At 38.7% G+C, this 288,358-nt stretch overlaps 2 protein-coding genes across 2 annotated transcripts; one reads left to right on the top strand and one right to left on the bottom strand.

Annotated features, from left to right (window-relative positions):
• The first annotated feature begins 63,064 nt into the window (after positions 1-63,064).
• PLCXD3 (phosphatidylinositol specific phospholipase C X domain containing 3) lies at positions 63,065-230,900 on the top strand. Its single transcript, XM_032851398.1, has 3 exons — positions 63,065-63,725; positions 175,540-176,248; positions 229,884-230,900. The coding sequence occupies exons 1-3, from the start codon at positions 63,623-63,625 to the stop codon at positions 230,035-230,037; spliced, it is 966 nt and encodes a 321-aa protein (XP_032707289.1). The 5' UTR covers positions 63,065-63,622; the 3' UTR covers positions 230,038-230,900.
• Positions 230,901-271,257: 40,357 nt separating this feature from the next.
• Positions 271,258-271,920, bottom strand: LOC116864439 (40S ribosomal protein S4, X isoform-like). Its single transcript, XM_032851997.1, has one exon. The coding sequence runs from the start codon at positions 271,918-271,920 to the stop codon at positions 271,258-271,260; it is 663 nt and encodes a 220-aa protein (XP_032707888.1).
• Positions 271,921-288,358: the final 16,438 nt, after the last annotated feature.

Here is a 288,358-nt window from a genome sequence, read left to right as displayed (position 1 = left end):
GGTTCATCTGTGCTGGCCATAGAGTTGCAGAGAATAGTGTGACTGACGTGGTTGACTGAGTATGTGGATCCTGAGTGATAAAGCAGGGCAAAATAGAGATAAAACATAGAATTTGAATTTAAAGCCATTCATAATTATATATTACATTACCTCCTTATAGGCTGCTGGGCTATAGTGGAATGAGGAATGGGTGAAAGCAGATAGCTATTTCGACAACCTTTTCAATAGTTCTCTGTCTTCAGAGATCTGACATTTCCAGAAAAAAACAAGCCCAGAGTTTGTCAGATGTTGTGCTTTTGGACAAATGAGCTTCTTGTTGAGTTTCAGTCTCCTTTTTGGCAGAAAAATCAAACTATAGCTTATAGATTGAGAGAGCCAGTGAGAAAACTTCACTGCAGATCCCTATGTTTAATGGCCCTGAACATTTGAGGAAATGCATCCATTAAAAAGTAGTAAAGGACAGAAAAGCCTGGTGGGATTGAGAATCACTGAAGGATGATGGATCAAAGAGAAGGAACTGTAGGCATCTAGAAGAGATGGGGTGAAGGGAGTATAACATTAAAGAAAGAAAATGATGGTAGAGATTCACCTTGATGCGGATTCTGTAGTTCTTGCTGATTCTATCTTTTTACTATTTCTTAGATTTGTCCTCATCTCCCCAAACTCATTGCCATGACCCCTGTTTGGATCAGTTATTGTTCTGTGGACTGTTGCAACACTCTCCCAGCTTGGTTTTCTGCTTCATTCCTTGCCACTCCCAACCCTACCCCAACTCATCTTCCACTCTTCTGTCAATGAGGTTTCATCCATTCATTCCATAAATATTTGTGCAACACCTCCAATGAGCTAGGCTCTGAGTGCTAGTCAGACATCAATCAGCTAAGCATATAGGTCCCCTGCCTTCAGGGAGCCAGAATCTTTAATGGACAGCTGCAAACAATGAGTAGGGTTTTGAAGAAAAATCGTGGGAAGGGTGACAGCACCACCAGAGCCATAGTGTAGTTGGGAGGAAGGAAAGGGCAGGGTCTAAAAGATCCTTGAGAGAGTGATGGCTGTAGGTCATGTTAGAGTTTTTGGTTATTAGCTAAAAGCAATGGAAGGGCTGGCCAGCTGTTGATAAGAGATCTGTTTTGTGAAGACCATTCTGGCAGCAGAACTGAGAAAAGTTTAGAGGGTGTTACCTAATTGCATCTCTTCCTTCTCTTCTCTCAAACAATCTCCAAATTTTCAGGTTCAAATCCTGGTTCCTTAGCTCAGTGTTCAAAGGTTTTTGGACAGGGGCACCTGGAGGGCTCAGTTGTTAAGCGTCTGCTTTCAGCTCAGGTTATGATCCCAGGATTCTGGGATTGAGCCCTGCCTGGGGCTTCTTGCTCAGTGGGGAGCTTGCTTCTCCCTTTCCCTCTGCCTGCTGCTCCCTCTACTGTGCTCTCTCTGTCGAATAAATAAATAAAATCTTCAAAAAATAAATAAAATAAAATCTCAAAAAAAAAAAAAAGTCTTTTTTAGACTCGCTCTGCCTCCCTGACTGGTTTCATCAATTGTTGGATCTTTTTTCATGGTTTACACCTCTGGTTTCCAGTCAGAAGTACCTGGGGACATGTTAAAAATTCATATTCTCAGACTCTGTCCTCAGGTATTTTATTTTATTAGTTCTAAGGTTTGACTTGAAAATTAACATTTCAAAACAGTATCACAAGCTGACAGTCTAGATCAGTGCTATCTAAATAGAACTTCCTATGAAAATGGAATTTTCCCCTATTTGTACTGTTCGATATGGTAGCCATTAATCACATGGAACTATTGAGTTCTTAAAATATGGCTAGTGCAACTGAGAAAATAAATTTTAATTATAATTAATTTAAATGAGTTAATTTAAATAGCCACCTGTAGCAAGTGGGTCCCAAATTAGATAGTTCAGGTCTAGACTATAGTCTGAGATACTTCTTGTATGATGGCCATACTCAGTATGTAGTTTCCTGCCTAAGGGTCTGGGCACAAGTTTCCCATTCCAGGAGGATGCTCTTTCCTACATGGTCAGCTTCCACATAGTTTATATGTCTCTCCTCCAAGAGCATCTCCTTGACCTTTTCAGGTCTGGATTATATACCCCTCCTCCAGTAACCCAAACTTATACCTCTTTGTATCCCCAACACCTTGAGGGCTGCCTGAATACAGAACTGTCTGTATGTGCTTGTTGTATAAACAAACAAACAAACAAACAAACAAACAACACTAGGGTGTACTATCACTTAACTGAGTCAGGCATAGGTAGATATTGGTAATTAGAAGTATAACAACTTTACTCTATAGAACTCCACAAAGCTGAACTCTAGAGAATTAAACTGTTCACGATCTTTACTTGCTAATGAGGTCAATGACATGTCTTTAATCTCTTTGTGGATCAGTTAGTTTTGCCACATGTGAGTGGTGGCCTGATTTGGGGAGCCAGACTGCCTGTATGGAAACACTCACTGACTCTGTCACTTACTAGCTGTGTGACCCCAGGGTGGATTCTGTTACTTAACATTTCTTTTATTCATTTTGGTCATCTACAAAATGGGTTAACCATGGTACCTACCTCTCAGTGTTGTTAATACTTTAATATTTATGAAGGGCTTAGAATAATATTTGATACACATTAAGGACTTAAGTATTTGTTAAGTAAATGAAAAGCAAACTTGGCTACTGGCTCCATTAATATCCCTAGTTAGTGATCTTGTATCTCTCTTTTTTTTTTAAGGTTTTATTTATTTATTTGACAGAGAGAGAGATCACAAGTAGTCAGAGAGGCAGGCAGAGAGAGAGGGGGAAACAGGCTCCCTGCTAAGCAGAGAGCCTGATGTGGGGCTTGATCCCAGGACCCTGAGATCATGACCTGAGCCAAAGGCAGAGGCTTTAACCCACTGAGCCAACCAGGCACCCCAGTGATCTTGTATCTTGATCAAAAGGGGAATTAGGAGAAATGTAGGCAGTATATATACATTATTTGTTTATTAGTGGTTTTGTAGATGTTATTAATTATGCCACTTCTCAATTAACATTTTTCATTTAAGTTTTTATTTAAATTCCACTTAGTTAACATATAGTGTAATATTAGTTTCAAGAGTAGAATTTAATGATTCATCACTTACATACAGCACCTGGTGTTCATCCTAAGTGCCCTCCTTAATACCCATCACTCTTCTAGCCCATCCTCCACCCACATCCCTCCATCAACCCTCAGTTTGTTCTCTATAGTTAAGAGTCTGTTTTATGGTTCACCTCTTTCTCTTTTTTTCCCCCTATGTTCATCTCTTTGTTTTCTTAAATTCCACATATGAGTGAAATCATATGGTATTTGTCTTTTTCTGACTGACTTACTTTGCTTAGCCTAATACATTTTTAATAATTGGCAACCACCCCATGCCTTCCAGGACCCAAACAGGGTGAGGGGGTGAGATAGCATCATGAACACTGAGACAGGCTTAGGTAAAGAGCACTGTTCTAAGAGTCATCACATAGACTGCAGAGTGTGTGAAATAGGTGAGAAAGAGTTCTGGGAAGGTAAAAATGAAACAGCCAAATTTTAAATGAAATCTGGTGTGATTTTGATGTAAAGGTAAACTTTCTGAAAAACAAGTCCTTTCAGATCTCTTATCACTTTTTTAATCTAAGCCTGAAGTGGATTTTGGAAATAGAATGTGAGCTTCCACCTCTCCTTTCTCAGAGTTGCTGTTGGGCATTTGATGCTTTCTTGTCTGCTTAAATTATGACTCTGTCCTCCTAGCACTCTTCTTTCTGTTCTGGAGAATTTCCTCCTTGCCATTGCCTACACTCGATGTGGGGAAGAAATCAAGGTGCCCTGCCTGCTTCTAGGGGGTGGACTTAGATTTAACACAGACCAATCAGACACTATTCTCAAGGACTTTGATTTTTTGAGGGAATGGTACATAGACTGGATTTACTGATCCAGCCATTCATCCCGATGGTTAAGAAGTTCTTATAGCTTAAGGCTTTAGGTTTGCCCTTATTCCTGAATTGGTTCTGAAATTCTGGCTTATTCAGAATTTAGCTCCTAAATATACCTCTAACAAATTCTGTGTTCTGTTTACATTAGCCAAAGTTAGTTTCTGGTGTAAAGGATCTAAACTGATACAACTCCATATTTATTTAAGTCACTATCTAATGAAATGAATGTTGAATTTTGTAATTCTTCCTCAAGGCACTGTGTTTTTAAGATTTGTTTTTGACTCTGAAGTAAAAAAGGAAGTTTTCAGCTTGTGGTGTTGGGACTTTTCGAAAGGAAAAGGAATGCTAAATATTTAGGGACATCAAATAAGAAATACACACTAATAATGACATTAAGTCCCCAAATCCATCTCTACAACAGAGGTCTGCAAACATTTTTTTAAAAGGCCAGGTAGTAAATGACTTAGACTTTGAGGGCCATACAGTCTTGGTCAAAACTCTTTAACTCTGCCATTGAAGCACAAAAGCAACTATAGACAATGTGTAAACAAATGAACATGGCTCTGTTCCAATAAAACTTTATTTACAAAGATAGGCAGCAGGATTTGGCTCGTGGGCCATAGTTTGCTGACAGTTGCCTTGGAATTGTGCCTGGTATGTATCAGTCATTTAATGACTATTTATCGGCTGGATGAATGAAAAAGGGTTCAGTTTTTAGGGGCACAGTTCCCATCTGATGGCTTCTATTTTCTCTGGGTATTAGCAGCAAGAGGTCAGTTATTGACAGTAGAACAGAGTTGGGGCTTTGAGATCCTTCGAGAAGTTCCACAATGTCTAACTCCAAAATCTGATTCCTAAACTTGGCTAGGAATAGTTTACTGGAAGGGAAAGGAAAGGCTAAAGTAGTGTTCCTCACAATATGCTGTTTCAAATACTTGAAACAGAACTACCCGAGGTGTTTGTTAATGGATGTGGATCTTGGGATCCTCCCCAGACCTTTTGAATTAGAACCTCTGAATGCACTGCTATTTTTATCAAGTTCCTAAAGTGATTCTTATGCAAATTAAGTTTGAGGACCACTGGCTTAGTTGGTATCAGCAATTTAAACTATATTATGTAATCTTCCCAACAACTTTATCCATAGATATTACCAACCCCATTTTATAAATGGACATACTGGAGCTTAGAGTCACAGAGGATTGTGCAGTCATGTAGACAGTAAATGAGAGTACTAAGTTTCACATCTACACTAAAGCCCACATATCCCCACTATACCTTTCCGCCTCTAGCAACAACAAAACAAAAACATGGATTAAATTCTTTTAGGACATTATCTAATTGGCTCCATCTGTGAAAAAATCTAAAATACTAACTACCAAGGTTCAATTTGAAAATAAAATATCTGAAGATGAAATATTTTAGACCAAGTTTTGAAGACTGCTGTATAAATTAAAGAAAGGCTGTCCTATAAAAATTACATAGTTATTGGGGTGGGCAGTGGATTTGGAATAAGGAGGAGCTTCTCCACAAGGTGTCATATTTGTGTTTTCAGTGATCTTCCACAACAGAGAATGCTGGAGAAATTTTTCTGAGGCTGTTGCTGGAATCAACTTGAAAAAGCTTTTTTCAATGTGTAAAGTGATAAACTAAAATTTGCTCATATTGTAAATGAGATCCAGATTGGCTCTTTCTACAGTCATGTTGCATTTTATTGGAACATAACATATTTAGTCCCACTATGTAGGCCATGCCATGATTTCACAGAATTGTGAGAATTTAGACTGTTTTTCAGTTCAAGTGAAGTTCACTTAACTGCCAATTGTTTCTAGCTATGTACGATCACCACATTGAACTAGATTATTGTTCTCACTCCTTGATGCAGAGCGTCCATTGACCAGCAAGCCAGCTGGAAGCACAGAAGCATAGCTGTGATTCTTCCTCCATCCAGGCAGATGCTCTGAGATAGGGCTTGGTGAGATCCTTGAGCTGTGTCCAGAAGGTACAAGAAAACACCTTGTGTGTCTCTTGGAAATGAGGTCTATTTGGGTCCTACTGCTCTTCCACTGATTGCTAACTTATGTGTATATCTAGTTGTGCAAGTTTGTTGCCTGGCTAATTTTATTAAAAGATTCAAAGGCTTCTATTTTTGTTCAATACCTGGAAATACAAGGCAACTATGAGAATTTGAGTATGAAGGTTCCTCTGAAGTACCAGAGGAGAACCATCCTATATTAACTCTATGAGAAAATGTTCCTGTTCTGAACTTATTAAAAGTCAATTCAAATCAAAAGCATGGAACTTATTGTCAAAATATGGTAAAATTTAAAAATAATTCTGCCTCTATGCAAATTTTGGTTTATGGAATACCCTTTTGAAGGACACCTTCTGTATGATGTGACTCCACTTTTCTGAAATATTTGGTATATGCTGAATTTCACTTTAACTAAATTTTCCTTATGTGTTGTTGGGTTAAAGCACAATCAGTACTTCATAAACTGTATGCAAATTTTTCACCACAAATTTGAAAAATCATAAGCTGGCTTTTATTCAATGCCTTCCCCTCTCTCCATAAAACTGCTGTCAGCAGCTGTGTGCCCATTTAACAGATGAAAAATCACATCTATTACAAAAAAGTCATCCATTATAATATGCTCCCCAATTATTATCCAAGTAGTATATTGTGCATTATCTATGCCAAGGCTCAGTTTCTTTTAGCATGGAAAATTGAGAAAGGACTAGGTAGCCAGAATTATAGTGTTTACAAAGGACAACTTTATGAGCCAGAAAGAAACTGCCCTAAATTCCTGCCAATGGCAGGAGAGAATGCCTTCCTCCTAAGCCCAGCCATAAGGTTCCATCTGCCAGGTGATATTGCAGTACAAAGGAACAGATGATTCCATAGACTGCCCTGATTTTCTTACCCTGCGGAGACTCTAATGTATAGGATATTAACAGGAGGAAAGGCTGAGAGCTCCAGTATTGAATGAAATCTGCCTGACCAAAGATAGTGTAGGGTCAGTACCCTGCTGATAAACATCCTCTGAAAGAAGTAAAAAATTTCACAGTATCTCTCTTAAAGGTACATCCAAGAGAGCTGCCAGAATTATAGCAAGAAGAAAACTCTTCGCTGAAAACAAGTCTTCAGACTCCTGTTGAACTCTTGTCCTTAAGAATACAGGTTCTCTGGGGATTCCTGGGTTGCTCAGTCAGTTAAGTGTCTGCCTTCAGCTCAGGTCATGATCCCAGGGTCATAGGATTGAGTCCGGCGTTGGGCTCATTGCTTGGAGGGGAGCCTGCCTCTCCCTCTGCCTGCTGTTCCTTCTGCTTATGCTCTCTCTCTGACAAATAATTATATAAAATCTAAAAAAAAAAAAAAAATATAGGTTCCCTGTTTTATGAACATCCCATTTAGGATTATTCCGTATATAAGAACAAGTGTTTCATGCTGGGTAGAGACAGTGGAAAGGATAGTTGGTCTTTGTATTCAATTACAAACAAAATCAGCCAGATTATAATGACACCTAGAAACAACAGACCTCCCAGTCAAGTAGAAGAAGGAATATAGACAATTTTTAGCTGTGAGAAGTCAAGCACCACAGCAATGGTGTTTTGTAAGAAGCAGTAAGTGTTCACACAATGTGTACCATGCCATACAGACTGGAATCTGGGCCCAGATTTTAGATTCCAGGAGAATTCTGGGGAGAAAGATAAAAATCTCAGTACCAAGGGAGTGAAGGTAGAGAATAGACACAGGAAATAACAAGATAGTGTTTCCAAGGGCAGGAAGAATGTCTTAGTCATTTGGGAGCCACCTTTTCTAGCTCAGTGCCTTATGCATCAGGAGTTTATTTGAATGTACTGATCACTCTACTCCCTCTTCCTTGAACATTGACTCCATTTGATTTCTGTGGCATTTCCCTTTTCTGTTTTTCTTTAACTCTCTTGGCCATGACTTCTTAAAACCTCCTTTGAAAGGTTTCTTCCTACCACTTACAGGACATCTCTATGTGGATGCCTCACTGGTACCTCAAGTTCAGTGCATCCAAACTACATTGATTCTAGTCTCCAAACCTGAGACTTCTCCTATGTTCCCTGCCTCAGTGAATGGCACCATCATCTGCCCAAAAAGTTGAATCAGTGGCTGGGTGGTGGTCTTTCCTCTTTTATCTCCCTGGATAACATCCAATCATCAAATCCAATTGATGTGTTCTTCTGAATAGCTTTCAAATCTACAACCCCCTTTTTTCTTACATTGACTGCACTACCCTATTCAGACTACCATGACCTTTCACCTATATTATTTCACAATTGGCCACTCTCCTTGCTTTCATCTTTGCCACCCTCCAAAGCTGTCTCCCTATTGCAGCCAGGCCGAGCTTCTAAAAACAAAAATCTAATCTTATCTTTTCTCTGCTTAAATCCTTCAGTTCTCCATTATCCTTGGGTTCCCACATTAAGAATAGAGTCCTGATTTCTTGAAATGATTACAAGAGTCTTTTTGATTTGGCTTTTGATTACTTCTCTAGCCTCCTCTCTCAACTCCTTTTTCTTTTATATACCCTTTGGCCCCTTCCCACTTTATTCTAGAAGTGCATTGACACTGAGCTGTGTATAAAAACTTCAGTGCTTTGGACACTGCTCTCTCTGCCTTGAATACTCTTCCCTTCTTTGGCTAGCTGCTGTCCATTGTAGGTCACCCTTCATGTGTCACCTCTTCTGGAACATGCTCCATACTCCAAACCCCCATCATAAAACTTATTAGTGGTTATAGTGATTGTTTTTTATTTTCTTATATTCTTCTCAGAATGTAATCTAAATAAGGGTAGAAATGATCCACATGCTTTGTTTATCATTATATTCTTAGAACCTAGCACTGTTTCTGGCACATTATTCTCTCCCAGTGAATAGTGAATCAGTGAGGGCTTATTGAAATCATCTGAAGAAATTTATAGAAAAGGAGGTTGAAAGTGGAGCTTGAACATAAAAATGAGGCAAGACCCCAGAGCGGTGGCCATGACAGTGTGTAGCCCTCTTAAGAGCCCTAGAGGAACACCATAGTGGATTAAAAATGGATAAAAATTATTTGACCCTTCTCCCATGGAAAGAAGGAAGTTGATTTCCTCTCCCTTTGAATCTGGGTTGGCCTGGGCCAGTTTGAGGAATATAATGTGATAGGGATGAGGCTATGCCAGTGAGGACCTGGCATTTTAGAAGACAGGCAGCTTTTACGTTATTCTTGTAGAATTCTAAGATGCCATGTGAGATGTCCTGCTACTCCAGGGACCACAAGGAGAAACTCTGAGACTGCACAGAGATGGAGAGGGACCCAGCCAAACCCAGCCTTGCAGTTATTCTTGCTAAGGTTTTAGGCATGTCAGTGAAGCCCTTGGACTCTTCTAGGTCTTAAGGAAACAGACTACCAGGCACAAATGATCCCAGTAGATTCCAAGTGAGCAGAAGAATTTCTCCTCAGAGACTTGCCCAAATTCTTAACCCCCAAGATCAAGAGATTTAGGAAAATGATTTAGGTGTGATTTGTTATACAACAGTAGATAACCAGACCATCCAACACTTCCTTTTCACCGGCTGTTAGAGATGCAAGGTAGGGAAGGGATTTTATCAATCTTGTCATGTTCTCCCTGCGGTAGTTATGCCTTTACGCTTGAATGTGCTGTGGTGAGATGCATACTTGGAGTCATGACTCTCAGCTCAGAGCCCATTTCCCATAGCAAAAATTTCCTTTGTGGTTGAGTTTCAGATTAGACCTTAAACACCTGCAAAGTTCATACATTATGAAGAATTACTCTTTCAGTTCATACAACAAATACTTGGAAACTGACCAACTCAGAAACTGGAAATTGACTGGCTAGAAAGACCCTCATATCTATTAAGAAGTGGCAAAAGATAATAGTCAGGGGGTGTGACTTAAAATCAAGTCTTCAAAGAGAAGTTGACATGTCCTTGCAACTTATTCTATTCCATCCCAGATTCTGGGGGCAATCAAATCTCCAGGTGGAGTGCATATTCAGTTAGTCTTTTGTTTGGGCCTGGTAGGATTCTGGCATACCAACTCCTAATTATTCATGGCTCATTTTCTTGTACCAAGTCATTGTCTTGTAGCTGAGCCCTTTAAACAGGCATTTTTCTGACAAAAATTTCAGTATCCCAAAGACCAAATCTGTGATACCTGCTGCCATGTATCTTTTATTTGTCTCAGACCTCAGCTGATACATGGAGCTCTGGAGAGTGCTCGGCCTACCTCTACTTACAATAACATTCTTCACTTTGGGATGCATTTGGACTTCCCTTCTCTCATCCTTGTGCTCTATTTCCCTCTCCAGTTATTATCACCACCTCCACATCCCCTCAAAAGGTTAAATCTCCTGTTGGTCCCAGTTGACAATGTACCAAAGGCTTGTGCTTAACTTCATTCCCAGATTCCCACCCTTATATTAGTCAGGGTTATTTCAGCTATAAGAGACACACATCCAACTAAGTCTCATTTAATCTAAGTGAGAGAATTTATTTATTTTTTTTTTTTTTTTTATCCAACAGAAGGAATGAGATATCCTCTAGGGCAATTGGATCATGGGAGTGATCATGGGATTATCTCCTGATCTCCAGCATCTGCTTCTCTCATTCCCTTTTGCTATAAATGTGTCAGGAAACAAAGCTACAGAATTCAAAGCTATACCTCTTAGTAGGAATCAGAGAAGGAAGATGAATTTTCATTTTTAGGTGTTGCTTTCATCATTTTTAGTGGATCATTTCATGTGCCTAAATTGGAGGAATCATCATAGGGTAGAGCTGCTTGATCTGAGCGCTGTGCCCACCCCTGTGACCAGGAAGTGGCCCATTACTGCAGAGGTGCTGGGCATAAGCAAGGCTTCAGAAACAATGAGTGTGGGTGAAGGAGACTCCCCAACTTGTATCTGCAACTCTTGCCAGGTTCCCTGTGTCAGCTGGGATTGTGTAAGATTGATCTGAGGAGACATGGGTGCAAGGGACTGTGGAGTAGGGAGGAATAAACATGGGAGAGCAGGAATAGAGCAAGACAGGAGTGTGTCCGTCTCAATATGTGCCTGAGATCAGACCAAAGGGGACAAAGGGGAAGTCAATGTGGATTTTCCCAGAGAGGCCAGATGTTGACCATATGTTCATTTATAGAGATTTGTTAAGAATGAAACATCAGAAATAAGTATTGGAGGACTGAACAAACTTGGATTTAGCTGTTTATTGCTGGCATTAGAACGGTTATTTCCTACAGGTAATTTTGTTTTATTTGAATTGTGTTTATTTACTTATCCTGTAACCCCAAGGATGATAGCTGGACTTCATTCAAGCTGTTAGCTGACTCAAGAAGAAGGACTCTGACCTGAAATAGAGTATGAATAAAGATGAATGTTTTATTTTTTTCTGGAAAAAGTAGCTAAGGAGATGAGAAGTTCTTTGCAGATAACTGGTGAAATGATGAAGGGGGGGCAAAATATTTTTAAAAATTTTTTATAAGAAGGAAATTAAATATTTTGAATAGAAAGCCTAGTTACCTTATTCAATAATATCTTGCTAACTAAGAAAATAAAATGAGCATACTTAAATAAATCAGGAGTTGAGAAGTTTTAAAAATGGTTTTAAAAACGAAAACAAAGATACTGTGTTTCACAATGAGTTAGAAAATGTCTATCTACTTTGTTGGCTAATTTGAATACTACATTACTAAATTAATGATCTAGAATGTCTTTGCCACTTTACTGATTAAAACTTAAGCATCTTTGGGGTGTCTGGGTGGCTCAGTTGGTTGAGCCACAATTTCAGAGTATGATTTCAGGGTTGTGAGATCAACCCCGCACTGCCTCAGGCTCCAACGGTAGTGGGAAGTCTGCTTGAGATTTTCTCTCCCTCTGCCCTGCCCCCTGCTCATGCATGCATGGGCATTCTCTCTTTCAAATAAATAAATCTTAAAAAAACAAACAAACAACAAACTTTAAGCAGCTTTATAAGCTTTCACTGGTAAGATGATTGATTTTAGAATCAACTATATTAAAGTTTGGAGTAGTGCTATGTTTGCACATATTAAGGCAAATACTAAGTATGTATATATTAAGACAAATTTTGCTTTGCTAAAAAATTGTTCTAGAACTGAAGTGTCTTTTGTATTTCCTGTCTTAGTTTTGATGCTAAATCTGATGAACAAGTTTGAGATTTGATACAAGAGAATATTCTTTCTGTGGAAGTATTTTTGTCTTCACAGATGGCAAGAGCACTATGGTTGACTGTTTTTCACAAAACCTAGCTAGTATTTATTGAGTGCTCCTATGACAAATTCACTCTCCAGAGAAATTTGGATATCTTACGTGTAGTTCCAGTGAGTACACTCATCTAGGTTAGACCATATGTCTTGGCTTAGTGTTCAGAAAACATGGACATTATACTCAAGCATCAAGAGTGGTGTAGATTTTACCAATTTTCCAATTTTCACCTGGAAATTGGCTGAAATGGGAAAACTGTTGTAAAGGGAGAAGTGTCTTAAAGAGTAGTGAAGCCATATAGATAGTAGCTGAGCCACATCTAGAATCCAGTTTATTAAAATGCAGATTGGAATAGAGAAAAATAGCTGTAAAGAGCAATTCTCAATACATGAGAAACTCACACATCAGTCATCCTGCAGAAGGCACAGTTTGAAAAGTAATTTAAAATATCCATGAGTGTACTAGGTTGCATGGACATCTCAAAAATGGACTTATGGAAACAGCTGATGAAAGTCAGTTAGAAGGCAGTGTTTGAGCTACATATAGGGAGGCAGCCTCTTTGCAGACCATCAAAGGACAGCTGCCAGGCAATGTATTAACTGCCTTGATGCAAAGCCATCCAATGAGATAGGTGGATAGAAAAACATGGAATAGTGTCTTGAGATGGTTCAGGGGAGCATTTGTCCTCCTTCAGTCTCCCTTCCCCCCCTTTGGTTTGATGATATTAAAGAGTATGGAGTGTTGACTAGGGTCCACTGCAAATTCACATCTAACCAGAATCTCAAAATGTGACCTTACCTAGAAATGTGGTCCGTGCAGATGTAAATAGTTAAGGGTTTTAAGATGAAATCATCCTGGATTTAAGGTGAGCCTTACATCCAATGGCTGGTGTCATCAGAAAAGGAAAGGACACAGACACAGGGAAGATGGTCATGTGAAAACAAGGACAGAGATTGGGAGTTATGATGCCACATACCAAAGAATGCCGGGAGCCCCCAGAAGCTGGAAGGGGCAAGGAAAGATCTTCCCCTAGAGACTTCAGAGCTAGTGTGGCCCTGCTTACACTTCTGATTTCAGATTTCTGGCCTGCAGAACTGGGAGAAAATAGGTTTTTGTGTGTGTGTGTGTGTGTGTTTTTTTTTTTTTAACCACCAAATTTGTAGTAATCTGTTACAGCAGCTCTTGGAAACTAATACAAAGAGGGAGCAACTCTGTAAAGCTGTCAGAGACAATGGTGAATCCTCATGAAGCCATTGCATAGGTGGGCTTTCTCAGTCATTGGAAACACCTCATTTGTTAGTAGAGAGGAACCAAGAGCAGATAACCACTGTATGGGTGGGGTGAATGAAAATCTCATTATGTACAATCACATTTTTAAAAAATTACATATGGGGGTGCCTTGGTGGCTCAGTGGGTTAAGGCCTCTGCCTTCGGCTCAGGTTGTGATCCCGGGGTCCTGGAATCGAGCCCCGCATCAGGCTCTCTGCTCGGCGGGGAGCCTGCTTCCTTCTCTCTCTCTGCCTGCCTCTCTGCCTGCTTGTGATCTCTGTCTGTCAAATTAAAAAAAAAAAAAAATTACATCTGGGACAGTTGGGTGGCTCAGTCAGTTAAGCATCTGCCTTCAGCTCAGGTCAGGATCCAGAGTCCTGGGATCAAGTTCTGCATCAGGCTCCCTGCTCAGCCAAGAGCCTGCTTCTCCCTCTTCCTGCTGCCCACCCTGCTTGTGCTCTCTCTCTGACATATAAATAAATAAAACTTTTTAAAAAGTTACATCTATGTGGGGGAGTTATATATGGGAAAAGAAAGTGTAAATTATGTATCAATTCTCTAGCTGAGATCTGGCACATAGGTAGATTTTAAAAAATAGGTGATATGTCCCATGGTCTAAGGGTTGAGGGAAGGATAAATCTGGGACTGCGAGTCTCACTATACAAAACTGGTACAACAGGAACCTCATATAGCAGCTAAGGTAACTTTGAAAGTAAGGTGAAGGAACCCAATATGAGTGTTGAGAAACATATGTAAAATGTCTAACAAAATGCCTAAAATATGATAAATATGGCAGGTGTTTAATAATGTAAATTCCCATCCCGGTCCCTTTTCCATATTGCTAAGCATTATTCAACCCTTCAGAATTAGGTATTTTATGTATGAAATACTTTTGGAGCTGTGCCCCATCTGATTCAATGTCAGGGCAAGGTCATATCTGCAGAAGCAGATATGAAAGTCTAATCTTTACTTGTCTTTTTCTCTCAATGAGAAAGATACAGATACATATTTCATGGCAATTATTTTAAATTCTTCTATCTGCTTCTATTACCCTTTATTCCCATACTGGAGATCTTTTATTCCTCTAGCCCAAAGAACTTTGTCATCCATGCTACCCAGTCTCTGTCATCTTTGTTCTAAGACCAAATCTTGTCTATGCCATCTGTGGCCCCGTGATATGTTCCTGATACTTGGATGAAGTCAGGCCTCAGGAAGTATAGTGCTTCCTTTTGTGTGATTTTACCAAGAAACTATATATGGGAGAAATTTCATCCTTTTTCTCCTTGAGGAAGCGAGAAAGAAGAAATAAATAATCAGGTGAAACATATCAGGGAAAGACTGCAAACCTCTCCACATCAAATGATTTTATTCAATTATATGCAATCTAATAAAACTACCTATATTTGACTTTCCTGAGTAGCACATTTTTCTTCCCATCTCATGTCACTTAAGTGAATATGGAACCTTCATTTTAAATCTATTAACAAAATTACCTGGCAGTGTGTGTGGTAGGTGCCATGTGCTGTGGATGGGGAAACAAAAGTAAGATGAAAAACTTGCCTAGAAAAGTATTGCCAAGAGAAAAATGATTATTCTCCTCCATTTCCCTCTGCCCTAAAATGTCACTGATTTTTTTTTTATACCAAACAAACTCCTACTGATTCTTTAAGTCCTCTTCCACAGTATACTTCTGCTGTGAACTCTCTTCTGTCCCTCTCAAGGATAATTTATCATTGTGACTGCATGTAAGTTATTACATAGTTATTTCTATGTGGATGCTTTGTAAACTGTTGGTGTATCTGCCCCTGGAAGACTCCTGGTCCCTTAGGAGTGAGGACCTTTATCCTTAGAGTCAAGCACATATGTAGTAAACATTCTCTAATTATTGAATATAGTTAGTTATTTTTATTCTCCGTTTCACTATACTTTTCCATGCACTTTTGACCATTTATAATGAAGACAATTGGGCCTACCTGGTTCATATAAGGGTACTACCTTAACTCATGATTATAGATTTTGTCTTCAGTGGGTTTTGACATGTAACCTTTGATCAAATAGTATGATGGAGAAAGGACCCTTGTGTGGCTATTTAATTCCATGGTTCAAATGAATGACTGTTATTATTTTAGAAAGGATACTGTAGTATCTGCTAGAGTCATAATGAGTGTCATAAATGAGTGGCTTCTCAGGAGACAAGAGGAACTCAGAGATGAGGAGGCTTTGAGACTTTGAATTCAATAAAGTCTAACTAACCTGAAATATGGCTGCTGGAAAAGGTCAATAGCCTCCAATCCCTTTACACTTGGGCCTGCATCTTTTTTTTCTCAAACACTACCCTCATCCTGACTTGGAACAGTCATTTTGGACCAAGAGCTTATTTTTTTTTTTTTTTGGTCCTCCAAAGTTTTTTTGTTTTTGTTCCCTTCCCCACAGAGGCTGACTCTGTACATGGCATAAGCTGACCAAGATTTTTACCTAGAATAGCATGAGGCACTGGAGGGCTGTACTGAAGAGAAGTGATAGGAATTAAGAAACTTCTCTTTATTGAACCTGACAGAATGGAAAAAAGTAAACATTGGGACTAGAAAACCATCCTCAGGATGCATAGGAAACTGGGAAAAAAGTGAGAACTGTGTAGAAGAGCATTCTGCTTCCTGCTTGCTGGCCAAAGTGTCAGTTTTCTATTAATATACACAATGTGAATATGACTTAATCTCTCATTGAGAAAGTAGTAAAATTTTTTCAAGTTGTATTTTCTTCTTTAGTACCTTCTTTCTAAGTTGTCTGCCACTGTATGACTAATGTGGTTGAGGGCTACCCATCACCATGTAGGATTGAGTGGTCCAAAGTACTGGCCTCAGAGGTACACAAACTGACTATCGCCAAAGCAGTTAGTCTACAGATGTGTTCTCTCACCTAAACGATAATAATGGGTTGTTTAAGTTTTGATGTTTTCCAGGTGGAAGAATAAGAGTGCAGCTGCTATATTACCATCATAATAATAATGGCAATTATTGTTTCTGCTAAAGGCAAGAATCTCAGAAAGCTAAAAGAACTTGAAAATTGAAATTTAGTGGAAGTTGAAATTACCAGAAGAAACATTAAGCACATTATCATTTACCTCCCCTTTAGTCCTCCTCTGACAGATATATCAGGTCAAACCTTTTTTCAACAGTAGTTACACAGAAAGTGCATCAGATGACTTCTCTTCCTTTCCCTTGAGCTAAAAATCAGGGTGAAACGGTTTTTGGACATTTTATCCCTTCAAAGAACCAGAACCTCTATTGCCTACTAAGAACATTCAGAATCCACAGCTTTGCAAAAGAGATTAGCTTAAAAGAAAACATTATTATCTGGTTTTACAGAGACTTTCAGCTTTGCTTCACGTCACGTGGTTTTTCTCTCCTAAAGAAAAATAAACAAGCAGAATAGAAAAGCAGGTATTTAGAAGGTCAAATGCATTGCTAAAGGCAGAATATGTGAACTTTCAGTCTAACTTTCCTCTTTCCCTTTCCCCAGAGGATTCCCCAACAATCCTCTGTTAGCCTGTGATACAGCCAGTAGGAGAGCCATTGAAAGGGAGTTCTGGAGCTGATGAGAATCACATATGGGGTGTACAATGGGGCATATTGTGGAGGAAGCTATTCTTGTCTGAGAGGCTAGAAAAAGCCTCCCGCATAAAATAATAAGTAAGAAGAAACCTGAATGATGAGTAGGAGTTAATGTTCTAAGTGGAAGGATCACTATGTGTGACGTTTCCTAGGCAGAGAAACTGAGAGAAAACCAGTTTGGGTAGAATGCATGGAATGAGGGCGAGAAAGGGGAGGGGACAGTTGGGGAGGTAAGCAGAATTTGAATTGTGATGAGATTTGCATTTGAAAAGATCCACCCAACTTCATAATTGATGCAGCCAGTGATCATGGATGGATGCTCAAACATTGCATAGAAGGTCAGTGGAGACAGGATAGTAGCTTGGTGCCGGGGACCACGTGATAATTTTCCAATAGGAAAGGGAAACATGTACAGTTACAATGAAGAGAGCCTAGAGTTGTCAGTCAACACCTTAACCAAGTGCCAAAATTCAGCATCTTAAAGTAAGGAAGTAAGACAACACATTCAGAATGTGGGACATTCTATAGTGCAACTATCTTGAACTTAAAAATTCAATGTCATAAAAAATGGTTGAGGACAATTTTAAACTAAGATGTAAAAGAGATATAATGATGTAATGCAATAAATTAATGCAGATAGAACCCTGACTGAGGGTGGAGGGAGCAGCCACAAAAGACATTTGTGGGATAATTGGGGAATTGGAAATATGAACTGGCTATTATAGAATATCATGGAATTATTGTTAATTTTCTTAGACATGGTTTTGCGATTATACAAGGCATTCTCCACATTCTTAAGATGTGTACACTGAAGTCATAGGGATAAAATGTCACGTTATTTATAACTTTGTTTATTTTTTAAATTTTTATTTATTTCTTTGAGAGAGACCAAGGGAGAGCACGAGCAGTGTGAGGGGCAGAGGGAGAATCAGGCTCCCCATTGAGCAAGAAGCCTGATGTGGTACTTGATCTCCAAACTCTGGGATCATGACCAGAGCTGAAGGCAGATGCTTATTTGACTGAGCCACCCAGGCGCCCACAACTTACCTTCAAAAAGTATAAATAAAATGTGAATATTTTATATTCATAAAATTAATAATGTAAGAAGAGCCAAATAAAGCAAATACAGAACAATGTTAACAATTGTGGAATATAAGCAGAGAGAATATGTTATTCGTTCACTGTAAAACTTCCTTGAAGATTTTTATAATTAAGAGTTGGTAATAGGGAGCATTAAATATTGAGGAATAAAAAGGAATAAAGAAAACAAGAATGAATATGGTAGTCAATGAGGTTATTGCAGTAGTTGAGGTAAGACCTAGAGCATAAACTACGGGAATGGTAGGAAAGATAACTTGGCATGTTAGATCACTAGGTAATAGAATGGACTAAACAGAATGGACTAGAAGTGATTGTTTGGAATAGTGTCTGGCTTCTAATAGGCACTTAATTGTCTCAATAGATTAAAGGATGAATGTATAACATGGGATTCAAGGAGTGGGAGATGTGTATGCTTTACAGAATTTTTTACTTAGCCAACTGGGTGCATAATAAGACCATTAATTAAAATTAAAAAACAAGAGAAGGAACATGTTGTGGGAAGAAAATGATATGAGCATGAAGTTTCTTACAGATCATCAAAATGGAGGCTTCAGGTTGGCATTTATGTATAAAGCTCAGGAGCAAATGATTTCAGAATTATTGGCCAATAAAATAATTGAAACAGAAAAATAGCCCAGGAAGAGTTTATAGAATGAAAACTAGAGGAAAAATGGTCCAGGATAAAGCCCTGAGGCACTTTTTTTTAAAGCCATGAAGCACTTTAACTTTTAATGTATGGGCAGAGATGGGTGGCTAGCCAAAAATGTTGAAGTTGAGGGATCTGAGAAGTTGGAGAAAAACCAAGAGAGAGTAGCAAAATGGAAGTCAATGGAAGAGTCTTTTAAGAGGGAAGTGTTTTTTTTTTTAAAGATTTTATTTATGTATTTGACAGAGAGAGATCACAAGTAGGCAGAGAGGCAGGCAGAGAGAGAGGAAGGGAAGCAGGCTCCCCACTGAGCAGAGAGCCCGACGTGGGACTCGATCCCAGGACCCTGAGATCATGACCTGAGCCGAAGGCAGAGGCTTTAATCCACTGAGCCACCCAGGCACCCTAAGAGGGAAGTATTTAAACAGTATTATATATTATTGAAAGATCAGGCAAGATGCAATGGAAAAGTGAATATAAAGACCTAGAAGACTTCAGTTTTTGGCCTGAGTGAGCAATTTTGGAAGAATGATAAGGGAGGACATTAGCCACATTGGACTGTGAAGTTGAGTGAGGGGAGATGATATGAGTAGAGTGAATTCTTTCCTTTGGGAAACTGGACTGTGATTGAAGAGATGGAGACCAGGAGCAGGAAGAAAGTCTTTTTTAAAGGTGGGAGACATTGAACACATATGAATGCAAATTGGAAAGTAAAGTTGTGAAGCAAAATTGTAGTTCCCTGAGTGGGAGCCTGATAGCACAAAGTCTCTGAGAAGACTGGAGGTGGTGGCATCCAAAGCAGAGATGGGTAAGTTTATAGATTAAAGGATGAATGTATAATCTATTAATCTTACATAAACATGCTGGGCTTCCAATTTTTATTGGTAAAATGAAGGGCATTGACTGAAAGATTTCCAAGGTTCTTTTAGTTCTATCACTTTGTATCTTTGGGTGTCTGGAGGAAGGGGAGAGACTTGGAGTGTGAATCCGATTAGGTATCAGGAATGTACACGGCAACAGGACACCATCAAACTTGAGAGTCAGGAATGGTAGTCCTGGAGGTGACTGTTCTCATGGGGTTGTCACCTATGGGGAGATGAAATGAATGAATGGACACCTGTGAAAATCTCTCTAAATCATGAAGTGGTGGTTGTTGGTATTACTCCCATCTAAGCCAGAACAAGAGGAAACAGAAATCACATTTATTCTGCAGTTTTACCCATGGCTAGTCTCACAACTACCAAAACTTTAAAGTCATTTTGAAGAAATTTTTTCAACTGGCAGCTGAATTTAAAATAGTTTTCTTGGAACACCTGGGAGGCTCAGTCAGTTAAACATCGGGCTCTTGATTTTGGCTCAGGTCATGATCTCAGGGTCGTAAAATCAGGCCCCATGTTGGGCTCCATGTTCAGTGGGGAGTTGTCCTTGAGATTCTTTCTCTCCCTCTCCTGCTACCCCTTCCCCGACTCATGCACACAATCTCTCTCTAAAATAAATAAATGAATCTTGAAAAAAATAATTTTTAGGGTTGTTTTTGTATGCAACTGCAACTCTAGTAAAAGAACTTGACCCTCCCTATTTTTTTTTTTAATTCTGTGATGATTATGCCTGATATAAGATATTGGAGAGGAGGCCGACTTGGAATAGGAAAATACTGAAAAGAGGGACTGGGGACCGCGACGTGAAGAAGAGTCATTACAATGGAAAGACAACAGGCAGTACGGCAGGGAATGAGAAGCACTGATACTGGTTGTCAATCCTGTAGGGGTTCAAGAGTCCATTTTTATTAATGTTAACATGAATCACTATGATAATAATGACCATTTTTTGAGCACTTGCTATGTCACAGGCATGGTGTAGACTATTCATTATTTCATGTAATTCTCAAAACAATCCCATGGGATACTATCATTATTCCTACGGCTTTTGTTGTGCTGGTGGTGGTGAAATATATGTCACATAGACTTAGCATTTTAAACATTTTTAAGTGGTGTTAAGTACATTGACATTGTTGTGCAACCGTCCATCTCCAGAACTTTTTCATGATCCCAAACTAAAACTTTATACCCATTAAACAGTAATTCCCCCTTCCCTCTCTCTCCTATTATTCCTGTTTTGAAGATGAGGCAGCTAAGGCTTAAAGAAAGAAACAAATATTTCCTGAGGGCATAGAACTGATATGTGTCCTTAATTTTAGTCTAGAATTTATGTGTCTTGAAGACTTCAAGTTCAAGTGAATATGGATTTCCAGGCAAAATTGCTAGGGTGTGACTTAAGTTCCTGGATTCATTGAAGTAAGAGGGATTGTGCTAAGAATGCAAGTAAGTCTGAGTTCTGGAATACTAAAGACCCTTTTAGAACAGTTAACATTCTACTCTTAGAATCCTGGCTGAAGAGTTTCCTACTCCATAGTCTCTCTTACTCATGGTCAATGCTTTGAGCCTCTATGGGTCTCTTCTCCTTACTGAGGAATAAGGCCTTTTAAGGACAACCAAGAAGCTTTCTGGAGTTACCTTTCAGGCTAGAATGGCCAGTCGTAAGAATCTAGTAAAGTATATCATTTAATCCCAAACTATGACTTCCCCCAGAAATTAGTAATGTCTTAAATAATAGCCTGACCATCTCTTTTGGGGGGCAGGTTTAGCTGAGAAATTTTTTTTAAAACCTGAAAAACAATACTGCTTTTTTTTTTTTTTTAGATTTTATTTCTTTATTTGACAGACAGAGATCACAAGTAGGCAGAGAGACAGGCAGAGAGAGAAGCAGAGAAAGAGGAAGGGAAGCAGGCTCCCAGCCAAGCTGAGAGCCCAATGCGGGGCTCGATCCCAGGACTCTGGGATTATGACCTGAGCCGAAGGCAGAGGCTCTAACCCACTGAGCCACCCAGGCGCCCCCAATATTGCTTTTCCTTGTGATTTTATTTCCTCCTTTTGCTATTTATGCCTTTCTTTTCCCTGCCACTTCACCTCTTTCTGTAAAGTCAAGCTTACCTACAAACTATACATACATCAGTTGGAGGTGCACTTTAATATGTTGCTTGGATACAGATGTTTGAAACTATAGGAACACAATTTATACCTGATTCTGTTACTAAGGAAACCGGGGCAACTTTGGAATTTTCCTTTGGGAATCATGACCACAAACTGGAAAGAAATCTATTAAGAGTTTTAGAAAATGAAAAATATGTAAGACATGGTTTAATTGTATTTCTACACTGGCAAGTTAATATTTATAAGTTTCTGCAGCCTTTTTCTGCCTGTGGTATAAATATTGTTACATGAATCTTTTTCAGTAAGTTTGATCAGATTATGTGTGGGGGTGGCCAGGGTATTTAAATATAAACACAAATCACACTTGTAAAACATTTCCTAAAACAGACTATAAATAAAAGCATTGGTGCTTTAAGGGACAGCACTTACAGGATTTTAATTCTATAAACATTTCTTTCACAAATCAGAGCATGGGATTTGCAGGAGAAATGCTTTGCTTATGTCAACCCTACTGGAAAATCATCTCCAGGAAAAACGCACAAGAAGTTAATTTGCAGACTCTATTTTGTTTCTCCAGCTACAAGGAAACATTATGCCTGTCTGAGGATTTGCTTCCATCTAAACCCTGACAGGCTTCTTTAATATCATTGAGGCTAGCAGTGCAAGAGGAAAGTTTAGTACAGCAAGAAAAACTCTGCCCGCCCAGGATAGCTGATAGAACCTTTTAACATGTATATGTAATTGTGCGCTCAAAGAGAGCACTTTGTGAAAGCTAGAATGTTCTCTTCCAGACGGTGTCTTCGACAAAGCTCGGTGTTCTTGTTATAGCTCTAGTCATCTTCTAAAAACTGCTGCAACCCAACTGTAGGAAGTACCTTGTCTCTGAACACAGAGCCCAAGCAGTGCTAAAAAGGGAAATGGAACATATGGTAATAAACTCTGTAAAGCTTGGATGCCGGGTTGTAATCAGCACCAGGGCGAGAGAGGCATTGGCAAACACGAACTCTGCCCTTAGGGCCTCATTAACAAGGCCAACTGTGCCACTGAGGAGGAAAACAGTATCACATATTTGAGAGAGATCACAGCCCATCAGGGCAAATCCTAGATTTCCCCTTGGCTGAGGGGACCATTAACTGGAAGGAAAGGAAGCTTCCACAGGAAATTGGAAGAAAACCACTGTCCAGTGTGGTCTCTTTGCTGTAAGTTTCTCTATTTATTTGGAAATAATGATGAGCTTTTGGAAGTTTATTTCTGTCAAATGATGGATGTAGAGTACTGAATGTAAAGGATTAGATTTGCTCTTTGGCTACTCCTAGCTCTGACATAATGGAGGTGGGAAGTCATCCTCTGCCTCAGCTTTCCCATAGGTGGAATGAGGAGGTCTTGGGTCTGGCCTCAGTATTCTCTAGGATCCCCCTGTACCACCCTAAGATCCTCCTGCATGCAAGAGACCTTTTTACCAGGGATGAGAAGACCAATGGGTGATATTATGGGCACTGTTAAGACCCTGTGTCTGTATTTCCTTTTCAACTTTAAAAGGCTTCTTCATGGATACGTAGTTCTGAGGCCCACATATATCTCTGTATACTGTGTACATTGTACCACCTCCTGTTCTCTTCTTTTCTCTTCATCCTTTTCCTCCTCATCTTCTTCTGACTTATTCTTGCTAATGATATATTTTCAAAAGTCTTGGTACTATGTGCTAAAGATACACATTAAAATAAGAAAAGGTTCCAGGCTGGGTAATATCCCTGGTTCTACCAACTGATTTAGTCACAGTGGCCTCTGGTTACTATTCACCATCATATTTACTAATCTATTTGTATGGAGGGTTTTTTACAAAAAATTGTATTTACCTTACAGTTCATGATTGCGTCTTGCCTCTTTGTCAAATCAAATGAACCTTATTTAGTGGCTTTCCTTTAAAAATAATAATCATTATTATTCAGCAGTTATCCCTTATTCTGTGCTTTTAGACTCTTTAAATATAGCATCACAATTAATCATTAAAATCAGTGTTTGGGGGCGCCTGGGTGGCTCAGTGGGTTAGAGCCTCTGCCTTCGGCTCAGGTCATGATCTCGGAGTCCTGGGATCAAGCCCCGCATTGGGCTCTCTGCTCAGCAGGGAGCCTGCTTCCTCCTCTCTCTCTGCCTGCCTCTCTGCCTGCTTGTGATCTCTCTGTCAAATAAATAAATAAAATCTTTAAAAAAAATCAGTGTTTGGTATGAGTATCATTATCTTCATTTTATAGATGAGGAGACAGAGGCTGCCAACTCTAGGTCACAGAGGTAGTGAGTAACAGTCGGGATTCACAGGCAGCTGCCTGACTCCAGGATGTGTGGTCATTTCATTATATCAGGCTAGCTTTCAGAGCATAGTCAGTATTTTTAAGATCTTTGAGGGCTTTATTGTGATTTGCTTGGAGTGAGAGGATGAATGAAGCTCCTTCTGGAGCTATGACTGATGCTGTAAATATGCCAAGTAGTGTAGATATTGGCGGCCATAATGTTTACAGTGAAGTATCAAGTTGAGTATGAGAAAGTGGCTGAGAAGTCAAGAGAGACTTGTATTCTACCTTCATTTCCTTGGGTAACGAAGTGTAAGACTTCAAGCAAGTCATAACCAATTTGCCCTCCTATTCCTCCTCTGTAAAATGACCTGAACTTTTTATAGACTGATTCTATGACTGCTTTAAAGAAGAAATAAAAACCTTCTGTTAATCTGTGGTGTGGAAAAGTTAACTAAGATCTGTATAACATTTTCTATTTCTTAAAGTCACTTAAAGCTTCATTGCATCTTTTAACAACCCAGATGTGTTCTAGAAGATGTGTGTATCCACACTGAATGGCTTTGCTTTGTCTATAACATGGATCTAGAGGTTGAATTAAGAGAAAAGGAAGAGAGGTCATGGTTGAAAATACCTCTAGACAGCCATTTTGGACCTCAAGGTCATGATGCCTTTCTAAGTGTCTTAGGTCATCAATCTAGAGGAAAACGGTGAAAGGATAGGGGGAAATCTGGGCTAAATGCTTAATTTCAACTCTGTCTCACATACTCACACACATACCCTTCTAGCCATTTCCTGTCCCATTTCCTGGTAGAATGAAGCAGATAATCACCAGTACTATTGATGTCTTGGAGAACAGTTGCTTTTGTTGGAGAGCATGTGTTGGTAGATAGATCTTTTTTTTGTTGAGAGATCTGCTCCAGGAAAATCTGGAGAGAACACTCTACACTGTCCTAAACTAGGACAGGTCCCACATGGTACCTGTTGTGGGTGCTTTGTGGCTCCTTCCTTCCCAGAACCCATGGTACTCCTCTTCCTTATAAGGGATAAAGATGAGCCTCTTGTCACCACCTATTGAAGAATGACACATCCTTCCTTCTTCATGAATATTTGGGGTAGTCTGCTTCTGTCTTTGGTCTAGATCAACTCTCTTATCTATGGGATCTTATTCTAATAACAAAGCAAAATCTTTTATGTTAGGTCTGTAAATACGGTCTCTCACCCTTTGGGAATTCTTTCACTAAATAGTTTTAAAAATTGTGAAACTTTATAATAAATATCTACATATTGAATAAATGAATAAACTTTTGCATTATGAGAAAACACTAATTCCTCCAGCTTTCCTCTGGATATTTTTCCAAACAAACCATTTAACTTTTTGTTCAGTTTTCTGCTCACACTACATAGACCAATTTTGCAGTAGTACCTGCTCAGGTAAGATGTGGAGCAGGGGAGGTTTATTTTCACTTGTACATATTTACATGGTCAACTACCCACTAGAAATCACTATACAGTTCAGATGTATCTAAAACAAACATCTGAAACTTAGTATGTTCTTTGAGCTCTTGATTTCCCTCCCGCACCAGCCCTTTTCATATTCCACATATCCAGGTTATTAATGACTGTCTTCTTTTAGTTACTATATCCAAACATCTTGTGTCATCCTTGACTCCACTCTTTCTTTCACACTTTGTGACCAGTCTGTCAGCATATTTTGTTAGCTCTACCTTCAAAAAATATCCAGAAACTAATTACTTCTAACAGTCTCCACTGTCAATGCATCATCATCTCTTACCAGAATTACTTCACCAGTCTTTTAAGCTGGATCCCTGCTTCTACCCTCCTCCTCTGTAGTCTATTCCTGACAGTGGCCAGAAAGGTCCTGTTAAGACATAAGTCAGATCATGTTATCTTCTGATCAAAATCTTCCAGGGAATTCCCATAGCACTTGGAATAAAAGCCAAAGTCTGTATATCACATCTGCCTCCTTTATTACATCTCAGAACTCACCTCCCACCACATCACCTCTTGTTCATTCTGCTCCAGCCATGCTGGCCTCCTTGCTGTACTTTGAACATGTCTGGTATCCTCCCCAGAGACTTTGCTTATGTGCATATGCATCCACAGTCTGGTTCCCTCAACTTCAGGTCTTTATGCAAATATTTCCTTTCACTGAGACTTATTTTGGCTCTTCTATTTAATACTGCATTTGACCCCTAATCTCCATTTACACATATATCATATTGAGTGTTCCTGCTTAATTTTCTCATAGCATGTTTCGGGTTGAATTGTGTTCCCAAACATGTCTATTGAATGTCCTAACCCCTCATACATATGAATGTGACCTTATTTGGAAATAGTATGTTTGTCCATTTAATCAAGTTAAGATGAGGTCATTAGGGTAGACTGTAACTCAATATGACTTGTATCTTTATGAGAAGAGGAAAAAAATCATAGGAAGACGGAGACACACAGGGAGATTGCTAAGTGATGACAGAGACAGAGCTTAGAGCAATGCAGCTGCAAGCCAGGGAAAGACAAGTATTGACGTTCACCACCAGAAGCTAGAGTGAGTCAGGGAAGGATTCTACTGAGAATTCTAGAGGGAGCATGGACCTGCCAACACCTTGATTTCAGATTTTTAGCCTCCAGATTATGAGAGAATGAATTTCTGTTGTTTTAAGCTAGCTAGCTATAGTACATTATCATGGCAGCCCTGGTAAATTAATACAGTATGTATCATACTGTCTGATACACTACATATTTTGCATGTTTGTTGTGTTTATCATCTGTCTCCCCAACACAGTAATGTAAACTTGAGGGAGGACATCCCAGTTCTTGTTTTCTGTTCTATACTGCTCTGGTCTCTTCTGGGTTCCACGCAATTTGACTTCTGCCTAGGATTAATTGGTCATAATGCTTCTGAATGAACATGCAGAGGAATTTTATGGAGATAAGAAATGAACTCAAAGCAAGAAGTGGAAATTCTATCTTATAAGGATAGTGGGAGAGTAATTTGGAATTGGAAAAAAAAAATGGAGACTGTAGAGTATCGTGTTACAATATAGGAAGTCATCCATTTGAACTCCCAGTTAATGCTGACCATGTGCCCAGACCATATAGTGAAAGGGATTAGGTCAGTGCCTGTGCATTAGAGGAAGAAAGTGCTGATGGATTGGTTGGACACAGAAGGACACATACCACAGAGAATTCCTGACAATTATATAGATATCTTGTCAAAAATTTATTTGTTTTTAGTTTTTCCTCAGTGTTGGTTTTAATAGATTTAATTTTTTTCATAGCAATGAAAGTGTCTCAATAACACTTTGCCCCAAAGGAAAATGTATTACCTTGTAACACAATATTATATGTATTATTGAATCCTGAAGATAAACATGTTAGAAGAGCAATGCGTGATATACAAAGCATTCTCTAGAATGCTTTAGAGCATTTCAAATAACACTAAAGAGAAATGTTGTCCATCACCCAGAAGATGCCCTATACCTCATTCCTGGTTTGTAAACACAAATAGAAAATTATAAAGAGGAGGAAAAAGTAAAAACTTGAAAAAGAAAGTGAGGACCTTAGGGTAATATAGTGCAAAGTTTGGGAGAACAGACTATGGAGTTAGAGCTGGGTTTGAGTTCTGGTTGAAGACTCAGTGGCTGTGGATAGTCACTAATAACAGCTTAAAGAGTTGTCATAAGTTAAAGTGGGTTATAAATTAAATACACATGGAAAATACTTAGCTCAGTCCTCAGAAAGGGGTAGCCATTACTGTTATGTCTCCCAATGGAGCTGTTCTCTGTAGGTAAGGTTTATTTTAACCTCTTGTAAAAGAACATCAAAAGGAGAGATTTGGCTGAAAGACTGCTGTCGAGCTCTCAAGATCTCCTTTCAGGCAATGATGTAAATGTGCTTGTTGACAGTAACTATTATTGGGGGAAAGGAATCATGGACAGCCTTCCTGATTAACTACTGTATTGCTTCCCATCATTATCCTTTTCATCTTACTTGATACAAATATGTAATCTAATGATCCTTTCACTTATATGGCTCCTTTGATGATGGGATTTTCTAAGTGCTTTCTTTAATTAGGCAAGTCCACCCATTTTTCTAGAGCTTGTTGAGATACTTGAAGAACTTTGGGGAATAGGAAATTCCCCCTGATTTTCTAGAGGTGACAGAGAGACAGCCTGACTAATTTCAAAGTAAATCATGTAGAGGAGGAGAAAGGTCATTCTAGGACTTAACCTTATAACTGTTTCCTTATTAGTGTTTATTTGTAAGTTCCCTTGAAAATCTTTTACCATGTGCATGAATTGACCAGAGTCTGTCACATGACAATTAGAACTTCCCAGAAAATATGCCTCCCTATTTTAATTATCTTCCTCTTCAAGGTCTGGTATCATGGATTCTGATTTCTCAGCATTACCTTCACCTCTCTAATTTCATCCCATGGCAAATAATTATTCAGCTGAGCATTCAATTTTACCTTTAACTGGGGGACAGCAGCTATTAGATAACTGAATTTAAAACTACTCAGCTAAAGGAAAACACCAGTGTGCAGGTAATCCAGGAACTTCATTGGACCTGAGCTTTGATCCACAATCTGAGCATGGAACTTGGCTGTCAACAAATGAAGCATGCTTTAATTAAGAAGTTTTGTTACATCATTACAGGGAGTAAAGACAGTGTGGTTCTGGAAATCAAAGGCTAAATGCTTAAAAGAAGCTCTCCGGTCATAAGACCCCCATCAGAATCTGACCTCTGCCATTCTGGAAGATGATAAGAAAGAAATGGTGCTATGTTTCTTGGTTTGCTCAGTGGTTAAGAAAATAACCAGGTTTTTTGAAATTGCAGTAAAAGTGCCTTCTTCAGAATTATTTTGGAAAAGGAGTGTCAGATTATTGCTGTACCCTCTCCAGGGAATCCACACCCTAAGATTGCATGGCAAGTTCCTCACTTTGCTTAGGTCTCTCTACTCAAATGCTTCCTCCTTGATCTGTCTTTGTGGGACACATCACAACATTTTCTTTCCTTTATTTTTTTTTAAAGATTTTATTTATTTACTTGACAGACAGAAATCACAAATAGGAAGAGAGGCAGGCAGAGAGAGAGGAAGGCAGGCAGAGAGAGAGGAATCAGTGCTTCTAAATATGGCCTTCTATAGTATTTGTTGGCTGTGTGACATTAAGAAAGTTATATAATCTTCCAGGCCTCAGTTTCTTCATCTTATGGTGAGTTTTATAATAGTATCTACTGCCCAGGGTGGTGGAAATGGTTAAATGAGATGATCCCAAATGGCCTTTCTATTGCTACCCTCATTCTCTTAAAGCTATTTCAACACAGCAGTTGTAGTTACAGGCACACTTTCAAGTCGCAGCGTGTCACATCTTGGCTTAGTACTAGAATGGCTTGCCATTTTGCTCAGAGTGAAAGCCAAAGTGTAGGGATTGATCCCAGGACCCTGAGATCATGACCTGGGCAGTAAGCAGAGGCTGAGCCACCCAGGCGACCCCATCACAACCTTTTCATTGCATTTTATTTTTGTATGGTTATTTATTGTCTTGTCACCTCTACTGGAACATGGATTCTATGATAGCACAGACTTGAGATGGTCACCACTCCATTGCTAGTCAATAATTGTTGAATGGAAATTGAAAGACTTGAAGGAGGTGCTGGAGAACTGGAGTTAGATGCATGGTGTATGGTAATGAAGTGGACACAATGAACTGGTCTGGGGGCTACCAGGCCTAGTCTGAAAAAGTTTTTATGAAAACCTGACTTTTCTTGTAAGAGCCTCATTTCTGTTACTGTGGTAATGAGAAGCAGGAAGAATTATAATCTGCAAATAATCCTAAAACACTCTTCAATTTTAGCCACTAGTTCAACCTCTCTGTCAGACTGACCTATCCCCTATTTTCTGCATCCCTTTTCCTCATCCTAGGCAGAAGAGAAGAGTTGAGCTGGGAGGAACATCAGAGGGTAAGGGAAGGGTAGGTACTGGAAGTGTTGGGGTTGGTAGGGATTTGGTGAGAATGGTAGGTGTTTGAGGCTTTCTGTCTCAGGTGGCTAGTGACAAGAGCCTATTGCATTGGCAACTAGATTACTCTCCCGTTTCTCCATGGCTCCTACCTTCTTCCCTCAATGCTAAGCTTTATTTAAACCCTTTTACTTTGCTTTCCTTCCTTATTAGTATCTTTCTTTCCATCCTGCCTTCATGACTAGGCAGCAGAGACTCAAGCTCCTTCTTGGAGAAGTCAAGATATAACCTTTGGAACTAAAGGACAGGGATACCAAAATAGTATCTGTTCTTTTCATTATTGGCTGAGCTGCCCAGACTCTGTGGAAGAGGTTGGGTATAAATCATTCTTTTTTTCTAGTTTGACTTTTGTCCAGGGTGTTTTAAGGATGGAATAAGTCTTAAATGCATTTTGAAAAATCTACTTATGCTCTTCTCTGTGTGTCTGCTTTGAATAAATTTATTGTCTACTGTTAGCTTTAGTGAAAAGTATCAGATGATGATGGTGATGGTGAGAGCTTCCATTTTTGAACATGAATGTTCTAGGCCATGTACTAAGTGCTATATTTGCATTATTTATTTAATAGTCTCAACAATGAAGGTAGGTATTAGTATTAGCTCCATTTTACCCATAAGGAACTTGCTCAAAGCCAAGAGCTAATAAAAATCAAAGTCTGGGGCACCTGGGTGGCTCAGTTAGTTGTGTCTGCCTTCGGCTCAGGTCATTATCTCAGGGTCCTGGGATAGGACCTCATCAGATTCTCTGCTCAGCGAGGAGTCTGCCTCTTTCTCTTACTCTCCCTCTGTACTCTCTCTCTTTCAAATATATAAATAAAATCTTAAAAAAAAAAGCAATCTGTCGTTCAACATATGCAACATATGCATTTACCAATACACCACAGTATTTGAATGAAGTATAAAAAATACGTTATTTCAGCTGATGCAGAAAAAAAAACATTTGAAAAATTCAATACCCTTTCACATACAGAAACACTCAGCAAACTAGGAATGGAAGAAAACAACTTGAAGATGTTGACAAGGATGTGGAGAAACTGGAACCCTTATAAATCATTGGTGGGGATATAAAAGGATGTAGCTTCTATGAAAAACATATCAGTTCCTCAAAAAATTGTAGAATTAACCTATGATCCAGCAATCACAATTCTGGGTATATATTGAAAATAATAGAAAACAGTGTCCTGAAAAGATGCTTGCATACCCATGTTTATAGTGGCACTATTCACAATAGACAAAAGGTAAGAAGAAGTGCAAATGTCCATCAATAGGTGATAAACAAAATCTGATATATATGTACAGTGTAATATTATTCAGCCTCCAAAAGGATGGAAGATCTGACACACAGCATAACATGGATGAACGCTAAGGACATTATGCTTAGGTAAAATAAGGTACTCACAAAAGGACAGATATTGTAGGAGTTCACATATATGAGGTACCCATATTAGTCAAATGCAAAAAGATGAAGTAAAGTGGTTGACAGGGGCTGGGGGAAGGAATGGGTGTTAGTATTTAATGGGCACATAGTTTCAGTTTAGAAAGATGAAAAGTGTTCCGGAGGTAAGTTGGTCATGATTGTTGCACAACAATGTGAATGCACTTATTGCCCCAGAAATGCGTACTTAAAATGTAGTTTTAAGTTATTTAAATTTTACCAAAATTTTTTAAAAAGTGAAGTTACGACTTACACCTAAACTTGTTTTAAAAATGCCTTAAGAATCCAGTATGTCCAGAGCACTTGGGAGAATTATGAAGGAGGAACTCTGCTGTAGAGCCTATCGAGTGTGAGTGGCAGCCTTCTGTGTTTTCATCCAAGATGCCTGACCAATGTGATACAGAAGCCAATATGGTTAAGACTTCCATTTCACAGTTAGAATGCCTGATTTCAGGTCCTACAGTTCATGCATGAGATTGTGCCCTCTGTTAATCTGGTACCATCCTTCTCATGCCCTGACATGAGTGGTAATTTCAGAAACTTGCTCAGAAAGGCCAAGTTCTTCTGAGACAAGTATTAGTTGTATAGCTTATCTGGACATCATTCAGGTGTGGTCTGTACCACGACTTTATGAATGAGATTTTGAGGCAACAGCTCTTCTCTAACACTTCATGCCCTTACACTTAGAAAATACTTTATTGACCAATTTAGTAGACAATGGGGTGGGTGTAAATTTGGTACAGTCTAACCTTTCAAAGTCTAGACTTAGAAATATGTGTTAATCTCAGGGGTATTATGAAAGCATTTTTTTTTTCAATCTGCTTAACAGAAATTCAATATGTAACACCAGCTTCAATGTCTGATTTTATGACTTCGAGCCACAAACATGGAAAAAGTGTATCCAGGAGAACATTAGGAAAATTACAATATATTCAGTGCTTCTAATTATGGCCTTCTATAGTATTTGTTGGCTGCGTGACATTGAGAAAGTTATATAATCTTCCAGGCTTCAGTTTCTTCATCTTACGGTGAGTTTTATAATAGTATCTACGGCCCAGGGTGGTGGAAATGATTAAATGAGATGATCCCAAATGGCCTTTCTATTGCCTCATTCTCTTAAAGCTGTTTCAACACAGCAGTTGTAGTTACAGGCACACTTTCAAGTCGCAGCATGTCACATCTTGGCTTAAGTACTAGAATGGCTTGCCATTTTGCTCAGAGTGAAAGCCAACGTCTGCAAGTAGCCCGTAGGGCCATATGTAATCCCTTAAAATTTGTGTGGCCTGCAAGGCCATATGTGCTCCTTAAAATTGTGGCCCTTCTAATTTCTCTGCTATCCACTTTTACTATTTCCCCCTTTCTCTCTGTTAGTAATAGTGGCCATCAGCATACCAAGGATATTTCTGCCTGGAGGTCTTTTGGGGACCTATCTTTCACTATGGGACATTCTTTTTTTTTTTTTTTAAGATTTTATTTATTTATTGGACAGACAGAGATCACAAGCAGGCAGAGAGGCAGGCAGAGAGAGGGGGGGAAGCAGGCTCCCCGCGGAGCAGAGATCCTGGTGTGGGGCTCGATCCCAGGACCCTGGGATCATGACCTCAGCCGAAGACAGAGGCTTTAACACACTGAGCCACCCAGGCACCCCTGGGACATTCTTTACCCATATATACATAGAGCTCATTCTTTACCTGCTTTAAAACTTTATTTCAGTGAGGCCTAGACTAACCACTCTAGTCAAAATATAATTAATACTGCTTCCCGAGCATTATCTGTCCCCCTTAGCTTATTATTATCTTTTGTTGGCACTTACTATCTTCTAATATTCTAAACAATAAACTTAGAGATCGTGTATTTGTCTGTAGCCACTACTAGAATTTAAGAGCATGAGGACAGAGATGTTCATCTGTTTTTTTCACTATCATATCTCCAGTGCCTAGAACAGTGCCTGGAACATGGTAGGCATTTAATAGATTTGAATGAATGAGTAATTCCATATAAAGCACTTAGCATAGATACTGGTATATAGTAAGTGCTTAATATACAGTAGCTATTTTAAGGACTGTAGGCTGGTTCAAATTTAAGACTAGAAGTGGTGCTTCATACTTCTGCTGTAATGAACATGAGGAAAGCAAATTTATCAAACACAGATCTAGGAAAAGTCCTGTGATGCCAAGGTCCTGAGCATAATTTGTCCTATTCCCTAATTGTAGAAAGTAGGACATTAGGGAATGTTTTTAAATGTTGTGTAATTTAAAATAAGCAGGAACCTCAATAAAGTATATTACTACCTGGCAATCAAATTCTTGGAAAGAAACTTAGATATTTTTACATTAATCTCTTAAAGAACAACTTTTGGTTAACTGCATGACTTTGGGTAAGTCACTAATGTCACTGAACCTCAGTGTCTTGTCTGTTAGTATCAGGTAACTGGGAATTGATGTCCTGCCAGACTGGGATACAGTCCTGGGTGTGTTCCCTCTAGGACCATAAGTTGTACCATCTAGTATTCTCATGGGGTAAGAAGGTTGAAATTCTTCATTCATACCCACTCACTACACAACTAAGGCTTAAGGAAATAAATGAATATTAAACAACTGGTAAGATGTGCCTACCAAGCCATCCTTTTTTTTTAAGTTCAACTAAGCCTAAGGAATTGACTGTCTGTAAACTTGTTGCTATGGTTTTGTGCCTTGCCTTTTGTAAATTCTTTCTCTCCACTTTTTTCCTCCCTTAGGTCCTTCTCTTAAGGTGTTAACCCCTCCTCTGTGTGGCTGCTCCGCTCTTTGGGGACTTTGATGTCTAATCCCTAGATGAGGAAGTCTGCATCTTTATCTAGCACTAAAGATTTTCCCTACCCACAATAAAATAATAAGAACATTATGAATAATTTTATGCAAAGAATATATGTGACAACTTACATGAAATAGAAAAATTCTTTAAAAGCACAATTTGTCAAAACTGACACAAAAGAGAATATTGGAATAAGTTTATATCTGCCAAAGAAATTGAAATCATAATCCTTCCCATGGGAAAATTCCAGGCCTAAATGGTCTCACTGGTTCAATCCTCCAAAACTTCAGGAGATAATACTGTGTTTACACAGATTCTTTCAGAAAATAAAGAGAACTCTCATGGTTCATTTTGTGAGGTCAGTACAACCTTGAAACTGAAACATGATAATGACATTATAGGAAAAAAATGACATCCCTTTATCTATTATGAACACAGACTCAAAATTCTAGAACACAATATTAGCAGAGTGCAACAGTATAGAAATAACATAATACTCCCTGACCAACTAAAATTTATTTAAGGAATACAGTAATAACTTAATATTTAAAACCCAATTAATCCATGTAATTTTGAAAGTAACTTTAAAACATAGAAAATCATATTATCATCTCAATAGATACAAAAAAGACGTGTGACAAAACTTAACTCCATTCATGACTAACATAAGATGATGGCAAGAAAACTAAGAATAGAAGAGAACTTTCTTAATGTAATAAAAGACATCTACAAAACTCTACAGCTGACACCATATTTAATGGCATAATATTGAACTCTTTTCCCTTAAATTTGGGAATGTCCAATGTTACCATGTCTACTTAACATACTTTTGAAGGTTCCAGTCAGAAGAAAAAAGAATAAAAATTATGTAAATATCAAAAGGAATAAAATTGCCTCTATTTACAAATGACATACTTATATAAGAAATGTAAAAGAAGTTATAAGCTACTAGAATTAAATTATTTAGCAAATCTGCTGGTTGAGAAAATCCTTATAGAAAAAGTACTCTATTTTTACATATCAGGCAAAAATACAACAATAAAATTAGAAAAGTAATACTATTTAAAATGGTACTTAGAAGTTGTGTACCTGTGGATTAAACTTAACAAAAGATTTATAATATGTCTATAATTAAAATTACAAAATGTTGCTAAAAGAAATTAAGGAATACTTACATGGGGAGATATATCAAGTTTGTGGATTGGAAGACTCAATATTTTTAAGATGTTATTTCCCCAAATTGATCTATATATTCAATCTGACCCCAATCAAAATACCTAGCAGGATTGACAAGCTGATTCCAAAATTTATATGGAAATGAAAGGACTTAAAAAAGCTTAGATAATATTGAGAAGAACAAAGTTGGAGGACTTAGACTACCAGATTTCCAGACTCAGTGTAAAGCTCTAGTAATTAAGACAGTGTGCTATTATGCAAGGAGAGACAAATAGACCAAATGGACAGAAATATTATGAGTCCAGAAATAGACTCACACATACAGAGTCTCTTGATTTATCATAAAGGTGCCATTGCAGTTCAATGGGAGAAAGTTGGCTTTGCATTAATCTGTGCTGTAACATTAAATATTCATATGAAAACAATGAACCTGGCCCCCTATATTACAGCATACAGTAAAATTAATTTGAGGTGGAATATAGATCTCTATGTGCAAGATAGAAAAATAAGCTTCAAGAAGAAAACAGAAGATACATCTATGACCTTAGGTTAGACATGAATTTCTTAAACAAGATACATAAAGCATTACCAATAATAAAGCAAAACCCTGATAAACTGGACTTCAATAAAATTATGGCTATCAATTCATCAAAAGATATTAATCATTATAATGATGAAAAGACAGGCCATATACTGGGAGAAAATATTTGTAATTTATATCTGGCAAAGGCTTGATACCCTGAATATATGAAAAGTACATGCAAATTAATATGATGTCAACAAACCATACAAATTTTTCAAAAATTTCAGACATTTCATAAATAGGATATCCAAATAATGAATAAGCATAATAATAATAATAAGCATTCATCAAGCAAATAAAAAACAGAATCCGACATAAATACAGGGAACAAGTTGATGGTTGGTGTGGGGGTAGGGGTGGGAGTTGGGGCAAAATTGGTGAAGGGGAGTGGGAGATATAGGCTTCCAGTTATGGAATAAATAAGTCATGGAAATAAAAAGTTCAATATAGGGAATATAGTCAATGGTGATTTTAATAGTGTTGTATGGTAACAGATGGCAGCTACACTGTGGTGAGCAGAGCATAATGTAGAGACTTATCTAATCACTGTCATATACCTGAAACTAACGTAACATCATGTGTCAACGACGCTCAAAAAAAGCTAAGAAAATGTAAAAACTTTATACCACTAAAATGGCAAAAAGTTAAAGGATTTACAGTATAAAGGCCTATTCTCATACATCGCTGCTGGGAGTGTAACTGGTACACTTACTTTTGGAAAACTGACAATATCTACTAAAACTGCATCATGTAATTCAGGAACTTTACTCTCAGTTATATAAACAATAGAAATGTATACATATATTTACCAAAACCTCCAGCAAGAATGTCAATAGAATTATTATTCATAATAGCTAAAAAGCAGAAACAACAAAATGTCTATCAACAGGAGAATGGGTAAAAAAACCATGATACATTCATACAATGGAATGCCACAGGCAATGAAAAAAATCAACTACTGATCAACAACATGGATGAATATCAAAATAATTATGCCCTAAGAAGCCAAATCAAAAAAAGAGTGCATAGTTTTGATTTTGTTTATGTGAAGTTCAAACAGGTAAACCCAGTGTATTTGTGACAGAAGTCAGAATAGTGTTTATCATAAGGGACTGTAATTATTGGGAGGAGGCATAAAAGTATTTCCTTGGGTGCTGGTAATATTCTCTTGCTTGATTTAGTGGTGGTTACACAGGAATATACATATATGAAGATTTCAGCTTTCTGGTCAAGATTTGTGTACTCTATGTACTTTGCTGGATGTGCATTATACGTAAAAAGCAAAATTTTAAATTAGATTTTAGTAAAGGTAAAAAGCATTAGTTAAAAGAACATAATTAAACAAGAAAGAATATCCAATGCAAAAAAATAGTCCCTTCAACAAATGGTGTTGGGAATACTGGACAGCTACATGCAAAATAATTAAACTGAACTACTTTGTTACACCATATGCAAAAACAAATCGAAAATACATTAAATAACTAAATGTAAGACATGAAACCATAAATATCCTAGAGGAGAACATATGCAGTAACCTCTGGCATTGGCTATAGCAACTTCTTTCTAGGTATGTCTCCTGAGGCAAGGGAAACAAATGCAAAAACAAATCATTGGGGCTTCATCAAAATAAAAAGCTACACAGCAAAGGAAACAATCAATAGAACTAATAGGCAACCCAAGGAATGAGAGGAGAAATTTGTAAATGACATATCTGATAAAGGGTTAGTATCCAAAATATATAAAGAACTTATAAAACTTAACACTCAAAAACCAAATAATCCAATTTAGAAATGGGCAGAAGATATGAATAGACATTTCTCCAAGGAAAACATCCAGGGAAGACACATCTTTTCATCACTCCATCCTAGGGAAATACAAACCAAAACTTCAATGTGATATCACCTCACACCTGTCATAATGGCTAAAATCAACAGCACAAGAAACAACAGGTGTTAGTGAGGATGTGGAGAAAGGGGAAACCTCTTGTACTATTGGTGGGAATGCAAGCTGAGACAGCCACTCTGGAAAACAGTATGGGGGTTCCTCAAAAAATTGAAAATAGAACTACCCTACAATCCAGCAATTGCACTACTGGGTATTTGTACATAGAATACAAAAATACTAATTTGAAGGGGAAACATGCCTCCTGAGGTTTATAACAGCATTATCTACCATAGCCAAATCATTGAAACAGTATCTCTTTACTGATGAACAGATAAGTAAGATATACACATCTATGCAATGGAATATTAGTCATATAGACATATACACAATGGAATATTAGTCATAGAAAAGAATAAAATCTTGCCACAAGTGGATGGAGTCAGGGAGTATAAAGCTAAGTGGAGGAAGTCAGTCAGAGAAAGACAAATAGCACATGATTTCACTCATTTGTGAAATTTAAGAAACAAAACAAAGGGAAAAAAGAGAGAGCAAAGGCAAGCCAAGAAACACTCTTGACTATAGAGAACAAACTGATCATTATCAGAGGGGAGGTAGGTGGGGGGGGGATGGGTGAAATAGGTGATGGGGATTAAGGCATGCACCTGTTGTGATGAGCACTGGGTGATGTACAGAAGTGTTGAATCAGTATATTGTACACTTGACAGTAATATTACACTGTATGTTAACTAACTGGAATTTAAATTAAAACTTAAAAAATTAAGATAAAATAATAAAAGTTAAATCAACATGTGGAAGAACACAAATCCCAAATTCTCACACCTCTGAATGGGCAGACCACTAGGTTACAGTTTCCTGGAGTGAACAGCAGGCAGTGTACACTGAGGTTTGGGCAGGATTTAGGTTCAGTAGAGGTCACTTAACCCCCTGAGCAGTAGACTTTAGAGCTAACAGCCCTTGAGCTCCTGTGGATGACTCAGCTGATACAAACAGGCATGAGTACCTCAAAGAGAGCAGAGAACTGAGCAGCCTCAGGCACCCAGCTAGACTCTGCAGCCTAGTAGCCTCTAGCAACCAGAAGGGGACTTTTGGTACTTAGACTTTCCTTATCTCACCAGCAGATCCTGGAGGGTGCCTCTGGCATAGACTGACACTGGACCTTTGCATTTTGTTCATTTTCCACAAAAAAGCAGTCCCATTCTATGCATACCTTTTTGAGGATAGGTTTTTAGGCATTGTCAATAAGACTACCACTAAGTAATCCATTTTAGGACATTGGAAAACCATTTTTAATCCATTCTGATCGACAAATTTGTTCAAGAACTGCAAGTATTCTAAATTTGGTTTTTGGATTTTGTATCGCATCCTCAAACTTTACTATGGATGCAAGTAACAGCCAAAAAGCTCTGTCTAAATCATTGCTTTCTGTTGCTCTACGCTTACTCAATGTTGACTGCTGTCTTAGGTGCCAAGCTGAACCAAGAGCATCGTAAGCTTCTATCTAGTCTTTGATGTCATAAACTATAATGACTAAAACAATAGCCCTGTTTGACAATGACCATCACAGATTCTTATCCATTTCAAGCTATAAAGGGAGACATGTTAGGATTTATGGTAACATATTGGCCAGTTGAAATCTTATAAATTGCTTTCACAATCAAGTGAACAAATGATTTTCAGGGACAAGTCACTTGCAAAGAACTACACAACATTGTAATTGACAGCTCTTTGTCTAGTATACATTCATCCTTGTTAATATTATCTTACGCGTATATGAGACTTCACAATTTCAGCATGTTTCTATATACATTGTCCCATTTGATTTTCATAAATTTCCATAAAATAAGTACCATATCCCTTGGAAGTCCATTCAAGGTGACCCACTAAGTGGAAATGTTGGGACTGGAACTCATATGACTTAGTCATTACACTCCATTTCTATGGTGGCGGGGCTGGACTTTCAAGTGAAATCTTTTACTTTTGAGCCTTCAAATTAGAGAGTTTGAACTAGCAAGCAGCCCTTCCCCCATCTATCTCATATTGGCACAAAACCTTGCAATTCTTGACATTTATACAGGAGGTGTTCATCACACCATTCCATGAGGTAGGGCATACCAGGATCATGAACCTTATGGAGATCTTATTATATTGCCCCCAAATTAATAGACACTCATGATAAAAGTCACAGGTTTGTAAAAAATCATAAACAAAGCTCCACATTTTGCTCTAGGTTTAGAGAGTACCAGATAAACTTTTACTGAATCATTAGAGAGAGAAAACAAATGCATAATTGCCATCTCAAACACGTAAGTGACATTATTTTTTAAGTAAAGTGTAAAACACAGGATTTTACTCTAAGGAGGAAATAAAGTTTAAAAATTAAGTTAAACATCTGAAGTGATTATTAATAGGTATAATTCATGCACTATCATAAATGCCTATACTCTGTATATATTATTTTTCTCTATTCTTTTATTAAAGTATAACTTACTTCCAGCAAAATTCCTCCTTTTTAGTTGTTTAGTTCCAGAAGTTTTGGCTGACACATAACCACCTCCCAAGTCAAGATACAGAATAGTCTTGTCAATCCTCCAAAGTTTTATGTCATTATGTTTTATGACTTTTTACAATTACCTACAATGTATTGAAGGACCAAGACATCCAGAAACATAGAAGTTAAGATCTGTATGTATAAGCCAAAAATGTGTATATTTAGACATTATTTGTCCTTTATTTATAGATTGGGAAACTGGGACAATAATTTCTCTAAGTGGTGACACTAAGGTTGAAACCATGTCTGTCAGACTCCCCAACTCTTATCATTATTCCAGGGTGTACTCTGTTGAGATAAGGAAAGTTAAGGAATACCCGACTGATGTAGAAAAACCTAAGAAGACCCACTGTCAGGAAAATGGGGCCTGCTGAGGTGGTCTTCAGCTCCCCGGTTATATATTTATTTAAAAAAAATTTTTTTTTATCTTTTATTGACATATAATGTATTATTTGCCCCAGGGGTACAGGTTATTTTTTTTAATAATTTAAAATTTTTTATTAACATATTATGTATTATTAGCCCCAGGGGCACAGGTTATTTATTTATTTTTTTACAATTTTTTATTTTTTTATTAACATATAATGTATTATTAGCCTCACTGGTTATAAAGAAATAGGTTGTTCTTCCTTTTCTTTGATAATGCAAACCCACCTTCATCAATCATTTTCAATTTAGCCTAATGTGAGACTTTTCTCCCTATATGAATTCTGCTCTGTTTTACAATAGAAATTTGCAAGAGAACATAATTTACAGACTGTGCTGTACTTGAACAAATGGTTAATTCCATAATTCTATGATTCTAGATCCAACTTGAACATTAAATGTGCGAGATGCCTAAGTTTATCAATGGGCAAGCTATCCTGGACTGAAATCCCACAGAAGAAGAGATGATTAATCAGACAAGTAAAAATTTGCAGTTTATAGCATCATCCAACTGCGTATAGAGCAAGAATCATTATATTTTAACATGCTGGGAATAGTCATCTTGATTGTTAGTCAATAAAAATTCTCATTTAAAGGATTGCTGCTGTGGGGTCTGCTATTGTTTCCTGAAACTGCAGACACACGCTGAGAATTCACAGAAAAGCATACTGCACAATACTTGATAAAATGTTATAAAGTACTAAAGAGGCACAATCCCTTGTCCATTAAAAATGCAGTAAATTTTTCTGAAAATTAGATTTTATACTGTGTGTTATTTTTTTTTCCTTTTGGAACCATAGATTACTTTAATATTTCCATTAGAGCTTAGATAGAATGATATGATAAATATAATGAAATGAAAGTTTATAGTTGTCCACTGGATATCAGAAGAAAAACATTGGGAGAATTATAATAAAAGTAAAACTCAAAGGAATTCAAACTCATTCCATCTGCAATTAAAGCACACATTTAAGTCATAAGGTTAGGCAGCCTTGGAAGAGGAGCTGTGCTAATTTATAGGTATTTAATTAACTCCACAGGGTAGAGTCCCTGTTGTTACTTTGTGAGTATAATATTTATATTGATAATTATAAAACTAATTTAAAATACTAAAAGAGACCTGACTGAATACAGTAAAGCTCTTTATCTCTCAAATTCCAAATAGTACATCCCAGGTTATGAAAATTGACCCAATATTTAGCAAGATCTTTATTCAAAACTTCAGTGATAGTGGGACAAGAATGAAGGGGGAGTAAAGGAAAATGTAGCAAGATTTCCTTCTTTTTGTTCTTTGGATGGAGGAATATAGAGTGTATTCTGTGTGGACCTAAATGTGAGACCTGAAACCATAAATATCCTAGTAGGGAGCATAGGCAGTAATTTTTCTGACATGATATGATATGATAGCAACATTTTTCTGCATATGTCTCCTAAGGCAAGGGAAACAAAAACAAAAATAAAGTATTGGGACTACATAAAAATAAAAAGCTTCTGCTTAGCAAAGGAAACAATCAGCAAAAGTAACAGCCTAAGGAATGGGAGAAGAGATCTGCAGTTGACATATCTGATAAAGGGTTAGTATCCAAAATATACAAAGAACTTATAAAACTCAACACCCCAAAACCAAATAATCCAATTTAAAAATGGGCAGAAGACATCAATAGACAATTCTCCAAGGAAGGCATCCAGATGGCCAACAGAAACATGAAAAGATGCTCAACATCACTCCATCATAGGGAAATACAAACCAAAACCACAATATGATATCACCTCACACCTGACAGAATGGTTAAAATCAACAGCACAAGAAACAACAGTGTTGTCGAGGATGTGGAAAAAAGGGAACAACAACCTTGCAGTGTTGGTGGTAATGAAAACTGGTGCAGCTATTCTGGAAAACAGTATGAAGTTTCTTCAAAAAATTAAAAATGGAATTACCGTGTGATCCAGTTATTCTACTTTGGATATCCAAAGTATACAAAACCACCAATTTGAAGGGATAAATGTGCTCCTTGTTTATTGCAGCATTATTCACAATAGCCAAATTACGGAAGCAACCCAAGTACCCATTGATAAATAAATGGATAAAGAAGAAATTACACACACACACACACACACACACACACACACAAGAATATTGTTCAGCCATAAAAAAGAATAAAATCTTGCTATTTGCAACAATATGGATGGAACCAGAGAGTATAATGCTAAGTGAAGTAAGTCAGTCAGAGAAAGAGAAAATGCCATATGATTTCACTTATATGTGGAATTTAAGAAACAAAACAAACAAAGAAAAAAAAGATGCTAACCAAAAAACAGACTCTTAACTTTAGAGAACCAACTGATGGTTACCAGAGGGAAGGTTGGTGGGGAATGGGGGAAATAGGTGAAGGGAGTAAAGAATACACTTATCAGGGTGCCTGGGTGGCTCAGTGGGTTAAAGAATACTCTTATCATGAGGGGCTCCTAGTAATGTAAAGAGTTGTTGAATCACTATATTGTACACCTGAAACTAATATAAACTGTATGTTAACTATATTGGAATAAAAACAATAAATAAGTAAATAAAAAGATAGATAGATAGTACCCATTTGCTTTTTACCAACTTGGCTGAAAGTAACATAAAGCCAACAGGATAATGCAATTTCCTTTAAAGGACACCCTTGACAAACCGGTCAATTCCTCAGTTAGTATTTATTCAATATAATTTTTTTTTTTTTTACCTCTCTTGCATTTCCCCCACTCCCTCTAAGGCACTTTCCTCCCCTAAGTCATCTAAGTTTTCTCCTTTGTATTTAGGAACTGACTCTATTCTAGAGCTTGCTGGAAGATCAGCCAACAGGGCTACAGAACTCCATGCTCTCCCAACAGTGGGAGCAACATTGTTGAGAAGCAGAACTCTCCTGGGGAGAAAAAATCCATTAAACTCAAAGTTCTTAGAGGAAGTAGTGGAAATATAAAAAGGGGTAGTAATTGACAATATTTGCTGAGCATGGAACGGACAGTATTTATACAATTATCTCTAAGCTTCATCATGCCTGTCTTTGGAGAGGAGTGTTAAGTGTTATTTTCTAAATTGTCTTGAGTTAGGGGCACCAGGGTGTCTCAGCCAGTTAAGTGTCTGCCTTCGGCACAGGTCATGATGCCAGGGTCCTTGGATCTAACTGGTGTTGGGGGAGGGGGTGGGAGGCTCCCTGTTCAGCGGGGAGGCTTCTTCTCCCTCTCCCTCTCCCTCTGTCCCTCCCCTCCACTCATGTTCTCTCTTGCTGGGTCTGCTCTCTCAAATAGATAATATCTTTAAATAATAAAAAAAATTATCTTTAGTTAAAACTCTGACCGATTCCAGAAATATTAGAGAAATTGTTACTAGAGTAAATATATATGTAATTTTTAAAGATTTTGTTTATTTATTTGACAGAGAGATCACAAGTAGGCAGAGAGGCAGGCAGAGAGAAAGAGAAGCAGGCTCCCTGCGGAGCAGAAAGCCCGATGCGGGGTTCGATCCCAGGACACTGAGATCATGACCTGAGCGGAAGGCAGAGGTTTAACCCACTGAGCCACCCAGGTGCCCCTAGAGTAAATATATTTTTAAAAGAATAAGACTTTATTCATTCTTCACAATGGTATACTTAGAATCTAACACTAGATCTTTAACATTTTTAAATCTCCCTCTCTTCTGCTTCTGTCTTCCCATCACGTTCTCAGATTCTGACCCTTCTGCCCTGGGGCTGCCCTCTTCTAAGGACACTTATAATTCCCCTCGCCTACCCTGATAATCAGGATACTCTCCCCATTTTGAGGTCCCTGATGTATTTACATCTGCAAGGTTCCTTTTGCCATGTCAGATAATGTATACACCGGTTTCAGAGATTAAGATGCGGATAACTTTCAGGGAGTCATTATTCTGTCTACTACACATGACAGTTGCTAAGCTTTTGTTCTGTAGTGACAAATCCCATTTTCTGTATCTCTAATTAGAGAGAATGGGACTCTGCAAACTCTATTTCTGCTTTGGTAGCTAGTTCTCTTTTAGGTTCTGCCAATAGGGGGCATTAAAGACTATGGGAAGGCAGGGAGAGGAAGAGAATTAATTTTGTTCAGCACTATGCTCTTATTGACATAGCTCCAGAAATGGTCCTCCCTGGCAGCGGCAGATGGTGTACATCCCAACTTCTCCCCATATAAGCTCAGAACGACCACACTTCCAGAATCAGCCTCATTACCCTTGGACCTACGTACACTGGACAATGGACCTCTTCAGAAGTTTAAATCTCCACTCATCAAAACCCCTGCTCCAAGCATCTGGCTTCTAAAAACCTCAAATTATTTTCTTTCTTTCTCCAACCATAGATAGAACAACAGCTTTTTGCAATAATTACTGTAGTGTGTTTTTAGATTTTTTGGTTCTCTAGCATCTGTTTAACTGTTTCCTTACATTAAAATGTCTTAGTTGAAGTACCTAGGATAATTTTGATCTGTTTTTAAACTCTCCCAACAAATGGGTACAAAACTAAGGAATGATAATAGCCTTAGAAGAAATGGCTAGAAAGAGTTGTGAGGAAAGAAAAATGATCTCAAACCTGTCTGATGCAGTTGTTTTACAAGAAAGGTTATGGTGTAGAAATAAAAGTCTATCTTCCCAACAAAATCATTTCACAGGATTGTAATATGAAATTTTTTTCTTAATGAGAAGGAACAAAAATCCCAAAGACATTTACTTTTTTTTTTAATAGAAAAATCATTTAGAAGAATACAACACAGGAATATTAGGAAATCTTAATCCAGCTTAAAGTTAAAACTATGCAAGAAATGGATTTAATTTGGCCAGATTTAATTCAATACTTATGAAAAAAAATTTTTTTTTTCTTAGTAGGCTCTATGGCAAGTGTGGAACCCAATACAGGGCTTGAACTCACAACCCTGAGAGCAAGGCAAGGACTGAGATCAAGAGTCCTACACTTACCTGACTGAGCCACCCAGGTGCTCCAATACTTATATAATTTTTGTTACCCGTAGTTTAATAGTCTTTTCAATGAAGATCTTAATAAAATTTCACACACATGTGTATGTGTGCCCGTGTGTATGTGTGAAGGAGATTTATGTTTTACAATCTTATAATCTTTAATTAAACTGCCAAAAGAAAGGATGCATTTGAATTTCTACATGTGTGCTATAGTGCAACTACACTCACAATTTATGACCTCATTACATGTTTGGACATCCTTTTGATTACACTCCTGCCAGAAATAAAAGCACTCAACATAAAATAATAATGTTTCAATCATGGAAATGTGATCTTAATCATGTTTAAATCTGCTTTTTATACTCTGACATTAATTAGCAACGCAGAACCCCTTCTAAACCTCCACACCCAGTCTTTGAAGAGGTTATTCATCAGATAGGAATGATGTTTGTCTAGGAGTGCACTTCTCTTAATGGACTTAATATCATTATTTCTAAAATGTCCAGATCCTCATCCCCTCCCTACCTCTCCCAGCTCCTACTCAAGTTTGATGGCCTACATAGGTCTTTAAGGTCATTGAGTCATTGAGAGGAGGTGATGTGATATAAATCTATCAGAGTCAAAACAATCAACTAATCGTATATTAAAAAGGTGACACGTTAGGGGCCTCGCAGGGAGAAGTTGGGGACATAGAGCAAGTCCCACTGAAGATTACCAGGTATCTGAAGTTGAGTGACATGAACAATGGAGTTTAAAGGGAGAAAATAATTTACAAAAGGAAAAACTGAAGTGGGGTGTGTGTGTGCATGTGTCTAGACTAGAACATGGATAATATTCTTATGTTCTAATCTGAGGCTAGTGCTAGTAGTAAGGAACTCAGGGAATGTAAGGAAGACTCAGATGCGTCGATTCTTTCCCACTGGTTATAAGTTGCTTCCCTGAGTTACTGTCCATCCTTCTGCAGCACCCTCCTCCTCCAAGCACAGAGCTCAAGGTTATCTTAGAGATTTCCCCATATCCTAAGATAGGCTTGTTTATTGAGAAATTAATGAGACTTTAAGATGAGATTAGTTATGTCATTATCTAATAAGCTGAGCTATCATAGAAATGGCTTTAACAGTCTGAATTACTGTGCAAGATTAGAGACTCATAGTGCATGCCAGTTAGAAAAGAAAGAAGAGGTTCTATGGGAAAATATTAATTTTGATTTGAAAATATAGATGTAAGGACGAAAGCAGAGAAAAACAAAACCCAGCTATAAATGAATTTAAAGTTTATAAAACCAGATTATGTTTCAAATCCATGGGCCAAGGTTTAACTGGAAACGTTAGTGTTATACCCAGACTCCTATGCACCCTCCTCCTTAATATCACAGGGTAGTGAGCATAAGAAAAGCACAATTATTAGGAAAACATACCGTAAGGGGTATTAAAAAAAAAAAAAAAACAATGGTGGTAGAGAGAAGGTTTGAGGATACTTAGCACATCAGCAAAGGAAACATGCAATATGGCTTCTGTGAGCTAAATGGCAAATCAATTTGAGTGGCTTGTATATTTAATCATTAGGACCTTTGCATTTCTATGATGACTCGACTGAAAATTTAAGCCTGGAGAGAGGACCTTGGGCACTAATGGGTTCATGCATCCTCACCCCCATGTAAGGTACTAACGGAATCATATACATGCTGTGTTGTTTATCCTAGTGCCTCCAGTGTGTACTAATGACTCAGGAACGATGTCTAATATTATTAGGTGTACCTTCCTTCTTCCCTGATGTTCAGATAATATATGGTAGAGAGTCTGGATCACTGACTGAAATATGGCTGATTATTTTTCTTTTAATTTATTACATCAGATAAAGGTGTATTTTCTGACACTATTTTAAAAATATTTTAAATTATTTTTACAGTGTTTTTTTCTATCCTGGCATATGTCCGTGGGGAATTACACAAAATTTACCACTTGGGTCTATATATCTATATATCATGATATATACTGCCAAAATATCTAAATGAAACAAGAAAAAAAAATCAAGCTTTCCGGATATAGGCAAAACATCTGAATAATTGAATGACTCACCCCATTTTCATCTGGGTCTTTTGTTAGAGGGTAGCTTTAGGCATAACTACACAATAGAAGGTGAAATGAAGAGGAACGAGCTAATTAGTGTTAAATAAACAAGAGTGTAGATGTGCCAAACTTGGTATCTTGATCCAAATTAATCAGCAAAATTTTCTACAGTAATTGTATTAACTGAATAATTTTCCAATTTCAGTTTTTCTTTTTGTTGTAAAGAATGGTCAGGTAAGTTCATATACTTAACCTCGTCATTCTGTTTCAAACTTGACCATGCTTTATATCCAGCTTTTGTTTTTATTCTTCTTCTTGGTTTCTTCTACTTTGATTCCAGGATGGCTCCTGCTTTTCTTCTCTTCTGCCCATTGCTTGCAGTATTAACTATACAGGTGGTCTATAGTTCAATTTTAAAAGGTTAATACCGATCAGTGACAGATACTCAAAATTATCCTTTGTTAGTCTAATATGTAATAATTAGTAATATGACCATTAAGTCATGTTACTAATTAGCTGACCTGCCAATATTTGCTTCACATGAAATCCATTCACATAATTTCTAAATTTTTTATAATATATTTTAATTGCTCCTATAACTATTAAGTTCAACTAATGCCCTACCATCAAAGCACATCATTAAATACATTGCATGTAGAAATGTGCTTACTTCACATAGCCTTATTATTGTTTCCAACGGCTATTTTGTATAGTTTATTTTAATTTTTAACAAGATGAAGGCCCCCCAATCCCCTTTAAAGGTTTGGTAATGAAGCAAAGTCAGTTCAAACCCATTCTTAACAAATGTTGGATTTTCCAAATCCTGTGTCTTTTCAGTATAAGCCAAGAGTCACATCTCAGCTTTTTCAGTGCTTGTGAAAGAAAATAATAGTGGCATGAATAATCACAATAGATGTATTCTTTTTCAATCTCACTAATCAAAGTTAATAATGAGGTATAATGAGTAATATCTTTGTGGAAAATTATACCAGCAATTGTCACATATGAAAAATTCAGGTTTTATAATTACAGAAAGTATATGATAATGCTGGGTTATAATTTTCTTACTATAAATTATTTTAAATAGAAAATAACTTCCCTGTTATTAGCCAGTGCATACTGGGACATTTTCCTGTTGCTTATCCGCCTGCAGGTGGCCACATTACTCAACCGTAACTCTCAGTATTGCCTTTTTGAATTTCCGACTCTCAGTATTGCCTTTTTGAATTTCCGTGCAAAATCCAGATTAGTCTTGCAACTCTTTGGGTCGGCAAACCAGCATGATTCACTTTGAGAAATGTGCCACTTTGCAGTGCCCTGACCACATGAGTTTTCTGCCAATTTCATTAAAATATAGAGGTTGCATGCCTACCAATTTTTCTGTTTCTGGAAGGTAGCTCCATAACTGCCTCATCTCACAGTGATGTGGGAAAGGGACGGGGAGGTCTCCTCTTGTATTATATTTTCTCATTTCCTCTTCTCTTCCAGGTGCTTTACAAATTAGAATCTCTCAGCCAGGGAAGTAAGCATCAGGCATTTGCAGTCTCCTTTTGGACCTTTTTGTCAGTTGCTATGTGATTTATTATGGACTTGGCATTCATCTCTTCTGGGTTTGTAGCTGTCTTTGCTGGGCCAGGAAAGCTGCTCTTTAGCTACCTTGTATTAATGATAGTTTGTTATTATTGGATGTAGTATAAATTTCATAACCATAATCATTTTCTGCAGTGTGTATAAAGGCAAGTTTGCTTTTAAAGAAACTTTGACTCCTAATATAGTCATTCAGCACTTGGTACAAGTATTTAGATCACTATTAGATAGAATGCATTCCTATATTTTAGAAATGTGATTTCTCTATTACTGTGAAAGGGTCTTTATATGTCTCTTCAGAGACATCTGCAAATGTGTTCTTACTATGTTTGTCAAATGCTATTTTCAAGCTATATGTAGTAATTAAGTAAAATTATATTATTACCTATATGAGAAAGTATAAAAATATTGTATCTTAGATACATGTGATACATAATAAAACAACATAGTTGTCATGTGGATGACTTGATGTGTAGTGAACAAGATGAAGCCTAAACTGTAGGTTTTCTTTTTTTTAATTTAGAACTCAACACCCGAAACATAAATAATCTAATGTAAAAGTGAGCAGAAGACATGAATAGACATTTCCCCAAAGAAGACATACAGATGGCCAACAGACCTGTGAAAAGATGCCCAACATTACTCATCATCAGGGAAATGCACATCACACCTACAATGAGATATAACCTCACACCAATCAGAAAATGCAAGAAACAACAGGTGTCGGGTAGGCTGCAGAGGAAGGGAAATCCTCTTACATTGTTGGTGGGAAAGCAAACTGGTACAGCTATTCTGGAAAACAGTATGGAGGCTCCTCAAAAACTTAAAAATAGAGCTGCCCTACAACCCAGCAATTGTACTACTAGTCATTTACAGAAAGAGTATGAAAATACTAATTCAAAGGGATATATGTATCCTGATGTTTATAGCATCATTGTCTATAATAGCCAAATTATGGAAACAGCCCAAAAAGATGTACAGTGGAATATTACTCAGCCAAAAAAATAATGAAATCTTGCCATCAGCAATGACATGGATGGAGCTAGAGTGTATTCTGCTAATCGAAATAAGTCAATCAGAGAAGGACAAATACTATATGATTTCACTCATATGTGGAATTTAAGAAACAAAACAAAAGATCATAGGGAAGAAAAGAGAGAAGCAAACCAAGACAGACTCTAAACTACAAAGAACAAACTGATGGTTACCAGAGAGGAGGTGGGTGGGAAAATGGATTCAACAGGTGATGGGGATTAAGGAGTGCACTTGCTGTGCTGAGTACCAGGTGTTGTAATGGACATGTTGAATTGCTACATTGTACACCTGAAATTAATATTACAGTGTATGTTAACTAACTGGAATTTAAATAAAAACTTCAAAAAGAGAAATATATGAGTTTTCTTTTGCTTTTTACAAAAAAAACCAGACTTATAAAACCACAAAAAATGATTTAAAAAATACACAAACTTCAACCATTTTAAAAAGAAAGGTTTTAGATTATAAAGGACAAATGCAGTGATTACGAAACATAGGTATTCAGAGAAATTATATTTTTAATGGTATATGCCTATAGTAATTCTATAACCAGAGCATGTGATTACTTTGAATTTATGTAAAGTTTTAACTTCACATTTTACATTTTTCCTACAGCCTGTATTTAGGGAAATATGACATACCAAAGTTGAATATGTATTATATGTATTTCTCTACATGCAACTTAAACAAGAGGTTTTAGAGCATCACAATTATATTCTATAGGTTAATGATAAATGCAGTCAGAAAAACTCTGTTCATTCAATCACTGGTGATTTAAAAAATATGAATTGACTGTTTGAATAAAGTAATCAACTTAATATATCAAATGAAATTTTTTATGGTAACATGGCATCAATCAGAAGCTAGTTGTGGCTTAAACCACGCACACACACACACACACACACACACACACAAGTTTGGTGTTTACCACCAGAACAGTATAGTGACAGGTTTATGACAGCTGGTCATGATAAACACATGCCCAGGGCAAATTACGAATTCGTTTGTGTTCAGGACTAGAATTGTGTACAGCTACTCTGAGTGTCTGTAGTTTATGGCTTGGATTAAAGATCCGCCAAGTTTATACATTTACTAAGGCAAATGCAGGATCTGGGCATTTTATTATATCTTTACTTATTTTATGTTTTTGAAAATATAAATAATTCACATAAACATTTTTAATGGAATGAAAAAAATTAAATGCCTTCTGCTTTGCTGTCCTCCATCCTACCCTCACCTTTTTAATCTCTGACAAGAGTGGTATGGCCCAAAACTACAATATTAATTTTAATAAGTCAAGGCACTATAAATGATGTGGAGTTCATCTTTCCAAATAAAGGGAATGTGGCAACATTTCTTTTTTTTAAATTTTAATTCAATTAGCAACATATATTACATCATTAGTTTCAGATGTAGAGTTCAGTAATTCATCAGGTGCCTATGACGCCCAGTGCTCATTACATCACTTAATATCTCTTTAATGCATAGTTACATTGAGCCATTAACTTAAGCATGAAAAAGAGGAGCTTCAATCTTTAAATCATTTGTTATATAATGAAAGCAAAAGGAAAAAAAAGTCATGTAGGGACTAAGAGTTGCATAAAGTTGTAAAGAAAGGTTTAGTACTGAATGAAGACGATTGTCCAGTCATTAGAGTAAACCTTTATTAGGAGAAGTTTTATCCTTAAATGGTGCTACAATGGTAATTGGAAAAAATGTATAAGCGCAAATAGTCATTGTCTCTAATTCCTCTTTGTTTCCTTGTGTTGCGCATTGCTCAGAACTCCCTGTACAGCCAGACACCTGGCCTCCCTCTCACAGTGTGCCCAGGTTTCTGACATCCTCCTTTCCAGCTGATCTGCAGTTCTAGGACTAGGGCTGGACTGAGAGCTCATTGTCTGACTTTTCTTCTTAGAATCCTTCTCTCAGGTGTTGTGTCCCACAACATTACCTGTGCTTGTCAGATAGCTGTAGATCTACAGGATTGACTGGGGGCTGCAAATTGAATGAGTTACACTGCAGTGAGGTTTCTCTTTGCTTATGTGTACCCTAGGAAATATTCAAGGATGGCAAGAAGCTCTAAAAGTTCTCACGAGCATACTTGTGCAAGAACCCTCATGAGCTTGCACATGCAGATATATAATTTGCTTTATTGCATCAGGTTGTTTGTGCCGTAAAGTAAAAATGAAAATTTTATTAATGGGGAGTACATATCTAAGTTGCCAGTAACATTTATTGTTGGCAAAGTTCTACTAGAGTAGGACTCTTAGACTTCTAGATAAATTAGATTGGGCCATGTCCTGCTTAGAAGTGAGAAAGAGAAAAGTAATCCCTGACATCTGGCTGTTGTTCTCCAGGTACTATCAGCTTGGCCTTGGTGTTCCCCTGTTGAATATAAACACGTTTATAGAACATCAATATTAGACAAGGCCACACTGTGACCTTGATGAATAAGAAAAGGAACATGATTCCTCTGTAATCATGTCTGAAAATAGACAAAACATTGGTATTGTCCATGTCACAAAAATGATCCAGTATCCTGCACTTTTTCTTGTTGTGTAATTTTTTTATTGTTATATTAGTCATCATTAGGTTTTGATGTAGTGTTCCATGATTCATTGTTTGAGTATAACACCCAGTGCTCCATGAAATCCATGTCCTCCTTAATACCCAACATCAGGCTCACCCATCCCCACCCCCTTTCTTTCTAAAACCCTCAGTTTGTTTCCCGGAGTCCATAGTCTCTCATGGTTCCTCTCCTACTCCAATTTTCCCCCCTGCATTTTCCCCTTCTCCTAATGTCCTCCATGCTATTCTTTATGTTCCACAGATAACTGAAACCACATGATAATTGACCTTCTCTGACTTATTTCACTCAGCATAATCTCCTCTAGTCCCACCCATGTTGATGCAAAAGTTGGGTATTCATCCTTTGTGTTGGTTAAGTAATATTCCACTGTGTATATGGACCACATTTTTATCCACTCATCTGTTGAAGGGCATCTTGGCACTTTCCACATTTTGGCTATTATAGACATTGCTGCTATGAACGTTGAGGTGCATATGGCCCTTCTTTTCACTACATCTGTATCGTTGGGGTAGATACCCATAATGCAATTGCTGGGTCATAGGGTAGCTCTATCTTTAATTTTTTGAGGAACTTCCACACTGTTTATCCCTGGGATGCAAGGGTGGTTCTACATTTGCAAATCAATCAATGTGATAGAACACATAAATAAGAGAAGAGACAAGAACCACATGCTCCTCTCAATTGATGCAGAAAAAGCATTTGACAAAATACAACATCTTTTCCTGATAAAATTCTTCAGAGTATAGGGATGGAGGGAATATTCCTCAACTTCATAAAATCCATCTATGAAAAACCCACAGTGAATATCATTCTCAATGGAGAAAAGCTAAGAGCCTTCCCATTGAGATCACAAACAAAAGAATGCCCACTCTCTACCACTATTGTTCAACATGGTACTAGAAGTCATAGCAACAGCAATCAGACAACAAAAGGAAATAAAAGGTATTCGTATTGGCAAACAAGAAGTCAAACTCTCTCTCTTCACAGATGACATGATACTGTATGTGGAAAATCCAAAATCTCTGCCCCCAAATCACTAGAACTCATACAGCAATTCAGTGATGTGGCAGGAGACAAAATCAATGTACAGAAATCAGTTGCTTTCTTATACACTAACAATGAAACTGTAGAACAAGAAATTAAAGAATTGATTCCATTTACAATAGCACCAAAACCAATAAGATACCTTGGTATAAACCTAACCAAAGAGGTAAATGACCTATACTCCAGGAACTAAAAAACACTCATGAAGGATATTGAAGAAGACACAAAAAGATGGAAAAGCATTCCATGCTCATGGATCAGAAGTATAAACATTGTTAAAATGTCTATACTGCCTAGAACAATCTGTACTTTCAACACCATCCCAATCAAAATATCCTGCACCCTTGTGACTTCTGCTTCTTGACTTCCTACAGCTCTAGTCTTAGTCTAGTCTATCTTCCTTCTATATAAGACTTACCAAGATCCTCACTGAATTACCCCTACACCACTTCCTAGCAGCATTGAAATCAGAGCAAATAACGCTTCTTAAAATCCACCCCCCAAACTGCATAACAAAAGAGCAAATTTTATAAGCTCAAATGCCCTCTTGAGGAGATATTCCACAGTTTCCATGATGTGTGTTTTCCCTCACAGCAAAAAGTAACAGACCTAATTTGTATAATTTCAGGTGTGTTCCTCATAGTCATTGGCTCGAAGATAAACTACCTAGATGATTATGATGGGAAATTTATAGTTGATCAAACAACTATGGTCCTACTGATGACTAATAGTCATTGGTCATTAGGGTTTTTTTGTTTTGTTAAAATATACATAACATAAAATTTGCCATCTGAACTATTTTTAAGGGCACAGTTCAGTGTCATTAAGTACATTTACGTTGTTGTGTAGCTATCATCACTACCTATCCATCTCCAGAACATTTTCATGATCCTAAACTGAATGTCTGTACCCACTAAACCGTAATTCTCATTCTCCACTTCCCCAGACCCTGCTTGATAACCACAGTTCTTCTTTCTGTCTCTATGTATTTTACTATGTTAGTTAGCTGATAGCAGTAGAATCACATAATAATTGTCTCTTTGTGTCTGGCTTATTTCATTTAGAATAATGTCTTCAAAGTTTATCCATGTTGTAGCATGGATAGATCTTTCTGTAGTATGTAGATCTTTGCTTTTTAAAAGCTGAGTAATATTCCATCATACAATTAAACCACGTTTTGTTTATGCATTCATCCATCAATGGGCATTCCTTTGTCAATTGTCTTTTGGCAATTGTGAATAATACTGCTATGAGCACTGGTATAATTATAGTATAATTTTTTAAGGAAGAATGAGTAAAATAATTTTTGGATTTTTTTGATTCTGCATGTGGACCTGTAGGGGTCTCTCTCCACCTCTAGCCACTCCCAGGCCAAAAAAGATCACACATTTTGCTAGTAATGGCCCCTCAAAAATCTACATCATGCTATTTCTAGGTTTCATCACTAATTTTACCAAGATGGCTCTAGGGATGGGACAAATGAGGGAAACAGTAGAGATGCAGAAAAATTTTGAACCAATTTTTCTCTCAAAATATATTTTCAAAACTCAATTCTAGGTGTTTTGGTACCCAGTGAGGTGCTACAGATAGGCATGCCAAAGGAGGCTTCTTGACATTGAGGTGAAAGATCTAGCCTTGTCATTTCTTTGTTCAGCCCTGAAGCTATCATTTGCCACTTTCTGATGGAAACAAGCTCAGGGACTTGTGGCTCTGTCTTCGTTCTCCAGGACAGAGCACATGAGAGACACTCAAGAAATATTTATGAAATGATGAAATGAATGGGTATTATGAGGCTGTATGCCTTAGGCACTGAGAGGGGCGTTACAGAGTATCCAATAGCCCATCCCTACCACATAATGCTTTAAGAGTAAATGCAGAATTAGAAACACACAAGCTAGCTATAACCAAACTGCAGTGGGCGTGCAGAAAAAGAGATTACTTCTACTATGGACAGGAAGGGGAGTTGCCAAGATGAGTTTGAACGGGAAGAATTTTGCCAGATAAAAGCAGGAGAGTGCGTTCCACAGGGTAGCAAGAAGCAAAACTATAAACGACAGGTTACAGAGTTCCCATTCTGTTCAATAAACTTTAAATTCTGCACTTCGCTTTAGCTTCATAGTGCCTTCTATTTTCCCTCCCTCGGGAGGAAATAATTTCTCTTCACACTTGAGTTCAGGAAACCAAGAAACACACAGTAACTAAGTGGGAAAACATGGATTTGAATCCAGGCCTTCAGATGCCAGAGCCTGTGATTCCAACCCCTAGATTATATTCAGTGGGTGCTAATTAGCTTGTCCTGGGCTGGCGCATAAGATGCGGATGTGGGGGAAGCGAGGTGAGCAGAGACTGAACACTGCAAGGTTATGATGGCCAAAGGAATTGGGGGTATCACTTTTCTTCTGCTTTGAACTTCAGTACAGAAAGCATTTTTATACTTGAAATACAATAAAGTTCTTTGAATGGAACATCGTACAGAATAGTAAAACAGCATTGATGATTGACTGTTACTTTTACAAAGGTTCTTCATTCCCCTTTTTATATGCCTTTACTTCAAGTTTGACTCTGTAAGTGCCTATTTCCAACACTGTGCTTTTTAATGATCTGGCTGAGATCACTAAGCAGAGTTCTTTTAAAAGATCACTTAGCTGAAATGTGTTCTAATGTTTTCTGACCTAGAGGAATCTTTGTTTTTTAGAGCATGATTTGAGAACAATTTAATTATAAAAATAAAATACATATATCTCCAACAATTAAGAAATACTGTAATCTACTGAAAGAAGATACATAGCAAAGAGCCATGTATATTTTTTCCTCTAATATATTTCACTTTTTAAGTTGAAGTATAATTAACACAGAATGTTATGTCAGTTTCAGGTGTACAACATCTTGATTCAACAGTTCTATACATTGTTGAGTGCTCACCATAAGTATAGTCACCACCTGTCACCAAACAACATTATTACAGTATTATTTATATTAGTCCCTAGGCTGTACTTTTCATTTCCTCCTTTATTTATTTGATAACTGGAAGCTTGTTCTTTTTCATTTCCTTCACCTGTTTCACCCATTTCCCCTATATACCTCCCTTCTGGGAACTATCAGTTTGTTCTCTGTATTTAAGAGTCTGCTTTTTTTTTATTATTTGTTTCATTTTGTTTTTTAGATTCCACTTATAAGTTAAATCACATCGTATTTTTATTTCCCTGGCTTATTTTACTTAGCATAATACCTCCCAGTTCCATTCATGTTGTCACAAATGGCAAAATCTCATTCTTTAATGTGGCTAAGTAGTATTCTATTATAATATATATGGTATAATAGATATGTGGTAAATATTACATTATACCAAAAATTCTTTATCCATTTATTTATCAGTGGAAACTTGGGTTGCTTCATTTTACTGGCTATTAAAAATAATGCTACAGTAATCATAGGGGTGTGTATATCTTTTTGAATTAATGTTTTCATTTTCTTTAGATAAATACCCAGCAGTGGAATTACTGGATCATATGGTATTTCTATGTTTAATTTTTTTTTTTTAACAAAACTTCATATTGTTTTCCACAGTGGCTGCACCAATACACATTCCCATGAATAGATGCTTAAGGAAGAGTTCCTTGATCTCTATCTCCTTGTCCATACTTTTTATTTCTTGTCTCTTTGATGACAAGTGTAAGGTGATCTCTCATTGTGGGTTTTTTTTTTTTTTTAAGATTTTATTTATTTATTTGACGGAGATCACAAGTAGGCAGAGAGGCAGGCAGAGAGAGAGAGAGAGGAAGGGAAGCAGGTTTCCTGCCAAGTAGAGAGCCCCATGCAGGGTTTGATCCCAGGGTCCTGGGATCATGACCTGAACCAAAGGCAGAGGCTTTAACCCACTGAGCCACCCAGGCACCGCACATCGTGGTTTTGATTTGCATTTCCCTGATGATGAGTGATGTTGAGCATCTTTTCATGTGTCTGTCGGCCATTTCTACACCTTCTTTGGAAAAATGTCTATTCAGTTCTTCTGCCCAGTTTATGATCAGATTTTTTTATGGTGTGAGTTGTATAAATTCTTTATGTATTTTGGATATATTAACCCCTTACCAGATATATTATCTGCAAATATCTTTTCCCATTTAGTAGGTTGACTTTTTGTTTTGTTGATGCTTTCCATCACTGTGCAAAAGCTTTTTATTTTAGTGTTATTCCAATCAATTTATTTTTGATTTTGTTTCCCTTGCCTGAGGAGACATATCTAGAATAATGTGGCTAAGGCCAATGTCAAAGAAATTACTGCCTGTGTTTTCTCCTAGGATTTTTTTGGTTTCAGGTCTTACATTTAGGTGTTTAATCCATTTTGAGTTTATTTTTGTGTATGAGTGTAAGAAAGTACTCCATTTTCATTCTTTGGCATGTAGCTGTCCAGTTTCCCAAGCACCATTTATTGAAGAGACTGTTTTATCCCCAGTGTATATTCTTGCCTCCTTTCTCATAGATTAATTGACCATATAAGCATGGGTTTAGTTCCAGGAAGAAAGAGCAATGTGTGTTTAAGAGCAGAAGAGGATAGGACATAAGGAAATGTTTCAAATGAGTAGTAATGTGTATCAACTGGGCATAACATGATTTTAATTGAGAGTTAAAGATTACATGAAAAAGTTTTAATAGTAGCATGCCCACTGCAACAAGTCATTTTGCTCTTTCCACTTAACGCTTAACAGTTTTTTAAGGTTAACTACTATTGACACCACAATTGAAAAATCATTAGTATTTTCTCATCTCTGTTGCAGAGATGAAAATGTTATTCCACACCTTGAGTTGTCTGGTTAGAGAAAACAAAGCAAAACAAAAACAAAGGAAATATTTTCATTCCACCTCTTGCTATTTCCAGAAGCTATACCCATGAGAAACAATCACAAAGGAAATAGAGCTGTAGAATAATAGAGTCACAGGGGGCCCTAGAGATCAGTAACAACTTCTAGTTTAGTTTACCAGTGGTTGTGATGGTTAATTTTTTAAATTTATTTAATTAATTAATTTATTTATTTTAAAAGATTTTATTTATTTATTTGACAGACAGAGATCACAAGTAGGCAGAGAGGCAGGCAGAGAGAGAGGGGGAAGCAGGCTCCCTGCTGGGCAGAGAGCCCGATTCGGGGCTCGACCCCAGGACCCTGAGATCATAACCTGAGCCAGAGGCAGTGGCTTAACCCACTGAGCCACCCAGGCGCCCCTAATATTTTTTTTTAAGATTTCATTTATTTATTTGACAGAGAGACAGAGATCACAAGTAGGCAGAGAGTGGGAGCGGGCAGAGAGCCTGATGTGGGGCTCGATCCCAGGACCCTGAGATCATAACCTGAGCCGAAGGCAGTGGCTTAACCCACGGAGCCACCCAGGTGCCCCTTGATGGTTAATTTTATGTGTCAGCTTGGTTAGACTATGATGCCCAGTAGTTTAGTCAAACACTAGTCTAGATGTTGATGTGAAGATCTTTGTGGATGTGATCAGCATATGTAGTTATTTGACTTTGAGTAAAGCAAATTATTTTCTATAATGTTACTGGGCCTCATCCAATCAGTCAAAGGTCTTGAGAACTGGGACAGGTTTCCTAAAGAATTCCTATTCAAGACTGCAATATAGAAGTCCTACCAGATTTCCCAACCCACTGGTTGCCTTTCAAGTTTTCCAGCTCTTACAATCACATGAGCCAATTCCTTAAAATAAATCTGTCACTTCCTCCTCCCTTCCCTTTTTTCCACCTTTCTCCTTCCCTCACTCCCAATATATATTTATAAACATAAATATATATTTACAAACATATATATTTATAAACATAAAGATATGTAATATATATTTATTTATATTTTATATTTACATTTTACTTTTATTATATAAATTTTATATGAATAATAACTTTATTATATAAAGTTATTTATATTTTATATATAAATATAGAATATACTTTATGTATAATAATATATATTATATATAGTTCTCTAGAGAACTATGACTAATACAGTGGGATAACTAAAGCTTAGTGAAATTACATGAATTTCTTAATGTCATTTAATAAGTGATGGCAGAGCTGGTAATAGAAAGATGGGGAAACTGGGTCATAAAATTGCCTAAAATATTGATTATAAGACTAGGAAAGAAATTCAGAACTATGAACTTTTAACCCTGTGTTTTCTGGTGGATTGCAAGCTGAAAAATGTGAAATTTTATGCAAAACCAATATATTAAAAATTCTGAAATTTAAAGCAGATAAAACAGGAGGGGGATTGTTTATTTCACCAAAAGGTACAGTGTACAATTCTTTTTTAAATATATAATTTAAATTCAATTAGCCAACATATAGTACATCATTAATCTCAGATATAGTGTTCAACAATTCATCAGTTGCATATAACACCCAGTGTTCATCATATCACACGCCCTCCTTAGTGCTCATCGCCCAATTAACTCATTCTCCCATACACCTTCCCTCCATCAACACTGTTTGTTTCCTATAGTTAAGAGTTTCTCATGGTTTTTCTCTCTCTGATGACTTCCCATTCAGTTTTTCCTCCCTTCCCCTATGATCCTCTGTGCTGTTTCCTAGATTCCACATGTGAGTGAAGCCATGTGATAACTGTCTTTCCCTGATTGACTTATTTTACTCAACATAATACCCTCCAGTTCCATCCATGTCGATGTAAATGGTAAGTATTCATCCTTTCTGATGGCTAAGTAATATTTCATTGTATATATATATATACCACATCTTCTTTATCCATTCGTCTGTTGATGGACATCTCGGCTTTTTTCACAGTTTGGCTATTGTGGACATGGCTGGTATATACATTGGGGTGCAGTTGCCCCTTCGGATCACTACATTTGTATCTTCGCAGTAAATACCCAGTAGTGCAGCTGGTGGGTCATAGGGTATTTCTATTTAACTTCTTGAGGAACCTCCATACTGTTTTCCAGAGTGGCTGCACCAGCTTTCATTCCCACCAACGGTGTAAGAGGGTTCCCCTTTCTTTGCATCCTCATAAAATTCTTTTTAAAGACAACTTTCCTCAACACTTAAAGTGGCTTCATTAAAAAAAAAAAAAAAAAAAAAAGAAAGAAAGAAAAGTAAGCTTAGAGGCACCTGGGTGGTTTAGTTGGTTAAGCGACTGCCTTCCACTCAGGTCATGATCATGATCCCAGCTTCCTGGGACAAGAGCCTCAAATCAGGTTCCCTGCTCGGCGGGAAGACTGCATCTCCCTCTGCCTGCTGCTCCTCTTGCTTGTATACTCTGTCTCTCTCTTTCTGTCAAATATATAAATAAATAAAATCTTAAAAAATAAAAAAGCTTTGTAACCTTTTAGAGACACATAAGTTCAACATACTTGAACAGGACATGTTTTTAAAGTGTATCTTATTTAAAAATATTCCCAAGATCTAATAATTACTTCATTCTCCTGAAGATGAATGCTCTGTGTGGATAGAAAAGATAATGAAGGAAATAAACATATGTTATCTTAATAAACAGAAATCTTGCATTTTGTATGATGTTTTGCTGATAACAAAGCTTTTCATATACACTCCTTCCTGGAAGCTTCGCCACAAATCTCTGAGTTATTATCTACATTTTATAATGGAGATAACCTGGGCTAACAGAACTAGAAGACTTGCCCAAACTATTTAGACAGAGCAACTGATTCCCAGATCTGAGCTCTCTCCTCGGGGCCTTGCCATAATGCTGACAGAGCACCAGAATTATTCAGACGGGTGGTATTTGTAGGTCTCTTGACCTAGTATCTTATTGGGAACTAAATTTTCACTCTAATCAAAAGGATTTGTGGGCTCCTACTGGGCTCTCGAGAATATTAAGATTTATCTTAGGAAAAAGAATCCTAGGACAGGTCTTTCTTATTCTGAAAGATAACCCTACCTTGTTCTCTTGAAGCTATGAAGCAATGGAAAATTTGATCACTAAGGATGAGGAACAATCTCCTCTCTCCATCTTTCTCACAGTGTACCCCATTTGGAGTAAATACTCTGTGAGCTCTGCATCTTCTTATAATAAGCAAGCATTAGTTGTGGTTTTGGGTGCTGTGTGGTTTACTGAAGTGTAGTGATCACTCCCAGCTTTTCTAGCTCTCTCTCCTACCTTGTTTTCATTTCTCCAACCTGAATGCATTTGCTTTAGGAACAGGATTTACACACCACTGCATCTACATTCTTTGGGTTGCAACGACTTAACATATTTTGAGTGCATTGCTTGTACGTTCCTCAGGGCACCCCTGGACTCATCATATTTGTAAAACTGGATTTCTCTCCAAAGAACCAAGACAGTTCTTTGGAGGCTCAATGAGTGATTTCTCCTGAGAGAGACACATCTCTCCAGTCTGCCAAGGAATGAAAAGTCAGACAATCGCATAAATCATTTTGAATGTTGCCAAATAAATTCCACCAACTGCTACTGACAATAATTACAGTATGTCACTGGGAAATGTGATTTTCTTCTAGCATCGGGCTTTAGCCATGTCCTGAGTGCCATGAAAACGACACAGGCAGCTCTCTCCATAGCAATAACCGATTTCTCACGATCCAGGAAAGGAAGGGGTTGAAGTGCTTCTTTACCTTGAAATGTCTGGAACAGGATACCAAGGAATAAGTAGGAACCACTAGAATGTACTGCTCTTTGCGGAAAGCACACTTGTCAACTACTCCAAAAATTAGGCGAACTGGTGATTAAAGACCACCATTTTGTTATAAGCAGGACTGTGGGCTCTGGCCGAGGAGAGGCACAACCTGTTGTAGCTTACAAAAAGGAAAGCTCTTTGGTAAGAATGGAAAGTCCTGAAAGCCAGTATGAGAGTCTGCTCCTTGGGAGGCGATAGCATCCCAAGTCTACTAGGATTTTAGGTTCAACCCCAAGACTGGCTTTCATACGAATAGGACCGGGAAGTCACATCAAAGGGCCGAGCACAGCCATGGGCAAAGCAGCTGGGTGAACCAAGTTAGAAAGAAGACAAGGAAAGCTGCAGAATGGCGAGAAAAGGCAGAGACGCAGAGGAGGGATAAGACGGGAGGAGGGAGTCGAGGAGGGAGGGGAGAGAGGAGAAAGCCGAGCGCGGACGTCAGGAACAAAAGCTCCAGCGGAGTCTGGCGGAGGCACTAGGGGAGCATGGGGTGTTTTGAATAATTATTAAAATTAGCATGTGTCTGCGCCATCCTGTGGGTGTGGCGCAGAGCGGAGTGTAAACTCCAGCGGGGCCGGAGCAAACATTGGATTAGCGGCAGCAGCCTGCCAGCCTGCCGAGGAGTGCGGGGACCAGCGCGCGGCACGCCGACCGGCACGATGGCCTCGTCTCAGGGGAAGAACGAGCTGAAATTCGCCGACTGGATGGCAACTCTGCCGGAGAGCATCCACAGCATCCCCCTCACCAATTTAGCCATCCCAGGTAGGTGCGCGGAGGCTGCCGACGGGGCGCTCCACCTGCCCCGCCCTGCATCATCTGCCACGAAGTGGGAACTTGCCACGCTGCCCGAGGGAGGGAAACTCGTCCCCAGGGGTGGGTCTCCGGCCAGGCGAGCGCGTGCCTGGGAGCCTCGGCCCTCTGGCGTTTTGCAAACCTCTGGGGTCCGTGGCGCGGCGAGTCAAGGTGACTGCTGTTGCACTGGGCTTGGGAAGCAAGCAGGCTGCACGAGAGGGCTGGGGCAGGGGGAAGCCTCGGCTCTACGATCCGCTTTGCGCCCCCTCCCACGGTTCTCCTCGCAGACTTGTGGGGGTGGGGTGGGCGGGGGTTGATTTCTCGGACTGTGGGGTGACCGAGCGCGGTGAGCGCGAGCCGGTGTCCTGAGGGCTCGGCCCCGGCTCGTGGACCTCCGACTCCATCCCTGTCACGGCAGGGAGAGGATTTGGTAGATTTCTCGGTGAGAACCTACCCGAGTCGTTAATATTCGTCCCCAGTCTCCTTTAAAGAGACAAAGCGCTTCCTTAAGAGCGAGGAAAGTTCAGGGACCTGCGGCGGCGCGATCGCTGCCCTTGACCGCGAGCTGAAGGGAGCGAGGGGAGGAGGGCGCCGCTTCCCGGTCTGCCGGGTGGTGACCGTCTGGATTCTGTTTCAAGTGCGGTTGGCGGCGTGTAGCGCCGGGGTCAGGAAAGCAAACCCTTGCGGACCGTGCGTGCGTTGCTCGGGACAGAAGCCCGGCGGCGGAGGGGTGGGATTCGCAGGCAAACCAAAGGGGAAAGGGGAGCAGGCGAGTGTCCAGACAGCCTAGAAGGAAGGAAATCCGGGCAAAGCGAGGAAGAGACGCGAGGGATCCGATCCAGAAGCTTCAGCATGGCGCGCGGGGCTCAGATCAGAGGACTAGACAGGCTTCCTGGGAGGGAGCGTGCAGGAGCCGCTAGCTCAGGTGTGCAGAAGAGACGGACGTTTCAGGGCGGAGTACTACGGTAACAGCTGGGGACACGGCCAGACTTCGTTACCAATTTGACTTTTCACTTGGGTTGAGGGTGCAGATGCCTGATTTTCCCAGGAGCCGGCCAGAGGGCAGTTTACCCACAGGTAGTCCACCCCTCCGCCTCGAGCTCAGCCCTGTTATCAAGTTCAACCTTCTGGTCTGTCTCCTCTTGATCTACCCCATCCAGCGCCCCCTCTCAGCCACTGGAGGAAGGCATAATAAAGAGGAAAGGGGGAGGAAAAAAAAGAAAAAAGGAAGAGGGGTTCCTTTGAAAAAATCCCAACAGGCTCTAACCAGCAGCTCTGGAATTGATCAGTAACCTAAATCAATGGTCGTTAGTCATGTGGATGTTTGGCTGCTATGACAGGCACAGGCTGCACTCAGCACCAAGCCCTGAAAGAAGGGTTTTTCTTCTTATGCCCTTCCTCAAGAGGTAGCTTCCCAAGAGCCCAGGTGTCTCTGAGGGAAAGAACAACCCAGCTTCTCCACTGTGCGCTTAGCCCTGCTACCTGGGTGAGCCTAGGGACTGCTCTTTTGAAGGAGACAGTAGAAAGTACACAACTTTGCTGGCAAAATTTCGCTCTCACTTCCACAGGCGTTCCTATCCTCTTTGCTTCCTTTATATTTGGTTTTACACAGTTGCTTTCATACAGTCTCACCTGAGCACTTCCGTACACATAGAAAGTAATCAAGGCAAGGACTCTGATGCTGGCCTTCTGATGGGTGACTTGCCAGATACACAGGGAATTAAAAAGCCCAAGTTCACATTGCTAGTTATGAGATATAGTAGGATACTACGTCAGAGTCTACATTACATGTTTGTAATTCTTTACTTTTCAAAACCCTAGTATGGACACCAGATCAGAGAACTCTTCCCCAAACCTCATCAAGGAGCAGTGCTGGTACTATTAACTCCATTTCATAGATAAAAAAACTGCAGCTCGGTGAAGGCCAATAATTTACCCCCAGACCAGTGATCTGACCCCTAACATGGTCCTTAGAGAAAGTATCCTAGGAATTTTTGAGGGAAATGCTTTGGGGTTTGTATCTGGATGGCTTAGTAGCAACAGCTGCTAATCAGGGTGAGGGGACAAGGAACGAGGCATTAACAGGATACAGGGCAATTTTCCTTTTCTCAAGTGAAAACCCGAGGTCAGAGACTGATACTCTGCTTGTCTTCCTGTGGAGGCGTTGGGGGTAAGATTGGGAGGCTTTGCATGGGATCCATTTTGAGTGTAATACTAAGAGGGGTTGTGGCATTGGACTCAGTGGGAATTTTCACTGCTTTCTCAGCCCTTCTTAATATGATTCTCAAAGTGAGCCCCCTGTAAAGCCTCTCATTCTTACCCCCAATACTTCTGAGAAGAAAAAAAAAATGTCTCACCAACTCCATACCTCCTGAATATCCCCCATGATTTTGTAAAGTTGGTTTGGTGGATCCATGTATATAAATCTAGGTGTTAAAATGGGTTTGGTACTTTTCTGCATTACTCAACTCTAAGAATTTTCGAAGGAAAAAAGACATTCAAACTTTGATAGAGAAGACTAATTGGAGACTATTAAACACTAATGGAATAATTGCCTTAAAATCATGCTAATAGCTTCCTGGCTGCTACATGTTTACTTGGCCAGTTGCTACAGCTTGAATTAAGTAATTATCTCCACCATTTAAAACCACTCCTGATGCACCATACAAGCGTTTCTGTGGAAGGCAACGACTGCTCCGTCATCCTCAAAGTTCAGGTTTTTCTTAGGTGAAGCAACTGGGGAGTGAAGAGCCACTTAATTAAGAGGCCACCCACTTGGAGCAGCTGACCCAGATCACCCAGGGCTAGTGCAAAGAACAACGTGCAGGTGTGTGATACTCCCCACCGCGAGTGCCTTTCTGGCTTCTCTAAACGTTTCTCAAGTGTCTGCATCTTCAGTGCTTTCAGAACCAAATCGCTTACCGGCTGTTTGCATTTAAATAGTCTCATGATTTGATATTGACCGGCCTAACTAGTTGCTAGTAATCTGTATTAGTAGTTTTACTTCCAGTTTACCTTTCAAAGGCATGGTGCTGTCGGAATACATTGACAGGTGCTCAGATTCTCATCTCATTCGTCATTTCTTCCAGTCTCTAATGATGCCAAATGGAATTTTCATTCATACATGTTTTTTTAAACAATATCCTGGCATTTGGGGTTATGAGTGATGCTTCCTGTCACTACAGGCAGGTGAGAGAGAATAAAGAGAAATGGAAGCAGGAAGACAAATGGTGAAATTCAGGCGAAAGCGAGTCTGATGAATTTCTGACATCTTTGCAGGAGAGTTCTAACCTTACAATCATGGCGTCTCCAGAACCACAGTAAAGAGATGCATCGTGGGAGTAAGCAAGCTTTTTGCTTGATCTGGGTAGGGTGTTGGTGATCTGGGTCTAGGAGAGGGAGTCATTCTGTCCAAAATCTGAAAGATCGGGGGGGGGGGGTTTAATTCCACGGATGGTTCTGCCATACATTTTCTGATAACGTGATGAAAATCTTCACATAATACAGCAAAGGGACCATGTAATAATGAAAGATTGGCCAAAATATTGTGGTATTGGAACTCAGAGAGAGTGTATGTTTCCTTAGTGTTGGAGTTCACAGAAGACCGAGACCTCCAGCTGACCCTAAATATGGACACCAGCAATCAGTCTCCTCACCCCCTCCCCTTTCCTTGGAACATGCTTTCTACCCACTGTCCCACAGTTGGAGCTCTTTCAAGGATGCTGCCCTAAGAGAGTAATTCCTTATTAAGACCATTTGGTGGCACATGTGACTGAATCCAGGAATGGTCTCTCTATATAAAGTCTTAAGATTCCCATTGCTGAGTGTGAAGATCTACTCTTCCTGTAGCCACCCCAAATAAGCCTCATATATAAGTTCTCTTGCTTATGAAATGTGCAACCTACCAGTCTGGGGTGGCCTGCTTCTTTCTTTAGTCTCTTCGTGATCTCTGTGTACTAGGGTTAGTTTTCAAGCAGACACTTAAATAGGAATTGTTGATTGTGCTTCAGATAAGGAATGCAGAAATGCTTTGGAAATCAATAATTGTACCTGATAATTTTGTCCGTTTCTTCCAGAAAATACCAATGGCAACGAAAAAGAGAAGTTTTACTTAGAGAAACTAGATGTTTATACAGCTCTGATTTCGGTGTTCTTGTGTCTGCTTTTATTAGTTTTTCATTTCTTTCCTCACAACAATCTCTTCTTGTTGCCAGTATTTCTGGAGCCAGCTGTCTTCTCCCTTTACTTTGTAATTTACTGTTTCTATTTTGATTAGGTTGAGACCATCTAAAGGGCAAATCTATGATTGTGTCTCATTGTACAAATTTCTTTTAAAAGGCAGGGTTTGTTTTTGTGTGTGTGTGGTTTTTTTCCCCATCATTTTAGTCAGGATGGTATTATGGAAGTTAATCTTTGAAAGCAATCAAAAAGCAACAAAATTGTTTAGGGTGAATACCTTTTTTGTGTTGCCTTTCCATTTCCCGATTTTGTTTTTGATTTTGCTAAAAAGGAAAAATTAAGTATCCGGAACATCACTTATTCTAGGACTTTTTCTTGATGAGTTGAACTGCATCACCACCTATTAAGATAAAGTGATACTGATGCCATTTTACAGCTTACAAAATGTGTTCTCATTTACACACGTTTTCTACATGTTGTATCAGTAAACCTCCAAGGCCTTGCTACTTAGAGTTGAACAAGGGGAGGTAGAAATGTATCTCAGATTCCACCTCTCAGACCAATTTAATCATAATCAGCCTTTAGCAAGAACCCGAGGTGACTTATGTATACGTTTAAAGTTGGAAAAACACTGCTTTAGGGTAGTTCTAAGGGGATCCTTTATGTAAGTGGCAGAGCCAAATTTAAATATACATCTTTGACTAAGCTCTTTCTTTTGGACCATGCAGTCTATTTATGAGTGTTCAAAATTATAATCAGGCTTAGAGCTAGAATGTAGGTATTTGACTCAAAGCTAATGGCCCAGGTTGGGAACATACTGATAACTCACATTGTAGTTCATCATGCACCTCGAACATAAATGTGACTTAATTGCTACCTAACTGTTCAAATTAGGTCGCTGTGATAAATGTAAAACCTTTCCCCTCATTTCCTTAAAGTACTGCTATCAGCCATCAACAACACTTAAAACTGGCCCATTTGGAGATGCTAGTGGTCGCTAATGGCAATTTAGGAAACATCCCTGTGTTGCTTCTTTATCCATTTGGTCTCATTCTTTGTTGTGTTAAAGGCTCAGCCACTCTTATATTTATGGGTTACTCTTGTATTTATGGGATTATGAGTCATTCAATTTATCTAAGAGCTAAATTTTTCAATATTACTCGAGTAAAAGTGGTATCATGAAGACAAAAATCAGCATCAGAAAGCCATCAAAAACAAAGGAGAAACAGTAAATTGATTTTTTTTTATTAAAAGGGAAATGACCAACCTTGTCTGTATTTGCAAACCATGCCTCGTTTATCTGAAGCATGGTTGACATGGAATAGAAATATAAATGTGGTTATAACAAACTTACTTGAATTTTAGTTAATGAACATAATCAGTGTTTCAGAACACTTGACATTAAAAAAAAAAACCTCAATTTGCTAAAATGAATAACATTATGTTTTTATGTTAGGCTTTACACACTTTACCCTTATGAAAATTTCTCATATCTTTACTTAGAGTTTCTCATATTTAATTCCAACCCCACCCAATCAAAATGGAAAGCATGAATTAGAAAGAAGAGGAATGAGACTGTCGAGTGCCATACATCAGCAGTAATATAGGGAATATTCATGAGGGAAGGCTAAGAAATGAAGACACAAGGACACAGAAGGTAGGTTTTCCTAAACCCTGCCACCCCAAAGCAAAATCAGAATCATGTTAGATTGTTTGTTTTCACCCTTCCCAAGCCCCTGTTTAATGGACTTCCAAATAGTTGTAGAAAACTCCAGACAAATTCTTAAGTATGTATTGTAAGCCAGTTTGGGGGACTACTACATACATGGTATCTGCCAAGCTTTGAAGAGTTGTCACTTTTATTGACGGGACATCTAGAGGAACTGTGCTTCCATAACGTTTATACCTAAAATATCACTGCTCCTGGCAGTCCCACTAGGGCCTTTGCTGTGTCTGCAGAGACCCAACACTGAGGATGTTAGTGTGTGTCACAAGGGCCCTGGATTCCACTGTGGTCAAAGGCTCCCAGGGCTGGGTTCCCCATTGTGGAAGCTGCAGGACCCACCTCTGCTGACCTCGCCTGCCATCACTGCTAGAGTTATGAATGCCAACACTGATAGAACCCTTCAGTCTTTCTACCTAGGATGGATGTCAACAAAAGAGCTTTTTGAATTTATATTGATTCTTTTGTTGTTGTGCCCTTACCCTAGGACTCAAGTATGAGTTTATGAGGGCTGGATGGAGGATAATATGTAGAATAGACTTTGTTCTACACTCTGCATTATTCTCAATTTTAGCCCACTCTCTGTGTGCACGTGTGTGTATGTACACACATATAGTGTGTATTGATTTTAACTACTTTTCCAAGGAACTCGTTTCCTCCCCCCACCCCCCGCCCCCCGCCCAGTAGGTAGACCTCTGGTAGGTGCGACCTAATTAATCCTAACTCAAGACAGGTCCAGGGCAAGAAAGCAGTTGGGGTCCATATTGTTCCTGGTGAGCAGCCTTTTAGAGCATAAATAGAGTCAAATAAACGGACATACCTAAAGTAATTGCTAACACCTTCACTGTTTGAAAGCAGAATGGTAGAGTAAGAGATGTGCTCTGACCTTAAAGAAAATGTTAAATCTCATGCATATATGTGTGTGTGTGTGTGTGTGCGCGCGCGCACACACACACACAGATTTTAACTATTGTTAATCAAAGGGGTCAGCTCTGCTAATCTAGAAGTTACCTATTACTACCAATGCTGCCGCCTCTGACCTAAAAGCATTAGTTTGGGAAACTGGAGAACCTGTCCCTTTAATGGGTACTCAAGGAACTTCTAGACAGAAGCATTTGATACCCTCAAGAAGCTTATATATTTTCTTATTTCTCCTTCTTTGGGTGGATTAGGATCTAAGATTAGAGGACAGAAAGTATCTAAATTATATATTCCAGAAGGCACGAGTGAGAGAGAAATTTACCATGCTTCAGATCGAATTCTGCTGCCAGAAGCTTTCTCTAGAGCCATATGCTTTTATTATGCTCTATTAAGAGAGGAAGATGGGTCAGGAAGAGGGGCAGGAGGAGACAGTTAAACATTCTTGAGAAGCAGCAGGATTAGTCACCTCCGGAGACCAGGTACTGAAGCAGATGGCACACTGATTCGTTAGATATGCTCTTGTTATGTCCCTATATTTCATCACAGACCCTGGAAATGGACAGCTCTGTTACCACTTTATCTTAAATGCCAGCTAATACTATGTTTCACATAGAATTCTTTCCAGTGAGTTAATTCACAGGAAGCAGCCATGTTTATCCTTAGTCAATGTTACAAATGACGATTGTGTTCCTTGACTCACTTGGGGAATTTATTTTATGAAGAAAAGTGAACTATGACGAATGGCAATTCTAGTGGACTGCTAGGCTTTCCTGAAAGTCCCCTCTGGCTTGTGGGGTGGTGAGGAGGAAGATGTACTCAAAGGTATCCTAGTGGGTGAATAGCAACTTCTCTCAGTGCATGTCTCAGGCCACACTCCCCTGTGGAGGAAGGAGGACAAAGAGGAGAAGGAAGACCAGGGCTGTCTTTAGCAGAGTTAGCTCTAAACCCACTCCTGCCATGTCCTTCTCTGGGCTTTTCTCCAGGGGAGCGGGTGGGGAAGGTGGTCAAGGGGTTGTAAAAATACTGACTTGAAGGTTGCTAGAAGGGAAGGCTACAGAACTAAGTTTTGCTTAGTCCTTATCACCACCCCCCAACCCTTGTCCTTATTTCTCTTCATATCTGCTCCAATTCTTGGGTCTGGCTTTAGAGTCCCAGTCTTGAAAATGTCCTTAATTCTATCTCACTCTTTTTTGTTCTGCTTACCTGGAAAAACTTCAACTCCATCAACCTGTATTATTATTATTTTTTAAACCTATTCCAATCCCAGAAAACTTCAGTAGCTAAACATTACTGGGGTTGGTGGGGGGCAAGAAATTACACAACCTGGATGTCTTAATTCACTTGAAGTTTCTGACCATATATCTTATTTCCTCTCTCCATTAAATTCATTTTCCCATTCTCTGAGATGACACTTTCGTCTCTTTTCCTCCTCGTATCAGCACTTCCTCTCACCTCACTCTGCACTTATGGGCTCACTTTATATTTTATATAAAAAAATACATACAGAGAAGAACTTCCTCATTTTCCCACCATTAACCCAACAACTTACCTGCAACTATTCCTGCATTTTCTTTATGTAGAAGAAATTCCTGAATCTGCCCCTCCCTAAGTCCACCTTCTCTACTTGTGTTGTGGATCCCATTCACTCAAATCTCCTCAGTGTTTACTCCCAAATTCATCCCCTGTCTCTCTGGTGTCACTATTTTTCTCTACCTCTGCTGGATCACTCTAGTCCATACACAAATATATTATTATTGCCCGTTAAAAAAAAAAAAAAAAGCCCTCTGGCTCCACACCAGCCTTTCTTTCTACTGTAGCAGTTCTCTGTGATGGCTATAAAAACTATCTTGTCTTGAAATTATTTCCTTTTCTTTCTCTAGCCTGTGCTAATCTCATTATTTCCTTACCATGGCACTAAAATTGTTTTTATCAAGGTTGCTAGTGATCTGTATTTTGCTAAAGTTAATGGTTAATTCTTTATCATCTTATTTGATCTTTCAGCACCATTTGATGTGTTTGACTGCACTTTAGTTTTTAAACATGCTCTTCCTTTAGCTTTTTATGACACTTTTTAAAATATTGTGCGAAAAAACATAGCATGAGATTTACTCTATTTTTAAGTGTACAGTATTATTAGCTATAAGTATAGGGGTATATAGCATATCTCTAGGATGTTTTCATCTTGCATGACTAAAGCTTTATATCCATCAAATAACAGTTCTTCCTTTCCTCTTCCCACCAGCCCCTGGCAACCACCATTCTACTTTTTGCTTTTATGAATCTGACTACTTTAGATACTACTGAATGTAATACTTATCCTTCTGTAACTGGCTTATTTCACTTATCATAATGTCCTCAAGGTTCATTCATGTTGTAGCATATGACTGTTTTCCTTCTTCATGGCTAAATACTATTCCATTATATATATATTTCACATTATGTTTATCTGTTTGTCCATTGAAGGACATTTAGGTTGTTTCTATATCTTGGCTGTTGTGATAATGCTACAATGAACCCAGGAGTGCTAATAGCTCTTTGATATCCTTATTTCAGTTTTTTTTGGGGGGGGGATAAATACCCAAATATGGAACTATAAGGTCATAAAGTAGTCTGTTTTTATTTTTTGAGGAACTGCCATATTGTTTTCCTAAGCACCTGCATCATTTTACAATCCCACCAGTAATAAACAGGGGTTCTGATTTCTCCACATCTTCACTAACACTTGTTTTCTGTTATTGTCTTTGATAATGACCATCCTAACTGATATGAGGTATTCTTTCATTGCAGTTGTGATTTTTAATTTCCATGATAACTACTGATGTTGAACATCTTTTCATATACCTGTTGGCTATTTGTATGTCTTTTTTTTGAGAGATGTCTATTCAAGATTTCTGCCATTTTTTAATTGAGTTATTTGGTATTTTGCTATTTGGTTATAGGAATTAATTATGTGTTGGAAATTAATCCCTTGCAGATATATGGTTTGAAAATACTTTCTCCCATTTCATGGTTGCCTTTTTATTCTTTTGATTGCTTGATCGCTTTCTTGCTGTGTGGAAGTTTTTTAGCTTGTGGTCCCACTTTTCTATTTTTCCTTCTATTGTCTGTGCTCTTGGTCTCTTATACCAGAAATTGTTGCCAAGCCCAATGTCCAGAAACCTTTTCCCCATGTTTTATTCTAAGAGCTCTACTGTTTCAGATCTCATATTTAAATCTTTAATTCACTTTGAATTAATTTTTGTATATGGTGTGAGATAAGGGTCCAGTTTCGTTCTCTTGAATGTAGATATCCAGTTTTCCCAACACAGTTATTAAAGAGCCTATCCTTTCATCCTTGTCAACCTTGTCAAAGGTCAGTTGACTGTATATGTGTAGGTTTATTTCTAGGCTCTCATTTTGTTCTGTTGATCTATGTGTCTGTCTTTATACTAGTACCATACTATTTTGTTTACTGTAGCTTTGTAATATGTTTTAAAACATGAAGTGTGAGTCCTCCAGCTTTGTTCTTTTTTCTCAAGATAATTTTTGCTATTTGGGTTTTTGTGTGTGTGTGTTTAGTGTGTGGTTTCCTATGAATTTTAGAGTTATTTTTTCTGTTTCCATTAAAAAATAATTGGCATTTTGATGGAGATCACAATGAATCTATAGATCAATTCAGGTAGTCTGGACATTAGAATATTGTCTTCCATCCATGAACAGGGGATGTCTTTCCATTTATGTGATTCTTCAATCTGTTTCACAAAGTTTTCTGAGTACAAATCTTTTACCTCCTTGGTTAAGTTTATTACTAAATATTTTATTCTTTTTAATGCTATTATATGAGATTGCTTTTTTAAATTTCCTCTTTGGATAGTTTATTTTTAGTATATAGAAATGAGACTGATTTTTGCATATTGATTTTTGTATCCTGCAAATTTATTAACTGCATTTATTTGAACAGTTTGTGTCTGTGTATAATCTTTAGGATTTTCTACGTATTAGATCACATCATCTATAAGCTGAAATCATTTTAGTTCTTTCTTTCCTATTTGAATGTCTTATTTTTCTTCCTTAATTGCTGTGTCTAGGTCCAGTACTATGTTGAATAGAAATGGTAAAAGTGGGCATCCTTCCTTTGTGCCTAAGAACTTTTAGCTTTGAGTATATTTTCATGGACATTCCATATATGACCTTTTTAATGTTAAAGTCATTCCCTTCTATTCCCAGTCTGCTGAGCATTTTTAACATGAAAGCATGTTGAGTTTTTGTCAAGTGCTTTTGCATTTGTTAAAATGATCATGTATTTTTTATCTTTTATTCTGTTAATGTGATGTATCACATTGATTTTTTAAAATATTTTTCTTGATATCATACTATCCTTGCACTCTTGGGTTAAATCTCACTTGATCATGGTGTATGATCTTTTAATGTGCTGCTGAATTTGGTTTGCTACTGTTTTGTTGAGGAGTTTTGCATCTTTAACTCATCAGGGATATTGGCCTGTAATTTTATTATCTTGTATGTTTTTGTCTGGCTTTGGCATCAGAGTAATGTTGGCCTCACAAAATGAGTTTGGAAGTGTTACTGCCTCTAATTTTTTGGGAGAGTTTAAGAAAGACTGGTGTTAATTCTTTAAATGTTTTGTAGAATTCAGCAGTGAAGCAATCTGATATCTGGCTTTTCTTTGTTCAGAGGTTTTGACTATTGTTTTAATCCTCTATTAGTTATAGATTTGTTCAGATTTTCTCTCCATGATTCAGTTTTGGTCAAGTGTCAAGTATTTCTAGGAATTTATCCATTTTATTCTAGGTTATACAGTTTAGCGTATAGTTTTTCATATTAGTCTTTTTAAGTCCTTTTTATTTCTGTGGTCTCAATTGTAATGTCTCCTTTTTTCATTTCTGATTTCATTTGTTTAAGTCTTCTCTTTTTTCTTATTTAGTCTTCCTAAAGCCTTGTCATTTTTCTTTTTTTACATTTTCAAGAATCCAACTCTTAGTTTTGTTTTCTATTTTTCTATTCTCAATTTCATTGATTTACTGTCTAATCTTTATTATTTCCTTTCTTTTACTAACTTTGGGCCAAATTTGTTTTTAGTTTCTTGAAGGTCTAGAATTAGGTTGTTTGAGACTTCCTTCTTTTTTTAAAAATATTTTATTTATTTGAGAGAGAGAGTGAGAGAGCACATGTGCATGTCGGGGAGGGACAGAAGAAGAGGGAGTAAGAGAATCTTAAGTAGGCTTCATGCCCAACACATGAGCCTGATGTGGGGCTCGATCTTACAACCTAAGATCATAACCTGAGCTGAAATGAAGAGTGAGATGCTTAACCAACTGAGCCACCCAGGCACCCTAAGACTTCCTTTATTAATGAAGGAATTTGTTGTTCTAAATTTTCCTCTTAATAATGCTTTTGAGTTATCCCATGTGTTTTGGTGTGGTGTCTTCAATTTCTTTTGTCCCGAGATATTTTCTTTCTTTCTTTTTTTTTTTTTTTTTTTTTTAAGATTTATTCATTCATTTATTTGACAGAGAGAGAGAGAGAAGTAGGCAGAGCAGCAGGCAGAGGGAGAGGAAAAAGTAGGCTCCCCATTGAGCAGGGAGCCTGATGCAGGGCTCGATCCCAGGACCCTGAGATCATGACTTGAGCTGAAGGCAGACATTTAACCAACTGAGCCACCCAGCTGCCCCCCCAAGATATTTTCTAATATCCATTTTAATTTCTTATTTGACCCAAGTTAACCAAATTTCTTATTGGTTATTAAAGAGTGTATTGTTTCCATGTATTTGAGAATTTTTCAGTTTCATTCTACTGATTACTAGTTTTATTCCATTGTGGACAGAAAAAACACTTGATATGATTCTAATCTTTTAAATTCCCTGATATCTATTTTGTGGCCTAAAATGTGATCTGTCATGGAGAATGTTCTGTGTGTGTTTAATAAGAATGTGTATTCTGGGGGCACCTGGGTGGCTCAGTGGTTTAAGCCTCTGCCTTCAGCTCAGGTCATGATCCCAGGGTCCTGGGATCAAGCCCTGCATTGGGCTCTCTGCTCAGTAGGAAGCCTGCTTCCTCCTCTCCCTCTCTCCCTACTTGTGATCTCTGTCAAATAAATAAATAAAATCTTAAAAAAAAAAAAGAATGTGTATTCCGCTGCAATTGGATGGAATATTCTATATATGTCTGCTAGGTACATTTGGTCTATTAGTGTTCAGGTTTTCTATTTCCTTATTGATCTCTATTTCCTTATTGATCTGGATGTTCTATCCATTCTCCAAAGTGGAGTATTGAAATTTCCTATTTATTTCTCTTTTCAGTTTTGTCAATATTTGTTTCATATATGTGGTACATGTATATTTTTATGTATATAAATATGCATATGTATATGTGTTAGGTACATGTATATTTATAATTTGTATATTTTCCCTGTGAATTGACCCTTTGTGGTTTTATAATGTTTTTCTGTCTCTTGTGATAGTTTTTGACTTAAAGTCTCTTTTTCATTTTTATAAGTATGGCTACCTCTGCTCTCTTTTGGTTACCATTTGTATGGAATATCGTTTTCGATCCTTTCATTTTCAGCCTATCTATGTCCTTAAATCTAAAGCGATTCTCTTTTTTCAACAAGACATTAAAAGGATCATGCACCATTATCAAATGGGTTTTATCCCTGGAACGCAAAGATGGTTTAACATATTCAAATCAATAAATGTGATATGCCATATTAATAGAATCAAGGATAAAAAACATTATTTGATGATTTATATATATAATATATATTTATTTTATATAAGTTTATATATATATAACATATTATATATATTTTTTCATCTCAATAGGTGCAGATCAATAGATGCAGATAAAGCTTTGACAAACTCAAAGCCATTTCATGATAAATTCTCTCACCAAGTTGGATATGTAAGGAACATACTTCAGCATAAAATAAAGACCATATATGACAAAACCACAGCTAACTTCATACTCAGTGGTGAAAGCTGAAAGCTTTTCCTCTAAAATTAGAAACAAGGGTGCCAACACTAACCATTCCTATTAAACCAAGTATGGAAGTGCTACCCATAGCAATTAGGTGGTAAAAAGAACTAAAAGGCATCCAAATCAGAAAAGAAGAAGGAAAATTGTGTGCAGATGACCTGCTTTATATATGAGAAAACCCTAAAGTCTCAACTATAAACTTGCTAGAACTAATAAAAAAATTCAGTAAAATTGCAGCTTACAAAAATCAACATAGAAAAATCAGTTGCCTTTTATACACTAACAACAAAGTTTTTGAAAGAAATAAAGAAACAGCTCCATTTATAATAGCACAAAAAACCAATAAAATACTTAGGAACAAATCTAACCAAAGAGATGAAAGATTTGTACATTGAAAGCTATAAGACATACATAAAAGAAATTGAAAAAGACAGATTAATGGAAAGGATAGTATTTTCAATAAATGATGTTGGGAAGACTGGTATTTGCTTGCAAAAGAATGAAATTGGGCCTCTATCTTAATCATACACGAAGATTAGTTCAAAATGGATTAAAGACTGAAACAATAACACTCCTAGAAGAAAACATATGGAAAAAGTTTCTTGACAGTAGTCTTGGCAATGACTTTTTTGGATGTGACACCAGAAGTAGAAGTAAAAGCAAAAATGAATAAAAACAGGACTACATCAAACTAAAAAGCTTGAAGCAGAAGAAATAATCAACAAAATGGGAGAAAATATTTTCAAACTGTATCTCTGATAAGGAGTTAATTTCCAAAATACAAGGAACTCCTTTGAACTCAATAGCAAAAAAAAACAATCTGATTAAAAACTGGACAGAGGACAGTCTATGCAGATAGATATTTTCCAGAATAAACATACAAATAGCCCACAGGTACATGAAAACATGTGCAAATTCACTAATCATCAGGGAAATGCAAATCAAAACCACAATGAGCTATCCCCTAATACCTATTAGAATGGCCATTATCAAAAATACAATTAACCTGACTAGAGATTCTGGAGGCCTCTTAAACCATTTTTGTGGATCTGTCTTCTCTGGGCTTGTCTTTGTAGATCCTTCATTAGAGGGCTTTGCTGGTCCCTTCCCGCCACCCTGCCAGCATCTCATAATCTCTCAGTCCCTTTCACGTCTGTTATCATGCCACCCAGCTCTTTTTTTTTTTTTGTTCTCAGCAGTTCCAGGCATCTAGAATGTGCAGGTTCCCGTCAAGAGGCAAGCAAGGCAGTAGTCAGTTCCTTGGACAGTCCTTTGAAAAGCCAGAACGTTGGACACATGCTCTGCTCTTCTCTACCCTCTGGGGGAGAGGCTCCCAAGCCATATTAGCCTCTGTCTCTGGTATTGCCAGTCCTCCGAGCAGCAACAAGCCATCCAGCTTTCTTGTGTTCAGTGACCCCCAGGCATTTTGAATGTGCTGGGTTTTCCATTAGGTCTCTGAGACTGATGAGGCAGAAGGCAGTCGTTGGGCTGCCGCTCCTCCCCTCAAAGTCGGAACATTAGAAATATTGTCCAGTCTTATCTTTCCCTCTTCAAGGAGAAGCTGGGGGTTTACTCTCAATCACGTGACACTGTGTTGGGGGAGAGACTAAGGCAGGAACATGCCACAGATTTTCCTACCAGCTTCAATGGCTAGTGTTGCACTCGAGTGGGATGCGGGAGCCTCTGAACTTGTGTCTCTATTTCCTACAAAGCAAATTAATTCATGTATTGCTGAATTAGTGTCTCCACGGGGGGAAAAAAGGTTTGGAGCTTCCAATTCTGCCATCTTGCTGATGTCACTATCTTATTTTTTCAACTTTACTGGTTATTTCCTTTAGGTCATCTTTGCTAGCTATGTCCTCCAGATTTCTTTTTGATTTAGAGATTTGAATTGTCCTCCAGATTGTCACTAGTCTGCCTTCTTCCACTTCTAATGATGCCTTCTCCTCAGGATACATCCCCCGATCATGCTAGCCAATGCAGTTTATCTCTATCCTCATAATTTTTCCAACAATTGCTTGATCTATCCTCTTCATAGTGCTTAAGTAGTAACAATTAACTCCTTTAGTTATGTATTTATTGTGTGTCAACTGCGTATTATACAAGCTTCTCAAGAACAAGACCTTGTCAGTCTTTCCAAATACCCAGAATATGTCTGGGCTACAGTCAGTGTGCAATAAATGTTTGTTGACTAATAAATGATGGTATAGAGGGAGTATGATTTTGTACAAAGACCTCTGTTCAGTTGATTTGAGAATAAGGCAACCCAACAAAAGTATTCAAGGCAGATCCATTATTTGAATTCTTTATAAAGTACTGACCAAAAACAGGTTAATTTCAACAGAAGAATGATCGCCATGAACACTAGTTAAGATTAACACTAGTTAAGATTATACTGCACAATCCAGTGTTCTGTGAATAAGACACATGACAATTGAACAAAGTGAAGTAGAAATTTGTTTTATATGGCAGTTTATGAAACTATGTGTTCAACCTGTTTTCTTCTATTTTTATATGCTAAGTTGATTGGTTATAGTAAAGACTTCCAAGAAATATCAGATTGGACTGTGACTTTAGGAAAAAAACAGCTGTGCTATCCTTAATACCGCTCAGGTTTCTGAGTTTTATATTCTAATCGTCTAGAAGTCGTTCATGAAACTATGATCTGTATAGTGACATATTTAACCAAAATATAGTAGTAATACTAGATCCCACAATCTTTGAATATTTTATTCCTTATTAGCCTCCATAAGAAATTTCTATTAAAATCCAACAAAAGTATTCAGGATAGCCACAAGGCAAAAAAGGAGGATCCAAATAGGAACCAAAATAACAGATTTTAAATGCCATGTGCAAAAGATGTCGGAGCTGGCATTTAATTGCAGAAAAGTGTCAGCATGACTGAAGTCCAGAAAAGGCAGAGACTGAAACAAACAAGACAATACCAAGATCTCTCCTCACCATGCTTAGTGCTAAATGTTGTACAAGAGAGCCTAGAACATTGCTTGGGACAGATCATGTGAAATTAGCAAATGATAACAAGAAATAACCATTCCCTGGTTCAGGCAAAAGATAGTTTAAAAATTCAAGTTCTGGCTTCAAGTGCCTGGGTTTACACCCTGGCTTTGTCGTTTATTAACTCTGTGAATTTGGGAAAATTATTTAATCTCTCTCTTTTCCAGGTTAGTTTCCTCCTCTAAAAAGTACAATAGGTTGAGTTCTTTATAGATATAGATTTCTTGTGTATGGAAATGTTTTTAAGTGTGTTCAAACTTTTATGCCAAGGCATTATGTATCTCCATGTACTAAGGGAAAAAAAAACAGACAAAATATTAGAGAAGTAAACAGTCATTTCTAGAGATTGTAGAAATTGAAGTATAAAGACATGTCACGGTTTCCAAAAGAGGAAAAATGGATCCTAGCAACTTTATATGGTAAGATGAATAGTTTGTGGGTAATTAAAAAGGATGTGACAAGGGTTGCTTGTAGGGCTCAGATGGTTAAGTGTCTGCCTTTGGCTGAGTTCATGATCCTGGGATCCTGGGGTCAAGCCCTGTGTTGGACTCCCTGCTCATCAGGGAGTCTGTTTCTCCCTCTCCCTCTGCCCCTCCCTTCCACTAGTGCTCTCTCCCTCGCTCTTTCTCTCTCTCTCAAATGAGTAAATAAAATTTGGGGGGGAAAAAAAGGAAGTGACAGAAATCTATGTCCTGGGTGGAACAGTGAATTGCCCGGGAAATATAAGACCCCGACTATAGGCTCGATTTGCGACCACATATTGGGTAAGTCACTTAACTGCACTGGGCCCCTGGTGTTACCTCTGCAAGGCTGTACAACAGCTGATAATGTGGGCCTCCTTGCCGCAACCCCATCTCTGCCACTTACCAGATCACTCAAGGGAGCTGCTAGAGACTCTGAGTTACCATTTCCTCACCTCAACAATGGAAATAATGGCAGTACCAGTCTCAAGTTCTTTGTTGCAAGGATCAAGATATATGTATGAGTGCATGTGGTACACCTGTCCCAGAGTCCGTGGTCCGTAAATGTAGTGCTTTTGATCATTCCATCGATCAAGATATATGTATGAGTGTATGAGTTACGTCTGTCCCAGAGTCCGTGGTCCGTAAATGTAGTGCTTTTGATCATCCCATCGCATCTAAATAGCCTCCTTTACTTGGCCAACAGGGTCCCTAGCAGGGCCTACCTGGTTCTCTGCCTCTCTAAGCTCCCCTTTACTTGCCTTAAATATTCCTGCCTTTTCTCTTTTCCCTGTTCAAGTTCAGCCCTGGGTTCCAGAACCAGTCCACCCATAAACAAGGGAATGTGAAGAGGCCTACTTAAATGCTTACCATACTGTGCCCAGCACTCTGGTTCTCTGATGCAGCTGAGTACAGAAAATGGGCTGTTGTGGGAGGAGCACTGTGATTAAGAGTGGAGACTGGATCCAGAGAGGAGACTGGATCTCCCATTGGTTAAGAAGTTGGCTAGGTAGACACAGTGACAAGTGCTTGGGAGGATGTCCATGTCAAGAGAGGACAGTGACCAGCAACAGTTCTGATGTGGCAGAGGGAACAGGTTCCAATATATGGACAGAGATAATAGAAAATCTACAAGCAGATTTTCCAGGAACACAGGAAAGCTTCAGTCAGATTAGACTTCCTCGGACAAAGTTCAGTTGTCGGTGTTTGAATTTGGACACCACCTAGAAAACTAGGTTTTCCCAAGATTAAGCTCCTCAGCCCCAAACTATACCCATATCATAGGATAGAAAGAATTCCATAAGATTCTTCCTACCCAGTTTAGACTGCCTTGTGCCTGAATGAGCACTCTCTCACTGTGATTTATGAGAAAACTGCTAGTTGTTACAAGTTGGTACATTAGGTAACAGAGCCTAAATTTTAAAATGACTTAAAAACTTGAAGATTAATTGAAGTTATTCTAGTGAGCTTTAACAAGAATCAAACTAACAAAAGAAAAACAAATTAAAATACAAAATATGTAACAGCTGGTCAATAGAAACCTGTGGTTTTTTAGTAAAAGACTTAGGACAAATTGTCACTAGAAGCTAACTATAAATTAGTAGTGTGACATGGTGGCCGATAGGTCCATACGTGCTTGGGCCGTGTGGCTAGCTACAGTTTCCAGAGCAAGCGATGTGATAGCCTGGCTGGCTCTGACTGGCCCAAGCACCTGCAGCAGCATGGGGCTCTGTTCCAGGCTTCAAACTCGCACAGAGGTTGGAAAGCTGCAGTGTTTTAGGGGTAGCCAAGGAGTGGGGATCATGGGGAGGGCTTTACCAAGCCATTGAGTCTGACATTTCTGGGAGCAAAACCTTAAGGAAATGTAGCCACCTCTCTTCAAACACATGAAGAAGAGGTTTGTGGAGTTCTAAATTAAAGCAACCGTAAAATAGAATTCAGGCATATGAAGGTTTTGGCAAGCTGAAAGGAAAGGGGGAAGCCTTTATCAATGTGACTTTTAAGTAGTGAACTCGCCCTCTTCGGTAGAAGTATGTAAAAAGAGGCCAAACATCTGCATTGACACGGAGTTTGAGCTAGATGACCCTGAAGGCATTGCCTGGTTCTAAGATCCTGTGTGGTTTGGGATATGTTACTTAGTCTTTTTGAACATCTGTTTCTTATATGACAATAGAGATAGGAGTAGGACCCATCTTCATGCGGCTGTTGGGCAGATTGAGTGAGTGATGTGAAACATTTAGCATAGTGCCTGACCCCTAGTAAGTTTTCAGTGCAGGAGTTGTGAATCGTAAAAGTTACCTAATGAATTCTTCACAGACAGAATAAATCAAACCTTCTCATAAACACTATTCTGCCTTACCTGTCCTCTATCTGTACTATATTTTTGGTCTTTTACCTTCATTTTTTATAATTTTACGTATTGTTTAATTGCCTAGAAGGATTTCGCAATCTCTTTGAGCAGGCAGGATGTGAACTGAAAATTGGATACAGCAGGAACAAAGCCCATATTAATTTAGGACCTGAATATTATTTCCAAGGCTATTAGATTAAGAACAATATTTTGGCATATCAGTAGAAGGAACTTATTTTTCTCCTGTGTCAATGTAATCATTGAGATTGACGTCCTGTGATAGAAGATGTGCAGATTCCAGGCCACAATCATTCCATTATCCCAACATAGACTGGGATCCCCTGGGTCTTCCCTGAAGTCAGGGTGCCAGAATGACCCTTAGGCCCTGACTTCGAGCAAAGTTCTGAAAGGAGAAAGCGATAAACCTGACTTCAAAGTTTTTAAAAAATGTTTTCTTCCCTAAAACCAGCTTATTCTTCTTTTCATTATGTCAGTGGACAATTCATCTAAGGGCAATTTAAACAATTTAATGGGGTTACACTGTAGTATTTGGCAATGGTATTTGCTTATTCAGTGTTGAGAAAATGAAAAATGGGCAATAGAAAAAACTGTTGAACTTGAGAGCTAGAAATGTATGAACAAACATTTTGCAAAAAGTTGCTAAAAAATAAAGTTGTGTGAGGTCTCCTGGGTAACTCAGTGGGTTAAGCATCTGACTCTTGATTTCAGCTCAGGTCTTGATCTTGGCTCAGGTCATGATCTCAGGGTTGTGAGATCGAGCCCTCTGTGGTGCTCTGTGCAGGGTGTGGAGCTTGCTTGAGATTCTCTCTCTCCCACTCCTTCTGCCCCTCTCTCACAACTTGAGTGTGTATGTGTGTATGTGTGTGTGCATGCACTCTAAATGAATGAATGAATGAATGAATGAATGAATAACTGTGACTCATGGGGACAGTAACGCAAACATGGCTCACCAACTTTGGGCTCAATAATTCAATGAATGTGCATGTAAATATTAGAATACCATAGTGTGTGTGTATATGTGTGTGTGTTTTAGGATCTTAAATTACCCATTTTATAGGTATCAAATATTACCAAGTCAACCCGATTAAGCATTGAAAATTAAACATGTAAAATTAACTTCCCATCTTTCCCCCACCATCCCATGCACCTGACAAAATGGGCATTACATTTTTGGTGACTGCTGTTTGGACTCCTGGGTGGAGCATGTCTCTCAACCCCTTTGTGTTTGTTTTCCCACCTACTTAGACAGTGATATCAATAACTCCTTCCTTAAAAAGTGATTGATCCTATTTTAATGCATTTGAAGCCTTTAAAAATGTGTTGCCTAATACCAAGCTCAGTAAAATTAGACTAAATAATTATGTGTGCATTTGTGGTACGGACAGTATTTTGGATAGAGGAGGGCAATAAAAATGGGAATTCAAAAATCTAAATACCCAAGACTATGAATTTATTTGGGAAAACAAAGGGATTTTTTTTTACTTCCAAAATATATTATCTGATTGACCAGTTTTCAAGATGTAAATAGCATTTTATACATACATAAATTCAAAGATTTGTAATTTAAAAATTATGGTAAAATACACATAACACAAGATTCACTATTTTAACTATCTGTAAGTGTGTGGGTCTTTGGCATTAAGTACATTCACACTCTTGCAAAACCATCCCTGCCATTCATTCATAAAACATTTTCATCTTACAAAACAAATTTATTAATAAGATTTTAAAAATTATTTTAAAAATAATTTTATCTTTCTCCTATAAATCCCTTTTGATATTGCAAAGCCATAGTATATATTTTAACATACTTATATCAACAATCTTTTAAGAAAGATGGGGAATCGAGGCTCAGAGACACTTGGTAGCTTGCTAGCTCTCACTCTTCTGATTAACTGGAGAGTCAGAACTGGAGCTCAGGACATCTGGCTTCCAGTGTCATATTTTTCTTGCTTAATCCATTAATAATGCAAAATGAACTCTTTGCTGTTTCACCTGTGTTCAATCACCTGGGCTTATTTTTCTTTGTGCTAACCCATTGTAAACTTTGTTTTGCTCTCCAGGTTCTATTTTAATCCCTGTATTTCAGATTTGTGTTTTTTTCTGATGAGGTCATATTAGGTACACTTTAATTGAGAGCCTTTTTGCTTTCAATTATACACACACACACACACACACACACACACACACATCAGGTTCTATATATATATAGAACCTGATGCTAAAGTGAACCTGCACAATGGATGAGTCTTGAGAACATTATGTGAAGTGAAATAAGCCAGTCACAAAAAGACAAATATTGCATGATTCCACTTGCCTGTGTTATATCTAAAATAGTCAAACTCATAGAATCAAAGAGTGGTTGCCAGGGGCCTGTTTTGGAGAAAGGAGCTGGGGAAATCCCGGGCATCAATAGAGTTCCCGTTATGCATAATAAAAAAGTTCTGGAGATCCATTGCACAACTTAATAGATTTAATAGACTTAATAGTCTGAATAGACTTAACACTATTGAACTGTACACATAGAAGTGGCTGACAGATGGTAAGCTTTATGTTATGTGTGCATGTATTTTTTGGTTTTGTTACCATAATTGGGGAGGGGGGGCAGAACTTGCCCATTCAGATCATGCTTTATGGGTTTTGACATAAACACCTGGAGGTTTGCTCTGCAGTTTCCTGCAGTGTTGTAATTCTCTGAGGCTCTAACACCAAGAAACAGCATCTTGTTTAGCACTGTTTCTGGCTATGAGACTAATAATCTTGCTTTTCTCTCTTATTTCACTCACGATTTCACTGATTGGAGATGGCCAAGTCATATTACATTCTTAGGTCTCTGTTTTAGTGTGATATCAGACTAATGTACTTTGGCGTCTTGAGTATCCTGCTGGTAAGGATTAGCAAAATAATATATGACAAGGTTTCAAATTCTTTCTATTGGAAACCTCTTTCTGGGTTTATAAAACACATTAGGATTCACATTGCCTAGAGTTACATACCAAGGACAGTTTCTCTTCTTGGATGGAGCGAGTGGCCCCGTATGACAACTTGGGCAAGATCAGAATTCACTCATTTAGAAATTGTATACCAAGCAATGTATCTCAGGCTGTTCTCAGGGCTGGAAGTGGAAGTCAACAAGCCAAATCAGATAGTTCCATTCAGTAGTAGGAAGGAGACCATACACAACTGCAGAGAAGAGACTTTGAAAGAATTGTCAAAAAACTGCAAGTTGTAAAATAAAATATGTGTATTTATTTGGGGTCTTACAGATTGCAATCCAGCAGAGAGATTCAATGAAAATCAAAACTGAGCTGGGGGAAATAGTCCAAGATGGCAGAGAAGTAGGAAACCTTATTTTCGTCTGATCCCAGAAATTCAGCTAGATAGCTATCAAATCATTCTGAACACCTGCAAACTTAACTGGAGATCTAAGAAAAGAATAGCTGTACCTCTACAAATAGGAAAGCAATCACTTTCTACAAGAATGACAAGACAGAAAAACTCATCTCAAAAAAGGGAATAAAAGGCAGCACAGACTGCCAGGGACTTAATCAGTATGGATATAAGTAAGATGTCATATCTAGAGTTCAGAATGATGTTGATAAAGATACCAGCTGGGGAAAAAAAAAAGATACCAGCTGGGCTTGAAAAAAGCATAGAAGACACTAGAGAATCCCTTTCTGGAGAAATAAAAGAAGTAAAATCTATTCAAATTGAAATAAAAAAGGCTATTAATGAGATGCAATTACAAATGGAGGCTCTAACTGCTAGGATAAATGAAGCAGAAGAGAGAATTAGTGATATAGAAGACAAAAAATGGAGAATAAAGAAGCTGAGAAAAAGAGAAAAACAACTCCTCGATCACAAATGGAGTATTCAAAAGATAAGTGATACCATAAAACAAAACAATGTTAGAATAATTGGGATCCCAGAAGAAGAGGAAAGGGGGTGGGGTAGAAGGTATAGTGGAGCAAATTATAGTGGAGTACTTCCCTAATCTGGGGAAGGAAACAGACATTCCAGTACAGGAGGCACAGAGAACCCCCTTCAAGATCAATAAAAATAGGTCAACACTTAGATATATAATAGTGAAACTTGCAAATATCAGGGACAAAGAGAAAATCCTGAAAGAAGCTAGCTAGAGGTCTGTAACCTACAAGGGTAGAAACATCAGACTGGCAGAAGCCCTATCCCCAGAGACTTGACAGGCCAGAAAGGACAGGCATGATATATTCAGGGTGCTAAATGAGAAAATCACACAGCCAAGAATACTTTATCCAGCAAGGATGTCATTCAAAATAGGATAGTTAAAAAGCTTCCAGGACAAACAGAAACTAAAAGAATTTGTGATCACTAAACCAGCCCTGCAAGAAATATTAAAGGGGATCCTTTAAGTAAATAGAGAGCCCCAAAGTAACATAGATCAGAAAGGAACAGAGACAATATACAGAAACAGTGAGTTTATAGGTAATACAATGGTACTAAAACCATATTTTTCAATAGCTACTCTGAATGTAAATTAGCTAAATGCCCTCATCAAAAGACACAGGGTATCAGTTTAGATAAAAAAAGACCCATCAATATGCTGTCTGCAAGAGACACATTTTAGATCCAAAGACACCTCCAGATTGAAAGTGAGGAAGTGGAGAATGATTTAACATGCTAATGGACCTCAAAAGAAAACTGGGATAGCAATCCTTATATCAGAGAAATTAGATTTTAAGCCAAAGACTGTAATAAAAGATAAGGAAGGATATTGTACCATAATTAAAGTGTCTATGCAACAAGAAGATCTAACAATTGTAAATATTTATGCCCCTAACATGGGAGCAGCCAATTATATATACCAATTAACAGCAAAATTAAAGAAACACTTTGATAATAATACAATAATCATAGGGGACTTTAATAGTCCACTCACTGCAATGGACAGATAATCTAAGCAGAAGATCAACAAGGAAACAAGGACTTTGAATGACACACTGGACCAGATGGGCTTGACAGATACCTTCAGAGCATTCCAACCTAAAGCAACAGAATACACATTCTTCTCTTGTGTACATGGAACAGTCTCCAGAATAGATCACATTTTGGGTCACAGACAGGTCTCAACTGGTACCAAAAGATTGGGATCATTCCCTGTATATTTTCAGAGCACAGTGCTTTGAAACTGGAACTCAATCACAAGAGGAAATTTGGAAAGAACTCAAAATACTTGGGGGCTAGAGAGCATCCTACTAAAGAATGAATGGGCCAACCAGGAAATTAAAGATTTTTAAAAATTCATGGAAACAAATGAAAATGAAAACACAATTGTTTAAAACCTTTGGGATGCAGCAAAGTTTGTCCTAAGAGAGCAGTATATAGCAATACAAGCCTTTCTCAAGAAACAAGAAAGGTCTCAAGTACACAACCTAACCTTACACCTAAAGGAGCTTGAAAAAGAACAACAAATAAAGCCTAAACTCAGAAGGGGAAGATAAATAAGATTAGAACAGAGATCAATGAAATAGAAACCAAAAGAACAGTAGAACAAATCAATGAAACCAGGAGCTGATTCTTAGAACTGATAAGATTGATAACCCCCTGGTCAGACTTATCAAAAAGAAAAGAGGAAGGATCCAAATAAATAAAATCATGAATGAAAGAGGAGAGATCACAACTGACATCAAAGAAATACAATTATAAGAACATACTATGAACAACTATTTGCCAACAAATCAGGCAATCTGGAGGAAATGGATGCATTCCTAGAAATGTGTAAACTACCAAAACTGAAAAAGGAGGAAATAGAAAACCTGAACAGACTCATAACCAGCAAGTAAATTGAAGCCATAATCAAAAAATCTCCCAACAAATAAGAGTCCAGGGCCAGATGACTCCCCAGGGGAATTCTACCAGACATTTAAAGAACAATTAATACCTGTTCTTCTGAAGCTGTATCAAAAAGTAGAAATAGAAGGAAAACTTCCAAACTCTTTCTATGAGGCCAGCATTACCTTGATCCCCAAACCAGACAAAGACCCCACCAAAAATTACAGACCAATATCCCTGATAAACATGGATGAAAAATTCTCACCAAGATACTAGCCAATAGGATCTAACAGTCAATTAAAAGAATCATTCACCATAACAAAATGGGATTTATTTCTGGGCTGCAAGGGTGAGTCAATATCCACAAATCAATCAGTGTGATACAGTACATTAATAAAAGAAAGGACAAGAACTGTATCATCCTCTCAGTAGCTGCAGAAAAAGCATTTGAGAAATTACAGCATCCTTTCTTGATTAAAACTCTTCACAGTGTAGGGATAGAGGGAAATACCTCAGTATCATGAAAGCCATATACAAAAAGCCCACAGTGAATAACATTCTCAATGGGGGAAAAACAGAGCTTTTCTCCTAAAGTCAGGAACATGGCAGGGATGTCTGCTATCACCACTGCTGTTCAACATAGTACTAGCATTCCTATGCTGATAGATTCAGCAGTCAGACAATGAAAAATAAAAAAAGACATCAAAATTTGTAAAAAAGAGTCAAACTCTCACTCTTTGCAGATGACATGATACCCTATGTGGAAAACCCCAAATATTCCACCCTAAAATTGCTAGAACACATACAGGAATTCAGCAAAGAGGCAGGATATAAAATCAATGCATGGAAATCAATTCCATGGCTATACACTAACAATGAGACTGAAGAAAGAGAAATTAAGGAGTTGTACCCATTTATAATTGCATCCAAAACCATAAGATACCTAGGAATAAACTCAACCAAAAAGGCAAAGGATCTGTACTCAGAAAACTATAAAACACTCATGAAAGAAATTGAGGAAGACTCAAAGAAATGGAAAAATGTTCCATGCTTATGGATTAGAAGGACAAATATTGTGAAAATGTCTATGCTACCCAGAGCAATCTATACATTCAATGTAATCCCTATCAAAATATCATTAGCTTTTTTTCATAGAACTAAAACAAATAATACTAAAATTTGTATGGAACCAGAAAAGATCCCAAATAGCCAAAGGAATGTTGAAAAAGAAAACCAAAGCTGGTGACATCACAATCTTGGATTTCAAGTCTTATCACAAAGCTTTAATCATTAAGATAGTATGGTATTGGCACAAAAGCAGACACATAGATCAATGGAACAGACTAGAGAACCCATAAATGGACCCTCAACTCCATGGGCAACTAATCTTTGATAGGAAAGAATATCCAATGGAAAAAGTATCTTCAACAAATGGTGTTGGAAAAAATTGGAATTGGATAGCCACATGCAGAAGAATGATTCTGGACCATTTCCTTACACCATATATAAAAACAGACTCAGAATGAATGAAAGACCTAAATGTGAGAAAGGAATCCATCAAAATCATAGGGAAGAACATAAGCAGCAACCTCTTCAATCTTGGTTGCAGCAACTTCTTGCTAGACACATCTCCAGAGGCAAGGGAAACAAAGGCAAAAATGAACTATTGGAATTTCATCAAGATAAGCTTTGCACCACAAAGGAAATAGTGGACAAAACCAAAAGACAACCAACAGAATGGGAGAAGACATTTGCAAATGTCTTATCAGATAAAGGGCTAGTATCTAAAATCTATAAAGAACTTATTAAAATCAACACCCAAAGAACAAGTCATCCAATTGAGAAATGGGCAGAAGACATGACCAGACATCTCTCCAAAGAAGAAATCCAAATGGCCAACAGACACATGTAAAAATGCTCAGCATCACTTGGCATCAGAGAAATACAAATCAAAACCACAATGAGATATGACCTCACACCAATCAGAATGGCTAAAATTACTATTCAGGAAATGACAGATGTTGGCAAGGATGTGGAGAAAGGGGAACCCTCTTACACTGTTAGTGGGGAATGCGAGTTGCTGCAGCCACTCTGGAAAATAACATGGAGGTTCCTCAAGAGGTTGAAAATAGAGCTACCCTATGACCCAGGAACTGCACTACTAGGGATTTACCCCAAAGATACAAATGAAGTGATCTGAAGGAGGACACGTGATGTAATGAGTCCTGGGTATTATGTAAAGCTGATGAATCACTGACTTCTATGCCTGAAATCAATAATATATGTTAACTAATTGAATTTAAATAAAAAATAAAAAAATTAAAATTTGAGAGAAGAAGAAACTGAACTGGAGAGAGACAACGAAAGTTAGAATTTTTAAAGAAAAAAGGGGATTTACATAAGTTGTTTGGAAGAGAAAGCAGTTTGTGCTAGTTTATTTACAGTTACATTAATCTATGTGTGATTAGTTGCTGGGCCTAGCGTTAGGCAGAAAGTCCATTTATGCCCATTATATCATAAGTGGTGCCTTGGCTTTTAGCTGAATTCAGAAAAGAAAAAGTCCAAGAATTTGAGACAAAAGATATGTATGAGTTCCACTTCCTCAGTGTCCTCTTGGCTACATTTTAAATAACTCTCTTAGCAGTGGTTATTCCATTTTATGTTCTTCATTGTCAGAATTCACCTAAATCAGAGAAGCATATTGATTTTTATCGAAATCTCTGAGCTCAAGGTGAGAATAAGTCCTCTTGGAGGATTTCATTTATTTTCACATTAAAATATGGAGCATGAGCACAATGGTTGGGGCTCCATCCTATGCTCCCTAAAGCACTTTTAGGTCATTAGCTGGGGCCCTGAATAGCCAATTAAAGACTGAAATTTTCACTATCTTAGATATTTTCAAATATCCAGAGGAGGGCCTGAACTTTTCACCTTTCTCAGGGATGTTTTTGTGGGCTCACTCTCTGATCTTCATGCTGGAAGGTGGGAAAATAGAAGGAGGCCAAGGCTGAGGGGCTCATCCCAGAAGGTTCTCTGCCTGCTTTTAACCTCATTTCCCACAGGGCCTCAGTTTCTTTTAGTCTTCTTCCAGGCCAAGGGACAGCTGCTTGCCATCATATTACACTCTAGCTACCTGCATCTTCAGTTTTAGGCCCCCACCACAGTAATATCAAAAGACAGTATCTGTTCTTTTGCCTGGCCTTTTTAGAAGCTGTCCATCTGGTTGGAGGACACTTGCTGAGTTCTGGGGTCACCCTGCTTGAAGAAGTTTTTTCAGAAGTGATGGAAAGGCAGTTGTTGGTTTTGTTCCTTATGTGCGAATCCAAAAGTGCAGCGTGACTCATCTTCAGTAGGCTGGAAAGCTCTCACACAGGCAGAAGTCAGTTCTGGGAGGTCTAGCTGGAAGTCCTGTAGCAGCATGTTCATGGAAAGGACTAGAGTAATAGTTGCCATTTATCAAAGGCCTGCTTTTTGGCAGTCACTTATATATATATCAGCTCTAATCTCTATAACAACCCTGTATGGTCAGTATTATTCCCATTTTACAAAGGTTCAAACAGATTAAATAGTTGGGCTCACAGAGGTATTAGGTGATAAAGCAGAGCTGTCAAGCTTCCAAGTTCAGGGTTTTTTTTTTTTTTTTTCTTTTTTTCTTTTTCAGATTAGGTCTTCTGTCCTGAATAAAACTCCTAGGTCTTGAGTAGCTGTCCTCATTATTTGTCCAGAATTATTTTCATGGACTATTATAAAATATATTTTTCTGTTGTTCTAGGTAAAGAGCTTGTTTGTGACCTTTTAAAAACAGTCACTATTCACATGTTTTAATGTTTTAACTTACTTTCTTGTTGGGCTATATCTTTAAAAAGAGACCTAGATATTTTCTCAAATCCTAAAACAAGTAAATCACCCAAACTAACGGAATTAAATTCAGCAAGAGTAAGATGAAAGGTTTGCTTTATGCCCAAATTGTGTTTTTCCTTTACGCCCTATCCTTGGTTGCAAATGTCATCACACCATTTTCTATCAGATGAAAAACAGCAAATGTTATAAATGAGAAAAATGTTCAGTGCAGCTGCATCAGCCTCACAAGTGCCTAAGTGGAACTTTAAATCCCAGGGTTGTATCCGAAAGGACATTGGTGCATAGTAGTGCAGCTCGGAGAGTCTCTCAATGGGTGATGCGTTTGTCCTTGACCCTGAGAGATGGCATTTTGATTTTGATTGCTTTTTTATGGAGAGTTTAGAACCTTTCCCAGAATATTGCTTTTAGGGGATTTTTTCTTGGCTAATGTTTAGGCAAAAATCATTTTTATTCCAGCTGAAAGTGATCTTTTTTTTTTTTTAAATCAGAATTTAGAACAGAATATTGTAAAGCTTTGGCTCCCAGCTACTTAAAATTGTTTGATTTCATTGTAACCCCTGCTGGTCATCATAACAAATGTATTTTCCCAAACTTTAAGACAACATTTTAATAGAAAAATTAATGAAAGAAATGTATTTACTAAATTTTTTCCTCCATTAAAAAAAGAAACCTATGGAAACAACATTTAATGATTACTTTCTATAGTCTAAGCTACATGTTAGCTACTTAGCCAAATATTGGCTAACATTTCTATGTAATGAATTCATGGGGTTATCTTTTTTTTAATTAGAGAATTTCTCTCTTTAAGGGTGATACCATGATTCATTGCAACTATTGTGAACAAAATTTTTAAAAAGGACCAGACTTTCTTTTTTTTTCTTTTTTGTCTTGCATTAAGACCAATATAACTTTCATTTTTATGATGCAGGATAATTATTAGCATCAATTACTGAACTATATACCATACAGAGATATTTGGAAGAAGCTATCAGTATGTGCACTGCTGTTTACACACATACTCTCTGGACTAGACATCTGTTTTTTTCTTGCATTTAAATATTACAGTTTTTTACATTTGTGGTAAATACGTAAAACATAAAATTTACTGGTTTAACCATTTTCAGGTATAGAGTTTTATAGCATTAAGTACATTCACATTGCCGTGCAACCATCACCCATTCATCTCCAGAACTTTCTTCTCTTCCTAAGACCCATTAAACACTAACTCTCCATTCCTCCAGAGGAGGAATTCTAGAGATCTAGAATTCTTCTAGATCTCTTCTCTAGAGATCACCATTCATCTTACAGTCTCTATGGATTTGACTATGCTAGGAACTTCTTATATGTGGACTCATGCAATATTTGACCTCTCGTGAAGGGCTTATCTCACTTACTATAATGGTTACATTTCATCCATGTTGTAACACAAGCCTAAATTTCTTTCCAATTTAAGGCTGAACAACGCTGTGTGGTCTTACGTACCACATGTTGCTTACCCATTCTTTACTGATTGACACTCATGTTGTACCTACCTTTTGGCTATTGTGAATGAGGCTGCTGTGATTGTGGTAGTGCAAGTATCTGCTCATGTCCCTGTTTTCACCTTTTTTGTATACATTCCCAGAAGGAGAATTGCTGGGTAGTTCTATGTGTAATTTTTTGAGGAATGTGATGGCTATATTTTTATCTCTCTTCTCTTGCTGCTATTCTCTGTACTGTTAGTATGCTTGTCTTTAGAAACCTTTTCCTACCTAATTACACCTCTTTATTTGCTGTTTATTTTCTCTTAGTTGAAGAGGGATTTAGCTAAATTGATTACAATTGTGCTTAGAATAGAAGTAAATGGGCTCCAAGGGACATCTAATCAAGTAAAGTTCATCAGCTTTAGTATATAAATGTTATCACATCTACTTTAACACTGAAAGGTCCTTTTATATACTTGCAATGTATATAATTGAAAGTGCTATTGATGGTGTTTTAGATAATTAAGACATAGGAGTTGTGACTTCTAGATCAATAAGATATTACAGTTATTTGAATTAAGATTCCTTAATCTAGATGTTATATATATTCTCATAATGAACCAAACATTGGATGTTATCCATAGCAGAAATTTTTTTAGAAATTCATGAAATATTATTATAGATCCTTATTATGTATTTACGTCAGTGTAAGCACAGTTTCAGATTAGTGTGTGGAAATAGTCTAGATCTTGAGTATAAAATGCAAATATAAACCTTTGTGCACCTGCCAAAACAAAACAAAACAAGACATAATTTACTAGTGGTACAAACAACTTTAGTAATAGCCAGTAATTTCACTAAAAAGAAATCTCAGTAAATAATATGGCCACATAGAAAGGGAATTTGTTATGACTATCAAATATAAGATCTTTTTTAAAAAAAGATTATTTATTTATTTATTTGACAGAGAGAGAGAGAGATCACAAATAGGCAGAGAGGCAGGCAGAGAGAAAGGGGGAAGCAGCCTCCCTGCTGACCAGAGAGCCCAATGAGGGGCTCCATCCCAGGACCCTGAGATCATGTCCTGAGCTAAAGGCAGAGGCTTTAACCCACTGAGTCACCCAGGTGCCCCCAAATATTAGATCTTTAACTATGATATAAGCAAGTCATCCTAATATCATTTCTTAATGGTGTGTTTTTTTGAAGGATTACCATTACTACTGCAGTATTTTGGCCAGTTGTCTTCCCTGACTTCTTTCCCTGTTTAGGCAAGCCATGCTACTCAGCTGTCACTGGGCACCTCACAACCCAACCTTGACCTTTATGTTGGATCCTGTTGGATCCTCTTGGATCCATTCCCACTGTACTCTAGATCCATGTTTCCATTCAAAGTCTATTTGATTCTGACCCATTTGGCTTGTTTCCCTTTCTACTTGTCTCTTACACTTGAGGACAGGGGAAAAGTAGACCTCTAGAAAAAGAATGGAAGAATTATCTATATTAGAAACTTCATCAGAACCAAAATCAAAACGGAAAAGACTTTTTTCTCCTGAAATGGAGATGCTACTTTATTGAGGATTAGTAGTAGGAAATCAGCATACCCTTCTTCCTTCTCTTTCTGTCCCTCCCTGTCTTTCCTTTATCCAATGACCATTTACCTGATTGAACTTACCAGACACTGCTGGGTTCTAGGTACTTAAGTTGTTCATAGCTTTCTGAGGGAAGCACACATCTCAAAAAATAAAGATAATATGATATGATTAAAGTAGGAATCTACCTAGCTTCTCTGCAACGTATAAGCTATAGGGGGAGCGGACAGAGAAGATTTACCGTAAGAGCTAATTTGAGGTTGCATCTCAAGGAATTAGTTTTCTTAGCAGAAAAGTAAACCCAGGGTAATTCCAGGCAAAGGGTCAATATGTGCAAAGAGCATCAAGGTGTCAAGTAATATGGCACATTCCAGAAATCATTAGTTGTTTGACACAAGGAGACATAATTGAAGATGAGATAGAATTGGTAAGGACTGGATAAGAACTCAAGGAGAATGGGGCATTTTCAGCTAGAGCTGAGAAAGAAACTTTCCTGGCATCTATGCTTGGGGGATGATTCTAAGATAGTATGTAAATATGACATGGTTAGAAGAACAGCTAAAAGTCTGGGGAATCCCATATCACCACTTTCCTTGATCTTTGAAACTAGGACCACTCAGACTTCACTTTATAGGGTTCGTAGCTCTAGACAATTCATCCAAGACTGTCCTTGGGCAGTGGGGATAGCTCTCCCAATGGATTAGTTACTTAACATTTAGCTTCATTTTCCTGTGCACTAATTTCTCAATATAAAAGAGGTTTTGGATTGGCTTCTCAATCAGATTGGTGATCTCTAACTTTTTGTACAAAGTACAAATGGCTTCTTAATACAGAGTACTAGAGTTAGCCTGGCTAACTCTTCAGGACTCTAATTGTCATAACCTGACAGAGGGGAAGCATAGCACGTTCTTTGGTAGGACAGGATGTTTAGCAAGAGAAAAAGAAATGCTGTATGTGAGAGAGTCATTCCTGTGCTCTTAAAAGGAAGAACTGAGAAAGTAGGCATGGAGAGGAGGAAGGAATTTCTCCCCTCAAATATTCTCTGCTCACAGTTCCATAGGACTTGCATTTTGTTGTAGCACAGAACCCTCCAGAGGACTTAAGTTATGCCTTGAATTATGATTCGTATATCATTCCTGCCATCCAATGGGGCACCAGGAGACTTCTTCCATTTTGGCTTTCTTTTCTTGCCTCTTATTTAAACTTCCCCTAATTACCTTCTGGTTTTGTCTCAGCTTTATAACATGTCAACAAAGCCTAACAGCCGAGTATTGTTTATAATGGGTAAGTTTACTCAATCTTTCTAAGCTTTTATTCCTTTAGAGGGCAGATCATAGTATGCATGATTCATTGAGTGCAAAAAATATTTCTTCTGGGTAGCTGCCATTTAAACTTTCTGGTACTCAGAGTTCTTGTTTTTAACATCTGAGGATAGGACTAGATGATCTTAAAATCCAGAAGGCTATCTTATCCTACAACTTCATAGTAAATTGAAATTTTGACTTCTTTCTTCGTCTCTCCATCCATCCACTTGATATAGCCTCATTAGGAGCAGAGGATACTTCCTTATACCTTGACTTTGGAATTGGCCATGTGACTTGCTGAGAATAGGACCGGAGGTACAGTTTGCTAGTTCTGAGCCTAAACTCTCTCCCTTGCACTTCTGCCATGGTTATGAGAGTAGCTTCTCTGGGTAGCCTGCCAGTCCCAAGAGGAGGATAAGAGACACGTGGATTAGAGCCACACAAGTGACCGTTGTCATGTCAAGTTTTCTTGGCCAAATTTGTGAATAAGAAGTGGATATTTATTGTTGTATACCACTGAGTGCAACCGCTGAAGTTTTTTTTATTATATAGCCTTATTATGGGAATACCTAACTGATTCAGTCTATATGGCTGTAGTGTTTTGCATATAGTAGACTTGATGAATATTGATTGAATGATTCTATTATTGAGAATTGTCTTATTGTTTTTGCATGAAGCACAATGATCGAAATAAAATATCCCCTTCATTATAGGTGTCATCAATCTAAACTGCAATGATTAGGGATTCTTTTTTTTTTTTTAGTTTAAAAAAATTATTTTTCTATTAACATATAATTTATTATTAGCCCCAGGGGCACAGGTCTGTGAATCGCCAGGTTTACACACTTCACAGCACTCACCATAGCACATACCTTCCCCAGCGTCCATAACCCAACCACCCTCTCCCTACCCTTTCCCCTGGAAACTCTGAGTTTGTTTTGTGAGATTAAAGTCTCTCATGGTTTGTCTCCCTCCTGATCCCATCTTGTTTCATTTATTCTTTTCCTACCCCACAAACCCCCCCACGTTGCCTCTCAACTTCCTCATATCAGGGAGATCATTGGACATTGCTGCTATAAAACATTCCAGTACACGTGCCCCTTCGGATAACTACATTTGTATCTTTAGGGTAAATATCCAGTAGTGCGATTGCTGGGTCATAGGGTAGCTCTCTTTTCAACTTTTTGAGGAACCTCCATGCTGCTTTCCAGAGTGGTTGCACCAGCTTGCATTCCCACCAACAGTGTAGGAAGGGGTCCTCTTTCCCCACATCCTCGCCAGCATCTGTCATTTCCTGAATAGTAATTTTAGCCATTCTGACTGGTGTGAGGTCATATCTCATTGTGGTTTTGATTTGTATTTCCCTGATGCCGAGTGATGTGGAGCATTTTTTCATGTGTCTGTTGGCCATCTGGATGTCTTCTTTGCAGAAATGTCTATTCATATCCTCTGCCCAGTTCTTGATTGGATTATTTGTTCTTTGGGTGTTGAGTTTGCTAAGCTCTTTATAGATTTTGGATACTAGTCCTTTATCTGATATGTCGTTTGCAAATATCTTTTCCCATTCTGTCAGTTGTCTTTTCATTTTGATGACTGTTTCCTTTGCTGTGCAGAAGTTTTTGATCTTGATGAAGTCCCAATAGTTCATTTTTGCCCTTGCTTTCCTTGCCTTTGGCGATGTTCCTAGGAAGAAGTTGCCGCGGCTGAGGTCAAAGAGAGTTGTTGCCTGTGTTCTCCTCAAGGATTTTGATGGATTCCTTTCTCACATTGAGGTCCTTCATCCATTTTGAGTCTTTTTGTGTGTGGTGTAAGGAAAGGGTCCAGTTTCATTTTTCTGCATGTGGCTGTCCAATTTTCCCAACACCATTTGTTAAAGAGGCTGTCTTTTTTCCACTGGACATTCTTTCCTGCTTTGTCGAAGATTAGTTGACCATAGAGTTGAGGGTCTATTTCTGGGCTCTCTATTCTGTTCCATTGATCTATGTGTCTGTTTTTGTACCAGTACCATACTGTTTTGTTGATGACAGCTTTGTAATAGAGCTGGAAGTCAGGAATTGTGATGCCACCAACTTTGGCTTTCTTTTTCAACATTCCTCTGGATATTCGAGGTCTTTTCTGGTTCCATATAAAATTTAGGATTATTTGTTCCCTTTCCTTGATAAAAATGGGTGGAATTTTGATAGGGATTGCATTAGATGTGTAGATTGTTTTAGGTAGCATAGACATTTTCACAATATTTGTTCTTCCAATCCATGAGCATGGATCATTTTTCCATTTCTTTGTGTCATCCTCAATTTCTTTCATGAGCACTTTATAGTTTTCTGAGTATAGATTCTTTGCCTCTTTGGTTAGGTTTATTCCTAGGTATCTTATAGTTTTGGGTGCAATTGTAAATGGGATTGACTCCTTAATTTCTCTTTCTTCTGTCTTTTGGTGTATAGAAATGCAACTGATTTTTGTGCATTGATTTTATATCCTGACACTTTACTGAATTCTTGTATAAGTTTTAGCAGTTTTGGAGTCGAGTCTTTTGGGTTTTCCACATAAAGTATCATATCATCTGCAAAGAGTGAGAGTTTGACTTCTTCTTTGCCAATTTGGATGCCTTTTGTTTGTTTTTGTTGTCTGATTGCTGAGGCTAGGACTTCTAGTACTATGTTGAATAGCAGTGGTGATAATGGACATCCCTGCCGTGTTCCTGACCTTAGCAGAAAGGCTTTCAGCTTTTCTCCATTGAGAATGATATTTGCGGTGGGTTTTTCATAGATGGCTTTGATAATATTGAGGTATGTGCCCTCTATGCCTATACTTTCAAGATTTTTGATCAGGAAGGGATGCTGTACTTTGTCAAATGCTTTTTCAGCATCTATTGAGAGTATCATATGGTTCTTGTTCTTTCTTTTATTAATGTATCGTATCACATTGATTGATTTGTGGATGTTGAACCAACCTTGCAGCCCTGGAATAAATCCCACTTGGTCATGGTAAATAATCCTTTTAATGTACTGTTGGATCCTATTGGCTAGTATTTTGGTGAGAATTTTCGCATCTGTGTTCATCAAGGATATTGGTCTGTAATTCTCTTTTTTATGGGATCCTTGTCTGGTTTTGGGATCAAGTCTCCTATTTTCAATGATAGCCTAGCTGGATATAGTAATCTTGGCTTCATGTTTTTCTCATTTAGTGCTCTGAATATATCATGCCAGTTCTTTCTATACTGCCAGGTCTCTGTGGATAAGTCTGCTACCAATCCAATATTTTTACCATTGTATGTTACAGACTTCTTGTCCCAGGCTGTTTTTAGGGTTTTCTCTTTGTCACTAAGACTTGTAAATTTTACTATTAGATGACCTATTCTTCTTGGTTTTGAGGGGGGTTCTCTGTGCCTCCCAGATTTTGATGCTTGTTCCTTTTGCCATATTAGGGAAATTCTCTACAATAATTTGCTCTAATATACCTTCTGCTCCTTTCTCTCTTTCTTCTTTTCTGGAATCCCAATTTTTCTAATGTTGTTTCGTCTTAAGGTATCAATTATCTCTTGAATTCTCCCCTCATGTTCCAGTAGTTGTTTGTCTCTCTTTTGCTCAGCTTCTTTATTCTCTGTCATTTGGTCTTCTATATCACTAATTCTCTCTTCTGCCTCATTTATCCTAGCAGTAAGAGCCTCCATTTTTGATTGCACCTCATTAATAGCTTTTTTGATTTAAACTTGGTTAGATTTTAGTTCTTTTTTTATTTCTCCAGAAAGGGCTTTTATTTCTCTAGACAGGGTTACTCTAATATCTTCCATGCCTTTTTCAATCCCAGCTAGCATCTTGAGAATCATCATTCTGAACTCTAGATCTGACATATTACCAATGTCCATATTGATTAGGTCCCTGGCCTTTGGTACTTCCTTTTGTTCTTTTTTTTTGTGGTGAGTTTTTCTGCCTTGTCATTTTATCCAGATAAGAATATATGAAGGAGAAAATAAAATACTTTCAGAAAGTGGCCAATTTTCTGTTTCTATAATTGCTGCTCTTCTTCTCTCCTATCTCCTGTTGGATTTGTAGGTGTTTGGAATGGTTTGATAAACTATCTAGCTGATCTGCTGCTACCTGATGTCATCTCAGGCTGCTACTCCTCCGCCAACTTGACTCCTCCTCCAGTGATTAAGAATTCTTAAGAAACTTTTCTGTAAAAGAAAGTAGAGTAAGAGTTATTAAGTGCTATACCTTTCAGATGATTCTGAAAGTACTTTACCCTCTCAACGGCACTCAACTGCACTCCTAGTCAGTACATGTCTGTTATTATTCCTTAGAGACACCACTCCTTGTCCACTCCCTTCAGAAGGTTCTCAAGTGACTATGTAATTTCTCCAGCTGGTGGTATTGGGCCATGCTGACCTAGATCATTTTGGGGAGTAAAGAGCAGCTACTGAAGAGATGAGGGTTTTTAATGAGACTCTTTAAACTGGAGTTTTTACAAATTAGGTCAGTTATAATCTGATAAAAGCAGGAGATGGTCTAGTGGATAATTAGGAAATTGTACCAAGGTATAGGGCAGCCTCTTCAAAATGACTTCCAACACTGAGAAATCTAGAGATTGGAAGTTACTGTGGTGTAAGGGCGCTTCATCTTAGGTATCATGGGAGAGACCTCTTGATTCTGAGTACCATTTGAGACCAAGTGTCTGAGAAAAGAGATACCTGATCCTTTGAAGGACCCTTCAGAGAGAACTAGGTAATGTCATAGGCCTTTTAGCAATGAGAATGCAGAAACTCAGAAGGTAGGAAATTGACCTAAATTCTTCCTACTACCCAGTGATACTCGGGTTATTTTGTATAATGCCATACTAATAAAGTATGTTTTTTAAAACTGATCACCCACAATAACCTCTGCATTGTACCAAAAGATGAAAAGATTATTGGCTATTATAAAAACTACAACTATTACAAGTAGCAGGTACCATTTCTTGAGTTCTTACTTTGAACTAAATAATTGTATCTGTATTATTTCATTTATTTTTCAAAATTTAACTCTAAGACTGATAGTATTATTACCATTTTTCAAATGAGGAAATAGAGCCCAGAGAAAAGAAGTGATTTTTCTTCAAGTTCACAGGACCAGAAATATAAAACGTAGGCGCTTTGGCTTTTAGGAGATTGAGGGAGTTTTCTCGGGATAACAGGGCTAGAAAAATGATATGTGGGGGATGATAGCAGTAGAAGTGGCATAAGATTGGTTAGGAAAGAAAGGCCTTGACATGAAGGATCTAGAGGAGGGAGCTCCATCTTTTTCTGTAAAGGGCTTTGAGGGCCATATGGTTTCTGTTGCAATTACTCTGCCAGTAACATGCAAGCAGCCCTAGAAATATGTAAATTAATGGGCATGGATGTGTTCTAATAAAACCAGATATGAACACTCAAATTTGGATTTCTCAATTTTAATGTCACCTTATATTATTCTTCTTTTGCCTCTTTTTAACCATTTAAAAATGTAAAGCCATTCTTAGCCTGCAGGCTATCCATACACAAGTGGCAGGCTAGATTTGTCCTGTGGTCTGTAGCTTGCTGAGCCCCATTCTGGTGTCTAGCAGTATATATGTATCCATACGTATATGTTTTTATTATTTATTGTAGTAGGAAATGAGAACAACACTGTCACTGAATACTAGTAAAACAGGGAAATCTGTGGAAACCTCATTCTGTAACTTTCTCAAAGGCAGTGGAAGATTGGAAGGGTCAGCACTGTTATGTCCTCTAGAATCATCTTTGACATTTACTAAAAGCCTTGATGGGAACTTTGGGATTTCCTTAACCTTTCTGTACTTCATTTTTCTCCTTTGTGTAATGTGGGTAATAAGAATACACTCTGATGTCAGGTTCCCTGAAACCAACCCCACGTCCAGCAATTCACTAGGAGGAATCCTAGAACTCAGCATTTAGTCATATTCACAGCTGTGACTTACTGTGTTTGAAAGGATACAGACCAAAGTCAGGAAAGGGAGAAGGCACTTGGGGAATAGCTAGGAAAACCAGGTGCAAACTTCCAGTGGTTCTCTTTCAGTGGAGTCACACAAGACATGCGTAATTCTTTCAGCAATGAGTTGAGACAACACCTGTGAGGTGTTGCCAACCAGGGAAGAGCATTAGAGAGTCAACAGGGTTTCTACTGGGAGCTGTCACCTAAGCATCTTCTGTCTGGCATGTGTCACATTTCAGATATCCAGAAGGAAAGCAGGTGTTCAATGTAAGCTGCATCATTTGCACAAATAGTGTAGGCGTAGTGACCTACTCTTATCATTTCTGGAAATGGTGAAACCCGCTCCCCCCCCCCGCCGAAATCCATATTCCTAGATGCCAGCCAAGTGAAACTTGTAGGTAGGCCTTTCAAAGGATAGCAGTCAGGCCTGTTATGTTAACTCTTTTCCATACATTTTCCCAAAGTGGTGAGGATTAAATGAGTTAATATATTGTGCCTAAATAATTCTTGGCAGAGAATGAGCCCACAAAGCTGTATATTTCACTCTCAAAAGATTAACCGGGAGGCAAGAAGGCATCATGAGAAAGTCTCATAGGATTGCAGATAGGGCACATTCTTTTGTGGATATGTTTTTGTGGTATTTTACATTATACATTCATATACACATTTACATTATACACTTATATAAACACATGGGAGAGTGTCATTAATTTTACCTCTTAAACTATAGCAATTAAGAATATGCCCCCCCGCCCCGAGTTATCTCTAACCAAACAGATACTTAAAGAGGTACACACACAAGAAAAGATGTCATCCTGCTGTTCAGAACTCCTTTAATAGTGGAGGACATTCATGCTCATGGACTCCTGAAAATTTGTTTGAAATTAACAAAGAAGAAGGGGCATTTTGTTGTAAGTTTCCACTGAAGGACTAGAGGGGGTATCCAGATCATTGTATAATACTAATTGACAAGGTTACTTCTGTGGACTGTTTTACTTTGTGCCTTTCTTTCTACTAAGGAAGCCTGAATGCAGAATGGTTCTTCTACTGGTTCAGTCATTGTATTGCTCACAGTTGGTACCAAGAAAGGATGATAAATGTGCTATCAGTTTGTATGAGGGAGCAAGTCATTACTTTGTTTTGTGCAGCAGAAATCCCAGTGATCATAAATTGATTCATTAAAGGCCTAAGATGTCAGAGTTCCTCTTTTATTCTGTTGAGATACTGTTAATCCTCAATTACCCACCAAAATGCATTTTCCACTTTATGACTAATTTAGATGCTAATTTTTAATACTGGGCAGAGTTTCCCCTGAAATCCAGAATGTTTTCCTTCATGTGGAGATATTTTTTAAGACAATAAAAATGCTTTAGAAAGTAAAACACTTAAATATCTTCTGCATTATGCATCATATAAATTAAGGAGATAGACAAATACTTTACACATAATAAAACAATTATCTTTTTATAATGTAGATTTACTTAAGAAACATATTAGTGTCTACAATGAGCAATTCTTCCTTTTTTTGAATCTCCTGAGTACTGAGCAATTGATACCAAGCTAAAAACCATCAATTCTCTAATAACCCAGTGCTTTTCTAACAAAACCATAACCTATAAACCATCATTACTTACAAAGCAGAGTCATAAATCATTGCAGTGTTATCTCTGAAAGAGAACAATATGGCCTGCCCACTTGAGATGAGAATTCATATTATTTTATTATATTAATATTATGACTATGGTCATGCACAATATTATATTGATATTATGATATTATGGTCTATATTGATATTATGATCTATGGTCATTTTCTTTTTAAGAGCCTGCTTTAATTACTAAAGGACCTAAAAGAAAAAAAAACACCCTTGGGTGAAAACAAAAAAATGAAGCCATTTCTAATTCTATCACATACAATTTAGTATGGTAAATGTTTCTTATCACCTTAAAAAACTTTACTGAGTTTTGTAGACCAGGGACTCTTAAGTCATGAGAATAATGGTATTTAGTTAGATAATGAAGACAGTGAATAATTTAGCCAATTTTTAGTCCATATTCTATCTAAGAAGTGTTTGAGAAACCAGGCAGGGCAGATTAGATAAAGCTATTGATGCTTACAGATTAATTTGCCTGTTCTAAAATGTATGAAATGGCAGAAGCATTACTGTTAGAAAGAATGAAGAGAAACTTCCTCAATAATATATCTTTTATACCCAGGTAGGGTATCCTTTATGCCATAGGTCTGTTTAAAACCTTAAATTGTGGACTCATTTCATTTAGCAACTTAATTTTAAGTAGGAAATCAATTCAGATTTTAATTCTGTAGCATTGTCTAAGTTTGGGCCAGTGGTTTAGAATCTTGGTTATCAAGGGAGGAACAAAGGGGATGAGATCATCATTAAGACCCAGCTACACAGAGAAAACAACAGGAAGTAAGGGAATATGAAGAGGGAAGGGTATAAGAAAATAAACTACATTGTGGTTTTGCTAACAAACATTTCAATGTGTAGTCAAGAAAGACCATCTTTAGTTCTGATAAATCTTACTGGTATTTAACCTTGATTATGAGTGTTTAAATCCAGTGAGTAATTCAAAGCTCAATCTCAATAGGGGAACATTGGTTAGTGAAGGAGGGAGGGGCTTTCCATTTACTTTCAGAGAGGGGCTTGAGGAAATGTTCTGTCTTCTTTGATTCAGCTAGACTCATCAAAATGCTCATTTCATTAAAATTCAGATAGGTTTGTCACAGGTGTTCACTTAAGTTATCCAATCAAAATCTGACATTAGGTTAACTTTAACTTTCAGGACACACTTTGAAACTTGCTTTTACCTAGAAAGTCTACTTCTAGAAATGTACCTACTGATATATGTGTACCTTTACAAAGTGATATTACGTAACAAGATATTTCAGCATTGTTTGTGGTAGTAAAATATTGGAAACAATCAAAATCTCTATCAGCAGTGGTCTGTTTAAATAAGTTATGAGCAATGAACTACTCTGCCATAAATAAAAAATACTAAGCTCTATACGTCCAATGTGGAATGATCTTCATGGTATTTTAAATGAAAATTGTCATGTAGGAATCTGTATTATGTGCAATCATTTGTATGCAAGTATATTTTTAATGCTTATTTATGAATATATATTGCTAATCATGCAATATTCTATGCTCAAAATGCATAGAACATCTTTGGAAGGATACAGAGTAATTGTTAACAATAGTTGCCTCTTAGAAGATGTAAAGGTGTTGGGATGAAAGGAAGATTTAAATTTCACCATATACACTATTTTTATACCTTTTGACTTTTGGAATGTGTGTGTATTATCCATGCAAAATGTTGTTTTAAAAAACTCACCTGCTTGGAAAGAGCAAATGGATTTGTCCCCTGTTCTCCAGAATACTTTGTTCATACTACTATTATTGCATTTATCAAATTGTCTCCTGTTAAGAATTTTCTGTGAATTCCCTTGCTAATTTGTGAGTTCCTGAAGCTTAAAACTGTTTTATGCATTTTAACATCAGATCTAACATATCTGGCATATGGCAGAGGTTTGATAATGCTTTTAATTTAATTTAAAAATGCATTTAATGCTTTAAATGTACTTTTGTATGACATGATTTACTTTAATTACCTTTGTTTTTACTTTGTTATTTTATGGTAAATTGCAAACAAAGTAATAGTTAAATTGTATAGTACAAAAAGCTTATATTTTGAAAAGCAGAAGTCTCTATCCCTATCCAGTTTTTTTCCCATAGAGAAAGCTACTCTTAAATTCCTTTTTCCTGCATTTTCTGATATTTACCTCTATACCTCTAAATAATAAGCTTATATTGATGCTTGCTGATTTGTCCATTTTAGGCACCATCTACTGACTTCTTGGTATAGTACTTGAGGATTTAAGTCTCTTACTGATTCCTACTGCCTCCCACCTCCACCCAATCATTCTCTCATTATAATTATATTATTATTTTTAGTTAAATCATATAGTTAATGTCTACATTCCAATGACTAGGTATCTACTGTTCGCTACTAAGCCAAATGATGTATTATGCTTATATTTCATACAGTTTTTTTCCTAAAGCTAAAAATTGCATTTAAAAGTTGTTTTCTTTATGCTTATGGTAGTTACATTCCAAATGCTTACAAAGATTTGTCGTTTTCCTATAATAATTTTTCAAATGCTCACAGTTCCAAATAGTGCATAGGTTTCTTTTTCCCCTGGATACCCTACTTCTGAGCCCTCCAAACTCCTATTAAGTATGGATTGTTCTCTAGGTAGATAGGCACTGTTCTCTGGACTTACTTTTCTGACACTATGTAGACTTTCTTATATCCTGGATTTTAAATTCGTATCCTGTGTGATTTGGGAAAGTTAATAGTGATATTGATTAACATTTGTTATGTGTCAGACACTGTTAACATACATGGACTTGCTGAATCCTAATATGCCTATATTAGGTAGGTACTACCTCCTAATACCACCTACCTCATGTGGATACTATTGCCTCCATTTTACTGATGAGGAAATTGAGGTGCACAAAGGTTAAATAGTTTCCTCAGTGGCCCACAGCTAGAAAGTGAAAGAATTCAAACCGAGGATTCTGATTCTAGGATCTGTGCCTTAATCAATTTAGTTTACTACCTCTTTTTCTCAAACTGTGTTTTCTTTATACATGAAAGGGCACTTAGGAGGTAAATTCTGAGTCCTTGCATGTCAGAAAATGTAATTTATGGGATGATTGACTGACACATTGACTAGGTATAGAAGTCTAAGTTGAAAATTGTTTCAACTCAGAATTTTGAAGGTATTGCCTTTTAGCATCTGTTACTTTTGAGAAATAAAATGCCATTTGACTCCCTTTGTTTTGCTCTGTTTGTAAATAGCTTCACTCAGAAACTCCTGTTTATCTCTAGTGTTTTCAACTCTCATGATCTATGATGATATCCTTTCATTCTTTCAATCTATTAATTTATATTTTTAGCACTCAGTAATCATCCTTTATTGCTTCTTTGTTTTGTTCTTGTTTTTATTTTTTAAAAGATTTTTATTTATTTATTTGACAGAGAGAGAATGAGAGAGGGAACACAAGCAGGGGGAGTGGGAGAGGGAGAAGCATGTTTCCTGCCGAGCAGAAAGACCGATGCGGGGATCAATCCCAGGAACCTGGGATCATGACCTAAGCCAAAGGCAGACGCTTAATGACTGAGCCAAACAGGCGCCCTTGCTTCTTTCTTAAATTCTTTCCTGTTCTTTTTGTTTCTTTATAAAATCCTTTTAGTTTGTGTCCTTAGAGCTCCCTTTTCTCATTTGTTTCTGCTCCCCTTCATGTTGGTGATCCTTGGATGTCCACTCATATGTAGGAGTGAGACCAGATGAAAGTTTATGGGAAGTTTGATAATGATGGTGATGATGATTTGTATGTGTGTTGGAGGGAGCTAAGGAATGCAGTTTATCAACTCTTAGGATTCATTCTAAGGTGATCAGATGGTAAGCATGTCTGTTCACTGAGGTAGACACCACCCCAGATTGTTTTGTGGACCTAATTTAAGAAAATTCTAGGTTTGGGGGGCGGGTTGGTTTGTTTTGTTTTTGCATGTTTAGGCTTCTAGCACTGGGGAAAGTAGGTCAGTAAGGGATCTGGGATTTCCATTGTTGAATGGCATTTACCCACCTTCAATTTCCACAATAAGCATGCCTCTCCTGGATCAGTTTCTCCTGAGCAAAATCTTTGTTCTTCCAGTTTGTGGGAGGAGGAATCCTTGCACAGTTGTATGGGATGGAGGAAGAGATCTATAGGTCTAGATGCTCTGATTCATAGACTTTTGACTAATGCTTTCCTCATTTACACCTTGTCTCATTGCATCTTCCATGATACTTGGTGCTTCTAGATCCTGTGCATTTTGAGGCTTCTGTGGAAATGTCTTTCTTTCCATCAGTATCTTCTCCTCAGGCCCTTGGATTTCAGCTTCCTCTGCTCTTCTAAGTCATTCATAAGTCATTTGTTCATCCATATTTTAGCTTCTAGATATTTGTTGATGTCTGTTTCTTTTTACATTCTCATTATCCTTATAATTTTTAAATCTCTTTTTTTAATTATGGGAGATGGATAAACACATATTTAGTCTGCCATACTTGCTAAGTTTATTCCACAAATTGTCCATTTTTTAAAAATTAGAGTATAGTTGACCTTCAGTGTTACATTGGTTTCAGGTATAGAACGTAATCATTCAACAAGTCTATACATTGTGCTATGCTCACCATACATCGTATATTTTTAGTTTATACCTTGGTTAGCAAAATCACTGGAGAGAGCTGCTGGTCTGGATCATACCAAAGAGACTTTGTTGAGTTCTTCCTAAACTAATTCCTTTCACCCCATAATCAGCTTGGTCCCACCATTCTTTTTTTTTTTTTTTTTTTTTAATTTGACACAGAGAGAGAGATCACAAGCAGGCAGAACAGCAGGCAGAGAGAGAGGGGGAAGTAGGCTCCCTGCCAAGCAAAGAGCCCAGCATGGGGCTTGATCCCAGGACCCCGAGCAGGGAGCCAGATACGGGGCTCTATCCCAGGACCCTGGCATCATGACCTGAGCCAAAGGCAGATGCTTAATGACTGAACCACCCAGGTGCCCTAGTCCCACCATTCTTATTTTCTATGTTCCTGAAGGGAAGCAAGATATTTAAGAAGGTAGAGACTGTAAATAAGGCCGTTGATGCCTAAGACCTTTCATTAGGGTGAAAAATATGGTAGATGAATTTGTGACTCACACCACTAAGAAAAGTAATGAAAATAGCATATGTTCTGATACAGAAAGAACATTTTCCTACCAAGATAATATGTAAGTATAGAGATGAAAATATACCCTAAACTTTTTCCTCACTCATTATTTCAGTGATGATAAGTTTTTAAAAACATAATTACTGCTGTTTTATAAAAATTTAACTGTGATACCTTTTATAATACCTATGATGCTTCTTCCCACATTGCTAGATTCAGTTATTAACTCTACATCCATTTTTAGATCTGCTTTTTCTGTCCAGTTCTCAATTTTCTTACACATTTGAAACTACTTTCTTTTTTATTTTTTTTCTTAATTTTTTTAAAGTAATCTCTATACCCAATGTGAGACTCAATCTCAAAATCCTGAAATCAAGTCACATGCTCTACCGACTGAGCCAGCAAGCATCCCTGAAAGTATTTTTCAATGAAATCTTTAAAAAAATTATTTTCTGACCTTCAAAATCTGTTTTTTATTAAATGCTTATATAGTATTTTAATGTCAAATTCTTATTATAATTTTAATTCTATTTGGAGACTACAAGTCTTTAGGTGATTAGAAAAAAGGGCATGAAAGAGAGCGATATTTTTAAAAATATTGGTTAATGATATCGTGGGTGAAAGATGAAAAAAGTGGGTTTCCCTTTGTGTTTTCAGGAGGATGGGGAGAAAAGGAAGAACAGACTTAATTGGGTAGTCTTTTTTCTTACTCAAGATCTTGTTTTCATGGGTTAGGAAAATTTGGGGATTAAAAAACTCAGCCAATTTCATAGCAGAGGTATATTTTCAAATTGAATTGAGGGGAAAGGTCTTTTGAGGTTAGTATAAAGCATCAATAGAGAGCTGAGACAGCAGCTTTTACCCTAGGCTATTTCAAAAGTCAAGAGCAAAGCTAAGAATAGATGTTTGTAATGGCCTGTCCAGGTTTCAGACCACAGACACATGCCTGCTTAGAGTATCATTTTAGAATATGAAGTGGTTGGATATCTTAGAAGGGAGTAAGTTGCCTCCTCAAGCTCCATTTTTCTTTTATTCTCCTGCTTGGTTACTGGACTGAAAGCAAAGCTGAGGCAAGGACCAAGAACAAGAAATCTGGATCAAGAGAGTAAATTGAGAATTGAGCTCATTCTGACTCCTCTCTCTTCTGCTTCAAGCTCATAAAAAATATTGGGTACATACTTATAAAAAACTAAGAAAAAGAATAAATTCCAAATGCTAGGAAAGGAAACTCTGGAAATTCTAGTAGAAATCCTTAAAAAAAACAAAAAAAAAAACAAAAAAAAAAAAAAGAAAAGAAAAGGCCAGCATCTATGGGGATAAGTGGAAATTGAAGCTTAGGAACATAAAATGCTGTTCTTAAGCTGAGTTTCCCTGACAGGGGCTGAGGGCTGGGCACTACACTGTCAACGCTGGGAACTTCATGAAGCTATAATGGGTTTATACAGAATGCAGTCTCCCTGAGTATCTGAAGTCAATAGAATGAAAAGTACACAAAACATTTAGCAAGCTTAAGAATCTGTTTCTGGGGATCCTGGGTGGCTCAGTGGGTTAAAGCCTCTGCCTTCGGCTCAGGTCATGATCCCAGGGTCCTGGGATCAAATCAATGTTTCCCAAAACGGGGAGCATTAAACAATCTGAAAAAAACAAACAAACAAACAAACAAACCAACTTCTAAGTAAATATTTTTTATGGCCCTTAAAAGATAAATAATGGAGTAGAGACATTAAAAATTATCAATGATAATAAAACAAGAATGAGTGACAATGGAACAAACAGATGTATTGAAATTAAATTAAGATTCTGAGAACTTCATAGAATTGTTATAGAAATGAACGGAAAACACATACTTTGAATAGAAGACTGGCAGCTGAAGAGAGAATGATGAACTGGGAGAACACTGCACAAAGATATAAAAATGGAAAGTTTGAGACAGTTAGGAGACATAGAAGATTCAGAAAGTCCAGTGTACATGTGCTACAAATTGAGAAAGGAGAAAATACAAAGAATATTGTAGAAACTATTTCAAGAGATAATGGTTGAGAATTCCCCAGAAGGAATATAAAGGTATTCAGATTAGAAATGCCTTCTGAGTACTGAGCAAGATAAACAACGACCAGAGGGAAATAAAGGAGTGCTTTTTGAAAATGGACACTGAAAACACAATTTTTACTCATATTTATTATATTATACCTCATCTCTTCTCTTTTTATTATATGCATTATACAAAGCAGTGGTATACAGAAATAATTTTTTTTCTGATTGTGGTGTAGGGTCAGTAAAGTTTGGAACTCACTGATATTTATATCTCGTAAGTATAATCTTAGAATTTTTTTTAAATAAATAGGTAATTAAGCTGAACCAAACTGTGAGAACTTGATAAATGGATCCTCAAATGTCCCAGTACCAGACCACAGAGTTTTTCATATTAAAGCTAAGAAGTCAACACAATATAGACCAAGGGATCCTGTCAGAGGAGAGAGAAAGAATAATGATCATTTTGCAGTCAGTCTTAGGCATGATGATGGACTGGTCTGTGAGTGGAAATTGGATGGCTCAATTATGGAAGCCCAGGTGATCAGCAAGAGCCTGACCAAAAGTGTCTAGAAAAATGCTTATAGCATAATTGCTAATAAAACCTTTACATTAGGGGTGCCTGGGTGGCTCAGTGGGTTAAGCCGCTGCCTTTGGCTCAGGTCATGATCTCAGGTCCCTGGGATCGAGTCCCGTGTTGGGCTCTCTGCTCAGCAGGGAGCCTGCTTCCCTCTCTCTCTCTCTCTCTCTCTGCCTGCCTCTCCGTCTACTTGTGATCTCTCTCTGTCAAATAAATAAATAAAATCTTTAAAAAAAAAAAACCTTTACATTAAAAAGTGTTGTTAGTGATTTTGTTGAGCTCCCAAGGATTTAGGAAGGTTGGTCCTCCTTGAGAAAAGGAAGTGTTCAAACAGCAAGGGTAGTCCTGAATGTGAATGCTGTGACTGGTAGAATAAAAGAAGCTCAAGGAAAACCAAGCCAGCAGTCAATGCCAACACTCAAAACACAGAGGCATGGAAATAAGGGCAGCAGCTGTTTAGGGACACCTGCCATGATCAGGAATACAAGCCTTATGTTATGGTCATTTAAGTTCGGGGAAAATTTAACTCATGGAACATTTGTATCCAGATAGTAAGATCTGGGAAAATCCCTAAGAAGTTGCAAATAGGGAGTCTGCTTTCTGGTGAAAAGCAGACACTCAGATGGAAAATAGACACTCAGACAAAGACCAGAAATGTGAAATTCCTACCCGTAGAAGCAAGTACACTATGACAAATTCTTCTTGAGGTAGCATTGGTGTTTAGGTGAGACCACAGTTGTTTTATACAATTGGCTGTTAAGACACACAGTTTATAAACTTTTCTCAAAGACAAGTTAGCTCAGAGTTCTATACATACTGTTTCCAGTTTCTGACTTTCCATTCATTTTCTTAACTTAGGTCAGTCTGGTTGCTTCCCTCACCATTCTACTAAAAATGCTTATTATTTACTGATAACTTTTGGTTTGCAAAGCCCATGCACACTTTTTATGTATTTTATTTATTTATTTTTATTCCATTCCTCTTTATTTCTCTTTCAATTCTTTTTAAAATTATGTTCAGTTAGCTAATATATACTACATCATTAGTTTTTGATGTAGTGTTCAATAATTCATTAGTTGCATATAATACCCAGTGCTCATCACCACACATGCCCTCCCTAATATCCATCACTCAGTTACCCCATCCCTCCACCTGCCCTCTTCTGTAACCCTCAGTTTGTTCCTGGAGTCCAGTCTGTTATGGTTTGTCTCCCTCTCTGATTTTTTTTTCATTCAGTTTTCCCTCCCTTCTTCTGTGTTCCTCCATGCTATTACTTATGTTCCACATGAGTGAAACCATATGATAATTGTCTTTTTCTGCTTGACTTATTTCATTTGGCATAATCCCTTCCAGTTCCACCCATCTCAATGCAAATGGTAGGTATTCATCCTTTCCAATGGCTGAGTAATAGTCCATTGTATATATGAACCACATTTTCTTTATCCATTCATCTCTTGAAGGGCATCTTGGCCCCTTCCACCGTTTGGCTATTGTGGACATTGCTGCTATGAACTTTGGGGTGCATGTGCCCCTTCTTTTCACTGCATCTGCATCTTTGGGATAAATACCTGGTAGTGCAATTATTGGGTCGTAGGGTAGCTCTATTTCTGTCTTGAGGAACATCCATACTGTTTTCCAGAATGGTTGTACCAGCTTGCATTCCCACCAACAGTGTAAGATGGTTTCCTTTTCTCCGCATCTTCACCAACATTTGTTGTTTCCTGTCTTGTTAAATTTTGCCATTCTAACTGGTGCAAGGTGGTGTCTCATTGTGGTTTTGACTTATATTTTCCTGATGGCTAATGATGTTGAGCATTTTTTCATGTGTCTGTTGGCCATTTGTATGTCTTCTTTGGAGAAGTGTCTGTTCATGTCTTCTGCTCATTTCTCGACTGGATTATTTGTTTTTTGGGTGTTGAGTTTAAGAACTCCTTTATAGATCTTGGATACCAGCCTTTTATCTGTAATGTCATTTGCAAATATCTTTTCCCATTCCATGCCTCTTAGTTTTGTTGACAGTTTCCTTTGCTGTGCTTTTTATCTTGATGAAGTCCCAAAACCTCATTTTTGCCTTTGTTTCCCTTGCCTTTGGAGATGTAATGCACATTTTTTAATCATCTCAGCATCCATTCACAAAGTTGAGCATACTCTCTTTCTTTTAAAAAGGCACCTTACTCCACAAGCTTCTGCTACAGGTACTCTCATGGATTTTTCTCCTATGTCTTAAGCCACTCCTCCTCAGCCATACTCTCCTATCAGATTTCTCAATGTTAGATTTCAGCTTTATCCTGCACGCTCCTCTCACCCTTCACTCTAAATGAGATCACTGAACAAAACCCATACGCAAATGACTTCTAAATTTCTATGTCCAGTCAAGATCTCTCATCTGTGTTTCAGGACTATCCAACTCCCCACATGCCATCACCATTGGATGGTCTCATAGGTATTGCAAATACGTTCAATATTGCATGTCTTAAACCCCATTTCCCCTGAGATGTCAGAATCTGACCTTTGCTTAACTTCCTAGCTCTGTTCCCCTGGTAACCTGATCAGAGCAAAATGTCAACCATATTTTTAGGTAGAATTGCTTATAATAAAATGACCTTGGATTTCTAAACTGAACCTTGACAGAGCACCATACACTGGAGGTAGTCATCAGAGCTTTGGGCTTTCCTGAATATGGTGACTCTTGTAACTGGACATGTCCCTTACAGAAATATGACAATGACTTGCTAGGGCTAAAGGCTTGCTGAAGAATGAGCCTGAAATCACATGTGACCCCGAGGCTCTCTAAGGCTGCTTGATACAGTGTTAATATTGTTAGTTTCTCAAGGCTGTGGATAAAACAAAGTTATTGATTATGAGGTATATACTTCTTCACTGGATTTGAAATCTAACTTAAAATAAACTCTGTTAATGTAAAATGGAAATATGGACATAATTTATTACAGCCCAATTTCTAAAGAGTTGTACCTGAGATAGGAGTGGGAGGCTGATGTGTTGGTGTGGAAACCACTTGGGTTCTGACCATGACACTGAATTTGTCTGCGGCTGCTGGTTTGGGAGCAGGATAAGCCACTTCACCCTCCCTCTTCTGAGCAACTACTGTGGCTGACATTGCCGTCTTTTCTTTTCTTTATGGTCTTATTACTTAATCATTTGAAAGATGATCAGATACCTCTGAAATGCTGTAAAAATAAAGCTAAAGTAGAAATATCACTGTAGGTTAACAAGTGAGGCAATGATGAAAAGATGTTTCTGTAACCCAGTGTTATAGAAAGAAAGAAACAAAAGGAAAGAAAGAGAGAGAGAGAAAGGAAGAAACCCATCACAATTTTGCAGCATACTTTATAGAAGAGTGAAAACGAAATTCTCAAGTGTGCGTGAAACCAATTGCTGTGACTTAGAGGAGAGTCATTATTTCAAGAAAACCACATTATTCCTCCTCCTCTTCTCTTTTACAGAATTTAAGATGTAGGAGGGAAAATTTCCTGCTCTTTTGTAGGATACCAGAAAAAAAAAAAAAAAGGAAATTATTTCAGTCTTGTGTTATATTGTTCCCATAGGCTTCTCTGGCTTAGAATCCTATTGCCTTTATTCTTTTTTTTTTTAAATTAATTAATTAATTAATTAATTTTCAGCATAACAGTATTCATTGTTTTTGCACCACACCCAGTGCTCCATGCAATCCGTGCCCTCTCTAATACCCACCACCTGGTTCCCCCAACCTCCCACCCCCCGTCCCTTCAAACCCCTCAGATTGTTTTTCAGAGTCCATATATTGCCTTCATTCTTAATGCATAACATGCTAAGGTATCCCTTTTGGTTTTATCTGTTGAGTCAATGTATGGATTATATAGAAAAGTCTTTTCCATATCTAGGAGAAATGTTTGCTTCAGTTTATTTATAAATAAACCAAAATAATACTAAACTGTATAATATAATTTGATTATCCAATTCAGTTTTTAGATATAGTCCAGATAATGTTTGGTCCTTTCAGAAAATAACAAACTAATTGTTAGAGGACAAAAATGTGACACTACTGAGAACGCATTTGCTGAAAAAATATTAAACAATTCACCTTATATGAATTTAGAAGCCAGACTTATTATAATCCCTTTGATCACAGACAAAATATTTAGGCAACAACAATAACAGCGCCAGGGATAAAAACCTGACAATTCCAAAACAATCAAAGAATCATTTCAATAACTTTACACATTCATAATAAGACTTAAATAACTTGCAGAAGGCAGACTGTAAGCTACTTGTTCGTGATAACACATGAAATAGAATTATCAACGATTTCAAATGAAATTTCATTTTGTAAATACATTAAAAAAATCTATTCTAAATAAAGAAATGAATCTTTCAATTCTTGCAGGGTGAAGAGGACTCACTAGGTAAAAATGTGTGAAAACACATTTAATTTCTTGGTTCCCCAGAGTACAATGACACCAAAGTAGAAGCATACATAAACCTCCTGATTCCTTTCAGTGTTCCAGGCTCTCTGTTCTAAATGTTGATGAGCTGCAAGAAACCTGGAGTTTCCGTACTGGGATCTGACACCTCATGTTCCAACGTTTCTTCAGTTTAAAAAAAAAAAAAAGGAAATCCTATGAATCCCATGTCTTACTCCATTAGGGCTGCTGTACCAAAATTATAGACAAGGTGGCTTATGAACAGCAGGGATTTATTTCTCACAATTCTAGAGGTTGGAAAGCCCAAGATTAAGGTGTTGGCAGATTTTGTGTCTGGTGAGAGCCTGCTCCTTGGTTCATAGATTATTTTATTTATTTATTTATTCATTTATTTTAGTGTCTTCACATGCAGCATGGAAAGGGACCTCTCTGGGGCCTCTTTTATCAGGTCACTAATCCCATTCATGAGGATTCTAGCCTCATTACCTAAGACTTCCCAAATCCCCACCTCCACAGGCCATCATATTGGAGATTAGCTTTCCACATATGAATTTGTGGAGTTCATATTCAGTTTATAGTGGCATGCACTCTAACAGAAGATGAGGAACCCATATGTATTACATGTGCACCTCAATTTAGCCACATGCTTAATGATTTAAGTACAGTTCAGCAAGAGCAAAGATGAGGTGTATTAAAACTTCAATCAACATCATTGGGAACTAGCAGTGTGGTCACACTGTGGTAGGCGTTGGTGTACTGAAATGAAAATCCCCTCTTTCTGAAAGGCTTACAATGTAGATGGGGAAAGAAAGCACCCACAAAAGCACCTTTTAGAGGAGACCAGGAATTATTATATTTTACATACACATATCTTTCTTGGCATACATAGCTTAGTTAACTCCTTTAAATTGGGAGTTCCTTTTCTCTCTGCACTATATAGTTAAGCCTTTGTTGCATATGACCTTGACCTGGGATTGGTCCTGGAAGCTATACTTTGACCTCCATCATTAGTTCCTTGGCAAGATTTGTATTTATGTATCTACTCATTTCTCCTTCCCTCCTCCTCCGTGACACCTTAGCCCACATAGAACAGACACTCCGTCAGTACTTGTCACTCACCTGCTTGTGTGCTTGCTGGAGGTAAGCCTTAAGCTGGCCACAAAAGAAGTTGGTAGGTAGAAGTCAGAATCTGACAGGTAGTTGAGAGTGGCAATATTGGCAGAGAACATAATGGAAGACGCAGAGATGGTAAGGAAGTGTCTGATGAAACAGAGTGGGATGTGTTAGGAAGCAGTAAGATTAGGTGCTCTAACCAGTTGGCCGTCTTGAAGCCACGGCTATTAAGTCTTGTTATTGACTTTATAAACATGGCATTTTAGGAATATTAACTTGGCTTTGGTGTGCTAAAGGGACTTACGTAGTGTTATGCCACTTGGACATGTTCCATTCATTCATGTGAATATATCATTCTATCAAAATTAGTGAGATTATGATGGATTTGGTATGTATTCATTGCAGTGTTTTTGTTTTTATTTTTGTTTTTGTTTTGTCTCAGGTTGTGTTGACTGATTTCTCACCTCCATTTATAGTAAAGGAATCTAATTAAAGGGCTTTTAAGCAAGTAACCATGCCACACTGATGTGGTGATTTGTTATAACATTTCTGAAATCCTGAAGACTATTTTTTCCTTTTATCTAGTCTGAATGCCATTTACATTTGGAAGAATCAAGACATGAAATCCTCCTAACCTCTTCAAACATGAAAGTGGCTGTGAATGTATTTATGTTATTTGTCTTCTTAAGCCATATTTTTCTCTACAGCCCTGAACCTAAGTGAGAAGACTTAGAAAAAGAAGAGAATGTTTAATCAATAACTTTTCTGTTCTTTTATTTAGTCATTTGGAAGAATACTTGGCATTTAAGGGAAATATTTTTCTTTGAAAAAATAGGTAAGAAAGAAGAAACTCAAGGAATACTCTATGGAAATGTCGAAACAAAAGATACTTTTCATACAGATGTAAGCTGTAGGAACAGACACTCTGAAAAAAAAACCCAGATATATCTTTTTTTATTTGAAAACGTGCAGGTAAAATATAACATAGGTTGCATGTGTGTGCCTAACACCACCCTGTGTTTCTGTATCAATTATTTTTACATTCGGATAAGGGACCCTCCCTGTTAAATGTGTATGTAGCTCCTGAAATAAATGCAGTTTATGTAGGTGCCTTTGAAGGTTTTCCCTCTGGACCCTTGTTTTTTACTTCAGCCATTCTTCCTGCTTTGGCTTTTTCTGGCTTCACAGCCTAAAGACAAGCACTTGGATTTCAGGGGGATTCAGCGTACTGTGAGATGACCTGACGCTTTACCCTGGCCACTTGCTTTAAATCCACTGTTCTGCCAACCACCGGATCCCAGCAATTAGCACAGTGCCTGGCACTGTGATTGGCATTCAGTTAACACTTACTGAATGAAAATTATTAAAGTTCCTTTTATTTGCCCCAACTTGCCTCATCACTGATAAACTTCTGCTCTCTTTAAAAAAAAAAGATTTTAATTATTTATTTGAGAGAGATTGAGAGAGAGAGAGAGGTAACAAGAGAGAGCATAAGCGTGGTGGGTGAAGGGTAGACTCCAGCAGGCTCCCCACTGAGCAGGTAGACCGACATGGGGCTCTATCACAGGACGCTGGGATCATGACCTGAGCCAAAGACAGGCACTTAACTGACTAAGCCACCCAGGCGTCCCGATAAACTTCTGCTCTTCAAGGTATAGGACTAGAATTTCTTATTCATCCTGGTCACATTTCTTCTTCCCTCTTACTTTTGCATTACTTCTGGTTTTATTTTCAACTTTTCGGTTTCATTGTCTAACCTTTCATTTCCACCGGGGATTCTCAGGCTGTTCACTGTGTCCTTTATTCCTTCTATATTCAGTTCTTTAAATATTGAATCCCTAAAGCTTCATCCAGTTGGGTCATATCTAAATCTGCTTTCTAAAATATTGCACTGACCACCCTCTACCCTTTCATCTCTGATCTAATTAGTTTTTTAAGAATTGGCATATAACATATTAGTTTCAAGCGTACAACATAATGATTCGGTATTGTATTTATTTGACCTGGCTAACCTTTCCCACCATAGATTTTATCTAGAATGGGACAGAGAGAAGGAAAAGCAACTGACGGCTGGTGGTTAAACATTGCTCCAGTGACAACACACTTTTGTGCCCTCCCTTTGAAAGTTGTCATGTTTCAAACATATTGTATGTGATGTTGGTTGATACTTCCCTAAATTAAAGTTGCTGCCTGCGTTGGTTCTTTCCACTCATATATACATAGTTTTTCTTTGTAACCATCTACAAACAGCATTATCTTTCTCTGGTTTATGAACCATTTTCTTTCTTGGAACTATAGAACATCACTTTTTGGGAGGGTGAGCTGAAACACAGTGGTCTACAGAGATGGGGAAGACCCAGTCTTTTTGTAGTTCCTTGAAGAAACATGACAAAGTCAGGAAAATATGATACTGGTCTCAAAAATACCAGGGACCTGCTGAATGACCCTGGGCAATTCAGCAGCTTATACCCTTCTGCGGAAGAGTGACTGAGACACAAATTTCCTACACGTGAACTTACATGTCTAAGAATTGAAGTCTTGTTGTTACATAACCACGTGCAGAGAAAGCACCTATGTTCCACTGAGGAAATTATTTAGTACCTAGTACATGCCCGGAGCTATACTAGCCTCTTTATAAAAACATAAGCCATCTATTTATTTTTTTTTAGGATTTTTATTTATTTATTTGACAGAGAGAGATCACAAGTAGGCAGAGAGACAGGCAGAGAGAGCACGGGAAGCAGGCTCCCTGCTGAGCAGAGAGCCCGATGCGGGGCTCAATGCAGGGCTGGATGCGGGGCTCAATTCTAGGACCCTGGGATCATGACCTGAGCCGAAGACATAACCGAAGGCTTAACCCACTGAGCCACCCAGGCGCCCCAAGTCATCTATTTCCTAACACAACTCTGTAAGATATTTATTAGTTCCATTTTACAGAGGAGGCAAAGGTTTTAGTAAGAAAGTTAAAAAGATTTTGCCCATGAGATGGGATTGGGAGGGAGATAAACCATAAGTGACTCTTAATCTCACAAAACAAACTGAGGGTTCCTGGGGGGAGGGGGGCTGGGAGAGGGGGGTGGGGTTATGGACATTGGGTAGGGTATGTGCTATGGTGAGTGCTGTGAAGTGTGTAAACCTGGCGATTCACAGACCTGTACCCCTGGGGAAAAATATATATTATATGTTTATAAAAAAAAATTAAAAAAAATTAAAAATAAAATAAAATTAAAAAAAAAAAAAGATTTTGCCCATGATAAATTGTCCTAATGAATCACTAGACTAGGATTTGTACCCACATTTGTGTATACTTACGGCCATACAGCAAGCAAAACAAAGCAGACTAACTCCAGTTGGGTGGCTAAGTGAGGCAACATGCCTGCGAAGAATACAAATCTCTAGGAAACCAGTTCCCGTGTGGTAGGAGAAAGAAGATAGAAAATAGTGGGCATAATTGCAAAACATTCAATATCAATAATAAAAATATTATTGATATTCTTATCAATATTAATAAGAATATCTCTGGCAGGAAAGGGCAGGTCCCAGGGCTTTTAGACTGGAGTTAGCTGTGGGAGCCTCAGAAATGTGTTGCTTTAAGTGTAAATGCTTTTGAATTTCTGGCATTTGCTGGATGGGCCAACATTCCTCAAGAAAATAATGAAGCATTGCTTAAAGAAACACATCTTTGCCGGCACCAATCTTGAGGAAGACAATGTGGTTGCCTGTGAGGAGGGCCGCTCAAGGGTGTGTCATTGCCTTGTGTGTCTGCTCTTGAGATTTTTCATTTGGAGGTCGTATTTGACACTGTTTTTGTTATTGTTAGCTTTTCCTCTGTAATCTGCACTGTTGTCTCCTTATCAAGAGCTGCACAGGCCTCTTGGACTGAGTTTCACCTGCCCTGGGTGACACAATCTAATCGTGTTAGGTGCGGCTGTGGATGAAAGCCTTTTAGCCTCTATTTATAAAGTTTAGACCTCTCAAACGTGACTTAGTTTGGTGAAAGTTTGGTGAAAATCTTACCAGTTTCTTTTTATGAACGTAGATTTTTCTCAGATAATTTCCCCTTTATTCTTCTTGAATTAGTGAGGTTCCATACTTGTGAAAGTCCTATGGTATTGTAAGAAAGGAGACAATGCCAGCAGAATTTGCGAGAAGGGAATACCATGGGAAGGTCAAATTTGGGAGATTAACTCAGCTCAGCTCAGTCTGCTTTCCCCCTCCAACTTCTTCAGGCACCTGTACTGTGGGCACTGGTTTTGTTTCAGTAAGGAATGTGATCCCCATGAGAAGAAAGAAAAAAACTCGGCTGATGGGACAGTCATGGAAAACATCAGTGTTTCCCAACATAGCCACAAAATTATCCTCATCTGAGAGCTGGGTAAATTTTCTACTTCGCATGTCGGGATGACCTTGGGAAGCCTGTACACCAACAAGAAAATGATATTTTATCTTACTGTTCAGTGAATCAGTTGATTATATTGTTTAAAGAAAATTCTAGCTGAAAGCTCTAGAATAAAGTAATAAATGTGAAAAAAGGAAGAACCCCAGGAGAGTCAGTGCTTAGGGTACAACCTTCCCCCAGTGTCTTTCATTCAGTGAGTTCATCTGGTCCTTTGCTGATAACAAGGACTCAGAGATGATGCCGGATGGAAAATAAAAAGAGCCCAGCTGTACCTGACAAAATAATGTCTCTGTTCCTCTTCTGCGGTGTTTCTCCAAGGTTCTTGGCAAAGCAGTGCTTTTTCATCTCTGCATAAATGTTATTATCACAGTGGTCTATACCCATCTTTTCAGCTAGACTTTGACCTTGGCGATCCTAGGGAAGTTTTGTGCTCACTTGTGTAATAATAGGCATATAAATGTCTATCAAATTGAAATGTAAATATAATCTTACCATTTTCTTCCTCAAGCAGAGATCTTTTATAACATTTCCCAATGATCAACCTACGGCAAATATTCTATACATTTTTTCTGGTGTGAAATTCACTGGCTTACACGATATTCTGTATGTGGATCTCAGGAGCCAAAAAATAACAAAAGAAATTTAGATATGCACTTCTTTTCATTGAGACATCCTAGGATACCCTGAAGTATTTGGAACCTTTTAGCCTTCAGTATCTTAGGAAGAGTGCCCTAGAGTAACAGGTACCAAAAGAACATTATTTTCCCAGATTCCACTTGCTTCATCTGAAGCTTGCACCAGAAGAACATTCTCCTAACTCAGAGACCTTCTCCAAGCTAGAAACGAGGACACAAATTTGCATTCCGGGGTCATACTAATTTGGTATAGAGACAACAGGAGGCTCCCCCTCCACTAGTTTTGCTAATCGGCTTCCTGTTCTTCCTCCATTTTTCTGCTTCTGTCCTTCCCAAGACAGGTGGGTCTGTGCTGCAAACTATCTCCTTCTCTACCCCCTTTCTCTTGACCTCTCTTCTTTCTCTCTCTCCACTGGGAAAACCTTTGAACGGAGAGGAGGGAGTGAGCTGAGGCCTCCTTTCTTTCTCTACATTCCTCACAAAGAAGGGTCTGTGTGCACATCAGAGGCCGTCCAAGGATTCAGGAGACCTGCATTTAGAAAATACACCACCGATAAACAACTTCTATAAGCATTTTCATCTCCCCTTAACAAGTAAAACATTCTCGGAAGATGAGAGTTAAATGGGAAAACAGTAAATTTGCCTCTCTCTGGTAGCGGGGAGACCTGAAGTCAGGTGTGTGTTTGAAAAAAAAAAAAAAATTCAACCTGTTTCTATTAGTGCTGGCAGTCTTGTAAAGTCTGTATAAATAGCCATAAGCTCTCCTGACAGCCATCTTTCCCAGGAAGTGCCCAGGGAACTTCATCTTTAAGTTGTTAGGGAATAGACGGTTAATTTTTAATTCTCTGTCAATTGAAACTTGCCGTTAAAATTTCATATTCTTTTGTCTTAAAGACCTTTGAAAAATGGAGTATAGAAGCTTATCTAGAGATAACATATCTACTCCCTGGCTTAAAACTTTTATACTTAAGATGCTATAAGTGTAATTTCCTATCAATTACAATTTGCAAGAAAATCCACAGCTTTCCTGCTTTCTTTGCATCAGACTTTTATATGGCATCTACTCAGGCCTATCCTTTATCCCTATCTTCACCAAGCTCCTCTACATCCTTATCCTAGGGAAATCAAAGTAAAACCAAGGGCAGCTTTGAAGATTAAAGAAAGGATGAAGTTCTGTAGGATGGAGTCTCTTTTTGTTTTTAGGGTATTGTTTCTGTATGTCGGTGTAGTAGCTACATTGTTGCCGTCTTGCATACTTCTCCAAAGAATGCCATTTACATCTCCTTTAGAATGACAATTATAAAAGTGTTCGGTGTCAATACCATTTCTCTGCTAGCAGTTACACTTAGCCTTAAGATACATTGTAGAGCAGACACTATTGATGTCCCTCATTTATCTCCCCTGGGTGGGCCCTCCCCATTCCTGTGGCTGCCAATGGCTTCTAAATGCAACTCTTCCTAATGAAAGCTTGCTTGTGGGGTGGGATGCAGCAGGGCTTTAGTCAATGGCAAAAGAAAGTTGGTAGATAAATATCACAGTTTCCTCAACCACCACCATCCCTACTCGAGGTAAGACAGCTCTGAGGCATGTTCTGCATTACACATTAGATGGTCCCAGTGGGAGGAAGTCCTGGTCTCACAGTGAATCCTGCTTATCACTACACCTTGCACTGGCTTCTTTCCCTTTCCTGTCTCCCTTCCCCACTCTCCTCCTGGTGTTTCTGTAATTACTTCCCAAATAAACTACTTGAGGTAAAATTTAGGCTCAGCATCTGCTTTTGGGCAATCCAAACTCAGCTACAAGCAGAGAGAATACATTTTATTCTTTGAAAGTGAAAATGTATGGTGTCATTGATAATGGTAGAAAAAATGTGAGTATAATTTAGAAAATTGGAAGGTGATCTTAAAAATAGACTGGTACCTATGTTCTAAGATTTTTGCTTTATAATCTCAGCACAATCTTGTTTAGTTATGCTTAAAAATCTTTTCCTGAGCTTCAATATAAAAGATATTAAAGCAAATTGTTATGAAGGTAATAATAGATATAACATCTTTTCCTATTTATAAGAGTATTAGATTATACATTTAAAGAGATTAGGGAAAACATAAAATGTTAAAAGATAATAGGTAAAATAATATGCAGAATGTCAAGGAGTAAAGGCTAAAATGTAACACAAAAATGGAGACAATTTATACCGGAGGAATTCCGAATGAAAGACATGTATATGGAAAGTGTCCTGGAAAATACTATGGAAGAAGATCACGGATGGGCTAAAGGAAGTTTTACAGATACAGAAAGGAGAAAATGCATGTGTGTGGTGTTCTGGGTCTGGCTGAAATGGAAGATTCTTTTAAAGAAGTGCTAAAATTAAAAATATGTAGGTACCTTTTCCTAGTTAATAAGAAGCTGAATGGGAGCACCTTGGTAGCTCAGTCGGTTAAGTATCTGCCTTCAGCTCAGGTCATGATTTCAGGGACCAGTTTTTCTGCTCAGCAGGGAATCTTTTTTCCCTCTCCCTCTCCATCTGCCCCTCCTCCTCCCCCTGCTCATGCGTGTGCCCGCACTCTCTCTTTCTCCCTCAAATAAATAAAATCTTAAAAATAAAAAGAACCTGAATGAGTTTGGAAAGTGAATACAATTTTTCTTTTTCTTTTTCTTTTAATAAATTATTACCATTTATTCGTTTTCTTAGCGGTTCATTAAACACATCCTGAACTGCTCCACTGAAAGGCATACACTTGGTTTTGTTACTTCGTGAAAAGAAGATAAGAGAAAAGGATGACTCAGATGATTTAAGAAGTTAGGAAATTTAAAAGATAATTGAGTTCGGTTTTAGACAAATTATGTATTTATTTAGTTATTCAGTAACCTTTTTCCAGAAACATTGAAGTGCACATGAACCCATGTACCAGTCCTGTGTGGTTTTTAACAACACGAGAGGTCTTCACAAATTTATCTCGTTCTCTGATTCTATCCATTTTTTCAGTTACTTTTTGAAAACCTAATTGGCACAAATTCTTAAGATATTTTTCAAAGGATTATAGTATTGGCCAGTGGCTAGATTGGGATGTGGGATGCAAGAAGGCTGCTGCCAAAGTAAATTAGCCCAAAGCTTGGCCCCAGACCTCTCCTCTTCAAGGGCAGGTGGCATTTTCATCCTGCTCAGTTTGTTGAAGTCCGCAGGGTTCCTGGCTTGAGTCAGCTCTGCAGACTCCAGGAGTGGTGGGAGAAATGGGCTCCAGGTGCCAGTCTTTGTCAGATGCATTGATTTTATAAAAACCTCTGTTGCCTGTTTTGGTCCTGGAGATCTGGGGAAATACGATCTATAGAGCCAGTGTTTCAACATTTATGGTGTGTGAAGCGCTATTAGGAGGCTTTCAGTTACAGTCGCACTGATGTCTGAGGGCTTCTCTCTGGCCTCCTCCCTCCCCCCTCATCATTTTCGTGCGTGGATGACTGGTGATGTTTGCTCTGTTATATTGCGCATCAACCGACAACAGCCAGAATGTTTCTGAATCCTTGTTTAATTTATTCACAGCACCGTGTGCAACCAGATGATGATGGCAAGTTAATGGGCTTTGCCTTAATGAAATAACTGTCTTCCAGGTTTGGAGGCTTATGCTAGTTGTATTTGTCAGCATTACCTACGTGGATACAAGCAGAAAATGTAGCTTTACGCTGACATATTACCGGGTCCATTTGCAGAGAAAGACAGATGTTATGGCCTCCTGCCGCTGCTCTGTTCTTTGAGCCATTTCAAGTTTTATCCCCTTTCATTCCTGGTAATTAAATGCAACATCCCTTGGGGCTCACCTGTGTGTTTAGAGGAAGTAGCTATTCAGTTGCATATTCCAATGAGTTGCATCTTAATTCCAACATGCTGTTATCAAGCAGGGTCTATTAAGTGTACGGGCTCTGTCTCCCTGTTTCCCCCTTCCTCTTCCCTCCCTCCTTTCCTCTCTTTTAATCCAGCATCATTGAGTATCCTGGAATTAACATGACACGAAAACCAATGTCTCCCATAGAACAAGAAATTGACGGGGGGCTTGGCCTTAGCTTTATATATATACATTTTGACTTTGTCCTTTTCCTCTCAAATTCTTTTCTTCCCCATTCACTTCAATTGCTACTGAGTCTTTAACCTCGGCTAACAACTGCGCCTTTCCCAGTCTGCCTTTCTGGTAACTTATTAATGCTTAGCCATGAAAAGAAAAGGGCAACAGCTCTATTAACACAACCAAATTGATTCATAATCAGACATGAACCAGGAATGGGTAAGAGTTCTACAAGCACTAAAGGTTAATAGAACCAATCTCCAGCCCATTTTCCAAAGCAACCTTCCTGAGGTTTGCTGACCTCCACCTCCAGACATACAGCCATTGCTTAAGAGCTTCTGGCAAGGGTGGCATGTAGGTGGAAGTTATTTATGAACATTAATAGCTTTTTCAACCACTGTACAATCATCAGAGCACCTCTCCATGTAGCCCTCGCTAGGTTCAGAACAAAGCAATTATATAGTTAATTTAGCATTTATCTGGAAGACTGGGTTCCAAATTAAAAAGCTTGTTCAGTTGAAGCTAGCGCTTATTCCTTTCATGGGGATTTTTACACAGGCTCTGTTGCCGGTATGAAACCCCGCTCTTTACTGGAGTTGACTAGTTGAGTCAGATCACAGTCCAATCGATTTCAGAATGAACAGCCAGCTGGATAGAAGCCATTCATTCCATTACTCGTTAATTGCTTTGGTATGAATGTGATTGGCTAATCCATCCTCCAAAGCCAAGAAGACTCTAAAATCGTTTGTATGTGGTAATTCACTGGTAGGGAGGAACCAAACAATGTGACTCCCCTTCAGGTTCCCCCTTTCTCTGATTCTCGTGAAGAACAATTTCACCTTCCTCCCTCCGTCCCTCCTACTCCCAATAGAGTTTCTCTTGCATTTTTGTTTTTGGAAATATTATTTCATTGATCTTTTTCTCAAGAAAGACACTGCCGTGGTATCAAAGAGAAACTCAAAGAGGTCTTTCCACCATTGAATTCAAGCCTTGCTTCCTAGCGAGAATCAGAGGCAATATTGCCATATTCCCATTGAAGGGGTTTTAAAGACTTTAATAATCCTTCACCTGCTGAATGACTCGCTTGTTGAGCTTCTGTGATGCCTTGAGGTGTAATATTAATTTTCCTTTGACTCACTGGATAAAATGTGGCATAATAAGGACACCCCAATCAGCATAATTCCTGTGTTTGGGGCCGAGATGATCTGATTTATGTGCCCTTCCTTAATAAGAGACCCTGAACACTGGATATAAATAAATTGGTACTTGAAAATAGTCTGTCACCAGGAATTATTTTCCGCAATGCAATAAACCAGCCTTGTTATGAATTCAGTTGGCAGGATCCTAGCGTCACAAATCAAAATTGATCTTACCCCTGTCAACTGTGCTCAGCACATTAATATAAAGAAACTGGTCTCTCTTCAGGGCCATGGACTTAGATTCTCATCAATGGGGAATTTTTTCTGGAGCTGTGTCCAGGGAGAGCATGTGACATATTTACATGTAACTAGCTGTCTCTGTGACAAGAGCTCATTGGATAAGCTCTTTCTCTTCCTTTCACTTTAAGACTATGACCCAGTTATTACTTCCTTCTCTCCCATTTAAAATAGAATACCCAAATAATAGACAAAAGCACTCTACTAATTCCACTGCCAAAATTAATACCCATACCGATAGCAGACTCTGACAGAGAGCTTACTGTATGCTACCATAATCAAAACACCTACCAGGTGCTAATAAAACAGCTTTGGCACAGATTTGCTGTGAGTCATTTGTTTGTGTCTGTTTGCTTTGATGCACAAACAGTTAATGGGCTTCAGCTCACAAGACCTATTTAAAGTTGAATTGGCCATTTGATTATTCATTTTTATTAATATCATTATCTGCAGTTATGAAACCACTGCTTAAAAGGTGTCCTCTTTTATTAATTCATGTATTATTAACCTTCCAGCATTGTATTGTAGCTAGACTGGTATTAGAGGACCCAAGTCATTTGTTTAAGTAATAAGGACAAAATAAGAAGAATTGGGCTTATATTTCAGCAGTAGAATTGAGTTCCATTACAGGTAAATAGGCTGTTCTTGGCAGACGAAGTTGATACTACTGCTCAGGTGGGAGATACTGGCTAATGCTATCTGAGAAGCACTGAATGAGCCCCTGAAACTCCAACCAAAAGTGGAACTCCACCTGTTTCTCCTGGGGTCTGAAGTGCCATCATTAGGATTTCTTCCCTTTGATTCCAACTTTGCCATCCACAGACAGAAGTGTTATAGGATCAGATTGCTAAGAGAGCTCGAGGAGTCTTGCAGACATGTATGATGAAAGCCTAATCAGAGGGAGATGCCCCTGGACCCACTAGGGGACTAAAACAATGGACAAATAACCAACCACATGGTTGTTACGTGAGAAATACAGCTGTCATCACTGTTCACTCAGAATTAAGGCCACCAAATTACAGGGTGATACTTAATACTGGCCTAGAGGTGAGTAATAAAACATGAGAAGGAAATATATTCACAGACTGATTTACACTTCACTATTTTTCCCATTTTAAAGAATGCCTATAATAACTAGGGGCAAAAAAAAAAAAAAATAATAAAAAATAAATTAAAAGCAGATTCTAACCTCTTACCAACCAAGTAGCTCAGGAAAAGTACTGAGACAGAATGGGGTTAAAAAAACAGAAATGAAAACTAAAGGTGCAGGAGAATATATGTGGATTCTCAGACAAATTTGTTATTTTCCAGTACAGTCACAGGCTGTCCTAGTACTGATACCTCAGTCTGGTATGTCTGTGCTTCACCCAGCCTGCCCTAAAATATTTGTCAAAAAAGCTAATAATTTTGTTTTATCAACATCTCCCAAGTTTCCTTGAAGGGAATATGCAGTTCAGATTTCTTCCCTAGGACTGCTGCCCTACTCAGCAATCTGCAGCTCCTCTAGGCTGTGCTTCTCCTAATTAAAAATAATAATAATAATAATAGTAATAATAAATTGAATACTTACTCAGTCCCAGGTCCTGTAATGCCTGATTTTATCTATCATCTATTTATCTATCTATTATCTATCTCTCTAAATTACTGGACAAATATTAATATGTGAGGATTCCCTGGATCTCCTCCTACTCACAATAAGGAGAATTCTTTTCTGACTTCATTTTTGTGACTCGTGCAGGTTGAAGCAAAGTGAAGGACCAAAACCAGCCATGGCACGTAGAGTCACACTGGAAGATAGAGAGGGACAAGCAAGACAAGAGGGGTCTTTCAGGTGCTTGGGTGGCTCAGTGGGTTAAGCCTCTGCCTTTGGCTCAGGTCATGATCTCAGGGTCCTGGGATCCAGCCCCGCATCAGGCTCTCTGCTCAGCAGGGAGCCTGATTCCCCCGCCCCCCCCGCCCCACCTCTCTGCCTACTTGTGATCTCTCGCTCTCTGTCAAATAAATAAATGAAATTGTAAAAAAAAAAAAAAAAAAAAAGATAAGAGGGGTCTTTGAGGACTTTGTGTGAGAGCAGAGGATCTAGGGACAGCTAACCAGCCAGGGAAGGAGGACTGCAGTGTCTTCTCCTATGTGGTGCGCGGAAGTCCTCTTTGGTCTTGTTTCCCCACTACAACATATTTTTTTTAAGCTTGCTTAGTTTCATTATTCTTGGATGTTGGAAAAGTGTTATTTCTCTATGGTATTGTGTGTTCGGGCAAAGCATGAGACAGCCCAATGGTACATTATAAGTGGTTTACATATTCATTAGCTCATTTATTCCTCTTAATCTTCACAATGTTGACCTTCATTTTTTCTTCTGTTTTACAGATGAGAAAACTGTGGCTTAGAAACATGGTGGTGCGGGAAGGTTGGCAGCATATTATGACTTTAACGTGTGTCAGGAGACATAAAGGGCTGGGATGCACTGATGGAACGTATTAAGGAACTTTGTCAGCAATGGAAAGTGTCAGTGAGCATGAAAGATCGTAGAATATTGTCCACTAAGGCCACACAGTGGGCCTACTTTGCGCATCCACTTCTCCGTGAGCTGACACCTTTTGGAGTTACTGGAGTTTATTATTACATATGGATTTAGAAGGGAAATTCACTATTATCCTGGCATAAGGGAGGTTTGCTCTTTTTAATAGCAGGAGATTATTAAAGTTGCAATATGATTATCTGAATAAGACTCTGATATCCTTTGCTGATCGGCATAATGTTCTTTAATGGAAATCGACAATGGAGTTGACTTGGAGAAGAATCTAAAATGGTCTGTTCAAAGTCTAAATTTCGTTTTCACAAACACAGTATGAGTGTTTAAAAAGAATAAAGCCAGATACTGAGAATTCCACAAAAATCAGGACTCATATAGATTTAAACAATTTTTTTTTTATGTTAAAGGTGGCCAAAGCAAGCATCTGTGTCTTCTCTGTGGAGACACTGTTGATTTTTACATTTGTAGCATAGACCAATACATATTTTGTTTTACAGGCAGAAAGCATGAAACTCAGATGACACTGCTAGACCCAGCTGATCCCAGACACCAGAAGGACCATAAACATGTAGAGGAAGGCACTCCAAAGTGTAGGGTCCTCAGAGGCACACGGCCTGGGACAGTGGTCTTGCTTGCTCAGGACTATTGGCTTTCTCCTCTTAAACTCATCAGGTTTGGACCCATAACTTCTAGGTTCAACCCTTCCCAGTCTCCCTAAAAGAGGAGAATCCCTCCTTCTCAGCTTCAGTTCTAAAAGTTCTAGGGAATACCCTTTCTGCCTTCAGTTAGGTCACATGTTTACTTCTTAAAATAATCAAAGTGGCCAGAGGGTGAAGTATGCTTTGGCCTGGTTTGACTCCTCTTATTCACCTGTGAAATTGTTGGGAAGAGAAGTACTGTGATTACCATGAATTATGAACAGATTCCCCAAATTCAGAGAATGACGTTACTAGAAAGCGTTCCAAATTGGAATAAAAATCAATACAGCTAACACCTACAGAACATTTATTATATGTCATTCTATGTGCTTATATATATATATTTTTTTTAAAGATTTTATTTATTTATTTGACAGAGAGAGATCACAAGTAGACGGAGAGGCAGGCAGAGAGAGAGAGAGGGAAGCAGGCTCCCCGCTGAGCAGAGAGCCCAATGCGGGACTCAATCCTAGGACCTGAGATCATGACCTGAGCCGAAGGCAGCGGCTTAACCTACTGAGCCACCCAGGTTCCCCATATGTGCTTATATATATTAACTAATAGAATCACTACAACTTTCTATAAGGTAGATATTACTTCTTCTATGTAATAGATTAGAAAACTGAGGCATGAGAGATTACATAATTTGCTCACACCACATGGCTAATAAGGGGTGGAGCTAGGATCTGAACCCAGGTGGTCTGGCTCCTGCACCATGGACCTAATCACTATATTCCACTGCTCGTTATAAATGGCCATCACATAAGCCAAGCCCACGACCCACCTGTCTATGAATCCTTCCCTTCCTACCCTTACCCCAGTTGACTTATTCCTTTCTACTTCTTGAAAATCATAGTCACTTCTCTCCAATTTAATTCTAGTTACTATTGTTTTTTACTATTTATTCTCTAAATTCTCCCTTCCCTCCTAGCCTGAGCAAATGTATGAAAAGAGACAATGTTATATGGTTCTTTTGTGTCTGTGGAGAATCTGGTACTTAAAAGGGGACCAATATACAGCTCAAGGAAATTTGAGATACTGGGTGTTTTAGAAATTAGGTTTGGGGCACCTGGGTGGCTCAGTCAGTAGAGCATCTGATTCTTGATTTCAGTTCAGGTCCTGATCTCGGAGTCCTGAGATCAGCTCTGCACCAAGCAGGGAATCTGCCTCTCTCTCTCTCTCCCTTTGCCTCTCCCAGGCTTGCACACGCACATACTCACACATGTGTGCACTCTCTCTTTCTCATAAATAAATAAATTAATCTTTAAAAAGGAAATTAAGTTTAAACATATGGGAGATTGTCAATTTAAGAGTAAGTTTCATTGCATAAAACAGAAGAAAATTTGAATAATAATAGTTTAAACAGGATTTTTTTTTCTTTTTGCCTGAAGGAAGCTTGGAGGGAGTTAGTACAGGGCTGAAGTGGGGGTTTTATGATGTCTTCGGCGACCCAGGCTCCTATCTTTGTGCTCTGTCACTCTCATATTTAGTGTCCATCCTTAAAGCCACTTCAGGGTCAGGTATTAGATCTGCATTTCAGACAGCAGAGAATAAGAAAGGCACTCCTCAATGGGAAAACTTCTTTTAAGGAGACTTCCTGAAGGTCTCAAACAATACTTTAGTTTACATCTCACTGGAGGGAACTCTTCATAAGGCTACTCCTAGCTGCAAGGGTAGTCTTTAATTTAACCTATCAATATGCCCACTTAAAAATCGAGGTTCTCATAATATATTGGACGGGGAGACTGGATGTTAGATAGGCAACTAGTTTTGCCACAAAAAGAATGAAAATAATTTTCTATCAGTTTCTTCTCAGCTACCTTTTAATTTTTATGAGAAGATTTTCCATTCATGACCTATGCAAGAAATTAAAATGTGTTCTGAGGAGCTCTTGGGAGGTGTGTGGACACCTACAGAGCAGCCTGGTCTCCTTTCTATGGAAACAGGTACTAGGAAGTATCCCGTGCGCCACTGCCAATCACTAGTAGTGCTTAGATTGTTAGATTGCTTAGATTGTTAAAGATGAGGGTTCACTTGCATTCAAATGGGCAAAACTCTTGCAAGTTACTTTAATAAATGTACTTTTACAGTTCTAGGAATGAACATGTAGAACTTGGCTTTCTTTGCTCTTTTCCAAAGAGGAAAACATTTGGGTGATTACTTAGATTTTTTTTTTTTTGATGCTCTGATTTTCATTGGTATAAATAGCTTGTAAAGTTGCTTTTCTAATCAGAAGTTCAATATTAAATAATAATTTCCAAAGGCCCCTCCCCATGTTAACAACCTTGGATATTTCTAATGGAGAAATTGCACATATGTTTGCATGCTGCTCTTATTGCCTTGTTTATTTATTAAGGTGATGATTAAGCTGCAGAAATAAGAAGCCCAACAATATTTTGACGTAAAAAATGGAGGAATTTAATTTCCTGCTCATGTAAAACTCTCTTTTTTTTCTTCTCTTTTTTTCCCTTCTTCATTATGTTCAGTTAGCCAGCATATAGTACATCATAAGTTTTTGTTGTAGTGTTTAACAATTCATTACTTGCATTTAACACCCAGGGCTCATCCCAACACCTGCTCTCCTTACTACCCATCACTCGGTCATGTAAAATTTTGATACGAGTGGTCTAAGTTGGCAGTGGCTTGGCTCCACACAGTCATTCAAGGATTCAGTCATGATTTGTCTAGCAATCACCTTTCCAGGCAACTTAAGGCAGAATAAACCAAAGCCTGGGGCTAGGGATTTCTTTCCAAACATTACTTTTCTCACATTCCACTGAGAAGCACAACCCATGGCTACATGAGGAGCTGGAACAGGTGTTGTAGCTTTGTGTCCAAGAAGAGAAAACCAGACTTGAGTGGATGGCAAGCAGTATCTCACATTGATAGACAGTAGTTAGTCTCCCTTTTTTCCCTTCTCTCTTCTCATCATAATCCAGTCTCCCCACTACCAAAGAGATCTTTCGACAAAGTAAATTAGATCATACGGTCCTTCTGATCCAGTCTCTCCAATGGCTACCCCTAATACTTGAATAAAGTCCAAACTTTGTGCCGCTATCTGCCGGACAGGGCATCATCTGGCTTCTGGCTCGTCTTCAGTCTTCACCCCACCCCCTCCATTACTGCATGGTTTGGGTTCTGCCACAATGGCTTCTTTCTATTTTTTTGGACCCCACCCAGTGCTTTTCAGCTCTAAAGCTTATGGATTTGCTGTGTCGTGGGTCTGGGCCACAGTACCTTGAGATGATCACTTTGCTCTTCCTTTGTGTGATTTCACTTACTCCTCAACTGTCACTTCTGCAAGAAGGCCTTCCCCAGGCACTTCCCACTGCCACCAATTACTATCATGAGACTCTGTCATTATGGTGTTCTTTAGTGCTTAGTAGTTTCTGAAATTGCCTTTTAAAAAATCCATTTACTTATTTGTCACGTTTGTTTGTTTGCTATGTGTTTACTGCCACTTGGAATGAAAGTTTATTGTGGCCAGAGCCTCTGTCTGACTGGCTCATAGCCCTTTCCAATGGGCCTGATGTCTCAGTCATTCATATTTCTATTTGTTTCTTGTATGTTGTTGTCTTGTTCACTGTGTTTAGATTATAAGCTCCATAAAGACAGAGGTGATGTCTTCTAATTTAATTATATATTTAAATTTCCAGTAGGGTGAGTTTATTAAATGAAAGATAAAAGGGAAAAATGCAGATTTTTAAAGAGAAAATGTCCCAAAGGGCTAACATTGCAATAAGATCACATTTTACGCTATTTTCCTTTCTAAAAGGAAATGCTTCAGGCATGAAATTCTGGTGACAAACTTGTCTGTATCATGCTTAAGTAAAAGAGCTTTCAGAAAGATGTAAGGGGCACCTCAGTGGCTCAGTTGGTTAAGCATCTGCCTTTGGCTCAGGTCATGATCTCAGGGGTGCTGGGATGGAGCCCTCTGTAGGGCTCCCTGCTGAGGAGGGATTCTGCTTCTCCCTCTCCCTGTGAGCTCTCTTTATCTATCAAATAAATAAATAAAATCTTCAAAAAAAAAAAAAGGAAAGCATGAAGATGATACTTCCTGTTAAATTCATACCTTTTCCTTGACTCTAAATACTGAACATCCCAAAGTATGGAATCCACACAATAAAAAATAACTGAACTGTAGTGCACATAGATAGAGGCATAGAATAAATATCTCCCTTCATATAAATGATGACATCATTGTACACTTGCTGAATGGTAGGGATGCCCAGATTGTTGTTTATCATTATTTATTACTATTATTTAGTCGATAGAGATATATTACTTTGGTTTTCAATACTTTCAGTTTGGTTTTTAAAAAAAAATCTGAAGTAGGTTTATATCTTTTGTCCAAGAGAGCTCCCAGCAATGCGCAAGAGGTTTCTGCTTTTGCGAACTCTGGATTTAGCTCTCTACACATTCTTTCTGTGCACCTGCTGAATAATACTGGATTGAATTGAAAGATGTCACACCTCCCCATCATAGTAAGTAGTAGAGGGTCACAGCCTTTGACTATCAGAATTTCTTAGTAGAATACGTGCTGATGTTGTTGCAAAGAGATGCCTAATAAGAATCTTTTAAATAATTCAGCAATAGTAACAGCTAATATTTATTGAATATATTAAGTAGTAAACTCTGAGAGATGAGTCAACCAAGGGTTAGAGACATTAAGTCACTTGCAAATGATCACACAGATGGTGAGGGAGGAAGCCAGGATTCAAACCCAACTCTGCCTTATCACAGATCCCATTCTTTTTGCCTCGTATTAATTAGTAGGCATTTACAGGGTTGGAGCTCAGATATCTTAGAAAATTTTATATTAGGTAATGGCTAAGGTGGTTTTCAAGGTTGACATTTATAAGTCTAGCCAGTTTTAATATTCAGATTATGTACCAGGCATTCAGTCATAATGGATCCTGAACTAATCTGAATGAATCCTAGCACAAATACACTAAGAACCTCTCACCCCCAACCAACGTGTCAGGGCAGGCCAACCTGTCGGGCAGGGATGCCATCCAGAAGGTAGTATAGAGTGACTTCAGAGGTCCTACAGAGGGATCTGTGTAGTATGATGCTGAATGCTGCTTCCTGTTTCTTCATGGCAGAAAGAGAGTCTCCTTCCTCAGCTAAATTCTGAACAAGAACCTCTGTTCCTATAACTTGTCTCCATAAGTATTATCTTCCAAAATTTAGCCAGTGTTTTAACTTATTTTGCAACAGAACCATTCTGTTTACCAAAGAACACCTATTACCTTTGTTCTGAATTAGTATTTTGGGAAGTGCCAAGTAATCTGCAAGTGTCTTCCCCTCCTATGCCTGACCAACCCTTCTCCCCACACCACCACCCCGCCCCCCGCCCCGCCTCAGTTACATACGAGGAAATTCGGATTCAGAGAGGCTTGGTGACTTTTCTAAGATTTCCCAGGCAGAAGCTGAGACTCCCGTGTTTTCAGAATCTTTAGCATCTAGCCCAGTGCACTTTCCACCACATCCCCCTGCTTACACACCACAGCTGCCCAGTGTCCATGGGAGCCGCTCCCAATGAATCACATTTGTCAGATGATAAAACAAGACACTAATCATAGATATCAATGGCAGGCTGACATTTTTTCATACTCTGGCTTCTCTAAAGAGGTCAATCAGAAGGTTACTAATAATAGTCAAAACTTGGAAAATAATATCCATCAACATGGGACTAGTTATATAAATTCTGGTGCAACCATATAGTGGCGTCCACTGTCTTCATAACAATGACGACAGCATTGTACACTTGTTGAAGAGATGCCCAGAGCATATCAAAAAGGGATAAAGGCAGATTACAAAATAATATTCTCAGTATGATATCTCTTAAAGTCATATTGTATGACTTTGGGGACACACGTCTTTGTGCCCCCCAAAATCTAAAATCGTATGCCAAAATATTAATAGACAATTATTTGAGTGGCAGCATTATATGTAACTTTTACTTTCTTCATATGCCTTGTATACTGCTGGAAATGTTATATAAAGAATGTGTACTACCATTAAATTTAAGAGGGAAAAGCATGAAGCTATTTTCATTTAGAGAAACAAAACATTAGCTGCTCAGCATTCCCTCTTTACCGATTCCAAACCCACATACTGTCCCCCCATCCTCCACAGTACTGGCTAATGCTGGCTCCAGGCGTAATCCCAGGAGCCCTCTAGAAACAGTTCTTCCTGCCCCCTCTCTCACCAGCCTCCCTTTCTCTGGGTCCTTGATAATTTTGGTTTCTTTCTTGTCTACACAATGCCTGCTTCTTCACCTTTCACCATATTATCTCCATCCACCAAAAATGTACCCATCTTTCAAAGCCCATTCCAAGATTCACCTCTGGAAAAAACAGATTCTTCGTGCCTTTGAAATCATCCTATCCATTGTATTTTTGTGCTGCTGGTACAAGTTTCCACACTGCAGGACTGGATACAGGGCTCTGTTCTCATCACGCCCTGCATAAAGCCATGTGACTAAGGGACTGAGTGGAGAATGATGTCCAGGCTGCAATCTGATGGCCAACCTGAGGCCCCCTGAACTCCATCCCTGGGTCAAATCCTCTGTTGTTGTGAAAACAGTGATAGCTGGACCTCATGACACCCGCGGTTATACATTGTCAATACTCATCTCTTCATTACCTAAGGAGGAGAGGGTTTGGGTCTGCTTTTGCTCACCATCAGATCCCCAGCACCTACAACAGTGTCTGGCACCCAGAAGGTACTCAATAAATATTCCCTCCGTGAATTAACAAATGTATGCAAGGTCAAGTGACTGGTCCAAAATCACACATAGAAATCAAACCTGGGGTACTTTGTAATATCACAACTTCGGTAGCTGCCACCAGAGCAAATAGAGATAAGCAGTGACATGTAGAAATACCACAAGAGTTTTCAGCTTTTGGCAAGTCTCCCCACCCCTCCCCAGGGGCTTTCTTGAGTGCAATCTCCTTGTGCAGGGGGAGTGGAGCTTACGGTTTGGGGGCTGCCCCTGGATGTGTTAGCAAGGTGTGGGCTGCCATCAGACACTCCATCCCACTGACTCCAATCACATCATAGGACATCACAGGTACACGTGTGACCCATTCATTTTCACTTCCCACCTCTAAGCTTTTGATGGAAGCAGATTAGAGGAGGGGAAAAAACTAGATCACCTCGAGAGAGATGAGTCATTTTCTGTTTTTGTTTCTGTGCATTAAAGAATTGATTCATGAGGTTTTAATGTATTGCTCGATATTGCAGAAATTTTCTCTCCCTACTGTGAGGGTGCTGATTAGATCAGCCGAGACGAGCAAGGCTGCATTCATACCACTTTAATCATTCTTGGGATGAGCATTTTATTTCCTGATTTTTACTGTCATCCTTGTGAGTCAGTAATAGAAGAAACACGTTGGCACCAAGAGCTCAGGTCTTGTATCTTCTGTGCCTGAGCAAATATGGAAAAAAAGCTATAAAATTGCTCTCAGAGGTTACTGAGAAATTAATCTAGCCGCCTCCTGCTTGAGACTGAGGAGGGGTGTTTTAGCAAGTACTGAGTGGGTTACTTTATAACAGGAAAATTTAGGGAGCCAAGATCAGTACTTTTTTTTTTTTTTTTTTTTTTTTTTTTGGCTTTCTCATTAGCACTACTGAGGCACAAAACAGGTGGGAAACGGGGCAAAAGGGAAAGAGATAAGTATCAGTTACCGAACACAAGACAGATTCCAGGTAGCAAATATTAAGGATTTGTTGTCACATAATCTGCAACAAGAAGGATGAGTTTGATTATTTTATGGTTATTTTCACTTAGGTTGTGGGTTCTGAAGCTCAGAGAAGCAAAGATTTGCCCAAGATTACTGGGTTGGGAAGTAGCAGGGTCCAAATTCTCATCCTGGTCTCACTCTCACAGGGGAGCAGCCACAGGCATAGAAGGCAGGCTGGGGCTGTGCTGTGTCCTCCCCTGCCCCTGCCCCCACCCCCACCTCCCACCCCCAGCTCCTCTTTCCTGTGCTGACCTCACTAGCAGCACAGGCTCCCAGCTCTGGGACCTTGAAAATAAGGTCGAGTTCCTTGTAAAGTAAGAAAATGATTCTGGGCTAAAAGAAAACTTCAGGCAAGACAGAATGAGATGAGGACAGAGTAGACAGCCCTTTTTGTCCTTTCACGGGAAAAGAAAAAACACACCAGTTAGTGCCAACTGCAAGCAGGTCAGCTCAACGAAAATATCAAGAAAGTCACCAGATCGCGGTGATTTATTTAAGGCATAACAACTGGTTGGTTATGTTTTTCCCTTTCATCTGTTGGTTCTGCCATTATATTAAATAGAATCTTCTTGCTCTCATTTGTGTACTCAACCGATGTCCATTAGGCACTGATGGGGGCAGATTTTGCTGGGTGCTCAGATATTACAGACCTGATGTTTTTCCTTTTGGAACTTGATTCTCTTACTTGTTTTTCTTGGCAGGTTGTGATTTGGAAAGTCCAGTTTTAAAATACTTTCTGGAGAAGTAGACATTGAAAAAAAAACACCATGCCATTCATTTATCACTGAAATTTTTAAGACCTGGTAAGAGAAATCAGAAGTAAATGACATCAATTCAAGTACATCTTCCTTCCTTTCCCCGACTCTTCCTCTCCTCCTCTTTTCTTCCTTTCTTACTTTCCTTTATCTTTTGAAAAAACTCATTCTGGCCACCAGAAGAGCAGTGGTAGCCAAAGAAGTGAGAGTTTTTCAGCTTTGATCAACTTACCCAAGTTACACAATGGAGATATTTAGAAAGAAACTCTACTTTTAGCACCAATATAAAAATTGCAATTTCTGCATTAAAATTGCTTTTAGAGTTACATAGTAGGGTGAGGGAGGATTGTAAAATTATCCAGATTTGAAAATCTAAATCTGCTCTGGATTATAAAGTCAATTTAAACAATATCATAGCATCCAACAGCAGGAAACAAGGAAAGTTGGGTTCTTTCTGGCAAGGCACAGGGTAGTTAGAAAAAGCCCCTCATGTCTCCCAGAGCGATTTCTCACTTCACCTTTCTGTCTCCTGTATTCTCTTCTGGCCCCTGACTGGCTTCTCTCTCTTGTTCCTCTTGCTCATGGTCTCATGGTGTTTACCTTGGACTGTTTCTGTGCAACAGACCTCATGGGCCTAACACCCATCCTGGACCAGTTGTAGAGATCTGGCCTTGAAATTGGAAGTAATTGCATTATTGTTCCCCTCTTGAATTTCTGGAAACAAGAGTCTCATCTGAATCCCACCAAAATTATCTGTCTCTCACCTCCAACACCTTGTTTTTATTAGACATTTGAGTAATGGCTGAGCAAGACAGCCAGGTCAATGAGACCTCCCTTTGTGGGTTTTAATGTAAAAGACTCCACATTTAGTCTGAAAACAATCAAACGAAAAGAATGATTGGATTCTGTTCTACTAGTTTTCCTTCTGAGTGAAGAACAGAAAAATGAAATATATAGACAGGCAGCCAGCCACTTAATATAGTACTTAGTGACTGTTTTCCTCCCAATTCAAGTCATACCTCAATAAAGTGATTTCAAATATAAATATAAAAATAAAAAATAAATATCAACCATTTTATATACTTAGTGTACTTTTTACCTTTGCAAACTCTTAACAAAATCTCTCCTAGGCTTAGAGAGGTATATATAAATAATTATGTTTCTGATTCCTATTCAGATCAAAAATAGACCAGTAGGGGCGCTGGGTGGCTCAGTGGTGAAAGCCTCTGCCTTCAGCTCGGGTCACGATCTCAGGGTCCTGGGATCAAGTCCCGAATCGGGCTCTCTGCTCAGCAGGGAGCCTGCCTCCTCCTCCTGTCTCTCTCTACCTGCCTCTCTCTGCCTACTTGTGATCTGTCAAATAAATTAAAAAAAAAATAGACCAGTAGTTCTATCTATGAGCATTCTTTAATTAATTAAAGTGCTTAGAATTCAAAACATTGTTAGTGAGAGATGAAAGTTCTACATGGAAATGGATTAATGATCTCTAGCCTGGGGGCAATGATTGACATAGATCTTCTCTAACTCTGACATTCTGTGCCTCTGCTTGGTGACTCTTGCCCGTGGTAGCTCTCAGTAGAGAATTCCTTTCTTGCATATTTCCAAATGAAGACAGTTTGGTCAGATACCCAGGAGAGGACAACCAATGGGTCAGCCAAACCTGGGGGACAATAGTTGTTCATAGAGCCAGCTTGGATAAGCAGCACATGGAAATGTTGTAATGGGTTGGAGGAATAGTTCTGGGAGCAGCATTTTTCCTCTTTCACAGTCACTTTCCTACTTCCTTTTGACAATATGTTTTTAAGGATTTAAATATTTCATTCCCCCTCCCAAAGCTTGTAGGTAATTTATATTTTCAAATTATGTGAGCCCAAGGACCACTCTAGCGGTTGAAGGTGTCCTGGAGTGTAACTTGGGAAGGTCAACCACTAAACCAGTAAGTGAGTACTTAGCACACATCAGGTCACAGAATTCTCTTATAGGCTTGCCAAGTTAATTTTGGAAAGGCAAAGACCCAAGCAGAGAGGCCAGTGAAAAACTAACCATGCTTGTGAAACATTTCGTGTCTTTTCTAAATATTCCTGCCTCATTAAACTCCGTTATTGCAGGAAGATGTGGAAATTTTTGCTGCCTCAAGCTGCAGTTAATTTCAATAAATTGAATTAGTGCTGTTTTCATACTTAACCTTGGAAAACTGCAGACAGGTCAATTCTTTATAAGTTCACTATTTTGGTTTTATAATTTAATCCTACCAGAATTCTAAGCAACTGTTTGATTTATTTCAATTCAGACCCTCTTGGATTCATTCCTCTCTCATGGAAAGCAAATTGATTAAATGTATGTATTTACTTTATCGACAAATATATACTCTTTGCTATGTGCTAGAAACTGTTAAAAGTACTTTATAAATATTAACTCATATAATTCATAATAACCTATTGAGGTGAGAACTACTATTATAACTATGCTGTATGTGAGACAACTAAGGGCACAGAGAGGTTAAGTAATTTGTTCAAGGCTGCACAGCTGGCAAATAAGACAACATTATTGGTGATCTCTCTCTTTCTCCCTTTCTCTTTTCCTCCCATCCTACTTCAATTTTCCCTGCAGTATCATTTCTGGATATTAAATGTATCCATTTCCATCCCCCCACCCCCCCAGTTACAGTGTTGTCTTTGTCCCATTCCATTCAGTTTTCAGTCTCATTCCTTATATCATTGGAGGATCACTTGGTCACTAAGCAAGCACTAGCAGAGAAAAGCTCATGTGTAAGTCCAGTGGCTTTTCTGAATGGTGTAAGTTTTTATAGGTAATACTGGATTTTTATTTTGGTGATTATTCTTATGTCTAATGTGAAAGGTAGAATGAGTCACTCCCCTTTGAGGGACATCCCACAGTCTGGGCTGTTTGGGTAAATCCTCAGTGGTATAGACGCAGAGACTTTCTAGGAAGCTGGAATAATTCAGTATTTCTCCCAGGTAGAAATGCCCTCTCCCAGCCTCCCAAGTCAATCTGTAGTCTGGCTATTTCAATTTCTAGAAATAGTCTGAATTCAGGGAGTCTTTGAAATATTATATGGATAAAACTGGCATTTCTTTTACCCGTCTCATGTATCTTACTATGAGACCAATTTTTAAAAAACTACCTTTTGTCACCAACTGTTTGTTTGCTTTTTAATAGCATTTGAAGCCTCTGTAAAGCATTTGCTCTGTGTGGAAAAGTGCACTAAATATTATGGAGTGGAAGTTGGGAGGATAAGGGTATTGATTGTAAAAATTAAGCAATTGCTGAAAAAAAATATCGGAGTAGACTAGGATGGAAATAAATGTGTTAAAACACTGTAATAGTCTGCCAGAGCTGTCAAAATAGCACAGATGAGTGGCATAAAAAACAAATTGATTTTCTCATAGTTCTGGAGACTGGAAGTCCAAGATTAAATTGTCAGCAGTTGGGTTCTTTGGTGGCCTCTCTCCTTGGCTTACAGAAGGCCCCCTTCTCGCCATGTCCTCATGTGATCTTCACTCTGTGTGTGCACATCCCTGGTGTCTCTCTTTGTGTGTCCAAATTTCCTCTTCTCATAGGGACACCAGTCAGATTGGATTAGGGCTCATCTTCAATGGCCTCATTTTTACTGAAACACCCCTGTAAAGGCCGTATCACCAATGACAGCTGCACCCTGAGGTTAGAGCTTAGGGGATAGGGCTTCCACACATGAATTTTGTGGGAGCACAGTTCAACCTATAATAAATATCTAGGAATGCTGGTTGAAATGCAATTTTTAAAATATGTATCCAAGCTTAGAAGAAAGATATAGAAACTCCTGTAAGCCAGCGATAAGAGAGAGCTAAAAGCTAGCAGAATTGTATTGCATTTAAGCCATGGCCAAATGGGGCGCAGGTGTTGGCGGAGGGATAAAGCTCAGGTCTGAATGTCTTCCCAGGGATGACAAGACATCTGACCCAAAGTGATCCCACAGAAGGTGGGAAATGAGTACGGAGACTCCCAAGAAAAGATGGGAAACTTGAAACATTTCTACCAGAAGAAAAGGGATGACACGGGCTAACTGCATAGCTTAGAAAAAAATGCAAGATGGGCCTTTAATAAGATTGGAGCCCAAATTTATTCTACCTAAGTAGTACTTCAAACCCCACCCTGAAAAATTAACTTAAAAACTTGTTCCCATGTGAATGATACCCAGGGCGTGAATGGAGGAAGAAAATCCCAAACTATTTGAGAGCAACACTTCAATAATCCAGACTCCTGTAGGGATTCGAGTCAAGATTGTCTTAGGAAAAACAATGCTTTTTTCAAATAACCTCTCAATAAAAGTTTCAAAACACACCAGGAATTATCTACCATGAACATGGGCAGCAGATAATTAATTTGTAAGGCTGGCTGGAGGATTAGCAACCAGAAAACTCAAAAATAATAGACAAATCATCTGAAAGAGTTATTCATGTAAGTAGAGCTAAACTATTAAAAAGATTAAAATAACCATGAGAAAGGATGGACGCCTACCATTTACATGACGTGGATGGAACTGGAAGGTATTATGCTAAATGAAATAAGTCAGAGAAAGACAATTATCATAAGGTTTCACACATATGTGGAATATAAGAAAGCACAGAGGATCATAGGGGAAGGGAGGGAAACCTGAATGGAAAGAAATCAGAGAGGAAAAAAAACCATGAGAGACTCTTGACTCTGGGAAACAACTGAGGGCTGCTGGAGGGGAGGTTGATGGGGAGGTGGGATAATTTGGTGATGGGCATTAAGGAGGGCACCTAATGTGATTAGTACTGGAGGTTATATGCAACTGATGAATCATTGAACACTACATCTGAAACTAATGATGTACTATATGTTGGCTAATTAAATTTAAATAAAAAAAGATTAAGATTAAAATCAGATTTAGAAGCCAAAAAGAAAAAAAGAGTAAGATGTTACTTACCAGAATAAGAAAAATATGAACAATAAAACTCCTAAATATAGACTATTCTTCACTGAATTTAAATCCTAATATACTGGGTAAATAGTGGATTTACAGCTAAAGAAACTTAATGAGCTAGAAAACAGAGCTGAGAAAATTTACAAGACTGCAATACTGAGGGAAAGAAATGGACACCTGAATGATAGGGTAAGATTCACAGAGGATAGAATGAGAAAATCCGAAATAAAGGGAATATTATTTCTGAAAGAAATAGAATGGGGAATGCACAATATTCAAAGAAATCATGGCTGAGAATTTTCCAGATTTGACTAGCAACATGAATCCTCATATTGAAAAACCCCATGGGTTCTGAGTGGAAAAACAAAAAACAATTTTTTTTTTACAACATGTAAACATATTGTAGTGTATTCTCAAAACAACAAAGAGAAAAAACTTTATAGCAATAAGAGGAAAGATCAATATGTTACCAAGAATAGAATCAATTAACAGAATCCTCAATGAAATAGTGATCAGAAAAGAATGAAATAATACTTTCAAAATATGAATACCAATAACAGTCATTCTAGAATTCTCTATTCAGACATATTACTTAAGTGAGAACAAAATAAAGCCATTTTCAGAAGAACAAAAACTGAGAGAACTAATCACTCAAAGACCCTCATCGAATGAATTACACTAAAAATGTTATTTTAAGAAGCAATGGGATGCAGGAAGTAATGTGGAACAAAGAAATTAATAAATACATATAAATCTAAATGAACTTTAGATGCACAATTTAATAACAGTGATAATTTGGGCAGACTAAAAGCAAGCTAGAACAAAGATTGTTAATAACTGATGGGATAATCGGTTTTCTAATATGTTCTTCAAGAGAAGAATGGGAACATTAATGTTAGACTGTCGAATTAAGCATTCTTGTTAAAATTTTGAAGGATAAAGACTAAAATAGAAATAGAATAAATAATTTTCAAACCAGTAGAAGGACGAGAGGGAAATAAACTTAATACAAAAGAAAGTGGAAAATCATTAGAAAGAAAAAGTATGGCAAATAAAAGGCACAAATAAGATGGTAAGAATAAATCCAAATTCATTGCTGCAATGAATACAAGCAAATTAAAAGACAAATAAGAAACAACTGAAATAAAAAATGGGTCAAAAAACCTTAAATATCTCACTAAAGAAGATCTATAGATGGCAAGGAGGCATATTAAAAGATGCTCCACATTATAGGGAATTGAGAATTAAAACAACAGTGAGATGCCACTGCACACCCCTTAGAACGGCCAAATCCTGAACCAACATCTGACACCAGCTGCTGGTGAGGATGTGGAACAGCAGGAAGTCTCATTCCTTGGTGGTGGAACTGCAACTTGGTACAGCCACTTTGGAAGACATTTTGGCAGTTTCTTACAAAACTGAACATACTCTTACCACACAATTCAGCTCTTTTGTATTTACCCAAAAGAACTGAAAGCTACGTCCACACAAAAACCTACACACGTGTGTTTATAGCAGCTTTCTTCATAATTGCCCAAACTTGGAAGCTACAATGATGTCCTTCAGGAGAATGGATAAACTGTGATTCATCCAGACAATGGACTATTATTTGGCACAAGAGAGAAATGAGCTATCAAGCCATAAAAAGACATGACAAAATCTTAGATGCATATTACTAAGTTAAAGAAGCCAATCTGAAAAGGCTACATACCATATGATTCCAGCCATATGACCTTCTGGAAAAGGCAAAGCTTTGGAGAAGCAAAATGATCAGAGGTTCCCAGGCGTTAGCAGGAGAGGAAGGGATTGATGGGTAGAGTATGTTTAGGTCGGTGGAACCTTTCTGTATAGTTCTGTGATGGTGGACTCATGCTATTATATATTTATCTAAACCTACAGGTGTACACAGCATGAGTGAACCCTAATGTAAACTATGGACTTTGGGTGACAATGATGTGTCAGTGTAGGTCCATCAATTACAACAAATTTTCCACTCTGGTGGGGATGTTGATGATGTTGATATGGGAGGTTCTGGATGTGTGAGGATAGGGAATATATGGGAAATCTCGGTGTTTTCAATTCAATTTTACTGCAACCCTAAAGCTTCTTTAAAATATGAAGTTTATTTTAAAATAGACTTTTTTTTTTTTAAAAAGACCATTAAGAGGCAGTTTCAGAGAGTCTTGTTTTTATTATCTTTACGGGAGACCCACCTGAGACATAAGGACACAGGAAAGTTGAAAGTAAAAGGATGGAAAAAATACACGAAGTGAATATTAACAAAAGAAAGTTGATGCTGCTTTGTTGATGTCACAAATCAGACTCTAAGGCAAACAGCATTACTATAAGAGAAAGATAGTTACTACACAATGATAAAAATAACAATTCACCAAGAAAAAGCTTGAAAAGCCTTAAGGATGACATACACCTAACAAAATAGCCTTGGAACAGAAATAAAAGCTTATTGCATGCGCTTCAATAACTAAAATCACAATTTTAGTTGAGGAATATTTTTAGCATAATTCTCATACTACGTGCTAGATCATGCAGTTAATAAATTAGTAAAGGTGTCTATGATTTGTCAAGACAATAAAAAAGCTTGATATAACAGCTAATTAGAATCATGCTCCCCTCAAGGATACTTGAACCCTGAAAGGATTCTCATTCTTTTCAAGCACATATGTAATATACTCAAATATTAAATACATATTAGGTCACATGGCAGGTCTTAACAAATACCAAGATTAATTATCAAGATTATACTTACCCAATTCCTCATTTGCAATGCAAAAAATGAGAAAGAAATAACAAAAACATAGAAAAAATGATTTTTAAAAAACATTAGGTCATTAAAAATTATTTCTTGTGTTGAAGAAAAAATAATGGGCAGTGAAAGTAGGTATCAAAACTTGCATAATAAAGCTAAACTTGTTATAAGAATGAAATTCAGAATCTTTTATGTATACATTAGAAAAGAAAAAAAAATGGGAATAAATAAGCTAACCACCTAACTTAAGAAGTTAGACAAATAAAAGGAAATTAAACCCAAACAAAGGAGGGGAAAATGGTAATGGCAGAAATTGACTAAATACACATCAGAAAATATAGAGAGACAATAAAATAATAATCTATTTCTTCTAATAAAATAGACTATCCTCTGGAAAAATAATCAAGAAAAAAAGAATATAAAAATAAATAATGCTTGAAATGAAAAAGCATAACTAATGATGTAGTAGAATTTTAAAAGAAGTTCATAAATTACTTTATGCCAATACATTTGAAAAACTTCCCGTTTTAGAAAAATACAGCTTAACTAAAAATAACTCATTAGAAATAGAAAATCTGAAAGGTTTTTTAATGATGAAGCATTAAGAAAAAGAAAAAAAAAAGCCCTTGGGTAAAAAAAAAAAAAAAAAAAATCTATCCTAATTGACAGAGAAAACATTTGGACCAGACTATGTTCTAATCATAATCTTTCAAACCAGCAAAGAACATATAACCCCTACTTAATATTAACTGTTCTGGAGAAAAGAAAGAAAAGTTAAAATAATAAATAAAAGCCAGATAGGGCTTATGTCAAGAATGCAAGGATATGGGGTGCCTGGGTGGCTCAGTCGGTTAAGTGTCTGCCTTCGACTCAGGTCATGATCTCAAGGTCTTGTGATCAAGTCTTCCTGGGATCAAGCCCACATAGGCCTCCCTGCTCTGAGGGAAGCCTGCTTCTCTCTCACTGTCAAAGAAAATCTTAAAAAAATTAAAAAAAAGAAAAAAATGCAAGGATATTTTAAAATTAGAAAATCTATAAATGTTATTTACCATATTAACAGATTTGAAAAGGAAAAAAAAAAGTTGATCAGCTCACAAATACAAAGAAAGTATTTGATAAAATTAAACACCCATTGATAATTTTTAAAAATAGACACTTTTCAGAAAACAAAAAATAAAAAAGAGATTTCTTAACCTGATAGTGTATCTACCAAATATCTAAAGTTAGCATTCTATTTAGCAATGTAGAGACTCTCTTTAAGTTTACAAACAAGGCAAAAATGCCCTCTGTCATTACTGCTATCCAGCACTGTATTGGAGGCCCAGCTAGTATATTAAGAAATAATAAATAAAACCACACCTATTGGAAAGAAGGAAAACTTGCTAGTAAACCAAGCTATAACATACCTGAAAATAAGTCTAACTAAAGAAGCATAGAAACTTCCTGAACAAATTATAAATCCTTAAGGACAAAAAAGAAGACTTGAAGAGTTCAATACAATAAAGATGACAATTCTCCCAAAATTGTTCTATCAATCAATGCAATCCCAATAAAAATTTCAACGAGTTTGATCAACAAGTACATTTGTAATATATTCTAAAATTCATAGGAAAGAATGAAACTCCAAGATCAGCCAACTCAATTTTGACTGAAAAAGGGTGATTGGAAGGGTGAGATCCACCCTCTTCAGAGTAGCAAAGACACTGGTTGATAAATTTCCCAAGACTAGAGTTTAGTAAAAGGCAGAGCTAGGATCAAATCCTTTTCATACTGCTGCCAAGTCTACATTCTCACCTATCATGTCCCTCAGTAACATTTAAGCCATAATTTACAGTTATTTCTAGAATTGATAAAATGGATAATGTGCGCATAAAACAGCAGTCCGGGGTAAGGAAGTTATTTATGAGGAAGAACGGGGCTGATTAACTTGACTGTGGATCCCACTGAATCTACATTATGCATACTTACTCAGAAGTGTAGAATTCTGAGTCTTTGCACAAGAATATATACTTTCTCTTAACTATAAAGATCCAGAATAAGATTAAAAATACTATAAGCATGTTAAAAAGATTAAATACATAAGTAACTTTTTTTTTTTAAGATTTTATTTATTTATTTGACAGAGAGAGATGACAAGTAGGCAGAGAGGCAGGCAGTGGTGGTAGGGGAAGCAGGCTTCCTCCTGCTGGGCAGAGAGTCCCATGCGGGGCTCAATCCCAGGACCCTCAGATCATGACCAGAGCTGAAGGCAGAGGCTTACTCCACCGAACTACCCAGACTCTCCTATATAAGTAACTTAAAGCAAGGTTGACAACTTTTTGTATGCACTGTATATACGTAATATATATATTTGGAAGAATCTCGGTTGTTTATCCTTTTATAAGGGATACTGAGATTTATAGTTAATATGTGAAGAAAGCAAGTCATTACAACAATCTTGTTTTATTAATGTTTTGTTAATGAGTAACTAGGACATGACATCTGAAATGACTTGAATATGAATTTTTGTTAAAATCAGCTGAAATTAGAATGTGCATATATTTAAGTTTTCCATTCATCTTTTTTCTGGCAACTAGTTTTTTTGTTTGTTTGTTTGTTTGTTTGTTTTTAAGATCTGCTAAACACCCAACACTGTAATACTCTGTAGACTCTTAAAAGAAATATAATTCATGGACTCTACCTACCCTCAAATTTCTTATATTAATTAGAGAGAAAGAGTGTAGAACACAATTAAAGAGGAATTAAGCACTTAGCAATGTGACTCTGGCAATAAATTTTATGACAGAGATGCACAAACATAAATGTTAGTAGGGGAGAGTTTAATACATTCTGTTTTTAGTATTTGGAGTTCTGATACTAAACGTATTTTTCTATTTTTATGTTACTGAAAAACCCTCTGGGGCTTCAGAGCAGATACTGTTACTGAAAAGGTCTTTTGCTCACCTTGGGAGAGCAGAAGAGAACCAGGGGTCCACTTGGTGGGTAGGATTCAACTGAAAGAACCAGACAGAGCAAGGGAAAACGTCCCAGCCTGTGAGCCTAACGGGGAGCAGGATTTGATTATCTGTAGCCTCACATGATGGGGTTAACCCACCCCCTGACTGTAGAGAAGCTGTGTGAGTTAGTATAGTGAAAACAACCAGTAACAGGCTCCAATGCACAGGTGATGTGACAAAATTGAGGGGTGGGGGGGGGACTAGAAATGCAGAAATAATGTCACTTCGTATCTGTGTTGCGTGGCCTGGCCTCTCACCTGTAATTATTCTTCTGTGAAAAGATAAATTCTCTCCTGAGCACTGGAGGTGCCGTTTGCCACAGAGGAGCAGGAGGAATTATGGGGCTAAGCCCGGCGGGTCTGGTGGGAGCCCAGCCTGAGAGAAGGAACGTGCTTGCGGGCTAGCCAGGGAAGGAGTGCGGTGGGTAGGCGTGGACAGTTAAGCTCCTTTGCATCTTTTCTTGCTACCCTTTACGTTCCTAATAGCAAATGTGATTACCATAATCTTATTTCATGTGGCATCTGAAGTTGACTGTTTTGGAGGATGAGGAACACTGACTTTGTGCCAATAGATCTCTGGGTTGTTGCGTAGCTTTGGCTAGAATTTCTCTTCGAGCCATAGGACTCCGAGACATGTGTTCTTCCGGGCTGAAGAAAAGAGACAAACAGATAGAATGGATTCATTGCAAACACCTGGTGACCCGCTGTGGTTTTTTTTTTTTTTTTTTCTTTCGTTATATTTCCTAACTGATATACACCCAGAAGTTCCTTTCTGTTCTATGGATACGAACTAGATGTAAAAAGAAGTCCATTCACGCAGTCACAGATGCAGTACTTGATACAGTATTACAACTGGGATCTTCGTTTTTATTTGTAATTTACACCCCCACATACTTTTTGAAAATATTTGAGTATATGATAGCAACAACACATTTGGCACCAAATAATTAAAATAAAAAAGAAAAGGAGATTAGTAATTAGAGGAAAGAGTAGAAAGGAAGTACCACCTATCTCTAGCCCGGAATTATTTAGCTATCAAAGGAACTGTTAAGGAAGCGTAGAGATGTAGTTTTCTGACAATAATCATAATCAAAATCATAATATTTAATTCTGTGGTATTTAAGCACCGTGCTGAGTTCCTCACGTGCGTTACATCATTTAATTCTGCTGGTGGCCCACCGAGTGAGGTTGGCTTATGGTATTTTCTCTATCACAGCTGGGGACACTGAGGCACAATGAGATTAAGTCGTTTAGCTTGTCACATAGCTAACAAGTAGTGGAACTGGGTAATATAATTCTAGAATACGTGTCACTCTGTCCAGTATGACCACTGATGTGGCACGACTTAGGGGATAATAGGATAATACTATTCAAAAGACTAAGGATTTGGGGGCGCCTGGGTGGTTTAAGTCGGTTAAGCGTCTGCTTTTGGCTCAGGTCACGATCCCAGGGCCCTGGGACCGAGCTCTGTGTTGGGCTCCCTGCTCAATGGGGAGCCTGCTTCTCTCTCTCCTGTTCCCCCTGCTTATGCTCTTTTTCTTTCTCAAATAAGTAAATAAATAAATAAAATCTTCAAACAAACAAACAATTAAGGATTTTGCCCTGGCTATCTGGTGTTCAGTCTCAGAATTTTAAAAATTGCTTCATGGTTAACATAGAATAAAATGTTATTTACCATTTTCCCAAAAACTCCAACTATGTCTTGGCATCATGAAAATCTGACTTTCCATGTATGTTGCTCTCTATTGAAAAGAAAATATGTCCTAGAAAACCTGTTACATCCTCCCCTGGCTCTTTGATTCCATTGTTCCACGAAATTATTCTAAGTAATGTATATATTGTAGAGGATATTGGCCTTAATTTTTTCGTGAAATCCTTTTATGAATCATGAAATCTGAGGGTAGGGAGTTTTCTAGGATTTGGGGCAGACTTGTGGCTGCACGATCTTCAGAAGAACTGGGAAGGGAAGGAGTCTGGCTGCTGGCTGCATTTTCCTATGTTCTTCTCCCTGGAAACCCCATCAGAGGTCATTTTCCCTCAAAATGACTAACTCTCAACTCCTATTCTGCCCAACTTCCAACTTTTAATGTTTCTAATCTACACAGAGGTAGAAAAGGGAACTAATAAGGACATAAAGTAAGACCCATTGCCCAACAATTAAGGGCTGTGGCCTCTGTCACTCCTCCAAGATGGCAGAAACTTGAACTCTATAGCCCGAGGCTCAGCCTTGGCCCCTCTCTGAATCCACTGCTCTGCGCACACAAGGTGATCTTATGAGGCACAGTGTAACCTTTTGGGGTGTAATGGTTCATCATTTCATTGTGAATTGTAGGAAATGACAAAATATTTGGGAATCATGTTCTTTCAAACAAGATGAATGATCCAGTGCCACTGTTGGTATAGCAAATGGCTCAGATGATTTATGAGTAAATGTGTTTTCAGCTGGAAGCTGGGGTGGAAGGTGAGGGGATGGGGTATGGCAGGAAGAAGAGAAGGAACAAGAAGATACTACTACTACCTTAGGAACTCTTGATCTAGTCTAATTTATAAACTGGAAGACTTGTGAATGAGGTGATTGTAGTGTTCAACTTTGTGTTTGACTCAGTGTCTAGGTAGGATATTGCCAGGCATATGTCAAATATTAGGTAAAGTTTACCAAAAAACTGAATATGACTCCAATGTATTATTTTGTCTTCAACCTCTAGGTTTATAAAAGACCGTAAGGGTTCTCTCTGCTGCCTTTCCCTCTGTTTTCACACAGGGCTGTACATCACCAGAATTTCTTGGAATTTTCCACCCAAATACCTCTAATGACTTTTTATGAATAGCAGCCCCCAAAGGGAGTGGGGGGAGTGGGCCGTGTGGCTTTGTTCAGAGTAGCCTGCCACAAGAGAGAAAGTCTTTGAAGCCTCATGTTTTATTCTAAAAAACAAAGGCAAATTCCTTGGTGGGAGGGGGGTGGTGTTAGTGTGTATTTGATGAAAATAATCTCATTCTCCTTAAAATATCAGGCAAAACAGGGGGTGCTTGAGTGATTCAATCAGCCAGTTAAGCATCTAACTCTTGGTTTTGGCTCAGGTCATTATCTCAGGGTCCTGAGATGGAGCCCAGCATTGGGCTCTGTGCTCTGCGTTCAATCCTCAGAGCAAGTCTGCTTAAGATTCTTTCCCCCTTTCTCTCCCTCTGCCTCTACTCCTCCCTCTGCTTGCATGCATGTGCACTTTCTCTCTCTAAAATAAATAAATAAAATCTATAAAAATTTCACGCAAAATTGATGTCATAGAAACATATGCCATGCTTGGCATATGTATCGGCTTCTACAATACCACACTGCCATGTAACTATATTGTAATTTGAAAAGACTATCCCAAACCACCCTGGACAAATTTTTTCCCCTAATAATGAAGAAGAAATTATATTTGTTGTCTGATTATTTGATGGGGCTTAAGTTTGGACACCTTAATATGTCATTTGAATTCCGAACACCAGTACATAGATAATTCCAAACTGTTAGTAAGTAAATGAGATGAACACATGAGGGTATCTTCTCTTCCCTATCCCACATATCCTAGGCTCCAAAAACCTGCTCTGCAAAAACCTGCAAAAGCCAGTCTGACATGTGCACCAGACCCGGCTCCAGGTAGGTGGGTTTCTCTGGCCGCCCTGCCCTGGTGTCCATGGCCTTCCCACAGGAGTCCAGGCAGTGCAGGGTACACAGCACAGATCTGTGCCTTGGCCTGACAGCTTTGTGATGGCAGAGCTCTCTTAATTGTCAGGGGAAAGGTCGGTAAGCTCATTTGCAACAATTAGCTGCTGATCAGAGAGTAGTTAGTATTAATGTGTTATTCTGTTACGGTTTTGTTTTTTTTTTTCTTCTCTTGGGAGTTCTCCAAGGATTTCTCAGAGGCCTGATTGCCCCCTCTGCTGATTCTTTAGTCACCAGCTCTGTCTTCTTGCTTTGCTAGCTCGAACAGGAGGCAAGGAAGTACTTTTTCTCAGTCTGATCAAACAGCACTCTGAGTCCCTTTCTTTGTATCAAGCCAAGTATCATCATCAGCTTCTAGCTGGTAGTTTCTGGGGTGGTAAGAGAAGGAAGATGACCCATGAATTCAGCTGAGGCTCCTAAGAAGACATATTCCATCAACCAACTGCAATGGGGAAACTCTTTGTAATGCAGGCACCAGTAATAGGACCATCTTTGAGGATAGTGGCCAGCCTAGGGTGTAGAAATGGGTATTCCTTCCTGGGACCATTAGGCATCCCACAGTGGGTAATAATAACAATTGCCATATGCAGAGAGCCCTACAATTTACAAAGTGCTATTTCATTGTTTCATTTAATTATCATAATAGCCCAGCGAGGAACGTCTACAAAGGACTAATGGGCACCATTAGTGTTAACTACATATTTGAGAAGGAAAGAGAGATGTCTGGTGGACATCTACTCAATCATCCTGAAATGTCCCCACCATTGTTCTTGTAATGTCTCTGCATATCAGTGTTCTCAGTCTGATGATGGATCCTAGGAAATGTTCTTTGTTCATATAGGATTAATTGTTATCCCTGGGACTCTGCTGTAGTGGACTTTAAGGAGAGCCGCCCACAAATAAGCCCACAAACAAGTGTGAGTCTCTTTCTGTCTTTCAGTGTTCAGTTTCGCCTCCGACGGGGGCAGAGGTCTTTGGTGTGGGCAAAAGGTCACCAACAGTTCCGGAACTTTTTCCTCCTGCCAGGTTCTTTCTCACATAGAAAGACATCTCACAGAGTTAACTCAAATCCTGCAAATTAGCATATTTCTTTTGAATCCGACCAGATCTATCTTTGGCTATGGTCCCGTGCTTCACAGAGTGTCCGGCCTGCCATATGCTGGGTTGTGTCACTGCTTAGCAAAAGGGGATGCTGAATGGATCTTGTTGTTTGGAACATTCTACTCACTTGGCCCTGGGCGCTATGCTGGCTTCCCATCTGCTTCTGAGTACAGCTCTTGGATCTGATTCTAACTCTGAAAGTGGGAGATGGTCTGAGACCCACCCTCACTGGGTTCTGACTCAATCTTATGGGTGCAGAGCTTCCTTCTTTGGGAAGAGTTTTTATTCAATTCAGTCAAACTCAAAGTCATTAGGCCTTTGAGCAGTATAAGAATTATGTTCTACTTGGTGGTAGACTCAGAGTTAAGAGAACTATTCCAACCAAAGCTATATGTCCTACATATTGTTTTTTTTTTCCTTCAGATCACTCTACCCATTCACTTGTCCTTGGCTCCTGACTATAATGGAATTCAACAATGGCCTCCTGTGTTCTCAAGTTCTCACTGACTTGACTAATGGAGGTAACTTGAGTGGATATAGGAAAGTGATGTTGGGGTCTGGGGTATTTATTGCTCTGGATCCCTTTCTGAGCTTGCTTCAGGTTGGGTGAATCCCTTCGCTACAGATTCCTTCCAGGGAGCCTTCACTGGAGCCCTTTTCTACCAGTTTTTGGTAGTACTCTTCAACCTTACCCTTTACTGCCCAGCAATAATAGCAAAGTCTTCAACTGTTCCTAGCCTTGAGACACTACATTATAGTCTGTGGTTTCTCTATACCCCATTCACATGGTTCCATCATGTATAAACTTTCCCTAAATTATCCTAATTGGATTGTGTCATCTGTTTTCTGCTGAGACTCTGACAGATGTGCTGTTTGATTTGGGGCAATCCCCTTCACAGGACTAGTTAACCTCAAATGTTATATGAGAGACTTAAAGCAGATAGCATCCCTTCCAGCTCAAAATTTTCTCGGCAATGTAGGGAATGGAAAGTAAATCTCTTTTTCAGGAGCTTCAGATCTCATTAATGAGGGAATCTATATACCTCTGAAATGCAAAGTAGAGCAAAGTATCCAAGTGATTAGGGTACATAATAAGCATTGTATGAATTCAGAGATGGGCAAGGTCACTGAGAACTGACTGGCCAAAGGAAACATTTGGATCTGCCAGTAAACTCTGCCCCACACCAAAGAACCATTTGTTGGTTGATTTTCTAATCCAGATCCAATTTGGATGTTGTATTCAAGTCTGTACCAAGCAGAAAGCCTATTTTGGAATTATCCCAAAGAGCCCACGTAGTGTTAGTTAACCTTAAATGAGGCCTTTTGGAAATGATTTACTCTTGATTTACCCAGCTACAGCCCACAATAAAATATAAAACTTCTAGGATTTCTTGAATTTAAATACTCTTTAAAAAAAAAAAAAAAGCAGAAGACTAGGGGTCGAGAGGCTAAAATTCTAATTTTAATTGTCCTTTGTTAGCTCTACCTTAAATGTTTTTTAATCTGAAAATAATTCTTTTATTTTATTTGTTATCAGTGACTTTTTTTTCCTGTTTCGTCTATATTAAAGACATACGTACTGATATAAGAATAATAAAACAATCACCATCATATCTATCATACAAGTTAAAAAATAAAATATTGTCAATACAATTGAAGTCCCTGGCATATCCTCCCCATTTAGATGCTACTTATTTTCCCACCAAAGATAATTCCTACTCCCTCTTGTCACACACCCATCTCTACTCCCTCTCTACACCCACCACGCCAACCAAGGCCATGATGGACACATTGCTTTCTTAAATCCCTTTCTATAGGGTAGCCTCTCTTTCATTGAAGATATATACTTTTAGCCTCAAAGGATTTCAGCTTTATGTGAACATGGCCCAGGCTTTCTGCTGTATATTTGTAAAAACCCAACGTCTTAGGGGTTTAAATCACTAAAGGTCCTCATGGCATCCAAGGCTTCAGGGCTGGCTTACCCTATTGGATTCTGTCTGCTCTTTGGTTCAGTTGTTTTGATCATTAGAGATTTTCCTTATTTTCTTACTGGTTCAGCTGTACATTTTTAAAGTAAAATATTTAAAAAATACATCTCCACATATTTCTTTGGAGTAGAAGACTTTAAAAAATATCTGGTTTACCACATTCTGCACCGGGGTACAGAAATGAGACCTTTTACTGAGAATCGAAGACTACTCATACTGGAAGTTTGAAAACCCTTCTCTGATTTCATAGGCAAGATGACCATTACCTAATCTAATTATGAAAATAGAAAAACTTTCATCACCAAGAAACTAATTTGGCTAAGCCAATCTGCCATAATTCAAATACACTGAATATTAGAAATGAATAATGGCAAGTAAAATAAGTCTCTTCAGCAGTATTCTATAGAACTTTTCACTAAAAAATTCTCTCTCTTTTTTTAAAGATTTTATTTATTTATTTGACAGACAGAGATTACATGTAGGCAGAGAGGCAGGCAGAGAGAGAGAGGGGGAAGCAGGCTCCCTGCTGAGCAGAGAGCCGGATGCAGGGCTCGATCCCAGAACCCAGAGATCATGACCTGAGCTGAAAGCAGAGGCTAAACCCACTGAGCCACCCAGGTGCCCCTTCACTTAAAATTTCTTAAAGGCAGGAACCATTGTTTTACAAACCATTTACGTGAGTTTATTAGAGACAAGAAGGGCCTGATCTATCTTTACATCTCTCACGTACTTAGCACCTTTCCTTTCCTGTTGCAGATATTCAATATGTATTTACTGATTTAAATCGAATTGACTCTTTCAAGTTAAATGTGAAGAAAACACAGTGGCCCTCATATTTTCTCTTGTTTCGCTTCTCCTGACACTGAGATCGAGTCAGCTTACAGCAATCCCTTCCGTATGTTCCAGATAATTTGTGACTTTCATGATCTAATATTGTGCTCATTCAGTTGCAGAGTATTTGCTTGGCTCGTACAAAAATAAATAACTTTTAACTAGGGAGTTGTTTTTTAATTATTTGCAATCCTATGTGGTTGAGTGTTAACTCCCAAATTAAACATCTAGCAAGCGTAATTCAATAAATGGCAGGGTTTACTATTGTTACGTTTCTTTTGTTTTCATCTCAGGCTGGGATCATTAGAAATGACTGGTTGTTGTGGGAGATCATTCCATCTATTGTTATGTCTTTTTTTTTTTTTTTCCCTGAGGAGACCTAAAAAAAGTGAATAAGAACAGGGAGTTTACATTTGACTACAATTTAAATACAATCTGAACCGTTCCTATCTGAAGACAACCCAAATAGTCTGGTACAATAAAAAGGCTTTTCCAAAAAAAAAAAAAAAAGAATTTCCTTCAGAAATAAAACAGGTGGTTGAGATGTGCTTGTTTCTGTGTGTGCTCTACACAGCATATGTCCAAGCTCGGAAACTTTGAGGTAGGGTCTTGAGTAACTAGACATCGGAAGTAAGGACTAGCAAAAATAGAAGATAAATGAGGGGAATCGAGATGGGAAGCATGGAGGCTGAAACAAGAAATGTGTGTCTCGCAGGAGGCAGACAGAGAAAGGTATAAGATCGGAAGATAGTTTTAGCAGGAGTGAACAGCAAAAGAGCTGTAATTTTCCCCACTTACAGCTCCCATGACTGCCGCAGCGAGCTTTTGAGGTCCCTTCCTTCTCTGAAGGGAACGACATAACTCTGAGAGGAGACAGGAAGAATAAAGTAGAGGAGGAAAGAGTGTGTTAAGTGACACACACACACACACACACACACACACACACAGACTACTGACTTTCTGAGAATTTATTGTAAAAAACAAAAAATAAGACAAGGTTCCCTTCAGAATAATTTATAGAAGAGGAAATTTAGACATGCATGCTAATAGAGGAATTACTAAAATATGTTAGCACATGCAATATAATGCAATCATTTAAACATTTGAAGACTATGTCATAATGATGGGAAAAGACTTTGATGATATGACCTAATGTGTTTGGTACATGCTAATCGAACTAGGTAAACTATGAATGTGGATGGATGCATACTAAAAGGTTATATGGGTAAATGGATGGTTTTCTCTAGGGTAACTCCCGTAAGGTAGGAAAATTGTGTATTTTGTATATTTTTAAACTATCCTTTAACGTTATCACATTTGCTCTGTAGCCAATAAAAACACCGCATGTATGCTGGGGTGTAGAAGAGGAAGTGGGATAAAGTGGTTCGGGAGTATTTGTATTGGGTGTAGCCTCTATGTGTGCTCTTGGATTTATGAGACAAAATATCGGGTAGCAGTAAGGTGATACTATCCAGAATCTTCTTAGATTTAGTGTTGGTACCTGTATTCTAGATTTTAGCAACCAGTCGGTATGCATGCACGAGATCTACAGACAGCGCTCATCACCTTAGCTCTGTCATGAGTTTAGAAAGCAGGAGGGGGTGTGCAATTTTCTCCGTACACAGAATTCAAATCCCAAAGCTGGAGGAAGGGAAAAGGAGATTGGAAGGAGGACCAAAGGAATAAAAAATCCCCATGCCTCAAATACTTCTTTGATAAGAAAAGATCCAGCTGTTGGCAAAAAGTGATGTTTTGTGAGGGCATTGTAGAATCAAAGGCTTAAATATCAAGGAGATGTTGTTCTCTCTGTAGTACAAACATGATTAAGGGTAATGTTGTGTTATTTCAGATTTTCATTATTCATAAAAGGGAAACCAGTAGTGCCAGATACACAAGAACAAAGCTAAACAAGCTTCGGAGGCCTTCTGGCTCTCAAATCTAAGAGAATGTAATAATTGGACTGTTTATTTGCCATGTTTCATATTTGTTTTCTTCTTAGAGGGAAAACACAACAGAGATTCTTTTCATTCAGAATAGTTGGTTTTAGTGCTAGGGATTGAGTTTTATGTAATCTGTCCCCTCCCTTTCCCTGGGCCATTCATTCTGTCTGCCCAGGGAACCAGGGAGGATCCCATGCTTACAGACATTCAGGGCTGGCCCCAACTCTGGGACCCGCCAGTACAGGGAAGTTCTAGTGAAGAAACCAGTGGATGAGGTGGCATTAAAAACACATTAGCATTTTGGGGCGCCTGGGTGGCTCAGTGGGTTAAAGCCTCTGCCTTCGGCTCAGGTCATGATCTCAGGGTCCTGGGATCCAGCCCCACGTCGGGCTCTCCGCTCAGCAGGGAGCCTGCTTCCCTTCCTCTCTCTCTGCCTGCTTCTCTGCCTACTTGTGATGTCTGTCTGTCAAATAAATAAAAATCTTAAAAAAAAATAAATAAATACATAAAAACACATTAGCATTAGCATCTTAAACAACTAGCTCCTAAAGAGGAGTGGGCAAGACTAGGCTGGGTGTCTCTGACCACCTCTCCCTTCCCCACTTCTTCGCCCTTGGGATGCATGTTACCAGAGTGTGGCTGAATTTCCTTAGCTTCTCCTTCAGTGGCTGCTGAGTTCTGAGTACCTGTCCCAGGTACTCCTGGGGGAAGAGATGGTCATGGAGCAAGCTGCCCTCCAGGTGGTCTGGATTGAGGGAAAGCTGAGGGTTGTGACTCTGGATATCGGGAGGAGGACCTCCACTTGTAAGAATCTGGAATGACGTTTTCATAAGGAGCAGAGCTTTCCAGTGAAGGTGGGTGTTGGCATTGCTGTGTCTAGTATAGGAAAGGAGACTCATGGTCCAGGGAATCAAAAAGAGAAAGGAATTTAAAACATACTTATCTATCTATAGCACCCCTAGATGCTGTGGCAGTATTTCATGGAGTAGTTCTAAGAACTTATGACAGCCAAACTGGTTATAACTTTTTGGTGAAATTCTCATTCATTTATTTATTCAGTCTACTGTTGGTGAGCATCTGCTGTGTGCTAAGCAATTAGGTTTCAGAGTTAGTAATGAAGAAATAATAGCTAATATTGATAATAAAAGCTAACATTTATTGAGTATTTTCTGTGATCAATGTTCGGTGCTTATTATTTACTTTATAAACTTTATTTGTAGATAGTACTATCAGTCCTATTTACAGAATAGGATATTGAGGCTTAGAGAGATATTATTTCATGCACCAAATTTACTGAATATCTTTAATGTGCCAATTACTGTGCCTTTTAGTGGGGATGTAGTAGGGAGCAAGGCAGATTAGATTCTGATTCTCATGGAATTAAATTCTAGTGAGGGGAGATAGACAATAAGCAAATAAGCAATTAAATAAAATGAAACTTATAGCTTGTGATAAATACTATGAAGAGAATAAAAGTTGATCATGTGATAGAGCCTGACAGGCAGCAGGGAAAGGTTGAATGAGTTATACACTGTAGATGCAGGAAGGTTTAGTTAAAAAGCTGGCAATTGAGCTGAGACTTGAACAAAAAGATCCCAGCCCTAAAAATAACTGGGGGCAGAGCATTGCAAGCAGTGGGAATAGTGAGCACAAGGGTTAAGTTGGAATGAACTTAACATATTCAATAAGCAGAAAGAATCCCAGTGTAGCTGGAGTCCAGCCAGCAAAGGGAGAGTGACCCATCTTAAGGGACTGTGGGACCCTGGACTAAAGACCCCTGGGATTCCAATTTCCTTCAACTTCATGGAACATCTAAGGGGGCAGTTAATGGGGAAAGAACCACGCAGTGGGCTGTGCAAAACAGGTTTTCTTGTTGCCTCTTAGATTAAGCATGTCTCTCTCAAATCCAGGATGTCTGGTCCTTCTTCAGCTGTTCAGGCCCTTTAGGAGTTAAGGCAGAGAAAATTGCCAAAAGGAACATGATTTTTTTTTCTGGTTCTCTCCCAGATTATTTGCCAACAGATATATGAGTTCCCCTTTAGACTCTGCTAAAACACGCAAGGCCAAGACTCTTGACAAAATATGCCATTTTTCTTCCTGATCTTTGCCCCATTTCTTTCATGGACACCACCTCCCTTCTTTCTTATTTAGTCATCTTTGATTCATCCTTTTCCCTGAATCACAGCATCTGGTAGAGAGGCCATTATGAGTCTGGAAATAGAGACATTTGAAGAAATTGCAGTTTCATGGCCTCAAGAATAAGAGGAGCGAGACTCAGATCTGCTGTTGCCTTCCTTATGGCCAGGGACTTGTGTTTTGTTATTAATTAAGACAGAAGATTGATTTCCAGTGTTCATATGAGTATTAAAAGCAAATGACCTCAGAAAATGTATAAAAATATATGTCTTATTATAAAAATTATCAATAAATTTGTTAATAAAAAGATTAGTTCAGATTTTCTTCTTTGTGAGACAGCAAAGTATTTTTTTTATTTTTTTTAATTTATTCATTTGAGAAAGAGAGAGAGAGCACACAGGCATGGGGACCAGCAGAGGGGGAGAGAGGAGCAGGCTCTCCACTGAGCAAGGAGCCCAATGTGGGACTCTATCCCAGGACCCCGAGATCACAACCTGCGCTGAAGGCAGATGCCAAACCCACTGAGCTGCCCAGACACCCTGACAGCAAAGTACTCAGTCAAGAACCCACAACACAGGCATTATGACATCTCCCCAAACTTTGAAAGCATGCAAGCAGAAGCATATGTATGCATCAGTGTGTGAGTGTGTGTGTCGGGGGGGGGGGGGGGTGGGTGGGTGCGTGTGACGATAAGGGAACTGAGGGATGGGGAAGCATAGAAAAATGGAGAGAGAAGGCAGTTTACCAGCAATTTTTGATCAAGAATAGGCCAATATTACCTTAAAACCTTGCTATTCAAAGTGTGGTCCTTTAAACAACATTGGTAATACCTGGGAGCTTGTTAGAAGTGCAGAATCTCATGCCCCATCTCAGATCAACATAATTAGATTTTAACAAGAGACCGAAGAGTTCCCTATGCATTTTGACATTGAAAAAGTATAGCTTTAATGATGGCTTGTGTTTGGGGTTTTGTTCTTACCCTTTAGCTTTGATTATTAATTATTACAAAATATCATGTCGAGCTCAGGACTGAACTACTGTTTTATCAAAAGGTATCATATATAGTTTATCATGGCATTCATCATACTTTATGGTAATGGTGGCTTTCCTGGTCTATTTCCGCTCACTCTGATCTGAACTCCACAAGGACAGAACCCAGATGAGTCTTGTTTTATTTCCATATCCCTGACACAGTGCATGGCATACAATAGATAATAAATGTCTACCAAAAGCTTGGCCTAGCAGAGCAGAAGATGGAGCATAAGAAATGGATGAATAAAGAAGATGTGATATATATATAGAGAGAGAGAATGGAATATTACTGAGTCATAAAACAGAATGAAATCTTGCCATTTACAATGATGTGAATGGAGCTAGACAGTATAATGCTAAGCGAAATAAGTCAGAGAAATACAAATACCACATAATTTCACTCCTGTGTGGAATTTAAGAAACAAAACAAACGAACATAGAGGGGGAAAAAAAAGAAAGAAATATCAAGGAAAAACTCTTAACTATAGAGAACAAACTGATGGTTACCAGAGGGGAAGGGGTAGAGGGGAGGGGCTAAATGGGTAATAGGGGTTGAGGAGGGCACGTGTTGCAATGGGCACCAGGTGTTGTATGGAAGTGTTGAATCACTAAATTCTATACCTGAAACTAATATCATAGTATATATTAACTAACTAGAATTAAAAAAAAAAAAAAAACTTGGGAAAAAAAAAAAGAAAGAAACAGAGGGAAATCACTCTCCCTTTTTCGATTTAGTAAGTGCTGTTATTGTCATTTTTCCAAACCCATCTCCACTTCTTCACAGCCATATACAGAACTTTCATACATCTTGCGCACAATAGGTGCTTGATTTCTTTAACCCATTAAATAAGAGCTAGACAAATCGTGCCACACAGAAGCTTCTGGAATGGAGATGGAGATCGGCGAGTAAAAGGGACCTGTCTGCATGGGTTTAATCTTGGCCCCAAAGAGCTACTGATCACTTTGAGAACTTGTCAGAACCATTGAACGAAATTTTGAGGTAAAAATCTAGAGATGAGTGCAAAGCCACCTATCCTGTTGCGTTACAAACGAACTCAAAAGCAATGCCTCAAGAGTGACAGCTGTATTTAGACAGATTCAAAGTAGAATGGCACCATGAGACGCGAGCAAGAGAGTTGCGGGTGTGGGGAAGCATGGGTATAATAGATGAAGCCAGGACATTGGGAGTGTTTGGTTTCTACCACTGGAAGCCACCCCATCTGCCTGTATGCTTTTCACCAGCATAGGCTTTCTCAACCTTGTTGCTACCGGCATTTGGGCGGGTTGATTCTTTGGTGTGGGAGCACTTGGTGCCTTGGAGGACGTGCAGCAGCGTTCCCGACCTTCTACCCATGAGATGCCAGTAGCAGCTCCCTTGTGTTGTGACAATGCAAAGTATTTTCACACATTGTCAAATATCTCTGGGGTCAAAATCACCACTGGTTGAGTCTCTAGGAAAGCAGATGGTCTGTTGCTCTTTCGAATTACCCAGCAAACACTCCTGATGTACTGATTTCTTTCTTACATCTTTATATCTGGGTTACAGATTCTTCCTGGTCTCAGGACCTTCCCTTTGTGGAAGCTGGCCTCACCGATGCTGTGTGGCTAGGCTCCGAAGGTCGCGATGCTGTCGGTGCTGGCTTAGCAGCACGGTCTACACAGCAAAACCTTGGAGCTTGATTCCATGTGACCAGCTGCTGGGGAGAAGGGCCCAGATGGATGCTGCGGAAAGGGAGACTGCATGCCTGGGCTGGCTTAGGCAGTAATCTCAAACTTCTCTGTTTCTTGGGGTCTCTTTTAATTATTTTTCTGGCAACCCCTATTGATAGCTCTTAAAAAGAAATTCATATGAGAAGCAGGTTTAATAGTTTCACCAAGGGTGACTATTAGAACAAGCTGTTCTTCCTGCCCCTTGATTGGAACACTGCCGCTCTTAAGCTATTCGCTGTCGGTTTATCTATTGGTTTAAGGAAACAGCCCTGCAATTCTACGGAAATTGTGATGAATATTGAGCTTCTGTACTCCTGGGAAGCATCAATGTAATAAGGCTTCTCAAATTTAGCATCTGGGATCCTGGATCAAAAGACTTAGCGGAGTAAACCAACCTCCTTTACCTCAGCTCACTGTCTCTGAGGTGTGCTGGCAGGGGAAGGCGTTACACAGTACGAAAGATATAGATTTAGCCAAAGATAAGTCACAGCATGACTATTTTGATCACTCTGTTATGAAGGGTTTCATCTCAGTGTTCTGCAAGATATGTCAGATTTACTATTTGAAAATGTATGTTCTATACATTTATTTTGTCAAATGAAGTATACGTATTACAAGTGTGTGGTTTTTAATTATCTGTTCAATTCTAAAAGTGTTTTTGTTTCTGATACATATTGTCCATTATCTCTGTTGATGCAAAATCTCTTGAATTGTCCACAAAGACCTGATCGTGTGCTGGGGCACTGGGGCACGATTATGTGCTGGGAGTAAGTAGTGATCCTATCTTTCAAGGTTTGGTCTTTATCTCCAAAAACCTCCCAGTAACTGATCAGTGTAATTAATGGGGTAAACGTAAATTAATGAGATTAATTATAGGCTGTCAGGTAAGAACCAACTAATTAATTTTAAAGTTTTTTTTTTCTCTCTCAGATTGAGCATCACGTATTTACAGTGGAAAAAACTGGTTGACTTCCAAACCAAGTAAAAGTGACTTGAGAATTAATATTGTCTTCATAATCTGGGTATTTTCTCTCCCCCGTTACAGTTAGAAACCAAGAGAGGATTTTATTTATTTCAGGTACTATCAGGGATGGGCATTACCAATCTACCTGCCGAGAGGATCATGCGCTGATGTCCATCTGCCATCAGTCAGGTTTGTGGCCTCTCAAGGCCAGAGTCTGCACAAAAGATTGTGTGTAGGGATTTAGTATGAGGTAACAGGGAATGGAGCTGGCTAATGAGTACTCTGGAGAAAGCATTGAAGGATATTAAAGGAATACCAATAGGCAGACAGACTCAATAGATAACCAGGTTCTCATTACCACTCTAGCATTTAGGGATGAGATTTCAGTCTCTGTCGGGGTTGCAGGGGCTTATAAGAGCAGATAATTTCCCTAGAAGAGTTGGACACTTAGATATAAGTTACCGAATCAAAATTCCTGTTAATGAAAATAGGACAGAAAGCAAGAGGAACGTGCTGATGAATACCAGTGTATTTAGCTGGGATTGACTGTATCTTTTCTCTAAGACTAAATCTATTCTAGAGGCCAAGACAAGGTAAAACCTTTGAGGAGGGTGGGATGGTGGCAGCCGGGATCAAGGGAATCGTACCCGAAAGCTATTTTAGTGGCCCCAACAGGAAACCAGGCCACTGGAACAGAAAAGAAGAAAGCCCATCTGAGAGAAGATTTGAAGGCCAATACAATGGGACTCTAAGACCGATTAAATGTGAGGTTTGAGAGGCAGGTAAGAATTGAAGATAAACCCAAGGATAAGGTAGAAGGATTATAAGATAATTATGTTAGGGGGCACCCGAAAAGGAGCAGTTTGGAAGAGGAAGATGTTAAGGGTCACCTGGAACATTTTAAGTTTAAGATTCCCATGAAGTCATGAAATTCAGTTGCCTGCTTGGCAGTCAGGGGATATGGAATGCAGGTCAGAAGAGATGGTATCAGTTCAGTTCATGTTCCATCTATTAAAGGCATGAAGCCAAAGAGGTGGATGAGATTACCTGAGGAAAAAGCACAGAGCCACTTTGGTGGCTTGAGTAGAGCTTGAATAGAGCTTTGCTTAACGTCATTTAGGAACTGGAAGAACAATGAAAGGTTGTGAAGGAGACTGAGAAAGGACAATCACAGAGAGTATAGAAAAACTAGGCAAGAGCCATGTTCCAAAAGCCAAAGGAGGAAAAGATTTCAAGAAGGGAGCATAGCAGTGTCAAATGTTCCAGAAAGGCTGAGCAGGATTCACTCATTTGATTGTTCGACAACTAAATTGTTGCTGAGTTACAACCATTAGCTGAATGCCTGCTGAGTCTGTGGGAGGACTTCAGAATGAGGTCACAGAAGTGGCTCAAAGATTTTCTGTTGTCATCATCAATGATATTTCACAGAGGATTGAAATGAGTGGCAACAGTGATAGTCAGATCACAGTAGATGAGAGATGGAATGGAAGTTGGGGAAAGAGAGCCAGGGTGTGTACACTAATCTCCTGAGAAATTTGAGTGGAAATGGTAAAGAAAAATGGCCTAATCTGTAAAAATGACAATTAGAATTAGTTATTTCACTTCACAGAATATCCTATATGAACGATTTTGACCCATTGACTTCAAATAATTTTATATACATAAAACCAGGTGTGGTAGTGGACATGAAATTATAAGGCTTAGAGTTTTGTTTTTTTCTTTTTTTTAGGAAGTTTATAATCTGCCTATAGTGTGTGCCTATATGTGTGTGTAGAGAGGAGGGTTTGCAGGTGGAAAGCTAGATACAGAAAGAAAATATTTAATGAACACGATTAAGTGTTAATAACAACATCTAAAATAAGTTCCTAGCTGATGAGGGGAGACTGCAGACCAAAAGGACTATGCATGCAGGAGAAAGGAAAGCCACCATGAGTGAAAAAATTATTTGTCACAGTGAAGGGAATACACATGGGTCATAAAGGAAGACTAGGATTAAGAATTTCATAAAGCACGGAGCCTGGGTGGCTCAGTTGGCTAAGTGTCTGCCTTCGGCTCAGGTCATGATCTGGCGGTCCTGGGATCAACGCCTGCATTGGACTCCCTGCTCATCAGAGAACCTGCTTTTTTCCCTCTCCCTCTTACCCCTCCCCTGCTCCTACACTAGTACACATGTGCTCTCTCTCTCTCAAAGAAATAAATAAAATCTTAAAAAAAAAAGAATTTCATAAAGGGAAGACAAGAGGGTAAACTTCACTCCAGAGCTGTGTCTCTTCCCTTAGAAAGTCGCGATTCTGCCCCCTGCCTATCTCCACCGTAGAAAAGGGCCTCAAAAATGAAATCTACCCTTTCAGTTCCTCACCCAGCAGTTTTCCTTTGGTTCACAGGTGGAGGGTACATATGCTTCCTCACTCCTGGAGTGTTGGCCCTATTATCATAAAAGGTATCAAAGTATCAAATATGCAAGAAACCTGTTACCAGACAGCAGGAGTCTTGAAAACCTCAGCACTGAGCCAAACGACGGGAATAAAATGGGCCGGGAGAGGGAAGCATGGCATGCCATACATGAACTTGCAAGCAAGCTCAGTGCTCTGCAGAGCAAGGAGGCGAGCGGTTCTTCTTCTGATAGAGTCAGAGCCTGAAGTCTAAGGTCAGGTTAGAGATACTGGAATTGCACACCCATGGGCACATCCAACCCTAACATCTTGTTCTGAAGGCCTTTTGTTCTGAAGGTTCACAGATGAAATTGACTTGATACCTTCTCTTTGATGTTTATTAAACCCATCATTTTGTACAATTTGAAATGGAACTATGGCCAAATCAAGGGACCAACCAGAAGTCCATCCCGGAGAACCTGTATAGATAACAATGGGAAGATACCGAAAGCAAGACGGTTAGTGTTTAGTATAAGAAGATGGCAGAACGTAAATATTTAGTTGCTGTTCAAAGCAACAAGGAATGGGGTAAATTTGATTGCTCAATATCTGCTAAAATCTTAGACAAATGGTAGAGATGAACCTTGTTTTCAAGAAACATTTACAAACCTAAGTCCTACAATTTAAATAATTTCCTTTCTTGTCCTCCCTCCCATCTGAACTTGCACAGCTGTCCCAATGTATATTAATCTAGGTAATGTTTTCTTGGTCACTACTGAATTTATGTTTTCGTGACTAGGGATGCCACCCCAAGAAAATAACTGTAATTTAAGGTTTATAGTCTTTTTATGGAACTTTTGTGAACATGATTTCATTTATTCTTTGTGAGAATCCCATGGAGTAGGTATGGAGAGTAATTTAATTTGGCAAACGGGGAAACCAAAGGCCAGAAAGCTTAACAATCTGATGATCCATCATCAGTTAAATGGTGAGTTTGTGATTGAGCTCGAATTCGAGGCTCGTCTCTCAACACTCACTTTGCACAGCATTCATTACCATTACTTTAATCTGAAGGCCAGACTGCACCAGACTGAAATCCGCGTGTTGGCCAAGGCTGTAATTTCATCATCGGAGGCTGAGGCTCCTCTAGCAAGCTTGCTGCTTGCTGGCAGAATCTAGTTCCTAGAGTTGTGGGGCTGTGGTCCTCAAGCTCCACGTGGCTGCCCACGATTCCACAGGGTTGGGAGAAACACTTCCCCTTTCCCAGCTTGGGTCCTGTGATCAGCAGTCTGAAAGTTAATTGATGTTAGATTACCAGGAGAAAAGACAAGGTTTATCTCTGCATGCACAGTGTATATGCAGGATCACTCCGAGATGAGTAACCCACTAAATAACTAGGAAGAATAGGCTTAACCAAATTAACTTAAACTAATAAACTTACCCAAAGGGAGACAGGCAGGGTTTCAGTAGGCCAGTGTGGAAGGTTATAAAGAGCAGCTAAATTTATACTTCCTAGTGCTCAGGGTCAGTCTTTTCTCAATCAAGAGAGGTCACTGGCAGCTGTATTTTCAGAAGCTCTGCTTAAATTTAGATAAATGTTTCTGTTTGTGGCTGCTGATTATTCAGATGTTTTCAACTTAAAGTAAGTTTCATACCACTTTGGTATTAATCCCATCAAAGACTATATGACCCTCTCTATAGCACTGTATTGCTTTTCTAAAACAGACAGAACCCTTTTGCTGCTTGTTGTTTCTGTTTTATGGGTTTACCTGCTTAGGTCAGGCCCACCCAGGATAGGATAATCTCTCTTTGGTTAACTCAAAGCCAATTGATTAATCTGAGGAAATTTTCCCTTTCTATATACTAGAACATAATCATTAGAATGATACCCCATCATATACATGACACTCAAGGGGAAGGGAATTAAACAGGGCATCTGTACTCAGAGTGTGGATGTTTTGGGGGTCATCTTAGAACTTTTCCTACCACATGACATGATAGGATGAGAAGCTGAGTCCAATGCTACTGGAGATCATAAAATGAGATTATCCTACATATTTCTTACATTTTTTAGTTAATAAAATGGATGTTGCATGCTAGTTGGTTAGAACAGATGACATCAAAGATCATGACAGTATGCAGAATGAAATAACTCCATTTGTACATTCAAGAAGACCTTCTCTTCTTGAAACCAACTCTGTTTCTTTCATTCTCTTATCTGATGCCTTGTTTTCAAGTACAGAAAGATGCAACATGAACTGTTTTTTTAAAGAGAGAGAGCATGAGCAGGGGGTGGGGGATAGGAAGGGGCAGAGGGAGAGGAAGAGAGAGAATCCAAAGCAGACTCCATGTCCAGCATGGAGCCTGACTCTGGGCTTGATCTAATGACTCTGAGATCATGACCTGAACCCAAATTAAGAGTAAGACACTTAAATAATTGAGCCACCCAGGAGCCCCTGCACATGAACATTTTTAATTAATTTACCTTCATTGAAATTTCAAGTATTTATTTATTTATTTATTCATTCATTCATTCATTTTGAGTATAGTTGACACAATGTTACATTAGTTTTAGGTGTACAATATAGTGATTTAACTCTGTATGTTATGCTATGCTCACCACATATGTAGTAAAATTCCAAGTTCTTATATTAGGCAGTTGGGTCTATAGACCTCAAATCCCTTTGTTGATTGCAAAAGAGTTGTTATAGCCTGTTTTAGTTAACTGTTGCTGTGTAACAATTTATCCCAAAACTTAATCACTTAAAATAATATAGTTTCTATGGGTCAGGAACCCAGGCAAGACTTAACAGTATTCTCTGTTTTAGGGTGTTTCACAAGGCAGGATCCTTGCAGGGCAGGCAGGATGTGCTTTCAAGCTTAGCCATTGGCTGTTGACAGGATTCCAATCCTTGAAGGCTATTAGATTGAAGGCCGCATTTCCTAGCTTGCCATTGGCAGGACCTATTCCCAGTTCTTCGACACATGGGCCTCTCCAACATGGTGTTGTGCTCCATCAAAGTCAGCATGGGAGAGAGTAGCAAGATGGAAGTCACAACTTTTGTTACCTAATCTCAGATGTGGTATCCCATCATGTTTGTGTTATTTAATTCATTAGAAACAAGTCACCAGATTGGGCCCCTACTGTGGGGGTTAAGGGGGAGGGTAATGAATGCCAGAATGCACGGATTGTTGGGGTCTATTTTAGAAGCATGTCTACTGCCTGAATGAAGGAATGATTTAGCAGACTAAGGAGAAAATGATAAAAGTGCTTGTTTCAAAGAAATGAAAAATGACCTCTTCCGCTCCGTTAACTTATTCAGAGCCAGAGCAAATGAACTTGATTATTATGGGTTCAAAGTGGGAGTGGCCAGCTCTTCTCAGAGTGGAGAAGGCAAATCAAACCTAAAATTGAGAGGCTAAGTTTAAAATCAGGGTGGCAACATTAAGTATCAAGTCCAGGATAAGAGTTTGGGGCTATAGACAAGAAAAAGTAAGAGGTGAGGAGTCCAGGAATATTGAACCAGTATAGATGCAAAATATTAGACCAGATAAGGCAGAAAGGTTGTGGAGGTAGCTGAGAACAAAGAAATAACGCTTAGCACTCTTGTGGTCAGGGCTCTCTGATTTTAAAGAACCAGGGTGGGGCCAGACTTTTCTTCTGTTATTGAAAGTCCTAAAATACCATTGTATTTTTGTTTTATATTCAAACAAATAGAAAATTGTATAGTTTAGTGAAAGTGTTGAAATTGGGGAGGAATTACTATTCCAAATGAAATCAAAAGCCATGAAGATATTTCTTTTTTGGCCAACATTAGATTACGTATTTTCTCCCCAAATGCAAAGATAGTGTTTTGTATTGATTGAAGATTTAATTCTTCCCTCCAAGTAATGCTTGCATCTGGTGCCTCATTCTGCGCCAAATGCTGGACATGGACCTCAGAGTCTTCTAGCTTAGAACAAATATTAGTCGGGGCACCAATGGTTTCTACTGACAGCTGTTTCTAATTTTTCTTTTAACATTGCCTTATTTTGATCTTATATTTTCCTGAAATGTCAACAAATAATTTAACTAGAGACTAATGTTCTTTTATAGGATTTTCAAAATTGGTGAATTTCCTAGGGTTTTTTTGTTTTTGTTTTTGTTTTTTTCAATTTGCCAGATAGCCACATGTCAGAACAGTGAAACTAAAGTCATACTGAAAATAAAGAGCCACTCATTTCTGGAAAAAGAAATCTAGTCATATATAATTCCCTTTCTGCTTTCTTCCAGTCATGTCTTCTACTAGGTTATGGAGGTAAACAATTGTTCTCATCCACCTTTCTTTTTATGTGCTTGGAAATTAACTTCTTTTTTTTTTAATTTTATAAATTAACCCTTATTTTGAAGGTTTATTTAGTCATTTGTACCTATTTTAATCCTAGAACATTTAATTATAGCTCTTCTTAAACTCTCCTTTTTCTTTCTTTCTTTAAACCTATTTTCTCTGTATATTGATCCACAGTACAGTTTGTTCAGCTTTTTCATTTATATTAGCAATTGGCTGAACAACAACTAATAAATCAATAAGCAGCAATTTAAATCCCTGTTAAAATTTGCCAATGCCAGATCCCAACTGTCAGTTCTGCTTATTCAGAAAGTGCTGACATTTTCTCCCCATACCATGTACTAAAGATAAATAGATCAGATAGTACCAGATTAAATTAAACATGGCATTTCTGTATTTTGGGGTTACTTTTCATTGTTTAAAAAAATCTAATAATTCTGAGGAGTTAGCTGTTCCAAATCTTAAAGGTTATCATTTTTAAGGTATTAAAGTATTTTTCAAAACATTTTCTCTAACAACTTACAGAGGTGTCTGAAGTTCATATTCTTGTGTTTCCTCTTGGCTGTTTAATGTTCGACATAGACAGGTAGATGTACATAGAGAGATAGAAATTGATGTCGATATGGAATATAGACAAAGATAAATATTGCATCACTGCAGGGTTGGGGGGAGAAATGGCTTCAAATAGCTTATCAGGCAAAGGCCCTGGATGCTAAAAGGAATGGGGAGTGTGTGTGTGTGTGTGTGTGTGTGTGTGTGTTGGCTGGGAGGAATGTAGGAACTGGAACCAGGTGTGTGTTTTTTCATTTCGAGAGAACTAAATCGGGAGTAAGACAACACGGTTGGAGGAAGCCTGAGTAACAGATGGGGCATGATGACATCTGCCCTTACTAATGTGTGAAAAATTCAGGATACATTAATTTCATTTTACCTGTTCAGTAGGTTGTGCCCAAGAATTAAAGGAGACTTTAAAAAATAAAATTAACACTTGAAATAATTTTTCTTCATAGGTCCAACAGTATTTTAAATGGCCTTCTATATTTACTGGCAAATCATGCACATTTGTTGCTACATTTCTGCAGTTCTGGTATTTGTAAAAGACGAAAAAAAAATAATGATCATAATTAAATAGGTTGACCTCGTTCTTCCTAGAAGAAATTCTTCCAAATTTGGAAGCCAACTCCAAAGAGAGCTTTCACTGTTGAGAGGAAATATTTGTAAAGAAAATAGTCTGTCAGTTAATTTTTTAATGCTGTTCATTTTGTTAACCTCTAAGAAAAATTGTTTATTCAATATATGAAAAGTACTTAGCCTTATCTGAGTTCATAGTTGCTCAAATGCAAGGTCAGGAGTGATGTTAAATATATCAACATCGTACTGTCTGTCCTCTTGCTTATTTCTCCCTTTCTCTATAGGGACCTCTTGTGCTTTCCAGAGAATATGAGGTAGCAACTCATATGTTGATCAAGTGCCCATTCATTGAAACAAGTTACCTACCGTTAAAATCAACTCAAAATGGAGGGAGAGCGGGACGCCTGGGTGGCCAGTGGGTTAAGCCTCTGCCTTTGGCTCAGGTTGTGATCTCAGGGTCCTGGGATCGAGCCCTACATCGGGATCTCTGCTCGGCAGGGAACTTGCTTCCCCCTCTCTCTCTGCTGCCTCTCTACCTACTTATGATTTTCCTCTCTCTCTCTCTCTCTCTGTCAAATAAATAAATAAAATCTTTTTAAAAAATTAAAAAAAAAATGGAGGGAGAGGGCAAGATAGTAGACAAAGTATTTGGAAACCAGTGAATCCCCATAAATTCCACGTTATAAATGGTCACTTACGCCACCTGTATGGAAAGACAATCCTAATGCGTACAGTAAATTCTTTGTTTACAGAAGTAGAAGGTGATCGTTTTTATTCATAATATTGATCAGAAGAAATTTGAACATAATGTTATAATCAGATCTGTTGATGTGCTATGCATGCTATATAGGCTATAAAAAGGACCCTCCTAAGACCTGAGACTGAACTAAGCAAATATTGCTCATTATTTCCTTTCATTCATTTAAGGGAGAGAGATGGACTTTGCAAGAGGGAAAGAAGTTGGGAAGAACACAGGACTGAACTATAACCACATTATGCCTTGTTATTTTTCTAGGATCTCACGATTCCTTCAGCTTCTACATTGATGAAGCCTCACCAGTAGGGCCCGAACAGCCAGAAACCGTCCAGAATTTTGTTTCTGTGTTTGGAACTGTAGCCAAAAAGCTGATGCGGAAATGGTTAGCCACTCAAACAATGAACTTTACTGGTCAGCTAGGAGCTGGGATCCGTTATTTTGATCTTCGAATTTCCACCAAGCCCAGAGACCCCGACAATGAACTCTACTTTGCTCATGGCTTGTTCAGTGCCAAAGTCAATGAAGGCCTTGAGGAGATTAATGCATTCCTCACAGATCACCATAAGGAGGTGGTATTCTTGGACTTCAACCATTTTTATGGGATGCAGAAATATCACCATGAAAAACTGGTCCAAATGCTGAAAGACATCTATGGAAACAAGATGTGCCCAGCGATTTTTGCCCAGGAAGTTAGCCTGAAGTACCTGTGGGAGAAAGACTATCAAGTGCTGGTCTTCTACCACAGTCCGGTGGCTCTGGAAGTGCCCTTTCTCTGGCCCGGGCAGATGATGCCAGCACCCTGGGCCAACACCACAGACCCGGAAAAACTGATCCAGTTTCTTCAGGCATCCATCACGGAGAGAAGAAAGAAGGGCTCGTTTTTTATATCTCAGGTGGTGCTGACCCCCAAAGCTAGCACTGTGGTCAAAGGAGTGGCCAGTGGCCTCAGAGAAACTATCACAGAAAGGTAAGTGTCCTTCAGGTATCAGAGGAAAAGCTTAAGGAATTTAACACACATTCTTAAAGCCGGTAACTGACAGAGCTAAAATTTATACTCACGTGTATTATTAGTTTCCTAGGGTTGCCGCACAACGTAGCACAAACTGGGGGGCTTAAAACAGGAGAAACTTACTGTCTCCCCAGTTTCAGAGACTAAAAGTCTGAAATCAAGGTGTCAGCAAGGCCCACTCCTTCTGACGGCTTTGAGGGAGAATCTTTTCCATGCCTTCCCTCTAACTCTGGTGATGGTTGACAATCCTTGGTGTTCCTTAGCTTGTAGGTAGATTCATCATTCCAGTATCTTCATGGGGTATTCTCCCCATGTGTGTCTCTTTCGTCTTCTCATGAGGCCAGTCATATTGCATTAGGGCCCACTCTAATGATATCATCTTACTATGTCTGCCGACACCCTACTTCGAAATGGGCCGTAGTAATGGGTACAGGGGATTAAGACTTCAACCCATTTTTTTTCTAGGACACAGAACAACACGTAACACCATGCATTTTGACTCCATGTCTAGTTATCTTTTCATAACGCTCCTTTTCACATTTGTATAGCACTTTATTCCAAAGCCTTTTCTCTCCCACTCACGGACTATTTTTATATATCTAATTCCATTTGATCTGCACAGCAAACCTGGGAAGTTGTCTTACAGATAAAAACTGAGGTTCAGAGACGTGAAATGTTTTGCTTAAGGCCAGTTGGACAATGAATGAGGAAACAAAGGTGCAAATTCCATTCTTCTCACTCTCTGTTCTATTCCTTGCTCTATACCAGAAGCAAGGATCACCCTCCATAGTATGGGTATTCCATTTGTCAAGCCCAGCCACATATGTTGGAGTGGTGATTACTTGTAAGTATACAATGTGAGCAACCACCAAAGATCTCTAGCTCTTTCCCATGAGTGTGATACAATGTGCAGAATTGCACATATCATTTATTCTTTTGAGTTCAAGTATTAAGCAGTTCAAGTATTGTCTGAAGGTAAAATGTAATTCTGATCAGACTTTTATCTTTAACTTTAGTTGATATTTTGAATTGGGGTGAGGAGATAGAGGATGGATATTTTGCTCCAGGTCTTTGTAGGGAAAGACAAGGAGATGGGGGGAAAGGCTGGGAGATGAAATGATATGGATGGCCTCAAAGTATGGCACGTAGAGTAGGGAATGGTAGATGATGCTTGCAGTGGAGCAGGAGCACATTTGCAAGAAAGCGTTGAGCCAGGCTAAAGTAAAGATCTCATCCTGTGAACAATAGGGAGGTAGATAATGGCATTTAATGTCATAGTGACTTGACCAGATCTACATTTTTGATAGATAACTGGGTGTAGCATGGAGGCAGAGGACTGGAGAGAGTGGACAGTGAGGAGGTGCTTAGAACTGTTTTGGCATGGTGATGCAAGCTACACTAAGGAAGGGAGAAACCCCAGAAGGGGATGGTATGCCACAGTAAAAATTAGGATTCTGTGATGAGAGTTTGGCTATGAGGTATGATGGGAGAAAAGAGTTAGGGATAAAGTTTCTTCTTGAAAAGTAGAACGAGTGATGCAGACATTTACAGAATCAGGAGACAAAGACACGGGGATTTAGGGAGGAGCTGGGGAGGCTTCCGTTAGGGTTATGTATACAGTATGAGCCCTTTCTGCTTCTGCATTACATCATTTTCCATAAAGTGATGGATTTGATTGTCCTACGTGGCTTGTTCATGTCCCTGTAGAACCAGAGATATGAAACTCCCTTCTTGCTCAATTTCCACAATGATTTTTAGGCTTTATTGAGGATTTGAGGCAACAGGGTAGGTTTTATAATTATGATAATACAGATAATTTAAAATTGCATTTTAGAATTGTCTGTAAGTACAAATATTCTGGCCTGGGATATCTCACCCCAGAGACATCTGTATGACTTGGACCCCATCCTTGGGTCTTACGGCTGAAACTTCTCTTCCACTTGCTTCTCATCTTTCTCTCATCTCTTTTCTTCCCCTACCCCTACATTGTCTTGGAGATGCCACACTCTAGATTATTTTGCCAAATTATTCACCTCTCTTCTGGCCCTAAGGCTCCGCTAGTGCCATCAGAGTGTTCATCAAACCAAGAAGATTTTCTATTTAACAACACACTTTCTATGAAAGTTCATGTTTTGGTAAATAACAACTTACCACCTCTCTTACACCCTTAAAAATGAGGGAGTTATAACATATACATATAAGAAGAATTTGCTGTTCTCAACCATACCACAGAGGCCCCAAATCTTGAGGAATTCCTGAGCACTTACTAGAGGTGGGGAAGAGGCAAGAGGGGTCTGAGACTTAGCCAACTCCAATATTCCTTATTCTCACTACATCTTTAATGAAGGAAGCTTCATTTCTAAAATTTTCCACGTTGGTCATGAAAGGAGTCTTCCCATAGCCCTTCCAGCTTTACCTTCTGTTGCCGGATTCTATATTTAGGAGAACACTTTTCCCTATAATATGCCTGCTTTGCATTTGGCCAAGAACCATACCCTGATTTTACCTGTGTAGGGAATAGCCTTTGGGTAGTCAAGAAGAAAAATCTACTCTAGGAATAGAGGACTTTCATTTTTCTCCCTGTGGCATTTCATGCAGCTAGGTCTTTGCAAGCTATGACTTGAACTGCTCTTTGGTTACTTATGCTATAGCACAGGGTTAGTGAAGCAGGATTTGAGGGAAAAAGATCAAATAATAAAGTACTGAAAATTATATATCTACACAACTGTCTCAAAGTATTCACAATCTTTAGCATATAAAAGGCACTAACAAGCATTTTTGTGAAGAATCCTATTTAAATTGAACTAATGCAATGTTGTGCAAGCACTTAATTTTTTTTTTTCAGATAGCAGTTATTAACAGCCCATGGAATTCATTTTGAAAAACTGTCCTCAGGCATCTGTTCTAATTCAGAACTTTTCACTTGCCTCTGGCTTACTTCTCTGGCAGAGTAGAGCTCTGTCATTGAAAGGAGGAAAGAAGTGGAGGGTGGGGAGGATGGTGGGAAGAAAAAAAATATAATAAATTGAAATGAAGACCCCTACAGGTAGAATCATTTTTTTCTTCTCTCTAGGATTATGCAAATTACTTGCAAACAATTTGCAAATGTATCTGAACCTGGCCAGGGTGAACAGAATTTGCCTCAGAAGTACTAGAAAGACCTCCTTGTAAACAAATTGCATTGTCTGTATTCTGCATATGATATATGTGTGAAACTCAGGTTTTGTTTTGATTTAATTTGACATGTTTCAGCCTTCTGCGAGGGTTATAGGAAAAGGTCATTGTCAGTCCGTGGATAGTGCCCTGCAAAGGTAATTTACTTACCTTTGAAAGAGTCAGTGAAAGAACACTTGATTCCCCAGGGACATATTGCTTCTCTTTCTTCATCAAGTGATAAAGCCCACAAAGACAACTTTCTGCCATTTTCCTCTTGCTATTGTGCACAAATCTGCTCATTCAGAAAGTCCTATGTTAACACAAAAAGATGTAATGAGACTCTCTTTTGCCGCCAAAGGAGAAGTTACTAGGTGATTTTAAGACCTCTCTGGGGCTTAAGTATTTTCATCTGCAAAATTTGGAGTTTGCCCTAGACTATCTCCAAGATACTTTCCAGTTCTAAAATCCTACAATCCTAAGATCCTTCATTGGACTAGTTTCCCTATAACTTTTTTATTATGCCTAATTTTGGAGCTAACAAAACTCTAAGCACATGCATTTAGAAAACAGTGTTTGAAGCTGTGGGTGGCTTTCAGGGAAACTGAAGTCAGCCTGCATTCAGGTAGTGTGGCTTTCAATCCGGCCACTGGTTCCAAATACTGCAAATGCATTTTCCACATTTTAGCAATGCCAAAAGACACAGATTTTAATTTCTTAAAGACCTATTTTTAATTTATTTTTCAAACACCAGCTTTTGCACCTCACCCCCACGGAATTCACACATTCTTAAAAAGAAGGTGTGCAACTTGAGTCAAGTCCTTCCCTAATTTGTTGAGGTTTATTAAATTATAGGGTTTGTTCGTTAAAAAAAAAAAAAAGTCAGTTAGACCACCTGTCAGAATATTCAAGAAGCAATGCGTCTTGAGAAGTAAATTGATACTGAATTAATTTAGACAATGTTTATACAGGCCAAAATTTAGATGATGATGATGATGATGATGATGATGATGATGGTTGGTGATCATCTGTTTTAAGAGTTCCACATCTGCTTAATACTGTGCTAACTGCCCTGACCATTATCTCTCATTATCATAGTTATTGCCTTGAGGATAGGATAGAATTTTCAGGATGTAATTGATTGTTGGTTGGTTGTTAGTAAGAATCCATGTGACCAACTGACAAAATAAAGGAGACTATGTTTGTTGAGCCCACATCATGTCCCAGCAAAGTGCTACATGCTTTCCACGAGTTGTATCTATTCAGTCTTCCTTCCAACAAGGTAGGTATTATTAGATACATTAGAGATGAAAAACCGATCCTCAGAAATGTCTAGTACCTTGCTCAAAATTCCCATATTAGTTTGACAAAGCCAGATCATTATTTGGGTTTATTTGACTCCAAGTTCTATGCTTCCTCCTGCAAACTAGGTAAAATCCACATTTCTTAACAGAGGTACGTTTAATACATTATCTGTCATCTTGGAAGGCAGAGTCAGGTCCAGGGGTTTGGGTAGGTCAAGTATGCCACAGCTGGGATGGACCAGGCTATGAGAAGAGCAGCTTTGAAGTGTGTGGCTTTTCCTCAAGAAAGCACACCCAGGTAGAATGCTGTTGTGGGGGCTCATGGGAGCCACACCACCAAATAACAGAAAGGAAAGGAACTTAAAGGTGACTTGGCTTAATCCTCATTGCCGTGTGCCCTTGCCTTGTGCCTCATTGCCTTGTGCAAATTTGACTGTTTGCATTGAGTAAGGAAATAGAGGCCAGAGGAATGCTAAATGATTGTCCAAGTAATAGAGGCAACTGGCAGCAAAGATGGGATTAAATCCAGGTCTCTTGGCTTAGGAGCAGAATTCTGTCCTCTACACACCAGGGAGGGATGAGGAAGAGGATGGACAGGAAGACTGGAGAGGACAAGAGAACATCAGGCTGCAGGCATCAACACGGAAGGGCAAGCCGGCTCTCAGTCTGCACCGTGTGAAATGTAACAAGGTGCCCTGGAACCTTGCCTTGAGGAGTCAGAGGTTAGGCCTGCAGGTGGGCCATGGATTTTGTGCAGAGCTGGCCTTTCCTGGGCTCTTTCTGCCTCATGAACACAATAAATTCTAATATTTCCATGTAAAGGGGACACACCCTGGCTCACAACCGCAGCTCACACAACACTTCTGCTGTCCAGTTCCCCCTCTCACTGCTCAGACCCAGCAGGGTGGGGCTGATCCCTGGGAAGTTGTTCACCTGCAGCACCAGTCCTCTGAGGAATTTTAGGGAACTCACGAAGGGTGGAGACTCCAAATGGTTCAAAGACAGCTCAGGGTGACAGGAGAGAGCACCACTCTCCATAAGGAGTGGCTTTCTGGCTCTGCCCCCCTGGGGCCATGCCCCCAAATAGGTCAGTGCACCCATGGAACAGCTGATAAAGGATTAGTCTGTTCAGTAAAAGAGAGAGCTGCCTCCTTGGGCTACATATGCCTGCAGAGAAAGAATATCAAGGAGAGTATGGAAGATCCGTATTAGAATAATCCCCGTTTGTAAGATGCTTTCATCATAAGATTTCATTTCTTTAACATATATTTATGGGAGGTGACATTTATTCAACAGGTTTTATTCTCAATTTGCAATTTAAGAAACTGAAGGTCAGAAGTGCTAAATAATTTGTTCAGGTGAGACTTGAACCAGTGCTAGGATCAATTCAAAATCTAGGTCCTTTGAACCAGTAGAAGGAGGAGTGGGGCTTGTAAATCAGAAGGAAGCATCCGGAAAAAGCAAGCCTCTTGGGCAAGGGGCCACCCTTAAGGAGAGTTTATTCAAATGCAAATTTATGGGCGCTGCCCTAGAGACTCTGATGCAGGAGTCTGTGGCTCAGAGTTTAAATTTTTTTTCCCCCAGGATTTTACTTAAATTCAAGTTACTTAACATATAGTGTAGTATTAGTTTCCAGAGTAGAATTTAGTGATTCATCACTTACACATAAACATCCAGCGCTCATCCCAAGTGAATGCCCATCCCCACCCCTCTCCCCTCCAGCAACCCTCGGTTTGTTCTCTCTAGCTGAGAGTCTTACGGTTTGCCTCCCTCTCTGTTTTTATCTTATTTTATTTTTCCTTCCTTTCCCTTATGGTCATCTGTTTTGTTTGTTAAATTCCACGTATGAGTGAAGTCATATGGTGTTTGTCTCTCCCTGACATATTTCACTTAGCATAACACACTCTTGCTCCATCTGGGTTGTTGCAAATGGCACGATCTCATTCTTTTTGGATGGCTGAGTAATACTCCATTGTATGCATACACCCCATCTTTATCCATTCATCAGTCGTTGGACACCTGGGGCTCTCTCTATAGTTTGGCTGTCTTGGACACTGCAGCTGGATGGGCACATGCTCCCCAATATTTATAGCAGCACTATCGGAATTTTACATTTCTAACAGACTCCAGGTGAGCCCTTCTTTGAGTAGCAAACTGCACCTCAGCCATCCCCAGCAAGACATAAACTTGGCTTTAGGAAACCTGGAAAGAGTTAACCCTGAGATTTATCAGTCCTTTTCCAACACCAGGTTCCGGTAGGTCTTCCTTAAATCTTAGCCATGACCTCACTACCCACAGACCCCACCAGATTTGTTCTGTCACTAAAGTAGAGCTGCCCAGCACTGATTTCCCGAAAACCAGTCCTCTGCTCTTCTTTCTCATGCATCATCTCTTATGAAAGGATGTCTCATGTCACTTATCTCCATCCTTGTTTGATGGTGCTGCAGGAACACGGACAAGTCTTAGGGGAGGGAGCCTTCCTTCCCTTGGGCTCAGAAGCACATTCTTTTGCAAGAAGCCTTAGCAACTCTGAGACTTGGTGTCTCCCACCAAACCCAATGAACATTACAGCACTTTGCAACCCCGTGGTCTCCCCAGTCCTGATTTCAAACGGTAAAAAAGAAGATTCTCTAACAACTTCCAACCATGAGGCCATTTGACTCACAAGTGACTTCAGCCTGGGTCCTGCTGAGGTATGACAGGAGGGAGGGCTATCTGTAACTCTCTCCGTTTCCCAACTTTTGACCTAAGAACTTTTAAAGCAAGAGTGTACATAAGAGCTCTCTCTTGTCTTTATTCTGCTGGTGTTGTATGATTGAAGTACAGGTGAATAGAGGCAGGAACCTTTCATTATCCATGTCAGGAAAGTCAAAGATGAGAGTGGATGTCAAGCTGTGGGAAGCCAGATGTCCATTCGGTGCCTAGTGAAGATGTGTGGGGGGGTGGGGAAGGGAGGGAGGGTGTATGTGTCCAGGGGTGTGTGTACGTGAGAGAGAGAGAGAGAGGAAGTGTGTGTAGGGGGGAAGGGAAGGAAAATACATATACTTTTCTTAAAAGCATGGCTTAGGATAGAGGTTCACCCACTTTAATCTCTCTGGATATCAGTTTTCTTATGGGGAATTGCTGGGCAGATTGAGTTTAACATCTGAAAAGGAATGAACAAAGGGTGTGGCTGGAACTCCCAAAAAGCTGAGAGCAGATGGGTTGGTGGTGGGCAGATGAAGACGGAGAGTCCAGCAGCAGGGTGTTTAGTCAATCAGGTTGTGGCACAATAATCTGGGGACCTCAGCCAGCGACTGAGGGGGCAGGGAGGCTTGTCTGGGATTTGAAATGAACTGTAAGAGGTACTGTCAGTAGACACGCCAGTAAGTGGTGTCTGACTCGAGAAGTGAGATGGACCAGATGTGGATGGCACAGGCCACATATTGGGGTACAAGGAGGAGGACTTCAGGCCTTCTCTCCCCTTTCTGCCATGTGCATACAGGGCTCCTGATGTGGAGTACAAGTCCATCCTGCTGAAAGCTCATCCAAGGGGACCAGCTCCACTCTGGAGAGACCTCTTTTAAAACTGAGGGAAGAGGAAGTATTGCCAAATCACTAGACACAATTACATAGTTGAACGTGCTGAGCTTACTTGTTGCAGCAAAGAACACACACCGTTGGGAACCACGAGTCATCCCTGTGTGAGAGTGCTGTTAGGAGGGACTTGTAAGCCCTATAGAATGGGGGCTTGGGCTGACTGACTTGGGGGAAGTATCTAGATTGGATACTGTCCGAAAGCAAGGTTGATTCTGTAAATGGGTACCTCCATAAGTCTCACCTATAGGGTTAGAGAGGATCAATTATAATTGGTAAAGGAGTAGCAGCTTCATTTATTTCAGTGTGGGGAGGTAGAGAGGTAGATGTTTGGTTACTTTGGGGGGTGATCTTGTTTCTGTGCTTAGACAAAATTACAAAGTATCCTTTTTTATCTCACTGTCTCACCATCCCAGATAACGTCGTCTGAGGCTGGTGTTCTGGGAGGTTGTTCATGTTGGACAGGAGAATAATAGGCCAGCTTCCTGATGTCAGGGGTTGCTTTTAAGTTTCCTTTCGCCCTTTCCAGTGCAAAGCAAGGAAGAAATATCACTTATTTCCATTTGCTTTGAAAGCCGCTGGTGTGAAATCAGCTTTTCCTGTGCTTTTTCGTTGTGTTGTTTTTCTCAGGGAAACAAACGAGGCCCTGTATTCAGAAGCCCAGGCCATTTTGATAATGAAACCAATCCAAGAGTTGGTGATGCCCTAGCCCAGGGTTTGTCTGCTGAAAACACGAACCCTCCGCATTGAGCCCTACCGACAGCCAGCTGGCTACTCTTTCCCTGTAGTCTTAAGTTTCTGCCTATCTCACTGCGCAAGGGTTGGAATCCCAGGTGGTGACCATCAAAGGGGTTGGGGGTGAGAAAGAGATGTGAGAACACGGTGTTTTGAAAAGGGAATTTCTGATCCTTTAATATTTGTGAACATGCCAACTTCCCCAAATTTCACAACTTATTCAGGGCACGAAGAAATAGGAGGTGAGAGTCAACTGTTACATTTACAGTTGAATTGTTTTCTTGCCCTTTTTTTTGGGCAGGGGGAAGCATATTAGTCTTGGCCTTGTTTGAATGGGTGCCCCTGAAGGCTGATTTGTGTTGGCTGTACTTGGTAGAGCCAGCTTTGCATGACTGAGCTACTCATTAGCAAGGGTGACTCTGACAAGTATGAATACTTATCTAAGTGAGGGGCATCAGCTAATCCTCTCTGTCAAAGGGTGAAAGGAAGAGGAGTTGCTCTACCCGCACCTCACCTAGCAAAATTGTTACATAAAGCTCAAAGAGCTGACTGATACCACTCTAGGCAATGACATTGCAGCTTTTAATTTATCACATTCAGTTAATAAAATATTTCCTTCCATAATATTTTCAACAGAACAACAACAATTTAAAAAGCGGAAAATATAACATTTTCTTAGACTATCTGGCCGTGGCATTTCGGAAGAAAATACTACCTCCAACACTACAGACACTAATACTTGGCTTCATGGTAGAGAGCACAAATCTTCCGGCTCTTGATCTGTATGTCTGGGATTATAGCCTCACTCATTAACTTCTTTTAGAGTAGTAAAAATAATTAGACAAGGAAAGATAGAAACTTGCTTGTCATAATTGATTTCTTTTCTTTTTTTTTTTTTTTTTTTCCGGAAATCACAAGTATAGCTTGCATTTTTGCTTTAAAATATTCCTTCCTGCCACCCCCTCATCACTTATTTCCCTGTGGTCTCAGCTGTTAAAAGAGAAGAAGCTTACCAGTTGTTTCTGGAGCTGTGACATCGTTTCGTGCAGGAGTGGTACGTGGCAGCGAGACTGTAATGTGCGATTTCATTAGCGAATGCTAAAAGCACGGGCTGCCCTTTGGAAATGTATGGGAGATTTGGCCAACATAAAACTCACCGTATAGCTCGCTACCTCCTATGTGAATACTAAGCAGAAAAGCTGTTGCCAGTATGACTTAACTAAGGTTCGAAAATGAACCCGTCGGGAGAATAAATATCACGATAATGAGTTACATATGAGTGCACATTTTTCAAATTTTTTGATTCATCTTTGAAGAGTTGAATTTAGACAGTCTGTTCCTCCAGATAAAATACTTGTAAGAAGTAGCTTACAGTGAATCGATTGTAGGGAAGTTTGGTTAGATCACTCAGTCTAAGCTCAGTCTTTTAACAGACACCATATGCGAATTTGGGGCAGATGTGATGAATCGATGGCTAAAAAGTAGCCTGGAAACTTAGCTTTATTCCTGTCTTGGTTTTACATTTACTGGCCAGCAGTTGAAGGTTTATTTAGTGAATTTGACTCATCGCCATTCACAAGCAGAGCAGACCGAAGAATTTTATACCTTTGGACACACACACCTCATTCATTGCCACGGTGTGCCTACATTTTACCCATATGTCTAAGCATCCCCCAAAGAGGATATGGCCAAGGACTCTTGTATCTGATAATGACTGAGAGACTCCTTAATGCCGTGAACATGGATGGGGACATTTTGATGTCTCCATGACATGGGCCATGCAAAGAAATGCTTATTCAGTGGTCTGCCATTTTCTGTTCCAACTAGCATGAGGTAGCCAGATTTAGATTGAAAAGGTGGTGTGTGTGTGTGTGTGTGTGTGTGCGCGTGTGTGCTGAAGGGATAAGAAAGAAGTAATGAGAATAAGTAGAAATGTACTTTTCTCTCTGAACCTGTGAGAGTACATTGCTTTATTCCTTCTCCATGAGGAGAGAAGAGTTTCACATGCAGTGTGTCCTTATCTTTCAATGGAGGGTAGAGGAAGTGCTCAAATACCCAAATGTGGTATTCTCTCACCTAATTCCAAGATTGTTCTGGAGCATGCATTTACATTCTTTTAGCTTGCTCTAGACCTGATATTTTCTTTAGTGTTGTTCTTGAGGTATTTCTCTGGCATTTTCATTGTGAAATTTTTTTTCCTGTCCCGACATTGCATGGCTTATTATATTTGTGATATTTTGAGGTTTTTCTCTGTCTATAACTCTTGCTAAAAATTCAAATAGAACTTAGATATGGTGGATAGAGATAGGGAAGAAAATAGTGTATTCCACTTGGTGAATAGAACGTTTTTCATGTTATGGGTTTGGAGAATTTTAATTTCTACTTTTCAAGGTGGACCAAGGTAGTCTTCCCCAGAGTTCAAGAATCCGTCCAGTCTTTGAATCGGCCAGTCACTCAACCAACATGAACATATTAAGACCGTGCTGTGAACTCAGAGTTCAAGTAGGAGAGGCATAGTGCAGTGTCTTATAAAATATTGCCTCCTAATCCTTAGGTTACAGGCAATATTTTCAGAATTTGAAATTTATGTAAGAAATAGAAGTAGAGAAAGGTACATGATAGAATTTGCAACTGAGTACTAACATTTTGACCAGTAGGTAAGTTATCAGATATCTCAGCACAATAATACATTAATGTTTCCTGACCTTTTCCTTTCCTCAAATCATTGTAATGATGTGTTCAAATACCAAAAGTATATCTATTTTCTTTATTTAAATGTGATCTACTTTTGTGGTTCTCCAATCATTGACCATTGACAATGCTAAGAAGCATCTTTTCTAAGGTAGAAAATTCTGCTCGGTTTTGGGAACATTTCCAGACAATAAGGTTCAGACTAGACCAACACGTGGGAGCTCCATGACGGTCTGAAACACCCAGCCAAGGACACTCAATGCTTTGTGTGTTTATCGGTGTTAGTGATGGCTGTTTTTGAGAGAAGGGAAAACAAAACCACTATGTGAGAGGATTTCCTTTGGACCACAGAATTCAGCAAGTCCCCTGAGGAAGCTTGGTAACAACCTATCACATATCTTATTGTAAAAATTGGAAGTAGAAAAATACGCCTTTAGGCTTGACACTCTGTCCTGCTCACTGTATGTGCCAAGATCTATTCCTTTGTTATCAGAAGTATGTATCAATGGAGTACGTGCCCTCATTTATTGAATTAACTTGACAAGGGAGCCACCTTTGGGACTGACTTCCGAAAGACAGCTGAGAAGCAACTTTTGACAACTATGGTTGTTGGTCTTTGCACTATTTTTTCCTCTCTTCCTTCTCAGTTTTGCAGTGAAAAGGGACAATTTTATAGCAACTTGGCAAAACGGTAGTGCAGGAAGTCCCAGCTGTTCTTGCCTCAGCTGCCTGCGAGATCTAATAACATAGGGTGGGAATAGCACATCTCCCAGAAGAGCGTGTACATTTTAGGTTGCTTTAATTTCCCTGCCAATTAGACGTTTAAGATGCCAAATGTATCTCCAGGCAACCTCTGTGACAATTTAGTACCCTTTGGTAAAGGAGCCTAAGGCAAAGAAAGATTTTCAAGTGGCAAGTAGCAGGAAAAATATTTACTCTTTCATCACCAAAGAAAGGGCATGTATGTACCCAATGGAAACAGGAGGACACAGGGATATTAACACTGCCACTACTGAAGGATGTTAAAGAGCCTGGGAGGCAGAAATCTCAGCCAAGAGCAGGATTTCTTAGCTCAGCAGAACTGACATTTTAGACAACACAGTTCTCTGTGGTGAGGAAGTATCCTGTGCCTTGTATCATGTTTGGCAGCACCCCCAGCCTCTGCCACAGGACTCCAGAACCACCTTGCGCCCCAGTCACAACAGTCCAGAATGTCTCCAGATATTGCCAAATACCACCCCCACCGTGTGTGTGTGTGTGTGTGTGTGTGTGTGTGTATGTGAAATCCCTCTAGTAGAAAATCACTGGCCTAGAACGGCCACTGTACAAAAGACCTGTGAAGGTATTTCTCCTGGAGCTCCATTCCTTTCCTTGTTAAACAAATGATACCAACTGCTCAGGGATTAGGGAAACATAAAATATTTAGGTATATGGCTTGTGGGTTTTTTTTGTCTAATTGAACATGCCAAAATTTATACATTTCCAGTTTCTGCTGCCTTCAGATTAGTCACCTGGGAATTTACTTATGCATCCAAGTGATACTGAAGCACTTTTAAGACTAGTTTTAGTGGGGGTAAATCTTCATCTTTTCAGGGTGAACAACTTTTAGGTTGTTTTTGAAACAACCTAAACACAGGGCCAAGTTTAGTAAATAAGGTAGGTGAGCAAAGCTGATGAAATCCAAGCCAAAATTCAAGTGGTACAATGATGAGATTGATTTTCCTTCTGTGCCTCATGAACATACTCTGAAGGCAATTTCAATAGAAGAGTTATAAAAAGATTTTGAGTCATCCTACCATTGATGGGATAAGTGAATAATCATCTCCACAGATAACAATTCTGAATGATGTCTCACTTTCAGCTTGTAAGTTTTGGGGTGTGTGTTATAAAAAGAACATCCCACGTCTTTAGAGATATACCTCATAGAATAAAGTAGTATAAGAGAAAATATTCTTGATTCTTGAGAATAATGTCTAACTTTAAATATATTTATCATTATTTGTATTATGTTGATTAAACCATAGATCATTGCAGAACATTTACTGAGTCTGTGCTAAGTGCCCGACTTCAGAATGACTAAAATACAGTCCCTCGTGCTCAAGGGGAGTTACTTTCTAGTGGGGAGATGTATTCATGAACAGTTTATTTCAACATAGTGTGTTAAGTGCTAAGATAAACCAGAAGCAGATGTTTACTGGTTTCTGAATCCAGCACTGTCATTTACTAACTAATTATGTAAACTGGAAGTAGTCAATTTCATCTGCCTTCAGGTTCCTGATCTTGTAAAGACATTGACTTGCCTTTGTCCCCTCGTCTGGCATCAATACTCTTAATTCGACAGTAACAGTGACAATTTCCAAGGGCATACCTATTACAGTGTTTTTAGGGGAAATCTAATCATATGGTGTCTAAACACTAACCTTTAGTTTCAGATAAATTATTACCAAAACAGGAAGAAATGCCCAATTATATGTTCATGAACACCAACTCTTGAGAGACCTGACCTGTTACTGGTAGTTCATTGTTAAAGGGTGATTGTAAACTGAGTGAATTATTCTTTCTTTTTCCTGACTATGCAAGGTTGTCATGAGTTGTATGTAGCTGTGGTTGACCAGGAGTTGCTGTATCTTAGGAAAATGGCAAGCTGTGGAAAGTGAAGTAAAATGTTTATCTTTAAAAATTAACTCATAAACCCTTTGTTGTTCAAATCAGTGTTTTATTAGAAAAAAATGAGTGACATCCAGTAACCTAGGTTCAAGTTTGTATGATTTTCAGGTTGTCAGATTGACCTCAATATTCTCAACTGTAAGATGAAGTAACTGGATTAAGAATTTATATTTTTGAGGGCATCTGGATGACTCAGTGGGTTAAGCCTCTGCCTTCGACTCAAGTCATGGTCTCAGGGTCCTGGGATCAAGCCCCGCATCGAGCTTTCCGCTCAGCAGGGAGCCTGCTTCACCATCTCTCTCTGCCTGCTTCTCTGCCTACTTGTGACCTCTCTCTCTCTCTCTGTCAAATAAATGAATAAAATCTTAAAAAAAAAGAAGTTATATTTTTGAATAACCACAGTAGATAGGCCTCATCTCATTGTAAGCCTCCTAACATTGAATGATGCAGATATTTTCATTTCTGTTTTATATGTGGAATAAAGGAGGCTTAGCAAAGTAAATCAACACACGCAGCCTTACACAGCATCTGTGGCAGAGCTGGATACAAACCTATGTCTGCCAAATTTCAGAGTCTGTGTTTCTTTTTTAAAGCCCCTACACATCACTCCACGTTCTAAGTTGTTTCTGATTAAATTCTGAAATTGGATGATTTTTTTCGTGAGGAACCCCAGGCAGTCATCTGAAAGTACCATATTTACCAACAAGTGCAAAATGAGAGAGAAGAAAATGTTTCCATCTCCTTCCAAATTCAGGAATTTTAAATAACAAACAATTTAAAAGTCCTGTCAGAAGAGTAGCTTTCCCCAACATGTGAAAATGGCTTCCAGTGAGTGTCTTTGATTCCTACCCAGAATATTTTCAATTTATGATGCTTCAGGGATTTGGAAAAGGCAATCCAATTTGCAGATTATCTCCTTTGGCTACTGTACTAACTGACATGCTAACATCAAATAAGCGTGGGGTTCTGTTGGGTGGCTTGCCCAAAAAGCAGACACCTCCATCTCTGGTTCTAAACTTCCATCTGTGAGGAGCCTTGGTGATTCAAGGCTTATATATTACAATTGTGATAGTGAGTTTAAGATTAAAATAGTCAATTAAGTGAAATATTCCTTTTAACTATATTATTTTTTATGTTGTAGATTAAAAAAAAAAAGGTTGCAGTGGATAATAGAACCAGGGATTAGCAAGAACCCTCAGATGTGGCTTCCAGCAGAGAGTGGCAAAGCAATCTATCCATTCATTTCTTTATTCCTCCTTTTATTCTCCATCCAGGAAATGAGTGAGAGAGATTCTCCAGTTCATTCCATTAGGCATCTTGTTTATGATTCCTGTATAGTTTAAGTAGCTCAGAAAATTCACTCTGCACACAGAGTTGAGCTTGTCCTGACTACCACTTGCCATGTGTGATCTCAGGCAAGTTTTTTTTTTTTTTATTAAAAAAATTTTTTTTCATTTTTATTTTTTTATTTTTTTATAAAAATATAATGTATTTTTATCCCCAGGGGTACAGGTCTGTGAATCGTCAGGCAAGTTTTTAAAACTCTCAGCCTCAGTTCTTCCTCTGTAAAATAGAAGTCTAAATACATGTGTCTCAAAAGACTACTGCAAAACATGAACATGATAATTATGCAAGGTAGTCAGCTCAGACCCTGACACCTAGTGACAGAGAAATAAATGTTGGCTTTTATTATTATTATTATTATAGTTTTGTAAGGACACTCTGGTATTCTGCTAAATTAAAAAAGTAAATAATTCTCTTCAAGAACCTAATTTCCGATGAAGAGATCTCATTATTAAGTTATATATTTTAAGTAAGTTAAGTATTTCATTAATTAAGTTGACTTTAAATAGAGCCTTATTGTTATTATGATTTGGATTTTCCAATAGATGTGGATACCCATGGCAATTCTAAACACTCCTATAAGATGTTATCTGGCCATCTTGAGGCATATATCTTGGGATTTTATTTTTCTCTAACACTAATATTACAGATTTCTATTATGTTTCTCATTGTTTTTATTTTCTTATAATCAGTTTTTAAACTAAGCTTAAGTCTGTTACAGTGATTCTGTACATCAGAATTACCAGTGGGACTTTCCAATCTATGTGTGTTCAAGCCCCTTTTCTGGAGATCCTGTAGTGGGCCTGGATCTCAATGTCGTTCTGGTATTGGGTCAGCTTTGAGAGCCACTGATTGACTATACCATGAGCTCCTCAAAGACAAGGATACCACCTTTACAGTTTTGTATGCCCTAAAATGGCTGATAATAGCACTTGGGTATTTTCTGGAGTTTTGGAGGTCAGATATCATAGAAAACAATGAAAGAAAATTGGTAACATATTCCAAAGAAACCAAGTCATGCATGCTTTTGCATGAGCTAATACCTAATAAATAATTGGCCAGAGCAACCTAAAATTATTACAATAACAATTCTTAATTGCTAACATTGTTTTATAAAATTCAGTCTATAGTAAGATTCTGAAATCTATATTGCTTTATACCAAGGAGTGAAGATTAGCCACAATTAATAAATAACTTAAACACCCGTCCTTCAGGGATCTATTGACAGATTGGGCTAGCTGGATAATGTTGACAAGGAACTGTGCTGAGAGAGACATATTATTGCCATTAATCACATTCCCATTGCATAAATACATCAACCAATGCAATAGGTTCTGTTGGAAATAAGCATATATCCACCTCAGGGTGAGGTCAAACAAGTCTGCACACACATTGTTGTTAAAGTAAAACTGAAAATAACTCATTATGTCTCTTTTAGGACCTCTGTCACCCTTGGTGACAATTTGGTGTGACTGGGGTAATTGTGCAGCTAATTCTGACAGCTAATGGTGGGCCCCTGGGATGTGTACATTTTCCACATCTGCATCCCACTCTCCTTGTTTGCCATGTAGCTTGGGAAAACAACACATGACCCTCCAGATGGCATGGCTTAGTGAACCTTCCCCACTTTGGCCATATCAGCAGAAAGATGGGAAAGGAGAAAGGTTCCTTCTTTCTCTGGGAGTCACTTCCCCACGAGGTTTTGGAAAGGGTTCATAGCATGTGTTTCAGAATATATTAATATCAGAAAGGTTTGTTCAGACATGGTACTCTATAAACTGGATTAAAGTGAAAGACCATCTTCATTTTCAAAAACAGGGATCAACACAGTTTGGGAATTGTTGATACCCCCAATAATATAAAGCTTAATATTTGTGTTAATGGAAGAACAATCTAAAGGAGTGATCCACACAAAAGTTGGTTAATAATAATAGCATCTCAACAATTGCTGACACCTGTGATCAGAGATCCACACACCTGAGAAGACTTGCCCAAAGTCGCTTGCTAATTTTTACTTCAGTCAAAATCTCCTGTAATCATGCCCAGTTTTCTCTCCATCACACAAGGTCATCTGTTGGTAGTAATGCCCACCATTGTGGTGGATTGCTCAGGGACACGAGATGCTCAGTTTCCTTGGAGAGGCAGTGAATACATTTCCTTGGAGAAGCAGTAAAGATAAATGGCCTGGTTTTGCAAACAATTATTTCACATAAGTTAAAAATCACAGCCAAAAGAAATCATTTGACGTCCAAAAGAAAAAGATATACTAGTGGAATGAGAAAGAAGGCCTGAGGTATTGTGAGCAAGAGGTATTTTCTTCTCATATTATCCTCACCTATTCCAATCCAGACTTCAGCCTGACCAACACCCCCTGCCCCCACTTTCCAGATCTTGCATGCAACATACTCTTGTGATTAGGACAGCGTGGCTCATGGATCAGGAGAAAGATAACATTTGGTGAGTGGAACAATGAATGGTGAGCGAAAACAACCGGGAGCATATGGGTGGCTCAGTCAGTTAAGAGTCTGCCTTCAGCTCAGGTCATGATCTCAGGGTCCTGGGATTGTGCCTCACGTTGGGCTCCCTACTCAGTGGAGAGTCTGCTTCTCCCTCTCCCTCTGCCCTTCCCCCTGCTCGTGTTCTCTCTCACAAATAAATGAAGTCTTTTTTAAAAAAGAAAACAATGCAACGATGCTCATTTCCTTTAAATGTGTATAATATGGTAAAAACAGTTAAAGAAAAACTCCTAGCATAGACTTCCAGCTTGCTGAGTAGATATGGAGGCCCTCTTCAGGGGTGGCAGGAAGAGAGTTTGGATGGAGTATAAATGAACACTGACTACGGCATGACTCTGTTAAGAGTTCAAAAAAAGATGGAGAGGAGAAGTGAGTTGGGGGAAATCGGAGGGGGAGACAAACCATGAGAGACTGTGGACTCTGAGGAACAAACTGAGGGTATGGGAGGGCAGACGGGTGGGGTGTTGGGTGAGCCTGGTGGTCGGTATTAAGGAGGGCACATATTGTGTGGAACATTGGGTGTGGTGCATAAAAAATGAATTTTGGAACACTAAAAAAAATTAAATTTTTTAAAAAGGTGGGGCTTCAGGCAGAAACAGGAGCATGAAAGTTGGAGGAGATGTGGATTGTGATGTTATCATTTCAGACAAGTGCCTTATTGCCTCGGAAAGATCATTATTATTCAAGCTATAAAGTGTTGTAGAGTGCACTGTCCCTGTTCCTGTTGAAGAGGTATTGCTTCGGGTATTATATGCCTCTTCATAGCTCTGTGCATTTTAAAATAAGATCTCCAAGGGCAGAATAATCATTCATATCACATAATAAAATGTTAAGTTAGAAGCTGTGATACCTAGAACTCAGAGTATGTTCTGTCTGTCATAGTGTAAGAGGCTGTCTGCTTCTACACTGTTAGCAGACTGATGCCCGGTATCAGGCTAGTGCTAATGGAGGGAGGAAATAGTAGTATAGGGAGGTGTCTTGGAGTAGACATGGATGCATTGGGGTTTCCAAAGTTTGGTGTGTATCTGTATTCTGCTAGGAGTTTTTTCTTTAGACGTATAGACCAGTATGTGCCTACAGATAAGAGAAAGCATACATTACATTAGGGAAATTACAAGGGATTCTATAGTCTGTAACATTTCATTTGGGATTAGAGCAAGAGATAATTCTGGTGAAAGAGAAATCGTGCACATTACAAAGGGTCTTCCTTGTATTCCATGCTGAGAAATTTGAGGTTTCCATTAGAACTAATTGAAGGGTTCTAAACAGGGAAGGAGTACGATCAGACTTAGGCAAATCACTCCACTTACAGTAGAAGGAATGGGTTCAAGCAGGGCAGTACTAGACCAGAGAGGAGACAGAGGACCCGAGAGGAGTTACCAGACCAAAATTCCCATTGAACAGGAATTTCGTCTATTTTTACACCTCAAGGTCTAGGTACATAGTAGGTAGTCAATAAATGTTTGTTGTTGAATATGGCTGTGGTTATAATTTAGATACCATATGGTGATGGACAAACCAATATGGTAGCCACAGGGATTAAAAGAGGTCAACAGAGATTCTGAAAATGTTAGTAAGGTAGAATCTACAAGAGTTGACTATTGACTTGTTACAGGAAAAGGTGAGGGGAAGGAGTTGTAGGAGTCAAAATAAAAACACAGGTTTCTGGCTTGGCACATGATGCCATTCACTAATGTCAGAAACACTGGATGTAGAGCAAGACCTAGAGAGAGAGAAGATGATAGTTCGCTTCAGGTATGTGGTCTTTGAGAGGTTTGTAGGACATCCAAGTCCTGATGACCTGAAAGCCCTGGGAAGAAGGATCTGAAGGTGTCAGAAGAGTCCTGGCTGTGACATTACTTGGAGAAGTTACCACTACATAGATGGGAATTAAAGCTGTGGAAATAATGAGATTGTCCACTGGTTGCATGGGGTGGGAGGCATCCAAAAAGAAGTGGACATAGTTCTGACAATCACCAACATTTTATGTTAGGGCTGAAGAAAAGTGGTTGTAGAAATGTGCAGTATGTGTGTAGAAGAAGGAGCAGATATTCTAGCACTGAAGATATAAAGACAAAAGAAACATAGTCCTTCCTGGGAGAAGTTTGAATTCTGGTGTGGGAGGAGAAAATTAGGTAGAAATTTCAGAGCCATTAATGCTCACAATAGAGATGGAAAGTATTGCTGGAGCCCAGAGGAGAAGTGTCCATACCAATCCCTTTACTCCTGTCCTCCCCCGAATGCACAAGTAGAATCTGAACAATTGCTTACCCAGTGAGTGTTTTCATAGCACAGCTTGACTCTGTATTTTACCTGCTAATTTGTTTATTATGTCTCCCTTTCATAAAATTGAAATGCTACAAAAGCATAACATTTTGTCTATTTTGCTCACTTCTGTGTTCCTCGTGCCTAGAACAGTTGCCCGCAGATAGTGGATGTCAATAAATATTTGTTGAAAGAATAACATGAAAATCATACATTTGGACCAGATGTGTACTGACATTAGACCATATCTAGGAAAGCCTACTTCTGTATAACTCCTGAAATGAATTTATTTTCTTGTATTGGGCTCTTTCTCTTAAAAGCTGAATTCTTCGGGGGCCTGGGTGGCTCAGTGGGTTAAGTGTCCAACTCTTGGTTTTGGCTCAGGTCATGATCTCATGGGTCATGGGACTGAGCCCCAAATGAGACTGCATGCCCATGAGGGAATCTGCTTAAGGATTCTCTCCCTCTGCACCTACCCCACTCATGTGTGTGTGTGTGTCTCTCTAAAAAAATCAATCAATCAATCAATCAATCAATCTTTTTAAAAAGTTGAATGCTCAAAATACTGGTTTGGACTGAAGGTTCCAGTATGCAGTGTTTTAGTTAAAGAAGAGGTCATGGTGTCAGGATATTTAATGCCTCTGGTAAACCTCCTTAGCCAGGAGATGCACTGTCTCTAAATTATATGATAAAATCTTCACATTTTCTTTCTCTTCAGAACTTTTCACTAAGAAGATTCTCTTTCAAATAGGTCCAACTGGGGGAAGTATGATGTGTTGGAGGTTCTTTTTTCGAATTAACTTTTCTCATTTAGAATTCTCCTAGAAAACTACCTGAAACAAACAAGATTCACAGCTTCAAAAGAATGACTTGCTAAAAAATTATTTGTCTCATTTTAATCTCTCTAAACAAAGCATTTTTTGGCTGTCAAGAATTGTTCAGATGTATGTTTGGTTTTTGCTTGAATAACTCAAAGACATCTGAGTCTTAAAAATATCAGGCTTACTAGTGCAGAGTTCTGAGTAGTTTGGCCGAAAGTAGTTTGTGTGATGGATTGCTACCTTTTTTGGTAACCAAGTACATTCAGAAAAACAGGCCGAAATTTACAACAAGGCTAACTATCATTCATTCATATCTTAAGCACCTGTTTTTGTCAGCATTTGCTAGATGTTGTCCACTTCAGATTAAAGAAGATGCTGCCCCCTGCCCTCACAAACCCAGAGATTTCCAGGAAAACTTTACAGAAAATGTGTTTTTTTGTTTGTTTGTTTGTTTTGTTTTATTTATTTATTTGACAGACAGATCACAAGTAGGCAGAGAGGCAGGCAGAGAGAGAGAGGAGGAAGCAGGCTCCCCACTGAGCAGAGAGCCCGATTCGGGGCTCGATCCCAGGACCCTGGGATCATGACTTGAGCTGAAGGCAGAGGCTTTAACCCACTGAGCCACCCAGGTGCCCCCCAAAAGTGGTTTTTATCTCAAAGCAATAATCAGTAGGGATTTGTCAGATGAATCGGGAAAAAGAACTGTTAAGGCAGTGGGAATGCTGCATGCAACTTGTAGGAGGTGTTTAATAGGCAAGGATGTTCATGTTAAAGATATACAAGGTAGGGGCGCCTGGGTGGCTCAGTCAATTAAGTGTCTGACTTAGGCTCAGGTCATGATCCCAGGGTTCTGGGATCAAGCCCCAAGGCGGGCTCTGCATTCCTTCTTCGAGAAGGCTCTTCAGGAGTTGGCTTCTCCTTTTCCCTCTCTGCTACCCCTCCCTCAGCTCGTGTGTACTCTATCTCCCAAATAAATAAATAAAAATAAATAGTAAAGATGTGTAAGGTATTTGATGGGGTTTGAACTTAAGTTCACATGGAAGAAAGCCAGATGATGTAACCAGGAGTTTAAAAGAGGTCAGACAATGGGGCAGGTCCCTTTTGTGTAAAGCCTTTCAGTTGATAAGGGAGACATAGTTCTTTATTTTATATTTTTAAATACATGTAAGCATCGGGAGAGTATATATAGGGCTATAATTCATACTGTGACAAGTTTTATCATCAGCCAAGGTCATCGATTAAGATTCTCAGGATCTGGCCATTCTTGGAAATAGGCCTCTTTAAGCCCACACAACTTAATGTTGCAGTACATAAATTAGATAAAAGTAACCTAGTTCTTAAATTTAATATTCATCATGAAATTTAATATTCACCATACTAGAACATTGCAATTATTTTCCTCCTTTTTTTCAAATATTTCCTCAAAAAAAAAAAATGACGTATTTCTCATGTGTTTTAAAGCAGCAGTGAGGAATGGAATTTGTGGGATATGACTTAACTGAAAAATAATATACACTGGATTTAACCTACTAAGACCAAGATCTGGAGATCCTTAAAGTGTAATGGGCTATAGTAATATCATTGACATTGCTTATTCACTGAATGAATGAATAAACAACTTACTACATTGACCACAGTGAGAAACCTGGAATTTGAAAACTGGAAAGAATCGTAAGCTCTCCTTATAGCAATTTCACTTAAATAAATGAAACCTGAGGGCTACAAGTCAAAGAGCTATTTAGCAGAGTTGGTCCTAAAATTCAGGTCCTCGGGCTCCCAGGCCAATGGCCCCTTCCTACTATGTGTCTCCTGTCATCACTGAGATAATGTTTGAACTCCCTGTGTTCTTCAAGGAGCCCAGAGTAGGAAGGAGCATGAGAACCTTACTTTACTTGTATACGTTGTGTCCTCAGACCTCCTGCCACATTCTGGAAATATAAGGATGGGTAAAAGGGAATAGGATCCCTACTAATCTGAAGCTCATCCTTCAGTGAGAACAGATTTTAGTGGGATGCTGAATAAAATCACACTGATGTGAAATGACAAGCCGGAGGGAATGATGAGTGGGAAAGAGAGACGTATGCTACAACAGAAGCGTAGATCAGAGGGACCTGCGTGAGTGAGTGAGGGTATCTACCTTGATTTTCAAATTTCCTTAGAAGTCCAAGAAATCTGAAGGTTAGAGCAAGTTTGCCTCCAAAAAAGTAGGAGCGACAACACTTGGTATTTCTTGGACAGTTTATGAAACATAAAATCACCTCATTCAAAGTTTTTCTAGTCCGTGCCAATAACAATATTATAAAGGATGGTTTGGTGAATTTTACCCCTGTAAGAGCAGGAGAAATTCTTCCCAGAGTTTTCCCTTCAAGGTGGTGGTAAAGGCATAAAGTTGTGAAAAGTAATTACCAGTCTCAAATAATAACACCAAGATCTAAAAAGGACTTTAGCAAATAAGAGATTTCGATTTGTTTGTGCAATATATTTATCAGACTTAAGAAGCAATTTTCTGAGATAGAATAATGTTGTTTATAGTTACTCTACTTCAAAAACCTCTTTTTCTTTTCTCCCACTAAGTCTTTCAGAATGGATACCCAGGAAAATTTTCTTAATCTTATTTTTGGACAGAATTGTACCTGATTTTTCTGATTCATCTTTAGTGCTCAGGTCACATTTATTGTTGTATTCTTTGAGATATGATTTAAGAAAGATTAAATTTGTATTTAATTACTCAGTTCTCCATTGCTGTGACAGCCTTTTTAATGGAATGTATTTAAGCCCTGAAAAGAAAGATAGAATCCCTTGAAAATTCATGTATCATCTGCATAAAGGAGATAGGACCTAGTAACCTAAGATTTTTTTTCCCCTTATAGCTCATATAGCTTCAGGTAGAGAAAAAGGAACAAATGGAGGACAAGGGCAAGTGCAGGAAAGTCTCCGAGAGAGATGGGGTGTGTGGTAGATGTGGGGTCAGGCAGTGGAAACTACAGCAAATAGAGCTCTCCCAGTGCCTCTCTGACAGGGTCTGCTGTGGAACTGGCTGAACCAAACATGCCTCATTCATTTCCAAGAAATAAATAGAGAGTAGAAATGAAAAGAATGAGAGAACCGGGCCTTTCAAGAGAGGAAAATGGAGGAGAGCCTCAGCCAGGCATATGGTGTTTCAGGCCTAGTCATTTCTGGGAGTCTCACTGTGGAAATGACCTTGAGTATTTTAATGCAAGGGCACTCAACCAGCGTGTTGTAAAACTTCACACTGAGGAGCTGTCAACTTTTGATCAATGTGTAGAATTTACTTAGTCTTTGTTGTGAAAGTAAAGAAAGCAGACAGCAAACGGTCCCTGAAGTTTATGACATGAGGAAGAAAAGACTTAGCAGATACTCAGCCCGGAGGGGGAATGGTTGGGCTTTTGAAGTCTCTTGGGACCTTGAAATTAAAATTTTTCTATGCAGAACTACTTAAAGACATGAGCAAGAGGGAGCTGTGTGAGGATTATGATGTCTTGTGACACAGGGGATGGTGGAAAGTTCTGGTATGGGAAGTATGACCGGAATCTTCTTTAGCCTCAACCATTGTGTGGCAACCTGCAGATGGAGATGAGCTCAGCTGAGCAGGCTGAGCAACAAAGGTAGAGCTGGATGCAGTTCTCTTCAACAAAATGGAGCAAAGCTCTAAGAAAAAAATAAACCCTGCGTGTTTACTGGGATATGCTAGGACTTTGCCTTGGGAGTTTAAGGGTACAGTTACGGGACTAAGTAGGTAGAATAACCACAGAGCTGAAGGACAACCCAGAGAGACAACCATTAAGGTAGGGTGATTTATACTCACCGTGATAACCTGTGATTGTATTGTAATAATTGTTCATTTAGTGCTTTTTTTAGTCAAGTGCGCAGCAAACTGTTCTATAGCATTTTAAAGTATCATTTGAATCCCCAAAGTGTAAGAACCATTGCTTTAAACCCTGGGAGCCCTTCATATAGGGAAAGTGTGAGATGTGTTTGACAAACCCTCACCTCCAACTCTCCCCTCCCCCATGAAGCCAGATGTCCTCTGGTTGTTGTGGTTTAAAGGAATGTTGATGTCTTGGGGATACTATCCTTCTATTACATTCTGGTACAATTTATTATAACAAAATGTTAAAGAATTCCATACACTTTTCTCCAAAAGAGACATCTCTGAACTTGGGAGAAGTTATTTTCTTGAGAATGTCAGCCCTGGTTAAGAGCTATTTGATGATCAAAATGACATTTTTCATCCAGGCATTACACTTTGAACTTGTGATTGCTCCTTTGTTCCCAAAGTCATGTTTAGTATCCTGACTGCCTCTAATGAGCCCAGCCATTATTTTTTTTTAAGTTTTTATTTAAATTCTAGTTAGTTAACAGTGTAATATTAGTTGTAGGTGTATAATATAGTGATTCAACAGTTGCATACAACATCTGGTGCTCATCTCAAGTGCACTCCTCACTCCTTCATCCTCATCATCTATTTAACCCATCTCCCACCCGCTTCCCCTCTGGAAACCATCAATTTGTTCTCTATAGTTCAGGGTCTCTTTCTTGGTTTGCTTCTCTTTCTGTCTTTCTTTTTCTCTCTTTGCTTATTTGTTTCATTTCTTAAAATCTATATATGAGTGAAATCATATGGTATTTGTCTTTCTCTGACTTATTTCGCTTAGGCTTATACTCTCTAACTCCATCCATGTCATTGCAAAAGGCAAGATTTCTTTCTTTTTTATGGCTGAGTACTATTCCTCTGTGTGTGTGTGTGTGTGTTTGTGTGTGTGTGTGTGTGTGTGTCTTTATCCATTCAACAGTTGACAGACACTTGAGCTGTTTTCATAATTTGGCTATCATAGATAATGTTGCTATAAACATTGAGGTGTGTGTGTTCCATTGAATTAGTATTTTTGTATTCTTTGGGTGAATACCTGGTAGTGTGATTGCTAGGTAATAGAGTAGTTCTATTTTTAATTTTTTGAGGAACCTCCAAACTGTTTTTGAGAGGGGCTGCACCAGTTTATGTACCTACCAACAGTACAAGAGGGCTCCTTTTTCTCCATGTCAACAGCTGTTGTTTCTTGTGTTCTTGATTTTAGCCATTTTGACAGGTGTGCAGTGATATCTCATTGTAGTTTTGGTTTGTATTTCCCTAATGATCAGTGAAGTTGAGCATCTTTTCATGGGTCTGTTAGCCAACTGTATGTTTTCTTTGGGAAAAAAAAATCTATTCCCGTCTTCCGCTCATTTAATTTTAAAGATTTTATTTATTTAATATTTTAGAGAGAGAAAGAGCATGAGCAAGGGAAGGAGCTGAGGTGGGGGAGAGGAAGGAGGGGAAAGAACCTCAAGCAGGCTCTGTGTTGAGTGTGGAGCCCAACACAGGGCTCAATTTCATGACCGTGAAATCATGACCTGAGCTGAAACCAAGAGTCAGATACTTAACCGACTGAGCCACCCAGGCACCCCTTCTGCCCATTTTTTAATTTGATTATTTGTTTATTGGGTGTTAAGTTGTATATGTTCTTTATTTATTTTGGATACTAACCCTTTATCAGATATGTCATTTGCAAATATCTTCTCGCATTCTATTGGTTGCCTTTTAGTGTTATTTCCTTCACTGTGCAGAAGCTTTTAATTTTGATGCAGTCCCAGTAGTTTATTTTTGCTTTTCTTTCCCTTGCCTCTGGAGACATATCTAGAAGGAAGTTACAGCTGATGTCAAAGAGCTTACTGCCTATGTTCTCTAAGATTTTTATGGTTTCAGGTATCACATTTAGGTCTTTAATCCAATTTACTTTTTGTATTTGGTGTAAGAAAGTGGTCCAGTTGCATTCTTTTGCACTTGTTGTCCAGTTTTCCCAATGCCATTTGTTGCAGGGACAGTCTCTTTCCCATTGAACGTTCCCACTTTGTTAAAGATTAACTGAGCAGCCATCCTTTAAAAAAAATAAATCTTGCTTTGGAAACAGAAGAACACACACACACACACACACACACAACAACAACAACAACAATTTTCTGGACACTTAAACAACTACTGGATAGAAATAAGGGTCTTCACCTTGCATGTGCAGAACTGGTAACATGTAGGTATATGGAATCTTTCTATTACTTTTACCCTAACAGCCATTATCTGTTGATGGATATTGTCAAGAAATCACAGGAAAGATTAGTAGGTCACATTAGAGCCAACCAAGGATTTTGAGTTATGTTTTAGATCCAGTTGCCAGATCATTAAACAAATATTTGGATGTGTGATTATTTGACCTTGTTAGTTCCTACTGTTCTTCACTACCCTTGGTAGACTTTCCACAGCTCAGTATTTCTATACTTTAGAGGTACAAAAGTCAGTTTAGAAGTCACTGTTCTTCTTTGTCAAGCACTCATGGATCAGCAGCAGACCTTGAGCTCTTCCAATCCCTTTTCCTTAGTGATCCTACATCTTAGGGACTTCCAAGCATGTAATGTGTTCACCATAACTTCTGGCCCAATTCTGTTTGGATATAAAATGAAACCAGACCAAAAGCCCCAATAATTTGCTTTATTTGTAAGTCATCATTTTATGTGGTGGTTATGGAATATTCTGGGAAAAAAAAATACATTTCAAAGTTGGAAAGATCTTTGTCCTTTTATATGCAAAAGCCACTTTATCTTCTTAATTAAGTAGTTCAGTTAAACTAGTAGATATTGACATTGCAAAGGAACACCAGAATGGCTGGATTTTTTTTTCCAGTTTCCCATGCCACCTCAAAACCCTATTTTCATTCTTGTGACATTAGATATAAAGATACAAAAGAAAAAATTAGTTCCTGACAGGATTTCTCAGCTATACTATGATTATTTCTTTTTATCTTCCTGCTATATTTTAAGATAATTGTGCATTGGGGTCCATTTGGAACCTCTGTTAGACCATAATATCACACAAATAGTCATGCCTTTGTTTTGAAAACAGCACCCAGAACAGCTGCTCCCCTAACTCATTTTGAAATGAGGCTAATACCTTACAAATCGAGAAACACTTTACAACAGAGAATCCCATGAAGTGTTAAATAATCATTTGTAAAAAGTGTTTGTTCTCTGAATACCCACAAAAGCTGCCAGAGAACACTTCTAAAAAATCTCCATCAAGTCAGCTTTACTTAATGCTTTGGAAGAGCACCAAGTAGGATACCCACATTCCCCTAAAGAGTGGTGGCTATAGGGACGCCTGGGTGGCTCCATCAGTTAAGCAACTGCCTTCAGCTCAGATCGTGATCCCAGGGTCCTGGGATGGAGCCCCACATTGGGCTCCCTGCTCAGTGCGGAGCCTGCTTCTCCCCCTCCCTCTGCCTACCGTTCCCCCTGCTTGTGCTCTCTCTCTCTGACAAATAAATAAATAAAATCTAAAAAAACAAAAACAAAAAAAAAAAACAAGAGTGGCAGCTGCCACAGAGAAGCTGATGTCACTGCCTGGAGAGTTGGGGAAGCAAAGGAAAAGAGTGGTAAAGCCAGCAACTTTCATTGTCTTAGGGACCAGTTAACCCTTTGGGCGACTACTGTGGTTTTCTGTCTGTCTTTTCTTTCCGGCCCCTACTTGGTAATGCTTTGAGCACTAGTGCCTCCACCTGATGTGGTGTTGGAACAGGAAGAGCCTTGGGGCAACTGCAGTTCAGGGCAACCTTGACAGAGAGAAGTGAAGCTGAAGGCCAGCAGGAGTTGAGTTGGTTTCACATGTCCCCAACTAATCTCGGTCATAATCTGGAACGACTCTAAGTTGGTAACTGCCACATACAGACTGTGCTCAGCCCAGAGATGCAGACCCAGGAACATCAGCTTCCTGCCTCTAGGACCTCAAAGTCCGATGAGAAAGGCTGGCATAGCAATACACTGTCACGGTGTAGTATGATAAGCAAGTAATGTATGTCTGAACAACACACCATAGGAGTTCAGAGAAGAAATCAATCATTTTGCCTTGGGATAAAAGGTTGCTGAAGGCCTGAGACTGAGCTAGGAAATACCAGAACAGACCAATTCTACTGGGTAACACACTTCACTAATAATGGACAAGAAATCATTTAAATAAGTAAAGGGTTTTGTTTTTGTTACTGTGCTGAGGTCTCTCTTCAAAGTCCTGAACTATTCCCTTATTAACCAATGAGATACCACTATACACCTGCTAGAAAGACTAAAGCCCAAACACTGACAACACCAAATGTCCCACCAAATGTGGAGCAACAGGAACTCTCATTCTTTCTGGGCAGGAATGCAAAATGAAGCAGCCATTTTGGAAGACAGTTTGGCAATTCCTGACAAAGCTAAACCTAATCTAATTCTATGATCCAGCAACCCTACTCTTTAGATCTTTATTAAAATGAGTTGAAGGGGCTCCTGGGTGGCTCAGTGGGTTAAAGCCTCTGCCTTCAGCTCCGTCATGATCCCAGGGTCCTGGGATGGAGCCCCGCATCAGGCTCTCTGCTCAGTGGGGAGCCTGCTTCCTCTTCTCTCTCTGCCTGCCTCTCTACTTGTGATCTGTCAAGTAAATAAATAAAATCTTTAAAAAATAATAATAAAAGAAAAGAAAATGAGTTGAAGCCTTATATCCACCCAAAAACCTGCACATGGATGTTTATAGCAGCTTTGTTCATAATTGTCAAAACTTGGAGGGTGCTAAGATGTTCTTCAGTAGGTGTATGGATAAACTGGGATACATCCCTACAAGGGAGTACTATTCAGTGTTAAAAAGAAATGGGGCATGAAAAAGCATGGAAGAAACTTAAATGCATATTGATATATGAAGAAGCTGACCTGAAAATGCTACCTATTGTTTCCAACAGAATGACATTCTGGTAAAGGCAAAGCTATAGAGACAGTTGAATGGTGGTGATGGTTGCATGACCATGTGAATGTATTTAATGACCACTGAACGGTACACTTAAAAATGGCTACAATTATAAATCTTATGTTATGCATAGCGTACCCGCCTCAATACACAGACAAATGAAAGGACACTAAAAGATCAGTGGCTGCCCAGGGTTTAGGGGAAGGGAGGATGGGTCAAATGGGTGGAGCACAGCATTTTTAAGGCAGCAAAACTATGACACTGTACTGGTGGATTCAGGAAATTTTGCATTCTTCAAAACCCACAGAACTGTACAACACAAAGGATGACTTTTAATGTAAACTATGGACTTAAGATAATAACGGTGTTATCAATATTGGCTCATCAGTTATAACAAATGTACCACACTCATGCAAAATGTTAGTGACATAAGAAACTGTGTATGTGGAGAGGTGGGAGAGAGTATATATGGGAGCTTACTCTACTTTCTGTATAATTTTTCTGTAAACTTTAAACTTATCTTAAAAACAGAGTCTATTAAGAAATCCATTTGTCATAAGTATATGGCAAAAATTAAATATGAGTTGGCCGTGAGTTAATGTCAGTTTTGATCTGAGCAGAAGAATAGAGATCTACAAAAGTTAGTGGCTTTAAACCTGAAAATACACACACACACACACATATACATTCATGTACATAATTTAGGGGAAAAAGATGAAATATAAGTAATTGGAAACTTACCAAGATATTTGGTTGTATGTACTAGCTACATTTTTTTTTCACCAGTGGCTTGAGCTAAATGACAGGTCGTGTTCAGAAAACAATGTTACCTCGTGAATATTCTCATCCTCTAGCTTCTCTTATCATGTTGCTATTTCAGTTATTAACTTAGTGCGTCAGAGTAGATAACATTAGGTAAACCACACCCAGAGTGGTATGAATGAGAGGGATGCTCTCTGGACGGGATTTTAGCATAATGGGCTTCCAATTTCATCTCTGCCACTGAGTGAAAACAATGCAAGGGCAAGCTCCTTACCCTTCCTCATGCATAGTTTCTACATTTATCCAATGAGAGGTTTGGACTACACGTTCTCTGTGCTCGATTCTTGCTCTCCAGTTCATTTGTTTTGTCCGGTTAAATAGAGCCAAAGCATAATTTGGATAATCTCAAAGAAAACCCATGTCTGCAGAGATAATTTCATTTTGAAACAAATCTAATGTTGACTTACTTCATCAATTACTATTTGGACTTCAAAAAAGAAAATACTCAGGGCACCTGGGTGGCTCAGTCAGTTAAGTGTCTGCCTTCGGCTCAAGTCATGATCCCAGGGTCCTGGGATTGAGCCCTGCATCTGGCTCCCTGCTCAGCAGGGAATCTGCTTTTCCCTCTCCCTCTGCCCCTGCCTCCTGCTTGTACTCTCTCTCGCTCTCTCGCTCTCTCACTCTCAAAATAAATAGATAAAATCTAAAAATATATAAAAAGAGAAGAAAATACTCAAGTTGTTATCCTGACTGCCCTGGCTGGACAGATTTGCCTCAATTGTATGTCATTCAACTTTCTCACATATCTCTCACCAGTTTGTAATTACACTCTCCTTTTCCTGATCATCTTGTTAATGCCTGCACACACACAAACACACACCACTAAACTGTGAGCTGTGTGAGAGCAAGGAATGAATGGATTGTATTCACCATCAAATTCCCAGCACCTAGAGCCCAGAGCAGGTGGGTAATACATATGTACTGAATCAATCAATAAGTTAATCAAGGAATGACTTACTATAGTAGTTTAGTGCAATAGAAATAGAAATATAAGTTTTAATTATATGAAACAAGAGAGAATTATGATATTTAAAACATGATTTCATCTGCACAAATTAGGAAACTTTCTCTAAGTGATACCAAACATAGGTTGCAGATTTGAGCTGAAAGTTTTCCAACAGAAACTTGGGAATTTTAATTTTTAGTACTCAGTAGTAATTTCTTTTACATAAATGATCTTCTGTTAATTGATATGAGCCACAGCCATCAGTTGTATCTATGTATTTCTTATCTAGAATAATTTCTAGGGGCACATGTGTGGCTCCGGTGGTTGAGCGTCTGACTCTTGATTTCCGCTCAGGTTATGATCTCAGGGTCATGGAATCTGGCCCAGTGTTGGGCTCCCCATTCTGTGTGAAGTCCGCTTGTCCTTCTTCACCTCTCCCTACTTGCTCTCTCTTTCTATCTCTCTCTCAAGTGAATAAATAAGTAAAATATATTTAAAAAAATATTTTCTAGGCAAACTAATGAATTAAAGTTATAAAAGCAAATCAATGGGAACTATGCTGAACATAAAACAACAAAAAGAACTACTTCTTCATGTGATGAAATGGAAATAAATTTTTATTTTAGATGCAAATATTTCTTCAAATGATGATTTGATTATTTGGAAATGCAGAAAGTCCTACGTTGTATTTGAATGAGAGCTGAAGAAATCTGAAACCTTAATTATTGAGTCACTCTTTTTAAAAATAACTTGCATTTCTGGGCGGTTGACTTAGTGCTTGGTCTTTTGGTCAAATATGTCAATAAAATATTGGGTGGACTACCTTTTGCCTTATTGTATCCTGTGTTCATGGAGATGATTTTAAATGCCAGCTTGTTGTTTGCCTTTATTTCCAATTTATTATTCATGTTTTAGAAGCCCATCTGAAATCATTCCTTTTAAACATACCCATTAATTCAGAACATCAGCTTCGAAAGATTATTTCTCCAGTCCAAGATAATGTTTTTTAGGTGAATGGAGAATCACAGATGCCATTTGAAACTTAGAGCTAATACAAAATGGTAAAAAAGCAATATAGTTTGTTGTTACTTATCTGAAATTGAAATAGATGCTTGAGGTGTAAAGAAGACTTTTCCTTTTCAAACAAATGAATCAGCCAATTCAGCTTAAGCAAGTAAATAACACAATTCATGGAAATGTTTGCCTCGTATATAGCAAATATATGCTTAGGCTTTAGGGGGAAATGTTTTAATATGACTTGACGCTGAAAAACATTTTCATTAAGGTCAGAAAAATGTCAGAATCCACTATTAGTTGATGCCATTCTTTATTTTCTCTAGGTTCAAGCGTTCTGAGTTTTTATTTTTATGCTCTCAGTCTAGACATGTGTTATGGTTTTAAACTATTTCAAACCAGTGTTCAGGATGTAGATACACACTGAGTTTAGTCATTTCTGTGACAGTACAACATAGAACCACCTACTGAGGTTAGAACTTTTGATTTCAGAACTGAATTGGCCATTTATTTTAGACAAAAAGAAGACACTTACTTTGCATATAAACAAAGTTAATTTTCCTTTTGGTTAACAGTAATTCATTTTCAAAATACTCATCGGATATTTAGAGATCATTTATTTTGGTCCTTGATTTTTTTCCATTTATGGAAAAGATTTTTGAAGCAAACTAGATTTCAAGTAAACGTAACATCTTCAGATTGAGCAATCAAGGATAGTCACTCCATTTGAAGTGGGAAAATATGCTTTTAATAGCTTTAGTCTGATTTCCCTCTATCACTGTGGTATAGTAAATGGCCACCATATACCCACACCCTTAGAAGCCCAGGCAGCAGGCAAGGACTCAAGGGCAGGAAAGGCAGAGCAGCCTGGGTTTAACTCTGAGGATCCTGCACCTTATGAGAAGTTAGAGCAGTTTGACAGCACAGGTGTGTTGACTGTGATGAGTTAATTATCATGAAGCTTTTACATACTTCAGAAGAAAGGGAAGTCTATGCTTACGCTACTCACATTCAGGTAAGTCCAGATTTTTGAAGCTGTCAGTTTTCCACTTTTGAGAAGATGGAGACTTCCAGGACCCATCCAGACACCCACCAATCCACCATTATTTTTACTTTTGTCCAGATACTACCCTTAGATAAAATGCAAAAAAGAGAAGAAAAGGAGGCACCATGGCTCATGTTTCTCTATAGGTGAAGCAATAATACCGACTTACTGAAATAACTAAGTACATTACAAAATCTTATATATTTCAGTTTTAGAATGAATCTGCTCCTTTTCCACTGACTATGTTTACTTTTATGCTGCACTTGTGAGTTTTCCTTCTGTTTTGAGATTTGTGTACAACAGTTGCAGTTGACTTAATATATTAAATGGAGATAGAAGATGAGATGTTGAAGCTAGGAATTGAATTTCAGCATGAAATTTACAAAGCATTCTGGGCATCTTATTTTGTATGTTCAATAAGATATATTTTGTGAACTCTCATCTTAGTCATCAAACTGCCTTGTGACTCGAGCTCTTTGGGGCCCAGATTTTCTGCACCATTGCTAAGGAGATTGGTGGGAGGAATCAATAACATCTAACTACTGCACTAATGTTGAAACTAAGGCCATTTCCTGAGTAAATGTTCAGGTTTTCTGGTTTAAACTAGAAACTTTTAAGGCCTCATCTCGATATACTCTTCTGAGTTCACTCTTCAACACCTAGAACAGTGCCTGACATGCAGTAGAATTGGTTTAAAACGATTGAATGAAAACTATGGCACCACTAGCCAGAAGGATCCACGTGTGTTAGTTAATGTTACCATGGCCTGATCAATCAGAGGATATATCAATTACCCTGTGAAGGACAGAGCCCTCAAAAACACATCTGTTTGCTGCTGTGCTCATTTCCAAAAGGGAAAGATCCTTTACTGGCTACCTAGATTTATTTTTGAATAGATAGATAAGAAGACAGGGGCTTACCAGACTTAAGCTCCATAATCAAGTCTCACTTATTATAAGGAATAGAACAAAGCTTTCTATTGGTTGGTGTAAACTCCAACTGAGAAAGAGCTGTGGTCTTGTATCTTAAATAAGAAAATGTGGCTAAAAATGACCACCTCTGCAACCCAGATAAGTTGTTTGGTACCAAAGCAATAGGCTAGTATTTCAGTTTATAATTTCTAGTACCTATATAGGTACATAGTAACTAGAAGGCTCCAACTTCATTTTAGATTCCAGTTATTTGAGATTAGCAACATGAGGGAGATTCTAAGAAATGCAAGAAGAGTGATAGAAACTCTCTTCTCTACCATGGCCTTGACTACTTCCCCACCTTCCCTGTGACCTCCAATAAAGCAAGAGGAATGATGCCTAGCCAACGCAGGCTGGGAGAACAAACATTGAAAACCCAATGGCAAGCCATTCCATTTACAAATGACAAGTTCAGCTGAGGGCAAGGAGGATTTTCAGTATACAGAATTCCAAGTAATTCGTTTATATGGAGTAACTTAAATTTGTAGGGCTCTTTGCAATTTTCCAGGGTGTTCACAGTCATGATTGTATCTGAGCCTCCCAATAACTCTGAGATGGAGTGATCTATTTCCATCCTGCACTTTGCACAGACAGAGCCGGTCATTTGCAGACATGGCTCAAGTAGAGTTCGTTTCAAGAAATATTTTTTCAAAGTCAGGAGGGAAGCTTCATTCTGGACATTAATGTAGCAGTGTAGAAATGTGATATTGATGGTGTTGTCTTCTTTAGGTTGCCTGTCAGTGCTAGAGCCAGGTTCAGAATCAAGGATTCATAATTTACAAGTGAATCTTACTGATTTTGCTTTCCCACTCACATCCACTAGATACAATAGTGTGATGAATGGGAAAAGATATCTGATTATAATTTGGAATCGTTTTTTACTTATTATTGGGGAGATTGAGATCATATATTTCTTTGCCATTTGGGTTTCTCCTTTTGGGAGGGAGGAAAGAACATTTCTTCTTTGAGTTGTTTATGACCATTCTTTTTTTTCTTTTCTTTTCTTTTTGGTTTGCCTTTTTCTGTATGAAGGATTTATTTATGTATTATGCTTACTAAAATTTTACAGAAGTTGGATATGTCTTTTCCCAGTCTGATTTTTATAGTTTTTGTAATAAAGATTTTAATTTTGATAGTTTAAAAAAATAGTATGATGTAGCTAAGGAAAGTAAATCAGCATTATGTACCTTCTTTATTTGTCATCAGAAAAAAGTAATGAAGAGCATTTAAAAATGGCAAGTATTTTATGAACAATGATTTTATATTTATTTTAAACACCTTACTTCAGTAGGATATTAAGAAAGGTTTCTGTTTGTTTTTTAAATGTCAACTCTAAAATGGAATGAATACCAGAAATAAGACTTGTTATAAAATACATCTTATTAGTAGTAGCTAAGGAAGTCACACATTTGAAGATGTTTTCAAATGATTTCCACTTAATGACTTCCAATGGGACATGAGTTCCTAATAAAATTAGCAGCATTACTCTTTAGGTTTTTTCCTGCGGATTTGACTTTTAGTTGAAAAGTATTCATTAATTCTTTCACTTGAAAATAGCACTGTCCCTGTGAACAGTTCCCTATTGGACTACTCCACCTTGACGAAGAAGGTTCTTTCCGGGCCTTATATCTCCCTGGGGGGTGGGGCTTGTAAAACTGATGATGGCCCTCAAGTCATCACAGACAATGACCATCACAGACAGAGCAGAGGTCTCTTTCACCACCAACTGCCTTTTGTAAGTTCCTTTTCGAATTTGAACTTGGGTTGCTTGAAAGAAAATTTTCCATTCTACAGTGGTGAGGATACATGGGATTTTAAGAATTATACTTCTTGCCTAAAGCAGAGAAACTGAGACACCTAGTATTCATGTTATTTTACAACTTTTGGTTAATTGATCTACCAGTAGATTGATGTGTCAGTTATATAGAAATATATTTTGTTGTCTCTAAGGCAGTTTTGATATTTTAATATAGTAGTTATTTAATTTCATAGTACCGTGTTATCAGTTTTCAAAGACACTGGGTAGAGTCAAGTTCAAAATTCAGGTGTAAGCAAATGCACTGATATAAGGCAGGTTGTGGTGCATGCTGGTCACTTCATTCCCTAAATGAAACTGCTTCTTCATTATTTCACAGAAGTACTACTGATGGAAGGACCCAGGAGAGCAGCATCTATATAAAAACATGCCGTTAATGCAGTTGTAGAAGTGACTGTAGAATTTTGGAAGTTAATTGAGATTCCATAAACACACACACACACCAGACCCTCTTTTCTGAATTTTCAACAGCTCCACATCCCCAGGAGAAGGCTCCCCCAACCTCTCTGGCCAGTGTCTTTCCTTCTATTCCAGCCTGAATCAATCCAAAAACAATGTTCAAAGTCTTATCCCTGAAGACTTCCCCTCAGATAACCCAGGACTGGTCTGTCATAAGGGACCATTTTATTTCACCTTATTGAGGGGGGCATTTTTATAGCATGCTCCCCAATAAATTGATACTTTAATCTATATATAGGAATATTTTAATTAAGGAAAAGTATAGCAATTGTTCTTTTAGGACCACATGTTCAAACCCTTCCCTAAAATTCAACCAGATACTCTTGCTAATGCTCATCGTTCATATAGCACATTCTATGTTCATTGACTGTTAGGATCAATAGCTAGTTAATTAATGACCTAATTAAGGCTAGAGTGAGCACCAGCCCTAAGGAAGGGCTGCATTACTGTCACTATGTCACCTTGCCATACCCCACCTCTGCGTTTGCTAAGTGCAGTCTCAGTCAGGCAGGCAGATCTTTTATTTACATGGCCAAACTTTCACATGCATACATGATGGCAAATTTTGAAAAAATTTTATTATTTCAAATTTTTCTGTATCTGTACAAGTTCTTCTGATGTTGATATCTTGACTCTAAAGCAACCCAGAGGATACTTACCTGGATGGCTAACATTCCCTGACTAATACCATTGTTACTGCCAGCCGGAGCTATCTCTGAGAGCATCGAAACTTCCATTTCTCATCGGCTCCAACAGCTTAGTCTCCAGGCATTGTTCTAGCCTCACAGCATTCTCAAGGCCTTTTCTACAGTTCTGGTGGGAGCTCAGCTCCTGCATCCTTGATATCTTCCTTGGCAGCAGAAAGGAGATTCCCTGAGTCAAACTGGGAGAAGAATGTGTAAGGTAGCAAGCTTGTGTTGACTTGTCTAGAAGCAGAGCTCCTTCCCTTCCACTAGGGCTGCCTAATATCTTCCTGCTTCCTTCAGAAGAAGCTGTTAATTTCAGGGGAAAGGTGATGATGTGAAGATCTTGGAAGCATTAAAAGAGAAATAGTCAAAATAACCTTTGACCATAATAAGAGAACAATAGTACCCAGAACCGGGGTGGGAATACTCTGCTATACTCTAAACCCAGTTTAAAAATTGCATTATTTTCATATACCTCTTCTGGAGGAAGTATCGACAAAATGGAGTGTTCAGAAGAGATTGACAAATACAATAAGAATGTTCTAAACTGAATTATATAAGGGGAAAAAATGGGATATTTCAGATGGAGAAGGGGAGGTACAAATGGAGGGGCCGGAGAGTCCAAGTTATTTTCAAATATTTAAATGAATGTCATGTGGAAGAGAAATAGACTTGTTCTGGATGAACCTAAGAAAGACTAGTGGGTGGTCAGAAAGAACCTTCCAATAGGGGGAGTCATCCAAAGAGGTCTGACTCAGGAGGCTGTGAGAATTTCAAGTCCCTGAAACATATGGCAGAGGTGAGCCCTTGAAAATGAGGCTGTAGTGCAATAATTCCAGAATAGTGTTCTACAGAACATTAGATCCACTAGACGTCCATTGGCGGTTTATAGGAAGAAATAAAAAGGGTGTGGGTGTGTGTGTGTGTGCGCACGCACATGCAAGTGTCGATAGTTGTGGGGCTGTCCTTAGGTCAAATAAGTTTGAAAGCAGGGAAATAAATTTTTAACTTATTTCAGTAACATCTCAATGTTTTTAATATGATAATATGCCTAATATGCTACCATGTGTCCTGTGAACATCAAAGAGGCTTCAACATTACCTCTATGTATTTGACCAAGGGAATATTTATTTGTCTTAAGAGTATCTTTCAATATCTCAGGAAGTATCATCCCATGGAACTTAGTTTAAAAAACATTTTTATAGACAATGTGGTCACTTAAGGATATTTTCAAATCTGATACCCTCTGTCATTTTTCTAAATGTGGCAAGGAGAAAATACACAAGGAAGAGGGAGAATGTATTAACAAATTATATACATATATGGCACCTATATGGCTCAGCAATATTTTTTGTTATGTTAAGTTTCCAGGAATTTTCCATATTGTCAAAGAATCTTAAAGTTGGCAATTTAAAAAGTGTCAGGTAACATGATTTCCCAAAGATACAAAACAGACAACACAATGGAAAACACTCTTCTTGGTCTAACTGACCTGAAATTTTACACTCTTTTGGTGCTGTTAAAATACTCGAAGGGATGCCCATGTGGCTCAGTTGATTAAGCCTCTGACTCTTGATTTTGGCTCAAGTCAAGCTCCTTCTAGGGCTCCCCATGCTGTAGGGAATCTGTTTGAAGATTCTCTCCCTCTATCCCTCCCCCCACCCAACTCTTGCCTGTGCACTCACGTTCTCTCTCTTTCTCTCAAATAAATAAATAAATAAAATTTTTTTTTTAAAAAGACTCTGGCTTTGTAAGACCACTATCAGGAAGGAATTATAGAATTAATGGCACAATGGATATTATCCCCTTGCAGAACAGATGACTTATTCCTCTTCGTCTTGCACCTGCAGTTGTCACTGATTAAGGAGAAAAGGCCAAAGAAATCACCTCTGATAATTATGCATGATTACATGGACCCACAGACACATGAACACATTAGCACCTGGGATATTCTGATCAAATTAAATTCTGTGTGTGTTCATTCTACCCATTAGCATTTTCTCTAAGGAAAGTGAAATTTCTGAATTTGGCCTTTTTTTTTAAATTGAACATTTGATTTGGATGCTCTAACCACATTCATCTTTGAAAGAATGTGTCAGGGATGGGGAGTTGCATAAAGTGCTATACACAGAAGACAGTGATGATGTAATAAATAGCCCCACCCAGCTTCTGCTGAGCAATTTGGATCGGAAAAGTCTTCTATTACAGTGACCATGACAAACATTTTCTTTAGAAGCAGGTTTAGATTTTCTGAGCCTGATATATTATTCATAGCATAATGGTATCCAGAAGAAACTTCTGGATTAAAGTAAGACTATTTGGTAACTCTTTCTAAGTAGTCCGATTTTGGTGGCCTTTCTGCTTTGCCAGAGGAAGTAGGGGTACCCCTGTGAGTCTGTACTTGCATGGCCCTAAGCATAAATGCAGTTTTCCTGGGGTGATCTCCTCCTACCCTATCTCCCCCCGCCAAAAAAAAAAAAAAAATCCCCTCAAACCAGCATAAGACCTATGCTGTTTGCATTTTGGAAAAAGAAATGTAGTTTTAACCTCCATCTCATTAAGGTTGCCAAAGGCCACTCTTGATTCCTATTCGGGTTGAAAGAGAAAGTCTACTGATCACAGAATTTCTTGCCATCTAAGCTGGAGACTTGTAGGTTGGATTTCCCAAGAAATACACTCCGAGATACTGAAATTTGTATGCAGAAATTTTGTTCTGGGGCTCCCCTGGGATCCATGTCTATAGAAGAGTGAAAGAAACAGGATTAGGCAGAGGGAGAAGCAAGGCTGTTCTCAACAAAGGCCTCAGCCAAGCCCATAGAAACTCTGGAGCTGGGATGAACATTCAGAATTGTCCCACTTTGAGGCAAGTACCTCTATATACTCCTCCCCAAAGATTACTCATTGGATTCAAGTTATCCCCAGAGAGCGTGTGTCACCTTGAGCGAGGTGGCTTTCTTTGCCTGAGGGCAGCTCTTGGACAGAAACTCAGCTGAGAGCTGACAGCCAACAACACTCAGAGTGCTGAGTGGGAGAAGGAGTGCCCTCAATCTGGAAGGGGGGGTTGATCTGGCACTCTTCACAGCAGTCATACATTTATATATAGAGTAATTTTTATACATAGAGTATACATTTATACACAGAATAATTTTTTCAGTCCCTTGCCTTAAAGTAGCCTAAAACTAGGGAAAATGAAAAAACAATTAAGCTAACAAACATTTATTCATTGTCTGTTATGTACTGGGCACTTCAATCATTAACACTAAAAATGGAGTAGCCGCGGGGTGCCTGGGTGGCTCAGTGGGTTAAAGCCTCTGCTTTCAGCTCAGGTCATGATCCCAGGGTCCTGGGGTCGAGCCCCACATCGGGTTCTCCACTCAGTGGGGACCCTGCTCCCCCCGCCCTGCCTGCCTCTCTGCCTACTTGTGATCTCTGTCAAATAAATAAATAAAGTCTTTAAAAAAAAATGGAGTAGCAGCTAACATGTTAGGAATTATCATCTCTCACGTATTATGTTAAAATTTGATGTGCATGTTATTCCATTTAATCTTCACATTTGTTTCCTTTTTAAAATTGTGTTTTATGAGCGAGGAAACTAAAGTTAGAAGAGATTGATTTGTCTGAAGTAACACAAGTACAAATGAGAGTGCAGGTGTGAGTTCAGAGTCTGCTCCAACGTCTCCACTCTTCACTTCTAGGCTGTAGCACCTATCCGTGTCCTGTTGTTTCATCTTATTCCCGCAAAACCACTATGAGGCATGTACCATTACGATCCTCCGCTGACACTGAAGAAACTTCACATCGGGGAGGTTACCTAACCTTTCTTGAGGTCACACTTGATCAGTAAATCCAATAGAGCTCTGCCTGAATCTAAAGCTTTTGCTCTTCCTACCCCCTATATCGATTGTAGGCAGTCCATTAAAACCCGATAAATACTCACTTAACTTATGAGTCCTTAGAGAGTAGTTTTTATTTAGCCTCATGAACTTATAAGAGTCCATGGAATGTTTCCATTGGAATCAGAGGGTATGTCAAGAAGAGGCCAGCAGCTACTTCATGAGGCCAAAAGAAGCTTCACGGACATCTCCGTTTTTTTCCACTATTCAAGGCAATTACGCAATTTCTATCTGTAACAGTCCAGGTAATTCCAGAATGAGTTCTATAATTAAGACAATGATCACGTCCGGTCCCTCCCTGTGTCTGTCCCTACAACTGTCACATGATAAGTACTCGGTAAGCATCTATGGGTGGTAGGAGGGAATCTGTGAAGGTGATGGAGATCAGTGGTTCCCAGGATTTCACCTTGAAGGAGCTTTTACCACACTTTCCCCTCACAGAGCCCATCTCCTTTAATAAATGTATATTTAATAAGTAAGAATTCATCTCCCCATTGTTAAAATTAAATGCATACAGAATTCCACTAGAACTTCCAATAAACAATAGGTACTCAATACTAAAAATGAAATCATAAAGTGATCCTGCCAACAGTGAAGAAAAGGGGGCATCTCAGTTATCTTGTGCCACCACAGTTCATGGGTGACTGATTTCTGTCGAGGCTTACATTATAGCCTTCGATATCGCCAGTCCAGGACCCCCCCAAGTCGGGAATCCTTGATCAATCCGAGGGATCAACCTGGAGAGTCCTTGAGATGTATGTTCCAAGCAAAACCAGAAATGTCAAATTTACTTTCAGTGCAAGTTCAACTGCAGCTCTTTCTTAGCAAACGGAAATCTTTCCAAAGAGCAGAAAGGCAGGGCAGACGCCCGCAGATAAAAAACTGTCCTGAATAAAGCAAATTTCTGCTGAACTCTGAGTACCACATTCCCCGAACATTGCTCTGAGTGAGGGGCTACAGGTGTGTAAGAACAGATCGAAGTGAGAACACTTGACCCCACACAGAAATGTTCATCATCTCGAGACTCTACCCTTGAAGGGAAAACCAGTCGTGTGCCTCCTAGCCATCTCAATCTCAATAAAAGGAACGTCTTTGTGTTTAGAATTTGCAGTGCTTTCTTTCTTGTTTCCAATTCCCTTAGAAAATTCTCAGTTAGGAGAGTCCCTGCTCAGCGGGAGGCTGACCTGCTCACCTTGAGGGCTCCTGGCAGCGTTGTGGCTTTTTGCTGGAACATTGGCTGGGAGCATATGATGAGCCTGCAGACACAGTGCATTTTAGGAACTCTAAACACCATTCTTCTTGTAGTGGCTATGATCTTATTTTAATTGAAAATGGATTTTTAACGGATTTCTTCCACACCACAATAAAAACGGCTCCCGTTGCCAGCATCAAAGGAAAGGAATGGTGTCCTTTGCTTTGATTTGACTGCATTGCTCTTTGCTAAACAAACACAAAAATAAACTAAACAACCTGCCTGACATGGGAAGGAGAGGAAATAGCTTTCGCGTATTGCTGAGGACTTGGAATGTGTCCCTTTGAAAACTTAAAGCGGCAAGCGAGGGTGATGAGGAAGGTTGGTCAGTCTTCTGCGCAAGATTCCCCGGACGACCCAGGGCCTCTCGTGTCCTTCTTCTGCGGCTCCCAGAACGTGTCTGCCTTCGTGGCTGTGCCAAGTCGTTTAGAAACAACCCCAGACCTTGCATTTGAATAGCACCCTTGTCTGTATCATCACTTTGTATGGGGGTGTGTCTACCTCCGAGTGCTATTATTCCTAATTAGGGAAAATGGGGACGCAGAGGGTTTGCACAGTTCATACAAAATTATAAATAAAACACATTATTATCATTGGGACCAGAGGTAAAGTTTCTCTTTGAAGTTTGTGTGTTTTCTTGTTACTTGCTTGCTCATTCATGTATTTTTAAATCTTTTTCCCTTCCTAGACTGCATGGACCAAGAGAGCAAGGGCTGTGTCTGGTTCTGAGCCCGACTGTGCCCTCAGCACACAGAACAAGATACAGCTTGTGAGATGTGCTTTATAAATATTTGTTGAACATATGACTTTATCAAGCTACAAATGGGGTTTAAGCAGAGGATCTGGGAAAAGCAAAGAGAGAGGAAATTCTTCCTTTCACTGCCGGAGAGGGAAAAATTCAGACCAGCTATGTGTGTAGTCGTGCCTTTAATTATTTTCTGTTTTACACCCAACAGTTGCAGTAATTTCGTTCTGAAGGTATATAGTGCAGCTCATAGGAAGATGTGGGAAGGCTTTAGTGTCCTATTTAGGAAAAGTTAGGCTCTCTAAAATCTCTTGAGTTGTTTGTGAGGGAGTTTCACAGATAATTCATATGACTTCATTCTTTCTCTGTACTCAATTTTAGGGGAAAAGGATTTTTTCAAAAATGAGCTATTTTCATCACACGTAAATCAGATATGCTGCCTCCTGAACAGAAACAGGTTTGCCAAAAAATGATAAGCCTTGTGTTTTCAGAAGTTATGAGTTATGAGATAGCCCGTCTGTCTGCCTGAGGATATTTGGAAGCCCCTTCCAGGGTTTAAACCTACAGATGCCAGGGCCCTGCCTTTTATCCCCTAATACTCTGGTGAATGAAATGCCAGCTTTTTGGGGCAAGGGCTTCTTTGTCTTTTGTCTTTCTCTTCCTTGCATTTTTCAAGTGAACTCTCTAAGCTTTGGAAAAGACCAGAGTGACAGGAAATCACATATTAAAATATGTCAGACTTGCTTTTAATTGGTTGGTCCTGGATGACTTGGGCACTCAGGGAGAGAAGGACATGTGATCATAATTTTAAACTTTGCTGATCGACAAATATCCATTTCCCAGGAGCGGCTGAGTCTGGGACAGGCAGTAACAAGGCTCTGACATTTTCATTTGTAATCTTTATCCCCAAGGGCGTCAGAGAGTTGTGTAAAAATTAACAAACTGAATTTGGAGATTCTATTTCATTCAGTGAAAGCAACATGTCATTGTTTAAATGAAATACATTCAATTAAATTCATTGAAAGATGGAAGTGTTTTATTATCATTCATTCATAACTGCAAAAAAACATGGTTCGGAGAGGTTAAAGAAGTAGCATACATAAAATACATTTGTGGTGAAAGTATTATGTTTCCATATACAAACTTGAATATAACTTTAACATGGATCCCTAATAAATTTAAATCTAATTAAATGATAGATAATTACAATTAATAATTAAAACAAATACAAAATTGAGAGTGAATAAAGAAATCTGATTAAGTTTAATTCTGGTAAACTTTATTCTTTTTTTTTTTTTTAAGAGTTTATTTATTTGACAGACAGAGATCACAAGTAGGCAGAGAGGCAGGCAGAGAGAGGAAGGGAAGCAGGCTTCCTGCTGAGCAGAGAGCCCAATGTGGGGCTCGATCCCAGGACCCTGAGATCATGACCTGAGCCGAAGGCAGAGGCTTTAACCCACTGAGCCACCCAGGCTCCCCTGGTAAACTTTATTCTTATGAAGATAATGGTCATTATTATTACACAGACTCTCCTGACTCCCTAGGTATAAGGCAGGGAAAGCCATTTTGCAAATTGACTGGTCAAGTCAATTAAGAAAAAAAAAAGACACCACTTTCATTTAACAAAAGGAGTGAATTCACAAACTAAATTCTTGGGCAGTAGCCACAGTGAGAAAAACTGGGCAGTCTTTTCACGAATTACATTACTGTGTACATCTCTATTCTAAAAGTAATGCGGAGGCATGTGGGTGGCTCAGTCAGTTGAGGCTGAACATCTGACTCCTGATTTTGGCTCGGGTCATGACCTCATGGATTGTAGGTGGAGCCCTCAGGCAGGCTCCACGCTCAGTGGGGAGTCGCTTCTCTCCTTCCCCCTCTTCCTCTGCCCCTCCACACATTCTGTCTCTCCCCCTCAAATAAATAAATCTTTAAAAAATGTTTTTCATTAAAATCTGTTTATTTTCTCAGTAAATATTTATTGGATACTTAGTCTATGCCAGGTACTGTGTTAAGCACTGGGAATACAGCAGTAGGAAAACAGACAGTCCTTGTCCTCAAAGTGATTGCAGTCCAGCTGGGGACACGGATATTGACCACCCATATAAATATAATGACAATTCTCACTAGTGTTTTGAAACAGTGACATTTAAACTATCACCTGAATGATGAGTGCTTGGCCAGTGAAGGGGCATAAAAGATAAGACATTCTGGCCAAATAACAAGCAAAAGACATTTACAAATTCCCTGAGCAAAGAGGCTGGTCGAGGTGAGCAAGACTGAGGATGTGGCTAGAATTCAGTGAGGAGAAGAGTGACAAGAGATAGAACTGGAGGAGCCACAGGGGGCCGTTGTTCAAGGCCCCTAAGGCCAGTGAAGGATTTTTACCTTTGTGCTAAGAGCACAGAGAAGTGATGGCAGCCTCCTAAGTCAGAGACAGACATGAATCGGTAAGTCAAGGTCAGCACACTGAGGGTTACTGAACTCAGTGCTTTCAACTCCTAAGTCTTTTCCTTTAAATCTTTTCAAAACCAGTTCTCAAAGCCAGCACATCAGAAGACCTCTGGCTCCTCTGTCTTTCCTCTCTCATTGTTCTTGGCGGGAGGTTTTCTGATTCCTGCAGATGTGCCTGTTTCTCTCCTAAGAAGCCTGCAATCTGTTTGAAGATGCCTTTCCTGAAGAGAGCGCCACAGTCCAGAGAAGGGCTTTGAGGCTTCAGGTACCGGGCTCTGGTTGTGAAGCACCTGTTCTTCCACCGCCTTCATTTATCTAGCAGCTCTGATGGGAGAAGCATATCAGATGTTTGCCACGACTGTGTGCCTGGAAACAAAGCCCTTCCAAGAACATCTCCCTAAGAGCCTCATCACCAGTCTTGCCCTCATTCTTTCTGTCTTTGACTAGATTTGTGAAACTTAGAAAGACATCTCACAGGCTTGGTGTTGCTCTCAGGATTTCCTGCTACCTTCCTTCTTAAGAGACTCTGAAGACCGGAGCAGGCAATCACTCAAAGGATGCTCAATACAGTACCACTTAGAGAGAGCTGGACACTCAGCACTTTACACACACTACTTTACAATCCTTGTTATTGTGCCCATTTTCTAGGTGGTGAAACTGAGGCTTAGATTGTTAACTAACTTGCTTACAATAAATACTGGTGCTGAGACTTGAGTAGAAACAGCTTGGCTCCAGATTTGACACTAGTGCTATGATTTTATTTAAATTTTTGTTTATCTTGGGGTGCCTGGGTGGCTCAGTGGGTTAAAGCCTCTGCCTTCTGCTCAGGTCATGGTCTCATGGTCTTGGGATTGAGCCCCACGTCGGGCTATCTGCTCAGCGGGGAGCCTGCTTTCTCCTCTCTCTCTCTCTCTCTGCCTGTCTCTCTGCCTACTTGTGATGTCTGTCTGTCAAATAAGTAAATAAAATCTTTAAAAAAAATTTTTTTTAAATAAAATTTTGTTTATCTTGAAGTGATTCTCCTGGTTGTCAGGGTGTTCTTGTGAGTAAACAGACTACATCTACACTATAAATATAGCATCTGTTGAAAAAGAGAGGTTAAGAAAAAGTGTGGCATTTATAAGACAACCTTGCAGTGTTTGTATAGTCCTATCTTTCTGTACCATAAATAAATACTAAAATATTAATATGCCGATTCAAAGGTAATTTAAGAATCTCTTCAGAAAATAGAACTTCACTATGAAATATTTCCTTCAAAATATTAGTGAGTGTTACTCAAATTTCTACCAGCAACTTATTGGCTGAATGGTGGAAGTAATATGAATGAATGAATGAATGAATGAATGTTAGGATCTCATAACAGTCTGAGAACAATCTAAGAACTTTCAAAGGGAGACAATGGGTTCTTTCTTTGTATGTGACAAGAATACAAGATTCAGTGTCATTAGTTGGTAGACTTTGTATGAAATTAATAGATTCTTTCCTGCATGGGAAAAATCAAAGAACTCTTCTTTAACTGGACAAAATTAATAACAAACATTTAAGTGCATACAGAGTGAAGCTGAGACTCCACAGGCTGTCAAAGGAGGTTCTTTACAATTTGGCCAAACACCTTCCTGTTCCTTCCTTGCAGGTAAGCAATATAGGTGTCTCCCTAACATCCCCACACCTCCATGGCCCCTTCTCTCTGGTCACCTTGTCTTTCTTAATCTAATCATCTTTCATGCCCATATGCTTCTTCCTAAACCACTTTATTTAGGTCTGAATGACATATAAAAAGCTGTGCATATTTATGTGTACAAATCGATGAGTTTAGGGATAAATATATACCCATGAAAACATCACCATCAAGGCCACAAACATATCCATTACCTCCCAAAGTTTGCTTCTGCTCCCTTTGTTATTGTTATCACTTTTGTGTGTGTAGGAAAGACCACCTAAAATAGGACCTACTCTCTTAGCAAATCTTAGTATACTGTACAGAGGAGGACATTATACTAAGTGAAATAAGCCAGACAGGGAAAGACAAATAATGGATTGTCTCACTTACATATGGAAATGAAAATAGTCAAACTCATAGAAGCAGAGGGTAGAATAGTGGTTGTTAGGAGCTGGGGAGAAGGAAGAGGGATGGCAAGAGTTAGAATTAAATGGTACAAAGTTTCAGTCATGCAAGAGAAGTAAATTCTGGAGATCTACTGGACAGCCCCTACGCTTTTGCATATACTGTTCCCTTTTCTTAAATGCCTTCCTTCTTTATGTCATAAGTCATGGCCAAGTTCAGATGTCACCTGTTTTGTGATGTATTCCCTAAATTCCTCCTAAACTTCTCCTAAGTGACATAAATTATTTCATCTCACATGCTCCCATAGATGCCTATCCCCATGAACATTGTACCATATTATATTATTACAGTTGGTTCACAGCCATTCTGCTTGATAGACTTTGTGATATCTGAGACCAAGATTTCTAGTTCAACATTTAGATTCAACAAATATAATATGTTGTTTTCCTTTTGGGTTTCAGGGATCGTGGTAAGTTCAGGGGATATATCGGTGACTGTAATATGATTTTTGTTCTTGGAAAAATGTGCAGGCACTGACAGAAATAGGCAAGGAGATGGGTCCAGTCAATGCTGTGTGCAATTCACAGTCACAGAACTATGCTTCAGGAGTATAAAGCATAAGGAAAAGAAAGGATTCTTCACCCAGACTTGGATGGAAGGGATCGAGATAATGGCTGAGCCAAACCTTGGAGGGAAAGTAGAAATTAGTCAGACCAAGAAAGGTACTGAAGAAGGAATGGTATTTCGTAGAAAGAGAAGGCCTGAAAAAATACTGAGGCATGAAACCACAGCATGTGGTTAGGACAAAATACAAGTCTCTCAGTATTGCTGGAGAACAAATTAGCATGTGGGAAGTAGTAACAAATGAGGCCGGAGAGGGATCTGTGTGGTAGATGGTGAGAGGGAGGTAGGGACAGATTCATCTACACTGCTGAAGATCTGGGTGTATCTTAAAGGGGAGAGAAAACTTTGTGGTTGTGTTTGTAGAGGAATAAAGAACTCAGATGAAAAAGCAATTGTCTTGACTGGAGTGTAGACAAAGCACAAAAAGGAGTGTGTGGGTAAGGCTATGGCAACATTTCTCCAAGAGAGAAGAAGATGGTTTGAACTCCAGGATGGCTCTAGGGAGCAGCAAATATAACACCATCCTCCCCAGGTGTGCAATACATCTTTGTTGAATGAATGAATGAATTAATGATTTAAAAAGCTAAAACTTAACTGGCTTATACCATGGAAATTGTTACATCAAGACAGTATTTTATTACCACAAGAGTAAGGTTTTCAATTATTCAAGACTAAATATAATCAAAACGTGCCAATTAGCTATAAAGTTGTCAATATCAATATGGCATCCCAAGTGCCAAAGCTTGGTTCTTGGGAGGGCAAATTAAAAAACTACCTCTTCTTATGTATAAAATGCAGTTATATAAACAGTATATCAGCAGAAACACAGTCTATCTGTGGTGTACCATGAAGCAGGAGGGAGAGCAGAAAAAATATTTTTAAAGGCTCCATTGAGGGGGAAGTAATGAAAATGGGTTAAGAAATGGTACTCTGAAAAATTATTACAACTTCAGTACTATCAGCTAGTTTTAATCCCGGATATTGACTCTTTTTGTTCAACTTAATTCTACTTAAGACCATCTGAGTATTCAAGATTCAACCTGGCATTATTGCTTGCTCTGTCTTTGGTATCATACTGACTTGAGGAAAATATATCTGAAAAGAAAAACAGAAATATTCCCATGACTCAGAGAAATGGCATTTTAAATGTAAAAATCATTTTTCACCTGAGACCCACAGGCCATTCCAAAATGGTGTCTTGTCGATCCTCAGAGCTATCTATTTTACAGGGAAATGGAACAGAGCACTCTTAATGTTCTCCTAACATCACCCTATGGGGTTGATAATTAGTTGCTCTAAATTCAGGCCCAGGACTTTTAATCTTAGAGCAGTAGATGGCATCAGAGAAGCCGTTTCTGAGGTGGTCATGGTTCTAAGTTGGGAATTGTTTGCTCTTGGAGCCTCCTGTGACCTAGTACCTCAAGGAATCTGGTGAACCCGCTGCTCAGTTAAGGTCAATGCAGAGTCAACACTGGCCTCAGTGTCATCCTATCCATGCGATCTCCTAACCTCCCACCCGTCCTTCCTAGGAAATGCCCAATTCTGATGCTTTGTCCATAGAGGGTCTGCCTTTTCTAAAATGCCAAGGTGATACTGAATTCACAACAAAGAGATATCTGCTCTGGCAAGTCAAGAAGAAAAATCTGAGTGGCTGCACACACATTGCCACTGCATCTGTCTTTCTGATGAAACTGAACACACTCATGTCTGTGCTCAGGAATCCAGATTTTTCATTGTAAGGTAGAATTATCTTCTGAAACTGTTGCCGTGAAGACCCAATCTCTCCACCTGCCAGTCTACTCTCTGAAGGCATTGGGACTTTTAGATCCATGTTATACTCTTTTAGAAGCAATTGGATCGGGGTGCCTGGGTGGCTCAGTGGGTTAAAACCTCTGCCTTTGGCTCAGGTCATGATCCCAGGGTCCTGGGATCGAGCCCCGCATCGGGCTCTCCGTTCAGCGGGAAGCCTGCCTCCTCCTCTCTCTCTCTCTGCCTACTTGTGATCTCTGTCTGTCAAATAAATAAATAAAATCTTAAAAAAAAAAAAAAAGAAGAAGCAATTGGATCGTCCTCTATCTGTGCCTAATGGGAAAATGTATATGCTGAAAAATGTGGATCAGAATTTTATAAGGGATGACCCACCAGATTAATGTAGCCCAAGACAGCTGAGCCAGTTTTGCCTGGATGGCTTGAGTTTGCTTTGACTAGATTTGCTCTCTGAGATCTGAAGAAAGGCACATGTAGGACATCACACACTTTACCTTCACAAATCAAAAAGGGCATGTCTTCCTTTTTGTGCTGATTCTCATGATAATTACATGCTCCTAATTTTCCTTCTACTTCTGTGCCTACTTCTCTTTTTCTTTTCTTGAATCAGGTTTCCCACCCAACACTTACATGCTGCTGATCTTCATGTTTTCTCTTTTACTTCTATAAAATCAGGTAATCTTATCCACTCTTCTAGCTCTAACTATGCTATGTGATGACTCTTGACAGCTTTGTGTCCTGAATATCAGACCTGTACTTATCTGCCAATGGAGATGTCAATTCATGTGTCCCAAAGTCACCTCAATATCTCAGACCAAACTTAGCACATCACTGGAGAGCCTTCCCTCCTGTCTTTCCAAGACTAGTGAATGATGTCCACCTGCCAGAACACTGCTAGAGTCCACACTTTCATCCAGAGCCCCTTTCTCCCTCTCCATCTCCATCCCACACACACTAACCAAACATCATTTTATCTCTTCAAGTCTTCAAGTATCTCTGTTGCTGCTGGTGCAACATAAGCCACCACTGTCTCTGGTCTGGATGGCTTTGACAGGTCCCTAACCATTACTCCTGCCCCTACTACAGTTCTCTCCCATTCATCGGCTCACACTGAAGCCAAGCCACTCTCTCCAAGCTGTGAATCTAACCATAGGATTTCCCTAGTTAACTGCTGACGGTTCTACATTTTGAAAGCCCTCTTTCCTCTGGTTCTTATCTCTTATCTCTCCAACTTAAGACTTCCTTAAATTTTATGACAGAACTACTCTGAGACTCCTACCCACCACCTCATTCTCTCTCCATTCTCCGCTCTCTCCTTCCTTCCCCATCTTACCCAAGCCTTCAGAGTCTACATCGATTTCCTCACACTTTCTTTGTTGTCTCACTGTCAGCTCTCAGGGCTGCTTGTTTATCCATTTCCCATGTAAAACCTCCCTGACACTTGGAGTCAGAGTAGATGTCACTTCCGCATGCTTCAGAGGACACTGCACAGTGGTAATAACATCACCTGTGCCTCCCTGACCACATGCCCTGCTCATAGGTATACATCATACTGTCAATAGTGAAGAAATGTCATTTCCTACACATAAAATGCACTGCCTCATCCTCCATCACCCCTTCGCACCTTGACTTGGCTACTCTTCCTGGTCTTTAACCTTCACGAGCAGGCTTCTGGAAAGTTTTCTCTCACAGCTCAGGCCAAACTCAGTGACTCTCCTTTATGCTTTCATGGTCATGAGTCATCCTTTTTTTTTTTTTTTTTTTTAAGATTTATTTAGTTATCTTAGAGAGAGAGAGTGAGCACACACAGGAGGGGCAAAGGGATAGGGAGACAGAGAATCTCAAGAAGGCTTCACACTCAGCTCAGAGTCCAACACAGAGCTTGATCTCACAACCACGAGATGACGACTTGAGCTGAAACCAAGAGTTGGATGGTTAACTGACTGAGCCACATAAGCTCCCTTGTAATGAGTCCTCTTTTATTATGAAGATCAGCTTGTACTATTCTTTCCCACAAAATCTTCCAAAGCCTCCCTTTTTCACTCAGAGTAACCCTCAAAGCCCTTAAAATGGTCTACAGTGCCCTGCAGGATCTGCCCTCTTGGTTCATCTTTTGCTACTCTCCCCTTCCTTTTTCCAAGTAGGCATGCTACCCCCTAAGGGCCATGGTGGTAACTGAAATGCTTTCCCTAGATATTCACATGACTCACTCCCTTGTCTCCTTTAACTTTTGAGCAAATGTCCCCTTATCAATGAGGCCTACTAACTCACCCCATTTTAAGTTGTAATCTATACCACCCCTCTCTACCTGCACACTCCTAACCCATTTTGTCCTCATTTTTATTTTATTTTTTTAAAGATTTTATTTATTTATTTGACAGAGGGAGATCACAAGTAGGCAGAGAAGCAGACAGAGAGGGGAAGCAGGCTCCCTGCTGAGCAGAGAGCCTGATGTGGGGCTCGATCCCAGGACCCTGGGATCATGACCTGAGCCAAAGGCAGAGGCTTAACCCACTGAGCCACCCAGGTGCCCCTGTCTTCATTTTTATAACACTTATTCCCTCTTAGCAAATGATATCATTTATTTATGATTAATACTTACTATTTGTCCCTCTCTGTCCTGATTGTATTATGTTAAAATTTTTTTCTTTATCCACTTGCCCACCACCAAATCATGCACTCTTTGGCTGCAGGGGGTTTTGCTGTTTTGTCTATTTACAGTACCTAGCATATTTCCTGAAAATAGCCAGCTTGTAATAAATGTTGGTTAATTACATGTATTCATCTCTGATCTTACCACCACAAAGCTTTGCAGGGTTGGTAGTCACAGCATGCTAAACTAGAATGTGAATGCAAGAGTGTCATTTTCTTCGTGGAAAAGCTGGACTGTAAACTCTCACACATCTGAGATCTCCAAAGATGAAAAGTCCAATATGGGTTACTATGGTGAATGTTTCTCCTGCAGAGTCCCTTAACCTTCAGAGGTTAAATATTTACCATTGTCCATTTGGCTTTCTTCCCTATTCTGTGTCTAGAATTGGGGCAATTATTTTGATGTGTTAGAAAACCAAAGGAAAACCTGGGTAACTTAAGCTTGAAAAGTAGTATCTTGCCTTCTGTGACTTCTCTTTTTCTTTCCTTTCTCAGAGCTCTTCCTGCCATGATGCAGTGGGTCCGCACTCAGAAGCCAGGAGAGAGTGGCATCAATATTGTCACTGCTGATTTTGTAGAACTTGGTGATTTCATCAGCACCGTCATAAAGCTCAACTATGTCTTCGATGAGGGAGAAGCCAACACTTGATAGTACGGTTTGGAGCACCCACGAGTAAGATAGAGAAGACTCATTGTATTAGGCATATTATCTATAAACACTCTGATCTTCCTATTCCACTGGGTCTCTGAGGGGATTAGGCTGGTAGTGGGTGGGAAAAGGGGGAAACCATTTCTTCAGTGATTATTATCATACTGCATTACTATAAATATTACATTTCCCATTTGATGAGCAAAATCTGCTTCTAGTGTAAGGGATAAAAAAAGACCTGTGAATTTTGCTTTTCAGAATTAGCCTTTGCAACGTATAACTCATGAGTGTTTACTTGATTGCATTTCTGATTTCAGCCTAGGGCTCCTACACTGATTCCTCTAACTGAACCTTTCCACTCCCTCTCTCGCTCGCTCTTTTTAATCAGATGCCGTATGGGACTCAAAACAATTGAATGCCCAACGTAATGTGTGTTACATTGTTGTACTGAAATTTGTTTTTGTGAAACTAGGTATAATATAATATCCTGTAGTCATCTGCAATTGGTCGATCATTGCTAACTTTTGGCCATAGAAAATATGCATCAAGTCAGTTTCCCTGCATCAGTAATATTGGAGGACATAATCAGTAATTTTTGTGTTATATGAAAATAACAGTGTTTCACAGTATTTCTATTTAAGGCAGCTATAAATATAGTGTAAAAATTTTTTGAAAAAATAATTAGTGCCAACTCTGTAGTGAAAGATGGGGGGGGAGAGAAGGATGCCATTTTAATTCAGGAATCCTTTAAATAATATCGCCCTGCAAATGCTCAATAAATGAAAAATTATGACAAATATGTTAAAATCAGGAAACTCTGAAAAGAACTCTTACAAAAATCTCCTCTAACAATTCTCTTGATTTAAAAAAAAAAGGTAGAAAAGAAAGAAGAAATAAATAAAAGATTGTGCACGCTTTCCTATGAAATTGGGATCTCCAGACATGTAATTCTAATTCCCAGATTTTGAAGAACATATTTTGAGAAGTTTTGATTCAGATTTTTACTTGAAGTTGAGGAAAGAGGAGAGATGGCAGAAAGAACTAGAGTAATTTTTGAAACTATGTCCATAAATTCTGAAAGATCCATGAAATGTCTTTAGGAGATTCTTAAATACACGTGATCTGGGCAGCTGCACTGAAAATTAACACTGACGCATCATTGCTGGGTTCTGTCCTACCCCAGGATTGAGACTGGGGCAGAAGCAAAAGTTTTAAAGAACCTCCCAGTGTCCCAAAATTGGATAGTCTTGGTCTACAGGGAAGGAAAATGATAACAGGACTTTGAGCCTCGCTTTCTCATGATGTCTTTGTGATATCTGACAGCTCTAAGATAACTTTAAAAGAGCACAATAACCCTCGACTATGTGCCTCCCAGGAATATTGTGAGGCACTTCCCAAAATCTATAAATTGCTGAAATTCTTATAATTATGAATTATTTTATCTTCATGTTTATAAATAATTGCACATCAGTAGTTCCCTGGGAAAATGCGGTCCATGCAAAGTAGGGCTATGGCGAAATAAAAGCATGCCCTCAGTTTTTAACTAATTTAAACCCAGGACATATGGTTTAATCTCTTAGACCTAGACAAGGGGGTTGATTATGTCCAGATTATGAATAATCAAGAGCTGGTTATGAGATTGTAAATACTCTTTGTCCAAAAATAGTGTTTATTAGCAGCTGCAGGGTAGCAAGAGAAATTGATCACACGGAAGAGAGTACTTCTACAGAGTGTATAGGTCCGCTCAGTAGACCTCAGTAGACCTCAGCATAGTATGCGCATACACGGAACAGTTCCACATTCCAGTTGTGGGTCTATGTCTCACTTCCCACAGTACACAGTGTCCACCCACTCCTGCCGGTGGACAGCTGCGAAAGCACACACACACACACACACACAAACATGCGCAGACACAACCACAGGGCTGTTCAAGCAAAAACATGGATAATATTAAATAATTTAATTTTGAGACTGAAACCCTTAACAAGGTATGAAAAGAGGGATAAGAGCTTTGAAAAGAGAGCAGCTGACCATATTCAAATATTTTTGTAGAAATATCCTAGCTTGGGACTTAATTATTCACAAATATAGTTTTCTTCCCACTTTCCCTCCTCCTGCAATTTATTGTCTTTTTAGCTTTTCACCTGCTCTTAATGTGCAATTGAATATGAATCATCTTTAAAAGACTATGGATTTGTGAAATGTTCATCCTGTAAATTTGCTTTCTGAGCAGATTTTCTCTCTGACAATTCATTTTTCATCCCTCAGGAGGTTCTTTAGCCAAGCACACTTGCAATGACACAAGGATTTAACTTATATATATAACAGAAAAAAAAAATTCTCAACCTATTAATGAAGAATGAATAAAATATAGAGGTAACTATGTTGTATTTTCTTGAACTTAGATGCTTTCTTACAATGTTTGCTTGGAGTTAGCTTTGTCATATTTGTCATTTGGGTGCTGGAAAAAACAAACATGCTGAAGCTTTAGACGAACTGTGCAGTTTTTAACTGGAGAAAGCTTTTTATTGCTCTTAATGATATGCACACAGAAACCTTGTTTGACAAAAGGTACTTTCAAGTCAATGCTATGGTTTCCACATGGACATACAGTCCCTATGTAGCAGGCACCAAGAGTAAATGGACTTGCCTTAATTTCTAAACAAGGGAACAGGTAGAAGCGAATTATGGGTCCTCCAGCTAGAGGGAGAGTCACCAGGAGGGAGTCCTTGGAAAGCGGAATGGAGAGAAGGCAGCTTTGGCTGTTTCCTGTCCATTGGCCCTGCCCTGGAGCACACTTAAGGAGCAGGCTGTGGGCCTTAAATAAAAAGTGGGGGTGAGGACTAGTATTATGCGATCAGAGCTTACCCTCAGCCTATGCTCCTTTGCCTCAGCAGGGCATTGTCTTTCTAGAGAGCTAGGAGCACAAGGGCTACAAAAGGCCCCAAGATAGATAGTAGGAGATACATCTTGGTGCATTTTTTTTTTTTTTTTTGCTTTTTCTTGAGACTTTATGTCACAAGTCCTGCAAGGCAAAAAACAGAAACAAAATCGAACTTTTACCCAATCTGCAGCAGGAAATCAAAAGAGCGGGTGGGATGAGGGAAAATATGCGAAGAAAATCTTTTTTTTTTTTTTTTTTTTTGGCTTGCTTTCCTGTCTGTAATTTTGAAGGACCAAAATGGTGAACGTTCCTGCCGTTATCATGTATGTCTCCCTTATTACTACACAATCATATGAGTGCAGAGAATGAGGAAGCATCTTTTAAAAGCCTTAGGATATTCTATCTGATGACCTCAATATTCACTTTCAGCCATACTGGGAAAACTCACTTTTCGTGGAGCGCCACCTAACAGTGAATGTACTAGAGCATGAAGTGTTTGGCATGTATGTGCCTATATGTGTATACACATGCAGACAGACAGACACACACACACACGAGATGCACATCTCACACACACATTATTCAAGTTAAAACTGCACTCTCTAATCACTCAACTTGATTCTCTTGCCATTTTAACTCTCAAAATCGATATTTACTACATTAATGGACATAAACATAATTCAGATATTTAAATATTTAAAAGGAGAAGGAAATCACTAGAAAACCAGTGAAAAATGAGACCATCATAAATAAGAAATGCCTCTCAGTAATAGTCTAAATACATTGTCGATTGTACTTCAAGATGGAGAATTGAAGACGGACTTGAATATAAATTACAAACAAACCCTCATCTTTACTTAAAGCTGTTTTCAGTTCTTTGAGGTCCTGACATGTTTTAGCCAGTTACCTGTTCAGGTTCTCCTCTGTTAGCAGTCCAGACTGGGAAGTTGGAAGTCTCAGGAAATGCATGTTCTTGTGAGTTTCCAGTTCTATAATTTTACAGATCCAATGACACAGTCTCCTGACCTTTGGTGACTCATCCAAATGAGAGCTCCATGGGTAGAGTGCTTGAGTTTTGAATTGCTAACAGAAAATAATGCAAGGTGTCCCTCAGGATATGCTAAGCAAGGTTTTTAAAAGTATTTGATTTCACAGCACTTTAGTCTTTTCAACTAGATTTCAGTGACACACTGGTGTAAATGCTATATTTGCCATAACTTCTTGGCGGCTCCTGTGTTACATACAGTTTTAAATAATGCTCTAAATTGTTTGTTCTCCCGACATCAATAAAATGTTCTGTAGGATTTGTAAAATGTATTGATTGAGTCTGTTGAAAATTGTGCGGTTTTTATTTCATTTGTGATACTATTCATAGGTATTAGTTCTAAATGTATATGTGTATGAGTCAAAAGTATGTGCTTGTATGTGGTTTGTGTGTTAATATATCGTATCTTATAAAAAATCAAACTTATCCTAAAGAAAAAGGGCACGTTATGACCAGCCTTAATTCATTGCCATTTTTTGTTGTTGTAATTTGGGATTAAAATTTAAAGAAAAATTATGTTTTTGTTTAAAATGTCCTTTTTTTTTTTTTTAATCATACAAGGACTGTGCTTTAGAAATTATCTGAGTTCCCCCAAGCAAACAGTTAAGCTTCTGGAACACCTGAAGCTTCTCCAAAGTTTCCAATGTCAATCATTTATGAACTTCATTATCATGCAAAAACATAGATTCATGTTTGTTTCCATCAGCAACAGAACCAGTGCACTTCAAAAGCTGTTCTTCCAAACATGGAACCACTCTGCTTTTGAGGATAAATTTTCCATGGAAAATGGTTTCTTCAAACCATTCCTTTTTTTTAAAGATTGGATCTTCTCACTTAAGATGAGCTGCCTAGGCTCTGTGAGAGTCGCTAAGACCCATCAACATTAGGTGGTTCCAACATGGTTCCCTTCTCAAAACACAGGCATACAATATCCTTTTAAACCTTTGCTATCTGCCTACGTGTAGTCTAGCAATAGAAAATGCATGACTAATTCAAGGATCTGCATGAGTTGTCATGCTCAAAGCAAAAATGTTGTCATCTTTCTTAAGCCTGGGCTCTGGGTGTGGAATATTAATCAATCTTATTTTCTCTTCTTTTTCTATCCTCAATTATTTCTATTCCATATTTAGGCTTTCTAGATAAAACACAGAGCATCCAGTGAAACTCAAATTTCAGTTAAACAATATATTTTAGTATAAGAATTTCCAAAACATTCCGTGAGACATACTGAAAACTTTTTCATTGTTTATTTAAAGTTCAAGTTTAACTGGATGTGTCCTGTATTTTTTCCCCTGACAACACTATCCATCTTGCCTCTCTCTTTTCAGTTGGGCTACCTACAAAGGGTGAGATCCTACCTCCTTCTAAACCCTTACATTAATGTATCTTATGGAAATCTATATCCTAATACCCTTCATGAAGGAAAATGTCGGTCCATAGTAAGTTCCACGACCAAAGGACCAATTCAAATAGAGACAGCATAATCGAGCAAGCAAGTGCCTCTATAATATTAATGCTACCACATTCAAAATTTCCCTTTATCATCCTGTTGCAAGATCTAGAGTCACCCCCATTAATCCCTTAAGCAACGTTCCCCAGCAACTGGGACACCCCAAAACACACTACACATTAAATATGTCCCTGAAAACTGGTAGCACCTTCCAACTCAATACCAGGACCTCTTTTAAAATTCAATTTCTTCTTCATTTGGAGAGGTAACAAATTAATCCATTGCTCCCCTCATTAACCTCCTAGCACAAATTACTTTTATCAGTTTAGAACTGATCATCAATGGAATTATAGAAAATTTGACTAGAAAAAAAAAACTCCTTTTGATTACTGAAAAAAGAGAGGAAAAGAGTCTGGGATGTAAATTCAGCCTCATCAGTGCCTCCTTAGAAGACGGGGTTGGAGCTGGGCAGGGAATAGGATATGGATGCTGACAATGAACCAGTACCCGCCAGGGAGATTTGCCAAAGCAAATTATAACAACCAGCATTTTTTTTGAAGGACCTGAAAACTCAAGACACCCCAGGGTAAGAACAATGAGATCTAAGTCCAGTTCCTAGAACAGTTTGCAGAGAATAGAATTATGTTGGGATTCCTAAAATAGAGTTTTCAAAAACTGTTGTATCCAACAGGGAATCCTTGACCTGGTCTGAATGTAGATGGAGTTTTGGGACATTTTTGGAACCTAACTCCTCTCCTGAAATTCCTGTAAGTGACAAAAAAAATCCAAATTCCCTAATATAACATTTCATCTCATGGTCCCTGCTTGCACACCTTCATATTGATTTGCTTCATTTCTAAAGGATGGGAGTTTGCAGAGCTGGTGACATTTCTTTCACTAGATACCAGAAAATCACCAGAAGGAGACAGATCTGTGCCTTCTCTTTTTAGGATCTGGTCATTGATACTTTAATAAATGTGGTGTAAAGAAAATACATGCCTACCACTGTTCTGTTTAGCAAATGTGAAATTTTTGGATAAGATTGTTGTTCTTAATGTTAAAAAAAAAGTTTCTTTGTATCCAGTGAAATGCCTAATAAAGTCCTGGTACCAGTTATCTTTATTTTTTTTATTTCATATTCATCAGTGCTTCATTATAAGTCCAAAAGTAGATCTCTTAAATAGAACATGACTCAGAGCATGAGAAAATATAATTATTTTTTTAAAATATGAATCATCATGTAAGGATTTCATCTTTGAAAGCATATATTCTCCACCAATAAGGCAACACCATGAATACTTCCATTACATCAAAGTTAGGTATCTCCAAAGTCTTACGCTCTTAGCTTCTGATATTACCACAAAGAAGACCATATCAATATAGCCATATTACATTAGTTTGGTGTTATTATTATAAAATGTCATCTTGAGGTTCAAAGCTTAGGGTGAAGGAAATCTACTTTTGCTGAGCCTTCATTATGCCTGATGGATGAAACACTATTTTGAAAAGGAAATTGCCTTTGTATTTCACCAAATAAACCCTGTGTGCTGGGGTTAAATCATCCTTCAAGCAAAATGTAAAACATTGTGATAGTATTCTAAAGACAATCCAGCAAAACAAAACACACACACACACACACGTGGTCCAAGATTATTTTGGGGGTTGAATTTGGACACAAGTTTCCCCAGAAGTTCTGCTTGTTATATACGTTGGTGGGTTCATGACATTAGAGGATTTCTATTTATAAAGCTGTAATGATTTCTACATTTGTGAAACAGCATATATCCGCAAATAATACTCCACATAACCATATTTGTCCTTAGCATAATATTGCTATAGTTTATCAGAGCCATTATTCATTCAGTCAGTTATTCAGCAAACATTTGTCAAATACCTGCTGTATGGTAGGCCCCCCACTAAGCACTACAACATGTCTATAAAATATTCCTTAGGAAAATGGATGAAACACATCTTTGATAGTTTCTCAATGGAGCAAACCATTGGCATCATTGTGTCCCTTTAACAAATAAACAATAAATATACATTTATTCTCAATGAACTTTTCAAAGTGATATTAAAGATAGGAAAGCTGTTTGAACAGAGTTGTTCTTGAAAACCTAAGAAGAAAATGACAACTTCTGCAGTAAGTATATAATTGGAAATGGGTTGGTCAGGGCTGTGTGTTAATGAAGAGTGGATCCCCCTCTCTCCCTGCCACATTCCCTCATTCCCTGTCCTCATGAACAGAAGCACTTTGTACAAGCATGGCTGCCCCATTCTCTCTGTGGTTCTAGAACAGCAAAAGCAAAGGCTCCATCTCTTTTCCCTCCTCTCCTCACCTCCTTGTTCTAGGAGGAGCTGACTTCATAAAGTAAAGCAGACCCCATAAAGAAGTATCTCTTCCACAGGGTAAAAATGGTAATGTTTTCTAGATCAAAAGAGTGAAAACATCTGAAACTGGAAGAAATACTTCTTTAAAAGTAGAAAATAAGACTGTGGCTTCCCAATACTGTGATGGGTGTTTTCAGCATTGGCTCTCTTGGTGTGTGCTTCCTCATAATCCTCCCCATAATAAATCCATAATTTATTATGGTCAGAAGCCATAATAAATAATAAAGGCTGCACTGGAATCAAGTTCAAGAAGCAAACCTCAGTGTAACTAGGAAAACTTCCACCATATTCATCCTTCAGTTTAGCGGATATAAGTATTCCTGGAACCATCTGGAGCTAGCTAGTAAGTAAAGGTGAACCACATTAAAACCACATCGAATTCTAGAAAGTGGAATTTAGTGTGCCTAAGTGACAGGCAGAGGAGGGAGGTGAAGAACACCAATGCTGACCGTTCCTGAAGAACTCCTTGTCGGAGTCTTTATTCTCCCCTCACACTTTTTACCTCAGAGAAATGTGTAAATTGACCTCCTGGGATTTTACTGAGAAATAATTGAGAGAAAATCTTCTGCCTCAACACAAGTGCTCAGCTATTATTAAATTTTGCTCTTATTTATTTATTTATTATTTGACAGAGAGCAAGATCACAAGTAGGCAGAGAGGCAAGCAGAGAGAGAGAGAAGCAGGCTCCCTGCTGAGCAAAGAGCCCCATGCGGGGCTCAAACCCAGGACCCTGAGATCTAGACCTGAGCTGAAGGCAGAGGCTTAACCCACTGAGCCACCCAGGTGCCCCAAGCTGTGCTCTTTCATTGTGAGGGGAAAGTGTGTCTGCAGACTATTTTATTTTGGCATGAGGAAAAGGCAGAAAATATTGGTATACAACCAATAATTCTTTTCTCATTGGACTATAAGATGATGAATCTTTGACTTAAACTTTGACAGGAAGAGGCACATCTTAGCTATTTCTGCATTCCCATGGCATGGCAGTTATTAAAACATGTTTGGAAACAATGAAATTAAAATGTGAGTAGATGTGACCCAGTCAACTGGTAGACAACTGCTTGAGAAGGACCATGCACATGCTGAGCACTGTTTGGTGGTGAAGAGGTTTCAAAAAAGGACAAGGCAGTATCCTCCACGTCCTGCATTCCTTGGAGAACTGCTAACAACACTGGAGGAATTTAGGGGAAAATACACTGCATGGTGTCCACTCCAAGTGCAGGAAGACCTCATCTCTTAGCCATAAAGTCAACTCAGTTGTTGCAAAGACTATCCACCCAAGGGAACTGGCTTATGATGCATCTATTTAAAAAGAGTTGAGGAAGGGTAAGCGAGGGACTAGATTTTGTTTTTACATTTTGAATTTTGACAAAATCTCTTTCTTGCAGAATTTTCCATGCTTCCTCTGCTTGTAGGTACAAGTGGGGTTGCATGGATACATTAACTAAAATTCCACAGGCTCCTGCTTCTACACAAGACCTCTGCTCACACACCCTTTTGGAAGATTACTCCCTTCCCCACACTCATTTGGGCTCCTGGAAGATGTTTCCTGTATGCTTAAGAAAAAACTCCACATTTGGGACACCTGGGTGGCTCAGTGGGTTAAACCTCTGTCTTCGGCTCAGGTCATGATCCTGGGGTTGTGGGGTCAAGCCCCACATTGGGCTCTCTGCTCAGCAGTGAGCCTGCTTCCCCCTCTCTGCCTGCCTCTCTGCCTGCTTGTGATATCTCTCTCTGTCAAATAAATAGTTAAAATCTAAAAAACAAAACAAAACAAAACAAAAACACAAAAAACCAAACCAAAACAACAACAACAAAACCTCCACATTTTCCGGCTGCTGGCTGTTGTTGCTTCCTCATCTTGATGCTCACTTCAGCCCTCAATCTTGGCCTCTTATCTACCAGACCCAAGAATCTTCCCAGAAGGCACTGCTTATCCCCAACTGGGCATCTCTGCAAAGGCAAAGGTGCCAAAGGAGCGAGCAATCATGGCCGAACGCAGGTGGACGTGCAATGCTTCCCTTCCCTTTATGTTACATTGTAATAGAGGGACTCTAGCATCCTGATCATTAGCCAAAATCAATTCTCTCTCTCTCTCTTTCTTTCCCAGCGCCTCACCCCGTTGTCTATGGGCTTGGGACAGAAATTAAATCCAGGGACAGCCACTTCTCAAAGTCACAGGATAGTCTCAAAGTCATTATCCCCGTCTCAAGACCATGCTTTCTTCCTGATCAAATTTATCTTCATGGCTTCTCCTTCTCCCAAGAAATTATCCGAGGAGATTTCTTGTTCTTATACAAATAGTCCTCTGATAGACTCACCCTCTTGATTCTGTTATTTAGACCCATTCTAGGATCCTAGATACATGTATCTTAAAAGGACCAGCAGCTCCTGCCAGCAGCCATCTCCATACAAATGACACAATTGGGTAGGGAAATTTATTAGTGCTCAGGTTCACAGCTTCTCTTTCATAGGATTCTTCTCTCCTTTATCCACTGCACTGCAAACAAAATATGTTCCCTCACATTCTGAGGGGCTCATTCACAATGAAGTATTAATGGGGCTTAAAATAGTGGTTTTCAAATGTTTTGCACATTATAGAAGCAGTTACAGAAAAGTAAAAAATAAAACTCACAAAATAATATATTGTAGGGTGGCTTTCCTAACATAGCTTTATGTCCCCCTTCCCCACCTGTGAGTTTTCTTAGGAAGCCCTATAAAAACACCCAGGACTCCGTGGAGTTGCACTTCTCAAACTTTATGGTGCGTACAATCACCAGAATCTTAATAAAAGATAGATTCAGCAAGTCAGGGATGAGCCACCAGATTCTGCCTTTCAAACAGCTCCCAAAAATGCTGAGGTTACTGCTGCAGGCATCCCTCTTTGAGGAACTATTACGGAGCTCAACTTTAAAACAACTGTTTTGAAATCTTGACTTTCCCATGAGATTGGCTTTGGAGGGGAATATATATGAATGGATCTTTAATTTTAAAACCAATTTGGGTAGAAGAGTTACTCCTGGGGGAGGGGGAGAAGGCTATCATAATTAAAACCCTTTTGTTTCCTAAACCTAGGCAACCTAAAACCACCAGTAACTACTTGTTACAGGTGTCACAAATCGGTTTTATGTGTTTAATCAGTTTAATAAATCAGATTTATTTGCCCATCAATATGAGAGAGACCACACAGTAGATTAAACATAGGTCATCTCACCAAAGAAAGGAAAACAGCCTTACAGAGTTCTGTGAAAGGGCGGAGTTTAGATGGAATTTCAACACACACTATTTTAATACACTTGAAGCAAGTAAGGCTGTAGAAAGAGTCTGGACTACAGAGTAGACCCAGTGTTCTATTGCCTTTGGCCCTACAAAGAAGATAGCTGTGTGAGAAACCCACTTCTCCAAAGGTCTACTCCTGGGCTGTGAGTAGAGGTGCTTTCTTGTGTCAGAGTGACTTCGATCCTACATGCAGGAGTGGGATGTCCGTTCTTTCTGGTAGAATTTCAAATAGCCACAGTCTCTCAAGAAGGGGGTTCTTAGGACACATCAGAGCCATGGTGTGTCCTTGATGAGCTGGGTCTATCTCTCCTTGTTATTCCAGCCTGATGAATGGCCAGGCAGATTTTACTTTCTCAGTCCAAGCTTAATTCTTACCTTCTCAATTTGTAAGTGATAGAAATCCAACTCAAATTAATTTAAGCCAAAAGCGGGGGCGGGGGCTAATGGAAACTGACACATAAGCAACTTTGGGGTAACTGGATATGGGATTTCACAGTCTCATGAGGGCTTGAATTTTCTCCATCTCTAAGCTTTATTTTCCTCTGCATTGACTATATTTAAGTAGGGTTTTCTACTTTGAGTCAAGATGACCAATGAGTTCTTCTCTTTCCCAATAACTTCAAGCAAGAAACAGAATTGAGTCTGACCTGTCTGAGCTGGGGCTGAAGTCAATCTCTCAAACAAGCCCTGTACAAATGAGAATGGAGTGGGTGGGAGATGGCAGCTTACAAGTGAAATTGAAACTCTGCTACAAGGTGTGAGAAGGTGCTCCTATCAGGCACCAATACCAATGTGAACCAAGGATTTCCCATCACCCCTGAGATCAGGCCCTGGATGGGGGCACTGCTTTTCTTCCTCCTCAGGCTGACCTTGACTGCCTTGACCTCAGTTCTGAGTCCCAGGGGAGATAGGAAAGTAAAAACTAACATTAAGTAAATATTTAACTTTTATGTTTTATGGGTGGGTTTTTTTTTTATTTGTTTGTTTTACTTTCTTATTTTAAATTATTTCAGACATACAGAAAAGTTGCAAAAATATTTGAGAAAACTTTCACATAGACTCTCCTTGGAGTCATTTTTAATTAATTTCTCTTTAATGTTAGGCTCTTAGCATCTGGGAAATAGTATGTTTTAAAGTATTATTCACATTCCAGAAGCAATTGAGATGTCAGTACTGAAAACTTAAAAATTCTATATCCCTGAAGCCATTCATATAATAAAGTAGGTCTTCATTCAAAATGCACAATATACAAGAGCACCATGAGAATATAAAAATAAAGCCAGTGGTTCATATAAAAAGAGGAGAAAGGAAAATCCCTAAGATGTAGAATATATGAGAGGATGCTAGGTGTGCTGTTTAGTCCAAACAAGATGCAGGCTAGAATTCATGCTGTGGGGGACGTGATAGGCAATTCTGAGCAAGACTGTTTTCAGAAGAAGATAATACAGTGAAATTAATGGTTTTATAATGGGAGAAATTATAGCCTTGGTAGCACCAAATCATTTCTCCCTAATCAACACTAACCACAGGAGATCTAGAAGTCATCATCTCTGTCCTTGGGGTCACTCTTGAAATTATGGGCTGACCCAAATCTACCTGATATCTGAGATAAAGCTTTTCTGAGTTAAGGAAGTGAATGAAGTTGAGTGTGGGTTGTGTGTGTCAATGTTTAGGAGCTCCATAGGATTTTCTGCAGGATTTCCTCTCAAAAGTTACTTATTAACAGCTGAATTGAAAGCTTATTAGATGCCCCCATCTATTAAGATTATCCACAAGGCCACATTTCCAAATTTTGGCTGCTATTTCAGCAGCTCAATTTCTTATGATGCCCACAAATAGAAAAAGTCCTTCTAAATAAAAAAAATTCTATAAAAACAAGTTTTTAAACTATCAGTGGAAAATACCAAAAGATGACTAACAGCCACCAGTGAATGCCCAATTCCAAGCCCAATCACTGTGTATTAGTTTCCCAGAACTGCTATTAACAACCTGGGTGGCTTAAAACAACACATTTATTCTCTCATAGTTCTGGAGACTGTGTCTGAAATCAAGGGGTTGGCACATTTGGTTGATTATTGCTGGACAATTTAGGAGGGAAAAAAACATCCTATGCTTCTCTCCTAACTTCTAGGAGTTGTAGGAAACCCTTGGCATTCCTTGACTTATGGAGGAGTCACTGCCTCCACATTCTCATTGCCTCGTCCCCCATGCTTATGTCTGTGTCCTCTCCTCTTCTTATAAGGACACCACTCATTGGACTTAGGGACCACTTTAATCCAGTACAACATCATTTTAACTAATTACATCTGCAAAGACCCTATTTCCAAAGTAGATTGCAATCTGAGGTTCTGGTAGATACTCTTCAACCTGCAACCAATTCGGATATATCTTAAAGAAATGCTGGAATAACCACAGTGTGTTAAAAAATAGTATCAATGTATCATCCATCTTCCTTTTGATAAAGTCCCCTATAGTTCAATGGGTGGTTTAGTTGTTCAGTAAATTTAATTTAAATCAGAAGAGCGTCAAAATTCAAATTACTAGTGTGTAAAACCCATTTGGAACTTTTTTTTTTCTTATAGACTGACAATCTAGGAAGGCCTGGACACCAAAAACAACATTCTCACATTGTTACTTTGTAACTCTAAAAAATAACGTTCTAGCATACTCTGCTCAAATAATGTGTCTTTTTCCTACAACCTCCCCCCATTACATGTCTCTGTAGATGTCTTCCTAAGTAGAATGACTACATGATTAATAATGTTTTTATCCTCCTTTATTTACCATTTTTGGTTGCACTTCAAGACATATAATAGACTTGTGTTACCAAGTTTAAGGAACTACATATAGATAGAACAGGTTTGTTGTCTCATGGTTCCATATAGATAATAATAAACTAGGTGTGCCCATGAGGATCAAACAAGGAAACAGAAACCATATAGTCATTTGAACAGGGAAAGATTAACATAAATAATTATTAACTATAACAGGAGATTGAAGTAATAGAGACTTGGCTAGCTTGAAATAAGGAGAACTAGAACTCTAAAGAATGTAGAAGTAGCAGAAACAAGAAGTCTCAGCCTCCACGTCTGAGAGCATCCCAAAAAGAGGTCCTCCCAGAGTGAGATCCGTATCGTATTGGGCATTTGTTGGGATGCTCTGTCACTGGAACTTGATGGCAATATGCCTTCTGGAGAAAGCCACCCAGAGGGAGGTGTAATGCCTCAGAACCCATTGGATGTTGCTCAAGGGCGTGCAGGGGAAACCATGGACAGAGGTGTGCTCCATCCCAGGGTCTCTGCTGCAGAGCCAACCCTGGGGGAAGCTGCTGGGCAATGGGTGTTTCTGAGCATCATGCACTGCAGGAATGAAGCACTAGAACAATCATTTGGCAGGAGGCTGGCAATAGGTACAAACTGGGGCAAGGAAGGCAGTAACACTTTCTTCCTTCAGCACCTGTGATATTGTGACTGATAAGAAATAAATATATTTGGTTTTCATCTGCAATTCCCTGCTCACAGCTCCCAAAACCTTGAAATTTCCTAAGTGTTGACAGTGATAAAGGTGTCTTTTGTTATGTTAATATGGTGGCTTTGGGACCCCACCTAGGAATGGGGGCTGGTTGCCAGTGGAGCTCATCATGGTATGAGGGGATCAGAACTTTCAGTCCCTCTTCCAGACCTCCAAGGAGGAGAGAAGAACCAGAGTGGCCAATGATTTAATCAATCGTGCCTATGTAATGAAGTTTCTGGCTTAGAGAGAGTATGGAAGCTCTTGTGCCTTTTCCCCATGCTTTTTCCCATGCCATGTCCTAGTAATCTAGTAAATTGTTTTTCTGAGTTCTGTGGGCTGCTCTAGCAAATTAATTGAACCCAATGAGGGGGTTTGGGAACCCCTCATTTGTAGCCAGCTGGACAAAAGTACAGATAAAAATACGAAAATTGCTACTGGCATCTGGAGTGTGAAGGACAGTGTGGAGGACTGAACCTTTATCCTGTGCAACCTAATGCTATTTCTGGGTAGATAGTGTTAGAATTTATTTGAGTTGAGATGAATTCTCAGATATCCTCTTGGTGTCTGAAAAGTCCTTGAGGTCAGGTAGGAAGTCCTGCCAACACCAATGTTGGCCTCGGGTCCAAGAACCAATAAGAGTTTCCCTCCCATGTGCTCTATCCCTAAAACTTAACATTGTGACAGCTGACAAAGGAAATCTATTTAAAGGACCCAGCTATATTTTCATAACACGGGCAATGAAGTGTTGATTTGGAGCTATAAATTCATAACTGGCACATCTGGACATCAGCTTCCTTAGTTTGTAAACTGAATTTAATTATCTCTCCATGGCTTAATGAAACATTCTAGACTGCTAACTTTAAGGAGACTTTGTTGCTTAATGAGATATTCTAGACTGCAAACTAACTTTTATGGGGAAGAGAGAGTTTCTCTAAATTATACAAGTGCTAAGAGATCACCATAACACTGGAGCTCAGGTATCTGAAGTGTCCTGTCTGTGACAATCAACATAGTGATCTTCAATGCTGGGCCAATTACAATGCTTTTTATCTTTAATATGAATACAATTGAAATCATCATTGCATAAAATTATTATTTTTAATTAAAAATCTAAGTGGTTTTTTGTATTTTATGACAACATTGTTGTTTCTTGATAACTGTTAACATAGGAGGATCTAGCCTGTATTAAACATCTTTTATGTACTAGTACTTTCTTTATCTCACCTTATTTAATTGTCAGATACTGACCTTGGAGTTTAAGTATAATCATCTCCACTTTCTTTACTTAAAGAAAAGAAGACTTTATGTTTAATGACTATCCCAAACCTACAAAAGCTAATGAATGGTTGAACCAGGATGTAGATGCAGACATATCTGGATCAATGACTCATTAGGCCCCCACATAGCTCCCAGAAGAAAACAATACTAATGTTCAGAAAAAAATTATAAAATAGTTGTACCATTGCTACTGACTGTTTGGCTCTTTTCCCTTCAATTATAATGGCAGAGAACGTTATTGTTTCTTGCAGAATTAGACCAGATAAAGAAGATCAATTATGATAATTTTTAATAACATGCATCATACGTTATGATACTTACTATGTATGCTTATAGGAACTAACTTAGGTCAATTTTTTCCACTTCACCTTTTTGTTTCAACATTCCATTTCACTCAGAACCTTGTGTTCATAGGTCTTCTTCTGTTAACACTCTCTGACTCATAGGAAATCACTGTTAACATCCAGGGGAGGGCACAGCAAAGAATGAGCTTATCACCAATCCTTGCAGTTATTTCCATAGAGATTTAATGGAAAACATCAATAAAGAAAATTATTAAAAGACAACTTAGAAGAACAAAGAAATTGTGCAAACAGACATCCTATAGATCAGCAGACATTAATGTGACTTCTCCTTCATTAACTTGCTTTAGGACCTACTTAGGAAATACTCCACTTTATCTTTGAATGCTTAAAATATTTGATTATTTGACAAAATAAGCATATGACCTACACATTGATTAGAATGTTCCACATATTTAATTCAAATATATTGTGAAAGCTTACAGTACCAGTCAAGAATTTTTATAAGTATTTCATTCACTACTTGTTGAATACATACTATCTGTTAGTCTGGTAATAGTACAATGAACAAAACTGAGAAAAATCACAGCTGTCTTAGAGCTTAGTCTAGTGAGGAAGACTGACAACAAAAATAAATAAGTTCTTTTATGGTTTATTGAAACGTAATATGGGAAAAAAATAAAGCAGGAAATGGGTATTGGGAATATGTAGGTGACTATAATTTTAAATGGGAAGTTGAAGAAAAGTCTTACTAAGAAGGTGGCATTCGAGTAAAAAACTTTGCACACAAAAAAAGTGAGCTGTCAGCCTCTGGAGAAGAACACTCGAGGCAGCCTATCAAACATCTCTTATGCCTCCCTGAGGTCCTCTTGGCCTCATCTGTGTCTTGTTCCAGTTCTGCATGGACTTTGATGGATATAATTTCTATCCTTCTGCCCCAGGGCTTCTTGTTGATACTGCTGCAGACCCTCTGGCACTTAAACCCACACTGGCACAAGTTGGAATTGCAGAGGAATTAATGCCCATGTGGATAAACTTTAACAAGGCAAAAGAGGAGCGTGTGGATACATTCTTTCCCCTTAATATTCCCAGGAACATTGCTGCTTAAAAGTGCAGTCACTGAATCAAACACCTGATTGCACTGAATGGAATCCTCCTCAATATGCCCTTGTATTGTGTTTCCCTACTTTCCTGTTTCTTTTTTCTCTTTCCTGGCATGGGACTCCTTGAAAATATCACATAAACCCCATGTCTCTGTTTCTGGGTACCCTAATCTAAGACACAAACTGGAAAAGAAGTGCAAAGTCCTGAGGCAAATATCTGATTGGTACCCTAAAGAACAGTAAGAAGGCCTTTGTGGTAAGGCCAGATGGAGCAAAGGGAAGAATAAAAGGAAACTAAGTTAGAGAGGTAATTGAGGACCAATCATGGAAGGTCTTATAGACACTGGAGAACTTTGGCATTGATTTTGATTGAAGTAGAAAGTTCTTGACATAATCTGACTTATGATTGAACAGGATCACTATGGGCACTGTGTTAACAAGAGAGTAAGGGGAGTTATGGTAGACCTGGAAAACCACTTAAAAGTCTTCCGTAGTAATTCTGGTAAGAATTGTTGGTGGTTTGGGCCAGTAGCAGCAGAGGTGAATTCTGGTGGATTCTGGTTATTTTTTTAAGGTAAATATATCAAGACTTTCTTTATGAAGTGAGAAGGAAAGAGGAAGTAAAGATGACTCCAAGGAAACTTGATTTCATATAAGCTGTAAGGAAGAAGACAAGGAAAGAGTAGATATAAGAAGAAAGCTCAAGATTCAGTTTTGGACATGCTAAATTTAATAAGCCCATTAAACTCTGAGTGCAGATGCCAACAAAACAGTTGCATATATATGTCTGGATTTTAAAGGTTTATGGTTCAGTTTTCAGAGGGGTAGCCATCAAAGTGTTCTTATGATTTAAAGCCATGAGACTGAATGAGATTACCATGGAAATGAGTATAACCAGAGAAAAGAAAGGGTGCAAATACTGAGCCCCTGGGATACTCCAACATTAGTCATTAAAATGAAGGTGATAGAGAGAAATCAGCAAAGAAGACTGAGGAGTGGTCAATGAGGATAATGAAAACCAGAAAAGAGTGGCATCCTGGAAGTCTTCTAAAAAACAAACAAACAAACAAACAAACAAAACAAAAGCACTTCAAAAAGAAAAAAGAACGCCTGGGTGGCTCAGTTGGTCAAGCCTCTGCCTCAGGCTCAGGTCATGATCTCAGGGTCCTGGGATGGAGCCCCTCATTGAGCTCCCTGCTCAGCGGGAAGCCTGCTTCTCCCTCTCTCTCTGCCTGCCTGTCTGCCCACTTATGCTCTCTCTCTCTCTCTCTCTATGTCAAACAAATAAATAAAATCTTTTAAAAAAAGAATAAAATGAAGGAAAAGTAATAAGTGATTTATTGTGTCTAATACTGCTGAAAGGACAACCCTGATGAGCATTGATAGTTGACCTTTGGATTTAGCAACTGGAACTTGTGGACAACAGTACTTTTAATGGAATAATAGAGATAAAAGCATGATTTAAATGGGTTCAAGAGAGACTGGCAGAGGAGAAATAGAGGTAGTGAGAAAAGACCATACTTTGAAGGGTTTTGCTGCAAAGAAGAGTAAAGGAATTGAGTGATTACTAGAGTGAAAGTGAGGGGAAATGTTTAGGTAAGATTGTTAAAATAAGAGCTTATAAGTAGATAATGAGGATAATCCACCAGGGGGAAAACTGATGATGCAGAAGAAGAGTACTACTGGGGAAATAGCTCTGAGAATGTGAGAATGGCATCTGATGGACAACTGAAGAGGCTATCCCTACTAGGAACATAGACACCTCATCTGTAGTAGCAAAAGAGAAGGCAGAATATAAGGATTCAGGGGCGCCTGGGTAGCTCAGTCAATTAAGTGCTAGACCCCTGATTCTGGTTCAAGTAATTATCTCAGGGTCCTGAGACAGAGCCCCGCCACAGGCTTTGTGCTGGGCAAGGAGCCTGCTTAAGATTCTCTCTACCTCTGCCCCTCCCCCTCTCCTCCACTCCTAGCTCGTTCACGCTCTCTCTCAAAAAAAAAAAAAAAAAAAGAGAGAGAGAGAGAGAGAGAGACAAAATATAAGGGTGAGATGCTGGCCAGTGAATAGATGTAATGTGGGAACTTGTGGACCTTCAGTCCTGTGATTGCCACCTTGTATTCTGTAAACCTGAAAGCAAATTCATCAGCTGAGAGTAAGGATGGGTGAGTAGGTGTTGAAGGTAAGAAAAGAGAAGAGAGAGTATCTATCATCCTTTCTGTTTGGGAATTCTAAGTTTCTTTCTTTCTAAGCTATGTACTCCCTTCTCACCTACCTGAACTATCAATGCCAAATAGTAATCAAAGTAGAAGAATTTAAGGAGGGGTTTCATAGTGAGCAGGCAAACAACCCTCAACTCCTCTATTTTCCCTGAGCCACTTGGTATGGGAACAACTCACTCATAATTTTTATTAGGCTACATTATATTTACCCAGCTTTTCTCTGCCATCTACTACAGTTATAGCATTATCCCAACCCAATAAAATTCTAGATGAACTCAACTAATCTAAGCTTACAATATCTAACCAGAAATTGGTTGGCTATAGACATGTAGCATACTGAAAAAAGATTCTAAACTCTTCAGTCAACGGAAATGGATACTGCATCAGTAAAAATAAAGAAATAGAATTTTTCACTAGTTATTAGTATGCTGAAGGAAGGCTTAAATTTCCCTAAGTTACAGAATTCTGGAGAATCCACAGGCTAATATTTTAGCCAGCCAATACCCTAGAATTTAAAGAAAATCATCAAGAGTCTCACACACCAGGAAGACTATGACAAAAGAGTTAGAGTAAGGAAAACAAGGAAAGAGAAAATCAAAGGATGATGTGTACGAAGAGAAAACTAATATTTACCCAGCTTCTGTAATCTGCCAAGTATTTTATACATATTATTTTTTCAACCTTGACAGCCATGAAATAGAGGAAACAGGACCTCTCAAAGGCTAATAGCGTTCAAAACATTGCAAAATTCGTAGGTAGGATTTCAGCCCAGGACTCCCTGACTCCCAACCTCATGTTCTTTATGTTCTTTGCACTAAAATAGAAGGTATAAACAAAGAAAAGGGAAAGGTGATCTTACCTGCAAGTGTCCTAAAAACCTTGGCAATAACAGCATGGTTACCATAAATGTATTTAAGACAAAAACACATTCCAAGGGGCCTGAAACAGGCCAGCCGGTATGAAATCTAACTATGTTACCTCTTCCTGGAATTGATCTTTACTATCTTTATTGATTTAACTTGATTGTTCTGCATTTTTATTGACAGTTGCTTAGTGATGGCTCTCAGTAATTAACTGCAACCTGTGTCTGTCCCACAAAATATAAACAAATATATAATGAAACATTTAAACAAAAGGACAAAGTCCTATTCTTCAATGATGCGCTAAACTATGCAATTAGCTAACACAAATATAGAATCACAAGATGCCTTGTCTTGGGAAACCTGTGATAGAACCTGCTACCTTCCTGTACATGCTGTCTTCAAATATGAATAGCTTCTTACCAAGACAGTTAAAAGGAAGGCAAGTTTGCCAAAAAAAAATAATGGGTAATCCAATGTTTCACCTGTATTCATCAGTACAGCCATACAGATGTTAATTGTATGCCCAAACCTAAATTAAAATTCAAAATCCCAGTAAATAATTGAACTCTTATAAGAGATATTTGTGTATTAAATGAATATGAAATATTCCTTTTTTTCAGTTATTCTCTTATATCCTATAGACACAGAGGTCAACAAAATATAAACATACTCGCTTTTATGGAATAAACTTACATTATAACAGGGAAGGCTAAAACCAATTTTCATACAAATAATTACATAATCACAAATGTAATACAATATATAGAGTGAAATTAATGAGTTGTGATTGCACAAAAAATTACCTGACTCATTTTGGAAATCATAGCAGGCTCCTAGAGGAAGTGATACTTTAATTGAGTTCAAAAGGACAAGGGGGTGCTGGCTATCTAATGAGAGAGGGAAGGTTAGGGAAAGCATGGGAAGCATTAAGTGGGAGCATGGAGTACTCAAGTATCAGAAGGAGTGCCTGTAATGCTCATGAGATTGAGGAGGGAAGAGTTTGAGACAGAACTAAAGAGGTTATGCAAGGTCTTGTGGGCTATGAGAAGAATTCTGGACTGTATTTTAAAGGCAATCTAATACTGTTAAAGAATTTTAAGCAAGAGAGAGAACTAATCATATTTGTTTCTTAAAAGATTTCTCTGGATGCTATGTAAGGAATAAATTAGAAGAACCAAATAAAATATTTTGCTAGAATTCAGGAGAGAGATGACAATGGTTTAAACTAGAATAAGGGCAAAAGAGGTGGGAAAAGGAGGTGGGTTTGAAAACACAGGAATTAGTTTTTGACTCAATATGGGGGCCAAGAAAAGAAAGGGTCTGATATTATTTCCATGTTTCTAACTTGAGAAAACCAAGAAATTGTACTACTTATAAAAATGGAAGAACTCTCAGGAAGCACACATGTGGAAAGATGTGTCATTGTTCAAACTTCGGGCATAAAGAACTTTAGGTATTGTGTGATGAGGAGGAGCTCTTAAGTAGGCTGCTGGGTGAACTGGTTGAAGGTAGGAATCTGAGAACAAGGTGAACATCTCCAAATCTACTTAGGTACAGAACCTGGATTGGAACAGGCTTACTCTCAATTATTTAGGTTGCATTGCATGATGATAGCAGGACACAGATATGAGCAAAGAAGAAACCGGTAAGAGATACCCCTTGTGACAAGTATTCTCCTCCCAGGTTGATCCTCAAATTAACCGACCTAATCAGCCTTAATCCTTCCTCATCTAAGTGGCCTTCTTGTTTTCATTCTGTTGGAATAAGATTTGAGCCATCAAAAAATGGAAAGGAAGATGTGAAAGCAACATTGCCCAGAACTTTACACCCTAAGAGGTGGAAAAGGTTAAAATTTTAAGTATGAAAAAAACTATTCAAAAATGAAAATTTTACAACGTAGCTTAACAGAAAACTGAGGTTAATATCAAGAAAGAGAACATAGTTCATCAAGGATAAATTCTCAACACTGACCCAGGTGATATACAGGGTATTTAAAAAATACTTGCTATACATCATGCTTATAATTAAAGGTAATGATTCATAGAAGAAAACATTTAATTATTAGGCAGTACAAGTAAAAAAAAATTTAATTACGTTCAAACATATGGTATAGATTATTTGTTCAGTCAATAAACACTTGTTGATGAACCACCATTTGATAGACCCTGTGTTGTATCTATATCTCAAGATATAGGGAAGAATAAAATATCAGTTTCTTGCATTGTAGAAAGTTAAGTTTTAAGGAAAAAACAGATAAACATCAAACAGTTACAAAACATCAGTGCTAAAAATAAATATGCATTTCCATGGGAAATTCCATGGGTATACATAAATAGGATCAATTAAATTAGTTGGAGGTAATGATATTTGTCTTTGATATTGAAGGGTGAGTGTGGCAAATTGTAAATGGTGGAAGGGCTTTATAAGCATAAGGCATAGTTTGGCAAAAGAATGGAAGAATGAAAGATTCTGATGGGCTCAGGGGCTGATATACAGGTGGATGGTGGGAACTGGTGGAAGAAGAGTCTGGAATGGCAGATTGGGGTTCTGTGTAGTGTGACACAGGTTTTATCCTGCAGGTAACAAGGGAGCATCTGATCTATTCCCAAAAGGGAGGTGAGCTATGTTTCACATGGAATCTCATCTGGATATGGAACCTCTTGAATGGTTCCCTAAGTTGTCATAGCACTATTGCAAACCAAGTTTAAAAGAGAACACAACTGTTCAACATTAAGAAAGCCAAATCTGTCAAGCGTGAAGGGTATCACAAGGTAAATGGTTGCAGGAATGGGTTGATGACAAAAAGGCAAGTGTAGAGTAAAATAAAGGGTCCCAAGAGCTGGAGAAAAACAGACTCATTTAACTGGCTTCTGGTTAGGACATGGTTGAATTTGTCTGATTAAAAGACATGCAAGTTGGTGAGCTCTCACATAGGGAGACATTGATGATGGTTAAACAAGGAGCTAACATAATCAGACTGATATTTTAGAAGAGTTGCATTGAGGTATGGTAAAAGATGGAGTGAAGAGGAGCAGAGGTCAGGAGAACATTCTTTTGTGAAAGTGAAAGAGAACCTTTATTTAGGGGCTGAAGTAGTTTGATCAGGAAGAGGAAAGATAATATGATGGCAGAATGGTTGGGCAAGACCTCTGGGTGATTTGCAGGATGGGTAGAATTTAGGTTGATAGTAAGGAATGGGGAAGGGACTCCATATTGGGGGAAAAGACGGAAGACCTTCTTACAGGATAGCAGATTTGGAAAACTCCTGAGCCAGGCCCATTCTGGCATTTTCATATTCATATCTGGTTCCTGATATGAGCTCTACCTTTCAGAAAGAATTTGTAAGTGTCCTCAGTACGATACTGGTTACTGTCCTGTGGCTTCCTGCATAAGTCACCTTCAAAGGTTTCAGTACAAAACCATGTGGTTGGAAACCAATACAATAATAGCTAATCTGTGGGTTCACATTTATTCAGAAGTCTACGAGAAATTTCCAGAAGTCTTCAGCTGTCAATTCTCACCATCTCCACAGGATATCAACCCTTCTCAAATGCGGCTGACCTTTTACATAAGATTATGTGCCATGGTAGAATAGAAAGAACTTGAGTTTTAACCACATCTTAGCTAAATGATTGATGAAATTTATCTTACAGTAAAAAAAGATGGCTGTCTGTCAAAAGGAAAAAAATGATATGGCTTAAGTATCTGCACATTGAGCAGCAATCAGAGACATTCTGCAGACTGGTCACTGCTTTTTAATGATTTCATTGACGTCAGACAGTGTCTAGTGCAACCAGCTATTTTTATATATCAATTGAAAATGCCACAGCTATCTCTCCTCTGAATTAGATCACAGAGCAGCAATGAAACACATGCCTCTGCCATCAGGTAGCTGAACGGGCACTTCTGGGTTGTGTTAGAGAGAATATGAGTTCTTCTCAATCTGCCCCGGAGCAATGGTTGCAGTTGTCAATTGTGCAAATCACTGGGTATCTTTTCTTGAAGCGTTTGTATGAAAGGAAGAAAGGGAATATTTTGCTTCGCTGATCTAAGAGTAACTACATAAAAGCTGAGCATAGTGCACAGAACAAACCAATCGTTAGGAAAGCAAGATTATCAATGCCAGACCAGGAAAGGATGTCCTTTTCTCCATCTTAATGCTGATTCCTTTAATGAGAAGGAAATTGGAAGATCATGTTCAGGTCCAAGGAGATCACTTGGGCCACAGGACTTTGAGGGGCTGGGGTTCCTGAAGAATTTCTGCAACTGGGTATATTCTGATGCCACTGTTAGTGAAAATACCTCTTGATGTTGTGAGATCGGAATCTCTGGACTAGAAAACCTTATGCATAAGCACACAGCAGCAGCACAACTGTGACTGGTATTCTCAGCAGAATCCCAGAGTAGCTCCACATATATCTTCATGTGCTATCATACTTTGATTAGAAATAAAGCAAACAATTGATCAACAAACCTCACAGGGTACATGTTCAAAAAAAGACTCATAACCATAATGACAAAGGTCATAGTAGTAGATTTTTAAATCTCCCTATATAACGTCAGTTCCTAGTGCATACAATTTTGCTTAATGCAGAAGGTAGAAACTCATTATTTTATAAAATTTGGGGGGTGAGATGGGGAGGAATAAACATTCAGATTCAAAACCATCAGCTTTTTGTGACTCTGTTATTTCACAGATAAGTACAGACATTTCGGCAAGACCTTTGTTGCTGGGCAGTATTATATGACTGCACTTTATAAATTCTGAATTTTAAATTATAGATGATAATATCAGCTCCCAAATGTCAGACATCAAGATGAATTGGCCTTTCGACTTCTTAAGCCATTCACTTTCCCTGCTTCCGAAATGTCAGATGTAAAGTCTCCTGATAACAAAGCTGTGCAAAGCATGTTATTATTATTTTTTTGCAACAATCATGATACTTACCAGACAATTCTTCCAAAGCTTGTCTCATATGTGTTCTTTGCTTGATATTCTAATTGTTCAGACTGAGTCAGCTTTTGAGTAAAGTAATCAATAAAATCTATCCCCCCCCAAGTATAGCACATTTGAAATGATTGTTTTTACCACTCCCATAGCACTAACATTGTGTTTAAAATGTCAATTTAATGCCTAATTAACCTCTTATTTTTAATTTGTCTTTTGTTTCAGATGAACAGGTGTTCATTTTGCCCTTTTGGAAAGTGAAGGTAGAAGAGCTAAAAAAAGAATGCCAAGGCTCATGAATTTTTCTTCATTAACATCTTAGTCTAGCTAAACTGGCATAAGAATTGCACCTCGTAGTTCATGGAATGTTGTGATAAATCGATAAGAAAAACTGGACTGTTATGCTTTTTCTTCTATTTTCATCAAAGCTAAAATGGAAATACTCATTATGGGAAAGTATGGAAATTACACTGTAGATTGTTTGATGGGTTAATACATTTTTAAATGTACTCATTTGCTCATTCATTCAATGCCTCTTTATAAAGCATCTACCAAGTCCTAAGTACTAGGTGAGGTAAGAAATACAAGAAATACAGTGAGGAACACTGCTTCTGAGTTTGAGGAGTTGGAATTAAAGTGGGAACAAGTGATACCATAGCCATAGAAAGCAAGAATTCAATAGGTCAAAGGTTATGCGTATCTTCCTTCTGGACTTGACTTGGAAATTAAGCTCCTGAAGTTCTGAAAATGACTATTACCCAGTAATTCTTTAACAAACAAACAAACTCACCTAAACTATAATCTAACATAGCTCTAAAGAATCCTCCTGTGCTTGGGTCCCATTGCCATTCAGCTTTTATCCTCTTATTCAGTTATGTCTCCTTGAGAACATGAGCAGGTCATAGTCCCCTTATACATTCCATAATACAAGCAAATCCCAGATTTCTAACAGTGACCTTCATCAAATTAATTATACATATTGCTCCATTTTCAGAAAATTATTTCTCTATTTTCTTTTGTAACTCTGGGGACAATGACTTGGCATTCTAACCGATTCTGATGATCACAACCTTGAATTGTATTACAAAGAAAGCATATAATTTTCAGATAGCTTAATTGATAAGCAGAACTGTGGACACAAAAGACTCAAACAGCCTTCCTCCATATGAGCAATGGAAGAGAATAAATACAGTCACATGTTATATTCATGAAATATCTCTGGAAGGATACACAAATTCAAATTCTGGAGGCCTCTATATTCAAACTAAAACTATTCTGCATCACAAAAATAGAAAGACTCAACATTTTTCTCAATGAGAAAAGCATTATCAATTGATAATTGTTACCCTAATAATAACATCTAACACTTATTGAATGACTACCATGTACTTACTCACACGTATTATCATTTGCCTTTCACATGCCTCATCTCGGTTCGTCCTTCTGAGGGCTCTCACTTCCACTGCTACAATCCTAAAAACAGCCCATGGACCAAAGATAGCCCAGTGCAGACATGACACCTTCAAAACCTGCTGCATGTGATCACAACTGCCAACCACCTATGCCGTTCCCTGGGACTTGAATATGCAAAGGTAACTTTGGGGGTAATGACCAAAGAGAGCTTTATTCCTTTATATATGAGAACAGGGAATTAAGCCAAGTTGTATGGGGCTAAGAAGGGGTCAGAAGGATAGGAAATGGCGATGAAGCTCCCAGGGGTATATGGTGGCTAAAGGACTTCTCACCCCAAAGATGTCTATAGTTTAATTTTTAATTTGTTCATCTGTATGTGACGCTACATTTGTAATGGGACGTACTTCAGGGCAGTCTTCTAGTCACACAAAATTACCTTGTGTAGGTAGGTGTATGTTTATTTTTGTTGGTTAATTGGGGGGGGTTGCATTTTTTTATGTATGTGAAATGTAAGGAAGAGATCCAAGTCCCACCTCACGTTGACACAGTATAAGAGGAAGAACATGAGTAAAACAGCAAGTCAACTCATAAAATCAGAGTCAACTATTGGAAGCAGGTGTCTGAAGCCAGAGGTAACCATGAGAACACAAGACCCTCTGGAGATCATGGCAATCTTGGAAAGGGCTCTGCTCTTCCACATTCCAGAGAATGGGTCAAATCCATCTTCTTTAAATCTGAAGAATTATTCCAAACACCCAGAATAAATGAGTATTTGCACAACTTTCCCCACAGTTATTACAGAGGCCAAAAACAAAAGATTTGTGTATCTATTGCCTATTAGAAGGCTAAAGGAATAGGGCGGCTGGGTGGCTCAGTGGTTAAGCCTCTGCCTTTGGCTCAGGTCATGATCTCAGGGTCTTGAGATAGAACCCAACATCAGACTCTCTGCTCAGCAGGGAACCTGCTTCCCCCTTTCTCTCTGCCTGCTGCTCTACCTACTTGTGATCTCTCTCTCTCTGTCAAATAAATAAATAAAATTTAAAAAAAAAAAAAGGTTAAAGGAATATAAGACTCTGCACTGATTAAATCTCCTAACAACTAGATTTCTGTCTTCCCTATAAGAACTTCATTTTTTTTAAAGTAGGTTGGTACCTAGAGAAGTGATTACTTAAACTAGAACCAACACATTAAACATGTAACTATTTCTCTGGAGCTCCAGCATTCACTTCTCTTGAGAAAGCCTAGAAACCTGGGCTAAAATGGTATAGATGCATCAGTATTTTGAGGTCATTGGACTAGTCTCTGATAACGTATTTCTATAAAAGCTACATTTGAATTTTATGTAAAATGGTTATTGAAACCTTGTCCACTTTGTCATTTCCTGTCTGTGGTAGAGAATACCAACTGTTCATCAGCTATTTTTAGTGGAGTATATCTACCCAGAAGATCACCTACCCAGCCAGCCCTGCAACCTTACATGATGTAGCACGTGATTAAATTAGAGCCAATAAAATAGGTGCAGAAGTTTCCAGAACACTCACACAACTTATGTGAAATTTCTCTTAAATAAGATTCTCTTATTTAATTCTCTTAAATAAGAAATTCTCTTATTTCTCTTAATTCTCTTAACTTCTCTTAAATCAGAAGGGATAAACACTTTGGGGGTCTGACTCCTTCTTGCTGACAGCCTAAAACTCACATGTGGTAACTAAAGCACTGGTACTCATGTTGGACCAAAAGATACTTTGAGATTGGAGAGCACAAACCTTGATGATGATGGACCAGAAAATAGGAGCCCAGGTTCTTGGTGATATCATGAAACTCTCCAAAAACCTTGGGATTCCTTCTTTAACAAGAGAGGGAAATAGTTGCTCATTTGTTCAAAGCATTTTTATTTGGGGTTTTCCTGTTTTATGAAGCAAATCTAACCATCTGTCTCTTGCATAACGATTTAAATTATAAGTTTCTTATAGAGCTTATTGCCAGGAAAGGCTACTTCTTTCATAACAAGTTTACTTTATATCTCACTGTCTTTGTTTTTTATGGCCTTGTCCATGCAGAGTTAAATTTCATGGTTGTTGGCAGTAATGATTCTCATCCTAGGCTGTGGTATAAAGCCCTCCCACATGGTCTGGAGGTTTACCTCCATTCTGAATTAGTTCAGCTGCACATCTTTATAAACTTCCTGAAAGTACTCTCTAAAATATGTAATCATGGGATTTAGTATGATCTGCTGATTAGGTGACATTATTTTTTAGGAAAGAATAATATAGGAAAAGGGAACTGTGACTTGAATCACTGGTATTAAATCCTAAACTGAGTCTCCCTTAGCTAAAGGATATCCTGTCTTTGCTCACCAAACAAATCGAAGACAAACAAGACCTATGTATATTTACAAATACAATTCAGATTATAAATATAGTTCTTAACACTGTTGCTTCCTTTGTATACACAGTACCCGGGAAACCAAGACATGGCTATTTATGAGTACTAAGTGAATTGATGTTGAATAATGAGTTTTTATGCTAACAGCTAGTAAGTGGCAGAGCCAAAATTGAAACCCAGTTATCTGTCCTCTGTCCATAGTACTGATTCCTACTTGTGGGAAATAATTATATGGCACAATCTCAAGGAAAAAAAAATAAATAAAGCTAATGTGTTAACAGCCACCAACTCCTCTCTTTTTCAAAGATGATTTTGTTTTTTGTTTTTTAGTTAGAAAGAACAGATAAAGTAACCAAAAATAAACCTCTATAGATTACACAGTTACACCTCTGCCACCAGTCTGAGGTGCTGGCATCTTGAAATCAGTGACCTGATGTTGACATACTTCCCGTCCCTCCCCCACCTGTTCTCTTTCTTCCTCCAAGACTGTGGAAATTTCTCAGATCTGTGGGGAGTTGCTACAGGTATAAACACATTGGAGAGAAGTGTGGAGTGATTTTCACCACACTGTATAAATAAATGCAGAGAATAGAAGCCTTGTTTTCATTAGAACATAGTTCTGACTGCAATCTCTTTTGTGGGTGGATAAAGTTGTGTTCACAGCAAATGATTTTGTTAAGCTTACTATCAACAAAAGAATAAAGTTATATTCCTTTCAGGCAATTTCTTACTTAAACACAGAGATTTTCTTAAGCAGATTATTTGGAAAACATAACTCAAGAGAACAAAATAAAGGTATTCCCCTTCCTCCTCAAAAAACCTCTTAAAAGCCCAGAGATAGAAAAGGCTTAAATTCTCGTGGACATAGGCTCAAGTTTCTAGGTTGTACTGGCACCTCTATCTACAGCTCCCTTAGCACGTGCCTTAGGACACAGCACAGTGACAGGAAAACATATAGTGGGGACTCAAGACCATAATGAAACAAATTTCTAATTTAAATCCCTCTTGCCAGGTCCCTGTTCCTCACAGAAAGAGATCTGCCCACATTCACACTTCATCTACTCTTCTTATTTGAACTTTCACATCCCTCTTTACATTCTCCTCTCCAAGCCATTCGTGTTTAATTGTCATTCTTTCCTAGTTTATTGTGGTACTTGGTCTTCTGGCTGCTCCATTCCCTTTGAATGAGGGAGGAACTAACTCATTCTTGCATTGATCAACTAGGAGTAGTTCCAACAGCAAAGAAACCAGGGCATGCGGATTAAAATGTCAAAGAAGATTCAGCAGCTGTCCTGCATGGCGATCTCCCAGAAGACCTGGTCTTATCACTGAATGCTCAGGATCTAAAATCTGATTCCACAATCCACTTGCCATCCTGTTACATGGCATGCATAAGGCATGGGTTTGGTTTGGTTTTGTTTCGTTTTTAAGATTATTCATTTATTTATGTATTAGGGAGAGAGTGAGGGAAAGAGAGAGAGAGCATGCACGAATGGGAGCAAGAGCAGAGGGAGAGAATCTCCACTGACTGTGGAGCCAGACACAGGGCTCAATCCCACAACCCGGGGACCACGACTGGGGCCAAAACCAAGTCAGACACCCAACCAGCTGAGCCACCCAAGTGCCCAAACATAGGTTTCTGTTACTAATCAATTTTTCTAATTCAGAAAAAAATTGTCTAATCAGTCTTTAAATGGATTGTCAATTTCCCAAGAATTTAAATACAATAAAATATAATAAATTAAAAAAATACATCATGCAGATATTTTTTTCAAAATCCAGAAAGATTTCAAGATTGCATTTCGCCCTGCCCTTGGTTCTAAGTTCTCAACTCCAACTGGAATCAGTTTTATATTATAATGGAAATTGTTATGTTCAACATATCAGTAAACAAAAGGTATAAAGAAGTCTATATTTAACCAGCTTTGAAAAATGGTTTTGATAACATCTTAAAATCAGATTGGGTGCCAGAAAAAAAGGATGTTCTATATGGAAGAACCAAGCTGAGGAATAAATCACCAGGTAGATATCTATTTTTAAAGAGCTTAATCAAATAATTATATATTATATATATTAAGATATATATCTTAATATTATAAATTATTATTTGATTAAGCTCTTTAAAAATATCTATATATATAGATATATATGATATATAATTATATGCTTATAATTATATATTTATAATATTTATAATAGATAAATTCATGTAAATGTATAAATAAATTATATTTACAATATATGGTTATAATTATAATTAATTATATAATTACGATTATAAGTATATAAAATATACTATGATATAATTAATAAGCTATTGATTAATAATTATTGATTAATACCATATATATATATATACATATATATATATATGTATATATCTTTGTCCTGTTTCTGTGACAGAGCTCCTATAACCCTTGGAATATATGAGATGAGAGCAATAAAATTCTTTCATTACATTAATGCTGTGACTTTTGAATCCCACCTTAGGGATGGGGCTGGTTGTTAGGAGAACCAATCATATGATAGAGGGTTAGAAATTTCAGTTCCACCCTCAGACCTCTGGTAATGGCAGAGGGGCTGGAGGTCATTGAGATTAACTTCCAAAGCCATGACTCTGAGCAAGGATGAAGAGATTCTTTTTATTTAAGGTTTAGAGTGACTATTCAGAAGGAATCTTTGTCAATGCATGTAGAGGTGGTATACGTATAAGGTCACTCAGGTGTCTTCAGGAAACATGCTCATATATACCTTGTATGTTATGTTAAAGAGGTTTGTGCTTCTCCTTGGGAGGAGATTTTAACATTACAGTGAGGTGGAGGTAACTGTTAAGATAAGGTTAACCTTCCTGTGAAGAGGAAAGCAGGAGTAGGGGTCTTGCTGGGGACACTTCCAGGTTGGTGAACACATGGAGGGACTGGGAGAGTGGTGCATCTGAAGAGGACATGGAAACTCCAGGCTCTTTCTTCATGCCTTGCCCTGTGTACCTCTTCCATCTGCCTATTCCTGAATTATACCCTTTTAAAATAAGCCAATAGTCTGGTAAGTAAAATGCTTCTCTGAGTTTCCCTGAGCTGCTCTAGAAAATTAATTGAACCCAAAGAGGAGGTCATGGGAACGTTTGGTTTATAGGTGGCTAATCAGAAGTACAAGTAGTAACCTGGGCTTATGACTGGCATTTGAAGTGGGGCTAGAGGATTTGTGGTCTTGTAGGAATGAACGTTTTACCTGTGGATCCTGAGGCTATCTCCCCATAGATAGTTGGGGAATTGAGTTGAATTTTCAGACATCCTTGTGGTGTCCAAGAACCGCTAGTTGCTGGTATGAGAAACACCCCCTTTACATGTTGAAATTGGGTCTAGGAACTCAAGGAATGATAAAGCTTCAAAGCACTGAATTGGTTATTGTGTTCATAGCTCCTTTTTCAAATAGAATAGCTCGATAGGTGTTGCCAAGTAATTTATAAATCGAGAAAGGATTATGAAGGTATAAGCAACACACAGATGTCTCTCTGATTTCCTTTATTGTGGTTCCTCTGGGAGGTATTAGAGAAATCATTCCTTGGCTTTTCCAGAGTTTGTTGAGGATGTTGATCATAATGGGAATGAATAAAGGCATGCAAAGAAAGAATAGCCTGGCTCCTCTCATTCGAGAATGTGACTGGAGGTGCTAGGTCAAGATGCCATCAGAAGTTGGACTTCCGGAAAATTGTTTCATAGAGAATTTAACTATGAAACATAAGCAGCCATTTGTATCATAGAATTTGCAGAAATATGACAGAAGCTGGTCAAGTTTATCACTTAGTAAGTTTATCCATTCACCAACAAATTTCCTAATATGCCCGCTAAGAACTTTGGAGATACAGTAGTAAATGCAACAGATAGAGCTACTGCTTTCATGAGGACTGCAGAACAATGGGCTAAATAAACATTTTAACCAAGAAAATACAATAAAATTCAAGGTGTCACAGGAGCATAAGCAGGACTTCTAATATAAACTAAGGAATTACTATAGATTTCCAAAAGGAAGTGGCATTTTTAACTGAAACCTGAAAAATGAGTTGGGTCTACATTTTGAAAGAGGTCAGGGAAAAGTGTTCTAAATGAAGGGAGCAGCTTGGTCACAAGGAAAAAGAATGGCATACCTTAGAAAGTAACCAAAAGGAAATTGGATGTTCAAGGGAAAGAGTGAGGGTGAAGGAGCTAGAGGTCAAGGGGGCGAATGGAACTAAATTATGAAGGACACCATAAACCATATTAAAGGGCTTGGATTTTATTGTCCAAGGGACATAAGATTGAAACATTGAAAGATTTAAAGCAGAGAAAATATATATAAAAGTATATATATATAAAGCAGAGAAAATATAAAACCATAGTTCAATTTTGTAAAAATGACTCTGATGACAGTGTGGATTGGGGAGAGGAGGACTCTAGGTAGAAACCAGGAAAGAGTTAAAAAAAAAAAAGATGTACTTTATCAGGGTATTGGAGATGGAGAGAAATGACTGATTTGGGCAATTTGGTGGTGATTAGTGCCATTTACTGTGTCAAGTAAGGCTGGAAGTAGAAATGGAACTGACAAGTTCACTTTTGCATGTTTGATGTTGAGGTACATTTGAGACATTAATAGGTAGAGTTTCAGTAGTGATTGGACTTTGCTTTGGGGCCTCCATGGGCTAGAGATATCCATTAAACCCATCTGAAAGAATGCTATTGGCCAGGGGAATTTTGGAGACTAAAAAGAGTAGCAGACTTAGAACAACCCCATGAAGTACGACAAAGTTCTAGGATTGGGTAAAGAACAGGGTCACAAATGCATCTGAGAAAGAATATACAAAGAGGTATATATCTCACAAAAAAGGAGAAGAGTTTGTTTGGTAAAGATTGTTATCTGAGCACCTCTCTGCCTCTTCTTCCTTCTCCAGTTTTTCTCCAGCCTCCCAGGAAGTTCAGTGTTGTCATATGATTGAGCTCTAACTAATGGAATGTGAACAGAAGTTGATGAAGGCCACTTTCAAAGCTGGTACAAAAAAGTCTCCCATAATGTTCTCTCTCTTTTCCATCTAATAGCTCAGTGTTAGTCCCAAAAAGAAGCCAGAAACCTTCTTCATCCCTTATGGGAAAATACTATCAGACTTTATATGAGTGAGAAAGAAATTTCTTTTGTGTTAAGCCACCAAGATTTGGGTGTTTATCTACTGTAGCAGACGCATCACCTTCACTCACGCAGTGTGGACTTATAGAAGATAAGGGACAAGACTGTTTCAAAAAGGAAGGAGTAGTTAGCAATGTCAAATGACTTGAAAAGTCAAGCAAATTAGGTACTGAAAAGAGTCTCTTAGGTTTAGCAACTTATAGGTCTCGAATGACCTGCACGTATTACTATTTGCAACTGAAGATTTTTAAGATAAATGTAAACATATCTCTGATCTTAATGCTGGTGGTTGTTTTAAGAAAGCTACTATGCTCATTAATCAATTCAACTGTCTTAACACACTTTGTGTATAGGTGTTTTAAATGTCATTTTTTCAGTCAAATAAAACTTCTGAGATGGGTTACACAATTGGATTTTGATTTATTGACTTGGTCCTTAGTTTTCAATTGACTGAGTGGATTATTTAATTCTCTTGACTCAATTTGGAAGGTCGCTATGCTCACCACTATACCACCAACACTGATTGACTCAGTTTGGATGAAGAAACAAAGGCTATCCGCAAAGTGTCAGAGAAAAACTTGGGATCTGTAAGAACCAATTAATCAATCAATGGTTGTTTTGCTTGGCTGAAACAATTACTCCTATTGTGAATACTCTGAATTTTCTAAGTCAGTGATTTAAAACTAAATATACCCATACTAAACATTAGTGTATGTAAAAGACATAAGTTCCTTGTTAAGATATAGAGGCCTAGAATCCCGCATTGAATATTCTAATTCAGTAAAGAGATCTTGGCACCAAGAATTCACTTTTTTTTTTAAACAAGCACTTCAGGTGATTCTGATAGGCATGGCCCTTAACTCACACGTAGCTAAACACTGATCTGTATCTAATGGAACGCTTTAAAATCCAAATTTGTTCTCAAAAGAGGAACTATAACTAAGCCACAGATACTTGGCACCAGAAAGAAAATTTGGGGGAAAAAAAAAAGCAGAAGAGCATTTTGTTACAAAAGAATGAAAAGGAGAATTATAAAAGACGATGGCACATTTTTCTTTCTTTATAAACTTATAGGCATTATCTTCTCCATTTTTATACATCTTTGCCTTGTGAAATTTCAAATAAAATGGTAATTCAGTGATTGAAATTTTCTCCTTCCAGAGCCCAAGAATACAATTAACAGGGGAGGCAGCAAGCCTATAAGTACTTCGTGGCATTATGAACTCGTCATTGAAAACAAGAAGGGTTGGGACGCCTGGGTGGCTCAGTTGGTTAAGCAGCTGCCTTCGGCTCAGGTCATGATCCCAGCGTCCTGGGATCAAGTCCCACATCCGGCTCCTTGCTCGTCAGGGAGCCTGCTTCTCCCTCTGCCTGCCATTCTGTCTGCCTGTGCTCGCTCGCTCTCCCGCTCTCTCTCTGACAAATAAATTAAAAAAAAATAAAAAAAAAATCTTTAGAAAACAAGAAGGGTTGTTACTAATCTTCAGATGCACAGAAAGGCAGCTGAGGATAATATCACCTATTACATTCTGCTAGTGACTGAAGCCCATGCCTTAGGCAGCTTACACAATGCCTGTTTACCATTAAAATTTCATTTACTCTCATTAAATCAATTTCTGAAAGAATTTCTCTATCCGCGGCAATTTCATATGTAGAAAAGTAAGCAACTGAGCCTTTTAGAAGCTTGTGTGCAAAGGGGCTTATGGGGTCTCCATTTTCCATGTCTGGCCTGATTTTGTGCTGACCTAATCTCAGAGGAAGGAAGGAGGGAAGGAGGAAGGGAAGGCAGGAGGGAGGGAACAAGGAAGGAGGATGAGAAGTTGCAATTAATCAACTCCTACCAGAGTAACAAGTGCAATAACTATAGTCCATTGCACATAGCATTGCATTGGTTCATATGGGATATCTATTGAAAACTTGATTAAAAGCTGGAGAAGAGTAATATGTACCTTACTGAGTTAAAGGAAAAATTGGTTATGTATATTAACCTGTGTGAAAAAGCTTGAAAGCCAGTTCTCATTAAGTAAGGTCATATGCTACCTGTATCGAATAGCCTCATTCTAACAGAATCTGATTTCCCAGCAAATTCACCTTTTAAGATAAGCCCTCCCACTGGTATAATTTAAAGAATAGGACCTCTCCCTCCTACCCCACCCAGATGCATAGCTACTTGGAACAGTCATGATTCTGCTCTCCATTTATTCTCTCTGGATCTCAGTTTCCTCATTTGTAAAGACGGCAGAGTAATAGAACCAACCTCCTTAAGTTGTGAGAATTAGAAGAGATAAAGTACATAAAATGTGTAGAAAATGTCTGGTGTTTCCTAAGTCTTACGCAAACGTTGTTCCAGAAAAACACTAACACGGGTGTTTCTGCCATGCAACTGGACATTTGCGTTCTTCACGCCTTGCAAAATCATGCAGTAAACAACAGCGCTCGTTGGAAAAAACGGGGTTAGGAGCAGTACCTCAAAAGCTATGGCACTTTTTAATAAGGGCACTAACCAAAATGGTAAGAATCCCGAAGATACTAAGATTGAGCTAAATCCCAATTAGCCTCTGCCCTGAAAATCTGTCAGCCTGCCTGCCCTTTGACGTCTTAAAACCTGGAACTGGAGCTTTCCCCGTGGAGATACAGGTCTTTAGAACAGTCACTTTGATAAAGGACAGCTAAAGTAAAATTATGACTCAGAAGTTTTTTCTTTTTTTGTACTTTTGTTTTTTGTTGTTGTCTTGTTTTAATACAGGAAAATACCTTCCCAGGTTATCATCCTTGCACTTCCACGTTCTTCAGGTAGATTAGCCTAGTGGACAATATCGCTGATACTTCAGGCCACGGAGCCAGACCCTTTCTTCAAATAAAGGAAGATATTTAGAGACTTTTCAGCTTTTTTTCCCCCCAAACTCTTCAAATACCATTGAAGTTCTGTTTTATTTAACTATGAAAAAGCTTACACAGTTGATCGCTTCAGACAATGAACCCACTAGGAAAAACCATGTTTGGTCTAATTTGTTTTCTGTGTTATGCTGATATCCCTCCCCTAATTACCAATCGCATATGAGCTGATTTGCATTTAAAAACACACGTTGTGGCAGAACAGACTGCAGACGTGATAAAAAGACATCCAGAGGATTTGAGAATTGTGCTATAATAAACAGAGCCTTAGCGATCCAACTCCCCAGCATTCTTTTCAAAAAGTGACTTGAGTCCGATTACGAAGGGCTAAAAACGCGGATCTTGTTAGAAGTTTGGAATGGTGTAAGCACTGGTGCACCCTGGCGGCAAGCAAAGATGATCAGCCTTGGTGTATTTGGCTACTACAATAACCAGAGAAGGCGTATCTACTGTTTAAACTCCCTTTATATCTCAGCCAGTAATAAACAAACAAATAAAACCCGGCTCCGAGCTTTCTCACAGGACATTCTTTTGTTGGTGGTTTTTTCCCTTCTTTTGGTCATGACTCATGGCCTATTTTTTTCTTCTCATTTCTCCTTCAGGACAGGTGGAAAGTTAAGTCTGCTGTTGTTCTTTTTTTTTTTTTTTAAGATTTTATTTATTTATTTGAAAGACAGATATCACAAGTAGGCAGAGAGGCAGGCAGAAGGAGAGGGGAGGAAGCAGGCTCCCTGCTGAGCAGAGAGCCAGATGCGGGGCTCGATTCCAGGACCCTGGGATCATGACCTGAGCCGAAGGCAGAGGCTTTAACCCGCTGAGCCACCCAGGAGCCCCTGCTGTTGTTCTAAAAGCAAGGTGTGTTTTCCTGAAAGGTCTGAGGTGCCCCCTCCTCTGAGGGGGAGTAAGGAATGGGATATCACAGCAAGCAGCTCCAACAGCTCCAGGCCCCTCTTGCACAACTGGTTCTCCCACCGACTGCTAGGCTTGCTGGCTTCCCTGCTCTTTGCTGGGAGGCAGCACCACCAGGCAAAAGAGAAACTACAAACTACAGTGGTTCAGGTGTCAACGGCTGAGCCAGCAACGAGATACGGAGCCTTGTAATGTTGTTGACATTTGTTCTATCATCTACATGGTGCGTTAACACAGCCTAAAAATCCCAGGGTTAGAAAAACCACAATACGAAACCTAGTTCACTTTGCTCCATCTCTTCGTGGCCCCAGGCGACCCAACCTTCTTTAAAAGGTAAGGTTTTCTGACGTTCTCCATCCAGTCTTTGAATATATGAATGGTAATTAGGCAAAGTGGGGACTTGCTGAGTTGTACATTGGTGAAGTTGTTAGCGACATCTGTTGTGATCGTTAATGAAAGAGAAGGCAGCAGATCTCAGAAGAATGCAGAGTGGGATTCCTCCTCAAATGAGGAGAAATATGAGAAGGGTGGCCCGTTGGGACAAGTTTCGAATCAGTTCATCCTTGCAGCCATCTCCCATGGCCCCACCGGTTGATAGGATAAGTCATCAGTATCTGTCATATTTCATTCACCTTATTTCTCACACTCTGTAGTCTTAGAACTCCTAATAATAGCGTCTAGAACTCCTAATAATAGTGTCTAGACTCTGGCCACACGTCCTCTGAGACCGCATTCTTTCTGAGGTCAGTAATAATTGTCAAATCCAGTGGATAAAACCAGGTTCTCGTGTGGCTGGCATCTCTACCACATTTGGCCTGATTATGCAATCCCACCCGCTCCTCCCAGTAACGATCTACCCGTGGCTGTTTTCATGGGTCTCTGTCTATCTTTCTGTCACTCTCGCTTCCATTCTGATGGGCTGCCTCTTCATTTCTGTCTCTCTCAGCATGACAGCTCCATTTTCTCACCCACAGACTCTGTAAGGCCTGTAGCATTAAGCTGCTTGTGGCTCAGGCTTGCCGTGAGGTCCACATGTCTACATGGCAGTTGATCCAGTACACACTACCGTATGATCAGACAGAGTCTCCAATCATATCTCTTAAGGCAAATGTCTGAGATAGAGAATCAGCTTGATTATAGTCAAGCCAAAGGATGAACCGACTTTGGGCCAGCTGTTCACCTCTATTCTAATCAGTCAAGGATCGTGGTAGCCATGCTCCCCACCCAGGAGACCTCAATAAGGAGCCCTGGGTGAAGTCCAGTTGACTGTGAGTTCATGGACTAAGAGTTCTTCACTCTGTGTCCCCCCCAGCCCATCTCTACCATGGCCCATTATTTATCTCTTGTTAGTTCCATGCCCTCCCCCATCAGTCCTTCGCTACATCCACAACAGAAGTTTTGCCATTTTTGCCTTACTTTTTCCTCCCTTTGCAAATGTCATTGTCTCTGCCTGAAATGTCCTTTACCCTTTCTTTGTCTGCAAATTTCTTTTGTCTGAAAAATTTATCTTTTAGCATCCAACTTTACCTTCTCTGGAACTTTCACCCTACAGAAGTAGGCCCTGCTTCGCATCTCTGAGCTCCCATTCTCTTTCGTGCTTTCTGCCATTTTAGCGCTTACCATACCCCTGGGCCCTGTTAGTAGTTAGTAGTTAGTAGTACACTTGTTTTCCCTGGTAGAATGGTTGCCCCTTGAGGTACAGTTCTACCTTTTAGTCATCATAGTTTCTTCGCAGGCACTTAGGATCATGTCAGGAATGTGGTAGGGATTCAGTAAAGGTTTTCTGAGGGAATCCATATATAAGTGAATGAGGTACTCGAAGTGAATGTGGAAATAGTAAATCAGGGATTAGTAAAAAGGGAAGAAAAGGAATGATATTAATCATTTTTACAAATGACAGTCATTCTCTCAAGATGCTTTTTGTCAAACACATACATCTATGCTAGGCAGAATTTTTCTGTTTCAATTTACTTTTCTGTAAAAAGTAAAGCTACAGGGGCGCCTGGGTGGCTCAGCGGGTTAAGCCTCTGCCTTCGGCTCAGATCATGATCTCAGGGTCCTGGGGTCGAGCCCCACATCGGGCTCTCTGCTCAGTGGGGAGTTTGCTACCCACCCCACCCCCCGCCTGCCCCTCTGCCTACTTGTGATCTCTCTGTCAAAATAAATAAATAAAACCTTTTTAAAAAAAAAGTAAAGCTACATTTATGGGGAAAGAAATTGATGCTGTAGCTTATATACTTTGGATCCTATTAAAATGAACTTCTTTGCTGTAAAATAAACTGTAGCTTTTCTTAATGTTAATATCCTGGGGAAATTCTTACCATAACAAAACTTCAAATTGACCAGCACTATTAAATCCTTCTAAACTGTGTTAACCTGGGTTAAAAGTAGGAGATAAGAAAAGTTTCACTTATAGAAAATGTAGAACTATGTACTTTTAAACAAAGAATTCAGTTACTTATTACTGTAAATATATGACCCCAAAATGAAGTGGCCTAAAACAGCAACTTTTTATTATATCTCAAATTTTGTTAATTGCAAATTCAAGTAGGACTCAACTGTGTGATTCATCTGTTGCATGGGTTATCCACTGTGGTCACTTTGTGATATTTAGCTAGAAACTGAGCTGTTCTGGACAGTTCAAGACCACTTTCTTACACGCCTGGTGATTGGATAGGGATGCTGAAAGACCGGGCACAGCTGGGCTCTTCTCTTCTCTATGTAGTCTCAGGACCTCTTCAGCACTGAGGCTGAACCTTATGTATGATAGCCACAGGCTCCAAGGGACCAAGGCAAAAGCCATCAGCATCCTAAAGTTCAGGACCAGATCTGATGGAGTATCACTCTCACTGTGCTCTTTTGGACAAGCAGTGGCAGGCTGGGCTAGATTCAAGGGTGTGGAGAAATAGACTTCATCTGACATGTGATATAGGCAAAGAAAAATAAAAAGGTGATTGTCTTGGGAATAGCTACCACAGAAATAGAACTGTACTACTTTTTTTTATCCTGTTGTATTATCTTTAATTAAGTATAAAGACTTTTAATCATGTCATCTAGAGACCATTTCATCTGCTGTTCTGTTTGGCTACCAGTCTCTTGTCTCTCTCTTCAGTAATGGTGAGATGGATATGTTTTCCACAGGGAAGAGAAATCTATGGTTTGTTGGCTTTTCCAGTAACAAAAATGTTGAAGAGCTAGGTGGCAAAGCTGTTGCCATTGGCATCTTTCATGTGAATTACATCAAAAGGACCAGGATGTTTCTCTCTGCTGATTATCACATCGATTCTTCCCAGGTTAGCATGTCTGCTTACCGTACGCAGATTACCAGTATCAAACTTTATGAAATCAGTAATCTTTCCTGTCTCCAAATCAATATGAATGGTGTTATTCACCTGGATGAGGGGATCAAGACAGCGGATGGCACGAGCAACATGAGTCCTCAGATGAGGGATTCCTTTTGTCCCCACAGATATATTTCTCACTTTGTACAACTTAGACTTGGCCTTGTCAGGTGTAATCCAATGAACAGCAAAGTGACCCTTGGTGTCATCCATCAGATGGAAATTCTCCCCAGTGTTGTCACTGCTGATGACATCCACAAAACCAGCAAGGTGGGTTGTATCGGTTTGGACCTTGCCATCAATCTTAATCAAACACTGCAAATAGATCTCCTTTAATTCATTCCCTGTTAGAGCATACTTAAGTCTGTGCTTTAGGGAAATGATGAGAGGGAAACATTCTCTCAGCTTATGGGGATCGGTAGATGGGTGAGGGGCAAACATACCGGTCAGTTTATCCAACATCCAATGCTTTGGAACTGTTACACTCTTCAGATGCTTCTTGGGACCACAAGCCATAGCTGTGCTAGGCATGAAAAGATAACTAATTACTTATGAGAAGATATAGTAATTTGATACAAGTTTAAATCAATCAATGAATAGTGATTGGATATTTATTCTGTGCATTATTCTCCCTTAATTTTCTTTGGCCTGCCTTAAAGTTCTAAGCAGACCTGTTTTCATGGAAAAGATGCCATTGCCAGTGTCACTTTTTGAAAAAAACTATCTCAATTTGGCCTTGAAAAGGCCTTCCTGGTTTGGGTCTCAGAAGAGGCAGATGCTCCAGTCTAGCCACCTGTTTGAGTTCAGGCAGGTTTAGCTGAACTTTTCAGAGTTCTTGGTTCTTTATCTGTAAAATTTGTTTAATTAATCTTTACTTAGTATCTACTCTCTAACTATACTGGTTGAAGTACTGATGATACAAAGAAACACAAGACTACTTCCTCAAAAGAGGCACAAGGAAAGGGGCATATTCACAAATAATTATAATGCAGTTTTATAATAGTTGGTGCTTACTGCTAAGGTCTCTTTCATATCTAAAGTCATGTGACCCTATGAGTTTTAATTAACTTATAAATAATTGATATGAAATTACTATCTTTGAACAATTTATTGTCTTAAGGATTTAAAATATGTGCCTGTTATTAATTTGTAATTAACTGCATTCAAATCTCTTCTTACAGAGTTTTAAGATTCTCAGGCTGAAAGTGGTTAGGAATACATCCATTCCAATCTCTTCTTCTATAGACAAGGAATCTGGGAAACAGAGAGCCTAAGGGACTTGTCTTCCATCATACAGCTTGTCACTGGCAAAGGCAGGCCAGCCCAACATGCTCCATACTTCATGGACCTGCTTGCCTATAGAGACATTTAGTCCAGCATCTGTCCATTGACTAGGATGCTATATTCCAGAGCCCAGTCCCATTTATTGGATTTTGTTTATCCTCTCCAGCACTCTTGTGCTGTTTCTCTAAAAAGAACTTTAATCTGTCTACTTCACAACTTTGGGATATTACATAGTGATATGTTGACACATACTTCTTCTGCCATGGAGGAAGGTTGAACTAGAGAAACACAAAGACTTATTGTTACAAGTTCTATTTCCATTTGTTCTACAATTCTCAATTGGAGTAAGCTTAAAAAAACACAGATATTCACAAAGACAGAAATTTCTTCACTACTCAAACCATGGTATTAGCCTAATTTTTTATTACTTATAATGAAAAGACATATATTAGAGACATGATTTTCTTTCTCTGAGCTGTCTGGAAGAAACATAGATTTCTAGAATATTGGCACTAGAAGGGATCTTAAAATACTTCTAAGTAAAAAAAAAAAATACTTCTATGTGAACCTCCACATTTTACAGATGTGAAAGATGAAGCCAAGGGGTCAGCAGCCTTATCTAAGTTCTCAGACAGACTTATCCAAACTAAACCAGAGTCTAGCGTTCTGATTCCCAGGCAGTACCCATGTCTAAATGCAAGAGATTTGTTGAAATATTCTCAGAAAATTGCATTCTCATTTTTTGATGAAAGCAAGGATGCAATTAAGGTTATTCTCCTCCAAAAAAGAAGTGCTGATATTTGCTATACATCAAAGAAAAGCTTCCAAAACCTCTCCTGCCCTCTCATTCACAAAGACATTTTCCCTTCAAGCACTTCAATTGGTCTACATAGATATGCCCTGGATTATCAGTAAACATTCAATTTGTCTTAATGAAAGTCAGACAAAAGGGATGAGACTTCCATGTTTGCCCCAGTGATTTTTATTGGTATCAAAATGGTTTACTATGGAAACTCTTTGAGCCATTGTTTTCTGCCTACAGATGTTTTCTTCAAAAATTTTCTAAGTTAAAAAAAGATTTGTGCAGATAACCTATAGACTAGAGCAGAAACTAGTAGGAGCCAGCACCCCTCACAGCAGTTCTGAGGGCATCGGTGCTTGGACTGGCACATCTGTTCTGCTATTCCTCTTCCATTAGCCCCTAAGACCATTGAATCTTCCTAAGTTTTCTTCATCTCTGTTCAAGCTTCCCTCTAAACTTCTATCCCCTATCTTACTGTGGTCTTCCTTGCGTTTTCTTTTTTTGCAGGTATCCGTCCAAATCTATTTGAAGACAGAACAGTGTTCAGGCACTGCAAGCTTTTATGTCACAGAAACAAAACATCTGAGGGAAAGAATGGATATTTCACTTTTATTCCTTATGTACTGATTTTATGTACACATAGCTTGACTCCCTCCACCTGTGTTTGGAGTTGAATAGGAAGACTTAGGTTTATTTTAAAAATAGGCCCCAAGAGTAGGCTCACCTCTTTCCACCTAATTATGAAGAAAACACCTAGACCTTTCAAAAATCTTCTGATTCCAACTCCCAGACAGAACTGATATTAGATTAAATCTGACCTTTGGGGCTCAAACCCCTGAGGCTATTCACTTACTCTTTTCAGTGGGATTTGCTGATATTTTTCCTCTGGTTCTAATGTAGCTTAAAGTCATCTCTTTAAGACAGCTTTCAAAAAATTAGAGAGAAAGCAAAAAGCTAGCCTCAAGGCATAGGCAAACTGTCCAGACTCATCCCTTTGGCAGGCTGAGAAATCTCCATTTGGTTGTGGCAGCAAGCCTAATGTGAAGAAAGCCACTAATTAAATAAACAAAACACTGAAGTTTGGTCAGCGGAGCATATAGGTAGCAGCACATCAGCCAACTCCGGGCCCTTTTAGGAGAGAATTATACATGTTCTAAGGAGTTGGTTTTGTTTAACCTACTGCAAACACTTCCAGAGAAAGAACTTCAGAGTATAGGCTAGGAACTGTTGAGCTTCTCCTGCACTTTGCCTTTATCTTAGAGGCTGAAGTTAACCGTAGCATCTTGGTTGCTTCCCTTCCATATGAGGAGAGACTAAAAGAATTATCTCAGCCTCCAGGTTTTAGGAGATACATAGCCTAGAACAATCCTCTTGGCTCTTTCCTTTGTTGACTTCACTTGTTGGCTTCTATACCCTTGGTGTCTCATGACCTACCCTGGAAAATTAGGGCCACCCCACTCTGGATCCTGTCTTCTCTCCACTCTACTAGTCATGGTGGAGATGTATGATGAAAAAAGCCCTGAGTTCTGTTCTTTCTCTGTTATCTGGTCTCTAGCACAGCTGTGGTACCTCACTGGAACCTGGCCTAATGGCTTTATGCAGTCAGATAATTATTCACAGGACTTATCTTCATTGAGCACATGCTGGGGAGAAAAATAATAGCAGGATACAGGAAACATTATCTGCCTCAGATTCAAAATTGGCTTCCAATGACTCAATTCTGGTTTATGTTATGAGAGGGAAATGAATAGTCTGCCTGTCATCACTATGAATGTTTTTGCTGAGCCCCTACCCCATAACTTCACAAACATACATTAGAAAACACAGGTGTTCCATACTGTTTTCCAGCAATGGGGATGAATAACAGAACCATCTATATTGCCTCTTTTGGTCCTTGTTGGGAGAAGTGAAAGGGCATATATTTGTGTCACGATATTGGAGGAGGTGGGGGGGCAACTGTCTGTATCTGAGATTATGTGTTATGGCTCCAGATGACCTCTGGTAAACATAATAATATATCCTGGAAATGGGACATATTGACCCCTAATGAGCACTCTAACAAGTTCAATTAAGACTAGGTAGCTTGGAAAAAAAAAAAAAAAAAGATTAGGTAGCTTGAATCCAAAGCCATAAAGAGAGGCAAGGTGTTGATAGAAGACAAAATTAAGAAAGATTTTTTAGAAGTTCAGATCTTTGTAGTTTGTAAAAATAAGGAAACCATATTCTGAGGATCTATCACACAAGATCTACATCCCCAGGCAATGCTTAGAGAGAAACAGCTGGCAGATCCTGAAAGAGGGGATCAGCAGGTAAAGTTGGGAGGGATGATGGTGATGAGAAATAAGACAAGACAGTGCCAAAAGCAGACCTTGAGGGAAGTTCACCCTTGACTTGAATATGAACTTGGAGGAATTCGTATGACCTTATAATGAGTAAATATTGTTCAGATATATTACCTACAATTTGTATTTAGGACTTTTTAAAAAGACAGATCATTTCACCAAAAATTTATATGTAAACTTTTTAAAAAGTCAGATCATTTTAAACCAGCAAACATCTTGTAGTCAACTTACTTAAAGTTTTGATTCATCCTTCTCAAATGAAACAGTGGGACTATTGGCCTTTAAATTACCAGTGCCTGGTCACTTGTTCTATTGGTCACTGCCAGAACAATTGGTACTGCCATGGTCAATGTGGGGGAAATAACTCCATGAAATAGCCTTCTGCTCTACTGCTAATTTTCCATCTAGGTCGCTTTACTCTCTCGTTAACGACTCCATGCTTCAATTCAATCTCAATTATAAAAACAAAAAGCTCACTGACTTATATACCACAACATTTCATATTGCAATAACCTTCTTCCTTAGGTTGTAGCCAAGATGAAAACACTTTAGCCAAAATGATTTGAGCAATAAAACTTGTTATTTTACCTCCTGATCCATCAGTAAAGAATCAGGGACATAAGAGGAATGTACCTTCATTTGAAGGAATGCTTTTTAGATGGTGGGCATAACTAACGTGTTTTATGTTTTTACTTTGTACTGGATATCCAAATGTATAACCCAGTTAAGTCTTTTCACAATCTTGTAATGCCTCTTTTCAAAGTGACTCCAAACAGCAATGACATATGAGGTTCAGTCATGACCAAATGTGTCACGATATACAGAGAAGCAAAATTGCTAATACTATCCATTGTCTTAAATCAAAGAACTTCTTCCAATTTTTTGGTGATTACTAAGAATGAGAACATAAATAAAGATTGAATTTCATCCCCAAATCAGCAAATGAGTTATATAGGCCCTATCTCCCAACAGGCATAGTCTTTAAAATGGTCTTTTAAGTCATCCCAGGAAACTCAAACTTCCTGTTTACTGTGTGTGCTCGGAAGTCCTCCAAGAGAATGAAAAAGTAATAGAACAGAGGCCCTTCTTGAGGAAGAAGCCTGCAGGAAGCAGAATGTGGAACAAATGGAAAGGCAAATTGGTTTCTGGTGGTGAATTCCTTCCTGATTTTCACACCACAGCACGAACCTGGACCCCTACTCCATTTTAAATTACTTCAAGTAGCTTCCCATCTTGGAGTGGGACCATAGACTATAAATTTTCTGTTTGCTGTGAATCTAACCCTCTTTCTTCTCTGTCCCTACTTTCTTTCTCCTCCTTGTCCACGCTAGTTTTTCAGTGCCAGTTTTGTAAAATATGCTTTAGGAAAAGTGAAATCTGAAAAGAAGGAAGGACTAGAGAAGGAAGAAAAGAAGGAAGGAAGAAACAAAAAGAGGAAGGAAGGAAGGGAGGAAAGAAAGAAAAAGTAGAACTTGCATACTTATCATATATTGACAGAACTTTTTTTTTTCTTTCTTTGCCAGTTGTTTTTCTTGCCCCCAAAGAACATGTCTTGCTTGTTATAGCAGTTAGCATGTTTCATTTGGTTGAATTTCTGTATTCCCAAAGTCAAAAATAGAATTTGGAAAGTATTTTGAAAGTAGGAAAAATCACCCTTTCTGCTGTAGTGATATTGCTATTTTTAAAAATCTCATTAAAAATGAAATAAAAGGTGCTGAAACTAATACAACACTATGTTAACTATACTGGAATTAAAATTAAAAATTTAATTAAAAAAAGAAATAACAGATGTTAATAATTTTTGGACGGGGAAGTGAGCATTAAACAATTTTTTTTTTTTTTAAAGTAGACTCCACACTGGTAGGGTAGGGACACAAGAGAACAAGAGTCAGACCCTTAACCAACCAAGCCACCCAGGCACCCTGAGCATCAAACAGTTCTTAAACTACTATTTTACCATTTGAAAAATTTTAACTGTTTTTTTTTTAAAGATTTTTATTTATTTATTTGACAAAGAGAGAGATCACAAATAGGCAGAGAGGCAGGCAGAGAGAGAGGGGAAAGCAGGCTTCCCACAGATCAGAGAGCCCAATGCGGGGCTCAGTCCCAGTACCCTGAGATCATGACATGAGCTGAAGGCAGAGGCTTAACCCACTGAGCCACCCAGGCATCCCTGAAAAATTTTAATTGTAAGATAGATCGTAAACATTTAGACACAACTCCAATGTTCTTTTCCTGAATTCGTGATTGTTAAAAACTGGAGTAAAAAGTTATTTCATGTTTAACTTGTATTTTTGAAAATGGAAGTAAAAATGGTAGACAGAAGACAGAACAACAGAGTTATGCCTCTGTCAGCATTGCCAAGGGTGCTGTGGGTGCTCTGGTTTGTTCACCTGGTCCAGAGGGACACAGGGCTTATATATCCCACCCACATCTTCATGGAAGGTTCACCTCTGCCCAGGTTCTCCTCACACCCTGTCCTGGAAGAAGGCTGGTGGAGGCTGCTGGATGGCTGGGATCTCTCTCTCTCTCTCTCTCTCTCACACACACACACACACACACACACACAATCTGGGCTGGATCTGTCCTGTCAAGAGGGACTTCTGTCTTGCTCTCACCCCTCCTTCCTAGTTCTGCTGCTTCTGCTTCTAAAGTAAACTTGATCACATTTAAAAAAAAAAAAAAGTTTTAAGAAACTTATGTTGCAGGGTTGTGGGGCTCTTGTCTCAGAGTCGAAGAATGAATCTCATGGACATGAAAGGGTGAAGTGAAGTGGAATTTTATTAAGTGAAGGTGAGAACAGAAAGGAAAGGTAAAGCTCTCTAGAGTGAGAGGGGTCCCAAATGGGCTGTCACGGAGGGCTTTTAGTGGCAGCATTCCATCGAGAACTGACCAGGGATCTTAAATCCTCCTGGTGTCTCTCCCACTGAAAGCACCGTGTTTACTCTTTTTTTTTTTTTTTTTAAAGTTTGCTCATTTTTAGTGGTCCAGCGCAACTGTCATAGAGAAATCTCATCTCTGACACTTAAGACATAGGAAAGTAGTCTCGCTATGTTCCCTTATCTCTGGTTTTGAACACCTCAGCGTTTCTCCACATTTGGGATTTTTGTGAGCCTGGGCTCAGAGCCTCCGGCATGAGCCTGGTCAGGGGAGTCAGGGGCCTCCTCTCTCTCCCTGCCTCAACCTTAACGCCTTCTCTGCTCACCAGACAGAACCTGTGGGCAGAAAGAGCTATACTGGGATTGGGAAGAGAGACTGTTGTGTACTTTTTAATTAGTGGGGGTTAGGGATAGTGTGAGTCTCTGAGGAATCTGGAGGCAAGGTTTTTGGGACCTTGAGGGGCCAGTTGCTGCTAAGATAAAGTTACTTTTAAATATTAAGGCACTAAGGCAGCCACGAGTTCCTTGAAGAAGGTCACGCTCTGCATGTTTCAGGTATTATCAGTGGGCTGCACTCTGTAAGGAGAGTTTGAGCTACATTTCTTTTGCCTTTGTTTCCCATGTCACTTAAACATGTAGACATTTTATCCAGGTTTAAAATTTATAGAGATTTCTTGCTAAAATATATGTGAGTTCCTCTTAATTTTCTCTTCAACATAACATTTGTTAAGTTTTATTTATTTCTCTATTTATTTTTGAGAAAGAAAGAACATGAGCAAGGGGGAGGTGCGTGGGAGGGGCAGAGGTAGAGAGAGAACCTTAAGCAGGCTCCAAACCCAGTGTGAGCCCCTCACAGATCTCCATCTCATGACCCTGAGACCATGACCAGAGTTTGACGCTTAACCAATGCAGCCACCCAGGCGCCCAAATCAAATTTTATTTTGAAGCCAAGTCTTAAAAACTAGACTGTTTTTGAAGGGAAGTGCATCTCACCTAACCTGTTTCAGGACATATTGAGATTCCTGACAAGAACCCATAAGGAATATGAAGTTTCTTGGGGCTTGGCTGTTGAGCTCAAGTGTGTGCTATATTTCTTGAAGTATTTCTTCAAGTCATAGGTAAATGGTAAGTTATCTACTTTTTTTATTATTCTCTTTCACTGTATTGGAGGGCGTGACTGTGAGATTTGTGTTTCTTGGAATGGATGGTTTACAAAAAATTAATTAAAAAGGACTTCTAGATTTAAATTGATTAAGCCAGTAGCCAAGTGTTATAGACTATGTTTAATAGTACATCAACACATAGTGTCCTTTCTAATATTGGATGGCTGTGCGACATCTTATGTGAGGTGAGTGGAGATTGTATTTATGCATTTGGGATGGCAAAACTGCTCGTAGTATCTTGTCATTACTAACTGAAATGCACTCTTGTCAAATCTAACTTGTTGATATTTTCATTCGTTCATTCAGCTTCCCCTTATTCCTGTGGTTCATCTTTAAGACTGGTGTTCAAGACTAGTGAGACTGTGGGGTGTTTGTTCTGTGTTAGTGAACAATTCTGGATTTACTGAAAGAGGAAGTCTGAAAGTATGATTAAGTGGTTTGATGTCATTATGTTCGAAGGCCAGTTTCTCAAAAAATTACTGTGTATCATTTTCCTGCAGAAAATTATGTAACTAAGTGACGAAGCTGGTGTGTCTGTGTGTCTGTGTGTGTGTGAGCACAAGCTAATTCAGTCTACCACTTAGTAACCACTTCATTCGTCCAGACTGAGAATTTAAAATACATTTGAGTTTTAAAATAAAATATATTTGAGTTTTAGAGCTTACATTTAGCTTGTGGTGGAATAAAAACAAAAACTTAGCCTGATGCTTTTGCGAAAAAAATTAAACTATAGAAAACTTTGACTACAACTTATGAATAACCTAGAAATCATTATCTGTAAGTGGATAAGAAACAGACACATTAAAAAAAAATTAGTTCTTCCTCTGAGGTTTAGGTTTTCATCTGGGGGTGGTTTGCTCCCTAGAGGACATTTGGAAATGTGTGGAGGAGGTTTTCATCATAATGACTGGGGACAGCCCCGGGCGTTTAGTGAGTACAAAGCCAGAGATGCCAAATAATCCTCAATATATACAAGACATTCTGGCTTAATGAAGAACTCTCGCATCATAATGCCAACAGCACCCCTGTTGGGAACTGATGGTGTCCCTATTTTTAATAGGTATGACATATGGGAAATATTAGGAAACTAGACTGGATAATCTTTTTTTATTTTCCAGTGCAGACTCCGGCCAGTAAAATGAACTAATTAAGAAACAAATTTGCTCTTCCTAAATTATAGTTAACACCCACTGTAAGCACTTGGTAATTTAAATTCTCAATGTTTGTGCCAAGGGATTTGATGGTTTTATGAAAGGTGGCAATGTACCGGAAATAGTTTGACTCTTACTGGAGGAAAATAGTGCTACTATCTAAGAAAACAAAAGATTTCTTATAATTTCAAGTGTTCAGAATTGGGATTACTGGAGATTTAATCACTTTGGACATGAAAAATAGGATTTAAAAATAAAGTTGAACTTGGGAAGAGTCCAGACATCACTGTTTACATTGATGATGGAATAAAGCTAAGAAACTCTGGAAATCCATGTAAATACCGAAGAACAGGATAAAAGTGTAGTACAACTAACTGTAGTGTAATAGCTTAAACTTAACTAAAAGTCAAATGCAGTTGACCCTTGAACAACATGTGTTTGAATTGTCTGGTCCACTTATATGCAGATTTTTTTCAATAAATATGGAAAGTTTTTTGGAGATTTTCTCTTATGGGCTATGTATTTAGTTTACCACTGGGCAACTAAACATTTTTATCCTTTATTTTCTCCATCAAGAAAAGCTATCATTAGATTCATATGTTTTTAAAAATTTCATCGAACTTTTAATAATTTGTAAAATGAATAAATATTTTTTTCAAATCCATTAGAGCAATATTCCCTAAAGGCAACACCATCTTATTATGTTCTTTTTTCAAGTTTATAGGATGTCATTTCTCAGCTGTGATAATGACCCTGGCTCTGGTTCTTTATTATTTAATTAAAACCCACGAACATCTTGATTAATCTCACTGTATATGTGTAGATGTGTTTACCTTCATGTAACGAGTGCCTAGCTTTAATACCTAAAAGATCCCTTGTGAGCTTACTTTTTTTTTTTTTTAAGATTTTATTTATTTATTTTTGTGAGAAAGAGTAACAGAGAGAAAGAGAGAGGGCATGAGTATGGGGAGGGTGACACAGACTCCCTGCTGAGCAGGAAGCCCTATGTATGACTCCAGCCCAGGACCCTAGGATCATGACCTGAGCCCAGGGCAGTCTGTTAACTGATTGAGCCACCCAGGCACCCCTCCTTGTGAGCTTCCAAAATACTTTTTTAATCTTCTGTGGTGCAGCTAGGTTTTAGTTGTGTATTTCTCTGTTTTCAACTTCTTGAGCTATTGCTGGAAAGCAAAGTAGATAATAGTTTTTAATTACAGTTGACCCTTGGGGCACCTGGGGGTGGCTCAGTAGGTTAAACTTCTGACTCTTGATTTTGGTTCAAGTCATGAGCTCAGGATTCTGAAATCGAGTTGCCTCATGTAGTCAGTGGGGAATCTGCTTCTCTTCCTCTTCCTCTCCCTCTGCTCCTTCCCCTCTTACACTCACTCTCTTTTTGTCTCTCTCTCTCAAAAATAAATAAAACAAATCTTTAAAAAAATTACAATTGACCATTGATACAACATGGAGTTAGGCGTGCCAAAACCCCTCACAGTCAAAAATTTGTATGTAACTTTTGACTCCCCCAAAACTTAACAACAGCTTACTGTTGACCATTGACCAAAAACCTTACTGATAATATAAACAGTCAATTAATACATATTTTGTATGTTATACATATTATATGCTATATACTTGCAATATAGTAAGCTAGAGAAAAGACAATGGTATTAAGAAAATCATAAGACAAAATCTCCAAAAAACTTTCCACATTTATTGAAAAAAATCTGCATATAAGTGGACCAGACAATTCAAACACATGTTGTTCAAGGGTAAACTGCATTAGACTTTTGGTTAAGTTTAAGCTATTATACTACAGTTCGTTGTACTACAGTTCTGTTAGAAAACTCTTTGACATTATCTTTAATTCTTGCATCAACTGTCTAGGTTCAGTGTTATTATCCCCAAACTACAGCATCAGAGCATTTACATAACTGGGTCACAAGGTCTAACATCTGGAAAAGAGTCTTCTAGTCAGAAGCTCCTCCTGTAACAGTATATATTCTTCCTATTTTCATTTCAGTGTGATTGCCTCATATTTTAGCTAATAAAAACATTAAATAAAATCATGAAGCTACTACAATGCTGAAACTTGAACCTAAAAAATTTTGAGTAAGGGTCAGAATCATTTTTCATTCCATGTACAATAAAGAAATTTATTAAATTTGACTTTACAGGTGTCCTTTGGGACTTCAGGCTCTGCAAGGCAATGTAAAAATAATGGTTTTCAAATTTGTTTTATCTTTCTTTACACCTTTCTTTCATTCTTTTGATAATACATTGATAAGAACTTTAAATCAAGATTTGGACAATACTATAAACATGTTCTAAGATGATCAGGAGAATTAAAGCAAGTTAATTTTTTGCTTCTGAGAAACATCCCTGGTGTTCTTCATTTTTTAATAGTCATATGGAAGGGATGCCTGGGTGTCTCAGTTGGTTAAGCCGATGCCTTTGGCTCAGGTCATGATCCCAGGGTCCTGGGATCAAGTCCCACATTGAGCTCCTTACTCAGTGGGGAGCCTGCTTCTCTCTCTGCCTCTGCCTGCCACTCTGCCTGCTTGTGCGCTCTCTCTCTCTCACTCTCTCTCTCTCTCTGACAAATAAATAAATAAAATCTTTAAAAAAAATAAAAGTCATATGGAATTTTATTTTTAAATTTTTTACATTTCTATTCTCTTATATTTTTATTTTGTTCAGTTAGCCAGCATATAGTACATCATAAGTTTTCGTTGTAGAATATCAAATTTTATGATTTAACAGAAACACAGTGCTTTATAGAAAAAGATGTTAACATCTATGGTGAAATATTTTCTTACATGAGGTCTTTAATCTGATTAAAAGCCTTTTAGGCTGACAGTTTTTAATGCTTGTTTCTTTTTTTAAAGAAGTCATTGTATCTGTCACAGAAAAAGAAAAGACTGAATGATGAAAAAAGGAAAACTGGCATACAAATAGGAGACTTTGAGTTTCACTGAAGACATAAGCAGAAAAATGGAAACTTGGTGGGAGGTTGAAATAGGGGTAATTGGGTTTGGTGGGGGGGGTTGTTTGTTTGTTTTGGCTTGGTTTAAGAAGCGAGAAATGGGAGCATGCATATGGGTTGATAGGAGCCAGCCTACAAGGAAAGAGAATTCAGTGATTAAAAAGGAGAAGGGAGATAGGTCAGAGGAATCTTCCTGATTCTGACAGGAGCAGGCAGGAACTGGTAAACTTAATTCCACCCCAGATTTCTAGGAGACAATGTGGAGCCCATCTCAGACTTACTCCAACTGAGAGGAAAGTAGGAGTATCTTTTCACCAAATCTCCAACTGTTCAAGGCTGAGGGCTACTCCAGCTGCGTTAACTCCCTGGAATTTCTGCCTAGGCTCATGCATTGGCTGATTCTTCCCAGGGTCATTAAAGGAACTCAGGTAGGGTGTACCAGAGATTTCATTAAGCAGGTTTGGTGTGTAGAGGTAAACTAAGGGGGTATAGCAGGCCACCCATTGCTATCGTCACACCCACACTCAAGACAGGAAATACACTAAGTAATAACAGTCATGTCTAATTCAGTACTAGGCACATTGTTCCCCAAAGAGGTTTATAAATCAAGAAGAACTTAAAGTACATATATACCAACTCAATTCAAGGCCTTCTATTTTAAACGCTTAATGCATTATTATGAAAACCTCTACAAGGTTAAAAAGCCCAAGAACAAAAATTTCTTTAACCTAAGTGAATAGTTATTTGTGATATCTATAATGCCCCAAACCAAGAGAAAAACAATGCTCCCATAAATCAGAAGATATGCCAACATGAAAGCCATCTATTCCATTTGTTTCTTTATGAGACTGATGTGCTACCTACTGTGCTAATGAGACACCTCCCATTTATTTTTTAAATGACACTTAGTCTAGCTAGTTGTTTGCCTGAAGCTTGAGCAACTTCCTGCTCCATCACTCTTGGATACATTGGACTCAAAGATTAGTCCTTCTTCTGTTGTAGGTAAAATATGATCTACTTTAAACAAACCCACTTACAGCCTTAACACTTCTTTGTCTGCTGTCCTTAACAAAACCAGGCTCTCTCCTGACCTTTCCCCAGTGGTAGCTTCTACCTACCAAGTTTACCCCAAAGGTCAGGAAATAGAGGTTGGTGTCCTTCCTTTCCTGCACTCCTGACCTCCTACACTCTCCTTCTTCTAGACCATAACTCTTGCCTTTCTTCTAAAATTCTGTCTTCCTCTGGGGATTGACTCAGCCTCTAATCCCACAGATTAGTTTTTAGGCCATTCCTTTTCTCACTTCCCAAGGGAAACCTCCCTGATTCCAGACTCTCTGCCCCAGCACCTGCCATCCTGTACCTTGCCTTCATTACACTGGTTAATGATTGTGATTATAATAAAATTCCAAATTTATCTATATGTGTTTATTGTCAGTACTTTATGTGGCCTTCTGAGTTCTAGCAATTTACATTAAGTTTTTAAATTTGATTCTCGTGATAACTAATTTTATTTCAAATTTACAAGAGAAGAAAGTGAGGCTTGGTAAGGTTAAGAAATTTGCCAGTATCATGCAGTTAGAGGCTGTAAGCCAATCAGGTGTCAAGTCAGGTAGCCCAACTTCAGAATTTGCTTTTTCACCCACACTGCTTCACTGCCTCCAGAGTATTTTAACTTGTTTTTTCATTATTGTTTATCTTCTTGAAAGACTCTAAGCTTTTGAAAGAAGGGATCATATGTACCTTGCCACAAACCCAGGTCCTAGACTCATGCTTGACACGAACAAGTGTCTGATTTACATTTGCTGAACAGATGAATAAATAAACCTGTTGATACCCAATTCCACATTGCAAAGTAACTAAAGGGATGATTGATAGGTTGGCGATGGGTCAGTCATTTTATTTTCCTGTGATAAAATCAAACATATTGACTAAAACAGAATCATAAAAATAAACTACTTCATACTAATCCATAGCACCTGCCTGTAGATTTCTATTTTTGAAAATTATCATTTGCATATAAATATCTCAGTGTAGAATGGATGGAAAAAGGCCAGTTTCAATTAATTAAGTATCCTTAAAGGGATAAAATTTTATTCCCCCAATGTATATTGCAATAAACCAAGGCAATAAGATTTGCTTAATGGATATAAATAAGTAAATAGGTTTTCCATTAAAATTTTTAAAGTATTAACACATATGCCCAAGATTATGCTACATGTAACAAAGAATATAAAAAGAGAAGATCTAAACTTTGTTCTTAAGTACTTTACAATCTAGTTTGATATATGGACATCAGGAACAGACCAAGAAAACATCTGCTCAATGATATTTTACATGATGGAGATTAAAACATTATAGATATTCTGAGCTAGAACTTGTGCCTGCGGGATGGAGAGGTCAAGAAAGTTTATGGGAGGAAATGGGCTTTGGCTGAGAGAATGTAGTCTTTTCCTGAGTGGGTTGAAGGGATTTTAGGACAAGCACAGGGAAGGATAGAGAAATGAGTGGACAAGTGGGAAGTTGGGAGAGTAGAACATCAAGCACATTGCTTGCCATGAAAACAGTTTATGGTAGGAAAGAATTACAATGCTCTGTTAAAAACCAGCTGGCTGATGGAAGACAGTGACTGCCAAGCTGAGCATTTAGACGCAACATAAGAGAGCCATTGTGGATGAAGAGCAGAGTGTGGATATGAGGTTACCAGGAAGTAAAACCAACATTATATTTAGAAGGATGAAGGAAGAACAGAAGCTGAAATAGAGAGATCAACTAGGAGACAACCATAGTTACTTAAACATGAGGGGAAAGGAGCCTGGATTCTAGTTAAGACAGATGAATCAGAAGGAATAAAGAGATGTAAGAAAGCCTATGGAGGCAGAATTGAAAGGGTCTGTTGATTGGGCATGCGGGTCTGCTGAAAGGAAGAAATGGATAGTGACATCAAGATTGTAAGTCGGGAGAACTGGAAGCTCAGATTTAGACACACCGCTCTGGAGGTGGCTGAGAGCATAAACATGGGATTTCTGAAGGCTTTTGCCAACATGAGAAAGAAACAATGTAGACTCTTAGCTAGCTGGGTATTAAGGAGGGGTGGCACCGTGTTGTGATGAGCACTAGGTGTTACATGCAACTAGTGAATCATTGAACGCTACATCAAGAACTAATGATGTACCATATGATGGCTAACTGAACATAATGAAAAAAAAGTAGGAGAAATATCTTAGCTAGAAATATATTTGGGAATGAAACACAATTTACAAATTACTCTTTTACATAAAAGATTATGAAAGATTTTTTTTAAGATCATAGAGGGGTTTTTGAAAAATTTCATAAGCAAGGAAACATTCTCCTACAGGTGTGTGCTGACTATAGAATTGATACTTACCTGCTAGAACTCAGATGTACCTCAAAAATGTTTCCTGTGAGTTCTTCTTGCCTTTCTGACCCTAACTCAATGATTGAGGAAAAACATCTTAAATGATCAAATTAGTATTATTGTTCAAGGTAAACACGCAGTCAGTTCAAAATTTAAATAACCTATCAATATTGTCTTTCACTCTGCCACAGGATTTCTATTCTACCCTCTGTGTTTCTTACTCATTGAAGTGGGGGGAGGGCTGTAATCAACAGACTGTCAATTCATACCATGCTGGCTGCCACTGCGATGGGCTTTGTTGTACTGACTTACTCAGCGTCTACCCCTGGTATTCATTTTGAATGAGTCTTTCCATTTGGTCTTTTAAGGCTTTATGCAGGTACCCACTCAGAAATGTGTGTTCCTGGTCATAGCACCTACTCAAGGTCTTTTCTGTTCCATCAGTTCTATTACTATCTTCTTGTTACTCTCTCTAGGCACTCTCTCACACAAGAGCTGTGGAGACCACAAATAGGCTTCCCACAACTGGTAAAAGTATCCCTAGTCCATTTGCTTCCTCCAGTGTTGCTGCTGGCTTGTTCACCGCCATATTTATTGTTTTTGACACCATTTTGAATCCAGGGCTTCTCTCCAAGCTTTGTAATCTTTTCAGTCCATGTCCAGGGTATCAGAGTTCAAGGTCCACACAATGTATTTGGATATGTTTTCTGGATTCCCCACAATGTATTTGGATATGTTTTGCTATCCCCTACGTTTCAACTCTGGGACAGAGAGTGGTACCAAGATTTAGTGGTGTACTAGTGCCAGCTTATTCATCCCAGTTCGTCAAAGTTCAGAAAGGTCACCAGCTGGTTGTTAAACACAAATTTTATTTTAAATTAAATTATATAAACTTACACTTAAGTTAATTTTAAAAAAAGTAATGAATACTCCAAATCATTACATACTAGTGATCTTAATACATTTTTACTTAT

Source organism: Lontra canadensis, unplaced genomic scaffold (genome assembly GCF_010015895.1).
Source record: "Lontra canadensis isolate GAN:19392208 unplaced genomic scaffold, GSC_riverotter_1.0 scaffold5, whole genome shotgun sequence".
NCBI lineage: Eukaryota > Metazoa > Chordata > Mammalia > Carnivora > Mustelidae > Lontra > Lontra canadensis.
The sequence above is the reverse complement of the archived record's forward strand: the minus strand, read 5'-3'. Positions and strand labels throughout refer to the sequence as shown.

Excerpts from the sequence above, each read along its gene's own strand:
- LOC116864439 (XM_032851997.1), bottom strand. The coding sequence starts at position 271,920 with ATGGCTTGTGGTCCCAAGAAGCATCTGAAGAGTGTAACAGTTCCAAAG.
- PLCXD3 (XM_032851398.1), top strand. The coding sequence starts at position 63,623 with ATGGCCTCGTCTCAGGGGAAGAACGAGCTGAAATTCGCCGACTGGATG. Across the intron at positions 63,726-175,539 it reads CACCAATTTAGCCATCCCAG|GATCTCACGATTCCTTCAGC; the intron begins GTAGGTGCGCGG and ends TTATTTTTCTAG. Across the intron at positions 176,249-229,883 it reads AGAGAAACTATCACAGAAAG|AGCTCTTCCTGCCATGATGC; the intron begins GTAAGTGTCCTT and ends TTCCTTTCTCAG.